Source organism: Theropithecus gelada, chromosome 5 (genome assembly GCF_003255815.1).
Source record: "Theropithecus gelada isolate Dixy chromosome 5, Tgel_1.0, whole genome shotgun sequence".
Classification (NCBI taxonomy): domain Eukaryota; kingdom Metazoa; phylum Chordata; class Mammalia; order Primates; family Cercopithecidae; genus Theropithecus; species Theropithecus gelada.
Window position 1 is genome coordinate 157338306 of NC_037672.1, and position 288358 is coordinate 157626663.

Genomic DNA, 288358 nt, shown 5'->3' on the forward strand with positions numbered 1-288358 from the left:
ACAAGTTAAATATATATACACACACACACACATACATACACACATATATACATATACATACACATATATACATATATGTGTGTGTGTGTATATATATATGAGAAAGAAAAAGAGAGAGAGAGAGAGAGAGAGAGAGACTCGCTCTGTCACCCGGGCTGGAATGCAGTGGCACAGTCTTGGCTGACTGCAACCTTTGTCTCCCGGGTTCAAGTGATTCTGGTGCCTCAGCCTCCTGAGTAGCTGGGATTACAGGCATGTCCCACCACTCTCGGCTCACTTTTTGTATTTTTAGTAGAGACTGGGTTTCGCTATGTTGGCCTGGCTGTTCTTACACTCCAGGCCTCAAGTTATCTGCCCACCTAAGTCTCACAAAGTACTGAGATTACAGGTATGAGTCACTGCTCTAGACCTAGAAATTCTATATTATATGGACCCTCACTACTTCTTTGACCTCACTTTGTTTATCCTTCATCACTACTCACTGGATTGTACCCACACTGACTTCTTTGAATTTACATGAGCCTCATTAGCATTTTTCTACCTCCTTTGCATTTGCGCTCTATGAGAAATACTACTTTCTGTCCTTGTTTTCTATGTTTCTGTTCAAACAACACTTTAACATTGATTTTCTTCTCTTAAATTCTGTATAATACAGCAAGCCATCCCTTTATTTCCTATTCACATTTCTTACCTTTATTTTCTCCATAATAGTTACCACTAAGTGATATGTGTGTTTAATTATTTGTTTTTGTATTTTTGTCTTGTCTCAGATGTAAGCCAATTAAAGGAAGAAGCTTTATTTTATTCATTACTAAATTCATTGCACTTCCAAAGGTGCATGACCTGTAGTAATATGCAGTAATTATTTGTACCATAAATGTGCAATGCATTGGGTCAGGGCTATAATGTGTGAGTAATGCAAATTGATGACAGAGAAAAATGCAGGGGATGAAAAATAGGGGTAAAGGGAGAAGTAAGAGACTGTCAAGACATACAGGGCACACTTAAAATATAATCATGAAGTGCAAGTGAAAATTCAGAATCAGAAAACCTAGTTTCAGATTGCAGTTTTGCCACTTGGAGGATATATGCCTTTGGACAAATGACTTAAATTAGTTGTACCTCAATTCCCATGATTGATAAATAGGAATAGTAGCTATCTCATTACCTTATCAATATTAAATGCAATAATACTTAAACATGTTTAGCCACATGGTGGCATATAGTAAGTAAACATTCAGTGGTGGTTGAAAAACACAATAACATCAAAATAAATCAGAAATCAAATTGCCTAAAACTTCCATATTTCAAAAATATTTTTAGGATTAGCCCTATCCTTTGAAAGAGAAGGGATTTTTTTTTGTCTTATTTCTCCCATAATTTGCAGAATTATAGTACTATGATTGCTCACCTTATGAATAAAATAAAATTTAAGAACTAAATAATATGATTATAGAGAGAACAGAGGCATGTGTGTGTGTGTGTGTGTGTGTGAAACAGAGCTTTGTACCAATCACAGCTATTTCACTTAATGTCCTAGAGCCCCAATTTTCTTGTTAACCTAAAATAATAATAATAAGACTGCATTACAAGGCTCTTATGAGGTGTTTTAGTTTTCTATTGCTGTGTAACAAATTACCTCACGCTTATCGTTTAAAAGCAATAGAGGTTTATCATCTCACAGTTTCTGTGGGTCAGAAGTCTGGGCGTTGTGTAGGAGTTCTCTGTTATTTTCTCAAAAATCTGAAATGAAGGTGTTGACTAGGGCTGCAGTTTTCATTTGAACCTCTTCTTTCTCTTCCAATCCCATTCAGGTTGTTGGCAGAATCCAGTGTCTTGCAGTTGTAAGCCTGAAGTGTCTCTCTTCTTACTGGACTGTCACCTGGGGTTCACTCTCAGTTCCTAGAACTTACCCTCAAGATCTAGTCATGGGCCCCCTGTATGATCATTTTAGAACATGCCTGTTTGTTTTCACCTGATTCAGCAGGAGAGTGTTTGTTGCTGTTTCTTTTAAGAGCTCCACTGAATAAGTCATGACCACCCAGGATGATCTCCCTTTTGATTAACTCAGTCAACTGATTAGGGACCTTAATGACATCTGCAAAATCCCTTTTACCCTATAAGGTAACATAATCACAGGGCTGGTACCTACTGTTTTCATAGGTCCCATTTACCCTCAAGGAGAGGGAATTCTATCAGGACATGAGTCACCGGGGGGTTATCTTAGAACTGTCTACCATATGAAAATGAAAAGATTTGTCATATATGAAGCCTTTCCCCCATGACTTATTAACTGTGGTGGTCAATAAGACAACTTTGTTATTATTTTCCTAGTTTCAGATTCTAAATACATAATATGTTAATATTTTGGGACTGGCTTGTACTTTTACAATATTTATACTTTAGAAAAATTACTGATTACAGAGACCACACAAAAGTATTCTCACTTCTTAGAGAGGACACTGATAAAATGTGTGAAATTCTTGTTCTGCTTTACTTCCATTTTAACTCACTATTTCTTCACTTGAGCAATTTGCTCATCACATTCCCTAGGGGACTGAGAAAATTGTACTTGTACGATGTTGCAAAAGGAAACTTCCATGGCCTTCAAGTACAAGCTACATTATTTATTATCACATCAATGTTCTGGCAGGGTTGCTTGTAAGTAGATATACTGATTTAATCTGAAGATTAGTCAGGTGAGCTCAGTTTTGCCTTGGGCTATCAGATAAGGAATGCATCTTACTTTTGCAGTGTTTTAGAAGCCAAGCTCATTGAAGAAAATATTCAGATTTACAGCAATTTTCAACCAATATTACTCTGCTTCTTTGGCCAATATAATTGAACAAAAACCTAACTTTTAATTGAAATTATTCTCATCTACATCAGCTGTGAAATTTCTTCGATAAAGATGAAAGTTACTAACTCAAAATCTAAGCTAGTTGCTAACTTTATGAATATGAAAATCTTGTAATATATAACTTCTCTTTTCAGGTACTCGTTTCTTTTTTCTTGTATCAGCACTTCGTTGAACATTGTTAACAACATATTAATACTATATGATAAAATCTGAAAACTTTATAAAAGCACTTAAAGATAGACTATCATAATGTGCATAAACTAGTATTAAAGTATTTCTAATGTAAAATATAGTAAATTTAACAAAACAGGACCATTTAGAAATATTACAAAGTAAACATACCAATCTCTGCGAATGGCACATACCATTAGGGTAAAAAAGAATACTGTGTTCTTATTAGGGTAAAAAAGAATGCATTTGGTCAAGGGACTAGCCTCAAAAATCTAAGTAATGACTTACCTGAAGCTCTGTGCACCATCCTAACCCCATCCCCACATACTTTTATTCTTCACTCTTATGGCCACATACCTACTACATCTAGGGAAAGCTATTTCTCAAACTATGGCACCAAGATAATTCTTAAGGAAAAAAAAATTCAGCCTTTATTTGCTCACCAGATTTAGTTTCAGAGGAACTTTGCTGTCGCTCCTGCTGCTGTTAGTTTTCATACCATTCTCTACCCTAAATTCAGGAATAAGTTTATTCTTGTATGTAATTTCCACCCCTTCCCTTAAGAACTAGAGATATTCACCAGACCCAAACATTGAATATCTGTTCCATGAATGTTTGTGCCCCCATTTTAGTGTGTTTCATGAAACACCCTATTTTGAGACCTTCATATGCTGAACAAAAGCAGGACTATCACCATATTTTCAAATACTGTAGTTCTTTACATTATGTGCAAATATATTTGATGGTTGCTTTTGTATATTTAATTTTCTAGTTGTGGCTCTACTTAAACATATTTTCCTGCCATCTGAAGCCAATGTTATAGTAACCTAATCTCAAAACTAAATACTTAAGTGATAGCAATCAATTTATAAAATACCTATAGATTTTTATGACATTTTTAAAAACTTTGGAAGAAACATGAGAATGTGACAGTGAGTCATTTCTTTTATATAATTTCAAGACTGCTTCTTTGCTTCTTCAAGGCTGCATAATGAGGCGTTTCTTCACAATTACTCATATTTTTCAATCTTACTTCATGATGTATCGAAAAATATCCGTAAATATTTTATTTTTTTAATTGCAATTATCAGCAATAGTCTCCATGTAAAATTTAAACCAAAAATACAAACTACTTGAAAAGATAGGACCTTTAAAACATACTTTTCTTCTTTCAGTTATAATTTTTCTTTTCTGGGCCTTTTTTTTTAAAAAAAAGTCTACTCTGTCAATTTTATTGAACAATAATACTCATATAAAAACAGAAAATAAATCAAAACTGTGGAGTGAACATGCTTTGTAATATGCATCTAGAATATTTTAAAAGTAAAACAAAACTAAACAAAAATTACTTGAAATCTAAAAGTCCGCCATGACCCTTTGTTCATTTTCTCCTCAATGGCCAAAGACAGTCACAGCCTATTTCTAATACCATAAATTAATTTGGTTTATTTTTTAACTTTATGCAGGTGAAATTATGCAGTACATGCTCTTATTTGTGGCTTCTTTCGATCAATAGATGTTTGTGATATATAGTTGTACTTTGCTCATACTTATTGCTTTGTAATAACATTCTTCTTTATTAATACACTACAAAATACATATTCATTCTAATATTCATAGAAATTTTATTTGTTTTTGTTCGTTTTTGTTTATTAAAAGGAGTGTTGCTCTGAACAGCTTGTATATGTCTTTTCCTGTGTGGTGGGAATTGGGGTCCTTTGTTTTTGTTTGTTTTCAAATGAATATACAATTGATCCAGGGCAAATGTTGAACTACAGTACCCCCACTATATTCAATCAGGTGGCAGCATATACAGGGATTATTTCTGGGCTATTTCTTCTAGAACTTGATCTATTTTTCTATCCTTGTGCAAACAGCACACTGTCCGATTTATATCATTGAATATACAAGGCTCGATATAGTAAGATTAATCTTTCAGTCACATTCTTCTTCAAGATTACCTTTATTTCCATGTGTTAGATAATAGAAAAGTCTTGTTGATTTCTAAAGAAATAAAATTTTCTAATCTTTTGGTTGAAATTGCTTTGAATAGGTGGATCAACTTGGAAATAATTGACATCTTTACAATATTAGGTTTGCAATTCATGGACACAGCGTATTCCTCCATTTACTTGGTTTTTATTTATTTGTATAATAGATTTTATGTTTTAGTGTGGAGATTATACACATGCTTTAAAATTCTAGTTTCTAGATTTTTATGTGTCTGATATTATTTAAAATGACCTATTTTTTTTCTGTGTGTAATAGCAGTTTTTTTTCTGTTTAAGCTTTTAAATGTATAGTAATAAAAAAAATTGATTAAATTTAACTGCATTGCATGCAAAAAAAAATGTTCTTTCACTCTTATAGGAATCCATCCATCTCCGCACACCTTCTTCTCTACCTTCCAGTCTCTTCTTTTCGTAGTTTCATTTTGTTCTTTTTAATCCCTGTGTCATTTAGTTTTATTTATTTGTTTATTCTTGTTGTATTAGTTAGAACCTCTAGTAAAGAATTGGATAGAAGTGATAACTGAGGGTTTCATTGTGCTATTTCTGATGTCAGGGGGAAAAACTTCACACAATTCATTATTTACCATAATTTCACTCTAAGTTTACAGATATTATTTATAAAATTCAAGGATGTGTACATCCTTCTGCTCTATAATATTTATACTTTTATGTAATTTTCTTTAGTATGAGCTAGGCTTAGTGATTCATTTCTAGTTAATAGAATAAGGCAGATGCAATGGTGTATGATTTGGATACCAGATAATAAAAGGTCACTTTTACTCTCGTACTGCTTGCTCTAGGGGAGGCCAGCTGCCATGGTATGAGACATCCTACAGAAAGATCCATATGGTGAGGAACTGAGGCCTCCAGCCAACAGCCAGTGAGGAACTGAGGCCTGCCAAAACCCATGTGAATGAGCTTGGAAGAGGATTTTCCAGCCTTAGTCAAGCCTTGAGATGACTGCAGTCCTGGCCAAAAGCGTGACTACAACTTCACAGAGACACTAAGCCAAACAACCCAGCAAAGCTGCTTCCAGATTCCTGACCCTTAGAAACTATGTGAGATAGTGAATTTTTTATTGTAATAAGTCGCTAAATGGGGAAGAAATTTATCAGTCAGCAATAGATAACAAATGCAAAGATATGATCTTCTTTTCATAGTTTTCTAAGTTAATTTCATCAAAAGTTACTTTTAATTTCTTGTTTTTTCCTATTTTCCCATTTTATCATTTCATTTAATCTCTCTTTTAGAATGAGTCTATAATTTTAACTGATGGTTCACCTTGTCTGTCGTGATGACATTTCACTTTCATCTATATGTATTTACTACATGGATATCAATTTGGTCCCTCAAGCTAGGTAGCTTATCTCTTGAGGACCAGTACCTTCTAGTGTACATCCATAGTCCCTGGAGTTCTAAGGAATATAATAAATATTTGATGACATGCTATGAATAAACATGAGAAAATCTGAATGATTAAATGTAAATATGAATTTACTAATTCAAAAAGTGAATAGAATTGTCATCTCTTTGAGTTCTATTACTAAAAGTTTTTAATTCTAGATTTTCATATGAAAAAGGAAATATTCTTTTATTTTTTATTTTTTATTTTTTTTTTGCAGACGGAGTCTTGCTCTGTCGCCCAGGCTGGAGTGCAGTGGCCGGATCTCAGCTCACTGCAAGCTCCGCCTCCCGGGTTTACGCCATTCTCCTGCCTCAGCCTCCCGAGTAGCTGGGACTACAGGCGCCCGCCACCTCGCCTGGCTAGTTTTTTGTATTTTTTAGTAGAGACGGGGTTTCACTGTGTTAGCCAAGATGGTCTCGATCTCCTGACCTCGTGATCCGCCCGTCTCGGCCTCCCAAAGTGCTGGGATGGAAATATTCTTTTAAAGGCAACAAGCTCATTTCATCATCCTGCAATCAGTACATTTAAACATACTATTTTTTAAAAGTTTAATATAGAGCTATTTAATGCATCTAAAATCTAAAATCTATTTTTATGTTATAAAATAAAAATTCTGGATATTAATAATATTATTTAAATGTCAACTTCCCAATTAAGGAAATAATGAACATTATTGGCTGGCTTTGCTACTGAAACTATGAGTAATGCTATTTTAAAGCTACTTTCTGAACAACATTTATAGGGCAAATATACATAAAGGATAATATAGCTACGATAAATCAATAAGAAAAAACAAATGATGAACAACTCAATATGAGAATAAGCAAAGAATATAAACAAATCTTTCAAAAAAGAGGAAGTTAAAGCTTCACAGAAGCATCTAAAGATGATGTCCAACTTCACTAACAAGAAGGGAAAAATTGAAATGAAAATTAAAGTTGTAATACAGCAGTATTCTTATGAGAAAGAATGTAGAATTTCTGTAATACATTGTGCTTTCAAAGGCATATAGAAGTACTCATGCAATGTGAGAAGGGTAATTTAACAGTATCTATCAACGTTAAAAATTGCTTACATCTTTTGATGCAGCATTTTCCCTATGAACATATATACAAAGGTATTCTTCACAACATTGGAATAGCCCCAAATTAAAAACAACCTACATATCCATAAATTAGGGCCTAATTAATTAAATTATTGAATAACCACAAAAAAGTGATATGGAGCCACTTTAAAACACAAAGCCACTTTAGAGGTAATAATAATAAACAATATTCAAAATACTTCTTTAAAAAGAAAAAAGCTAAATGAAATAATGAATCATTTGGATAATGTCATAGAGTCTCTAAAAATGGCCACCATTAATCTAACAATCCCCTCATTTTTGTGCATGCATGACACTTCTCCCATCAAGAGAGTGGAATCTATTTCCCTTCCTGTGAATCCGCGCTAGTTTTGTGATTCACTTTCACTCAAAGAATGTGAAGGAATTGATCCTATAAGCTTAGTCCCTAAGAAATCTGGTAGCTTCTACTTTTTATCAGCAGCTAGCTGCCATCATGGGAAGAAACTCACCAAGCTACTCTACTAAACAATGAAGGGCCATGGAGAGAAAAGCTCTGAAGGGTGACAGGCCCTCACAGATCAATGTGGACATGTGACTTCAGTACATACCATGTGGAACAGAATAGTGTTCTGTCACTTCAACCCATAGAATTGTGAGAAATAATAAACTGTTGTTAATTTTAAATCAAGTTTTGAGGTGATTAGATAATGGAAATACAAATTTATATCTGGAAATTTAGTTCCACAATGTTGGAAACATAAAATTACAGCATTGGTTTTGGGACTGAAAGGTGAAAAAAGACTTAAAGTACAATGAGTGAATTACCATTGCAAACGTACTCATTGAACAGGCAGATCTGACTGAGAATTTCAGGCAGAATGCCTTGACTTTTCTTAATAGTGAATCATAAGATATTGCAAAAAAATGAAATGAAGAATTAACTCTCTTTTTTTCAAGAAGATCTTCAATAACTTGCTGGTTGGAAAGTAAAACTGTTTTGTTGTTGTCATTGTTGTTGTCATTGTTGGTTTTTTCTTGTTTTTTAGGATTTTTGAGACGGAGTCTTGCTCTGTTGCCCAGGCTGGCTTGCAGTGGCATGATCTTGGCTCACTGTAGCCTCTGCCTCCCGGGTTCGAGCAATTCTCCCACCTCTGCCTCCTGAGTAGCTGGGATTACATGTGCGTGCCAGCATGCCTGACTAATTTTTGCATTTTTTGTAGAGACGGGGTTTCACCATGTTGGCCAGGCTGGTCTCAAACTCCTGACCTCAGGTGATCTGCCTGCTTCTGTCTCTCAAAGTGCTGGGATTACAGGCGTGAGTCACCGCACCTGACCTAAAAGCAAGAAAGAAATTTCTGGATCATAGATCAAATTTATTATCATTTACAGCAATAACTGTACTGGTTCCTAATGCCCTATTCTTCCCTTTGGAGTAATACAGTGAGAGCAAATGGAACCTACATGTACAGAGGAGGGTCCACACTATAGAAGAAATCTGAAGTTATTAATTTCAAAGTATAAACTGGAGTTACTGCACAGTAGTTCTTCCCTTTCTGAAAGAAGGAGATAGTCCTTACCTTGCCATTATGAAGGAATCCTCTCTGGGAGAGTAGGGAAGGTTCCTAAGTGTTCATAACACGTTCGGATGCATGTAAGTAAATGACTGTTGGGAAGAAAAATCTGCGAATTGGAGGTCTACAATTTGCAAGTTATGCTTAATATTCAAACACTCATTAACCCTGGTTGCCAGTGATTTTTGCTCAGAAAGCTCTGACCATAAAGGGACAGGAAAATATTTTATTTTCTAGAGCTCTACCCTTTGTTTTTCATGGTACGGCTTATGTAAAATTTACTATTTATATGCCATTACATCAGCAATTCTGATAACTCTTACCAACAGGAGTGAGAAACAATCTGCTTGGTTTTGCTATATAGCACTTATCAATGCTATTTCTAGCAGAATTCAGAGCAGCAGGATGAGACAACTGTAGCGTTGAACTCAGCCATGCCCCACAGGTGTCTTGTATTTAGCCAGCCAAATAAATACCATCAAGTCTCAGAGTCTGCCTTAGAAAGCCAGGTGGCTTGACTTGTCCACCTGCCCAAGGCAATAATCCAGGTACAGCAGGGTATATTAATTATATGCACAGACTTCACCTTGGCCTGCAAAGGAGAAAGTGTAAGTAATTCCATATCCATAACAAACCTGGCCAGTGAGCTGAGGCTGACTTGAATGCCTTCCAGGATGGCGGCAAGGTCACACTGCCCACAGAATACGCATCTGAGGTGTTTCCTTTTATACTTGAATGTTTCTGATGATTATCCCCAAGTAAAAATCTCAACTGGTTCTGAAGACTAGAACAGCTGCTGTTATATATTATAGGGTTTCAGCCTAGCTGAAGATTCCTGAAGACAAACTTGAATTTGGGGAAACCATTGTGAATTAAATGTCCTTAAACAGCCAGTTACTTTACTTTTGCTTTGGAGTGGAACGTTTCCCACCCCAGGAATACCTGCCACTTTTTCATCAAAGGCAAGATAACCACTAGGACTGAAGAGCTGCATTCTTTAATATGCTGAGTTCATTTGACAAGGAAGGACTTTCATTTGTTTTGTTTTTCATTGCTTCCGCCTTGTCATTCAGAGAGTCCACCTAAAAATGGATATTCAGTCTGAGCGTTACCAGGCTTCTATGAGTCAGGCATTTAATTTCAACAAAAGCTCAGTAACAAGTTTTTCAAAGGCATAGCTGGTAGCCAGATCCAACACTACAGAAAGATGCCTCTAGCTGGAGGCTGTTTTCCTCTGTATTCTGTCTCCCTTTACAGACTGCTTTCCTTTTTGGTGGCAAGAGGTCAGAAAGACAGCAGTTTTTCCTCTGACTGCTGACCTGGAAAGTTAGAGGCATCTGTATTATGTGTGAACATACCCGCCATTAGCAAACAACCAGGGAGTTCACCCAATAACACACTTCTCTATCTGCAGCTTTTCCCGATTGGGATGATCCACTCAGAGATTATAACCCGGGGAATTACAAGCGTGTGAGAAATTATATCGATTTTGACCATATTTTCACACAAGAATAAACAAAACAACATAAAATATTTTTGACACAAAATTTTAAAATCCTCATGTGTTTTCTTAAACACACATTTACCCACATCCCTGACTGTTAACTCACTTTTAGCCCATTTAGCATTTCAAAGATTAAAATCACAGCGAACTGCTGCTATCTCCCATTGGAAATCTGGGAATCTGGGAATGCAATGGGCATGTTGCTGTCTGGGTCATGTGATGTGATAGGAATTGCTGGGGAATGCAACTTTTTTTTCTCTCTGTTTCCTCTCTCTCTCTCTCTCTCTCCCCCTCCCTTTCCCAGGAACCCAGGATTCCTGTTTTTCCCTGTATATTTCCTACTGTCTGGGGAGTGCTCAGGGTTCAAGGAGTTCTTTCTGCTCCCTCACCTGCCACCGTGGGTCTATCATACATTTATTGGTACTTTGGCCATCCACAATGCCAGCACCCTTTCTCCCATGGGACTAGGTACTTAGGTGTCTGCAACCAAAAGAGCTGCAACTGTTTACATATCTGGCCTCCATGACATTGTCCATCATAATCAGAAAGCCTGTGGCACTGCTGCTGCCTTGGGAACAGGTTGACTTCAGCCTCATCCTGAATCTGTAAGGCAATTGCGATCAGGGTAGAAGGGGAGGGATAAATTAATGGAGCCAGAGAAGGTGTGCCAATAAGCATATCAGGTTTGCATTCAGGTTTGGGAGGCAAAGAGACAGTTCCAACAAAGCCTTACTCAACCTTGAGAAGTAACTCAATGTCTCCTCTCGCACACAAGCTTAATATGGCTGTAAGGCAATTGCGATCAGGGTAGAAGGGGAGGGATAAATTAATGGAACCAGAGAAGGTATGCCAATAAGCATATCAGGTTTGCATTCAGGTTTGGGAGGCAAAGAGGCAGTTCCAACAAAGCCTTACTCAACCTTGAGAAGTAACTCAATGTCTCCTCTCACACACAAGCTTAATATGGTTGGCCCACCCAAGGCCCAGCTTTCAGGATTGTTGAACACTTTCTTCTCGTTTTTGGAGGAGAGAAGACCACAATCTTGTAGTGTTCTCGGCTCTAACTCAGTTTGTGATCTCCCAAACTCTTTCCCTTCCCTTCCAGAGGAGAGACCAAAAAACAAAACACCATCTGAAGTGCTTGTTGCATCCCTACCTCCTGTGCTGGACTGACCACTATCTTTCCAATCCTTCTGTAACAGGCCAAAAATTCCAGCAATAGTGTGATCCATGTATCCATTACCAGTTTTCATCTCCATCTGTCTGTGAAGCCTCTTCTGCTTCCAGAAAATTATGTTTCTCACAGAATCCCATGCTCAACAAGTATTAAAATTTATGTCTAATACCTATGAAAATTTTATTCTGAAAATAAACACATACACACACAGAAAGATCAATTTTTTATGATTAATGAAATACTAGTTAAAATGTATTTCATAATTCATTATTTTAATATAATTATATGCAATCTTAGTGAAGATAAGCAAAAGTATAAGTATATCACTTTCTAGTCATATAATGCAATTATATGACTAGAAATTATATACTAGTCATATAATGCAATTATATATTTCTAGTCATGTAATGCAATTATACAAAGATAAGTATATCACTTTATAGGCATATAATGCAATTATATTAAATGTCCATATAAATGGAATGAAGTCCTAAATGTAACTGTTAGGTAATATATTCGAGATAATTTGACTGTTACAAAATGCAAGGTCTAAAATAGAATACATTGTATTAACCTATTTTTGTTATAAAACCCAAAATATCTGCATATATACATAGAAAATGTTTTACAGAATGTTAAAAAAAATTAAAAGTGATTTTTTTCTGGGTATTGAGGGAACCCCACCCCCAATATTTAACATGGGTTATTTTCTATTTCCCTAAGCATCTTGGCTGGTTTGAGAAATAAAGGAAAAGAGTACAAGAGAGAGAAATTTTAAAGCTGGGTGTCCTGGGGAGACATCACACGTGGGCAGATTCTGTGATGCTCCCCGAGCTGTAAAACCAGCAAGGTTTTACTAGAGATTTTCAAAAGGGGAGAGAGTGTATGAATAGGGTATGAGTCACAGAAATCACATGCTTCACAAGGTAATAGAATATCACAAAGCAAGTGGAGGCAGGGCGAGATCACAGGACCACAGGATAGGGCGAAATTAAAATTGCTAATGAAGTTTCGGGCACACATTGTCATTGATAACATCTTATCAGGAGACAGGGTTTGAAAGCAGACAACCTTTCTGACCAAAATTTATTAGGTGGGAATTTCCTCATCCTAATATGTCTGGGAGCGCTACAGGAGACTGGGGCTTATTTCATCCCTTGGACTTCCACCGTAAAAGATGGCCACCCCCAGGGGGCCATTTATAGACCTACCCTCAGGGCGCATTCTCTTTCTCAGGGATGTTCCTTGCTGAGAAGAAGAATTCAGCGATATTTCTCCTATTTGCCTTTGAAAGAAGAGAAATATGGCTCTGTTCTGTCCGGCTCACCAGCAGTCAGAGTCCAAAGTCTTATTTCTCTTGTTCCCTGAATATGGCTGTTATCCTGTTCTTTTTTCAAGGTGCCCAGATTTCATATTGTTCGAACACACATGCTCTACAAACAATTTGTGCAGTTAACGCAATCATCCCAGGATCCTGAGGTGACATACATCCTCCTCAGTTTACGAAGATGATGGGATTAAGAGATTAAAGTAAAGACAGGCATAGGAAATCACAAGGGTATTGATTGGGGAAGTGATAAGTGTCCATGAAATCTTCACAATTTACATTTAGAGATTGAGGAAAAGACAGACGTAAGAAATTATAAAAGTATTAATTTGGGGAACTAATAAATGTCCATGAAATCTTCACAATTTATGTTCTTCTGCCGCTACTTCAGCTGGTCCCTCCATTCGGGGTCCCTGACTTCCCACAACATCTGGGTACAGGGAAGAGGGCAAAAGGAAAGTAAGTAGCCTTAATAGTTTCACTTTTATACTTCTCTACTACTTGCCACTTTAAATAAGTATAATTTATGCTTATACTGAGAATAACAAAGGAAATAATCTTGGAGGAATTTTTTTTTTTTTCTCTTTGGATGAGTAGTCTGTGCTTTATCTTCTAACATTCCTATAATTATGAGACTTTATAATAAAAAATTTAATAAAGAAACTAAGTAAAGGAAAGTAAAGATTATTTGGTCAAGGGGTTTTTCCTTTGGCTACATTGTTTCATAATATTTATTAATATTTATCATAGTCCTGAGGCTAGCTACATAAAGTGTGTTCTACATTCTCACTATAGTGGAGTAAGTACCAGCTTGATTGTGATGTTGCAATATGAGCTCCAGGCAACTCTTTTTCTTGTAGCAGAGTGTCCTAAAGGAAGACTCTTACTGACAACACTTTCTTCTCTTTGGATCCTATCACATGTATTGATACTAATCATTGTACCCAAAGGGATGTGGAAAACTTCATTCACTCAACAAATATTATTGCTGACTTTCATTTTGCAAACCCCTAAAATAAAACAATGAAGAAGGTTGCTATTCATAGTATTAGTGTAGCAGGCTGAATTATGACACTCCAAAGATGTCCATGTCCTATTCCCCAGAACCTGTGAGTATGCTAACTTATATGGTAACAGACACTTTGCAGATGTAATTTAGTAAAGGATCTTGAAATGGAGAAATTATCCTGGATTATATGGGTAGGCTCAATGTAATCTCAAGGGTCCTCATAAGAGAAAGATGAGAGGATCAGAATCACAGGGACAAGATGTAAAGATGAAACCAGGTTGAGTGACGCACCTTGAAGGTAGAGGAAGGGCCCTGAAATAAGGAATGATGGCAGCCTCTAGAAGCTGAAAAAGGCAAGGAAGCAACTTCTCCCCTTAAGCCTCCAGAAGGAACACAGTCCTATGGCACTTTGCTTCTGACCTCCAGAAGTGGGAGAATAAATCTGTACTGTTTTAAGAAATCAGATTTGTGGTAATTTGTTACAGCAGCATTAGGAAACTAATACAATTTAGAAGGAGTCATATTTGTTAAGAAATAAATAATACACTGTGATCTGTTTGAAATCATGATCATATTGAATTTGATGGTAGGCTTGTCATTAAGTTTCTCAAAAATTATATTTTATTTATACAGCATTTTGGGTATAAATTGTATAATCTTCTCTCCAAGAGGCCACTCTAAAACTAAAGTCAAAGAGCAGAAAATACTCTGCTCCAATCTACCTATCTAATCTACCTATCTATCTATTTATCTATCTTTCTATCTACCTATCTGTCTGTCTACCTATCTATCATCTATCTATCTGTGGATATCTATAGCTATATGGATATAGATATATATATAATGGTGTGTAATCTATAGCATCAGTTCTATTAGCAGTAGAAATTGCACATCCTCGATGGAATTTAGCATTTCAGCATGACTAAGATGCTCCACAATATATTATAGGTTAGAATTGGATGTTTTACTCATGCATTCTACTATGAGTGGAATGGAAGTGATCAAATATGTCTTTACTCCCACTAATTAAAAAACCCATTGGAGTAATGGTCTCTTAAATCCTCCCTGTGGTCTGAAGAAAGTCTAGAAAGAAAGACACATAGTCTTTTTCTTATGTATCTAAGTAAATATGGGTCTATTCTTTTAAAGTCTCATTACAATGGTTTTAATCACCATCAGTTTATTCCCCAGGCCTTTGCAACCAGGATTTCAAGAATGATATAAACATTAAGCTCCATTTGAGCATAGAATGGGGCGTGTTAGCAGTGTTAAGACCCGAGATGAGACAGCCCTAAAGGATGTACAGCAGCACATCAGGCTTTCTTTAGATTTGTTATGTTTTGGCTACAACTTGGACAGTTTTATTAACTTTTTCTATTAACTTGACCATCACGTTCTTTATATGAGCTCTTCATCAGAGTCTCTTAAATCTCTCATGCAAACAGAGCCTGGAAGGCTCTCTACTTGTCCATGGAATATGTGTTGCTGTGTCTACTTATCAGTGAATAGAGCTTCCTTTGTAACTCAGGAAACTTTGCAACTTCTTGGAAGAAGCCCCCAGATATATTTGCTCAGCGAACCTAAGATTAGAAAATAAAAGTTAATAATTTAAGATGACCACACACTCTCAATTTATTACATTTTCTACTATTCCTTGTTGTCAGACATCCAGCTGCTTCATGCTTGTATGTAACCTGCCTGGATCACAGAAGCATATGATTTGGCAACCTCTGTGCTACCCCTTCTGTCAATTACGTGCAGCTCTTCTCCCAATTACATTATATGGTTAAAGCATCTTGGGAGCAAGCAGGTTGTCATTTATGTTTTGTATCCATTTCTTTACAGCTTCTCCCTCCCTGGTTGCTTTAAGTAATGTTCAGTAAGCATTTGTTCAATGATTGATGTCAATATTGATTTCTCCCATATCTCTGAGATGCCCTGGCTACAGAAAAAAAGTGAGAATCAATGGATGTGAAAGAGAAGGATCCTGTCAAGTTCTTTCCAGATGGTGGATTGTAGATTCACAGATAGCACTTTTTTTAATCTTGCAATTTTTCTTGAAATAGCCTCTGATCTTCTCCCATGCAGAAAAGTGTACTTTTTTTTAAGGCTAATTCTTCTATTAAAAGGTTACATAGATTCTTCCCTTGTTAACCATAAAAAGAATTAGTTTTACTATGCTGTAAAAAATGGTTATATGATGTATAATAAATTTTGTTAATAAGTCAGAAGGGTTATTTTATTTTTGACTCAGTTATACAAAGTTACCAAAAAAGTTGTTATTACTTACAAAAGTCCATATCACAGAATACATGGTATATTAGAAAATATGCTAAGCATACATGAATAGACAAGCAAATATATAACATACCAAAATTACCATGTGATTTTAGTACTGATCATTCTTCTGGACCGATGTACAAATGAAACAGTAGCATTTGTATCTAGTTATATTTTCTCACCTTGATTATGCTACAAAGTTTGCAAAGTTATTTAAAATTGTTTTTATTGTTTAGGATTTTAAAGCAGTAGTCTCCGATACCCAGACCAGGGACTGATATGAGTCCCTGGACTGTTAGGAACCTGGCCGCCTAACAGGAGGTGGGCAGCGGGCAAGCGAGCATTACTCCCTGAGCTCTGACTCCTACCAAACCATCAGCAGTGTTCGATTCTCATAGGAGCCTGAACCCTATTGTGAACTGCACATGCCAGGGATCTAGGCTGCTCCCCGACACCCGCACTGGCCCCATGCAGTCTGTGGAAAAATCGTCTTCAGCAAAACTGGTCCCTGGTGCCAAAAATTTGTGGGACCACTGTACTAAATTATTGTGTTTATTTTTACCTGTAGTATTGACTTGGATGGAAGGTGTGGCTAAGCTCTAAAGCTGCCTCTAATTCAGAACCACAGAATTAGATAGACAACCCATCCATACAATCAGTACCTGGGGACTCCAAAATTGGGTATTTTTTTTTTTTTTTTTTTTTGTGACACTAGGAATGCTTCTAAATGCCTGTGGGATGAAATAACTGTGAAATATATATGTGTGTATATATATATTTCATAACTGTGTTATATTTGGTATATATGTGTCATAACACTCTTTGTAGCTTTACTTGACCATTGATGTTAAATCAATTCATTTGTTAAATATAAAATAATCAAGTAAAGCATCAATTAATGAATGTGATATTAGTGTCAATTAATTCGTTAAATGTAAAAGAGTCAATAAGCTATGAAGAGTGTTATCTATGATTCAAAATTCTTTTGTATTATTACTGATTATTATGAGCTTTCCTATTGCAAAGCAACTAACCATGTACTCATGTACTTGAGTTCTTGTCTTGGGGATTGCATTAGATTTTATGCATGCTTGTTACATATCTTAGCATATTTTAATTTTGCCTGTGTATATTTCTTCTTCAAATTGTCATGAGCTGTTAAAAATTACCTCCTTCATCTCAGAATCATCACAAAGTAGAACCCAGAGATATTTCTAAACTTTAAAGTCTACTGCAGTTAAGAACTACTGATAATTCAACCCTCTCATTGTTTTCATTTCATAGTGTTATTTACTGTTTTGAAAATGTCATATCGTTAAGGGAAATGTATGGAAAATTATTTGTATAGTCTCGTGGCCTGAATGTATGAATTCTTTTCATTATTTATATTTATCATGAGCTTCTAGAAATCAAAGACCATTTATTATTTACCTGGATCTCCAGCTCCCAACAATATAATGTTGTAAAATAAAATACATGAATGTAAGTATTTACCTGGGACTTTATTCTTTGATTGACTTGGCTCTCTTTGTCTGAGTTACAGTGACTTCATGAAGTCTAGGCTGTGAAAAATGAAATCTCCGATTGTGAACATTGTAGTCCCTATTTAAAATCTGACTTGCAACATTTTTCCATTAGTCCTATTAAAGAAATCATCCCCAATTCCTGATTTTTTTTGCCACATAGAAGGATTTCCATTTTCTCTGTCATCTCACTCCACATGAAAACTTCCTCCAGAAAAATGGAATCATTGTTGTGTTATTTTGAGTTTAGTACAGACAACTGGGCACTTCAGTTATTTCGTTCTGTGAAGCTTCCTGCCTGCAGAGAGCAGGTCTTCAGATTTGCTCCCAAACAAAAAAAGACTTAGATGTCAAACCTCTGCCTAATTGGGAGATACTTGGGGATTCTCAGTAAGACTGTGTCTGGATGGATTGTTCACCTTATTCTGCACTTCACTATTACAAGCCCATAATTAATCTCATACCCAGTCAGTATTAAATGTGCTATTATTTTGATCTCACTTTAGTTATGCTCTTTAGTACATCAAATTTTATAAGGAGAGACCCTCAGCTGGGGAGTATTATGAAGTTTGGGGAAGATAAGATTAGTTTAGGGGTGAAGTATTAGTAACCTGTGTATTGATCAAGGAACTTTGAAACTTAAGGGGACAACTGCATGGATCAAATAATTTCAGGATGATTGAAGCTCTAGTGATGTCACAGAAGGAATATTAAGCATTTATGTCACTGAACTAAAAAATGAAATAAAGATTTCTTATCATAATTGGAGTAGTACTGGTTGCTATTTTGCCTGTAAGGTTTGCAGTGACCTCTATTGTGCCATGTAGTAGGTTTGGCGGTTGCACAGTTGGCTTCTAACTGCTGCAATTTTAAGGTTTAGACTTTAAGCCAGTGAGCCACATGGGATTTTGATGTTGGCAGTTACCTACACCTTCTGGCTGTTTTTTACATAAGCCAGTATTCATTTGTATACAGAGAAGGTTGCATTAGGATAGAGTCGAATGGCAAGAAGGTCACAAAACTGGCTTAGGGCCTTATGGTTCAGGCTGCTGCAGCTTGACCTTAAATTGAACAAGTATTTCCTTGTAGGTGAGGGTGAGTTTGGAATAGAGTATTTTTTATACACACTGGCAGAAATTAAAATAAGTAAAATATTCTCTGCTTTCCTTTATTAGCCATATCTGTATGATGAGGATATCAAACATCAAGACACCGGACTTCTGCCTGAGCATCAGAGCACTGTTGAATTTCTAGAATAGCTGGGCTCCAAGTCTATGTAGGCAGAGTTAGATGGGCTATGACATACTGTGTTCAGAAACTACAGTGAATACTGCAGAAAGTGACTTTGGGTTTCTGTAGCTTGTTCACAAGCCCAAGATTCAACTTTATGGCATGTCCTATAATTAATTAGGCTTTGCATTGACTATTGTATTATCTATGACCATGGCTTTTGAGTTTCAAGACCCAAATTAAAAGGTGTTTCGAGTAGCACATGGCAGAGTGTTGATTCTAAGACTCTGGGGCATAAGTTTCAGAAAGACCAATCAAAGATTCAGTTCAGAAAACCTCTGAGAATATTTCTAAAGCTAAAACAAATGTTGTGATTACCCAACACTTGGGTGCCAGAAACACAGGGCTCAAATGGAAAATGCAACTTAAGAATTTTCAATATACGTAGAGGAAAATGAAATATACTTCATTTAAAGCCCAGTAACTAAAACTGTCTCCAGGTTAAACTTCTAAACCTTGATAGAAAGCAGAAATGGCTCGAATGCACTCTGTGAATGTTAACCCACACTGCTACACACACACACACACACACGCACGCACACACACACATTCTCATATATGAACACGGATTCTAAATAAGTAGTATCAGCTGATAGCCCACTAAAATACTAAAATCAAATTTTCTTGTATCTATCTTCCTTAATTCAAATACCCCTGATTCTTTGCTATAATCACTAAGCATTGCATCCTTGTAACACATGTTCATATCAGTTAAAGATGGTTTAGGTAGCAGCTAGACAAAAAGGATAAAAAGTCTACTCAAATATTGATAATCTTTCTAGATGACACATAATTTATAAATAAAACTGTTTGGACTTTATTTTTTAACTTCATATCGGTATGGGAGTAGTTTGATTTTAAACTTAAGTTCACTTGGGCTTTAATTGTCAAGATAATTTAATTTGTGACTTTAATTCCTCCATGATAATTTGGTAATGAGAGGCAGTTAATTCAAATAAAGTAGGATAACACTTTTTGATGCATTGTATTAGAGTATGCTTGTAAAGTCTGATCTCTTTAAAGGATTTTTAATAGACTATATGGAACAATCCATCTAGAAAAAAAAAATCAGAGTGGGAAGTAGAGGAAGAAATACAATTTCAGCCTTGGGTACAGAATAATCATGCAACTAACTTAATTAATGCACTATTCTAACCCATTTTACGCCCCTGTGCTTTCCAAAACCATTTGTAAAATAGTAGTGCTTTATTTTTAATCTCTTCCTTCTCTGTTCCCATAGACTGAATCATCCCTCTTGATCATAGTCTTAATGGTTGAACACGGTGGCTTAATAAAACAAACAGCATCGGCCTTTTGAGAGGATACTTATCCTTCATTTCTCATGATACATTCCAAAAATTAATAGAAAACTTAATAATAGAGTGATCCATGAATAAAAACTTTTGGAATTTTTGTCCTTTCTGGTACTGAGTTATTTGTGAGGATGGTAACAAATTTCACAGCAAATATGGCTTATATTCTCTCTTATAGGGGATCTGTGTGCAGAGAACATGTGATCTGGGTCATTCTTGGACTTAGATTAAACTTAACAATAAAAAAGCCCTGCTCTTTGGAGACAGCCCTTCAGTTGTCTAGTGCTGCTAATCCCTGGGTTGCAAAGTCTGTAACTCTAATGTTTAGCATTTGCAAACCCATTTTTGCTACACACCTAGGCCGTGTTTTAAAATAGTTCTGTCAAAACAACAACAACAAAAAACCTCACTAGCATTTGACTCTCCATCTGCCTGAGTCCTTCAGCCTGACTCCTGATTAACTTTCCTTTGTTTCAGAATTTTGTTAGAAAAAAGAATTCTAGAGAATTATTATCATTAATTGAATTGATTCTAAGTGTCAGTTTTTGACCATTATTTAGGGTAAAATATAAAGAACATATATAAATAAGAGAAATAAGAGATATACTGTGAAGAAAACTAGAAAATCATTTTAAAGTGTATTATCTATGACTTTGCCTAAAAGAGACATTTCAGAAACAAAATCATCAAGATTCTGGAATTTTCCTCTACAACAAAAATAACAATCATGAATTTTTTTTAAGAAAAAACATTTACTTTAGATAATTGTCTAAAAATTATGGCCAAATAGTTTTAGGATTTTTAGAGTATTTGCACAGGCATGTTCTTTCTTAATTAGAAGAAACCGTGTTGACGTTTTAACAGAATGGCTGTGATTGCTTTAGCAATAGATATGTTTAATGGTCAACTAGCTGAGCTTAGGCACAGGTATCACAATTGCCAGGTTCAGGTTTCATGACATCAGTCAAGGAATTAAATGTTAACCAGCAGACTGAGATGTTTGTCTAAGAGTCTAAAGAGTATGTTATTTGAAGGTTCATCTCATCATATAATGAAGAACGAATTTATCCCATCTCATGACCCTCTGAGTTAGTTTCTTTTATCCAATTAGAGTTCCTTCTTCGATATCAGCTGTAAGGCTAGTGTTCACATCATTGTATCCCTTAATAATAAAAAGAAGGACTGGATGGAACAGAAGGATAAAAAAATACTCAAAGAGTTAGCGTTAGAGGGTAGAATTCATTACAAAGATTGAAACGCTGTAACAAAATATCCCAATATATCTTACCATTTCCCATGTGAATCATTAAATATGGTACAAGATTATATAATTCCTTAAAAAAAAGTTGACAGCTACTATTCTGTTTACTTTTGTCACTGAAAAGGCAATACTTTCCACGTTTATTTTTTAAATGCAAAAATGTGGTTTAAATGTGCATTGAAGTAGGAAACCAAATCCAACATATAAATTCTATTGTAAGAATTGTTCCAAGTGTTCAGTTTTCAATTTGATAAGTGTTTGGTGAATATTTTAATTTAACTTTAATAATTGAGCTCTAAGCTTAAAAGGGGAATAATTCATAAATGTATGTGGATTGATGTTCTCTTCAAATACACTTTTCTCTGAAAATTGATTGATTCTACCTAAATCTGCAATTATAAGAATCATAGATGCATATGTTATTAAAAAAAATTATGGTGGGCATGATGCAGTGATTCACGCCTGTAATCTCAGCACTTTGAGAAGCTGAGGTGGACAGATCACCTCAGGTCAGGAGTTTGAGACCAGCCTGATCAACATGGAGAAACGCTGTTTCTACCAAAAATATAAAATTAGCCAGGTATGGTGGCACATGCCTATAATCCCAGCTATTTGGGAGGCTGAGGTAGGAGAATTACTTGAACCCAGGAGGCGGAGGTTGTGGTGAGCCAAGATCATGCCATTGCACTCCACGCTGGGCAACAGAGTGAGACTCCATCTCAAAAAAAAAAAAAAAAAATTATGGTGGCAAGTGTAGTTTCAGTTTTATATGCTGCCTAACTTTATGTTGTGAGCAAATACTAGTAAACAATAATAAAAATAGAAAACATTTTTATTTCATATTCAATTTCAGCATATGGGAAATAATTTTAATGTCTGCATGAATACTTCTTCATGTGTGATGACATGCCAGTTTTCTCTTAAGGAGGGTAAGTGTTCATATATTTCATATAAATTCAAAAATGTATAACAAACCTTTGCCTGGTATTGAAACATTCATATCAAAACCAAGATCCCAAGAAAGTAACAAATGTAGTTTAAAAAGATTCATCAGGGACTCTTAAGAAGCAACAAATTTTTTTCACTTTGTTCAATAAAAGAAAATTTAGAATTACTGAATTAGATGCCAAATTGGCAACATTCCTTATACTGATTCACTCATCAGAGTTTCTCATTAGCACAAAAAATCAGTCTTTATAGCATTTTTGCTCATGTTAGAGGTGCGTAATGAGTGAAAATAAGAAAGCATATAAAAGATGTCAGCGTTTCAAAGCTAAGTTATAAACAAAAATAGTAAAAAGAATACAACCATCTTGACTTCCATGCTAATTAGGATGATTTGTAGCCTTTAGTAAATGAAGTTAGAGTTAAACTATGTTGAATCATTGAACACAGTGGAACATTTCAGAGCAATTATTAGTAAACTACACAAGCTAGAGTGCTTGAATTAAATCTCTGTGAAAATATTGAGGGAAAACCTCAGTTTCTCATTTAGCAGCAACTTTAACAAATTAATTTTTCACAACAAATTTACCATGGAAATCTATGGTTAATTGATAAATTCTTTGAATTTTAAATTCAGGAGGTTGAACAGAGGTCAGTTCATCCAACTACTCATTTTATAGACAAGGAGATGGACCTTGTATTTGATGGATGACTCAAATTTCTCACAGTAACAAAAGCCAACATCAAACAGTAATCTCTGGGAACTAGTTCTTCTGAATTTTAATCTAGTTATCAGACCGAGAATTGATGATCTGGGCAGACCACAAGAACAGGAATAATAATCAACATCTCAAACCATGCTGGAACACTGAAGAACAACCAAAAGTAGGACCTGGAGAACTGTTTATGGAAGACTCAGATGCCAGATTCAAGGACTAGACATTCTTCCTGTTGAAATAGCAAAAACAAACCCACGTGGGCCTATCCAGACTAAAAACCCCACAGGTAGGTAACTGGAAATAGAGACCCAATCAAAAATTGCCAAATGTATTTAAAAACCAATCATAAAGTGTCACTGGCTTCCTAAATTCACACTCTAGTAGAAAGTCCCACATTAAGAGAAGGCTCACCAGTCAGATTCTGGCTCAAATGCCATAAACTCTGGCTGTTTTCACTGAGATTTAGTAGATCTTCGTGTACGAATATTTCTTCACTTAATATATGCTCTTTTCTGGAGACTAGGTTACCATAGATGATTGATGATTGTTTTATATAATTTTCTAAGTTAAATTGAGTTTGTTGGGGTAACAGTTTATCACATTAGTTTTTTAGTGGTTATCTTAATAATTATATATATTAGAGTTAACAAATGCAGTTTTTCCTGTCAACTTTCTCTTAATTGCTCTACTTTTTGTTTCTTTTGTTTTTAGTTTTAGTTGTTCTCGTGGCTTTCTTTTTAATTCTAAGTATTATACGCTCTTAAAGTAGAGATGTATTAACAAGATATTTGGGAAAATTGTGCATTCACCTACTCCTACATAATGATTTTTTGGAAATCAGATTTAGAAACTGTATAGAATGTTTCTAAACATAGCCCTATAGAATATTGCAGAATTTTATTTCACCTATTCTTTTCTGGACAAGCTATGTCCTTTGGTCACTGCTGACATATTTTATATGTTACAACATATTTGTAATTTTAATTTTTCTGAATGAGACATTAAAATATGACATTAAGTCATCATATACTTCTTCAAACATTTCTCATTTTACTTCTGTGTTTCCAAAGACTTCTGCGTTGTTTCTGGTTTTACACACATGTGGATTTCATTCTCCTTCACTTTTCCCCTACCTGAATTTTAAATTTTCAAAATTTTTAATGCTTTCTTCTTTCTGCACCTTTTCTCTCCAGGTTATATTTCATTCCTGTGGTTTTAAACAGTCTCTAAAGATCTTCCCCCACCTCAAAGTTGGTCACTTGAACCAAGATTGCCAGATGAGTACATGCAACTGTCTTCTTGAAACTTCCTTTTGCTTAACTAGAACTCGTGCTTTCCCACAGATATGCTGACCCTACTCTTGACACACAGTCACACATTTTTTTGGACAAGTATGATGCCAAAGAACCAAACACAAAATTTCACATCTCTTCTTGAAATTTTTTTCATCAATTTTTAATGTCATAAATAAAATAATTTTCAAATAAAATAATTTTGGAGTCATTATCATTAAAAATATAGGGAAAAATGACCACTGAAATGACCAAATCTTTTTCATCCCTGCTACAGTTTAATCAACCAACTTCAAAGAAAATTGTCAGCTTAACATCATTTTCTCAGTTCATTTGTTCAGTATGACATTTGAGAAATTTATAACACATCTTTTGACCCTGTTATTCCATAAGGGTACATTTTCAAGCTTGGTTGCCTTTTCTCAACCTGAAATACATTTGTCCATAGCTTTAGCCTATGACCTCAATAAATTCTCATCAATTGTATAAGCCTCAAATTCCAATCTTGAAGAAAACTTTAAAGTAGATTTTATGGCTTAATCAATCATATTTTTACTATATTGCTCCCGGAAAGCAAATATCTTGAATATCTTGTATTTGCTTCAAAATCATTTTGGTGATTGTTTTTCATATTTTAATAAAGCTCCTGGCAGAAGTGATTTCATGTAATCAGTTATTCTGTGGGTTTTTGCATACAGGAGATTCAGATTTTTATATTCAATTATATTTGCCACTACTAAATACCATACTTGAAATTATCACATGAGAACATTCCATACTTTAAAATTGACTCTACTACTCAGTGATTCATTAATTTTGTTTGGGTCAATGTTATCATTTTCTGCACTATGAAAATTATTTTAAGATTTATGCTTAATTGGTCTAATTTACCCTGAATTTTTCATAGTATTATATTAATTTTCATAGTTTGAGTTAAAAATTTTGACAAGATTATTTTAGGATGCAAATTTTTACATAGCTCTATCAAAATATAAAATTCTTGCTTTAACAAATAATGTAGAACCTTGTATTAAGTGAAATAAGACAGACACAGAAAGAAAAATATTACATGATCTCACATATGTGGAATCTTTTTTTTTAAGAAGCTGAATACACAGAAACAGAGAGTACAATGGTGCATACCCAGGAATGGAGAGTGGAAGGAAATGGGCGATGTAGGACAGAGTACAAAGTTGCAGTTATGTAAGATGAATAAATCTAGAGATCTAATGAAAGGAAAGAAGAAGGAATAGTTCTAAAGTAAGAACTACTGCAGTTAGTAATAGTGTACTGCATACTAAAAATTTGCTAGAAGAGTCATTTTAGGTACTCCTAGCATACACACAAAAAGAAGTAACTAAGGCAAGTGATGGTTATGTTAATGTGCTTGGCTGTAGCAGTCCTTTCGCTATGTGTACCAAAACATCATGTTGTACCTCTTAAATATAGACATAAAAATAAATTTTTGAAAATCATCCTGTTCTAATACCATGAAATAAACAAACTAGTATCTCCCCCACTGGTGTGAAGGTGCTGCTTGGGCAAGTAATGGTACTATTTAGATCTCTGCCTCTTACTACCTCTGTATCTACCAAGGCTGTGTGAGACTCTCACTTTTAATTTTAGTTTTAGTATTATTCCACAGTTTCACATGTGCCAGACTTATAATCTGAAAGAAAAAACAAGAGGGATTTTTGAAAGTTAATTATAATTGGTATATTTCTAATACAATTATATATTCTGTAAAGCCACTATTAAAGAAGTGATTAATTATATTTCATTTTATTCACAACTTATCATTCTCCTTATATTTAAATGTGTCTTTTTTAGGGGACATATTGTAGACTCTTGCTTTCTTATCCATTTATTTTTGGCATTAAAATGCAGTTTTTAAAACAACAATATTTAATATAAGTTTGGTAGGTTAAGATGTAGACCTACAATCTTATTTTTTCTTTAATTTTTGTCTCCCCATTTTTATGTACCTCTTTTCCTGTTTTCTTTTAGATTATCTGTCTATATATTTTTAGTATGCCTTTGTGACTATTTTTTTCTGGCTACTCTAGAAATTGCAATATACACAGATAAACTTTGACAATCTAACAAGGGTCACTATTGTACCATCTCACAGTGTTAAATCCTTGACACATACAGCTCTTTTTATTCTTCCACTGACTTTCATATTACAGTTATCGTAAGTATAAATCTGCATGCATTGAAAACCCCATCACAGGTTTTTACAGTTTTGCTTTAAGCATTCATACATATTTTAAAAAACACAAGTGGTAAAAATAAGTATTTTATATTTAGTTTCATATTTACTATTTCTGCTGTTCTCTCTTCATTCTTGATGATTCAAGATTCCCTCTATTATTTACCATCATCTTGATGAAAACTGCTATTGGCTTTACCAGAAGAGCAGGTTTTTCAGAAATAAATTCTCTTCATCACAGAATACCTTTATTTCCATTTTATACCTGAAGGATATTTTCCCTGAATGTAAAATTTGAGGTTAACAACTCTTTTATTTAAGCACTTTAAAGATGTTCCACTGTCTTCCAACCACAATGATTTCTGATGAGAAATTCACAATCATTGTAATTTGTAATTTATTTTTTCTAGTTGCTTTCAAGAGGTTTTTCTTAATCTTTGGTTTTCAGCAGTTTGATTATGATGTATATAGGTATGAATTTCTTTGATCTTATCTGGAATCCTGAGCTGCTAAAATCTGTAAATTATATTTCTTTTACTATGTTTATGATTCTTAGCCATTATTTTGCATATGTATGTATGTTTTGTATACGCATGTATGTATGGATGGGTTTGGATATGTATATGTATAAAAATAAATATGTACACACACACACACACACACACACAATTTTGGTGTGCCCATCCCTTTTCATTTTCTTCTGATACTACAATTACACATGTATTAGATTCTTTGATAGTTTTCTACAGATGCCTTATGATCTGTTAGACTTTATCACTATTTTCCCCTCTGTTCTTCAACTGAAAAACATCTACTGGTGGGTCTTAGGTTGACTTTCTTTGTCTGATTTCATCCACATTCTGTGACTAAGCTCCTTCACTGATCCCCACCCCCACATCCTGTATTAGTCAGATCCAAATTTCCCATTCGATTCTTCAATTATGCTCTCTTTTTTACTTCTAAGATATTTTTTCTTAATTTAATATGGGCTTCCCTTTACTTTCTATGTCTTGCTAAGTTGGTTTTGGTCTGCTGCACTCGGTCATTATCTAGGGGTTACTCTGAGATAGATGTGGATTGTTCCAATGGCAGTTCAGCTTTGAACACTGCCATTATGCTGTTTGGATCTGTCCCACGCTCTGGATACTTAGCTGTTAAGCTAATACTTGTGTGGGTTTACACATGAAATTAAAATTCTTTTCTTGGTTTCCTCTGAAATTATTTTGTAAACACTCCATATGAAGGATCCTAGTTCCTCTAAAACAAAAATGAGATTTCTAATGAGTTTTATTCTCTCCACAGTTTCAGTTCTCTGTAAATGGTTTCTACCCTCGAGATAAAGCCAGGAGAGGATAAACAATAACAACCAAGATAATGAGATATTTATTCCCATGAGAGTTACTTAAGTTTTGACTTCCCTCTGCACAAAGCTGCTTTTGTTTATTTTTTCAAGTTTTTAGCTAGTTGCTTTCTGCATTTCACACAGAGGCTTTAGGGATCCTCACCAGAAAAGATAAGTTTTAGTGGGCTTAAGACATTGCCAAATTTGAACCTCTTTTCAGATATTTCTTAAATACAGATGAGCACTTGCAAATCTGAATGAATCTTAGTTATTAGCATAATTATTATCCTTATGTAGACATGAATATAATTTACAGGATCTAATGAAGTACTACATAAGAAACATAAAAATTGAGATTCAGATAAATAATTAAATTCATTAACATTGTGAAGTAATCTATTTCTTTTTTCATTCAATCAACAGGTTTTTTTTTTAGTTCTAATAAAGTACTAATCACTATCTTAGTTTTAATTCCAAATAAAGTGTCGAAAGTTGTTAAAAGACGTTCAATGGAAAAAAAAAGTAAAATGACAAAGTTTTCAAAGGTAATACAATGTGTAATATAGGGTAAAAAGTTAAATTTCCAGCAGCCAACCTAGAGTTATGTTCATCATATCATTCTAAAATTCACATCAGCTTATATTTTACGTAAGAAAATCCTACATTGAAATTCACTCTAATTTATCACATTACGTTGAAACTACATAATCTTAAGCTTTTGTGTGTCTATTTGTTCGTTTCATAGCAGAAGAAATTCTTGTGACGTTGTCAGTGCAGGATGTGAACTAGAATTAAACAAGCCTCATATGCCAAAAACCCTGGGAATGATACGATTCTACCACTGTGGATGCAAAACATGTTAATATATTCCTCTATCACCCATCATATGGCACATTATAATCTATAGAAGCCAAAAAAAATCAGGAATACATTCTAGAAATTTCTCCTTTGTTTTCCAAGACATTACCCAATTATACCATTTCATTGGTCTTATAAATGTGAGTCCGGTCAATTTCAGTGTATTTTTAAAAACATTTGTATTTTGAAAATGCATCTTAAATTGGTTTATATGATGTTCTACATATTTCTTACACTACCTAAATGTCTGCAACTAACTGGCAAGCCAATGGTTTTGGTATTCTGGGATAAAATAAACAAGGTGAATATATTGTATTGAATACCTCTGGATAAGGATAAAAAATTTTAAATCCTTCTTCTTCATCCCCCATACTGATCTTTTTATTCGATAAATTCATTTCTCACAGTGGTGTTGCTTTATTCTAATTTAAAGTGGGGATACAAGTAAGAATTTTTGAGGAACTTAGAAATTATAGTCGGTGGTATATGAAAGGTGAAAGCACTTGTGAAGTGTGAGCAGTGTTTCTTTTGACTGAGAATGTTATTATGTCATTTTTCAATACCTAGAAAAAGAGTTAGTGGACTACATTATTTGGTAATTAACTACGATACGCAGGTTTTTCCATAACCACTATCAGGGTCTATTAATTTCTCTCCTAAACCATGTCTGTTTGGTAACCTCCACTCTTACACTGGCATTTTGTCAGTCCAATGATTGTAGGACATTACCTAATAATTTTTTTTATCTTAGCTGATAAAATGTCCTTTAATTACTGAACAGACTTAAACATCCTTAACTATTTCCAACAGTTTAAAATAAGACCAGGTTATAAATAACAGCACAGTGGAGAGGGTGTTAAATTATTTATATAAATTTAGACAACGTATTATAGAATGCATGTGTACTGATACTGTGATTTAAAATTTTGAAAATATCTTTCCCATTTTGTAAATCAGATCATTAAATTAAAAATATTTTAGTTTTTTAATACCTAAAACAAATAATTAAATCTGATTTGATTATTTGGTTAATGATTAATTTGATTAATTTAATTTAATGTGATTAAATTAAGTTCAATTTCTTTAATATATTTAGAAAACATTGATTTAAAATAAAAAATACTTTTGTAGTTAAAAAGTGCATTTTGTATGTGGTAGCGTATATTTCCTGTAGTAGGAATATTGATATGCCCCTGTCTTTCATATAAAATTTTAATTATAGATTTTTATTTTGAATTAACTGCAACATTTGTCAGATGTTTCCATCAAAAATCACCTATTGGCAAAGAGTGAATTTGCATCCTGTAGAAATTCTTTCCCACCTCACCCCTGCCTCAGGCTTGTATGAGAATAATCAGAGGAAACACCTGCATATAAGGCAAGTTGTGAATTTGTGTGATATCATAAGTTATCTGTTTATTTTCACTGTGCACTCAAAATTCTAGTAAAATATCATTTTTCAGAAAAGTGTTGAAAGCTTGTCTGGGAGATTCATATATTTCAGAGACATGAGGTATAGGCAATTACATTCAAGCAGCAATGAATTAAACTGACCGATGTGATAATAAGGTAATTGGAATAATCTTTCCCTTTTGATCTATGAGTGAGATAACTGATATTCACGTTTGATAGTGGGATGTCCTCATTGACCATGGCTATGTTGGGAAGTGTTGGGCAGGTGGTTCTCCCATTTTCTATTGCAAAGATTCTCAAATACAGCTCCTAAGAACTGGGGTGAGTGCTTGACAGGCTTTTATCTAACACTCAGACATGTAAGAAAAATACAGACACATTAGTGCATTTATTTTTTAACACTTAAAGGATTTATCGTTTGTATTATAAGATGATATCCTTTAAATTTGTGGGGGTTACAATGACCTTTTCATTTGACAAAGTAAAAAGTTATTCTATGTTAGTGAGAAAAAGTTTTGCTTTAAATTTTGCTAAACCAGGAAGTTTGAAAGTGTGTTGCATATTTAGTATGCAAGGAAAGGCGTGCTTTGCTTCCAGACAAAAGGGAAGTAATGAATGAAAGTTGGCAGAGGGTGATAGATGCAAGAGAAATAGTGGTGTACCTATGTCTCCTCTGATCTTGAAATGACACTGGAGCTTCCAGTGAATGACCAAAGAGAAAAAAAAGTCAAAGGAGCTTTCTTTAATGAGAACAATCATAGCCATTTACTTCTGAGGTGACAAAGCACAGCACTGTGTGGGAGGGGAGGATAATTTCTTTATCTCTAGTTTTAACTTGGCCCTTCTTGGGTATCTAGTGGGTTGGAAACTTCATGACATAGTACCCTGGGTATGTACAACAGCATCCTCACAAGAAAATGGAGCTCCAGAAGTAAATAAATGAGAAGTGAACATTAACATTGGGCTATGAGACTGAAAAAGAAAGACCATAACTGTTTGCTGGAGAGAATATATGACAATGGTTTGTGATACATTAAAAGTGGATTTAGGAAATGTCAAAGATAACTGAATTGGGAGCTGGAAAGTAATCATGAAGATTTTGCATGAATATTTCAATTTCATGCTACTTTACCACAACTTTACTGATGTTCCCTGAATGGTGACAGCAGGTGACATTTGCATTAATAAATAGAATAAATCCTAACTATACTTGTATTCATCTGATTTCACACCGCTATAAAGAAATACCCAAGACTGGGTAATTTATAAAGGAAAGAGGCTTAATTGACTCACAGTTCAATATGGCTGGGGAGGCCTCAGGAAACTTACAATCATAGCAGAAGGCGAAGGAGAAGCAATCACCTTCTTCATGAGGTGACAGGAAAAAGAGAGAGAGAGAGAAAGGGAAACCAACACTCTAAAAACCATCAGATCTCATGAGAACTCCCTCACTACCACAAGAACAGCAAGGGGTGCCGCCATGATTCAATCACCTCGCACCACGTCTCTCTCTCAGCAGCGGGGAATTACAGTTTGAGATGAGATTTGGGTGGGGAGACACCACCAAAACATATCAATACTATCTACGCTTAAGTGATCAAAATTAGTGTCCTGTCTACTCTTATATTTCCCTATTCCTGTTCTCAGTTACTGGTACTACATTTAGTTCAGAAAAGGTAACTAGAAATCTCTAAAATATATTTAGTTTAACTATTTTCCTTATCTCGGTCTCAATATACTCGCTTAAAGATCAAATTTAATCACTGTTACCCTTGCAAAATATTTTATTTATACATTTTTTTGTATTTTTCTTCATGCCAGGGTTCTATAATATTCTGCCTAAACTATTTCAAGTAGTTTAAATTTGTATAATATTTTTTCCAATTCACCAGCAAGCAATCAAACTGTACAGATTAACTCACATTTAACTGTTTATTAATTTTTATTTTTAGTTCTGGAGTACATATGCAGGATGTGCAGATTTTTTACATAGATAAATGTGTGCCACGGTGGTTTGCTGCACCTATCAACCCATCACCTTGGTTTTAAGCCCAGCATTTACTAGCTATTTTTTTTAATGCTCTCCTTCTTCCCACCCCACCCCTGACAGGCCCCGGTATGTGATTCTCCCCTCCCTATGTCCATGTGTTCTCATTGTTCAACTCCCACTTATAAGTGAGAATATGTGGTGTTTGGTTTTCTGTTCCTGCATTACTTTGCTGAAGATAATGGCTTCCAGCTTCTTCTATGGTGGTGCAAAGGACATGATCTCATTCCTTTTTATGGCTGCATAGCATTCCATGGTGTATATGCACCACATTTTCTTTATCCAGTCTATTGTGATGGGCATTTGGGTTGGTTCCATCTCTTTGCTATTGTGAATAGTGCTGCAATAAACACACATGTGCATGCATCTTTGTAATGTAATTATTTATATTCTTTGAGTATATACCCAGTAATGGGATCACTGGTTCTAGAAACTGGTATTCCTTGTTCTCGATCTTTGAGGAATTGCCGTAGTGTCTTTCACAGTGGTTAAACTAATTTACATTCGCACCAACAGTGTAAAAGTGCTCCTATTTCTCTGAAACCTCAACAGCATCTGTTGTTTCCTTTTTTAAAAAGGCCATTCTGACTGTTGTGAGATGGTATCTCATTGTGATTTGATTTGTGTTTCTCTAATGATCAGTGATACTGAGCTTATTTTTATATGATTGTTGGCTGCATAAATGTCTTCCTTTTTCTTTTCTTTTCTTTTCTTTTCTTTTTTTTTTTTTTTTTGAGACAGAGTCTCACTCTGTCGCCCAGGCTGCCAAGTTCCACCTCCTGGGTTCATGTCATTCTCCTGCCTCAGCCTCCTGAGTAGCTGGAAACACAGGCACCCACCACCACACCTGGCTAATTTTTTTTCGTGTTTTTTAGTAGACATGGGGTTTCACCGCGTTAGCCAGGATGGTCTTGATCTCCTGACCTCATGACCAGCCTGCCTCAGCCTCCCAAAATGCTGGGATTACAGGTGTAATCCACCGTGCACAGTCCCTGTATAAATGTCTTCTTTTGAGAAGTGTCTGTTCATGTCCTTTGCCCACTTTTTAATGGTTTTTTTTTTTTTCTTGTAAATTTGTTTGAGTTCCTTGTAGATTCTGGATATTAGACCTTTGTCAGATAGATAGATTGCAAAAATTTTCTCCCACTCTGCAGGTTGCTTGTTAATTCTGATGATAGTTCCTTTTGCTGTGAAGAACCTATTTAGTTTAGTTAGATCTCATTTGTCAATTTTTGTTTTCGTTGCAATTGTTTTTGATGGTTTCATCATGAAATCTTTGCCCGTGCCTATGTCCTGAGTGGTATTGCCTGGATTTTCTTCTAGGGATTTTATAGTTTGAGATTTTACATTTAAGTCTTTACTCCATCTTGAGTTAATTTTTGTATAAAGTTTGAGGAGGTGGTCTAGTTTCAATTTTCTGCAAATGGGTAGACAATTTTTCCAGCACCATTTATTAAATAAGAAATCCTTTCCCTATTGCTTGTTATTGAGATTTTATTCAAAGATGAGATGGTTGTAGATGTGTGCTTTCATTTCTGAGTTCTCTATTCTGTTCCATTGGTCTTTGTGTCTGTTTTTGTACAAGTACCATGCTGTTTTGTTATTGTAGCCTTATAACATAGTTTGAGGTCTGTATCATGATGCCTCCAGCTTTATTCTTTTTGCTAAGGATTAACTTGGCTATAGGGCTCTTTTTTGGTTCCATATGAATTTTAAAATAGTTTTTTTCTAATTCTGTGAAGAATGTCAATACTAGTTTAATGGGAATAGCATTGAATCTATACATTACTTTGGGCAATATGGCCATTTTCATGGTATTAACTACTCCTATTCATGAGGATGGAATGTTTTTCCATTTGTTTGTGTTATCTCTTATTTGTTTCAGCAGTTGTTTGTAGTTCTCTTGAAGAGGTCCTTCATATCTCTTGTTAGCTGTATTCTTAGGTATTGTATTTCCTTTGCAGCAACTGTGAATGGGAGTTAATTTATGATTTGGTTCTATGCTAGCCTATTGTTAGTTTATAGGAATGCTGGTGATTTTTGCACATTGATTTTGTATCCTGAGACTTTGCTGAAGGTGCTTATCAGCTTGAGAAGCTTTTGGGCTGAGACAGTGGGGTTTTCTAGATATAAGATTATGTCATCTGCAAACAAATGTTTTTGACTTCCTCTCTTTCTGTTTGAATACTTTTATTTCTTTCTCATGCCTGATTGCCCTGGCCAGAACTATATCAAATAGAAGTGGTGAGAGAAGGCATCCTTGTCTTGTGCCAGTTTTCAAAAAGAATGTTTCCAGCTTTTGCCTATTCAGTATGATACTATCTGTGGGTTTGTCATACATGGCTTTTATTATTTCGACATATGTTCCATCAATACCTAGTTTATTGAGAGTTTACAACATGAAGGTTTGTTGTATTTTATTGAAGGCCTTTTCTTCATCTATTGAGATAATCCTGTGATTTTTGTCTTTAAATCTGTTTATGTGATGAACTACACTTATTGAGTAGCACATGTTGAACCAGCCTTGCATCCAAGAAATGAAGCCAACTTGATAGTGGTGTATAAGCTTTTTGAGGTGTGCTGAATTTGGTTTGTCAGTTATTTTATTGAGAATTTTTGCACTGATGTTCATCAGAGATATTGGTCTGAAGTTTTCTTCTTTTGTTGTATCTCTGCCAGGTTTTGGTATCATTATGATGCTGGCCTCATAGAATGAGTTAGGAAGGAGTCCCTCCTTTTTAATTGTTTGGAATAGTTTCAGAAGAAATGGATTAGCTTCTCTTTGCATTTCTGGTAAAATTCAGCTGTAAACCCATCTGGGCCTGGGCTTTTTGTTAGTTAGTAGGCTATTTATAACTGCCTCAATTTTGGAATACTTTATTGGTCTATTCAGGGATTCAACTTCTTCCTGGTTCAGTCTTGGCAGGCTGGATGTGTCCAGGAATTTATTCACTTCTTCTAAAATTTCTAGTTTATTTGCACAGAGCTGTTAATAGTATACTCTGATGGTAGTTTGAATTTCTGTGAAGTCAGTGGTAATATCCCCTTTATCATTTTTTATTGTGTCTATTTTATCCTTCTCTCTTTTCTTCTTTATTAGTCTAGCTAGCAGTCTATCTATTTTGTTAATTTTTTTCATAAAACCAGTCCCTGGATTCATTGATTTTTTTTTGAAGGGCTTTTCATGCCTCTAGCTCCTTCAGTTCTGCTCTGATATTAGATATATCTTGTCTTCTGCTAGCTTTTGGATTAGCTTGCTCTTGCCTCTCTAGCTCTTTTAATTGTGATATTAGAGTGTCAATTTGAGATCTTTCTAGTTTTCTGATGTGGGCATTTAGTGATATAAATTTTACTCTTAATACTGCTATAGCTGCATCCCAGAAATTCTGGTACATTGTCTCTGTTTTCATTGATTTCAAATAACTTCTTTATTTCTGCCTTAATTTCTTTATTTACCCAGGAGCAGATTGCTAATTTTCCATGTAGTTGTGTGGTTTTGAGTGAGTTTTTTTTTTGTTTTGTTTTGTTTTTTACATGGAGTCTCGCTCTGTGGCCCAGGATGGAGTGCAGTGGTGCGATCTCAGCTCACTGCAAACTCCTCCTCCCAGGTTCACGCCATTGTCCTGCCTCAGCCTCCCATTGAATGAGTTTCTTAATCTTGAATTCTAATTTGTGGTCTGAGAGACTGCTATGATTTCAGTTCTTTTGCATTTGCTGAGGAGTAATTTACTTCCAATTATGTGATCAATTTTAGAGTATGTGCCATGTGGCACTGAGAAGTATGTATATTCTTTTTTGGGGGGGAGTGTGAAAAGATGTGTAGATATCTGTCAGGTCCCCTTGATCCAGAGTTGAGTTCAAGTCCTTAATATCTTTGTTAAAATGATCTCTCTAATATTGACAGTGCAGTGTTCTCACACTATTATTGTATGGGAGTCTACATCTCTTTGTAGTCTTTAAGAACTTGTTTTCTTAGTCTAGGTGCTCCTGTATTGGGTGCATATATATTAGGATAGTTAGCTCTTCTTGTTTAATTGACCCCTTTACCTATATGTAATTTCCTTCTTTATCTTTTTTGATCTGTGTTTCCTTAAAGTCTATTTTGTCAGAAGCTGGGACTTCAACCTCTGCTTTTTTCTGTTTTCCATTTGCTTGGTACATTTTCATCCATTTTTCTATTTTGAGTCTATGTGTGTCTTTGAATATAAGATGGGTCTCTTGAACACAACACACTGATGTATTTTGACACTTTATCTAGCTTGCCACTCTGTGTCTTTTAATTGAGACATTTAGCCCATTTGCACTTAAGTTTAATATTGTTATGTGTGAATTTGATCCTGACATCATGATGCTAGTTGGTTATTTTGCAGACTTGTTTATGTATTTGCTTCATAGTGACAATAGTCTGTGTACCTCAGTGTATTTTTTATAGTGGCTGGTAATGGTTTTTCCTTTCTATAGTTAGTGCTTCCTTCAAGAGCTCTTGCAAGGCAGGCCTAATGGTGATGAATTCCTTCAGCATTTTTTTATCTGAAAAATATTTCGTTTCTTCTTCACTTATGAAGCTTAGTTTGGCTGGATATGAAATTCTAGGTTGAAAATTATTTTATTCAAGAATGTTGAATACTGGCTCCCATCTCCTCTGGCTTATACGGTTTCTACTGAGAGGTCTGCTGCTAGTTTGATGGGCTTTCTTTTATAGGTAACTTGGTCCTTCTCTTTGACTGTCCTTAACATTTTTTCCTTTGTATTTACCTTGGAGAAAATGATGATTATTTGTCTTGTGGTTGATCTTCTTGTGAAGTATTTTACTGTGGTTCTGTGGATTTCCTGAATTTGAATGTTGGCCTGTCTTGCTAGACTAGGGAAGTTCTCCTGGATGATATCCTAGAGTGTGTTTTCCAACTTGGTTCCCTTCTCCCTATCTCTTTTAGGTACCCCTATCAGTTACAGGTTTGGTTTTTTAACATAATCCCATAGTTTGTGGAGGTGGATATTTTGTTTGCTCATTTTCATTATTTTTTCTCTAATCTTGTCTGCCTGTCTTATTTCAGCAAGATAGTCTTCAAGTTCTGATATCCTTTCTTCCACCTGGCTTATTTAGGTATTGATTCTCGTGTTTGTATTATGAGGTTCTCGTGTTGTGTTTTTCAGCTCCATCAGATCATTTATTTTCCTCTCTAAACTGGTTATTCTGGTTAACAGCTCCTGTGTTGTATCATGGTTCTTAGCCTCTTTTCAGTGAGTTAGAATATAATCCTTTAGCTCAGGGAGGTTCCTTATTACCCACCTTCTGAAGCCTACTTCTATCAATTCATCCATCTCAGCCTCAGTCCAGTTCTGTGCCCTTTCTGGAGACATGTTGTGATCTTTTGGAGGAGAAGAGGAACTCTGGCTTTTTGAGATTTCAGCATGTTTGCATTGATTCTCATCTTCTTGGGTTTATCTACCTTTGATCTTTGAGACTGCTGACTTTTGGATGAGTTTTTTTGTGGGATCTTTTTTGTTGATGTTGTTGCTTTCTGTTTGTTTTTCTTTTAGTAGTCAGGCCCCTCTTCTGCAGGGCTGCTTCAGTTCTCTTGAGGTCCACTCCAGCCCCTGTTTGCCTGGATCCTTCCTTTCCCTGGAGATATCACCAGTGGAAGCTGCAGACCAGAAAAGATGGCAGCCTGCTCCTTCCTCTGGGAGATCTGTCCCAAAGGGGCACTGACCAGATGCTGGCTGGAGCGCTCCTCTATGAGGTATCTGTGGACTCCTGTTGGGAAGTCTCAGTCAGGAGGAGTAGGGTCAAAGACCAACTTAAATAAGCAGACTGGGCTTGGTGTGGTGGTTTATTACTATTATCCTAGCACTTTGTGAGGCCAAAGCAGGTGGATCACTTGAGGTCAGGAGTTCGAGACCAGCCTGGCCAACATGAAGAAACCCTGTCTCTATTAAAAATACAAAAATTATCCGAGTGTGGTGGTATGTGCCTGCAATCCCAGCTACTTGGGAGGCTGAGGTGGGAGAATCTTTGACCCGGGAGGTGGAGGTTGCAGTGAACTGAATTCATGCCACTGAACTCCACCGTGGGTGATAGAGCAAGATTCTGCCTCAAAAATAAATAAATAAATAAGTACACCATCTGCTCTTTGGCAGGGTGGGTGTGCTGCGCTGGGGGGAATCCCCATCATCTAGGCTGCCCTGACCCTCCAGAGCCAGCAGGCAGAAAAGTCTAAAATTGCTGATCCATGATACCACAGCCACCCCTCCTCCTAGGGGTTCTTCTTAGGATTATCAGTGTACTGTCCATAAACCCCTGGCTGGAGATGCTGAGATTCCCACAGGGAGGCCCCACCCAGTAAGGAGGAGTGGATCTCATCCTGCTTAAAGAAGCAGTCTGGCCACGAAGTGGTCCAGCCACTTGCTGCACTGTGGAGAACTGCTGTCGGTCCAGACCCTGCCTGGCTGACACTGGCTGCAGGGGAAAGCAACTGACTGTCTCAGCCTCCGCAGATGCTAGGATTAGAGGCATGAGCCACTGCACCCAATTCGAGTTATGATTCTTTTAATTTGCTGTTGAATTTGGTTTCCTAGTATTTTGTTGAGGATTTTCGCACCTATGTTCACTAAGACTGTTAGCTTGTAGTTTTTGTTTGTTTAGTTTTTCTTTTTTATTGCAGTGTTACAGTCTGGATTTGATTTCAATATAATGCTGGCTTTATAAAATGAGTTTGGAAATGTTCCCTAATCTTCCATTTCTTGGAAAAATTTGAAAAGTATTGGTTTTAATTCTTCTTTAAATGTTCTGTTAATATTTGCTTCATATACTTAGGTACTCTGATGTTCAGTGCATATGTGTTTACAATTATTACATTCTCTTGATGATTTCCCTCTTTTGTCATTATGTAATGACCTCTGTGCCTCTTTAAGAATTTTTTTAAAGTCTGCTTTGTTTTATATTTATATAGTCATCCTTGGTTTCCATTTGCATGAAATATCTTTTTCCATCCCTTCACTTTTAGACTATGTGAATCTCTGAAGGTAAATTTTGTCTTTTATAGGCAACATATAGTTAGATTTTAAAAAATTCAACCACACTTTGTCTTTTGATTGAAATATTTAATCCATTTACATTTAAAATTATTATTCAGAACTTAAATTTGCCATTTTGTATATTGTTTTCTGTCCGTTTTGTAGTTTCTTCCTTTCTTCTTTTCTCTCTTGCTACTTCCCCTAGTGACGTGATGATTTTATGTCATGCTTTTACTTGTAATAATATTTTGTGTATCTATTACGGGACTTTTCTTTGTAATTATATTTTAAGCTAGTCACAACTTAACTTCAATAGCATACAAAAACTCTACACATTTACTTCCTTGCACCCCACACATTATGCTATTAATGTCATTTTTATTTATGTCTTTTTATTAAGTGCACACATTGAAATTATTGTAACTATACTTATTGTTAGTATTTTCATCTTTTAACTTTCACACTGGTTTTAAATGTGACTTACACACCACTATTGCAGTGTTTGAGTATTATAAATTTGACTATATCCTTTCCATTTACATTTTATATATTTATATATTTTCATGTTGTATTTAGTGTCTTTTTTTGTTTCAACTTGAAGACTTCAACTTAGTAATTTTTTCTTTTTTGTGGTAGGACAAGCATATAGTCTTTATCTCTTCATTTCTGATTGTCATTAGTATTTATCTCTTCATTTCTGAATGTCATCTTTGTGGAGTAAAGTAATCTTGGTTGACAGACTTATTTTCTTTCCGTATTGTGAATACATCATCTCATTATTTCTTTCCTGCAAGATTTCTGCTGACAGAATACTGATATTTTTCTGCACCTTCCCTTATGTGTGATATTTCACTTTTCTCCTGCTTCTTTCAAAAATCTCTCTTTGACTTTCATGTTGGATAATTAGATTATAATGTGTCTCAGCACAGATCTCAAAGTGTTGAGCTTATTTGGGGTTATTTGCACAGCATGGATATGCATGTTTATCTTTCTTTCTAGATTTGGGGAATTTTATGTTATTAGTTATTTAAATAAGCTTTTGTTCCCTGTTTTCCCCCTCTGCTCCTTCTAGAACTTCCATAATGTAGGTATTGTTTCACTTGATGGTGTACCATAAAGCAAGTAACATTTCTTCATTCTTTTTTCTTTTTCCTCTGATTGGATAATTCAAATAATGTGACCTCGAGTTTTCCAATTCTTTCTTTTTGATTGATTCTTCCTCTTTCTGCTTGATTCAGTCTTCTGTTGAAGCTTGCTATTGAATTTTTTATTTCAGTCATTGTCTTCTTTGGCTACAGATTTCTTGTTTATTTTTATTATTTTGTTTTATTTATTTATTTATTTATTTTGAGATGGAGTCTTGCTCTGTCACCCAGCCTGAAGTGCAGTGGTACAATCTCAGCTCAATTCAAGCTCCACCTTCCAGTATCATGCCATTCTCCTGTCTCAGCCTCCCGAGTAGCTGCAACTACAGGTGCCCACCACAACACAACGCCAGGCTAATTTTTTGTATTTTTAGTAGAGACTGGGTTTCACTCTGTTAGTCAGGATGGTCTCAATCTCCTGACCTTGTGATCCGCCTGCCTTGGCCTCCCAAAGTGCTGGGATTACAGGCGTGAGCCACCATGCCCGTCTTTTTTGTTTATTCTTTATGATTTCTATCTTTTTGTTGGTATTCCAATTTTGTTTATGTGCTGTTTTTCAGATTTTGTTTAGCTATCTGCATTTTCTTGTAGTTCACAGAGCTTCTTAAGGATGATTATTCTGAATTACTTGTGAGGTAGTTTGTTGGTCTCTGTGTATTGGTGTAGGTCAGTGAAGTTTTATTTTGTTCTTTTGTTGGTGTTGTTTCCTTGATTCTCCATGTTCTTTGAATCCTTGCAGAGCTGTCTTTGCATTTGAGAAAGACGTTCACTCTTCTTGTCCTTACTTATTGGCTCCAGAAGAAAAATACTTTTATCAATCGTTTAGCTGGAGGTTTAGGGGTCTCTTGGGCCATTTTCTATGGATATGCCTGCTTCATTTCCTTTTTTCCTCTTCACTGGAGAGAAGTCTAATGGTTCTGTTCCCTTTCTCAATCCTGCAAAGCCAGGCCAGGTGCTGAGAGAGTCCCCTTTATTTTCTCCAGGACAATGGCCTGAAGTTTTCAAAGTTGTTTGCCTCACCCAATAGTGAAGGATTACACCAGGTGAATTATCTGCAGAAGTCTGAACACAACATTTTCAGAGGCTCATGCTTACCATCTTGGGGATGTATACAGAATTCTGGGAGTATTTTTAAGTCATTTGGGTCGTTCAAAGATTAGCTGTTTCACAGTGTTCATGGGTGGGCTTATTGGAGGAATCTATGAGTCATTTAGTAATATCCACAGCCAATTCTTAAGATCCTCAAAATGATTGCCAGAAACTTCTGCTCCCTTTCCATGCTCCTAGCTCCTTTCTGACTCTTCAGCTGTACTGATCCCCTCTTTGATTTGTGTTGGATATGGCCGAAGTGGGCCTCTTGGGCAACGTCCTGCCAGACAGGGCAAGCCAGACACTTACCCTACTCTAATTTTTCCTTCTGGGGAAAATCACAGGCTTAGGGGATTGCTCTTGGCGGTGGGCTTTGCTGCCTTGTGTGATGCAATTATGCAGATAAAGTGAAACTATTATTCTCACCAAATTCAATGCATCTATTCTTAGAATTTTTGTTCCAATTCAGTGATGGAATCTCTCCAGTGGCCTCCCAGGTTCACACAGAGTCATTGCTGTCAGTAGGTGGTTGTTAAAATTGGTGTTTTTATGGGAGCATGAGGTTGGAATTTCCAATTCTACTGTCCTGCTGATTCACTCAGATGAATTTGTCATTAAGAAAATTTATTTATACATTTTTTTTTTTCATAAGGGCTGGTTACTGGGGGGTTATTTTGATCCTTTGATTGTACCATATTTTCCCTAATCCTTCATGTTCCTTGTAGCTCTATATTGGTGTCTGCAAATTTGGAGAAACAGCCACTTCTCTCAGACTACACAGACTAGAATTGACAGGGAAAGCCCTTCATTAGTCTAACCAGCTAGAGAGTCTGGGAGCCTTGTAAGCATATTCTATGAATGTGTATTCTCCATTGCTTCCTTTCTTGTAAGGGAGAAGTCTCAGGCTCATGCACCTTCTCTGAATCTTGCTGAGTTGTGCTAGCTTCAGTTTGCCATGTGTCCCTTTTCTTTGTTCTTAGTTACCCTGCAGTGTTCAAGCTACACTAGTTCCCTTAGCACCCTGGGTGAGGTGTGACAGAAATAGGTCCCTCAGGCGGCAGCCTGATAGGCTGAGAAAGTTGTATGCATGCTTTACTTTCTCTATTCTCCTGAGGGAAAAGTTGCAGCTAAAGTGATTTCTCCTGGCCCTGAGCTATACTGCCTTTTGGGTGGGGCTAACATGGCTAAAGGAAAAATGCTTTTCTTATCAATTTCAATGTGGCTGTTATTGATTTTTGCGTTGTCTTGGGTACTCCAACTCTTGAGTGAATTCTGGACCTCTTACAAAAGTGCTGTGTCCATATATCATTGTTAAATCAGTGTTTCTGTAGGGGATCGAGGGCTTGTACTTCCCATTCTATCATTTTGCTGATGTCACTATCCAGAGACATTTTGTGTGCATTGCCCTCTTCATCATACCTTCAATTATTCTTTGTCAAATATCACAGTAATTTTTAAAGTTTTGCATCACATTTGTTATATTCTGAAATAATACAGCTCTCTCATTTACTTATAATTGTCTCTCAGAACCAGAACTTAAGCTACTTTAAGGCCCTAACTACATAGTATTGACATTTATTAATGGTGCCTTACACATTGAATCAGTTAACATTTTAGCCTGTTCATGAAGAAATTACCAAGACTTGGTGATGTTCTAGAAACAAGAACTTTATGAGAAAAAAGTATTTTTTCTTCCTTGCTATAAAAATAATATAAAAAGCAACTTTCAATTATATATTTTATATACATATAGCCTTTTGAAGCTGATGTACTTAAATGAGTTATGCAACTAAGGTGTAAGAGTGGGTGAGTCTACTGAGTAGACTGAGATGATAATGAGAAAAATATCTGTAGGAGGAAGAAGAGAATATGAGAAAGCAGGGCTGTGTATAGAAACAGCATGCAGATAGTAAGGTAAAAGGAGTATGAAGATGCTTCAAAAATATCTCTAAGATTATTACTTACAACAATACTCTTAGCAGGCATGTAATAAAAGGAAAACAGTTACATTAGTTCCTCTAAAAAATTAAAGACGCTTTACCACAAAGTCAAATACTTGCAAATTCTCATGATACTTCATCTTTTACTTTTTAATTAAAAAATATTTTTGAAATTATTATAATAAATGACAAGTATTTATTATAAAAAATGACATGTCCAGATATAACTATATATATCTATATCCGTGTTTATGTTTATTTATAAATGTTGTCATCTATTTTGCTGAAAATTATGCATACAACGTGATGTTTTTGTTTTGCTGCTTTGTTTAAAGGTAGGTCAAAACTGATTAATAAAAATAAAAAGTTACTTAAAAAGCTGTATGAGGCCGGGCGCGGTGGCTCAAGCCTGTAATCCCAGCACTTTGGGAGGCTGAGACGGGCGGATCACGAGGTCAGGAGATCGAGACCATCCTGGCTAACGCAGTGAAACCCCGTCTCTACTAAAAAGCACAAAAACAAAAACTAGCTGGGCGAGGTGGCGGGCGCCTGTAGTCCCAGCTACACGGGAGGCTGAGGCAGGAGAATGGCGTAAACCTGGGAGGCGGAGCTTGCAGTGAGCTGAGATCCGGCCACTGCACTCCCGCCTGGGCGACAGAGCGAGACTCCGTCTCAAAAAAAAAAAAAAGAAAATGGATATTTTGTACATCTGGACTTGGACTAAACTATGCCTTTATGCCTTTAATATAGTTTTCATTTCTGTTATATTGTGCTTGCTGTTAGCAAATAATGGTTTATAGAAGATGTAGAACTTGAATATAAATGATGAAGGAGCAGTTCTTAGCTGGAAAAATCTATAATTTATTCTGAGTTTTGTCAGCTAAGAGTGTAAATCAGTGAGAGTATATTTAGGATTATAGAGACTATTCCAGGATTTTTTTTTTTCTTCCTTTTTGAGACCGAGTCTTACTCTGTCGCCCAGGCCTGAGTGCAGTGGTGTCATCTCAGCTCACTGCAAGCTCTGCCTCCTGGGTTCATGCCATTCTCCTGCCTCAGCCTCCCAAGTAGCTGGGACTACAGGCACCCGCCACCACACCCAGCCAATTTTTTGTATTTTTAGTAGAGACGGGGTTTCACCGTGTCAGCCAGGATGGTCTCAATCTCCTAACCTCATGATCTGCCTGCCTCGACCTCCAGGAATTTTTAAGCCTAGGGAACTTAACTCAAGGAATCGGTTGAATGGGTTGATGAAAACACTGAGGGTTATACTAACAGATAGTAATGCCACCCAGTAGAACAGAAAATTCCACTGTCCCTAAGGCAGGAGGTACAAGAGAGGAGACTAGAAACCATAGCATTCCATATGGAACTTTAACCAAAGCAATGTTACCCCTGCAGGAGTCAGGGCCACAAAATGAGTGTTAGGCCAATGAAACAGAGTAAAAGAGCACATAAAGCCGTTGCTAGATTTATCACTGAAGGCACAGAGAAATGGTTAGAAAAACCCTGATTTCTCTTAATTCCTCTCATTTTCACTTCCTCCTTCTTTTCTTCCCTCAGTTGCCTCACATTGACCAAATATTTAGGAAAGCCAGAGTGCAAGAGAACCAGGGAAATGTAACTTACAAGAGAAGAATAAGAAATGGATCTGGAGATAAATAAGCTAATGGCAAACACAAGAGAGCATCTTTTGTGCTTTCACAAAAGCATCATTGAAAGTTTTAGCCAGATAATATTTTTTGGTATAATCAAAGACAGACTTCTTAGAGAGCTAGAAGGATCTAAGTGAAGAACTTCGTGCCCTTGTGAGGTAGGTATGGTGGTGTCAGTGGTGATTTAAGCAGTTACAGTATATACAACCTTCAGAATGGATTTCCTTAAAAAAAAACTTCTGATACGATTAATATTAATGGCATTAGTGATGCTGTTGTCTATAGTAAAGGACACTGGTAGCCCATGGCAATCTGTGGCAAATGGTCACTTAAATTATCATACTTAAATTAGACTCTTGTAATAAAATCTCTATGTGAGGGAAGGCTTAGGAGACAAAGTAGTTGCTGCTAGTCATATTTTAGTGAAAATAAAGAGTATGATGTAAGTGATTGGTTGTTTTTACTTGTGTTGCAGTGCTTGTTAAAGAGAGATAAAAACAACCCAATTAGTGCAAAGCTTTAAATCTAAAACTAAAGGCCTGAAAAAGTGATCAGAAAACTTTGTGATGACTCCAAAATAATCACTTACTCCCCATAGGCACAGAGCCCAAGTTATAAAAACCAAACCCACAGTCTCATCTTGTGAGTGATTCAATTGTAACACAAAATGAATTCACAGTCCCATAGGTCTCTTATGTTAAAATTAAGGCATTGATTAGGTAGAAGTGGAACACCAAAGAGTGGGATGGAGACATATGTTTGAATTTTTATATAACTAGGGATCTTGATTTTGTAAATTCTGCTGAGCCTCTTCTGCCAGTAGAAGCACTCCTTTGTCCCCTGAGGGATATAGTCTCCTTTTGTTTAAGAATCAATCATCATGAGGGAACTGCTGATTTTTCCTAAGGATTATACTCAACACCTCTCATTGTTTCTAGAACTAAAGCCGACTCAAATCTGAAAGCCTTGAGTAGTAAGTTATAAATTGTATGCTGTGAGGACAACAAGAATATAAGATTTTTCCAAGTTATATCAATGCTTCCCAAGGATGAATAAGAATGAAATAAAATAATGTGGGATCAAGTCATATTTGTTGGTACATATTCTGGATTCTGTATTATCTGTGTTATCTATGGTAGTTGGTAGAGAGAGTCTTTTAGGTTGTTTGACTGAAGCATAAATTCAAAGGTGACCTAGACTGAACTTCTTTGCTATATTGTAAAAGAAGGAACCCAAAGGTTTAGGAAGGTTGGAAAGCTAGAGCAGATTTTTCATGTGAAAACCGCTCACTCATTTCGTGTCTTGTCATGTGAGAGCATCCAGCAGACCTTCCCTTTACTGAGGCTATGAGATATATGTGCGGGAGTCACTCATTGTTGAACAGCTCTGTGGTGGTTATTCTCTGTAAAGAGATGTAAAGTCAATTTTCATGCTGCTGATAAAGACATACCCGAGACTGTGCAATTCACAAAAGAAAGAGTTTTAATGGACTTACAGTTCCATGAAGCTGGGGAGGTCTCACAATCACGGCAGAAGGCGAGGAGGAACAAGTTTCATCTTACGTGGATGGCAGCAAGCAAAGAGAGAGTTTGTGCAGGGAGACTCCTTCTTATAAAACCATCAGGTCTTCTGAGACTTATTCACTATCATGAGAACAGTAGGAGAAAGACCTGCCTCCATGATTCAGTTACCACAACTGGGCCCCTTGACTACTGAATACTGGCTGTCAACTGACACTAAGTCCTAGAAACCCAGAATGCCATCAGTCCACCAGGGAATTCAGAGGCTTATGAAGCATGGGTGATAAAACAGAATTGGCTCAGATTCATCTCTCAGTGGACCTAATGTGTCATGAAGCATTTTTAATTATTTCCCGACACAAAATAGACGTAGCTTCTGAAATCATCTCCATATTACTTCCCTGATCCAAGGTGTGAGGATTATTCTAGTCAAAGGGCCAAGTGGAAGACAATTGGCCTCATCAATGAGACATTCCTGGAGAAACTGCAGAGATAATTGCCACCATTAAGAATGTGAAAGAAAAAGGTTGGTGATTTCTACTACATCCCTTTTAACTTGTCAATTTGGTTGCTGCAGAAGACAGATGGATTATGACAAATGAGAGTGGATTATCACAGATGCAATCACATGAGGACTCTAACTTCAGCAGCCATTCCAAATTTGACCGTATAACTAAAGAAAATCAACACATTATTTTGTGCCTGAAATTCCCCCTCCACACATCCCCTGTATACCGGGTAATAAAGATCATCAGAAGAAGTTGATTTTAAGCTAGACAGTCAGATACACATCTTCATTGTTTAATTGCAGAACTATATCAAATCTCCAACTCAAACTATCCTACATGTGCTTTCCACCAATGACGGCATCATTCTGGCTCATTCGATTCATCAACAATTTGCTGATCAGACCAACTCAAAGGTAAATAGCAATTATTTTAGAAATTGCAGCAAGGGACATGTTGCAGAGAGTAGGAAATAAATCTCACCAGAAAGTGAGGGCCTGCTACGTTGGTGAAGTTTCTACAAATGGTTTGGAAGATATCCTGGTACCATCTGAAGTTGCTAGTTACGTTGCCACAGCCCCATGCAGGAGTGCCTATGAAGGACAAAAGTGAAGAAAAAGCTTCCCAGTGGGCAGAGTTTTGAGCAGAGCACCAAGTAATTCATTTTTTAATGGAGGTAGAAATTGATCAGTACATAGATCTATGTTGATTGATGAGCAGTAACAAATTGGCTGCATAATAGGTAATTGGAAAAGATATAGCTAAGAAATTTTAGGTAAGAATTTTTGCTGAATAAATCTATGGATAAACTTCTTTAAATTGACACAGAATGTGAAGATATATGTGCCCAACATAAATGTTAACCTAGAAAAACTTATTAGTAATTAGGTGGATAAGATACTCTGTTCTCTAGACATAATTTCACCTTTTCCTCAACGACTCTGTCCTTGCAAACGTGGTTCATGAGCAAAGTGGCTGTGACAGCAGAGATTAAGTTATGCATGGACTCACTAAATAATACCTATTGCTGAGTGTCTAACTTGCCAACAGCAGGTTAGTACTCACTGGGTGCACACTCAGCTGGCACACAGAACCTCCAATATGGTATTGTTCTCCAAGGGATTTATCTAGCTACATGTAGCAGTTTGCCTAGCTTGAGTACTACCATCTTAGAAGACGTAGTTTTCACTTACTCTGTACGTGGATTGTGTAGTTACAGAATGACTAATGTGTATTCTACACTACATTGCGTCTGGTCAAGTAAACCATTTTATATAAGATGAAGTTTAACAATGATTGCATGCTTATGAAATTGACTGGTCTTACCACATGGCACCTCACACTAAAAATTGCTGTCTTAGTAGAATAGTGAATGGTCTTAATGTTAACTACAGTTACCAAGCTGTACATTAAATTTCTTGAAATTATTAATCTTATAACTGAAATTTGTACCTCTTGACCAACATTTTCCCATTTCCTCCAACCCCCATCTCCTGGAAATCACCATTCTATTCTCCATTTCTATGAGTTTGACATTTTTACACGTGAGATTTTACATGTGAGATTATATATATATTAAAATATATAAAATTATAATATATCTTACAATTTCTTCATCCACTTATTCTATAGACACTAAGGTTGTTTTCATTTCTTGACCATTGTGAATAATGCTGCAATGAACATGTCACTGCAGATAGCTCTTTGAGCTAATGATTTTGTTTTATTTGGATACATACACAGAAGTGAGATTTCTGGGTCTTATGATAGTTTATTTTAAAATTTTTGAGAGTCTTCCATACCATTTTCCACGATAGTTATGCTAATTTACATTTCCGCCAGCAGTGCACAAAGATTCCCTTTTCTCCTCATCCTTGCCATCATTTATTTCCTGTCTTTTTATAATGGCCATTGTAATAGTTGTGAGGTGATATTTTGTGATTTTGATTTGCATTTCCCTGATGATTGGTGACATTGAACATCTTCTCATATTCTTGTTTGCCATTGTGTATGCCTTCTTTGTAAAAATGTCTATTCCCCACACTCGCCCCAAAATATTTATTCAAGTCTTTGGCCCATTTTAATTCAGATTGTTTTCTGCTATTGAGTTATATGATTTTCTTGTATATTTTGGGTGTTAGCTCCTTATTAAAGATCTTAAATGTTCTCACCACATACACAAATGGTAATTAATGGGAGGTGATAGGTGTGTTACCTAATTTTATTGTGGTAATTATTTTATATACATGTGTCAACTCTTCATATTGTACACCTTAAATTTATACAATTTTGTTTCAGAATTTTATCTCAACAAACCTGGAAAAAAAGAAAAGTGAATGGTCTTTTGGAAACTCACATATAGTGCAAGCCTGTGGCAATGTCTTACAGGACTAGGATAATATAATTCAGCATATGTATGTGCTCTAAATCAACAACCAATATATGGCCCCCTTTATCCCATAAATTGTGTTCACAGGTCCATTACTCAGGGGATGAAATGAAGAGCAAGTTTTTTCATCATTACCCCTATACAATTGGATAGCAATTAAAAAAAAATTCCACATCCTAGTTTCAATGCAAGAAAGGCTTCCATAAGGGGATATGCGATGGTTTCGTTAAACTGAAAGTAGGAACTGCCATACTGCTTCTTTGGACTCTTCACTCCAGTAAATGAAGAGGCAGAGAAGTGAGTTACTCTATTGAAATGCGATAAGTTTTGCTATAGACTGAATGATTGTATTCCTCTCAGAATTTATATTTTAAAGTTCTAACTCCCAGTGCCATGGTAATAGGAGGCGGGGCTTTGGGAAATAATTAGGTCATGAAGGCAGATCCCTCATGAATGGGATTAATGCCCTCACAAGAACAAACACATATGCTTGATCTTGGACTTCCCAGCTTCCATAACTGTGATAAACAAATGTTGGTTAACCAATCCAGTCTGTGGCATTTTGTAACAGTATCCCGAACTGACTAAACCAACTCTCCCTTTCAGAAAGAAATTAGGTTGGTACTACACAGTGTGAGTATGGAATTAAATGTGTGAAATGAAGAATAACCCATGAGAAGCCTCTCAGGACTCCATATCTTGTGATAAAAATTAATGAAAAACTGTAACAACCCAGAGCAGGCAGAACTGCTATGACCCTTACTCTGCAGAATAGTGTTCTGGATATTGGAAGGCAAGAAATGTGGATAGGCAAGTTATGTGCTGGTGATAAAGGAACAATGGAATGGATAGTGGAAGAAGCAAATATAAACAACAGCTATGAAGTATGACAAGTCGAAGAAAAGAGAAATACAATAGTTGTAAGATTCTCCTTTATTTTTACATAAAAAATTGTGTATGCTACCTAATTGTTTTCTTTCCCCACTCTCGTTCCCCCATCACCTGAAAAAAAAATGTTTTTATAATGGTTAACATTAACATATCAGGATTTAAGGATATTAAATGATCTGTTACAATAGAAGTAGACTCTATCTTCAACCAGGGGTAAAGAAATGATACATGAGAGTTTGTATACTATTTTGGGGAGTTCGTTAGCATGTTTAAGGGTGGACAAGTAATAACTGCATTATGAAATAATTGCACTGTGGAAGCATGATTTAAATAGTGCCTGAGTTTAGAATTTAAGAATAGTTAAGACAGGGTATTTAGTATGAATACCTACTTAAGTGATAGACTGCGAATGTTTTGTAATATGTTAACTTAGATAAGTTAGAACTACATTTCCAAGAATCCCCTTCCCTGTAGAGTTCTGGAAATCATCACAAAGGTAATGGCAGACTTGAGACTGTCCGAAAAGGCAAGAAAGTGAATCACCACAAAGCATGGCAAAAGCAGGAAGTCACTACCACCTCTGTGCCTGAACATTATTGGATATTCTTATTCTTCAAACATGTATTTCAACTTCAAATTCTGTAATGTCTTCTTTTTCAGTTGATGGTGAATGTTAAAAAGAACCTTGATATTAGTGTATGTTATATCTTTTCATTAATTTATTCAATGAATAGCTACTAATCATGCAAGAGATTACCCTTATACTAGATATGGGATGAATGAGTAAATAAAACATAGATATTTGCCATTTTAGGCCTTATATTTTATCTGAGGAATAAAGATGAGTGAACAAGTAAATACCTTAGTTTTTGGAACATGCAAAATGCTGTAGAATTAGTGAAAACACGTATAAGTAAGAGGACACAGGAGTACTAGGGTTAGGATGACCACACAGCATTAGGTAGAGTCGTTAGGTAGGTCTCACTGATAAAGTGAGACGAAGCTTTAGCCTTAACGAAGACAAGAAAGTTAGCCAAGCAATTATCTAAGGAAAGAAAATTCTGGACAGAGAAAACAGCTAAGGGCAGAGACCCTTAGTTTGGAGTGTGCCTGGAGTGCCTGGAGACCTACAAAAAAGTCAGTGTGCCTAGAGCAAAGTGAGTGAGAAAGAGAGAGATGACAATAAAGATTTTAGATGTGAAGGTCAGATTATGCGGACTCAAAAGAATATTTTTAAATGAAAGTCATTATAAGATGTTTATATGCTATTAAAAAAAAACATTCTAGTAAAGAGGAAAACAAAATGGTGACATAAGAGTGAAGGAGTAGTTTTTGGAGTTCTGTCCTTAATCAGGTGAGAGCTGATGGGACCAAATGCACAAGAGTGGCCCGGATCATAACTAGCAGTGCATACAGTTCCTCTCAGCTACAGGAGGGACAGCAGAGCAGATAGGCAGATATGAGTATGTTGTCAACCGCGGTGGTGTCCTCAAGGGGAAATTCTATTCTGGAAACTTCTCTTTTCTCACTAAAATAGGAAATAGTTAATTAGAAGGAGAATGGGAGAGAAGGTGTAAATGTGTGTGGAAATATGACAAGGAACAGAGAAATCTAGAAGACTAGAAGAATGAATGGGCTAGGTTTATTTAGTAGAATTATGAAGCTAACATCTTAGAACAGGCCGGGTGTGGTGGCTCACGCCTGTAATCCCAGCACTTTGGGAGACTGAGGTGGGTGGATCACCTGAGGTCAGGAGTTCGAGATCAACCTGACCAACATGGTGAAACCCTGTCTCTACTAAAGAATACAAAATTTAGCTGAGCATTGTGGCATGTGCCTGTAATCTCAGTTACTTGGGAGGCTAAGGCAGGACATTCGCTTGAAGCCAGGAGGCAGAGGTTGCAATGAGCTGAGATCGCACCGTTGCACTCCAGCCTGGGCGACAAAGCAAGACTCCGTCTCCAAAAAAAAAAAAAAAAATCTTAGGGCAGTGTTCTCAAACTTTAACATGCATTATTATCTCCTGTAGAAAATTTTAAAACTGGTTACAGGGCTGCACACTTAGATTGCAGGGCCACAGGATTCAGTCGGTGTGGGAAGAATTCTGAAAATTCACCTTCCTAACAACACCCCAGATGATCCTTCCTGTTCATTGATCACACCTGGAGACTCCCTCATTCTAAAGAGACCTAAAGAGAGCCCAAGGCTATGTGATCTCTTTTTGTTCCTATTTTGTGCAATTACTCCCTGAGTACATTTCTCTGCATTTCATATATTTATTAATTGGCTCATTTATTCTTCATATATTAATGTTAATCTGTTTGAAATTCTCCGAAATTTCTTCTAAAGGATTTGAGATGAATACATAATCCGTAATGTTATAATTTTAAAATGGTAAAAAAAAAAGTTAATAACCAATTCAACATTTTTCCAGTCTCTCCTGTCTAGAACTTTGTTTAGCAGGGTACTTCTCATAATTTTAAACATTAATTTTGCAAATGATAATGTGATAGTTATGAATATTAAAAATAATTCATAAGGTACACATTATTTTTTAAATCTAAAACTGCAAATGGATCTGAATATATTTTCCAAAAGAAAAAATAATTCCCCAAAGCAAGCAAATATAAAAAATAAAAGAAAAAATTTTACAGATACCTACTTATCTTTAGCCCTTATAGAAAAATCAAAAGAAAACAGAAAATTTGCATTGAAGCATTTAAAGGCAGTTTAAGCAAACATTACATTGTTCTGGAAAATGTGTGGTCACTTCTAAACTCCTGTCTGTGCAGGAAAATACACCAGGAGGTTTTATCTCAGTACAAATCAGCATGCCAAATCTGGCAATAGGATGGTGTTATCTTTGAAGAGAGTCAACGGGAGTTCCAGAAGGAACATTTGGTGAAGAATCTGCCAACTGCCTTTATTACTTTCTGAACTACCTCTAAGTTACAGGTATTTCCAGTTTTGTTCTGCAGATAATTTGAGCTCCATCTGTGGTTGATGAATATTTTTTAGTATGCTATTACAAATTATGGCTTTCGGCACTGTTGCAGCCTCTCTCTGCTAATTCAGCTACATAAAATATTGTGTTTCTTGATTCTGGGTATATTTCCATAGTGGGAAATGCAGTGAGAGAAATAGGAGTTCTATTTTCTATTGCAATTTGTTGGTTGGTTCATTTCCACATAAAATACTGTTTTTAATTTTATGCTGAATTAGGTGATTATTAATTCTAAATTATAAATTTCCAACAGAGTCTGTACTAAACTCCTTCTAAGGAAGTAGGATATATTTGGACAGAAATTTTAATTCATATCAATACCTACCTAGTAACTATACAGTTACTTAATTTGATTTGAAACAAGAAACATTTGATTATATTTATATTGTGAATAATTTAGACTGTGGTCAGTTAAGAATGAGTTTTAATCCATTTTGGTGAAATTATTCCTATAAATTAACAAAATTATGACATATATTGTAGTTTGATGTTGTAGTTCTTCCTAGATATATTCCTGATATAATTTTAGTACATGAACTGTTATATACTGAATCTGTGTATAGGCTCACAGGTCTGGCAGGTCTATTATAGCAGAGGTCAGAGTAAGGCAGAAGATTATGTCCTAATAGAAAGGAAGGTCAAGCTAGATGATTAAGGGAACAAAGTGTAGGCCCGGCGTGGTGGCTCATGCCTGTAATCCCAGCACTTTGGGAGGCTGAGGCAGGCGGAACACAAGGTCAGGAGATCGAGACCACCCTGGCTAACACGGTGAAACCCCATCTCTACTAAAAACACAAAAAATTAGTTGGGCATGGTGGTAGGCACCTGTAGTCCCAGCTATCTGGGAGGCTGAGGCAGGAGAACCTTTTCTACCTGAGAAGCAGAGATTGCAGTGACCCGAGATCATAGCACTGCACCCCAGCCTGGGTGACAGAGCAAGAGTCTATCTTAGCAAAAAAAAAAAAAAAAAAAAAAAAAAAAAAAGCCAGGTGCGGTTGCTCACACCTGTAATCCCAGCACTTTGGGAGGCCGAGGCGGGTGGATCACGAGGTCAGGAGATCAAGACCATCCTGGCTAACACGGTGAAGCCCCGTCTCTACTAAAAATACAAAAGTTAGCTGGGCGTGGTGGTGGGCACCTGTACTCCCAGCTACATGGGAGGCTGAGGCAGGAGAATGGCATGAACCCGGGAGGCGGAGCTTGCAGTGAGCAGAGATCTCGCCACTGCACTCCAGCCTGGGGGACAGAGCGAGACTTTGTCTCAAAAATAATAACAAAAAAAAAAAAAAAAAAGAGAGAGAGAGAGAGAACAAAATGTAGAGAAATTGGGGATTCATTTCATATCAATTAGTGCATTTTGAATAAATATAGCATAGTACATGACATCATAAAAAATGGAAGGATTTGGATCTTTTCCTCTTTACTCCCATGGTGTCCTGAAGCACAGGCAAGCAAGTCTGGATTTAAAAGCATGTACTCTAGCTTGGGCACTCGCTAAATCTACAACTTCACAAAATGTTTTCTCTGCCTCTGAAACTACCATGTTTATTTTTCTCCCTTAGTCTATAAATGTGGTAAATTTCATTATTACATTATCTTGATAAGGCATTTTAAAATTCTATGGACAAATTTAGGGACTGTGATTTATGTTGGATAAGTGCTGGGTTTAATTTGCTAAGTTAAAAATTCATTTGCATTTATATTAATAAAGTGAGACTGGTCTATGTGATTTTCTTTTCCTATAAAATGCTTCTCCAATTTTGTTACAAAGATTACATAAACTGCATAAATAAATCTAGTAGATATTTCTACTTTTATTCTCTGCAAAAATTAGTGCAAGATAATTATAATGGGGTATTTGTTCTCTGAAGTGTTAGTGAAATGTGGTTCTGTGGGTGAGTAAAAATTTGCCTATTATACAACTTCTGTTATTGGTCTATTTTCAAGTTTTACATTTTTGAACTAATTTGGTCATTTATATTTATTTGGAAATTCCTCCATTTTGTTTATATTTCAAATTTAGATGCCTGAATTATTTCATAAAATGTTTCTATGACTTTTAAATCCCAAATGTACATGTAGATTGATATAATGTCCTTATTTTATACTAAATATGGGGTTTTGATGGTATCTCTTCTGGGTTTGGCTTGTTATGTTTTGTCTTGCTTTGATTAGCTTATTTAATGATTTTTTCTATTCTATCACAATGTTTAAAGCACTACATTTTGTTCTATACCAAGGAAAAGACAGGTTATTTTATTTTTTAACTCAATACATTTTTGCATATGGATTGCTATAGTTACTCATTTGAATGTTTACTTAATTATAAATGGTTTTGCTTTCTCTAGATGTATGAAAGGCTACAAATGATTTATAAGTAACAATTTGCCTGCTTCTTGTATGTTTTGCAATTTAATGGACCCATTGTGATCTGGTTTTAAATATATCTTAAATGCTGACATAAATTATGGGTGATTTATGGGTACACTTTTAGGTTTTAAATGTGTTAGGATTATGTTTTAGCAATATGATTTTTAATAATTTCTAATTTTATTGCATTGAGATCAGCCAAATCTCCCAGATTTTTTGAGTCAAACTTTCTTGAATATAGATGGCAAATATTTACTAATGCTTCATTTCAACTGCCCGCATTTATCTGTTGGTTAAATGTTATCTCTGTACCTGTTATATCAGACTAGTTAATCATGTTTTTCTGATCTATAAACTTAACTTATTTCTTGCATGCTTGAGATATCATTTCTTGAAAGTTGTGTTAGCATTCCACTTATTATGTTGTTGAGTTTTAAATTGTCCTTATCATTCTGTTACTTAAAACTTTAGAAAATTTAGGCCTATGAAGTTAGGTACAAACATGTTAATTATTTTATATGTTTGTGCATTTTTTATTAGAATGTAATATCTCTATCTTAGGCCTTTTATATAATATCATGTTGATATGACATCTATATATGTTTATTGTACTATTTTTCTCATCTCTTCATTTTCAATTTTTTAAAATCCTGTTTCAGAAAATGATCTAGTATATTATAGATAAGTGGATTTTTATGGCCAATGTCAACCTTTTAATATCAATAAAGTTAACTTGTTTACAGTTATGTAACTACTGATATATTTTAACTGATCTGCTGTCTTATTTTACATTTTCTCCTTGCTCTATTTTTTTCATTGTTTCTAATTCCCTTCTTCTTTGAAGTAACCAACTCTCATTTATTCTCTTTTCCCTTATATTAATAAGTATTTCAGTTCATTGAAAAATATGAATTCCAGTTACAATCTTTAGTAGCTACCTACAAATTAATTCTAACTTATATGTTTAGTCGTGTTTTTCCTACAAAGGTAGTAATTTTTTTAGCGTTTCTCTTCTCATGCATGAGACCAGACCATTTTGCACTGTTTTTATTCTTTCTTTCCATATTGAACTCTTCTGTTGTAATATTGTAGAACAGAATTTTCCAAAATCCATATGGTTATGCTTGTACAATTAGCCAATCTCTCTTCAACCCCCATCTCCCCACACACACCCTTTTCAGCCTCTGGTAACCATCATCCTACTCTCTGTCTCCATGAGATCAACTTTTTAAACTACTACATATGAGGGAGAATATGTAATATTTGTGTTTATGCCTGGCTTATTTCACTTAATGACCGTCACTTCTACCCATATTGCTGCAAATATCAGTATTTCATTCCTTTTTCAATGGATGAAGAGTATTTCATTGTGTACATATACCACATTTTATTTATTCATTCCTTGATGGACATTTAAGTTGATTCCGTATCTTGCTATTGTGAATGGTGGTGGAATAAATATGGAGATGTAGGTATCTCTTTGATATACCTTGTTTTGTAATACAACATAGTTACATTGAATATTTATTAGATTTGCCGTTAGGATATTGAACATCCTTGCCTACCATTTGCTCCTGCATTTAACTTCTTTGATCTGACTTAACTTTTTCCTCTTAATTAAATTTATGTTAGGAATTTTTAATTAAAAGGGGATAGAACCCAGCCTAAATTTCCTTAAATAAAATAGGTTATTTTATAAAACATTTGGAATAGAATGGCTTTCATGAAGCTTGATAGCCATGATTAATTTTTCAACTTTGCTTTTACAGCATCAAAACTCATCTCATGTTTGAAAAATAAAATTGAGGCTGTCTGCTTTGTATTTTCATAGCTAAAACACTCTCCAGCAGTCTTATCAGATCGACAATATATTTAATCATTTAACAAATATTTGATAATCTACTAATTGTACAACATAATTGCAGGCACTGTGTGTCAGTTTAGGTTTTCCAAGAAGCAGATGACAAGAAGCACAGGAGATATATTGGAGAAATATCTGCGTGGGATAAAATGGTGAGGAAACTGAGGAAACTGGTGAGTAGCTGGGGAAAGCTTAAGATCACATTGCAGGTTTGACATGTGAGTGCAGAAAGACAGCAAAGGAGGATTGAGTAGGAAGACTTCAGAATGCAGTGCAGCGTAAGAAACTTTTATCTTTTCTCCTTTGTGAAAGATCAGTGGAATATATTTCTGTATGCCTATTTCTTTATTCTCTATTCTGTTCCACTCATCTGTTGATCTGCTCTTTTACTAATACAAGGTTGTCTTGATTTCTTCAGCATTGTAACTCTCGAAGTCAGGTAGTGTCAGTCCTGCAACTTTAATCTTCTTCAGTATTGTGTTGACTATTCTGTTTCTCTTGCCTTCCACATAAACTTTAGAGTCAGTTTGCTGATACCCACAAAACAATTTGCTAGTATTTTGACTCGGATTGCATTGAATCTAGAGATTGTGTGGGAAAAATTTCTAATTTAGTGATATTGAGTCTTTCTGTCAATGAACATCTAATATTTGTCGATGTATTTATATCTTTGATATCTTTCATTAGACTTGTATGATTTTCCTTATATTGAACCCTGTGCTATTTTGTTAGATTTGCTCCTAGTAAATGTTTCTATTGCAAATTCTTATTGTTCATTGTTGTTATGGGAAATCATTTGAGTTTTTTGCATTAAGATTGCATTTGGCAACCTTGTTATAATTGCTTATTAGTTTCAGGAGTTTTTGTGGTTTCTTTGGGATTTTCTACACAGACAGATGTCATCTGTGAACAATGACAGTTTCATTTCTTTTTTTCTAATCTGTATACTTTTTTTTTCTTTTCTTTGTTTCATTGCATTAGCTAAGAATTCCAGTAAAATGTTAAGGAGTAATGAGAAGGGACATCACTCCTTTGTTCTCAGTTTTAGAGGGAAAGGATCTAATTTCTAAACATTAACGTTGATGTAAGCCATATAATTTTTGTAAGTGTTCTTTATCAAGTTCAATGAATGGTTTCCCTCCATTCTTAGTTTGCTGAGTTTTTATCATGAATAAGTCAACTTTCATTAAATTATTTTTCATATTTATCGATATGGTCATGCGACTTTTCTTATTTGATGTAATAGAGTACATTAATTGATTTTTCAGGTGTTGAAATAGTCTCACATAATTGGAATACATTTTACTTGGTCATAAAGAATAGGGTTTTACACATTGTTGAATTTGATTAACTAATATTATGTTGATAATTTTTCCATGTATGTTGATGAGAGATGTTGGCCTGTAGTTTTTCTTTCTTAGAATGTCTTTATCTGGTAATACAGTCTTCAAGTATGAGTACGTAAATGTCCCCTCTGTTTCTATTTTCTGGAAGAGATTGTTAAGAGTTGGTTTTGGAAAGAGATTAGTATTTGAAATGATAGAGTGAGTAAAGTAGATTGTCCTTCACAATGTGAATGGACATTCAGACAATCTGTTTGGAGCCTAAAGGAAACAAAATGGTGAAAGAAGGTTGAATTTGCTCTCCTCCTGACTGCTTAAGCTGGAGCGTTGATCTTCTCCTGCCCTTGGTGCTCCTGATTTCCAGACCTTCAAAGACAGATGGGAACCTACAACATGAGCTCTGTGGCTCTCGGGCTTTTGAAGTATACCACCAACTTTCCTGGGTGTCCAGCATGCAGGCAGCCATTTGTGGGGCTTTCCAGCCTCCATAAATGCATGACCCAACACTGTATAATACGTCTCTTTATTTATATCCCAGAGGCAGTATTTTATCTCATTGATTTTCTCTGTTTTTCTGCTTAAGATTGTATTGATATCTTCCCTGATTTTTATTATTTATTTCCTTCTGCTTATTTTGGATTTAAGTGAATTTTCCTTCTCGAGTTGGAAGCATAGATTATGCAATTTAGATTTCTCCTTTTGTAATATACGCACTCGATGCTATACATTTCCCTCTAAGCACTGCTTTTGCTACACTGCAAAATTTTTGATGGAGTTGTATTTTCATTTAATTCAAAATTTTAAAAATTTCTCTTAAGATTTTTAATCTCCAAATATTTGGGGGGTCTTTTCAGCTATATTTTGTTATTAATTTTCAATAAATTCCACTATAGTCTAAGAGCATATTTTGTATGATTTCTGTTTTTTACAATGTATTAATGTATGTTTTAGATCTTTAGATCTTTATTTGTGAATGTTCTTTGTGAGACTGGAATAATGTGTATTCTGTTGTTGTTTGCTAAAATGTCAATGAGATGTACTTTATTAATGATGCTATTCAGTTCAACTATGTCTTTACCGATTTTCTGCATGCTTAATCTGACAATTACTGGTAGAGGTATGTTTAACTCTCCAATAATGATATATTTGTAAGTTCATGCTTGCAGTTCTACGAGTTTGTCCCTCACTCTTTTATTCTCTGCATTTCAGTTTGGAATGTTTTTATTGATAAATCTTGAGGCTCACTGATTTTTTTTTTTTTTCCTGGGCTGTGTCCAGTTTACTGATTAAACTAACCTGAGGCATTCTTCATTTCTTTTACAGTAAATTTGGTTTCTAGTACATTTTTCTGATGCTTTCATTGAGTTTATATCTCTCTGCTTACGTATTCATCTGTTCTTACATGCTGTTCCATTTTTCAATGATTAGAGCCTGTCATACTAATCACAGTCATTTTAAGCTATCTGATAATTCCAAAATTTGTGTCATGGAAGAAAGACTCTCGTTCTGCTGCTTTGTCTTTTCTGGCTGTCTTTGTTCTTACCTCCTAGCTTGCTTTGTTATTTTTTTGTTGAATGTTAGAAAGGATGTATCTGGTCATATGAGTGAAGTTAATCAGGCTTTTAGTGTAAGGTTTTATATTAATCTGTGTAAGAACTGGATAGTGCTTAATGATGACTATAATTATGGGTGCTGGAAGCTTTAGTTGTCTCTAGACTCGGTTTTTTTTTTTTTGGTCCTATGTCATTGTTTTTCCCTAGGAACTTCTTAAATAGAATGTATGTTCTGTAGCTCTCTCAGTTTTAATCCACTGCCGTTATTCTAGAGCCTTGTTCCTATAGTGGTAAGGTGTTAGAGAGGGGAACCACTCCATAGTCTTATTACTCAATCTCAGTTTATTTTTTACAGGCCTTGGTCCTTGAGCTGTGGCCTTCCGAAGCATTTCTTGACCTTTTTACCATTTTCTACTCTTGTAGTTGTCTAATTGACCTCTCCTCTGTTCGGATAAGACTAAGACAAGATAGTTTTATTTGAAAGCTGGCCTTTGTTATGAGTAATTCTCTGGATGTATTTCAAAGTGATTACTTTCGCCTGATATCTTTCTAAATGCTTATTTTTCCCCTCCCCATACACTGAAGCAAGAGGGATTTTATTCTCCCATTTTTTACCATGAGAACCTGATGGTGTTCACGGTCACAAAACCCAGAAAAGTATCAGAACCCTAAGATTGTACCCACAGGAACATTTAACTATCAAGCTATTCACAGTCATCCTGCAGCAATTCATCAATTAGCTTTAAGTGCTCCTTCCAGTTTATGGCTCCCAGTGAATGGATGTAGGCTGTGTTTCTCTGTCCTTGTCTATCTCTCTAGCTGTCAGAATAGTGGTTTGTTATGTAACCTTAACTCCCTGATGGATCTAAGAAACGTTGATTTTCAGTTTGTTTAGCTATCCGTTTTGTGAGAAAAGGAATAATGACTTACAAATTCTTTACATTTTGGAGCCAAAAATCAGAAGTCAGATTATTTAATATTAATTTATGTATGTTACTGTTTATGCCAGAACAGCATATAATATAAACTTAATTTCTTAAGATGTTTGTTGTATGTTAAATTATGTTGTTAAATGTTGCAGAGGTAATGGGATTATTTAACCAGAACAAATAAAATAGATTATTTCATTCTAGGTTTCTCTGGAAATCCCTACGGAAGTCTCATACCACATGTAAATAGACTATTAGCTCTTCTCCTAGAGCTTGGGTAGTTTTTTGTTTAAACTGGGTCAACAAACCATGAGCTCCATGAGCTATGACTACATTTCATCTATTTTTGTGCTCACAGTCTCTAGTAGAGTCTAACATGTAGAATAATCTTAATAAGATTTGTTGAAAAAGCAATTTGCTTTACATTAAAAACTCCCAGAGTAAAGAATTATATCCTAAACATCTTTATACTCTACTCCTCCATCAAGCAATGTGGTTATATGAGTCACCAACAAATAACAAATATGTGTATAAAATAGTAGATAAATAAATATAATTTTCTACCTTAGTCCTTAAAAATGTTGGTTTGTGGTATAGTAAATATAAGTTCCTCTATGAACCTAAATTAAGAGTGAATCAGCTGTGCTTGAACTTCAATCCCAGCTCCAAGTTTTTCCAATGGGCAATTTACATTCTTTCTCTGAAGCACCTCAACTTGTGAAATGGAGATAATAACTTGACTATAATTTTGTTATAGATTAAGATGATAATATTCCAGTATGTAATTTCATACTGTGCATATACTTGGTGCTTAATAAATATTTCCTTTTCCTATAACTCATCCCTCCGTTTTTGTAAATATTAGCTAGGTATGCAGCAAGATATTTATGTAGATGGCATAAGAAAATTAAGTAACATAAAACAATCATTATTTTATTTTATTTTCTGAGGGGGGACAAATATACTTCAAAATCCACTGATAGATTCTTTTTTTATTATTATTATACTTTATGTTCTAGGGCACATGTGTACAACGTGCAGGTTTGTTATATATGTATACATGTGCCATGTTGCCACTGATAGATTCTTATCTTTTCCTCATAAAAGTAAAATCCTTTTAAAAACTTTCAATACTTCAGTTCATCTTCATTTCTTCCTCTGACCTGCTACTTCTCTCACTTCCTCTCCAGCTAAATTTCCCTCTCCTCGTGCCCTCACTCACCGTGTTCAAACTACAGGCATGTCAGGTATGTTTCTTCCTCAAAGCCTGTGCAAACCTTATTTTATTTTCTGGCTGAAATAATCTTACTCAAGATGATCTTAGATATTCCTGCATATCTTTTGATGACCATCTTTTTTAAACGGTAACTCCCTGGTACTTCATTAGGCCTCCCCTGTATTCATTTTCTCTCTGGAGTTTATTATCATCTGACATTCATGACATATCACGAATTTTATTTTTTATTGATAATGTTTCTCACCCTCTCCAGTTAGAACCTAAGCTCCATGAAATCAGGGAAATTTGGGTATTTTGTTCATTGTGTCTGGCACATGATAGATATTTCACAAATATTTGTGGTGTGAATACATGAATATAGTGGCATTATAAGTAAAGAATTCATAAGAGAAGCATACAGAAACTTTTAAAAATACATGAGGGTTATGACTTGGTTTATTATTCTTTATTCTAAGGTCAGAAGTTCTGATAGACACTCTAAAATAAAGTGGGGCAAGGACAGATTAATAGTGTTCTTCTAAGCTTATGATTTTTCACAGAGGTTACTTAGGGGACTTAATTTCCAAAAAGAGAAAAAGAAAGAGACAGAGGTTGCATGTGAATGATAGTTTTACTGATACACGCTGAATGTACATTGCCATGAGAATATATGTATTGCTTTATAGAAAATTTGTATTAATGGTTCATTTTAATGAAGTACCTTTCATTTGGCATCTCATATTGTCCAGACATGTAATCATAACAGCTAAATTTTCAAATAATACAATGTAGTCTCCCAAAGTGGCAGGCATTCTACTGTATGGTGCAGATTATAGTAGGAAATGATCACATTTTCCTAAATATTCATTTATTTTTAAATGTTTCAGAAAAGAATGATATCCTTAACCAAATTCATTGAAGTAGCAAGTTAACATTATTGCCATAGACTCCCTTAGACAAATCAAATATATCTTTGAGAAAGTTTTGCTTTTTTATTTCACAAGCTGAGTGTCTACTCTGTGCTGTGTGCTATCTATGCCTGCCACTGGCGATAAAGTAAAACAAAATTCAATCCCTTGCCTCTAGTTTTTCTCAAACCAAATTTGCCTTCCTCTCCGATTAAAGCAATGCTCATTTAGTATTGTAATTTATCTAGAATCACCATTCCTATTTCCCTGTAGTCCCCCAAATCTCCATATTCCTTGTTGTGATGGTTAATTTTATGTGTCAACTTGGGAAGGCTATGGTGCCTAGTTGTTTGGTCAAACAGCAATCTACATGTTTCTGTGAGTGTTGCTTGTTTTTGTTTTTGCTTTAACATATGATTAACATTTAGATCAGTAGACAATATGGAGATTTCTCTAAGAAGAGAGCTCTTCAAGACCATGACATAGAAAGTCTGCTTGAGTTTCCAGCCTGCTACCCTGTAGAATTCAGACTTAAGACCGGAATATCAATTTCTTCCTAAATTTCCAGCCTGCCTGCTGACCTGCCCTACAGATTTAAGACTTGCTAGCTTCACAATTGTATGGGTCAGTTCTCCAAAATAAATAACTCTAGAAATGAATATATAGATATAGACAGATACATCTTAGGAGATATAGATATAAATAGATACATATTAGGAGATATATCTATATCTATATATCCTATTTGTTCTTTTTCTTTTGATAATTCTGACTGTAACACTTGTATTCACAATATTTTCTGATTTTCTTGAGAACAGGAACTTCATCTGTTTATTTTGAGCTGTGAAACCTTGTTCAGTATATAGTGGCTTGACATTAATTTTTTGTTGAATTAATAAATGTATCTTCATCTTTTTTCCTGGATAAATGATATCATGTTAATGTACTAAAATTCCTTTTACATTGAAACTGGAAGAACATTAAAATAAGGAGAATTCTTAGGAAAGGGAAGAATGTCTGATTTCCGAGTATATATTCTTAGAAAGAGCATGACTAGCACTTGGAAATCATTTGAAAATTAACACAAGCCATAATCATTTGATGCGAGAAGAATAAAAAATAAACATTACCCCTACATACATGTATTATGAAAACTGCTAAGAGACCATGATCTTTATCTGCTATAAGTAGTGAGAGTGCATGGAGATGTGAGAGTTTATGGTTCTCCAGGGAGCATCAGTAAACAAGTGCTCCAGGCCAAAGATGAAGAATGAACTGAAGCAATAGCATGATGAGGTTAGTCTGTGTTGAAAATGTTGGCTTTCTTCCCTAAGTCAACTTGGAGTTGTGTACAATTCTTCAGAAGAGCTATGTAATAACGTTAAGTGTCCTTGGGGATATTGAAACACTGTGGTAAGCTTATCCTCTATGAAAAAACTTTAAAGTTAGCCTTTTCTTTAAGGAGCTTAGTGGTTGTTTCAAGAAAACAAACGCAGGGACCTGAAAAGAGCTGCCAAAACCTCACAACATTATAAACTATTGCTAGTGGACCCTAGATTTATTCATTTATTTTCTTGTCTATATATCATACATAATATTAAATATACATAAATGCGCCTTTTGGATTTTTAGTCTATCTCAGGAAAAATTGTGGTTCTATTAAAATATTTCCCCTTAATAATTGTTAATAAAGAGTCTATGTTAAGGTCTTTTCTATTTGCATTAATATCAACATTACTTTAGCTTTCAATTCTGTAGCATATCATGAAATTATCATTTTGATTCTTTGCACTACTTAAAACTCACAATATTTCTGGTCCACTTTCTTTATATCTATTTTTCTATCACTATTTTAATGTATTAAAAACATATTTGGTCATTTTAATTGGCATTTGGGAGGAAGGGAATCAAATACCAATTTTAATCTTGATATAAAACCTTGTAGGGTCATTGCATTGACTATTAACACCAATATATGATTTATCAACTCTTTATATCCATGTACACTCTAATATTTCAATACCACCACTATCACCCACAAAACCTTACTAGTGCTAATGTAAAGATAAAGACCTAAATAATGGTCTTCTCAAAAATTATCTGATGGTATTTCTTACTCACATATCCCCCTACCATGATGAGGCTAACAGTATGTTTAAAAGATGGTTGTTAGTGCTAGTAGACATTGCTACTTTCTTCAAGGTAAAGATAACTCCTTTGGAGGAATATAAAGGTAATGTGGTGAAAATATACGTTGGAAATTGTTGCTTAGTCAGTTTGTAGAAAAATTATATAAAAAGTTAAAAACAGGCCAGGTGCAGTGGCTCACGCCTGTAATCCCAGCACTTTGGGAGGCCAAGGCAGGTGGATCACCTGAGGTCAGGAGTTCGAGAGCAGCCTAACCAACATGGAGAAACCCTCTCTCTACTAAAAATACAAAATTATCTGGTTTGGTGGTGCATACCTGTAATCCCAGCTACTCGAGAGGCTGAGGCAGGAGAATCGCTTGAACCCAGGAGGCGGAGGTTGTGGTGAGGCGAGATTGTGCCATTGCACTCCAACCTGGGCAACAAGAGCAAAACTCAGCTAGAGTAGAAGACCATATTAGAAGATAGTCTCTAGTTCATGTATAATTTGAAAAAGTGTATTTCATATTTTGTAACCAAACTAAAAACAACTATTATATTAATATATAAAATAGAGAAAGTGAAACAGATATTTTTTCTGATATTACTGGGAGTATATACAATAATTGACGTCTATTGTGATGTATTTTTATCTATCCATAGAGAACACAGGTTTTTAAAGTATTTGAAAAATATTATCTAAAGAGTTTAGTTATTAATAAAATAGGAGCTTCTGAAGTCCAGGAGGAATAAATAAATTTGTAAAATAAAGTTTTATTATAAATTCTATGCACTAAATATAATTTTTAAAATAAATACCTAAACTTATTTGCAGAAAGCACCAATAACTCTGTTTTATTTAACTTTTTGTATTTTTTTATTTCCTGAAAATGTGTCAACTATTTCCCTACTTAAGTTGGACTTACTTGTTAAAGTGCTTCATTTCTTAAACATGTGGAGTAAAAAGATTTAAAAAAATAACAACCCTTGACAAAATACTCAGTGTATTATATCAAATGTGTACCTCAATTACCTAAGTAAATCTTAGCTGAATATAACTGAATATTGTTTTTGTTTTTCTGTTGAGAGAAACTTATGTCAACAGCTGTGAGCATCATAAATTATTTTTAAGAGTGTGCTATTTAATGGATATATAGGAAATATATTTAATCTACCTCATATCACTTACAGATTTTGTAATATAAATTTACCATAAATAATGGTACATAAATTTACTGTGTTCTTTACCATAAATCTCATTAATTCAACTAGTTGATAATAAAAATTGGAAATGTTACATTTTTAATAAAATAAAAAATGATTGTGACATTAAATCAAATATTATTTTAAAAACTTCATAGAATGAAGTCTTGAGTCAAGTCATGGAAAGTCAATAAAATACACTTCCATTTGTGAGTGAGATTAGATTTTTTTTAAGAAAGCAATAGTGCCTTGAAAATTCCTACCAAGGGGATTTTGTTTGGAATAACAAGGCTTTGGTGTTTGAGGATAATATGAGATAGAATAAAACAATGTTAGAATTTCCAAATTGCAAGGTAGCCATGCTGCTCTCCAATGGTGAAATTTTAAATGCTGCCTTTGAGTCGAAGGCCTGAGAACTCACTCAAAAAGAAAAAACACTAGACTCTGAGCAACTATGAGTAAGATGTTTTAACTACTATAGTCATATCATAACTATTTTATCTAACAAAAGAAAAACCAGAAGAATAACAAGGCAGTTTCCTAAAATAGAGGAATAGTGAAATAAACTGACAATTAAGAATGAATAAATAAATATTAGTTTACCACATCGCATAACACATACTTGTGATCCATAGTGCTTCAATTTAAGTCAGAAAGATTGCCTCCTCAGGTAATCTACTCATCTTTATATGAAGGTAGAGGGTGCATGGCTACATAAAATAGTAGACAACACTAGATATTTGGTAAGATAAGATACCCCCCCACACACAAAAGTGCTTAGTGTTCTAGATTACTTCCAATAAACTAAATATTCTTGAATTAATCAAGGGCTGAGATAAAGCCCCCTCTTTAACAATGTTGGATTTCATAAGTCCTACAGCAGTATACACAGTTTGGCTACTTCCTACATATGCAACTATATCTCAGGCTCCATACGCTCAAACTATGCTTCCCTCCTTTTAATTCCAAAAATACATTTTTTTTATCATCTCAGAAATGCCATTGTTTAGTCTCTATTCTAAATTTTTCATCTTCTATTATTCTCTACACATGGAAAATGCATGTTAGAAAATTACATTATTCTAAGAAATAGAAGAAAGTTCTAAGTGAAAATTTATTTAAATAAAATGAGTTTTAAAGTGTATGAAACAGTTGGATGAATACAGTACACTAAGAAATACTAAGAAAAAAATGATCATAGGATAACCAAAAAAGAAGGAAAATCTAAGGAAAGAAATAGCTGAAAATAAACAGAAATTATATTGCATTAAAAATAAGAAACAAGAAATAGAGTGAAGATGCATGAAACTAAACCAGGTGGGAACTGGAGAGCAAGGTCATTGGAAATTACTGGCCTCTTCAGTGCTGGCAAGGGCAAATTCCACTCACTGGGACCTGCTGTGCTTCACTCTTCATGGGATGGGGAGCACATAGGTGAGTGGGTGCAGGAGCCAGGGCAAGCGCTTTTAGGCACCAGCAGGAGTGAACTCTGTACTGGCCCTGTGGCAGCATCTAGGTGGGTTGTCCATGACCCCTGTAGCTCCAGAAGAAGTGTTACACTACTCTTTTCTGCTGTCTACGGACGGCTCAAGTGTTAACAGCTTAGTGGACGGTCAATGTGACAGCCTTTTGCACCTGCACTCGTGGCACCAAAGTTTTTGTCCAGAGTCCAGGAAAAATGAGGTCACACAAACGAATCAAAGATAATAAATGTGGGGGATTTTATTGTCTATGAAAGTGGCTCTCAGTTGGAAGGGAAGCTAAAAAGGGACATGGAGTGAGAAGGTAATCTTTCCCTGAAGTCTGTCCATTTCTGGTTGGACTTCTTTCTCAAGCCATGCCATCAAGCTGTCCCTCTGAAGCTGAGCCACTTCTCTCTGACATTCGACTCTAGTCTCCATTGTCCAGCTGCTTCTCCTTTCTCTACTGGCTGAACCTGGGATTTTTATGGGCACAGGATGTTGGGTGGGATGTGCCAGGGGTGGTTTTGGAAAGGCAACATTTGAATGGGAAAACAGGAATGTAAATTCTCATTTTGGGCCATGGTATCAAGATTTTCAGCTTGAGGGTGGGGCCCTCACCCTCATCAAAGACCTACCCACCTAGGATTTCTCTGCTTCTTGTCTCTATCAAAACCAGAGACATCAATATAGAGCACAGTCTGTGAAAATTCACACACAAAAAAAGAAAATCAAAGGAATAAAGTGTATTTACAGGGATTTTAGTTATGGAAGGCAGAAAAGGACACAGATTGTATACAAAATCAATGTCATTGATTTTTTAAAAAAACAAGGACAGTACAAAATAGTCAAATACAATACACAAAATAACTTTTGTTCACTTTGTATTTTTAATTAACACTACAAACCAGAAGACATTAAGCACTCACTCTTATTTGCTGAGATAAAAAGCTGATAATGTAGGTCAAGCTGGGATGTATTTATTTTGTAAAGGCCTAACAACCATCCTTTTTCAGACTCATGGAGATAGCATTCCGATTAAGCTTTGGAGTGGTCATTCTTCATTGGTAAGCAATCTACTCATTCCTCCACTTAACACAAGGCTTTGTATGTCACATTTGTCAGACAGTGCTCTAGGTGCTAGGGAGCATCAAAAGCAAACAACAAACAAATTCCTGTCATCATGAGCTTACACAACTAATTTGAGTGTGAAGGGGGTAACAGAGATAATAAACAACATACATATATACATTAATGGTATAGTTTAAATAAAAAGAGAAGGGTGATGGGATCATTAGGAATTGTGGGATGTGTGCTGCAATTTTAAATAGGGTGATTAACATAAACTGATTGAAAAGATGATATTTGAGAAAAGATATTGAGGAAAGATGGAGCAGGTGACCCAAGAAAGCCTACATGATCAACATGATCATGGCATTCAGGGGTATAGCACAAGAGTAAGACGAGTAGTTCTTAAAGTTGGAATACTGGGAACTTGTCAGAAATGCAGATTCTTTGGTCTTATCCCAGACTGATAAGCCAAAACTATAGGTTAAGGTGCAGCAACCTGTGTTTTATCAAGCACACTAAACTGAGAATGACTAACCAAGGCTAAACTCACAGGTAATGAGTACACCAATAGTAGAGAATAAATCCGTTACCCCAAATATGTCAATCAGAGCCAAAAAAAAGAGTAATTTTAGAACTTCCTTTTGAACTATTGGTAAACAAATTTTTACATTAGGCAGAATGAAATAGAAACATGAACCTCTCTATGTCAGTAGCACAGAGGTGAAGTCTCAAAATTGAATTTACACAACATTCAGTCAAGGAATAAACCTTGAGTATATTATGTAAGCCCTGAATAAAGCTGACCTTGGGGTACTCTTTTTATGTTGTTTTCATTTTCACTTGAGTCAACTGGATTTTATTGTCATCACTAGAAACACTCCTAAATGAGAAACAAAACTATTTAAAATTCATGTAACAAAAGCAACTAAGGGGGGCAGAGGAAGATGGCCAAATAGGAACAGCTCCAGTCTCCAGCTCCCAGCTTGAGCGACACAGAAGAGGGGTGATTTCTGCATTCTCAACTGAGGTACCAGGTTCATCTCACTAGGGAGTGCCGGACAATCAGTGCTGGTCAGCTGCTGCAGCCTGACCAGCGAGAGCTGAAGCAGGGCCAGGCATCACCTCACCTGGGAAGCGCAAGGGGAAGGGAATCCCTTTTCCTAGCCAGGGGAACTGAGACACACAACACCTGGAAAATCGGGTAACTCCCACCCCAATACTGTGCTTTACCAGGGGTCTTAGCAAAGGGCACACCAGGAGACTATATCCCACACCTGGCCCAGAGGGTCCCCACGCCCACAGAGCCTCCCTCATTACTAGCACAGCAGTCTGAGATCTAACTGCAAGGCAGCAGCGAGGCTGGGGGAGGGGCGCCCACCATTGCTGAGGCTTAAGTAGGTAAACAAAGCCTCCAGGAAGCTCAAACTGGGTGGAGCCCACTGCAGCTCAAGGAGGACTACCTGTCTCTGTAGACTTCACCTCTGGGGACAGGGCACAGCTAAACAAACAAAAAAAGCAGCAGAAACCTCTGCAGATGCAAACGACTCTGTCTGACAGCTTTGAAGAGAGCAGTGGATCTCCCAACATGGAGGTTAAGATCTGAGAACAGACAGACTGCCTGTTCAAGTGGGTCCCTGACCCCTGAGTAGCCTAACTGGGAGACATCCCCCACTAAGGGCAGACCGACACCCCACACCTCACACGGCGGGGTACACCCCTGAGAGGAAGCTTCCAAAGCAAGAATCAGACAGGTACACTCGCTGTTCAGCAATATTCTATCTTCTGCAGCCTCTGCTGCTGATACCCAGGCAACCATGGTCTGGAGTGGACCTCAAGCAATCTCCAACAGACCTACAGCTGAGGGTCCTGACTGTTAGAAGGAAAACTAACAAACAGGAAGGACACCCACACCAAAACCGCATCAGTATGTCACTATCATCAAAGACCAAAGGCAGATAAAACCACAAAGACGGGGAAAAAGCAGGGCAGAAAAGCTGGAAATTCAAAAAATCAGAGTACATCTCCCCTCCAAAGGAATGCAGCTCATCGCCAGCAACGGATCAAAGCTGGATGGAGAATGATTTTGACGAGTTGAGAGAAGAAGGCTTCAGTCCATCAAACTTCTCAGAGCTAAAGGAGGAATTACGTACCCAGCGCAAAGAAACTAAAAATCTTGAGAAAAGAATGGAAGAATGGATAACTAGAATAATCAATGCAGAGAAGGCCATAAACTAACTGACAGAGATAAAAACCATGACATGAGAAATACGTGACAAATGCACAAGCTTCAGTAACCAACTCGATCAACTGGAAGAAAGAGTATCAGCCATTGAGGATCAAATGAATGAAATGAAGCGAGAAGAGAAGTCTAAAGAAAAAAGAGGAAAAAGAAAAGAAAAAGCCTTCAAGAAGTATGGGATTATGTGAAAAGACCAAATCTATATCTGATTGGGGTGCCTGAAAGTGAGGGGGAAAATGGAACCAAGTTGGAAAACACTCTTCAGGATATCATCCAGGAGAACTTCCCCAACCTAGTAGGGCAGGCCAACATTCAAATTCAGGAAATACAGAGAATGCCACAAAGATACTCCTCAAGAAGAGCAACTTCAAGGCACATAATTGTCAGATTTACCAAAGTTGAAATGAAGGAAAAACTGTTAAGGGCAGCCAGAGAGAAAGGTCGGGTTACCCACAAAGGGAAGCCCATCAGACTAACAGCAGATCTCTCGGCAGAAACTCCAAGCCAGAAGAGAGTTGCAGCCAATATTCAACATTCTTAAAGAAAAGAATTTTCAACCCAGAATTTCATATCCAGCCAAACTAAGTTTCATCAGTGAAGGAGAAATAAAATACTTTACAGATAAGCAAATAGTTAGAGATTTTGTCACCAGAAGGCCTGCTTTACAAGAGACCCTGAAGGAAGCACTAAACATGGAAAGGAACAACCAGTACCAGCCATTGTAAAAATATGCCAAAATGTAAAGACCATCCATGCTAGGAAGAAAATGCATCAACTAATGAGCAAAATAACCAGTTAATATCATAATGACAGGATCAAATTCACGCATAACAATATTAATTTTAAATGTAAATGGACTAAATGGTCCAATTAAAAGACACAGACTGGCAAACTGGATAAAGATTCAAGACCCATCAATTTGCTGTATTCAGGAGATCCATCTCACATGCAGAGACACACATAGGCTCAAAATAAAGGGATGGAAGAAGATCTACCAAGGAAATGGAGAAGAAAAAAAAGCAGGGGTTGCAATACTAGTCTCTGATAAAACAGACTTTAAACCATCAATGATCAAAAGTGACAAAGAAGGCCATTACATAATGGTAAAGGGATCAATTCAACAGGAAGAGTTAACTATCCTAAATATATATACACCCAATACAGGAGCACCCAGATTCATAAAGCAAGTCCTTAGAGACTTACAAGGAGACTTAGACTCCCATACAATAATAATGGGAGACTTCAACACACCACTGTCAACATTAGAAAGATCAACGAGACAGAAAGTGAACAAGAATATCCAGGAATTGAATTCAACTCTGCACCAAGCGGACCTAATAGACATTTACAAAACTCTCCACCCCAAAGCAACAGAATATATATTCTTCTCAGCACCACATCACACTTATTCCAAAATTGACCATGTAATTGGAAGTAAAGCACTCCTCAGCAAATGTACAAGAACAGAAATTATAACAAACTGTTTCTCAGACCACAGTGCAATTAAACTAGTACTCAGGACTAAGAAACTCAATCAAAACCACTCAACTACATGGAAACTGAACAACCTGCTCCTGAATGACTACTGGGTACATAACGAAATGAAGGCAGAAATAAAGATGTTCTTTGAAACCAATGAGAACAAAGATATGACATACCAGAATCTCTGGGACACATTTAAAGCAGTGTGTAGAGGGAAATTTATAGCACTAAATGCCCACAAGAGAAAGCAGGAAAGATCTAAAATTGACACTCTAACATCACAATTAAAAGAACTAGAGAAGCAAGAGCAAACACTTTCAAAAGCTAGCAGAAGGCAAGAAATAACTAAGATCAAAACAGAACTGAAGGAGATAGAGACACAAAAAACCCTCCAAAAAATCAATGAATCCAGGAGTTGGTTTTTTGAAACGATCAACAAAATTGATAGACCGCTAGAAAGACTAATAAAGAAGAAAAGAGAGAAGAATCAAATAGACACAATAAAAAATAATAAAGGGGATATCACCACCGACCCCCCAGAAATACAAACTACCATCAGAGAATACTATAAACACCTCTATGCAAATAAACTAGAAAATCTAGAAGAAATGGATAATTTCCTGGACACTTACACTCTCCCAAGACTAAACCAGGAAGAAGTTGAATACCTGAGTAGACCAATAGCACGCTCTGAAATTGAGGCAATAATTAATAGTCTACCAACCAAAAAAAGTCCAGGACCAGACAGATTCACAGCCAGAGGTACAAGGGGGAGCTGGTACCATTCCTTCTGAAACTATTCCAATCAATAGAAAAAGAGGGAATCCTCCTTACTCATTTTATGAGGCCAACATCATCCTGATACCAAAGCCTGGCAGAGACACAACAAAAAAAGAGAATTTTAGACCAATATCCCTGATGAATATCGATGCAAAAATCCTCAATAAAATACTGGCAAACCGAATCCAGCAGCACATCAAAAAGCTTATCTGCCATGATCAAGTGGGCTTCATCCCTGGGATGCAAGGCTGGTTCAACATACGCAAATCAATAACCATAATCCAGCATATAAACAGAACCAAAGACAAAAACCACATGATTATCTCAATAGATGCAGAAAAGTCCTTTGACAAAATTCAACAGCCTTCATGCTAAAAACTCTCAATAAATTTGGTATTGATGGAACGTATCTCAAAAGAATAAGAACTATTTATGACAAACCCACAGCCAGTATCATACTGAATAGGCAAAAACTGGAAGCATTCCCTTTGAAAACTGGCACAAAACAGGGATGCCCTCTCTCACCACTCCTATTCAACATAGTGTTGGAAGTTCTGGCCAGGGCAATCAGGCAGGAGAGAGAAATAAAGGGTATTTAACCGGGAAAAGAGGAAGACAAATTGTCCCTCTTTGCAGATGACATGATTGTATATCTAGAAAACCCCATCGTCTCAGCCTCAAATCTCCTTAAGCTGATAAGCAACTTCAGCAGAGTCTCAGGATACAAAATTAATGTGCAAAAATCACAAGCATTCTTATACACCAGTAACAGATAAACAGAGAGAGCCAAATCAGGAATGGACTTCCATTCACAATTGCTTCAAAGAGAATAAAATACCTAGGAATACAACTTACAAGGGATGTAAAGGACCTCTTCAAGGAGAACTACAAACCGCTGCTCAGTGAAATAAAAGAGGACACAAACAAATGGAAGAACATACCATGCTCATGGATAGGAAGAATCAATATAGTGAAAATGGCCATGCTGCCCAAGGTAATTTATAGATTCAATGCCATCCCCATCAAGCTACCAATGACTTTCTTCACAGATTTGGAAAAAACTGCTTTAAAGTTCATATGGAACTAAAAAAGAGTCCACATTGACAAGACAACCCTAAGTCAAAACAACGCTGGAAGCATCACGCTACCTGACTTTAAACTATACTACAAGGCTACAGTAACCAAAACAGCATGGTACTGGTACCAAAACAGAGATATAGACCAATGGAACAGAACAGTGTCCTCAGAAATAATACCACACATCTATAGCCATCTGATCTTTGACAAACCTGAGAGAAACAAGAAATGGGGAAAGGATTCCCTATTTAATAAATCGTGCTGGGAAAATTGGCTAGCCATAAGTAGAAAGCTGAAACTGGATCCTTTCCTTACTCCTTATACGAAAATTAATTCAAGATGGATTAGAGACTTAAATGTTAGACTTAATACCATAAAAATCCTAGAAGAAAACCTAGGTAATACCATTCAGGACATAGGCATGGGCAAGGACTTCATGTCTAAAACACCAAAAGCAAAGGCAACAAAAGCCAAAATTGACAAATGGGATCTAATTAAACCACAGAGCTTCTGCACGGCAAAAAAACCTACCATCAGAGGGAACAGGCAACCTACAGAATGGGAGTAAATGTTTGCAATCTACTCATCTGACAAAGGGCTAATATTCAGAACCTACAAATAATTCAAACAAATCTACAAGAAAAAAACAACCCTATCAAAAAGTGGGCAAAGGATATAAACAGACATTTCTCAAAAGAAGGCATGCATACAGCCAACAGACACAAGAAAAAATGCTCGTCATCACTGGCCATCAGAGAAATGCAAATCAAAACCACAATGAGATACCATCTCATACCAGTTAGAATGGCAATCATTAAAATGTCAGGAAACAACAGGTGCTGGAGAGGATGTGGAGAAATAGGAACACTTTTACACTGTTGGTGGGATTGTAAACTAGTTCAACCATTATGGAAAACAGTATGGCGATTCCTCAAGGATCTAGAACTAGAAGTACCATATGACCCAGCCATCCCATTACTGGGTATATACCCAAAGGATTATAAATCATGCTGCTAATAAGACACATGCACACATATGTTCATTGCGGCACTATTCACAATAGCAAAGACTTGGAATCAACCCAAATGTCCATCAGTGACAGATTGGATTAAGAAAATGTGGCACATATACACCATGGAATACTATGCAGCCATAAAATGATGGGTTTGTGTCCTTTGTAGGGACATGGATGCAGCTGGAAACCATCATTCTCAGCAAACTATCGCAAGAACAGAAAACCAAACATTGCATGTTCTCACTCATAGGTGGGAACTGAACAATGAGATCACTTGGACTCAGGAAGGGGAACATCACACACCGGCGCCTATCACGGGGAGGGGGGAGGGCGGAGGGATTGCATTGGGAGTTATACCTGATGTAAATGACGAGTTGATGGGTGCTGACGAGTTGATGGGTGCAGCACACCAACATGGCACAAGTATACATATGTAACAAACCTGCACGTTATGCACATGTACCCTAGAACTTAAAGTATAATAATAAAAAAATAAAAAACAAACAAAAGCAACTAAATGGCATATTGAAAAATATACAGACTAATGCAGAGCAATTTCAGTTAATAAATATAGAAGAAACAATAAAATTTTTAATTCACCATTTTGCCACATATGTTATAATGAATGAAGACAATTATCATCAATGATGACGAAATAATTAGGTAAAGATTAATGGGAGAATTATGATAAATAGATCAGGCTAAAAACTTGAGCAATCTTAACAGTATTGAAAATAAGTCAATCAAATACTTTGTTTGATGTAACAATAGGAAGTATGTTGAACCATGTATTTTGACCCCCCCAAAATGGAGCTGAATCTAGTGAACCTTCTGTATATATTCATCAGATTATTTGATATATGAGGCAAACAAATACTATGATTTATATTCTACAGATAAAAGGCCAGGATTCTCCTAAATAATTAGAATACAAGAGTTTATTTTCTTGATCTAAATCAGATTATTTTACTAATCGTATGCAAATTAAAACTGTTACATCTTTCATGCAAACATACATTTTTGTATATTGTGACTATATTCTAAGTGATTTTTTCATTGTTGGAGGGGTTTTCCATTTGGTTCTTAATGAATAACGACTCATGTTACTACAAGTGCAATTTTTTAAATGAATATTATCCTTCTGTTCTGTCTTTCTTGTATTCTTTTTTTGTTTGTTTTATTTTTGATGGAGTCCTCCTCTGTTGCCCAGGCTGGAGTGCAGTGACATGATCCTGACTCACTGCAACCTCCATCTCCTGTCTCAGCCTCCTGAGTAGCTGGGATTACAGGTGTGCACCACCATGCCTGGCTAATTTTTGTATTTTTAGTAAAGACGGGATTTCATCATGTTGGCCAGATGGTCTTGATCTCCTGACCTCGTGATCTGCACACCTCGGCCTCCCAAAGTGCTGGGATTACAGGTGTGAGCCATTGTACCCAGCCAAAGTCTGCAGGATACTTCAGAAAGGTCAGGTATGCTAGTGTAAGTGAAGGACTTGAAGCCAACAGAATTCTGTGAAAAATTCTGTATTACATATTCAAAAACCAAGATAAATGAATATTCTCCTCAGAAAGACTAAGGACTAAATAGAAAATCTAAGATATTTCTAAAACTATAAAATAAATTAATAATTTAATTTTTTTCTACAACAAAAGCACCTGCCCCAGATAATTGAACTAACTAGTCTTACCAACATTCAGAGAAAGAAAAGTCTTAAACTCATTCAAATTCTTCCACAGAATAAAAAAGAAAAAGTATTCATCAATTTTTTAAATAAATGACTAAATTATGAAACCAAAATTCTATGAAAATGTGAATATGACACACTATAACTAAAGTTAATTAGAGATGGATTAAAAATATACATGTGAAACCTTAAAATTTTAGAATTTGGAAGGGCATATGGGAAACCAGCCCTTAGATCTCTGGTTATCCAGGTATTTCTTAAACAAGGTATAACATAATCAGAAAAAATGCAAAATTTACAACATAGATGGTGTTAAAAAATTATCAAAATATAAAACAAAAAGTAAAAACAACAAACCCCAAATTTACAGAGATATTTGCTGTATATGTGAACAGCAGAGTTGATGTAAAGACTACATAAATATATTGTACAAATCAATAAGAAAAAGAAATAACCTAAATTTTAGAAATAAGTAAAAAGTATGAAAAAGTAATTCACAGAAGAGGAAATACTTGTGACCAATAAATATATAAAAAGACGCTTACTAGTAATTCATGAAAATCACAGTATTAATTCAATTACTATTTCACAAGTTGCCCAACATGTAACAGTCAAAACTGCAAAATGTTTTCTAAGATGTGAAGAATGAGAACATTTATATATTGTTTCTGGATTTATAAATTGATATGAGTTTGCAGTCTAGCAAAATTTATGAAATTGGAGTTATGTCCTAGGACCTAGTAGCTCCATTCCTACGTGTATACAGGAAGAGGCATATACTAGAATGCTAATTGAGGCATTGTTTTTATATAAAATACAACCTAAATATTTATTAATAAGGTAATGAAACAATAAGTAGTAGTACTTTTCTGCGATGGAAATATAGAGGCAGCAGAAAATATGAAGCAATTAGTGCTATATCTGTCAACGTGAATTGTTTTTACAAATATAATACTATTAGGTGCACAGTGGTAGGTCCACAGGATTCAATTGCTAAAGAAAACTTATGATGTCCCAAATGACAATGCCTGGAAATCTACAGTCTACTGCAGGAAAGGATACAATATTGAAACAACAACTAGATTAAGGGTTTATATCACAGCATAAAGCTGTCTCACAGCAAGGGATCTGAAGATGCCAGGCTCCAGCTCATATCCTATTTTCTGCCCTCAATGAGGCATATATATATATACACACACACACACACATACATACACACACATATATATATAATCTTGGATTAGAAACTACTGAAGTGTGAACAAAATACCAACATGGAACCTCGGTCAGGGTTTGTTGCACCATACCAGGCATGTAGGCATACCTTTGATGTAGACCAGCTTAATGGTAAAGTCTTCTGGATGGCATCATCAATCTTATTATTTCAGTCTGTTTTCACACTGCTGTAAAGAACTGCCAGAGACTGCATAATTTATAAAGGAGATGTTTAATTGACTCACAGTTCCACCTGACTGAGGGAGGTCTCAGAAAACTTAAATTTAAGCATAAGGCAAAGGGGAAGCAAGAATGTTTTCCACATGGTGCCAGGAGAGAGAAGAGCAAGCAGGGGAAATACCAGACGCTTATAAAACTCTCAGATCTCATGAGATCTCACTCACTATCACAAGAACAGCATAGGGCTCACTGCCCTCGTGATCCAATTACCTCCCTCTCTTGACTCGTGGAGATAACAATTCGAGATGAGATCTGAGTGGAAACACAGGGCCAAACCATATTACTTGCTGTGCAATAAATAATGCCGACAAGCTGGAATTACTTGCATCCATGATTCCAAAGAAATACTATACATCAATATGTTCCATGACTTTACCAGTGTTAGTGACATACAAGAACTTTGGCAATAAGTTCCAGGTAAGTCCGGGACTGCTGGAATTAACCTTCACAGAACACTGGGGTGTGGGTGTGTGTGTGTTAGGAGAGGGGATAAGAAAAAAATGCAAAAAAAAATTTCAATCACATAAAGTCTGAAATCCTCCTAAATGATGGAGACAAATGATTGCATAGTGTATGTGTACTGAACTGGTTTTAACGTATGTTGTTTAAATATAATATGTACAAGTTAACATTTTCTTAACATATCAATACATAAATATTATAATCATTAAGAATATGGTGGTGACAACCTTGCATAGCGGAAAGGGCATATGAGCAGGAGTTGTTTAAACTGTATTATATTCTACTTTTATAATGTGTGAGAGTATATCTATTATATCTATTCACTATTTATCCTCTGTAACTTTTTTTTTTTTTTTTTTTTGAGACGGAGTCTCTCTCTGTCCCCCAGGCAGGAGTGCAGTGGCCGGATCTCAGCTCACTGCAAGCTCCGCCTCCCGGATTCCTGCCATTCTCCTGCCTCAGCCTCCCGAGTAGCTGGGACTACAGGCGCCCACCACCTCGCCCAGCTAGTTGTTTTTTTTTTTTTTTTTTTTGTATTTTTTAGTAGAGACGGGGTTTCACCGCGTTAGTCAGGATGGTCTCGATATCCTGACCCAGTGATCCACCCATCTCGGCCTCCCAAAGTGCTGGGATTACAGGCTTGAGCCACCGCGCCCAGCCTATCCTCTGTAACTTTTATCTCAAATATTTTATAATTAAAAGACAACTATGATATAGAAAAGATATAGAATGAAAGAACTAAGGGTAAAAACGGAATCAGTTTAAATATAGAATAAAGCATAAAGAAGTGTGGTATTTAATATAACTAAAAGAAACCTTGGATATTTATGTGAGGGTATCATGATTGTCACAAGAGTGATTGACAGAAAGATACATAAAAGATACACAGTAATCTTAATGTGAATTTAGGGTATAAGAAAATAAGAACATATATATGATTAGGCAAATTGGATTTACATAACTACTGAACTAAGTGGATATATGGCTACCATGGCATCATCAGGTTTTTATTCAAATATGCACAAATGGTGATGATGCCACAGACTAAGGTAAGAACCGAATCCTTCTTGAAGTTTCCCCGTAAACTCTGACTGTTGTCTGATACACTCTGCAGGTCAGACTCTTTTCTGCCCAGTTGGCTTGATGCAGTCCTCTGTAAACCAGACTGCATCTGTATCCCCGAGTAAGCAAATTATTCTGGATATTTACACACCAGTCCCTTTTATTAACCTGGGAGCTGTTATCAGTTATTCGCTGAACTAACTGGTCTCACTTGAAATCCATGACACTAAATAGAAAATGGACTCTAAAATCTGCCTGGCAATGATTCTACATTTCCCTAATCTCTTCACTTTCCTACTCTCCCCTACTCTCTTAGAATGCTCAGTATCTCCTTATCTTTCTTCAATCTACCTGAATGTTCTCCCTGTTCCTAGCTTTCAGTTCATGAATTGGTGCCCCAAATTTTTTTGTTGTTTGATATTTTTTTCTGAGACAGAATCTGGCTCTGTCACTGAGACTGGAGTGCAGTGGTGCAATCATGGTTCACTGCAATCTCCGCCTCCCAGGCTCAAGCGATCCTCCCACCTCAGCCTCTCCAGCAGCTAGGGCTACAGGCATGTGCCCCTACACAGTTTAATTTTTGTATTGTTTGTTAGAGACAGGGTTTTGCCATGTTGCACAGGCCGGTCTTGAACTCCTGGGCTCAAGTGATCCACCCACCTCAGCCTCCTGAAGTGCTAAGATGACAGATATGAGCCACCATGCCCAGCCATTGGTGCCCTATTTAACTAATATTGAAGAAATCACAAAATACATCTTACACACACTCAACCCTGTCTGCCTGATGCATGGGTATACTCATCTTTCTTCTGATACTATGGTTTTGTGCCTATACTAATTCTGCCTGTGGTCTAATTTTCAAATTGTGTGATTGATCTTATCCTTTCTCATTTACCCAATGACAGAGTGACATTAATTTTATTATCTTAAACATTATCAAGTTCTACTTTGCCATTCTCATCAGAAAAAGAGAAATTCTATCATTTCTTCCATTCTCGTAAACTCTGTTGACCCCACTTCTCCCACCAGGTAAGCCCCTGTCTATGTTGCCCCTATAGTAAACATCTGGAAAGAATTGCTCATATTTGATATTCCCCATGATCTCTCCTTATCTCATAAACATGGCAGAATCAGTTCTTTTTTCTACTACAGTTACTTGGGACACTTGACTCTCTTGAATTCCAGATACCATACTATCCTAATTTTTCTCCTATTTCTCAGGTAACGTCTCATTATCATTTGATTGCTGGTTCTTGCCCTTCTCCCTAAACACATTGGAGTAACTCAGGGCTCCATCCTTAAATGTGCATTTTAGATTACAGGCCCCTCTCAGAAACATTCCTCATTCTAAATTCTTTAATTTTCTTTATAACATGTTTTGCTATCTGACAAAATGTGTTACTTGCTTAAATTTTATTGCAATTTTTCCTCTACTGTATTATAAGCTTCATAAGAACAGTATTTTTTTTTTCCTTTAGTGCTCTATTTCTATTACCTGTAGAAGTATCTGGAAAAGGGTAAGTGCTCAACAAAAAATCTATTAATTTAGTGAGTGCTGAAAGTGCCTCTCCAACTAAGAATAGTGTTTCAAATTTTCTCAAAGCAGTGACCATTAAGTAGAGGTTAGGGGGTTGGGACAAACACAGGAACCCTTTGTTAAGAACCCTAAAGCTTAAAGGCTATGTATTGATAAAAATACTTGCCTACAGTAATGCTTACATAAATTGGCCTTACTCTTCACCTACCCACATACAAATAATTGAGGTGAAGTAGTGCCAAATACTCCTAAGGCCTGATGGTTAGTAAATTTTACTTTTTACATCATGATCTTATTCCTCGGCCCTCAAACACATACTAAAAATGTGCGTTGCAGCCGGGAGTGGTGGCTCATGCCTGTAATTCCAGCAGTTTGGGAGTCCGAGGCAGGTAGATCACAAGGTCAGGAGTTCGCGACCAGCCTGGCTAATATGGTGAAACCCCGTCTCTACTAAAAATACAAAAATTAGTTGGGTGTGGTGGCACGTGCCTGTAGTCCCAGCTGCTGGGAAGGCTGAGGCAGGAGAATCGCTTGAACCTGGGAGGCAGAGGTTGCAGTGAGCTATGATTATGCCACTGCACTCCAGTCAGAGCAAGACTCCATCTCACAAAAAAAAAAAAAGAAAGAAAGAAAGAAAGAAAAAACTGCGTTGCAAAATACTTTACATGTCTGAGACGGAGAATCCTCCTCAATGCCCAAGTAAGCTATGACAGTAAAGAAAAACGAACAGAGCTTATACTCAAAAGGTAGAGCAAATAAAGGTAAAGGAACATCCTTTTAAATTTCACAACCAACAGCTTCTAGAAGTCTAAACAATGGGCTTAGTCCACCAGTGTGACATCCTTGCTATTCCTGCGAAGGAGATATGATTTCACATTTAAAATCTTAGTAATTCTTTTTCTTTTTATTGCTGCCTAATAGATGAGTTGAGAATGCAAAACTTTAATTTTAGTTATAAATCATCAGATTATATGGAATCACTAGATGAATAAAGTAGAAACCCATCAAAATAAATATATTACAATTACATTGCAATTTAATTGTAATTATATTACAAGTTAAATATATTGTAATTGTTAAATGTATTACAAAATAATCCCAACAAATGTAGAGGGATTAGAATTTCCCAATAAAGCTTTCATTATTATTAAATAAAAACCAAATCTGTTGTTTGCCAGTGACAAGGCTACAATATAAAAAGCAATATATGAATTTAAGTAGAAATAAGAAGTCATAGCAGACAAATTCTAGGCAAAATAAGACAGTTGTTTCAATAGTTACATCACACAAGACTTTAAGACAAAAATAAATTTAAAGATAAAAAGTTAATACATAATTATTAAAAAATCATTTTATCTGGGATTGAATAGAAGTTCATGTTATATCTGCTTTCCCCCCAAAGCCTGACATTTTGGATATGGGATTTTAGACACGGAAAATAAGTAATAGTATAATATCAGATGATTTAATGAACTAGAATTATTTCAAATATGGTCAGGAGCAACTATGACCTGGACCAGGAAAATATATCCAAAGAGTATAAAAATTATTTCAGAAATACTTTGCCAGTCATGGCCTAGTCTGTAAAACAGAAACCATTATAAATATTTAAAGCAGGTTCCCATAACAGCATTGAAAAGCCTAGAGGAGTGACAACAACAACAACAACAACAACAACAACAACAACAAAACACCTTGGCTTTCATATTAACTGCCACAGCTATGAGCTGGAGACTAGCCACAGTCAGAGTTTCCCAGGAAATTGCAGCTACCTACATGTGCAGGCGAGAAGAGGATGGCTGCCAGGACAGACAGCTACAAAACACCTCCACATCTGTCAAAATCCACCTCATGTATCATTGTCTTCTAATTCTTTTATATGTATGTATCACTGACAGATTGTAAGCTACATTTAGAACATTAGATACAAGAAAGTGAAAATAACATAATCCTAAGATTTCTGACCCCTACAATATAGGGAAGAAAATCAATGTAAAGAAAAAAAAATCAGAAAAATTAACAAAAATCTTCCAAGTGCATTGTTCTCATTGTTCACTGTGTGGTGACATTCACATTTCACACATTTACTTTTAAATTGTCCTTATCCTAATGTTACTTAAATTCTATATATCTATCTATATCTAGGAAATTTTTAAAAAAATAACATAAATAAAAATTGAATTTCCAAAATGTTCAATATGAAGTGTCTAAGAATGCTTTAAAAATAGCAATTAATTAATATCTATAAAATTCATACAAAAGGGATATTATATGTGGGAAATTGACAGTTTAAGTACCTCACATAATGTTATCGTACACAGATGTGATTGCGAGATTTAGACCTCAATAACATAATACACTGCTTATGCTAAGCATTCGTTAAAACTCAAGAATTTTTCCTGTGAAGAATATCCTTTATATATAAGAGAAGTAGCTAGTATAACTTTTATGAAATGTTTACCTAAATAAGTAAAATGTTAAAAATCAATTAATGCATAAAACACAAAGAGTTTGGAAGTATTGCTAGTGCACTTCTCTTACAACAACTAAAGTGATCTCATTTTTAATTGTGTATTTTTAAATTTTTTTTATATTTTATATTGTGAAACATTTAAATTAATATTACCAATATAGAAACTTCTTTTTAAATTTTTTTGATGTAAAGTAATTTGCATACATGGGAGAGTCTTCAAATAGAAATTTATAGAATTAAAATCCCATCCATGTTTCTACTATCTAAATACTAACAATTTCATTATATTTCCTTTCAAGAAAGGGTTGTCAATTTTATATACACAAATAAGACAATATAATACTTATTTTTATACATTTTATTTTTTTATAAAGTACAGTTTTTCTCTATCAGCCCATATAGAACTGATTTCTATTTTGTTTTGATTCTCATGTTTGAATAAGTACATAATTTAAGTATGAAATCACACAAAAAAAGAATATATGTTTAAGTTGCCCTATATATTAACATTTTAAAACTTTTCATATACCTCAACCTTTTTTTTCACTGTTCACGTTAACACCAGCCATGTGTAAAAGTTCAGTTATTTCACTTCCTCGCTAACGGGTATTCTCAAGGTTTTTCATTCAAGCAATTCTGGTGATTCTCTAAAAGTGTATCATTTGTAATTTTCATTTGCATTTCTCTAGTGGCTAATGAGTTTGAATATACTTTCTTGGCTTTGGCAATATGTACAGTGTCTTATAAAATTGTTGTTCAAGTATTTATTAACTTTTTCATATTGTTCTGTAGATGGTATTACTATTGTAGATAAAAATCCTTTATTCCAATGTGTTGCAATTGTGTTCTCATAGTCTGTGGTTTGCCTGTTCTCACCCTGCATGCATCTTCTGATGAACATTCATCCTTAATATTAGCATTGTCTAACTTATTAATGTTTACCTTTAAGATAAGTACTTTTGGGACTTCAAGATCATGAAGATTAATTAGAGTAATCTTCTATAATTGTTATTATTTTACTTTTATATTTAAATCTACAATGCGAATTGTAATTGCTCATTACAATCTAAAATTGTGAACCATGTGAATTCGAAGTCAACCTCCTTTCTTTGCCTAACTATCTAATAAATTTAGTATCCACAAAAGACCTTTATTTTTCCAAAAGTTATGCTATTCCATCTTTGTCACTCCCTTGATAACTAATAATTGTAAATTAATTAAAAAACTGTTGTGTCCTGGTTTTTAATTTTTTCTCTGCAGGAGGAGGATACAAACAGATCATCTTGTGTGGTCTGTATAGGTGCATTATAACTTACTTTTTACTTCCTTCTTGATGGATTATTATGTTGTTTTTACTATAATTAAAATGATTACTACTGTATATAAATGCATTTCAACAGTATACATATTTTGCATATTTTTGGTAGTTATGATCATTTGAAGTGCTAGGTTCTACTCACTTAGAAATTTTGCTGTACATATTGTGATGTCTACATTTTATGTGTTTATTTCTCAATTGTGTTCATTTTACGTTTCAATATGGTGCCCAGTTTTTTTTCAAACACTAGCCTAGTTATGGCTGTGATGGCATTTTGTACATTTGATTTACATCTGAAACAAGAAGAAGAAATTCTATCTCAATGATGTAACTGAAATACTACCTGAATTTTTATCCAGCTTTCCCAACAAATTTTACATCAAGTCTAGAATATCTCTTGCCTAAGTTTCCAGCTAACTAGCTTGCCCTGTGAATTTTGGACTTGACAACACACATGATCATCTGGTTCAACTTTCAGTTCCTTAAAACACATTTCTTTACACATACATACTATTGGTTCTGTTTATTCCTACAGAATCCTAATATCCTTGTCTTAGACAAATTATATTAAATGACATTCATAATTCTGTGGAAGGCAGGCAAAGTCCTGGGTAAGGACAGAATTAAAGGGAGAAGATGTATAATATCACAGAAAGTAAAAGCAAAAACAAAGAGGTAGGGGGAGAGTAGAATTTTTAAGTTGATTTTATGTGAGTGCTATATGTCTTCTGTTATCCCTTAATATATGCCAATAAATTCAACAGTATGCTTTGATGAGCAAGTTATTTAAATATCAGAAAGATTAGATCCCACAGAAGATTATCATTAAAGCAACTAGGTGGGGCAGCAGAAAGAGCTCAGGAAAAAGAGAAAAGCCATTATGTAAATATATGGCCATTTAAAGTAAATTAAAGTTACTTTTAGAAATTGCAGGCAGACAGTGAGCAAGGAGAATCACCAACTAGAATTTTTGTGTTCTTATGTTTTTAAATTTTAATATTAGACTTCAGAAATTTAATTGCATATATTCTAATTATGTAACTTATCTCTTACATATATGAAATCAATCGGCATTCTAAACATATGTGATCTCTATCGTATCCATCAATTTTATCTTTAAGGGACTACATAAGAAGGAAAATGCCATCAGCTTAAAAAGAAATGGGACATTACTGTATTTAAAAATAAAGAAATAATATGACTTACATATGATTTAGGTGTTATGCCAAGACACAGGGATTAACCATTAAAATATGAAACCATCAGCAAATATATCAGGATCTCCTGTTGAGAACGAGGATAATTCTTCTGAAGTTTTTCACCCTTTGGCTCTACATTTGTTAAGAGGGTCTAACTCTGGATGCAAGCTTAAGAAATAGAGGATAATTATTGGATAGTCAAGGCAGGAAAGCAATAATGTCTTTGAGGTGAGATAATTTTAAAAAGCAACAGTGGCTGGATGTGGTGGCTTACGCCAGCAATCTCAGCACTGTGGCAAGCTGAGGCAGGAGAAGACCAGCTGGGGCAACATAGGGAGACTCCATCTCTACAAAACACAAGAGGAATTAGCTGATCAGAGTGATACATGCCTGTAGTCCCATACTTGGGAAATTGAGGCAGGAGGATTTCTTGATCCCAGGAGGTCGAGGCTGCAGTGAGCTGATTTGGTTTCACTGCACGCCAGCCTGAGTGACAGAGCAAAACCCCATCTCAAAAATAAAATCATAAAATAATAAATAAACAAATAAGCAACAGGACTGCAAACACATGGATAATGTAAATATATACTTTCCTGAGTAATCTTCACCAAAACAAATTCCCACCAAGTGAGAGAAAAAGAAAGATCAATAAATGAGAAACAGAAAATGTACAGAATAAAAATATTAGCAGTGAAAAAACAACAACAAAAAAGGGAATATATGTGTTTATAGAGAGGTAAGCAATAATCTGTAAATGCTCATTATATGTATTTCCTCCCCAGTGCCCAAGTTAACCACAGAAAGGAAACCCAGTTCAGGTTATATTTATAAATCATGCACATAGTTTAATTAACTATTCAACATTAGGAAATTTATCATTTCCACTGGATTTGCACATCCACTAAAAAGGAATGATGTATTAATGACCATGGGTAACTCTTCTTGGCCTTTAACTTTACTGACATGAATTTATGTCAAGACCCCTCTACATGGAAAATTGAAGTAGTAAGGTAGGTCATACAGTTCTTTTGTAGTGTAGCTCCATAACTCTGCTTTCAGTAACTTTTATTTCATATCAGTCTGGCTCTCCAACAAATCTTTATATTTCATGTCTGTCACAATAAATGAAAATTTATCCTTGGCTTTGATTGATGTCTACAGCCACTCAGAGAAACCAAATTCTAATTATGAATAACTCCACAGTTGTATCTTACTGGTAAGATAAATTTTAACCTATGTTGACATGTAAAAGATTTATGTTGTAAGTTAATACAGGTTGGTTAAAGAATATATTTCTCATTCATGTATACCATACACAAAATCAAATTATGATCAGTATATTTATATTTGTTCTTCATATCCATGCTCCATTAATATTTATGAAGATATAATATCAAGTTACACAATTTAATAGATTTTAAAAGTAATAAATGTTACTTCATATTTAAAACTCCAGAAATACATGAACAATCATGAAAACTGGAAAGAAGGTTAAAAAATGGTAAATATTCCTTATATTACTTATTAAAAATCAGAAGATATCCTTTCTTTGTTTTTGATAATTATAAAAATAGGGTGACACACTTACATTTGAAAATTTTAAACAAGCGGAATTTAAAATGTAATTCTTAATTTGAAAATAATACAAGATAAAAGTGGACAAATACAATTCATATATCAAGGTGTAAGAAAAATTTCGAGTAAACAAAAGCAGCTCTTCCAGCCTGAGCAACATGGCAAAACCCCATCTCTACCAAAAATACAAAAATTAGCAGGCTTGATGTTGCACACTTGTAGTCCCAGCTACTTGGGAGGCTGAGGTGGGGGAATCGTCAGAGCCCTGGAAGTCTAGGTTTCAGTGAGAAAATATCACACCACTACACTCCAGCCTGGGTGACAGTGATGCAGAATTTCTGCTTCTTATCTCAGCTAGGTCCAGGTTCGCCTCAAGACCAGGAAGAATTAGGGATCCAGACACCAGAGGGCGAGTGGAATAGAATTTATTAAGCAAAAGGAAAGTTCTCAGCAAAGAGAGGGGTCCTGAAAGCAAGTTGCCATTGCCCCCTTCACAGTTGTATACCAGGACTTAAGGTGCAAATTCCTGGTGGCTCCACCCCATCCTTCCAGTGTGCTTGCAGGCCCTTAGACTGAGCCACTCCATACTGATTTATTTCCCTTACTGCACATGTGTTAAGGAACAGAATTTTCCACTGCTGTCATATTTAGGCAAGACCCCTGTGCAATTTCCCTTATCTGCACAAAGTATCTAGTGTATGCACTTATGGGATGGGTTGCAGATTTTTCAGGGACCCATGTTTTACTGTCTGCCTAAAGCAAGCTGGCTAACTCCTTTCAACAGAGTGAGACCATGTCTCAAAAAACAAACAAACAAAACAACAACAACCAAAAAACAGCTGTATATCAGTCACAATAATAAATGTAAATAACCACAGAATCATTTACAATATGGTATAATTAAATATATGATTCTCATATAAAAACATTTTTAAATAACTGACAAGAAAGGTAATGATTGTAACTGGATAAACATAACCAGGCAAACATGAAAATAAATAAGATCAGTAAAATCAGAAACACACAAAAGCAGAATTCAAAGTGAAGTTTCTTACATGTAATAAAACAGATAATTTTATATCACAGTTAATAAACAATGAAGGCACTGAGATCATCAGTCATAATGTACCAAAAGAAATTCAGCAAATAATTATAAATAAAAAACCTTAAGATAAAAATGAGAATTGGCCAGGCATGGTGGTTCACACCTGTTATCCCAGCACTTTGGGAGGCTGAGGTGGGTGGATAACCTGAGGTCAGGATTTTGAGACCAGCCTGACGAATATGGCAAAACCCCATCTCTACTAAAGATACAAAATATGCTGGCAGGTGCCTGTAATCCCAGCTACTTGGGAGACTGAGGCAGGAGAATCACTTGAACTTGAGAGGCAGAGGTTGCGGTGAGCCAAGATTATGCCATTGCACTCCAGCCTGGGTGACAGAGTGAGACTCTGTCTCAAGAAAAAGAAAAAACAGAGAATTGACAGAATTAAATATATATTTTAAATTTATAATTACTACCATTAGTATGTGTCATATCTTATATCCAAAAATAAAACACATAGATTATCTGAGAAAAAAAACAGTATGTTTCAGAAATTTATGAATGGATAGCACAGTTTGTATCTTAAAAACAGCAAAAATGCCATGTAATACAAGGAGAGTAAGACTTAAATTTTCATGAATAAAGTAATCAAAAATGGAAGTGAAGCCAAATGCTGATTCCCAACCTGGTGTCCTGTTTATATGAAATCTGCATAATCAAGAACTTAACACTTTCCCCACTCACTGATGGAGGATGAAATGTAAGTTAAGATATGTGTCTTAAATACTAGTTGAAAGTATAATTATTGAAATTTGTTTGCAAGGAAACACATTAACTCATTCATTCCAGAAATGCTTACTTAACATCTAATATGTGTTAGACAATGTGGTAGCAGCTGGGAGCACAATAAAGATGTTACTCTTAGAGGAACTTATGTTCTAGTTGGGGAAGATAAATGATAAACAAATAAAATGTGTACTCTGACATCTGGTAATACATTAAATGGAAAAGAGGAATGCCGAGAACAGAGACTAAGCAGAGCAAAGAATGGGATTTTCCTTCCATATAGAATAGTAAAAGAAGGACTGAAAGCATAATGTCAGCATATAACTGAAGGAAAAAAGTTACAAATTATGTAGTGGCCATGAAAATTCATGAGAGAAAGGCAACTGCAAAGGCAGGAGTTAAAAGGACTCAACCTGGTTGAAGAACAGCGACGAGGCCTGCGTGACTGCAGCACAGAGAGCAACTTTGAGGGAAGTCATGTCTAAGTCAGGGTGGAATCAGGGGCCAGACTTTGTAGGATTGTATAGGCAAAATTAAAGATTTTGAATTTTACTTTAAGTGACATAAAAATCTATTAGAATGTTTTGTGCTACAGAGTGTAATGGTTTCACTTACCACATTCTTTCTGACTTTTGTGTCGAAAAGGGATGTAGGAAGACGGGGGTAAAAGTAGGGAGACCTCTTGGGAGGTTATAATGATAATGCGTGGAGGAAAAAAAAGACATGGTGGCCTGAACCAGGTTGTTATTGGTGAAGGCAGTGCCAAGAGGACATATTTTGTATGTTTTTGCGTGTAGACTAAATCTTAATTGATGGTTTGAGTATAAAGCTTAAAAAGAAAATGTGGATGCTAAAATAAATTTAAGATCTATTTTGCCTAAATGGAAAGATGAACTTTCCACTTCCTCAGCTACAGAAAACTGTGGGACAATTTTTAGGTGGAAATCAAGAGTAAACTTTTATACTTGTAATATTTAATGCATTCAAGTGAAGATGTCAAGTAAAAATTTTAATATAAGAATCCAGAACTACGGATATATATTCCAACTAGAAGTATTTGTCAATCATCCACAAATAGACGGCATTTAAAGCCTGTCAAATTGCATGCAGCTGACAGAGTAAGTAAAATATGAACAGAAGACCACCCATTGAATTTAGCAAAATGGATAAAAGTGAAGATTTTATTGTTGGGTAAGAAAAGTGAAAATTAATGAGTTCAAGAAAGACTAGAATAGGAAGACAATAAGGTTTTTCACTGTCAAGTGGTACAGCAAGTGAGGCAGTTATATTGTAAACAAAAAATAAATATTTGATGTGAAAAGAGAAAGGAATAAAACAATGAGAGAGGGAATGATTCCTGAAATTATGTCCCCAAATACAGAGAAGTGAATGATATCTAGTGAGCAGGTGGAACAATCCACATGTATTAGCAAACGTAAGCACAGAACATACAAGAAGAGGGATGGGTGAGGGGGAAATGGGAACTGAGTATGTCCAAAATTTCTTTTATGTTGCTCTTTCTATTTTCTCAGGGAAGTAGAAGAAAGCTAAGATTGAGATAGAAGCGGTAGTGGTGTCACATTCTAAGGAATGAAAAAAAAAGTATAAAATATCTTCTTGAAGAGAGTGGGAGAGTTAATCCGCTGGGAAATTGTAAGAGGATTGCCAGGCCACGTTAAGGGCTCACCTGAGGTGAGGAGTCATGATTTAAAATGAGTCCAGTCAAGCAGGTTGGGTATTTTACTTCAAGCACAGGGTGGATGGAGGATTCCCAGACTGGGAATTCTCTAGGCAATTTTATGGGTAAAGTAGATTATGTAGGCTAGTGAGGATGTTTCAAGGGAGTGGCAATAATGATCTGCCATGAATTCTAATCTGGATGTGGAGAAAACTGAGAACAGTATAGGTATGAGGACTGGGTAATAGGTACAGGATCAATGTATTGTTAGTTCCTTTGGGGCCAAATAATAATAGAGTCAAGGTACTGCAAGTGATGATTGAGATCTGAAGAGCTGTCACCAGGGTAAGCCCAGGAAAGGGAATGAGGCCCATTTTAAGAAAATGACCAAGAGACAACTGAGGAAATAAAAAGAATATTTACAGAATAAAAAAAATATTTCTGCCTAAGAAAGTAACTTATTAGCATTAAAAATCCACAATTTGGATTTTACAACAAAAACAGAATATGCTTCTTGTTGAACTTTTCATACTTCAAGTAAGATACGTGTGTATCTTATGTATATTATCGGTATTATGTATATATATCTTATGTATATCATACCTCGAGTAAGATATGTGTGTATCTTATGTATATTATATGATTATCTTATATGTGTGTGTGTATGTGTGCGTGTGTGTATATATATATATAGGACTCTGAGGATATAGAAATAGCTTCAAACTACTTATTCCATTTTAAGTATATACCAACTGCCATAGCCTAAGAAGTAAAAGACAACATTTTTTATTTACATTTTAAAGGGAAAAACAAAAGTGGTTTCTGAAAGAATGGGGGAGTTAGTTTTGAATATATAAGAATAAATACAATAAAAATATAAAGAACCTGGTAACTCCGAAGAAAAATGAAGTATTTAAACTCACACTGTATAGCAATAGGAGTGAGGACATATGGAGCAAATCACTAGCTCAAATGAGAACCATACTGAAAGCTTAGTGTATTCTGGGAAGAGCATCACTGTCTTCTTTGTGCTGTCTGTTTCTTCTTACCAGGGTATAAGCCAAGGAAGAAAAGCTTACAGAGCTTAGGTGAGAGATATTATAAACATCCAGGACCAAAATTCCAAGTTACATGTACATTTGACAAATGTAGGAGACCATTCCTAAAGAATCCTTTAAAACTGAGCTCTGCTCAGGACAATACAATGGCAGTAGCTCATTATGCAACACAGAAGACCAGAATTTGACAGCTTTCAGCTACGTTTTCCAACAAAAGACTGTTATCAAGATTTTTCATGGTAAATGCTTTTAATGAAGCCCCTGTAGGCAAGTTGTCAAGGTTTACACATGTCATTTTGCATGTTCCTCTTTAAAAAATACGATGAAAACTGCTAAGAACATCTTGGCTAGCACACTTCCACAGAACAGGAGTCTGCTGCTGACTTTAATGACCATATCCATAATACCTTTATAATGATACCATTTCCTGCTGACTGTCTTGTTGTTGCCCCACAGGGAACACACTTACACTGCTGTGTCAGAACTGTTTAGTGACAATGCCTATTGTTACAGTCTCCATTTTCTACCTTCTGAGTTTTAGACACATTTTTATTATGTAAGCATTTGTAAAGTACTACAAAGAAACTGCTTTTTATTCCTCAGCTGGAGCAAAGGTGGTTGGCGTGAGAATTTAACCAAATAATCAATTCATTACAACTCTGTGATAAGTTTTATTATTGAAAAAACATAGTTAATCTAAAGAAGACGTTTTAAAAAACACAAGTGCTATGTTTTTGTTTTAAAAAAATATACACAACATATTCCACCTGTGTGAGGAGTAATAACAGAGTTTTCTAGTTTATTCTAAGAATATAAAACAAAAGGATAGAAAAACTTTCTTCATTTCTGTTGTTCTTTCTCTATAATTTTTGAAATGTTATACTTAGCTTTATTGAAATAATGTCTGTATGCAACATATAAATATTAATATGTCATTTATTGATAATATAGAAAAAGACAACAGAATCTTTTCCGTATGCAGGAAGGATTAATATACTTCAACATAATTGATATATTTCAGATTTTTATAAGAAGATAGCACATCTGCAGTGCTGAGGAACAATTCTAGAACTTATCAAATATTTGAAGAGGTTTATTCTGAGCTGAATGTGAATGACCATGACCCATGACACCGCCTCAAGAGGCCTATAGCCCATGTAGAGGTGGTTGGGTTACAACTTGGTTTCATACATTTTAGGGAGACAGAAGCTATAGGCAAAGACGTAAATCAATACAGGCACAGTATACAGTGGTTCAGCCCAGAACGGCAGAACATCTTGAACTGGGGGCCTTACAGGTGATGATAGGTGAATGCAAAGTATTTCTGATTGGTAATTGTTTGAAAACATTGAGCTTTGTCTAAAAGGTTGAAGTCGGCAGAAAGAAATGCCTGAGTTAAGATAAGGGGATTATGAAAGCCAAGGTTCTTGTTAGCTAGATGAAACCACTAGGTAGGAGGCTTCAGAGAGTTGGTAAATGTCTTTTATTGGACTTTAAAGGATGTCAGTGTCATCATTAAATCTCTCCGGGATCAAGAAAAAACCTGGAAAGGGAAGAGGATACTCCACAGAATGCATATTACCTGTCCAAGAGATAGATTTGCAGGGCCAATCCAAAATATGTCAAAGTAATATATTTTGGTGTAAAATACTTTGATTTCCTATTGTAAAATACTTTGATAGGACCAACTGTCTGTTATGTGATGCCATAGCAGGGTCAGGTTGGAGTTGGGTACCTCATTGCTACAAACAGGTGTCCCTCCCCATACAATGCCTGAGGTCAACCAGGTGTCTCTCCTGTTAGAATGCCTATGGTCAGCCAAGTGTCTCTCCCCATATAATGCCTGAGGTTAACTAGGTGTCTCTCCCGTTTTATCAGTCTTAATATTTCTATTTTAATGTTAATGCTGGTCAGTTGTGTTTAAACTCTGGCAGGGAGAAGATATAATGAATGAGACTTGTCCTTCCACCCTTTTCACAGTCTGAACTAGTTTTTCAGGTTTTCACGGGGATCCCTTTGGTCAGGGTAGGTGGTCCATTCAGTTAGTTGAGGGGCCTAGAATTTAATTATTGGTTTATAGCAGTTAGGTTGATACTACTAGAGTCATAAGTAATAATGTCAGAGGCATTTGAAACAGAGCAACTCTGTCTTAAATAGGGCCTGGGTAAAATAAAGCTGAGACCTACTGGGCTGCATTCCCAGGAAGTTAAGCATTCTGTCACAGGATGAGATAGGAGGTTGGCACAAGGCATAGGTGACAAAAACCTTGCTGATAAAACAATGCAGTAGAGAAGCCAGCGAAAACCACCAAAACCAAGATGGGGATGAAAGTGACCTCTAGTCATCTTCACTGCTCATTACACGCTAATTATAATGCATCAGCACATTAAGGGACACTCTCACCAGTGTCATGACAGTTTGCAAATGCCACGGCAACATCATCAGTAAGTTATTCTATATGGTCTGAAACAGGGAAGAACCTTCAGTTCTGGAAATTGCTTACCTCTTTCTTGGAAAGCAATTTTCCCCTTGTTTAGCATATAATGAAGAAGTAACCACAAAAATAGCCAACCAGCAGCCCTAGGAGCAGCTCTGCCTATGGAATAGCCATTCTTTCTTTACTTTCTTAATAAACTTGCTTTCACTTTACTCTATAGACTCGCCCTGAATTCTTTCTTGCATGAGATCCAAGAACCCTCTCTGGGGTCTGGACAGGGACCCCTTTCTGGTAACATCTTCCTGGGAAACTACAAAGGGATGACACTGAGGAGACCCCTGAACCAAAGGAAATAGACTACAGCACCAATTGTCCCATGTTGGGTAACTGGTGGGCTACTGAGGTAAAAAATGGCATTGGGTTAAAGGCCCAATTTAGGGTAGTTAGAGTCTCTCCTAAGACAGAGAGGGTTAAATGTCCCTCTCAATCAATGGCAAGGACACTTGGCCAAACTTGTGTTGAAGTCCCAACTTAGGAGGGTTAGAGTTCTTGTTAAGATTTAGGAGGTTAGAGTCCCCTCTCAGTAAAGTCCCTCTTGATTAAGAACAGATTTGGAATTATGGGATGTTAACCATTTGTTCTCTTTGGATTAATCTGCCTTGCACTCTTTGCTGATGGCTGTGGGTGATAGGATTAGGTATGTACAGGACCATGGGAAATGAGGAGTTTTTCTTCCCCAAATGGGGGAAACTTGAGAACTTACAGGACTGCCGGAAAAGATCCCTTCATGACGACAAGCAGCTGCTTTTCAGTGTCACTGCAATGGGTGGGTCTTTCTGTGGCCTCTCTGAGTTTCTTGCCTTTCCTCACCCTGCTGCATACAATATTTTTTTCTCTTTCTCTCCTATCTCTTTTCCATATTTTCTGTTACTCAAGGCAAAGATCTTGCCCAGAGACCACATACTGAAGTTCCCAGTTGGAGGTTGAAATAAAGATGACAGGGCTAAACCAGGGGCACATTTGATCCTTGTTAGTTTGATATTGGGTGCTAAACGAAGTGGCTAATGTCTATGTTTTGTCATATGTATTCTGCTCTGGCCGGAATGAAAAATGTTTATTTGGTTACCACATGCAACCCCTTGAGTGGCATCTTGGTGATGTGTCTTGGCCCCCAGGAATGTGGTGTGTTGCACAGGGTCACTAAGGCTGCTCAGGAAAAAAGAACCTAGAAACCTGGTATGCCAGTAAAACTCTCTGTGCAAACTGGTTGAATGAATGGTAAAAATCACTGTTTATCTCCTCTGTAAAGTTTTGATTAATGGGAAAAGGATTTGTGAAGCTTATCCTAAGCTGTAACAAATCTGTTGTGCTTTGTGCTATAAATTTGTCTCTCCATATCATTCTTCCATAAAGAGGAATACCTTAGGATAGAATATGGGCTTAGGAGCCCGTAAGTCTGCTGTTCAAGATGGCCCAGCAAGCTGGTCAGTTGCAAAGTTTGCTGCAGATTCTTAAAAAAACTAGACAAAGTTTTCTTCTAATCTTGTTTTACATCCTTCAGAGCTTGACCTTCTACCAGCTGGCAGTACTTTCCCTTAGTCTTTGCTATCTGGAGGACAGGAATTTTGAAATTCATGTCATAGTTAGCCCTAAACATTGTCTTGAGCAGTTAAAAGCCTTTTCAAGCTCAAAATTGGCTGCTCTAGGTTCCTTCTGGGAAAGGTAATGGGAAATGTCCAATGCTGTAGCTTAGTAGCTAAGGCTTATTGGTATTGTATGGGAGGTTATTTTGGTAAAGTTTAAAAGTCAGAAGTATTACACATTTTGTCTGGCTAGAGTTGGGTAATAAGAGATTTAAAAGTGTTTTTCAAAAGAGTGCTATGGTTAAAATCAACTTAATTAAAAGCAGATGTTCAAGCTCTAACAACCTTGGACTCCTTGTGAAAAACAGATGAGGCACCACAGACCCAGTTTTGGGAAAAGCCTCTGCTTTCCTCATGAAACCCCAGGAATTGAAAGTAGATAGATCTCTCTCAAAAACTAAGTCCCTGTTCATTTTTGCATTGCATTATCTGAAGCTTTCAAATTTTGGGGTCATCAGAAATTATTTTGCATTATGATTGCACTTTGGTGCATGATAACTAAGTAGGAAATATACCTTTGGGGATAACTAATGGCAGTTATGGGACAATATGCATCTCTTTGCATGTTTAGATCAGAGAAGCATGCTCTTAGCCACCTAGAAGCTATGGAAATGTCCCCAGCCTGCACTGAGAGATAAGACTCCTAGAGGAGATGGGCTGATTCCCTCTGTTTGGGATTCAGGAACTGGTATAAAAATGAGACCCTGAATTTTGGGGAATCTGTTTTGCCTTCCAGCTGTGCCTGCTTATTAGGCCATGGACACTACATGCTTTAAAGAGAAACAAAAACTGGAAAATGAAAAATCTTGCAAGTACTGTATCTTTTTCTGTCTGTGTGCTTATATGTGTGTTATTTATATATGAAAGTGCTTTGACTCATTGGTTCAAAAATAAAAAGGGCTTAAATCAAATATTTTGTCTGAAAAGCAAAAAGAATATAATGCCTTTCAGTTCACATGACTTTAGTAATCTTTGGGGAATAAAAACAGTTTTACATGCAAGGTGTGTAAGGAAAATGAAATGTATTTTCAGTAAAATATTATAAGAAGGCATGGGAATGTGGATTTTAAAGAGTTAAAGGATTGTTTTAAGTTACACGAAAGATGAAGATTTGAACAAGTTATGGAAGATTTGTGAAAAATTAATCTTTTAAAAGAAATACATGTATGAACATATTGGCTAAAGTTAAAGACACAGTGTTTGGTTTTTCTGTAGACTGAACAAAGGAATAAAAGAAAAACATAGTTATTTTTAGGGCACTGATCTGCTCTTTAACATAAAATTTTAAAGAGTTATTCAAAAAGTGTTTATGAGACTCTTATGGTCAGACATTAAAATTGAATAGATTTGTCTACAAGATCTTATTAAGAATTGTTGTTGGCTGGGTATGGTTGCTCATGCCTGTAATCCCAGCACTTCGGGTGGGTGAGGTGGGTGGATCATGAGGTCAAGGGATCAAGACCATCCTGGCTAATAATAGTGAAACCCCATCTCTACTAAAAATCCTAAAAATTAGCCAGGGGTGGTGGCATGCACCTGTAGTCCCAGCTACTCAGGAGACTGAGGCAGGAGAATCACTTGAATCTGGGAGGCAGAGGTTTCAGTGAGCCAAGATAGCACCACTGCACTCCAGTCTGGGTGACAGAATGAGACTTCATCTCCAAAAAAAAAAAAAAAAAATGGGGTTGACATGAATAGTAGACTAATGCAAAGGCAAATTTCAAATATCTCTTGAACAAGATATTCATGCAATATTTTAAAAAATGAAATATTTTTGATTGCCTTTTGAATAAACTCAGGAAAAATAAGGCAAAAAAGAGACAAATTGTCTGGAAAGTTAAGTCTTCCCTCTATTAATGAGTAAAGATTTTTGCCTTAAAGTTTTTGCATTATAATTCTGGCTAAATGAATAAAATAGTGTTTGGCTTTCTTTGGGGTGTGTTTGTATAAAAACGTTATTAGTATATGTGTTCCAAAATTAGGAAACTTCTGTAATTCCGATATGACTTAATGTACAGAATGTTATTAATAATTATAATTGTTACGTAAAATTGCTGTATCCCATAGAAGTAACCAAATTCCTAGTCAAGTGTGGCTTTAATAGTGACTGTCCTAACAAAAACTTTTTGTTATCCACAATTTTTGTCTTGTTTCGATCCTCTTCATAAAGTGGCTTATAATCAGCTATAGGACTTTGGCAGGTGCTCTTGTATGCAGATTTCTGATAAGTTTGGAGACTGTGACATCAGAATAGAAGAAAAAACTTCCAGTACTCATGAAGAGCTGAAATGTTCATGCATATCAAGGAGAACCAGAGATAACTGCAGGGACTGCACTAATAGATGACTGAAACAACTTTTTTGACTTTCTGCTTAAAATGTTGCTGATCCTTTGTTTTGTTTTTCATTGCCAAGAAAACTGTTCTTTTGATCTATTTACAGATTTTAATAATTGAGTAAAGTATACTCCTGTGAACAAAATTTGGAGCATATTTCTCTCTACCCAATTTCTCCAGGATTTGGACACTCTTTGTGAGTGTTCTTAACTTACAGCAATAAGAATCTCTTTTCTTTTGTAATGGGACACAATTGGAGAAACTGTTTATTTTACCAAAGATTTGATTGGAATGGTGTGCTTTCCTTTAAGTAATGAAGCCTGACTTATAGAGACAATAAAAGCCCCCTGGGAAAAATGGCCTCATACCTTATCTATACATTCCCTGTACAGGGTTCCTGACCTGTTTATGAAATGCTCAATAAAGAATGTCACTTTATGACAGACCCAGGAGCCCCAAGCTATCTTGGGACCTCAAGAGGAGAGGACCTTACTCAACCCATAGGTATTTGAGAGTACAAACTCATGGCTTGACTCAGCTTAAAAAAAAAAAAAAAAAAGTCTTTTCTGATAATCCTTATGGAACAGATTTCCATTAAGCCAATTTAAAAAGCCTATGTTAAAAATATTATTCTTACTGCACTTTATACAAAAAATCAGGTTAAGTATGACAAATTCATCTTACCATGATTTGTCTTTAGTAAAAATGGAAAACTAGAGAGAGAAACAAAGTTATGTTTCAAAAAGTATGGTACACCAGTTATTAAATTCTAGTCTTGCCAGTTTTTGAGGCTTTTCTTCTGTAATTTAGACTGACTGCTTATTCCTGGGCACCAACCCGTGATATCTGGCCACTGTTCAAAAGAAATAAGTGGGATGGGTACTGTAAAAATCAAGATTGGCATTCTAATTATGGGCATGTATCTCATAATACTAGCTGATATCTCAGCTAGTATCTCCATAGTAGCTTGGTTCCAACAATTGCCTAGTTCATGAAGAGCTTTCTTATTTAGTTTATTTGGGATAATTTTGCTTATTTTACCTTATAGTTGTGGAATACATTGTTGTTATACCTTTTGTGTTGAAGTGCAGGATAAACTTACTGAGTGTTTTCTTAAATTGAACACTTATTAATCTTCCAGATATCACCTTTTGTCAGAGTTATGAATGGCCCTTACCATACTGGATACTTTCTAACTGAGTTCCTCTCTATCCTGATTACTAGAGACCCTAATAGTTAGGCAGAATTATCTTCACCCCTAATGAATCTTTGTCCATCTACAACCCTGAGGATTAAGGGTTTCCTTGTAAAAGGGATGGGGAAATATGTCAGGGGCATTTGAACCAGAGCAACTCCATCTTGAATAGGGCCTGGGCAAAATAAAGCTGAGACCTACTGGGCTTCATTCCCAGGAGGTTAGGCATTCTAAGTCACAGGATGAGATAGGAGCTTGGCACAAGGCATAGGTCACAAAGACCTTGCTGATAAAAGGATGCAGTAGAGAAGTCAGCCAAACCCACCAAAACCAAGATGGTGATTAAAGTGACCTCTGGTAATCATCACTGCTCATTATATGCTAATTGTAATGCATTAGCACCTAAAAGACACTCCCACCAGTGCTATGACAGTTTACAAATGGCATGCAACATCAGGAAGTTACTCTATATGGTCTAAAAATGGGAGGAACCCTTAGTTCTGGAAATTGCCCACTCCTTTCCCAGAAAACTCATGAATAATCCACCCCTTGTTTAGTACATAATCAAACAATAACCATAAAAATAGCCAGCCTGCAACCCTCAGGGCTGCTCTGCCTAAGAATTAGCCCTTCTTCATTTCTTTACTTTCTTAATAAACTTGCTTTTCCTTTACTCTATGGACCCACTTTGAACTCTTTCTTGCACAAGATCCAAGAATCTTCTCTTGGGGTCTGGATCAGGACTCCTTTCTGGTAACACTAATAGTTAAAGTAGACTGGGTAACAGGCCCAGGTGTACAGTGCTCAAAACCAGAATACTGCTTTTTCAACTCACAAGCCACAGGGAGTAGAGCACAGGGAGTAGAGCACAAGGAGGTATGATATGATTCAGGAAGTGCAGTATCTTTAACACATTCCATAGAAGGTTTCTCTGAGTGTAGAATCCATTCCAATCATGGGGAAGTGGAAAAAGCTGGTGAGAGGCACATGGAGGCTTCCAAGGGCCAGGAGTAAAGGTGGCAGCTACCCTTTCCACTCACATGGAGTCTGGCTCTAGGCCCACAGAAAAGAGAACAATCTATTTTGTTACTAACCAGGAGTCTCTTCTTAGGTATCATCCTTTAAATCCTTATCAATATATAGTCTTTATATATGCTACAAGCATACCAGTGGTGAATAGCACAATCCACATGGATTAGTACATATTAAATAGATTTAAAACATCTATCAATATCACATAAGTGTGATAACAGTGAGGCTCTGTTTTTAAATACCCATTCATCCTCAGTAGAACACTCAAGGAAATATTACTCACATGGCTGTGTAATATCTCTCCTATTGCATCTTCTGTCATTTTCCTAGTTTGGAGTGGTGTATTGTTCAATTTTTGAATTCTATGTCATATTTCCTGGAATAATCAGCTTTTCTGATGTTAATTAAACAGTCAATTTCCCTGTCAGGGCTGATACACAAATGCAAACAGTTGATATTTCTATCACGTATAGTCTAAATCCTAGTCTTTATTTAAGAGAAATGGCATTTCTTTCTATGAGTTTAGCTGTAATATTAAAATATGTGAAATTTTAGAGGTATTACTCTTTTAAATTATAATATTCCATTAATTCAATAGAAAAGCCCTTATTAAACATATACTATGTGTCATGCACATTACAAGGCCCTGGGTTTGCAGCAGATAAATGTTTTAAGGAATTTGCAGGATAATATGAAGACAACATTATAGACTGATTAGAGAATAATATGAACATAAAATATTTAAAATACATCTGTATATCTTTTTATTTTGTGATACTGAGGTGGGAGTGTTTTACTTATATATTTTGACAAAATAAAATAAGTAGCCTCTGCCCTAAGGATTATTTAAAACAGTCTCCACTGCAATTACTTAAAAGTACATTATTTCCTGGAAGTAACTATTTTTTCTACTTCAGTAAGTGTGGTTTTAGAAGTACTGTATTAAAATTTGTGGGCAGTATGCTGGAGTTAAGCTAGACTTCTACATTTTCCTCTGAGATAAACAAATAGAAGAATGAAAAAGATAAACAAATCAGCCAGGAAAACACAAGGGCAGCAAGATTAAAAAGTGTGAAGTCTTATGTTCTTATCTTGCTGAAAGCAATATTTGGTGAAAGAGGAATTTTACATTTTTAAAAATCTCGCACTTTGAATCCATGTAGATTCCAGGTCTCATTACCTGTATCCTATACTTAAAGAGTGTAAAAAAACTTACAGGTAGGTAAAAGAAGTTCTGACAAAAAAAGCTTACTACACACCCCTGCCAACACACACACATACACACTTGCAGAGAGAGATCAAGAAGAGAAGTAGAGAAATAGAAAGAGCAGACATTCTCTGCTTATCACGTTTGTGTCCCATCTGAGACAGGAAATAAATTCTGGATCTCATCTATTTGGTGGTTCTTGGCTAAAAATATGTTTAATGGATCATTTAGAGGTAATTGTCTTCAGCAGTACTTAAAAGAGAGAATGAAAATAATTCCTTTAGAAAGCAGGACAGGGTGCAAACGCAGGTAAAATTAGATCTTCCGAGTGAATGACATGCAGGTTCACAGAAGAAAGATATCCAAAATCTATAGTAACAAGAAACATCAGTTGCCATGAGCTAATAAGCTGAGGCAGAGGGGAAGAGGTTTCTCCTTTAAAGAACTAGAAAATAGATGATGTGGAGGAAGGGAATATTTTGAGTATTGTGATTTTAACACAATTATCTATGTTTGTCCAAATACATGGAACTGAACACTTAAAGTGGCTTAATACTATGGTGTGTACCTTATACCTCTCTAAATGTGTCTAGAAATGCACTAACCAAAAAGAAGTATGGTAATCCACATATTTGGAAGGACCTCCTCCTGAAAACAAAGGTGGGGAGCAGCAGATTGTGAGCTGAGAGCTGAACTGAAACTGAGAGAGGGAAGCTCCTGTAAAATGGTGGGACAGGGGAGTGCTCTGAGGGCAATCCAGAATATCTTTACCACCGTTAGAAACCAGAGACCCCCAAATTGTAACAGAATCCTCTGAAGGGGAAGAAAATGGCTTCATACTATTGGTAGGTAGACAGAGATAAAACAAAGTATGAGAGAATTTAGGAGACATGAAGAATAGAATGGGAAAGTCTATCATACATGGCTAATGAAATAGTCCAAAGCGAAAAGCGAAAGGCATGGTGAAGACATGATAGAAGTATTTTTTGAAGACAATATTGAAACATTTTCTGAAGATATTGAAGATATAAATCCGCAGGTACACAAAGCACCACTTAAAATTATCGAGTAAACAAAAAGGTGCACATCTAAAGGCATATAAGAATACTGAGAAACGCCAGTCTCATGGAAGATATTTTGAAAGTAGCTAGAGAGGTACATATAAAATCCCCTACCTAAGGGCAATTCAGCCGATGAGAGATTTCTCAGCAATGAAAGTCTGAAGACAGGGTTCTATATTTTGGGAGTAGAATTCTGAGAGAACATCATTCATTGTCAATCAAGATTTGTGTATCCACCAAAGGATCTTTTGAACATAAAAGTAAAATAAAGAAAATTCTCAAATATTAAAAAAAATGAGTTTCAATTATCAATTCTATACTACAGAACCTCTAAAGGAAGTTTGAACATTAGTAAAGGGGGAAAATTGAGTAAGAAAACAAAACAAGGACAATACAAAATTTAAATATTTTTCAGGTCAAGAGAAGAGAAAAATATGCAGAATATATAAATAAACAAACATAAATACATACAGGATAAATAAATTCATAACATAAGAAATTAAAACTATCAGTTTATTTGCTTGTAATCATGGCAAATGTAAATAGATTAAGCCACCATTTAAGAAGAGGTGACATATTGGATTTCAAATATTTAGCCATCTGTTTTGGAATAGAAGACAAAATAAAAACCAAAATACTTTGAAATATGTAAGGGATGAAAAATACTAGGTAATTATGAATCAAAATAAAGTTTATATGGCTTTAATTATATCAGACAAAATAATACCTTAAGACACACACACACAGAGACACACAAACACACACACACACACACACATTATTAGGAATAGAAGGTTGTTTTATAAGGATAAAAGTTTTAATTCATCAGAGAGTTACAAAACTTCTGTGTTTTATATACCATATAAAATAACAGGGAGAGACTGAGAAATCTCCCCTAAAATGAGAAACTTAAAACACTTCTTGAAATTTTAGGAACCTTATATAGAAGAACCATTTATAAATGTGTAGTTAATTTGGAATATGCAGTTAACAAACTTAATTTACAGAGATTTATCTATAAATCAATCTTTCTATGTAAAATTACAAATTAGATATTCTTCTCAAGCTCATGTGAAATGTTCAAACGTTGATATGTTAGGATATAACAGAACTTTTCAAAAATGGTGACATGTACATACTCTACTATGACCACAATGAAATACATTTGAAGTAAAAGAGGTAGATTCTTAATAAGAGGACTCAAATATTTAGAATTCTAAAATCATACTTGTAAAACAAAGAAATTAATCAAAGAAGAAAACTTACTGAATAACAAAAAGATTTACAAATGAATACTAAAGCAGAAGTTACAAGTAAAATTATTATATTTAAATGTCTATTTTAGAAAAGAAGACTAAAAACAATAAGCATATTATAAATTTAAAATTTGCAAAAGAAATAAAAGAAAAATAAATATAAAACAATTAGAAGCATGATAAACACAGAAGAAAAATTGATAAAAGGGAACAAAAACACAATGAAGGGTATTTGCAAAGCTAAAAATTGGCTCTTTGAAAAGGCTTTTAAAATAGGGAAATGTTTGTCAATATCGACGGAGAACAAAAGTTAGCAAATGAAAAAATATATATTACAATAAAAATGGAATTAATATCACCAATAATTCAGATACTGTAAAAATCTACATGTCAAAAATATTTACAACGTAGTCGAAATGAACACACTTCAAGATAAATTAACTTACCCAAACTGAATCTAAAAAGTACTTTTAAAAATTTGAGAAACCCTGTAATCATTAAGGAATTGAAATTACTAGTCTAAATTTTCCGACCAAAAAAATGCTAGGAGCAATTTAAATCTTTCTTTGAAATTTCTGCAGATATAATCATCACAGATTATACCACTATTTTATAAATTCACTGAGAAAGAGGAAAAACAATAAAGAGGGAATGCTCTCTTAATTTGCTTTCCCCTGAAAGCAGATTTGGAGAGAAATACTTGACCTCAAGCCGATTAGTTGGGAGGTTTGTTGGCCATTGACACATGCCCCACAGAAATCCTTCAAGAGAATCTTTGACAGGAAAGGGAGGTAACTAACAGGTGTATGGATCCACGATTTCATTGTGTTGAGACCTTACTTTCTCTGCTCTGTTCCCAGCCAATAACTGAATAGGATAGGGTACAAGTGCTAGCGCATTCTTGACCAGTCAGGAAATATTCCAATGGGCAACGTGTGCTCAGGAATCCCCATTGGCCTAGACTTTTCTTTTCTTTTTTTTTTTTCCCCCAGAATTGCATTGTGTTCTGTGGCTCTTTTTATTCTATTATCCTTCTCCTCTTTTCTGTGTGTCAAACCTGCACCGTGGTCTTAATGCTCTCCCTATCTTCCTTGTTTCTTCCTTTTATGCTTTGCACACATATCTTTTAATTAATTTTGTGCAGATCTAATCCAGTCTTGGTGTCTGCTTCTCAGAGGAACTTAACATACTTATCTGATACTCAGAGTGATTGAGCAATCAGTATTAAAATGGGGTTTGGTGACTGGCCACCAACCTACACTTGGCAAGGAGTGTGTCATCTTGAACAGAATGAGTGAAATGTACAACCTCTGACATAATTTGGTGGCTCAGTTGCTGAAAACAGAAATGGCAGTGACCTGGGAAAATTCACAGTTGCAAATCTCCTTGCTGTTTTGGTGATCCAGGCATTTAAAATAAATTAATTCAGGCATTTAAAAGAAATGAGACCGGGCGTGGTGGCTCACACCAGGAATCCCAGCACTTTGGGAGGCCAAGGCAGGCGGATCACCTGAGATCGGGAATTTGAGACCAGCCTGACCAACATGAAGAAAACCTGTCTCTCTTAAAAATGCGAAATTAGCCGGGCGTGTTGGCGCATGCCTGTAATCCCAGCTACTCAGGAGGCTGAGCAGGAAACTGGCTTGCCAATCTCTAAAGGAATAATAAGAAACTGGGAAGGTTAACTCCAATTAAAGGTAAACATGAAAGCCAGAAGACCTCTTCGGTATCTTACTAAAGACCCACATCTCCTTGCAGCAAAAACACTCAACTGAAGAACAGCCATAGGATTTGGTAGTTTGAGTCAGAGAGCTTCAGTGATGTTGAAACACGCGCCCTGGGCTAAGGTCGAGATTCCAGTTGAGGAAAACCACAGATCCTGAAATATGCTATTGAAAAATCTGGTTGAATGTCTCCAAGGATTTGGGCCCTTCAAATCCTCCTGTATCCTCCAACTTGCAAGAAGGGCTTACCCATTCCTGAGTAATATCTAGGCTTTCCTTGTGCAGGAAAAATATACAAGAACCTGTCTACAAAAGGAAGTGTTACCCTCAGGAGCTTCCTGCACCTCCACTCTTGCCTGCCAGGCTGAAAACAAGACATAAATCCCAGATTAACCCAGCTGTAAATATGACAAAGCAGCTCTAGGAGGTAACTAGATGCATTACTGGGAACCAGGAGAAAACTCCTGGGAATGGATTTTGTGAGTGGTTGGTCAAGAGGATCAGAATCTAAGACTAAATAAGCAAGACTTCATTGACTTTGGGTCACTTTTCTGGAATACGGGATTTAACCCCCTTTATGGACTCCAGACAACTGGGCAAACTTGCAGCTAGAGTGGCCCAAAAAGCATAGAAAAAGATTTGGTTTATGCTGAGCAAAGTAGAAAACATGGGAGTTCCTCTAATGGATGGTAGAAGAAGAAATAAGAAGACTCAAGGAGGTGGGCATGCTGAGATGTATATATGATGTAAGACTAGAATACTGACAGATTGTACTTTGTAGGAGATTCAGAGGACACACCATTACTAAAAACTCTCAGAAAAGTTCTGGTGAGAAGAAAAACAGCATCACTAGGATATTCAGGGATGGATCTCTTCTGATGATAGCAGAGATGTCATCCTTTTTAATAGAAATAGGGCTGGCATCTTTATTAGAAATAGGGCTAATGGGACCTAAGTAATAGAAGCCCGGGAGTATAGGTCCAAAGGTGCACAATTGCAATCTATGGTGATTGCCACTCTTCCTGAGTGTATAATTGGGAATGATGTATTTGAGAATTGAAATAACTTTCTATAGGATCCTTAGCATATGAGGTAAAACCTATTGTAATGGGGAAGGTTGAATGAGAGCCTCTGAGGCTGCCCTTTTCCTGCCTCCTTCCCTTGTAACCAAAGGAGTAAATGAAAAACCATATCCATAGAAATATGATAGAGATTAGTGATACCATTAAAGTTGTAAAGTATGTAGGAGAAGTAGTTTCTATTATATTTCATCTTGACCCTGGTAGAAACTAAATGAATCCCTGAGAATGACTGTAGATTCAGCCAAATAAATACCAGTACAGTAGCTATGTTTAAGTGCTTTCATTGCCAGAAAGCATGGCCAGAACAGATTAGCAAAGCCTTAGGTATATAGTATTTTAGCCATTAATTGGTGAACATGTATTTTTTTCTATTCCCATCAATGTAGAGGAGCAGCAAGAGTTCAAATTCATGTGAAATGGGCAATAATATTAATTTGTAGGTTTTCTGCAAGGCTCTGTTAACTGTCCTCCCCTTGTTAATTGTATGGTTCATAAAGATCTAGATCATTTAGGTGCCCCTCAGAACATTATGTGTATGTATTTTATCAATGGCATCATACTGTCTGGACAGAAGCAAAAAGTGGCTAGTTTGCCAAAGCTCTTGGTACATGTTTCAGAGATTGGAAGACAAATTACAAAGTTTCAGGGACATGCCACTCAGCAAAGACTTTAGAGCCGATGGTCAGAGGTGTGTGAGAATATTCTCTCCACATAAAAGAAAAGAAATGTTTCACATTGCATCTCTATACCTCAGAGAAGAAACCACCTGGTAGTTTTATTTTGCTTCTGGAAACAGTACGTTTTACCCATAGGTATACTCTTCAGATTCCTATATTGGGAGACATGGAGGCTGATAAATTTGGGTAAAGCTCAGGGAAGTAAAGTGCTCACCAGCAGGCCCAGCCTGCCATGCCAACAGCCTTGAAGCTTGAGCCATATGATCTGAGTGATTCTACTATTTTAGCTGTTAGTGATGAGAAAATATGTGCTTCAGAGTTAATGGCAAATTCTAGTGAAAGAATCACAAAGCAGGTCCCTAGGATACTGAAAAGTGTCATGCCATTGACCCTGAGGAATTATACATCTTTTGAGAAACACTTCTGGCATGTTAACTGGGCCCCAATAGAGATAGATAATTTACCATGGGATACCACATAGTCATATCTACAGAACAGGTTACGGTAGCCGAAGAAGAGTGAGACTGGAGTGGTAGATAACAAAGGCAGAAAGGCAAATAAGAATGGATCATATGGAACATTATAGAACAGGCTAAAGAACTTCAAATGCAATGATAAGACTGGGAACCAACAGGGTCTGATATACAATTCTTAAAGAACACTCTGGCTGCTGTGGGAAGAAGGACCAAAATGGACCATGCAGAAACAAAATGGAAGTGGGAAGCAGGTAAATTGACAGGTGATGAAGAATGAGAGTGGTAACAAAGGGGACAGTAAAAAGGTTTCTCTTTTGCGTTTGATTTAGATACAAAGGTAACAATAATGGCTGATAGATTTCGATGTAGCATTCCATATGAGGCAGTATTTCTCAAAATGTAATATTTATATGAATAATCCAGGGATCCTGTTAAAGTGCAGATTCTGAACCTGTAGGTTTGAAGTGGAAAATGTGATTTTGCATTTCTAAAAATGTCCCAGGTGATGGTAGTCCTGGATCACACTTTGAGTAGCAGCTACTCAAGTACTTGAATTGAGAATGATTTTAGAGATTTTAAGCTGAGCAACTAGCTGGATGATAAAGTAATACAGGTAAAAGAATATTACGCTGTTGCTGGTTGGAGCAACAGTGGATTAAACATTTTGTTTTGGTCAAAATAAATATAAGATTGTCACTAAATATCCATGTTGAGATAACAAATAAGAAATTGAATCTGTAAGTCTGGAATGCAGAAGAGCAGTACAGGTTCTGTATTTTAGGATCATCAGTTTATAAATGGTATTCCAAGCCATGGCATTATAAAAGCTAATTTAGAGAGAATAGGTACACAGAAACTCTAACTGGGCCAAGTCCTGAGCTCTGAGTCATTCTTAAATTTACAGAGTAAAATATAAACTAAGCTCACTTATTTTTAGGTTCAGAAGCTGTCAAAAGTATTTTTATTGCTGTGTTTTCCAGCTTTTGATGAAGGAAGAAAGCACAATATTGCAACCATCTCAAAACACACACACACACACACACACACACACACACACACACAGTGCTGGAGGGTTACTTTAGTTTTTGTTTGGAACAAAGAAAGGAAAGGAAAAAATAGACAAGTTATTTCATTTACACAGAAGTGAATAGCAGGTACACATTTTATTAAATAATGTTTTTCCTACCACCACACTCCCTAAAATACATGACCCTTGAAAACTTCCTCAAATAAAACAATAAAAACTTTCAAAGTTAATATAAACCTCAGTGGTAAAGTTTATATTTCACATGACTGAAGGGAGGCACAGTAATTTCAATTGGAAGAAATATTATTCTTAACTTTTACACTGAAAGAGACAAAGATATAAAACAAGCACTCTGCCACTTACACCTGATCACAGAAGATGTTACAGTTAATTGTTTAGTGAAGCTCAATCTCATTACACAGAAGGCAGGCTTTAATTTTTTCCCTTTTGGTTTGTAACTACTCTGACCCTTAGTTTTTCTGAAAAGCTAAAAAAACGTGATTTATATAGCAGAGTGTGAGCAATGTATATTTATATCTAATTGAAATACAGCACCATTATAAAATTAATACTGACTTTATATCATTAAATGGATACTTATATTTCTGATTTCATATTTTTCTTGATTAAAGAAAAAGATAATTGTTTGTCTATAAAACCTGAAAAAAATGACAAATTATTTGAATTCCATTCTACTAAAAATAAATGGATCTTTTTTTTAAATGAAAGTCAGCTCATATAGACAGTAGAAAGCAGGAAGAGAAGAAGTGGGGAGGAAAGAGGGAAAAGTAAGGCAAAAGCAAAGGATCTTTAATAGTGAAACACTGGAAACCCTCTCATTAAAGGTCAAACAAAGCAAGGATGGCCACTGTCCATGTGTCTCAGTAACATTATTCTGGACACACTAGTAAATGCATTTAGTCAAAATTAATGTATGTGTGTGTGCTTTGTATAAGTATGTAGTCTAAATGGATATAGTATTTTATATTACTAAATGAAGCAAAATATTATTTTTAGATTATATCATTAGATCAAATGAGATATACCTGAAAAACTCAAGAAAATCAGCTGAAAATTCATTAAAAGCAATGTGAGAATTCAGCACTGTGAATTCTTCTTTATATATAGAAATAGTATTTAGAAAAAAAAAAGAAAAAAATGTCCTACACAAAATAAAAAATAAAACTCTGAAATTTTCGATGTTGAATTAAATAAATGTATGGAACATATAAGAAAATTTTAAAAGTGTAACAATGTCATAGAAAAATTTTACCAACTATTCATAGAATAAATATCCTCTCTTTGGCAACTATTCAGCTATTTTATTTATATATTTTTATAATTTTTATATTTGGGGGGATTTTTCCATGATTTATTTGATAGTAGTCAATAAAATTATATTTGATTAAATTTTGCCTAGTGGCTCTTTGTAGGGTAAGCAGGATTTTACCTGAAACTCTAAATAGCACTTTTTTTCAAATTTTGTCTGAAGCAAATAAGTAATATATCAGAATGTGTTTAAATAAAGATGACCCAATTTGGCCAGGGTGGCTCATGCCTGTAATCCCAACTCTTTGGGAGGCCAAGGCAGTCGGATCTCTTGAGGCCAGAATTTGACCCCACCCTGGGCAAAATAGCAAAACCTCGTCTCCACAAAAAGTTAAAATATACACATACATACACACACACACACACACACACACACACATACATATATTAGCTGCAGCATGGTAGCAGCTCCCCCAGCTACTTGGGAAGCCAAGGTGGGAAAACCATGTGAACCGCAGAGGTAGAGCCAGGATCTTGCCACTGTATCACTGTATTCCAGCCTGGGTGACACTGCAAGGGACGGTCGAACAAAAAGATGAACCAGAAAGTAAGCCTTCACCAGACACTGAATTTGCTGGTGCCTTGATCTTCAACTTTCCAGACACCAGAACATAAGAAATCAATTTCTGTTGTTTCATGCTATCCAATGTATGGTATTTTGTCATGGCAGCCCAAACTGACTAAGACAAAAAGATTGTTTCAATATTCAAAAATCAGTTAATGTAATCCATCATCTCAAGAGTCTAAAGAAGTAAAACCATATAATCATGTGTGATATTAAGAGATATATATATGGACTTTTGTCCACTGATTCTGGCTCATAACTCTCATAGCATTTGTTTATTATTTCCTTAGTTACTAAAACAATAAGCGTATCTTTTGTTAAAGTATTTGGCTTTTTGTCCTTGGCTCCTGAAAAAGCTTTGAAACAGCTTTAGAGCCATAAAGGTGAGAGACAGTCTTTTGTTAAAATGTTGCAGTACTTTAGGCCTCAGAAAACAGAATTTCTTCTCTCTGACCTTCTTCTGCCCTCCTTTCAACTGTTCTTTTCTCTCCCCAGTTGAGACATGCAGTAGACACTAAAAATGTACTCTCATAATTCCCTGCCTTTCCGTTTTGGAGCTGGCAATAAGGACATTCTCTGGCTTACCTTGGTCTGACTGTAGGTCATAAGACCCCCATTTCAGGAGGGGTCCTGCCCCATACCCTGGAGGAAGAAATGCTGCATAGAGAGGCCAAGACAAATCTGAACACACAGTTCTTGCTGGGTTCCCCCCACTCAGACTATTAGTATTAGATCATACCCTTTTCATCCACTCACATTTCTACAAAGTTATCCATACTTCAGTCATATCTATCCAATGAAGTCTCCATAAAAGGCCCAAAGGGATGGAGGACAGAGAACTTTCAGGTAGCTGAGTACACGGAAGTTCCTGGAGGCTGGCGTGACTAGCGTGTGCACAGAAGCTCCATGCCCCTTCCCATACCTTGCCCTATGCGTCTCTTCATCTGTAGCTTTTGTTATATTCTTTATAATAAACCAGTAAACTTAAGTACGTGTTTCCCTGAGTTTTGGGAGCTATTGTAGCAAATCAATCAAACCTAGAGAGGGAGTCATGAGATTCCCAATTTACAGCCAGTCAGTTAGAAGCACGGGTAAAACAACGTGGGACTTGAAATTGTCATCAGAAGTGGGAGACGGCCTTGTGGTACTGAGCCCTCAACCTGTGAGATCTGATGCTAACGCCAGGTAGATAGTGTCAGAATTAAATCATAGGACACCCAGCAAGTGTCCACTGCAGAACTGACGCTTGCTTGATGGTGGAGAAAAATCCCCACACATTTGGTCACAGGCGTCTTCTGCATTGATTGCTGTAGTGTGAGAACAAAGAAAAAACAGTTTAAGACTGAGAAAAAGGCAATGCTTTTCCCTCACCACTCCTATTCAACATCATACAGGAAGTCTCAGCTAGTGCAGTATAAAAAGTAAAAGAAATAAAATGTTCAATTGATTTGAAGAAAGAAATAACGTTCTTTGTAGATGACACTATTACCTAAAAGAATATCTCAAGCAATCATCATCAACAACAGAACCACTGAGCAATTATAGCAAGGTTGCAGTATACAAGGCTAACATATGAAAGTCAACTGATTTCCTACATGCCAGCAATGAACATTTTGGATTTAAAATGAAAAGCATGATACCCCTATCATTTGCACCAAAAAAGGAGACATACTTAGGTGCAAATCTAACAAAATATGTACAAGATCTACATAAGTAAAAAAACCAAAAATTTTGAAGAAAGAAATTTAAAAAATCTAAATAAATGGAGGGATATTCATGTTCATATATAAGAAGATTTAATGTCATTAATTTGTCAGCACTTCACAAATTAATTTATAAATTCAATTCCAATTAATGCCTTGACAAATTATTTTGTGACTATCCACAAAAATAATTCTAAATATTACACAGAAAGGCAAAAGACCAAGAATAGCTAACGAAAAGACTGAAAAAGAAAGATATAGTTTGGGGACTAACACTAGTCTTCTTTATAAATTATTATAAAACTACAGTAATTAAGAGAATGTGGTATTGGTGAAGGAATAGAAATAGATACATAGATCAAAGGAACGCAATAGAGTGAAGACATGGACCCACATGAATATATTCAATTGATCTTTGAAAAAACATCAAAGACAAATTAACAGAGAAAGGATGCTCTTTTGAACAAATGATTCTGGAAAAACTGACTATCCATATGAAAAAAAATTAATCTACACACCGATATTGCACCTTTCACAAAAATTAAAGTAACACAAAACATAGGCCAAAAGTAAAATGAAAAACTATAAAACCTCTAGAGGATATCATAGGAAAAAATCTGGATGATCTTAGGTTTGGCAATACATTTTAAAATTCCCCACCAAAAGCTTAATCAATGGAAGAAAAAATAGAAAGGTTATTAGACTTCTGTTATGCACATTATATTTTTAAATTGATACATTATATTTGCATCTATTTATGGGATACATGTGATATTTTGTTACATACATATAATGTGTAATGGTCAAGTAAGTATATTTAGGGTATCCTTCAAGCACTTATTATTTCTATGTATTAGGAACATTTCATGTCCTCTCTTGTAGCTATTTTGAAATATACAATATATTGTTATTAACTATTGTTACTCTGTTATCTAACATTAGAATTTATTCCTTCTACTTAATTGTATGTTTTTACTACAGTCCCAAAGAAAATATTTGCAAAACATATATCTGATAAAGGACTTGTGTTTAAAATACAACACAACAACAAAAGGCTTCTTACAACACAACAACAAAAAAATTAATAGATAAAAATTCTGAATTGTCACCTCACTAAAAATATATAGAGATGTCAAAGAAGCATATGAACAGTTGCTCAACATGATACATTATTAGGGAAATGCAAATGAAAACAACATTGAAATACCACTACACATGCATTAGAAGGGCTTAAGTCCAAAACACTGTGCGTACTAGTTGAGGACAACGATATGGAACAACAGGAATTCTAACTGATTCCTAATGGAAATAGAAAAAGATACAGCTACTTTGAAAAACAGTCAGTTTATGACCAAGGTAAACATAGTCAGCATATGATCCAGTAATTTCACTCCTAGATATTTACCCAAATGAATTGAAGACTTATTTCCAGGAAAAAAAAAAAATGTTCACATGAATGTTTGTAGCTGCTTTGTAAGATCCCCTTCAATATGTGAATATATACATTATTTTACATATATTCATACAATGTAGTACTATTTAGCAATAACTAGAAATGAGCTATCACAAAAAGATGTGGAGGAACCTCAAATGCATATTGCTAAATGAAAGTAGCCAGACTTTTAAAAAGCTACAAACTGGATGATTCTAGTTACAGGACATTCTTGAAAAGGCAAAACTACAGAGACAGTAAAAAGGTCAGTGGTTTCTAAAAGGTCTGGCAATAGATGGTTAATAGCTGAAGTATGGGAGATTTTTAGGACGATGATGCTATACTGTAAGATACTGTGATGGTGGATACCTGACGCTGTACCTTTGTCAAAACTCATAGAACCCTATGACCCCAAGAGTGAACCCAATGTAATCAACAGACTTTCATAATAGTGGGTCAATTTTGGTTAATCAATGGAAACAAATGTATCACACTAATATAAGATGTTAACAATAGGAAAAACTGTAAGAAAGGGTTTATATCAGAACTGTATGCATACTGCTCAATTTTTTCTGTAAACCTAAAATTGCTGTAAAATGAGATATCTGGATCAGCACTTCCTTGAAGATGCACTGAGAACCCCCAAAATAAATACCTAATATTCCACATAGTAAAAGTTTTAGTTCATCTCAAAAACAGCCTCCAATATGTTACAAATTTTTCAGCCTTGTGCATGTGTTATGTAATAGGAAAATACAGATCAATAGATAGAAACTTGATCATACTAAAATAGTTATAAACTTTGAATTTACACAATAGTCTCAGCATCGTTCTAATTATATTTATGTAAGAAATCCACACTCAATCAAGGACTCAGCATCTTCAACGAGAAAGAAAGAGAAGATCTTTCTAACAATACCTAGATGATCCCTTTTTTGCCAGTTCATTTCATGTCATATTATTCCAATATGATACATGTGCATGATTTCTGGTGGATCAGGAAGAAGTGCAGCTGGTGGCAACCATCAAAACTCAAATCCACATCTGTTGTGATATTGCCAAAAAGAACTCTTCACTAATTTATTTGACAAAACATCTTTTATCCACCACCCCTTCTCACAGAAGCACAAGACATTTTCAAAAAACATCTGGACCCTCTGCTAAAAGGAGGCATTTCTTATCTTGTAAGACATTATTTTCATTAGATTTTACTATAATTTGCTATTATTATGCAATGAAACACTAAGAATAATATATCAGTGACAGAGACATGTTAATTCAAAAATAATTTTTTGGATTCTTTTGAAAATCTTTCTTAACTATTCCAACTGTCTCAGGCTTTCCAAGATAAAAAAAAAGAACAAATTACTTTCTTCTTCTAGTTCAGCAAAATTTTTAAAATCTCTTATTTATTTTTCTCAAGACTTGGCATTCTTAAATCTGTAAGTCTCCAAATGTTGCTTTAAAATAATTTTAGTACTAAAGTATAAAATCCACTGTTTATAGTCACAGTTTTTATGTTAAGGTTCTAAAAGTCTCTTGTATTTGCTATATTGCACAGTAATCATAGTGTTCATTCATTCTTAAATATATTAGACTGGCCATATAGTAGATGATTGAGTTAACCTTGATCTAACAGTTTTAACTTTAGCATTTTCAAAGTACTTAGAGTTTACTACTTAATATTTATCAGTTATATATGACACAGTATCTGTTTTAATTATCATGTAAGACATTAGGTGATATAAAATCATGAGACACTACACTGAGATGTGAAAAGTATTCCAAGAGTAAAAACAATTTCCTAATTAGAGATGTGTGTTAAAGCTCTGAGACTTTTCAAGCTTGCAAAATTGTGTACACTCAGAAATGTTAAAATGATCACGTGATTAAATTTATGTAACATTATACTTGTGTGCAAATCATAAATTATTTCCAGCTGTGTTTTTAAAAAACTCTTACACTGTGCTTTCAAAACTGTTTTTGTGTAATTAGTTATAAAATAGCTCATAAAATTTACAAGGCTGGTCTAGTCAAGTTGGCACTGAACTTAAATGCAAACTGTGAATCTGATAAGGAAATAAATACCCATTTTCTCTCCCAAATATCGCATTAACTATGTAGAAAAGCAAATAAACCAATAGGCTTGTATAGCAGTTTTTGAGAGGATGAGAAGTAGGAAATGAGTCAGAGACTCATGATCTAAATGAGGTGACATAGGTCCTTTTAAGGAGTTTAGACTTAATTTCAGTTAGGGAAGTAATTTGGAGAGGTTTAGGCAGACAGTTTCTTCTATATTTATCTTTTTTTTTTTTTTTATAAAAAACACTCTTTCTAATATTTTCCAAAAAAGTTTTAAGTAGAAAAGGGCAGAATCTTGGAGGTCAGAAAGGAGGTGATGTTCATGTCAGTGACATGTAAAGTCAAAATATATATTTTTGCTAGCTGGCTCCTCAGTATGTTTAGGTAGCACAAATAAATTACACAACCATGTGTCCCAAATTACCATGTCAACTACCTCTCTTGCATCAATATCTCTCCCGCAGCTGACATCTATGGCCTCATTTAGTTTCTTTGTGATAAGGAAAAGATTTAGGTCCGGTTTAAGATTTGGTCACATCCATACGTTAGTAGAAGCCAAATATGGGCTGCCGCCACTGACAGCCCCACAACTGAAAGACAGTGGTTAGAAGAAATAATATACAGATTTTCAAGCACTCCACCTGGTCCTCAAGTTTGTGTGGAGGAAGAGGGAGTTATTGGTAAGTTTGTACATAGACTCATGGGCAGATGTGGATGCCTTAACTGCTTGGTCTGGTCCTTGAAGATGCAAACTTGGAATTTCACTAACAGAGAAAAACTTGGGGAAAGTCTTGTGGACCTATGGGAAGCAAAAGTGTATGAATTGTTGTGATTCATATCCTGAAAGCATTTAAGCATCTTCTACAGAAGACATACATAACCATTATATACACACACAGATATATATATACACACACACACATATATATATGTATAGGTACAGATATATACACGTATAGGTATATACACGTGTAGGTATATATATGTTTGTGTGCACACACACACATGCACAAACATACACAGAGGGAGAGAAAGAGAATGGCTCATTCATGGTGATGTTAACCAGTCTCCATCTTTAGTTATCATTTTTGTGCTTGCATAACAGTCCCATAAACAAAGCTGTCATGATGCATGACATCAGGTACACAGAGTGTGGGTGAGTCCAATAGCATAAGCTTCCTTTTACCAAGGTTAACCCAGCTCCTGCCAATCCTAAAGTCACCAGTAGAGACCAGTTAGGCCATAGATGAGAGTTGAGGGAGAGATGTTGATGCAAGAGAGGTAATTGACACAGGGATTTGGGACATACGGTTGTGTAGCTACATTACCTTTCTAGCAGACCAATCATCTATCTGATGATGGCCTCTTTCCCCATGGACAGAGCAAAGATTTATCTTTAGTGGAAATATATCTATTTTATGTATAAAGAAGGGATGAAAACGTCAATTGTGGCCTTGTAACCTTTAATTTTTAACATTACTATTGTAATTATCAATCCAAAAGTTGTGATCATCTATCACTGTGGAGAATTAGTGACTTAACATAATGAATAAATCCAACTTGTAGAATGAGTAGACCAGAGCACAGAAGATCCTGTTGGTGCTTCCATGGATTGTCCTGTCACATATTCCTTGTTCAGGGTAACTCAATTGTTTCTTATTGCAAGTGAGTGCTCATCATTTCTGCAAAGATTCCTGTGGATGTCAGAGCAGACTCAGCCTGTACATTTGGCAAGCTAGAAGAGCCAAGGAGTTGATGACCCCAGAAGCTCACCTCAACCAATAACTGATAGAAACCAATGGATCAATATCCACAGTTGAACGTTGCTTATAAAACACATGCTTCATTAACTTTTTTTTTTTTTTTTTTTTTTTTTTAGACAGAGTCTTGCTCTGTCCACCAGACTGGAGTGCAGTGGCATGATTTCGGCTCACTGCAACCTCTGCTTCCTGGGTTCAAGCGATTCTTCTGCCTCAGCCTTCTGAGTAGCTGGGACTACAGGCATGTGCCACCATGCCTGGCTAATGTTTTGTATTTTTAGTAGAGATGGGATTTCAGCGTGTTAGCCAGGATGGTCTCCATCTCCTGACCTCGTGATTGGCCCACCTCGGCCTCCCAGAGTGCTGGGATTACAGGTGTGAGCCACCGTGCCTGACTTAACTATCTTCCTTATATCTGCTTTCTGCTATTACTTTCAAACTAAAATATTTTCACTCATATCCTTGGTTCTGGTTGGCTTATTGAAGACAGTGAAATGCGTATTTCCTGCTTCATGTTCCCATAAATACGTAGGGCAATGCAAGCGAGAGGTCCCTTTCACTGTGATTCTGGTTATGTCTAACATAGCACACCTCTCTAAAGAATCATGAAAGTTCAGGGGATTGAATGCATTTTGATACATTTTTTTCCTATAAGTATTCCCTTAATTCAATTTATTTTCTATTAAAACTCTAAGGTGCAAGTTGTACCTGTCCATGCACCCTTTTCCACGATAGTCACTATATCCAACTCATGGTGACAATATTCATTCCTCTTCTAACTCAATACTACACTGGTGTCCTAAACTAAAGATTGAACTTTAAAGTTTGTATAAATATACATGTTATTTGTTACTCATGGACATAAAGGTGGCAGCAATAGAAACTGCAGACTACTTGAAGAGGGAGGGAGGGAGGAAGGCAAAGATTGAGAAACTAACTGTTGGATACTATGCTCAGTACCTGGGTGATGGGATCCTTTATAACCAAACCTCAGCATCACACAATATACCCAGATAACAAACCTGCACATGTGCTCCCTAGATCTAAAATAAAAATTGGAAAAAATTCATACAGATTATATAACAGTAAAATAGGAGAGGAGAATCTGGCTTTTCTGGATCACATGTCTCTAGGGGCAGGGCTTGCCAACCACTTGATACATTGCCAACATATGATATCTATTACCTCTAAAATCCAAAAAATTTGGCTCTTTTTTAGAGGTAGAGAGAGTGCAACAGTGCCACAACTGAAATTTTAATTTAAAGGCAGTATTTTTTATGTCCAGACCACTGCATTCCAGAAGCTACACTGTACCCCAAATTTCGTGTTTTATTTCTCCCATCACTTGGTACATATATGTATGTCCAGGTTATCTACAGTACCAGCTCTGGTTTTCCAGGGTAATTATTAGGCTATACAATGAATATGATGAATCTGGATGATGGCTCCAAGATGGGAGGTGCTCAACAATCCTGTAGACTAGATTATGACAAAGTAAAATAGTAAGAACCATTCCTGCTATCACTGGATGAAAACAAATTGTAGTACTATGGGTTCCTGGAATAGTAAATATATGATTCGATTGAAAGCTTTGCAAAAGATGACAGGAACTATAATGATAACGGGCAAGTAAAGAGACTGTATCAGGAAACTATCTTCGATTACAGTTAATATCAGTTATGTTTATGATAATCCACTTATACCCTTCAAGGTTCATTTGCTTTTTATATACAATATGTCAACTAAAAAATCAGGGAAGAGACAGGAACCACCAGTCCTCAATATTTTAAGTTCTTGATACAAATGAGTACCTCTAATCTGAAAATCCGAAATCCAAAATGCTCCAAAATCCAAAGCTTTCTGAACACCAACATGACATGATACCGCAAGTGGGAAATTTTACACCTGACCTCATGTGCCACATCACAGTCAACATGCAGTCGAAATTTTATTTTATGCACAAAATTATTAAAATATTATGTGAAATTACCTTTGGGTTATGAATATAAGGTATATGTGTAATTTGAATTTTGGGTTTAGACTTAGGTCCTATCTCCAAGATACCTCATTATATATAAGCAAATATTCCCAAATCCTAAACATATTCTGAAACCCAAAACAGTTCTAAGTCTGTTTTTGGATAAAGGACACTCAACCCATATTGGTATAAATGTCTGAAATCCAGAAGAGATGTGGTATTGCCTGTTTCTTATATTATTTTAGTAAAGAATTAAAGGGATTGCACTGTGGCTCTCTTATTACAAGGAGCCAGTGTAGATATTCTGCCAGGTTCTAACTATGGTTAATTCATATTTGTGTGAGAAGTGAAAGAAATAAACAAGAATAGAATCAGAAATGTACTCTTAATATTTTATGAGATATAATTGAACCAAAATTTCATTCATCTTTTGCCAAACCACAGTGACTTTCCATGACCCAAAAGATCTGTATTAGCTCAAAGTCCGTGAACCACATTCTCTGCAGGCTGCTTCCTCTTCTCTGCATGTTTACATGTGTAGGTGGCCACAAGTCACACAAGCACACCTGTGACAATGTCAGAATATTCTTTCTCATAGGAATGCTGTTTTCCCTTTATTTAAGGAGCTTTGTGTCTATAAACTGACTCAGGTTTAGAAATGGGGTGAAGAATCCTGATTCTTCATTGTAGTGACTTCAGTCAGCTCACTTTTCTCCAGACCTGGAGGTTTTTTGTTTTGTTTTGAAATTTATTTTCTGTAATTTTTTTATGGCCAGTCTAACAGGACTTTATCAGATTGTTCATCTATTTTAGTTCTAGGGGTGTCATGATCAATTGGCCCCCACCAAAGAATCTGCAGTTGACACCATTTTGATTACAGTGCTGACCGTGCTATTCACACCAGTAGCCATGCCGGTTCTGCCTGTAGCAGTTACTTGCTGTGGTGAATGAATATGCAAGTACAGAATCATTGAAGAAGAATACGGAAAATATAAAACGGATCTAGTTATTTCTCACAGAATATAATTTAATACAAGCAATTAGGAATAGGCCTTAAGTTTATACCCATGTTGTTATAACAGAGAAGTCATTAAGTACTGCAGCCACAACTGCTATTTCTGAGACTCTCACTTTTAATACTGCCTCTGACAAACATAAAGCTAAGTCACTAGAAAACAGAATCTAGATATATCTATTTCACATTTTTACTTGCAATGATCTCTGCCTCCATTCTGCTTCACCCCTGCCTCCACCTTTACAATTGATAAATAAGAATTGTATATATTTACGGTTACTCTCAGTAAATTTCAAGTAGACAGTACAGTATTTACCATGCTGTATATTATATCCTTTCAACCCTTATTCTGTTGAATCTAATTGAGGCAATCTATTTTTCATCTAGAAGTTTAGTTGCAAAAGTTGTGAAAATGTACTTTTTGTTTTGAATCCTTTCAATATAGCAAGGTAGAGTCCTTTCTCTAAGAGTTACTTTGCCTCTAAATACATAATACATTTTTTTTTTTTTTTTTTTTTTTTTTTTGAGATAGGGTCTCGCTATTTCTCCAGGCTGGAGTGCAGTGGAGCAATCTTGGCTCACTGCCACCTCCGCCTCCATAGTTCAAGCTATTCTCCTGCCTCAGCCTCCTGAGTAGCTGGGACTACAGGTGCGCGCTACCATGCCCAGCTAAATTTTTGTATTTTTAGTAGTGACAGATTTTCATCATGTTGGCCAGGATGGTCTCGATCTCTTGACCTCATGATCCACCCGCTGTGGCCTCCCAAAGTGCTGGGATTACAGGCGTGAGTCACTGTGCCGGGCCTCTAATTACTATTTATTTGCTTGTGCTTTCATTATAATATCAGTAGCATAAAAAGTTGTCAGCAAGATAATTGGCAAAAAATGATGAAAAATTATAATTACTCTTTTGAAGATTTGTGGTGTGCTAAGCACTGTTTTTAGTATATTGCATGTATTAACTCTTATGTTTTACAACAACTTTACTGAGTACTATAATTACTTCATTTTATAGGAAAGTAAACTGAAACATGAAATATTAAAGAAAACATCAAATATGAGAGCAGTAAGTGGCACAACTGGGTGTCTAATATAACCAGTGTGTATTTCCAGAACACATGTCCTGAACTATGTTGGGAGATGGATGTGATATACCATCTCCAATTTAATATTTTCTAAGAATGAGGCTCCACCTTGCTGGTCACTGATCATTCTCTTGGCAATCTCTCCACAACTGTAGCAAGAATTCTACATTCTATAGCTTTTTGATGGGGTTGTTGAAAAGCTATAGAATGTAGAGTTCTTGCTACAGTTGTGGAGAGATTGCCAAGAGAATGATCAGTGACCAGCAAGGTGGAGCCTCATTCATAGAAAATATTAAATTGGAGATGGTATATATACACTATTCACAATATCAAAGACTTGGAATCAACCCAAATGCCCATCAGTGACAGACTGGATTAAGAAAATGTGGCACATACACACCATGGAATACTATGCAGCCATAAAAAAGGATGAGTTTGTGTCCTTTATAGGGACATGGATGCAGCTGGAAACCATCATTCTCAGCAAACTATCACAAGAACAGAAAACCAAACACCGCATGTTCTCACTCATAGGTGGGAACTGAACAATGAGATCACTTGGACTTGGGAAGGGGAACATCATACACCAGGGCCTATCATGGGGAGGGGGGAGGGGGGAGGGATTGCATTGGGAGTTATACCTGATGTAAATGATGAGTTGATGGGTGCTGACGAGTTGATGGGTGCAGCACGCCAACATGGCACAAGTATACATATGTAACAAACCTGCACATTATGCATATGTACCCTAGAACTTAAAGTATAATAATAATAATAATAAAAAAGAATTCTACATTCTAAAACATTCTGAAAGTGTGGAGTCTCTTAACCTGTATTTTTCAGTTCCTTTTTAAGACTTCCTAGGCACTCTTCCCTATAATCACTAAATTAACTAATTTCATATATTCTAAATAAACTTAATACCTCACTTTCTTAATGGAAAATTTATTAAAAATAAGGATGTCCAACATGTATTCAAATATATCAAGTATTTATTTATTTATTGACCGATTTATTGTGAGTTCTGGTGACAGAGACAATCATGTTAAATTTTTGCAGGAAGAAGAGGTATATAACTTTTGTATTTGAAGTAACTTTAGAGGTTATAAAACTGATTTTGGACATCAAAATATATTTCCTAATACATTGTTTTTCTTTCCATTATAAAAACTTATCTTTCACTATCAGAGTTGTTTTAGGATAATATATACATTGAATTAAAGACTGAAACAAAAGAGAAAGAAGGATAAATATAAACTAAGATAATTAAAAGACGCAGATGTTAGATAATCTGATGTAAGAAAGATACCTTTCAAGTTAGAAATTAATTAATTAGCTTTCCTGTAAATATATGTAATAGAAGCATTAGGATCATGGCATATGTGTGATTCTCTCAACAGGGAGAATGTGGTCAATCAGTTGACGCTCTAATGGGGACAATGTGGGTAACCCTTGCTTGCATATCTGGGTTGCCCAAGTAACTGGTAGTGAATGAAGTTAGAAAGACAATATATATATCATTGTATATAAGCACAAATTTGCAAGCATTTACCTTATGCCCCATGGGGATAACTGTGACACAAGTCTGACTTCTGTAAGCTCCAAATGTTTCATTTCTGAAAATAGACCACTGTTTGCTAGGATTCCTTAAAAATGCTCTGAAATTCTACTAGTTGATAATATTATTCTATGTAGTTGAAAGGATGGATGGTTCAATCCTCATATTTTGGTATTTATATTTCTTAAAAATAACAGAATCAAAGAATAATTTGATTTAATTCATATAGGTGACATCTACCACTGAAATATTTGGGATTATCATATACTTCCACTCTGAGAGACTTCTTTGAACACAGTAGCTCTTGTATAAAATATAGCATTCAGCACTTCACTATCTCAAAAGCTGATCCTTACTAATTCTACTAATTGTTTTAAACTTTAGCTTCAATATTATCAACTCAGATTAGAACTGTCTGATAAACTTAATGAACAGAGCTTTTTATATTTTGTTTATATTTTATATTTTATTTGATATTTCTTCCAAAGAAAGAGGACTATATTAATGTTTGATATTTTTCTATTTAGATGCAACTGTGAAACCTGGACCCTTTTTTATGTTTAACATCAAATATAGAAAATAAATTTATTTTATGAGACTGTCCTATGATATTCTTTCACTAACCAGACAGTTCACAATTTTATTAATAGAAATGAGTGAATTTAAGGCCAAACACTATGAGTCACACCTGTAATCTCAGCACTTTGGGAGGCTGAGGTGGAAGGATCACTTGAGCCTAAGAGTTTGAGACCAGCCTAGGCAACATATTGAGACCCTGTCTCTACAAAAAAATAAAATAAGTAAAATACAAATGAGCCAGTTTATTGCCATTGCTTCAAAAGAGGTTAATAAGGCAAACAAACATTTAGTAATCACTATAATAAGTAGCAGTTATGAGTAATTGAACTGTCTAGATATGATTGAATATATAAAATAACCAAAACATTTTATGCATACTCTAGAACATATAATATTAAATAAAAATTTTTGAATCATGAGCCATTGCGTCAATATTCTAACTGGTATACTAGTTTGCAAGAAGTAAAAAGCAAGGTCTGACCATCCTGGTATATTGCAATAATGTGTAATAAAAATTCCCTTCCTAAACTCTTTTCGGCTATTATAGAATATCTTTCTGTGTCACAAAAATGCCCTTTTTCTGTCTTGTGACACTTGACCCAAATCTAAAAATTAAACTCCTTTAAGTTGCCAAACTTTTTGAACTCCATTTTCACTGAACACTATTAATTCAATTAATCATATCCTATTTCTATTGACTGATCGCACCTTGTCATTCCTGGGGAAGTAATGGAACTGAAACTGACATTCTTTTATTTCCTTTTATATTTTAAAACTGCAATAATTTGGCATAGTTATGTCCTGTTTCCTACTTCACACATTTATGGGAACTTCATTTAAAAACAGAGATAACTAAATTCATTCTGGGCAATGCCTGTCACAGTATAAATGAATCCCTTTTGAATTTTTAGGTTAAGGAAGATTTGCAATTATCAGCTCATTAAGTATAATTTGAAAATTTTATTGGATAAATATGCTATTTTATCTGATACATATTTTTAATTTGGTTACAGATTATTCTGGATACATTTTACTATCATTTGTTGAATTAAAATTCTTAACTAAATCTCCTGCTTCAGAAAAATTAACTTTGGCTTTTCTCCTCTTTTTATTTTTATTTTTTATTTTTATTTTTTATTTTTTTAATTTATTTATTATTATTATACTTTAAGTTGTAGGGTACATGTGCATAACGTGCAGGTTTGTTACATATGTATACTTGTGCCATGTTGGTGTGCTGCACCCATCACCTCGTCATTTACATCAGGTATAAATCCCAATGCAATCCCTCCCCCCTCCCACCTCCCCATGATAGGCCCCGGTGTGTGATGTTCCCCTTCCTGAGTCCAAGTGATCTCATTGTTCAGTTCCCACCTATGAGTGAGAACATGCGGTGTTTGGTTTTCTGTTCTTGTGATAGTTTGCTAAGAATGATGGTTTCCAGCTGCATCCATGTCCCTACAAAGGACACAAACTCATCCTTTTTTATGGCTGCATAGTATTCCATGGTGTATATGTGCCACATTTTCTTAATCCAATCTGTCACTGATGGACATTTGGGTTGATTCCAAGTCTTTGCTATTGTGAATAGTGTCGCAATAAACATACGTGTGCATGTGTCTTTATAGCAGCATAATTTATAATCCTTTGGGTATATACCCAGTAATGGGATGGCTGGGTCATACGGTACATCTAGTTCTAGATCCTTGAGGAATCGCCATACTGTTTTCCATAACAGTTGAACTAGTTTACAATCCCACCAACAGTGTAAAAGTGCTCCTATTTCTCCACATCCTCTCCAGCACCTGTTGTTTCCTGACTTTTTAATGATTGCCATTCTAACTGGTGTGAGATGGTATCTCATTGTGGTTTTGATTTGCATTTCTCTGATGGCCAGTGATGATGAGCATTTTTTCATGTGTCTGTTGGCTGTATGAATGTCTTCTTTTGAGAAATGTCTGTTCATATCCTTTGCCCACTTTTTGATGGGGCTGTTTGTTTTTTTCTTGTAAATTTGTTTGAGTTCTTTGTAGGTTCTGGATATTAGCCCTTTGTCAGATGAATAGATTGCAAAAATTTTCTCCCATTCTGTAGGTTGCCTGTTCACTCTGATGGTAGTTTCTTTTGCTGTGCAGAAGCTCTTTAGTTTAATGAGATCCCATTTGTCAATTTTGGCTTTTGCTGCTGTTGCTTTTGGTGTTTTAGACATGAAGTCTTTGCCCATGCCTATGTCCTGAATGGTACTACCTAGGTTTTCCTCTAGGATTTTTATGGTATTAGGTCTAACATTTAAGTCTCTAATCCATCTTGAATTAATTTTCGTATAAGGAGTAAGGAAAGGATCCAGTTTCAGCTTTCTACTTATGGCTAGCCAATTTTCCCAGCACCATTTATTAAATAGGGAATCCTTTCCCCATTTCTTGTTTCTCTCAGGTTTGTCAAAGATCAGATGGCTGTAGATGTGTGGTATTATTTCTGAGGACTCTGTTCTGTTCCATTGGTCTATATCTCTGTTTTGGTACCAGTACCATGCTGTTTTGGTTACTGTAGCCTTGTAGTATAGTTTGAAGTCAGATAGCGTGATGCCTCCAGCTTTGTTCTTTTGACTTAGGATTGTCTTGGAGATGCGGGCTGTTTTTTGGTTCCATATGAACTTTAAAGCAGTTTTTTCCAATTCTGTGAAGAAAGTAATTGGTAGCTTGATGGGGATGGCATTGAATCTATAAATTACCTTGGGCAGTATGGCCATTGTCACGATATTCATTCTTCCTATCCATGAGCATGGTATGTTCTTCCATTTGTTTGTGTCCTCTTTTATTTCACTGAGCAGTGGTTTGTAGTTCTCCTTGAAGAGGTCCTTTACATCCCTTGTCAGTTGGATTCCTAGGTATTTTATTCTCTTTGAAGCAATTGTGAATGGAAGTTCATTCCTGATTTGGCTCTCTGTTTGTCCATTACTGGTGTATAAGAATGCTTGTGATTTTTGCACATTAATTTTGTATCCTGAGACTTTGCTGAAGTTGCTTATCAGCTGAAGGAGATTTTGGGCTGAGACAATGGGGTTTTCTAAATATACAATCATGTCATCTGCAAAGAGGGACAATTTGATTTCTTCTTTTCCTAACTGAATACCCTTGATTTCTTTCTCTTGCCTATGAGGCCAACATCATCCTGATACCAAAGCCTGGCAGAGACACAACAAAAAAAGAGAATTTTAGACCAATATCCCTGATGAACATCGATGCAAAAATCCTCAATAAAATACTGGCAAACCGGATTCAGCAACACATCAAAAAGCTTATCCACCATGATCAAGTGGGTTTCATCCCTGGGATGCAAGGTTGGTTCAACATTCGCAAATCAATAAACATAATCCAGCATATAAACAGAACCAAAGACAAGAACCACATGATTATCTCAATAGATGCAGAAAAGGCTTTTGACAAAATTCAACAGCCCTTCATGCTAAAAACGCTCAATAAATTCGGTATTGATGGAACGTACCTCAAAATAATAAGAGCTATTTATGACAAACCCACAGCCAATATCATACTGAATGGGCAAAAACTGGAAAAATTCCCTTTGAAAACTGGCACAAGACAGGGATGCCCTCTCTCACCACTCCTATTCAACATAGTGTTGGAAGTTCTGGCTAGGGCAATTTCTCCTCTTTTTAAATTGCAGAGAATCCAATTGAATGCTACTATAGTTTGGACATTTGACCCTCCAACCAGCATGTTGAAATTTGATCCACAATGTTGGAGGTGGGGCCTAATTGGAGGTGTTTGGATCATGGTGGTAGATACTTCATGAATGGCTTGCTACTGTCCTCCTGGAAATTAGTAGGTTCTCATCTATTTTCTCAACAATAGCTAGTTGCTAGCCCCTCACCTCCCCTTCTCTCTTGCTTTCTCTCTCTCTTGCATGTGATCTGTGACCATGTCCTGCTCCCTTTGCCTTCCACCATGAGTGGAAGCAGCCTGAGTCCCTTAGTAGAAGCAGATGCCGGTTCCATGCTTCTTGTGAAGCCTGCAGAACTGTGAGTGAAATAAACCTCTTTTCCTTATAAATTACCCAACCTCAGGTATTGCTTGATAGCAATACAAATGGACTAAGATAATTACCTATTTGAAAACATGCTTAGCTATGCGTATATTTAGGCAAAACTTCCAATTAATTATCAATACTCGTTTGCACGATTTATTTTTAGTGTTTTCCTTCTTATTTTACAAATAAGATTACAAAGATGAGACTCTACCTTTCAAATGTGATATTTATGAAAATGTATTTAAAAATTGTGGCATCTCACGAATATTAGAAAAATTTTTCAAGGAATCTACTCTCAAATTTTTTATTCTAATGTAATGAAACAAGTTTAAATACACAAAATTGAATAATGGTGGTTCTCTAGGGTTTTGTCTATTTTCACTAAAAGCTTCAACATATTTTTGCCACTGACTTTTTATGGAGAGGTGCTTTCAGCCAGTAAGTATAACTGACTTGGTTTCCTTCCTCTCTTTTTTACACACTAGTCTTTAAATGTCTTTATTAATAAGCAACTATCTAGCCAAATATGAATATGATAAAGGAGATAAGTATTTGTAAATGATTTTTTAAAAATGGCTTGTCAACTTGAAAAAAACCAAGTGTTGCCTATTAAAGCAGATCAAAACAAAATAAACCATTTTAAACAATTAATTGTGACTTACAAGCAAAAACTCAAACAATGTGCTATTGCAATTGTGGACTAAACTTTGTTTTCATATATTCAGTTAGGTGGATACATTACATTCTTACTTACTTGGGTAGATTTTAAATCCCTTTACCAGAATCTTAACAATTCTTACTTTACTTTCTATGCATTACTCTGCCATGACTCAGTCCTATAGAAGATAAAAAACAGTTTTTTTTTTTTTTTTTTTTTTTCATTAAAGAATGAAGTAACTCCATTTACAGGCAAAACCTACAAGTAGTTGTCAAAGCAAGAGCTTTTAATCTGATAGTAAACCATGAACAGTTTTTTTTTATAAACTTCCTTTGCAATAATTTAGTTTCACATAAATGTTACAAAATTAGTACAGAAGTTTCCTGTATACTTCTCACCCATTTTCTCTTATTATAAACATCTTGCATCAATATGTTATATTTATTCCAACTAATAATATAACATTGCGTTGTTATGAACTAAAGCTTTTACGTATTTAGATTTTCTTAGTTTTTACCCAAAGTTCTTTCTCTGTTTCAGAGTTTCATGCAGGACATATGACATTTAGTTCTCATGATCCCTTAGGCTTCTGTAGCCTGTGACAGTTTCTCAAACTTGCCTTGTTTCTGATAACCTTGTCAGTTGGAGGAGCATTGACCAGCTGTTTTGTAGAATGCTTCTCAATGTGAGTTTGTCTGATTTTTTTTAATGGTTAGACTTTGGTGATATTTTCAGGGGGAAGGAGGAAGATTACAGAGGCAAAGTGCTATTCTCATCACATCATATTAAGAATACATGGTATGAACATGTCATTAATAATATTAACTATGATCACCTGGCTGAGGTAGTAGTTCTCATTTTTCTTCACTGTGACACTACTTTTTTCCTATTTTCACACTATATTCTTTGAAAATAAGTCATTTGAGCAGCCCACACTTAAGCAGCACTTCTTGAGAAGGTATTATCTACATAAGTTATTTGGATTATTCTGATGTTATATTTATCTATTCTGTTCTATTTATGTATTAAATCAGCTGTTTATATAAAGATGAGTATTTATTTTAAACTTCTGGTTTTAATTCAGTTCTGTTTTTTGTTTCTCAAACTCTTCTAGCTTTGGCCACTGGAAGCTCTTCCAGTTGGCTCCTGTGTCCCCTTGACACACATTTTTTGTGTCTTTTTTTTTTTTTTTTTCGTCTTTTTGTTTTGTTAATCCTTATTTTCTGGTACTACTTCAGGCCCAGTGTCTACATTTCTTGTCTCCATTCTAGAATTAACCATGGCCTCAAGGAGTCCTGGGTCCTTTTACTGCAACGTGTTATCAGAAGGGCTCATTGATACTGGTATGAACTGATATTGAGGGAACAAAACAGTCAATGACTTAGAATTTCATAGATAATCTACCTCAATTGTCCCTGTTGAAACCTCTGACCCGTGTTTAGGGATAGTATTAAATGGTTAGCTTCTCTGCCCCTAACTATGTGTGTGACCATAAGGATGTCAATATAACTTTTATAACCCAGTTACTTCATCTGTAAAATAATGAGCAAAATTAATAAACAGCGACTCTCTGAGAAGACAAAACAATCTTATCTTTAGTGTTTGGTGAATTATAGAATTTGGTCTTTTCCGTCATGTAAATGTCCCTAAGATAGCTGATTTGCAACTAACTGATCACAAATCTTGTAAAAATTCCTTAAAATTGAATTATTAGTTCTCTTGAGCTGTTAATGAGTCTTGCAATACAAGACCCAGCCAACAATACTAGCAAGTGATAGACATGCAAATACTCAAAAATACATAGATGCAATTCACATAAAAACAAACCACATGTGCATATGCATTTTTTAAACAATGACAAAGGTAGTTTTAGTCTTTAGCAACAAATTAAGTGTGCCACCATGGACTCAGGGAAGGGGCACCTGTGCCAATGCCTTTCTGTTCCCTTGCAGGCATTTTCCCACCCTTCTCCATCATGGTATTTAAACCTCAGAGGAGGTACGTAAATGTCCACATTCCTCAGAACAACATTAGGGCTCCCCAAGTGTGGCTGGGCTTCCAGTGGCCCAGGAGTTGCAGTTTTCTCCTGGATGAAAATTTGGATCCTGGTTCCCACTGCAGGCTTTTGTTTTTAAGGCACGCATCATGAGGTAGATGTCAGGAAGTGGCCTCAGAGCATCAGGGTCACCCGTGTTGCCTGTAAAAAATCCTGGTTGAGCACACTGTTGTCCTCTTTGATATTTGAAATGGAGAGGCTGGTGGAGGTCCATGGGGCATTTGTTGACTAGCTCCTTTTGAAAAACAAAATTTTGAGTAATGCAAACACTACTGGCTTTATGTCCTCTTTCACCAGGTCAAGAGCCATTGACTTCCAGACTTTCTTGATGGAGTTCCACTGCAGTCCTGGCTTAATTTTCTTCTTCTGTGGCCAGGAATCCTCCTAGATGATGAAATAGATGCCATTTGCTGTGTTCAGCAGCTCTTACCTGGACTTCTCTTCCAGATGCAGTAGGTATACAAACTTGTGTAATTTTATCTTTATCTATTCAGATAGATAATTATCTAGATATAGATCTATCTAGATAATAATAGAGATTATATATATGGAAAATGATTAACCAAGTTAATCAGAGAAATGAAAGCATACCTGATAATACACCATTTCATGAAAATTTTGGCAAAATTAATCTTTTCCTTAATTTTAATTTCCACTATTAGCAGAAACAAATAAGCCCTCACATGCTGCCATAAACTTAGTGAGAGAATAAATTGGTATGGCATCGTTAATGAAATATGAGGCACAATCAGTCAAGAGTCTTGCAATTCTTCATATACTTAAATCAGTAATCTCATGCATTGATGTTATCCTAAATATCAATAAGATACTATTAATATGAAGAGTACAGGCATAGAAATCAATATCTTAGATTTGAATCTTAACTCTTAAACCTCAATTTTTTCTTCTGTAAAACAGTTATTGATAATAGTACTGACTCATTTGAATCTTAACTCTTAAACCTTAATTTTTTCTTCTGTAAAACAGTTATTGATAATAGTACTGACTCATAGGATTATTCTTAGTATCACATAGTAAACTATCAAAAATATTAACGTTTAAGTAAAGTACAATTACTATAGTTTAATTTATAATAAAATGTATATATATAAAGGAAGAAATTTATATGATAAAATATTATGCAGACAATGAAAGCTGTTTTGAACATGACATTTATTTATTTCCTTATACATCTTTCTATTTTCAAACTTTTCTACTGGGATCATGTATTATTTTAGAAGTATATATTTACAGACAATTGTGCCATTCATTGTAAATACAATGAAATGATAGAATTAGTGCACATTATGCCCCTTCCAGCTCTTAACGCAATATTTCAACTACATTTACATAAAAATGTGATTAGCATATAAAATGAATGCACACTTCCTAATGTTATTACACCTATTTTGTAAGATCTTTTTTTTTTTTTTCTCTCAAGCACCATTTAACTTTGTGTATTTTTCGGTTTCAATGTTTCCCTTTCCCTAATGAGAAACATTTTTTTCTGTGTTCCTCCCACCTCCAGCAATGTTGGTTTCTTAACCTTTAAGACCAATGTTAGCTTGACCTTTCAGACACCCAGTAACACCCAGATGTGTTGAGCAATTATAAAAGAGACTCCCCCATTGGGAGGGCTCTCATATCATCCACATATAAAGTACTTTCAGCCTTATTTCCCAAGTGTGGAAATAAAGAGTAGATGGAATGTCTGCTTTTCACTTATTCTCAATGCTAAAGGCACACTTTATTTTCTTCTGTGGTCCCAAGTCCACTTCAGCTTTTATGCTTTTGCCACAGGAATTCTGACATGCACAATGGCTTAGAAAACAAATAATGTCAGATCTATTTGTCATGTTGCCTCACTCTCTTACAGCCAAGATTTAAACCAAGTATATTTTTGGTTTTATAATTCATATAATCAGAATGGCTTGGAGTAAGTCAATCCTCCTTGTGCCTCCCCGCCAACCTTTCTATTTTGGCCACATTCCTTCAATTTATCCTACTCAAAATCTAAATGACAATAAAAATACTTTTATGTAATTGATGACAAGACTACTTTCTGACTCCCTCAGGATTAGCAAGTTTTTCAAAGCACTTTATTTCTGTTTACTACAGCTTCAATTTATACAGGTATTGTGTAAACAACAAAAATGTTTTAAAAACAGATTCTTAGCCAGTTGGAGGATACAATGCCTCTAATTTTTGTTTTCTATTTTTAAAATTAACGATAATCATTCACTTTGGGTTTGGAAGGTTTTAGAGAGCACAATTAAAGAGTAAGATATAAGTACACTTGCCAGGTATCCTCTATACACAGAACATGACCTGTATTTAATGCCTTTATCTTATGTTTTGCAATGACTGTCATGACTCCATAAGCATCTCATATTCAGATTTTCAAGCTATTATCAAAGGTGACAGCATTCTGTGTTTTACTTACTAAATCTGGCAACCCCAAATATAGCCCATTTTACTATAAATACTGATTAAACAGGTTTTAAAATATAATTTATCTCTTTTGTGATTTCAAATTCTTTTAGGTAAGATAAAAGCATACACATTAAATATTTATCTTAAAAACATAATAGAAACAAATCGGCAAAGAAAGGGTATTTCTACTTTTACATTTATTTGATTGGGTCATTAATCAACTAGTCACCCTTCCAGCTGGCATTGCTATACTCTTAATATTGAAGCCTGTGATATTGTCTAGTCTCTAAAATGTAAAAGACATTGCTTCTCTCATTGGGCCACCATACTGCAAGCACTGAGATGTGGCTACCCTCTGGACAGCTCTCCTGTCTTAAATTCTATGTCTCCTACATCTAGTAGTAGCTGTATGCAAGTCTAACCAAGATTTGCAGATGCTTGTGTGAAATCTTTGTGACAGTAACAAAAATATCAAGACAGAGTGATAGACAACCTAGGAAGGGAGACTTCGAGGCCTGAAAAAAAAAAAGACAGACAAGAAAAGGGTGCTTGGGTAGTCAATGTTGACAAAGGTTTAAGTTACAGGGTCTGGTCTGCCTTCCTTTATATTCCAGAGAATAATTATCATCCAGACCCCTTTCTTTCTGCCATAGCCCTTTCCAATAGGATACTTACTGCTCAGTCACTATTTTCTCACACTTTCTGCTCTCATTCTCTCTTACTGGCTGTAGGATTTTAGGAAGCGCTATGGACTAAATTATGTCCTCTTCTTTCCCCCCAAACACATGTTAAAGCCCTAAATCCTAATATGATGCTATTTGGGTATTTGGAGATGCAGCCTTTTGAAGGTAATTAGGTTTAGATGAGGTCATCAGGGTAGGACCTCATGAGGAGATTAGTTGCCTTACAAGGAGAGACACCTAAGAGCTCTCTATTTCTCCCCCTCCCTCTTTCCCTTTCTCCCTCTTCAAGGGAGGAACCTGATGGGACATGATTGGATCATGGGAGTGGTTTCCCTCATGCTATTCTTGTGATAGTGATGGAATTCTCACAAGATCTGATGGTTTAAAGTGTGACACTTCCTTCCTCTTTCTCTCTCTCTCTTGCAGCCATGAGAAGATGTGCCTTGCTTCCCCTTCACCTTCTACCATAATTGTAAATTTCCTGAGGTCTCCTCAGCCATGCAGAACTGTGAACCAAACCTCCTTCCTTTATAAATTACTCAGTCTCAGGAAGTGTAGTGGTGTTACAACAGACTAATATAGCAGCCCAAAGGGAGCATCCTCAACTAGACACCAACCCTGTTGGCACCTTGACCTTGGACTTCCATTCTCTACAATTCTGATAAACACATTCTGTCATTTAAGCTACTCAGTCTTTTGGTATTTTGTCATGGCAGCTTTAATAAACTATTAGGGGTGGTCGCTCTGTTAAAATTCCTTTATCTAATCACTTTTAAAGGTACAGTCAGGCTTCATACTGCTGAGAGGATCCAAACTACCATCACAAGGGACACAGCTTTGGCCTTCTCACCATGTTTTCAAAACTTGCGAGACTTCGCTTGGGACAGTTTTCATCTTTCAAGGAATTTGTGTGTTTTATGTAAGTTATTAAATTTATGTTTTTTAAATAGTTTGTAATACTTCCTTATTATTGTCCAATGTTTGTAGAACATTGCTGTATCTGCGTTCTCTTACGTTTTTGGTCATTCTTGCTAGAGATTTATTTGTGTTGATCTTTTTTAAAAAAATAGCCTTGGTGTTCACCGATTTTTCTTTCCTTTTTCTTTTTCTTTCTTCTTCTTTTTTTTTTTTTTTTTGATGGTGTCTCTCTCTGACACTCAGGCTAAAGTGCAGTGGCACGATCATAGCTAGCTGCAGCTTCAACCTCTCAGGCTCAAGTAGTCCTCTCACCTCAGTCTCCACAAGCTAGGACTACAGGTGCATGCCACAAGCCTGGCTAATTTATTTTATTTTTTGTAGAGACTATCCTGATATGTTGCCAGGCTCTTGCTCTGCTGGACTCAAGCAATCTTCCTGCCTTGGCCTCCTAAAGTGCTGGGATTACAGGTGTGAGCACCTAGCCTGATTTGTCTTTATTGTTTTAAATGTTTTGTCAATTTCTTCCACTTTTGCTCCTCCCTTAACTAGTTTATTTCTCCTGGTTGTTTTGGATTTAGTTGATATTCACCTTCTACAGTTTAAGGTGTAAACTTAGGTCATTGATTTCAAATTTCTGTCTTTCTAATATACATATTTAGCTGGAGACTACAAATATAGATATGTTGTGTTTTTATTTTCATTCAGATAAAAATATTTTCTAATTTCCTTTTTACTTTTTCTTTAGTCTGTGGATTATTTACAAATGTAGTACTAAATGTTTTACAAGATATATTTCTGTTATTGCTTTATAGTTTGTATCAAAATTTGTGTGATTTCAATCTGTTTAAATTTATTTAGATTATTGTATGGTCTAGAACATCAGCTATCTTGGTAAATATATAACATGTACTTGAAAAAAATGTATATTATAATTTTGTTTCTTGCAGTGCTCTATAAATATCAATTAGTTTAATTTGATTAATAGTGTTGTTCAAGCCTTTTAAATCTTTATTACATTTTAATGTACTTGCTACATTTTATAGAGAGAAAAATGTCAAGATATCTTAATCTAATTATTGATTTTTTAATTTCTCTTTTCTGTTTTGTCAGTTTTTTTCTCCATGTATTTTGAAGTTTTTAAAGAGTTATGTCTTTTTGATAAATTGCTCTTTGTATTATAGAGTGCCCTTCTGTTTTTATTCCTGGCATTATTCCTGTCTCTAAAACCTACTTTGTCTCTTATTCATATACTCATTTTATTTTTCTTTTGTTTAGTGTTTGTATGCTATATTTTTCCCATCGATTTTATTTTTAAACTTCCTCTAATTGTATTCTGTATAAAAAATTTTTGTAGATTATTTGAAGTTTTTTTATAGGATTTTATGTGCTTGGTTCTTGGCTTTTGAATTTAACAGTCTCTCCCTTTTAATTGGAGTGTTTGTAACATTTATATTTAATTATCAGATTTAAATTAATCATCTTTTATATTTCTATTTATCTTATAAGTCTTTTACTGTCCTCTCTCTCCTTTTGCCTTATTTTGGTTTATTATTTTTACTGCATTAAATCTTTAGTGGTGGCTTCTTAGATATACTTTTTTTAGTGTCTGTGCTATATTTTACCATATACAATTACAACTTAATATAGTCTACCTTAAAAATATTATAAAATTTTACTTTTAGTTTACAAATATAGTTCTAAATGTTTTACAAGATATATTTCTTTTATTGCTTTACAGTTTATTTCTTTGTATCAAAATTTGTGTGATTTCAATCTGTTTAAATTTATTGAGATTATTGTATGGTCTAAATATAGCTATCTTGGTAAATATATAATATGTACTTAAAAAATGCATATTATGATTTTGTTTGGTGCAGTGCTCTATAAATATCAATTATATTATATGATAACATTATATTTCCATTTTTCCTTTGATCTTTGTGCTTTGGTCATGAACTTTACTGTAAATATTTCATAGACTAGTGAATTATTATATTTGCCCTAGACTGTAAATTTCCTTTTGAAAATATTACATTTGACAAAAATGTTTTCTACGTTTACTTACGTATTCTTCATTCCTATTATTTTCTACTGATCTTTTAAGGTAGAATAATTCATTCATAATTTTCTTCTGCCTGAATATGTTAACATCATTTAACATTTTCTGTAGGTCAGGTCAGATGACAACGCATTGCCTCCATTTTAGTGTCTCTCAGCATAATATCAACAGCCTTTTAAAACTATTTGGGAATGAGGATTAAAATGGTAAGTTTAGAGAAATTTTTGAAATTTGTTTTATTCTCATTCACAACTGCAATGATATATCTAATGTCCCATAATTAAGAGAGTATTGTAGGAGAAATCTCTGAATTTTGTTATTGCTTGTACTCTTACATAATCTCCCATTATGTTTTTAAGATGTTCTCTTCTAAAATTTTCCCTTAAATAGTTTGACCATAATTTTACCATGTTGTGTCTTTATGTTTCATCTGCTAGGGACTGATTTAAGTTCTTGAATTTGTTAGTTCATAGTTTTTAGTAATATTACAAATATTTTGACCATTATGATTTCAAATTTTTTATGCCCCATCCCCCTCTATTCTGCAACTTCATTTACATGTATGGTTAGATTTCTTGGTAGTATATTAAAGATTACTGATGATCTGTTCATTTTTTTCTAGTCTCTTGCTTGCCTGTTCCTCATTTAGGATATTTTTTATTACTTTGTCCCTTGTGTTGTGCCAAATAAGCCATTAATTATATCTAGTGTATTCATTGTTCATTTCAAATAGCATAATTTTAATCTCTAGAAGTTAACTTTTGGACTTTTTCCATTTCCATTTCTCTTTTGACATGCTTGTTTTCCTATTTCTTCTTGAACATGTGGAATATAATTATAAACTATTTCAACCTCTTTCTTTACTAATTTTTTTGTGATTTCTGTCATTTTTTGATCATCTGTTTCTGTTGACTGGGTACTCTCATTTCGAGTCATGTTTCTACTTCTTTGAAAGTCTATTCATTTTGTATTAAATGACAGACAATGTGAATTTTATACTGTTGTGCTGTGCATTTTGTTTTAAACTTTAAAAGAACGTTAGCATTTGTTTTGGCATGTAGTTCAGTTACCCAAAATCAGCTTACTTCTACTGAAACTTCCATTTGAGCTTTGTGAGGTGAGTTCAGAAAAATCTCTATTCTAGGGTTAATTTAGCCCCACTTCTTAGGCCTTTCAGGGCTCCACTGAATGCCACTGGTATGGCATGGTGCCTCCACTCCGACTTATGAAAACATTAAATATACCTAACCCTTTGTGATCTCTGTAAGTTCTTGGCTTTTTCCTTCCCAGTGGTACTTTTGCTGGTATGAATAGATCATTATCCTCCCCGAAACTTGCGGGGACCTCTTTGAATATTGCCAGTGCCCCCTCTACGAAGCTTTTTTCTCTGCTCTTCTCTAGCCTGTAAACTGTAGCCATTTCTTCTTCACTGCTCATTGATCTCTAAATGTTCAACTCAGTGAGACAATCTGGATTAACTTGAGTTCTGGCAACTACTCCTAAGAAGTCCTTTGTGTCACCTTATTTGTGTCTTTACTGTCAAGACTGGTACTGCCTATTGTACAAGGTCTGAACACCATTATTCCATATATTTTATTTGGATTTTTAATTGTTTAAGTCAGTAGATCAAATCTGTTACCTGATACTCCACCATGGCTCAAAATTACCTGTGGGTAATTTGATAACAATAAATTTGGTAACAAATTATATTTCTTGTATACAGAGCTATCCCAATATTCTATTTCTTCTTGTCTCTGTTTTGATAAGTTTATTTTCATAGTTGCCATATTTGTTTAAATAGTTTTCTTACTTTTTTTGTTTCAAAATCTATTATGTACGTAATGAATACTTTTGTTTCCTGTTATTTTAAAAATCACATTTTCTCTTTTCCCAAAATCTTAATCATTATAGTTATGGGTTTATTAATTTAATTAAGCTTTTTGAAAAGACACTTCTTGACATTGTTACATTTCTCTATTGTCTTACTTTCATTTCATTGCTTTATTTTGTGTTTACTTTGTTTTTCTTTATTTAGCTTTCTGGCTGGAAATGTGTTGATTTAGACATTTTCAAAAGTTTTACTTAAAGCAGTTAAGGCTTGGAATTTATTGTTAAACATCAGCTTCACAGCATTCCCACACATGTTGATATCTCTTTGATATGTTATTTTTTATTATTTTTTAGTTATTTATTTATTTTTTCAAGATGGAGTCTCATTTTGTCACCCAGGCTGGAGTGCGGTGGCGTGATCTCGGCTCACTGCAACCTCCTTCTCTGGGGTTCAAGTGATTCTCCTGCCTCAGCCTTCCACATAGCTGGCTTTACAGGTATTTGCCACCACATCCAGCTAATTTTTGTATTTTTTTAGTAGAGATGGGTTTTCACCATGTTGTCCAGGCTGGTCTCAAACTCCTGACCTCAGGTGATCCACCTGCCTTGGCTTCCAAATTGCTGGGATTACAGGTGTGAGTCACTATGCCCAGCCTGTTGTTATGTTACCCTACGACGTAAACTCTGTGACCATTTAAGAACATTATGACTCTGTAGTATATGTGACTTTCTACCTCATATGGTTGGAAGGGATACTCTTTCAAGTTTTCTACATTTTAGATGGAAGTGGAACATTATATAATTTTCATCTTTTTAAGTTAGCTGAGCCCTACATTAAAACTGTATATATTGTTCCTGTTGTAAACATAAATATTGTTCCTATTGTGATTGTATGTTGTAAACATACCATTTACCCTAGAAAGAATAGTCCTCCTGTGATTGTGTAGTATTTCTTAAATCTCAATTTGGTCAAAGTATTTGGTAATGTTTGTCCATATATATTTTTATTTGTTTTTCTAGTTATATTTATTGCCCAGAGAAGGTATATGTAAAATGTCTAAACATATTTATGGACATGTCTCCTTCTTCCTTTAATTCTTTCCATTTTATATTTTTTCTTGTAGTTTGAAGCTCTGTTATTGGGCACATATACAATCAGGTTTGTTAAGTCTTCATGATGAATTGAACTTTAATTGCTATAAGGTGCTCCTCTTATCTCAGGTAGTATTTTAACATAATTTTTCTGTGATTAATGTGGTCACTGAAGCTATCATGTGTCTACTATTTACATGGTATAACAACTCTAAATGTGTATTTTTGTCATATGTGTATTTTTATTATTATAATGCATTTTTAGTTGACCATTACTTGGGTCTTGCTTTTTTATTTATTCTGATATCATCTTTATTTTAGTTGGTATACTCTGTCTAATAATATTTAATGTAATTTTCAAACTGTTGGATTGAAGTCTTCAAGTTTGCTATGTATTTTTCTGTTAGCCTTTTCTGATTTCAGTTCCATTGTTCTCCCCTTCTCTCTTAAGTTAGGTTATCTTAAATATTGCTTTTAATTTATCTGTTGGATATTTAGATATACTTTTTTTTTACCATGTAATTAAAAATATTTGTTCTAGTGATTTCTGTATGCATGCTTACTTTTCACAGTCTAACTAGAGTTGGCTTTATACTACTTCATGCAAAAATAATAAATGTTGAACAACAGAGGTAAGTTTATACTCATCCTTTATGAAATGCTGCATTTACTATAGTTATATTCTTAGAGTACAAATCTGCTGAAAATAAATTATTTCAATTTTGCTGTATCAGTAAATCTCTTTAATTTCCTTCTATTCTGGAAGGTTATTTCATTGGATGTTGGATTGATAGAGTTTTCTTCTTGCTGTTTTCACTCAGCACTTTAAAGCATTTGTTGCAAGTCTCTGTCCTCTATTATTTGTGATGAGAAGTCAGTTGTTATTGAAATTTAATTTATCTATTGAATATTTGACACCCTTATAAAAATTGTCTGAGTTGCTCTGTCTCCGACATTCCTAGATATATTGCACATGTTTTGTTATTGTTATAGTTTATATTAGTCAGGCTTCTGTCAGAGAGGCAAAGTCAGTAGGAGCTATTCAGAGATTTGGTACGATATTGTTGGTATGATATTGTTATGTTCTGGCTGCTTTCACAATTTTCTCATCATCTTTCATTTGTGGCAGTCTGATTATTGTGTGCTTAACTGAGTTTTGGGGATTTTTTTTCTTGTTTTACTTGTGTTTTTTTTTTCATATTTTCTGTATAATGATAGTGTAATTTCTTGGATTTTTGAATTTATACCTTTCATTAAATTTCAGAAACTTTTTATTGCTTTCTCAAATAATGCCCTTTAATCTCTCTCTCTTCTGTTCTGAGAACTCAACTACTCATATGTAAAACATTCTGATATTGTTCTAGATGCCTTGAGAATTTTTTCATTTATGTTTGTTTTGTTTTTATTTCTGTGTATTAGTTTGAATAATCTCTCTAAGCCTATCTTCAAGCTCACTAAATTATTCTTTCTCTAGTAGGCTATAAAGCCTGTTATCTGTGGTTTTTAAAGTGTAAATATTGCATTTTTAACTCAATGTTCAACTGTAATTTCCATTTGATTCTAGGGGTTTTGTCTTTTCATTTCTTATCATAGTTTCCTTAATGAGTTTCAGCATAATTTTAATAGCTGACTTAAAGTTATTATTTGCTAATGCCAAAATCTTGGTCATCATGAGGTTGTTTATCGTATTTTGGTTCAAGTTTTGAGACCCTTACAAGAGTCATCTGCATTGTTCAGTCTGCAGTATTTTTAGACATATTGTATATAATTTGTTATCCTTGTGGTGATATCAGGCTTCCATTAGAGAACAGAGTTGTAGGAGTTATTCTAAGATTTAGTACAATAAATTGGTTTATGTGATTGTGGGAATTGACTAAGCAAGTCGAATAGTCTGAGAATATGAGCAAGATGAAAGTCGAGGGGGATAGGACAAAGCTGCTGTTCACAGGCATAATTTCTCTTCTTTTTTAAGGAAGCCTCATCCTGCTTTAAATCCTTTTAACTGATTGAATCAGGCCCACCTAGATTACACAGTGTGATCTTCCTTACTTAAAATTGCCTAATTTGAGGCTTTAATTACATCTGTAGAATACATTCAATCAACACCTCGATTAGTGTTTGAATTTTGATTGAATATCTAGGGACTATAGAGTAACCAGGTAGACATACCAAAAAAACCATCACAATTTTTTTGTTCTTTTTTCAGGATTTTAGTTATGATTTTTGGAAGGGTATGTCTGGTAGGAGAAACTTAATTATCACTGAAGATCAAACTCTTTAATTACTTTTTAATTTCACTTTTCTTTCTGATGTGTTAGCTTTCTTTGCTTTTCTTAGTTTTCCGTAGGATCTTATCCTGATTGTGCTCTTTCCAAATTCATCTACATTTTGTGATTATTTTATTTTTTGTTTCTTATTTGTACTAAGCTCTTTTAGCTTTGTTTTAATCTCACTCTCTTTTTAAAAAATTCCCTATTTTCTCTGTTTGTTTAATGTCTCTGAATTTTTATTTCTGTTTTGTGTTGCTGATTCACAAGTCAATTTAATTCATTTAGTTCTTTTAATTTATTAGAAAATAGCTACACAAAATATATCTACCACATTTGGTAACATTTTCATATGAGGTAGCTTGTCTGCTTTTTGCTTCTTTTCACATTTTCCTTTTCTATGTGGTGGCTTTTAAAAAATGCAACCTCAGATGCACAAAATTGGATTATTTATAATACTGTGTTCATAACCCATTTTTAAAATTAGTTTTTGCATGGGTCATTTTTGTCCAGTTAAGAACTTAAGTTTAGTAATATAAAATAGGCACCCAAAAGACCACATCCAAAAAGTGAGATAGAATATTGAAAGTAAGACATATCTTACTATTGCCAACCCATCTCCTGCTTCCTCTCAGCTTTAGACCAGCAGTTAGCGAACCACAACCTATAGGGTGGGCATCTGCTTTATAAATGAAGTTTATGTATGTACTGTCTGTGTCTGCATTCAGAGTTGCATAATTGCAGTGGAGACCATTTAGTCCACAAGCTAAATTAGTTACAATCGAGCCCTTTAAGGAAGTTGGGTGACCATGCATCAAAGAGCTTTATAATTTATGTGATTTTAATGAATTTTTAACTCATTCCTAAATTGCACATGTATACTTCGGTTGTTTTTAACTTTATAAAATGAATAGCATTATGTATTTTTTTGTGTAATATTTTCACCTATAATTACATCATAAAAATCTATTTATATTAATGTGAATTATTTAAATTCACTCATTATTACTAGTATATATTCTGCTGTGTAAATATTTCACAATTTATTAATTTACTCTCCTTTTGAAGGTATCAGACATTTTCTGGATTTTGGTGTTACGAAAATTTCTGTACTTTCACCTCTACATTGACTATTAACTAATTCAACTGAAACTAGAATATATATTGAGTTTTTTTCTCCTTTTTAGTAAATATATTATTTTCAGTATTACAAAATACAACAACTCCAGATAAATGTTCTTACATTTAATATTCAAGTGACTACAGTTTTAATGTTAATGTATAATGATCTGTAAACACAAAAATATTTAAACAATTGATTTCTATTAAGGCCTTTATAAACCTATTCATTTTGTGAAAAAATTTATGAAAATTTGTCTTTATTTTCTAAACTGGATCATATTAATTTAGTTTGTATATTTCCCAAAAAAAATTCCAGCATGTGATTCTAACTCTAAAAACATCCTGAAGTTCTTATGAAGAATTTCCATCTCAATACTTGGATTCACTATAGTCACATCTTCCTTTGTATTTACTTTGTAAAATGTAGAAAACTTTGATTTAGATTTAAATATTTATTGGAAAAGATAATGGTTCATGATAGTTATGAGCACTGTAGAAATCAAAATATGGCAATTATTTGAGAAATAAAATATACCTTTTTAGAACTCAAGTGAAGTTAATATCAAATATAGATTTAGAAGTTTCTCTTATTCAGTAGAAAACACTCTATTATTTGGAATGGGTAAAACACTATTTTGAAATCTGTTTTGTACTGTATGCAAGCATTTTCTCCTGATTAGTCATTTATACGAAGTATTGTAAAACATAAAAATTTTGTTGCCGTGCAAACAGGGTATCTTGTTATAATATATTTGAACAATTATATGCATATGCAATTTCTATTATATATCTTTAAATAAAAATTAATTAGTGATAAAATGTAATAAAACATATTTTCACTACTGAACTTTAGTTATTATGATTTTTGTGTATTAACTTAATGACCAGAAATAATTAAGTAAAGCTAGTTAAATCCTACACATGTTATGGATTATGCTATTTGGTTGAAAATCCAAGATAAAAATCCCAACATTCATAAGAGCTGTTTTCAGTTTTGTAAAATAACTAATATTTTAAAGCAATAGATTTGCCTTTCTTTTTCATATATGCTGAAACTTCTAAAGAATTAACTCTCACATTTTCATAGCTGTGCTTTGATATGCATCTGCTCATGAATGGCTGTAACATATTACTTCTTATTGTGATTTGAATATATGCTCAAATCTGCTGAACTAGACAATTCAGATCTTAAGTTCATTCATTGCATGGGCATGTGCTCAGGGAGGATACAAGTTATCTATATTACACCTACAGCGTTGCACATTATACTTAAAATAATGCAAGTATAATTTAATCAATAGTGGTACAGTATTTTCTGCTGATGGATCTCTTTTTCTCAAGCAAATCTAAATTTTTGAAACTTTAAATGAATATTTTCTATTAGCTCTTATTATGAACTCTTCATCTGTTGCTTTAAGAGATTCTCTCCCACTGGGTATGGTCACAGCATGCCTGTAATCCCAGCTACTCAGGAGGCCAAAGCAGGAAAATGACTTGAGCCCAGGAGTTGGAAACCAGCCTGGACAACATAGCAAGACCCCATATGAAAAATAATTTTTTTTAAAAAGATGCTGTCAATAAAATTTGCAATCTTTCTGGAAATTACTCTAGGGCACTTTCAGGGATTTTTCATTCTCTGTGTTAGATATTTTTGAATCACAGTCATTTTCTCTGTTCTGTTTACTCTGAAACATTTTTCACACTTAACACTTGTATCTTTCATTTAGGTCCTCAGAATGACTGTCAATACCTAGATTTATGTTTCATAATTGTCCAGCACTTCACTAAAGATTGCTACATCTCTTTCAGCAGCCTAACTAGAATATGTAATACTAATTATTACATATACTAATAACATATAATTAAATACATAATTTTAGTTTTCTTTAGCTTTGGTTTACTTTTCTACCAATCCAATTTGAGTCTGGTCTTTTTCCTAATTTTCTAAACAAATCTCATTTTTAGATAAATATATTTTGGGAACGAGTCCTTTAAATATATTTTAGACTGTGAATTCAAAATACTTTATTGATTTTTAAATTTCAACCTCCAAAATGGAATAGTACCTATTTAATAAAAAGGAAACATTAATACATACATCCAATGATTTAAATTATTCCCTAAACACTGCTTTCAATGTATCCCACAACATTTGATAAGTTGTATTTTTATTTTCATTTAGTTTTAAGTATTTTAAAAATTTCTTTGGAGACTTCTTATAATCTGTGTTTTCTTTAGTAGTATGTGGTTTGATCTCCAAATATTTGGGGATTTTCTAGCTATCATTCTGTTATTGCTTTCTAATTTAATTCCATTGTGGTCTGAGGACATACTTTGTATGATTTCTATTCTTTCACTTCTTTTAAGGTATGTTTTATGGCCCAGAATGTGGTCGTTCTTGGCAAGTGTCACATGTAATCATTAGAAACATGCGCATTCTACTGCTGTTATTTGTGAAGTTGTTTATAAATATCAAATAAATCAAGTTGATTAAAGGGGCAATTCAGGTCAACTATATTTTATTGACTTTCTGCCTGCTTGATGTATCAATTTCTGAAAGGGGGTTATTTCATCCTCAAGTACAATCATGGATTTGTCTATTTCTTCTTGCTGTTTCATCAGTTTTTGCCTCAGATATTTTCACCTCTGTTGGTAGGTGCATACATGTTAAGAACGATGACATCTCTTTGAAGAACTAACCCTGTTTTGATTATGTAACATCCTTGTTGATAATTTTCTGCTTTCTAAAATCTGCTCTGCTTTGTCTAATATTAATATAGCTTCTCTAGCTTTTTGTTTTATTAATATTAGCATGGAATGTCTTCCTTTATTCCTTTACTTTTAACCTATTTGTAATTTGTATATTTAAGGGTTTTTCTTAGACAACATAGAGTTAGATAATATTTTAAATCTAGTCTTCTACTCTATTTTTTAATTAATGCAGTTAGATCATTGATATTTAAATTGATTATTGCTATTATTACTTTAATATTTACCATCTTTGAATTTTTTTTAATTGATTACACTTGCTCTTTTCTTCCTCTCTCTTTCTGGTTTCAGTTGTGCATTATTATGATTGCACTTTATCTTCTCTTTTAGTATGTCAACTTTACTTCTATTATGATATTTTTTAGTGCTTACCCTAGAATTAGCAGTATACATGCCCAATCAAAACCCACTCACAAATAATATATTAAGCTTCACGTGTAATTAAGGTATATTATCAGGGAGTAAATCTCAGTTCATCTCTTCCATTTCTTGTAATATTATTGTCATTCACTTTACTTATTTATTTATATGACATAATTATGTAATATATTACTGATATTAATATTTCAACAGTTATTTAGATCAACAAAATATTAGAAAATTAAAATCTTTTGTTTCACCTTTCTTTATTCCTTCTCTGATGCTCTTTCTTTAATAAGTCTGAGTTAAGATTTATATCATTTTGTTTCCTCTAAAGATTTTCCAACCAATTTTTTTTTGCACAGCAAGAAATTTGAGAAATTAAAGTGGCAGTTAATTATCTTTTTTAAAGTTTGTGTGACAAGGACCATTTCTTGTTCACATTGAAAAATCATTTTCCTGTATGTAGAATTCTAAGTTGGTAGAGTTGTGCTCAATTCTCTTATTTGCAATGCTTTTAAAGAAAAGTGTAACATAATTCTTTCCCTTGTTCTTCTATATCTAAGGTTTTTTTCTGCTATTTGATTTAACATTTTTAATTTTCTCTATTATTTATTTATTTATTTTGCAATTTAAGCCTGATATACTATACTACACACAGGTGCAGATTTTTTAGTAATTGCCCTGCTTGGTTTACTCTTGAGTTCCAGCCATGGCTTGGTTTGGCATTAATTTTGCAAATATCACACCCATTATTACTTAAAATAGTTCCTCTGCTTATTTCTCTTTTCTTTTCTTTTTTTAGTTTTTATTTTTGGTATTTCCGTTATGAAGATGATACCTTTTGCAACTGTTCTACTGTCTTTGAATATTCTGTTCTATATTTTAAAATTTGTTTTTATTTTTGTGTTTCAACTTTAGTCATGTCTACTAATATTTCAAGGACACCAATTCAGTGGTGGTCAGTCTACTGATGAGTATATCAAACACATTCTTCATCTCAGTTACAGGTTATTTTTGTTTGTTTTTGTAGCATCTCGTTTTGACTCTTTTGCGGTATTCCCACCTCTCTTGTTCTTGCAGGCTGTCTACATTTTCCATAGGGCATTAAATATTAAAATTAGTCCATTTATATCCCCGATCTGATGACTTCAAAACCCCTGTTGTACCTGAGTCTGGTTCTATTGCTTTATTTTTCTCTTCAGGGTATGAATTTTCTTGTGTTTTAATATGTTTTATAATTTTTTGTTGAAAGCTGAGCATGATGTATCTGGTAACGAGAACTAAGTTAAATAGCCCTCTGATGTGGGTTTTGTGTTACTCTGGCTAGGAGTTAGGCTATGTTTTATTTCTACTGTAGCAGTAGGTGTCAGAGGCCTTAATTTCTTCTTACATACTTTTTTTCTTCTTTCTTGTCATTGGGTTTCCCTAAAAACTTATCTTTTAAAAATAAATTTTGCTTTTTGCAGCTCTTTCAGCTGTATCAGCAGCTGAAATGCTGCTATGATACTGGAGTTCTGTTCATGTGGTGATATGGTGGGATGGAAGAGAAGCGTTCTATAATACTATGATACATCTTAGTCTTTAGTAACCCTGTATTACCGGTCCTAATCTTCATAAGTATGAGAGAAGCGTTCTATAATACTATGATACATCTTAGTCTTTAGTAACCCTGTATTACCGGTCCTAATCTTCATAAGTATTTTTCAGTTATTTTTCCCCACCTTAGTTGAGAAAGTAAGGCTAGAGGGGTTGGAATTGGGTAAGGTTTCTCCAATGTCTTTGACCTTTTTGAGTGGGCCTTTGCCACAAAGACTGCTCAGGGTTTATTCAAAATGATTACTATCCCAAGAGTATTCTTGGCCCCTTTCATTGTGAAAAGAGGTGGGGTTACTGGAGGAAAAGCCCATGGCAGATTAGAGGGAAAAACCTAAGACAGAGTTCCAGAAAATTCTCACTTTCATGCTAGTCTATACTCTGCCTCCAGCAGTGAGTCTCAGTTACCATTTAAGTGTTCCTACCAGTTTATAGCTCTAAAGGATTTTAATCTAGATAATCTGACCTCAGAGGCAGGTCTCTGTATTCTCCCGGATCTCTATCTTGGTGGTGTTAGTTTGCCCTATGACTTAAATGTTCTGATAGCTTTCAGAAGAGTTACTGAGTTTCAGTTTGTTCAGTTTTTTCTTGGTTTAAGGACAAATGTGACAACTTAAAAGTTCCTTAGATGTTTGACTAAAACTGGAAGTCACAACATCCATTATTTTTTTCTTCCCCTCCCTTTGATCAATTCATGACTCAGCTGTGGTTGAAATTCTACTCTTGGTCTTTGAATTTCAAAATTACAGTCAAACATAATATCATTAAAAGAACAGATCCAATTTGAGAGATTATGCCCATGACTGACTAAATACTCATAGGCAGTCACAGGAATGCATGTACTGCTACTCTGAGCTCTTTCTTACCATAAAATCAGCAACTCAAAACAGGAATTAAAAAAAAATACATAGAAATTGCTAGACAGCTATCCTAAAGCCTAGACCTTTATTTATCAACTTATACTCTTATAAGCCATTCAGGGCTTATAATGAAAAAAATCTTGAGAAATTTTAATGTGAATCCCTCTGCCATTTCTACCTTGACCAAGGATAAATTTTCATAATTATCTCTTGGATCCTAAGGCTTTTCATTTACTCTTTGTTGACTACATCACCATCTTTTGTAATTGCATTTTGATTTGCATTTATTTGCAATGTTTGTGCTATCTGTGGACCATTTAGGAGCAGAAGCTGAATAATTTTTTTATTGTTCTTATTCTAATGAATCTCATATATCAGAAAAATAAGTATGCCTTTTTAATGTCCTTAAACGTAATGCACTTCTACAGAGCACTGCTTTTATGGCTTTGAGTTACTTTGATTTAGAGGATTTGAAATGAATTGCATATGATGTAACATATTTGAAAGTGTCTATGAAGGTAGAAAAGTTTCTGAATTAATTCACCTTAAATGTTAAAAATATTCTAGCTAATGAGAATGAACTTTTTGCCAAATAAACAGAAAAAAATATGGATATACCTTTTGCCAAAGGGTTAGAAAAATTAGAATCATTTAATTACAAGTCCATGAATGTATAGCACATGACATATAATTGCTGAAGTATAGATTAATGCTGTAAATAAAATTCCATTATATAAATGAATAAATTTCTTTAACACCCTGTTATTGTACAATTCATTTTGCCATAAGATGATACTAGAGAATATTTTCAAATGAAGCTCCATATTTCTAAAATATTAATAAAAATAAAATTTCAAAATGTTGCTTGTGATGAAATTTCAAATATTTGGAAAGTTTGTTAAGTTACCTTGTTCTATCTAGTTGTTAAAATTATGTTCTTTGATTATAGATGTATAAAATTCTTTTTTTTTTTTTTTTTTTTTGAGGCGGAGTCTTCACTCTGTCCCCCAGGCTGGAGTGCAGTGGCACCATCTCGGCTCACTGCAAGCTCCGCCTCCCGGGTTCGCGCCATTCTCCTGCCTCAGCCTCCCGAGTAGCTGGGACTACAGGCGCCGCCACCGCGCCCGGCTAATTTTTTTTTTGTATTTTAGTAGAGACGGGGTTTCACCTTGTTAGCCAGGATGGTCTCGATCTCCTGACCTCGTGATCCGCCCGCCTCGGCCTCCCAAAGTGCAGGGATTACAGGCGTGAGCCACCGCGCCCGGCCAGATGTATAAAATTCTTTAACCTGATTTTTAAAAATTCATTTCAATTTACTCATATATAGTAAATTCGTATGTAGAAGAAATACATCAAACAATTTTTCCATTAATTTTATCTTATTCATGTTGAACCCATTATATTTTTGCATATTAATTGACTAAATATATTTGTAACTTGTAGCTCTTTTATTTTTACTGCTAATAATAAAAATAATATGTTAGATGCTTTGTATGTATTAAATCACTGAATCTCTCTGCAACTTTAGGAAATAGTTTATATTAAACCCATTTTATAGATGATAAAATTGAGTTAGACAAGTTAAGTAACTGCTCAAAGCTTTATATACACTAAATATCAGAATTTGGCTTTATCTCAGAACTCTTTGACTACAAGATACAGGAAATTAAGAACTATTATACTGTCTCTATTTCTAAATGTAATAAAATCCATGCATTTTAAATATCTTTAATGCCTTACATTAAAACAAACTACATCAGAGAAAGTTTGTTGTGTTTTTAAGTATTAGTTGGAAAAAAACTTAACTATGTACATACATATTTAAAACTATCTGGAATATGTTTTCAACAATAGAAAATCAAGTGAAGTAATCAATGCTGTTTCGAATATTTGTGCCCTCTTCAGACTTTTATGTTGCAATCTTAACCTTAAGATAATGGCATTAAGAGGTAAGTCCTATGGGAGGTGATACACTGATGGGGACATCCCATTAAGTAACCAATGGGATGAATGCATTATTAAAGAGACTAAGGGAGCTCATTTGCCATTTCTGCAGTGTGAGGATACAGCAACAAGGTGCCAACTATGAAGCAAAGAGCGCTTACCAGACAATGAATCTATCAACACCTTGATCTTGGACTCTTCAGCTTCTCAAACTGTGAGCAATAAATTTCTGTCATTTATAAATTACTCAGTCTATAGCATTTGTTATAGCAACACAAATGGACTTGAAATATTAGATTACAACAACTCTCACATTACAGTTGTTTTTCTTTTCTTTGTCTTTTTTATTTTTTGAGGGTGTATGCATAACAAAGTTTATATAGCGTAAACAAAAAATAAAATTCTAAGCCCCTCAACCAACTGATGGACCCTCCCCTTGGCCAAGGACTTTCCAAAGTTAACCTGAAAAACTAGTTCAGGCCGTGATGGGTACACCCTAGTCCCTTTGGAATTCAGGCACAACTGACCAGCATTAACATCAAAACAGAGACCTTAAGACTGATAGAATAGACTCTTTAAGTCTGATGGGGAAAATGTATAATCTATTCTCTCTGAAGCCTGCTACATAGAGGCTTCATCTGCATAACAAGAATCTTGGTCTCCATAACCTCTTATCTTAACCTGGACTCTCCCTTCTATTGATTCCAGGTCTTTAGATAAAAACTCTTTCAACCAATTGCCAATTAGAAAATATTTGTATCCACATATAGCCTGGAAGTCCCCACTTCTAGTTCTCCTGCCTTTCTGGACCAGACTGATGTACATCTTACATGTATTGATTGATGTCTTCTGTCTCCCTAAAATGTGTAAAACCAAGCTGTAGCCTGACCATCTTGGGCACATACTCTCATGATCTCCTAGGGCTATGTCATGGGCCAGCAGCTCCAAACCTTTTGAAATGAGGAACTGGTTTCATGGAAGACAATTTTTCCACAGACTGTGGGGGTGAGAATTGTTTCGGGATGATTCAAGCACACTACATTTATTGTGTGCTTTATTTCTATCATTACTAAATTGTAATATATAATGAAATAATTATACAACTCACCATAATGTAAATTCAGTGGGGGTCTTGAACTTGTTTAATTGCAACTAGGTAGTCCTGTAACTGGTCACTGGGTTCACCTTGCCTGCTTCTTAGACAGAGTCAATTTCTCAAGACAGAAGATTTGCAATAGACAAAGAGTAATTCACTCAGAGCGGTTGTGTGGGAGACTGGAGTTTTATTATTACTCAAATCAGTCTATCCAAGCATTCGGGGAGCAGTTTTTTTAAGGACAACTTAGTGGGTGGGGGGAAGCCAGTGAAGCAGGAGTCCTGATTGGTCAGGGATGAAATCCTAAGGAGTGGAAGCTGTCTTCTTGCACTGACTCAGTTCCTGGGTAGAGGCCTCAACATCAGATGAGCCAGTTTATCAATCTGGGTGGTCCCAGCTGATCCATCAAATGCAGAGTCTACAAAATGTCTCAAGCATTGATCTTAGGAGCAGTTCAGGGAGGGTCAGAATCTTATATCCTCCAGCTGCATGACTGCAAAACCATAATTTCTAAACTTGTTGCCAATGTTAGTCCTGCAAGGACAATCTAGTCCCCAAGCAAGATTTCAGAAAGGGCTGTTATCTTCTTTGTTTTAAATGATAAACTAGGTTTCTCCCAAAGTTAGTTCAGCCTATGCCCAGGAATGAACAAGGACGGCTTAGAGGTTAGAAGCAAGATGCAGTCAATTAAGTTAGATCTCTTTCACTATCTCAGTCATAATTTTGCAAAGTCCATTTCAGTCCCATCTGGGGGTGATGAAAGACAGTGACAGATCATCAGGTCTTAGAGTCTCATAAGGAGCACGCAAGCTAGATCCTTTACATGCACAGTTCACAATGGGACTGCGGCTCCTGTGAGAATCTAATGCTGCCACTGATCTGACAGGAGGCAGCGCTCAGGCAGTAATGTGAGTGATGTGGAGAGGCTGTAAATACAGATGAAGCTTCCTTCGCTTGCCTGCCCCTCACCTCCTGCTGCGTGGCTCAGTTCCTAATAGGCCATGCACCAATACTGGTTCATGGACCAAGGCTTGGGGACCCCTGTCATAGGTTACTGGCCACTCATATTTGACTCAGAATAAATATCTTCAAATATTTTACAGCGCTTCATTCACTATCTTTGTCATCAATAATAAAAACCATGGGATTTTTGAGTTAGGTAATATTCTAATTTTATATTCAATGTCTGTTAATCCATAGCTAGATAATTTAGATATGTTTCTTATTGCCTTTGTGGCCCTGTGTTTTTAGTTTTTAAGGTGTTTTTAGATTTTATTTTTCATCTTTGTTCTAGGGTTACCAACTATATCACATAATGATTCTGAGGATTAAATGAAAAAAAATGCAATAAGGTAAGCATTCAGTGAATGCTTCTTTTCTTTTTCCTTTTTTTTTTTCATAAGGCAGGAAAATTCAAAGCACTGAGAGTATGTATATATTTTTTTTCTTCCTACCTTTACTCCTGCGTTGGTGAAAATAATTATATATGAGGTACAAAGTACAACGTATTTTATCTTGTCATTGTTTTCTGTTTGAAAGAAAAATTGTAGTACAACTAGGTAACAAATTAATTTTACTAAAATAATTTAACAATATTTATTTTATGTGAAAAAAATGTTCTCATCATGGTTAGGTTTAATATGTTGTATGATACATACAGTAAATAAGGTCAGTCTATAGATATTATGGATAATATTTCTATTTGTTTTCATGTAAATAATACACGCATTCATACATATTTAGTGTTTGTGTGTGTGTAAACTTCATGTTTGAAGTGACATATTAATAACTGAACTTTTGAATCATCTTGTTATGTTACATATAGAATAATAAGGTATATAAGGGCAATAATGGTTCAAATAACACAGCACAATTGCATATGATTGAGCTCCATAGACATGACCCGAGAGAATGGTACTCTTGTAACAATCATGCAATAGGCAAAGTGACTTTGAGAACATACAAAAAGTGAAATGACCATGAATTATATTGTCAGAAATGTTTCATTATCCTCGTAATGAAAGAGAATGGAATAGAATTTATAATGATCACAAAAACCAAAGCTCTTCATGTTCTTCTTTGTCATTAATATGAATGAGACATAATGAACAGCAAATTTGTCTTAGAAATACTGAGGTCACTGAAATAATTTCTGAAACATCATGCAAGTAAATGTTTGGTAGTTTCAACAAGTTGTGAAAGTTGTTAGTTATGAACTATTATGATTTATTTTCCACTGAAATTTTCTTAATGATTATTCAATATATCATGTATCATTTTAGAAACCTGGTTGAAAACTCTAACTACCTTTATTAGTCCGTTTTCACGCTGCTGATTGACATACCTGAGGCTGGGTGATGTACAAAAGAAAGAGGTTTAATTGGACTTACAGCTCCACGTGGCTGGGGAAGCCTCACAAACATGGCAGAAGGCCAGGAGGAGCAAGTCCCATTGTACGTGGATCACAGCAGGCAAAGAGAAAATGAGAGCCAGGCAAACCAGTTTTCCCGTGTCAAATCATCAGATCTCATAGAGACTTATTAACTACCATGAAAACAGTATGGGAGAAACCCACCCCCATGATTCGGTCACCTCCCACTGGCTCCCTCCCACAACACATGGGAATTATAGGAGCTACAAGATGAGATTTGGGTGGGGACACAGAGCCAAATCATATCATTCTGCCCCAGCCCCTCCCAAATCTCATATCTTCACATTTCAAAACCAGTCATGCTTTCCCAACAGTCCCCCAAAGTCTCAAGTCATTTCAGCATTAACTCAAAAGTCCACAGTCTAAAGTCTCATCCTAGACAAAGCAAGTCCCTTCTGCATATAAGCCTATAAAATCAAAAGCAAGTTAGTTATTTCCTAGATACAATGGGGGATACAGGCATTGGGTAAATACAGCCATTCCAAATGGGAAAAATTTGCCAAAACAAAGGGGTACAGGCCCCATGTAAGTCCAAAATCCAGTGGGGCAGTCAAATCTTAAAGCTCCAAAATGATCTTTGACTCCATTTCTCACATTCAGGTCATGCTGATGCAAGAGGTGGGTTCCCATGGTCTTGGGCGGCTCCACCCCTGTGGCTTCAAAGGGTAGAGCCTCCCTCCTGGCTGCTTTCACAGGCTGGCATTGAGCATCTGTGGCTTTTCCAGGAAAAAAGTGCAAGCTGTCGGTGGATAAACCCATTCTGGGGTCTGGAGAATGGTGGCCCTCTTCTCACAGAACCACTAGGCAGTGCCCCAGTGGGGACTCTGTGTGGGACTCCAACCCTACATTTCCGTTCCGCACTGCTCTAGCTAAAAGTTCTCCATGAGCGTCTTGCCCCTGCAGTAAACTTCCTCTTGGGTATCCAGGCATTTCCATACATCCTCTGAAATCTAGGCAGAGTTTCCCAAACCTCAGTTTTTGACTTCTGTGCACTCACAGGCTCAACACCACATGAAAGCTGCCATGGCTTGGGGCTTGCACCCTCTGAAGCCACAGCCTGAGCTCTACGTTGGCCCCTTTCAGCCATGGCTGGAGCAGCTGAGTCGCAGGGCACCGTGTCTCTAGGCTGCACACAGCACTGGGACCCTGGGCCTGGCCCATGAAACCATTTTCTCCTCGGCTTCTGGAGATGGGATTAGGGTGAGGACACAAAGCCTAACCATATCATTACCCATTAAAATCCATAAGTGTTTTTGAGCTTTTATTCCTTACTTGTATTTTTATTCTTACCAAAAATAACTTACCTTATTTTGGAAGAAATATATTTTTTAATCTAGCAAATGCCATTGGAGAACATGTTCTATTTATGTTTCCGATTTCCATGACATCGTATCTCTAACTCTCTCTCTCTCTCTCGGTTAGGCTCTACTTCTATTTCTTTCTCTTTCTCTCCCTAATCTTGTTCTTTTTTTGTCAGGATGAGTATATATTTATACAACAATATTTCTTAAATATCAAAATGTAAAATCAACTTTAATAATCTTCATACGCTCCTAATGGAAACTAACTTCAAAGCAGTAATCAACATGGCTTTATATTTTTATTCAAGATACTTATGTAAGGTTAGATTAAGTTGTTTGAACTTCAGCCAAAATAAATCACAGATATTGTGCTTTATTTTTCATGGTTTTAATTTAATGTTTATTATTTCTCTTAAATCTTAAAAAACCTGCCACAGTGTTCAGATCGAAATTGGGCTTTATGGTAGAATTCTCTAGTCTACATAGTAATAATGTAACATATTACTTTATCAATCATTTTTGTGAGTAGATATTTCATCAACTTATCAGACATTATCCTTGAGATGCTTACTTAATGCCTACTTTGCTGCCACCCCTCCTTCCTATGCCAGCGCAATGTCGATAAACAAATGTGTGAGTGCAGATGTTTTTATATTGCAGAAACTTACTGAGTATTTCAGCACACTGTCATATGACTGCATCTGAAGTTGTATTTATATATCCTACCCAGGCTTCCAAAAGAATAAACAAAAAAGCTGTCAAATATCATGGACACATTCAATAAAGAATTATTTTACTTCAGTGATAGGACCCTTTAAGGTAGCTGCCACCATGGTCATGGATGGTTTCACAGAACCCCTGCAATGCTAAAGAATACTAGCTTTTGCATTGGTGGTCATCATCGTGTAGTTGCCCAGTGTTTTTTTCTTGCCCCCTGTCCAGATAAAGCTGATTTATCAAGGTAGGGGAAATGCAATAGAGAAAGTGGTTAATTCACAGAGCCAGCTGAATAGAATACCAGAGTTTCATTTCTACACAAATTAGTCTCCCAGATAATTTGGAGGCTAAGGTTTTTTAATGGTACCTTGGGTGAAGGGGTGGGAGTGGCTAGACATTGTATGCTTGCTACTGATTGGTTGGGGGTGTGATCATGGGAATGTGGGAAATGGTCCTGCTGTGCACTGAATCTCTTCTGGGTGGAGCCACAGGAGCAGTTGGCAGGTCCAAGCAGAGCCATCAGTCATCAGACATAAAAACAGAGACGATATCTCAAAGGGCCAGTCTTAGGTTCTACATTGGAGATGTCATGCACAGGAGTAATTTGGGGAATTTGCATATCTTCTGACCTCTGCAATAATGACTGGAAGTTGTTTATTTATACACGTTGGCAGAATGCAGGCTTCTGTATCCTCCTAGCCTGGTGGTGTCTCATTCGCTTTACAAAGGTGATAGAGTTTGTGGGAAGGGCTTTATCATTTAAGCTATAAACTAAATGTCTCCCGAAGTCAGCTTAGCCCAACCCCAGGAATAATTAAGGACAGCGTGAAAGCCAAAGGCAAGATGGGGTTTGGTGAGATCAGATCTTCTTCACTGCCACAATTTTCTGTTATAATTTTTGCAAAGGTGGTTTCAATGATAACGCATGAAAAAGATACAGATTTTAGATAGTAGCATATGCTTAATTTTATTACTGATTCTTCTCTGGTTGTTCAGTAAATATTTGGTGGGACACTGATCAACCAATTTAAAAAGGCAAATCAATATTCTCAAATTGTCCTTGGATATTGGGAAGCAGAGTATAAACTTAAAAGCAAAATTACAAATAATGTTAGGACACCCCTCCCCCCAAAAACCAAAACCAAAACCAAAACCAAAACAAAAACTTCTCACCCAAAAGAGACAGTGTTGCAACACTCTCTTCCAAATGAGTAGTTGTTACTAGATTATGCATCAGCCAGATCCTCCTGGAGAGGTAAAAGGCCTCAGGCATCAGGGAAAGACAGACTCCTGGGATCATTCATGAATAAATTATTTGCTGGCCTCTCATAAACAAGGACATGCCAATTACAACTTTACGTCTACAATCCAAGTCTAGCTCCTAATGGACACTGAAAATGTGCATTAGAAGCTTATCTTCCCAGAGGTAGAGCAAAGTCAAGACTCCTTCCTTCACCTACCTAGAACCTTCTGCATAATTGACTCTTCTTTTACTCCTTTTCTCTCTTCAGTAATTCACTTTATCTTAAGAGGAATTAACCTAAGCACCTACCTGCCCCCATCTGCCTTCCTCCTCCTCTCATTTAAGGAAATGTATGAACACTGAGCCTTTTGAAAACCTCTTCAGAAAAACAGCCACAGATTTGTCTGTGACTTATGTTTTTTTTCCTGGGATGTGCTCAAAAGTGGCTTAATAAACCTCCATGACGGAGACTTATGCCTCAGTCACTCATTTCCATTGTCAATCTTACTCTAAAAAGAAATTTGAAAGGCCAGTTAAATAAGAGGTATACATGCTTTTTCTTTTTTGCTTAGTTTTGCTAAATTTTTCTTTTCTTCCATCCTGAGGCAAACTAATTTTGATACAAAGGATGTAAGTAACATTCTATAATAGCTACAGAGCTAGTTTAGGGCAAATCAGCTATAAAACCCTTTCCTAAACTCTCAGAAGAGAGACTTCTCTATAGTTCACATTTGGTGGAAGAAAATACAACCAGCAAGGAGTTCAACATCATTAGAGTAATGATAATTGTAAAACAATCATGCTGAGCCAGATAATCTTTACACACAGATGACAATAGATATTCAAATGTTCTGTTAGAAGACAGAAACAACCTTAGAGGATCAAGTGAATGCATTCAACTCATTTGCAAGCAGTGGGGATCACTGAGATTAAAAAAAAAATGAAAACAAAACAGAGCATTAGGAGCACTGTCATTGGAAATAAGATGATTCCCTCTAAATTTACAATTGCCTGAAATTTAGCCTAAAATTCAGAGCTTCTAACAATGCCAGTCCTTGAAAATATAGTTTAGAAAAAGAATCCTGTCTTTCATGCCCACCTGACAGGATCATTATGAATGACTTGAGAAAACATTAAATGATGAACATGATAAGGTGCTAAATAACCACCTCACCAATTGAATCAGAGGTTTACTAAAATCTCTAGTTGGACTCATTGCAAAAGATGCTGATACCTTATTGAAATACTACCTTTACTGTAAACACATATACCTATATGATGGCTGTTCTGGAATAAGGAGATGCCAAAAAAGCTAAGCTTAAAATAACGCTATATACTGGAAAAGGTATTTGGCAAAGTTATCAGGAAACTTAAGTTTTGCCACTGATTAGCTTGCTTCTTAATTTATTTTGTTTTAATTTCCTTAACTGCAAAGTGATTTTTACTCAGTGTTCTTCCAGCATTAAATTATGATTCCTGAGATTGTTCCAATCACATCATAACAAATTTCACAAGTGTAGGAAGAGTTGATCTGAATAAACATAAGCATAGCATTAATTCTTTGTGTTGATATCTAATGGAAATTATCAAAAAGATCCTTGGAGATTTGTTTGGTGGCTTTTCTTTAACCAAACAGTTCATTAACAAAATCGAGTCAATGCAATGAGTACTGATGAAAGTCGAGATATTTTTAAGACATAGATGGACCTGTTTTGAAGATAAACTGAGTGATTGAAAACTATACAACACATATGTCAATTATGAAAGAAATCACTTAAATAAGTATAATCATTTTACACCTTGTATCTTACTGCATTCTGGCAATTCCCTCTGATAATCTCCTGAGAAATATAGATGCTAAAGAGCTACAATAGAAACATATCTGGTCTATAATCTTGAAAGAAATAGAACAATAAAATTTAGGAAAATATTTGGAGAAGGTAAACTACTCTATTCAGAGAGCAACAGACTTGTCCTCAACTCCTTTCTCTCTCCGTTAGGTACAGAAATATGTGTCTTCCGGATGAAGTATTGTCTTTAGGTAGAAAGATTCTAGAAAAATACCAAGGATTTCCGTGGGTTTCTGGACAAGAAAAAAATACTAGCAAGAGATAGGCTTTGGGTAATTTACAATTTTCACCTCTGTAGCTGGCATCAGAGACAGATTCACTCAACATACATTCCAATCCCCTTATAGCCCCTTCCTTTTACTGCAAAGACCAGGACAATTTATAGGCAGAATAATAGAAGTTCCTGGTTTTGCTTCCCTGAGGCAGTTGTTGAGTGGATAGTTTTATTATCTGGAAGTTGTTACTGGTCCTTTGCAAGCTTGCTTTAGAGATGGATACACTTGATACTGTAGGGATGTTATGGGTATTGATCCTGGTAGTTTCACACTCTAAAGTTTGGCACAGATTCATGATGTCTGAACCAACTGGCAACTGCAGACTTCAGTACATTCATTTATTGCAGTCTTATAGTAGGGCCAACTTTCTTGTTACTGCTCTATTTCTTAGTGAATAGACATCATAAAGCCCAAAAACGAATGTATGTGTATGTGTATGTACATGTGTGTATGTGTGTGTGTGTATGTGTGGTTTGGGGTGAGGATGCAGAGTAAGGGAGTCCTATAAAGGAAACAGAGAAAAATAATACAGAAATAAACTAAGGGCATTCATATTAAAACTATTTAGCTAAAATGGTGGTGTCTATTTAAGTCTCACTGCTAAGATTGTGAAATAGGATTAAAGTAGAAGATTCGTGGAAATGAAACATTATATCTGCTTAATTTGACCAATTAAAATGGTTTTGAATGTTACAGTTCTAATTTTTAATATTTAAGTAGTAATGAATTATTAGTTGTCCCTAAATTTTCACCAATTTTTGTGGCACTTAAAAAAAATGGCCCTAGAAAAAGTCCATGCTATTTTAACACTTTTCCTCAAAAACAAGCAAATATTGGATTAATTTCTGATATTTTGTTTTTGCTGTATTTTGCGGGTATGAGTTCTTATAAAATATCAACACAGTGTACAAAATGTGTGGGTATGAGATTTTAAGCCTGGCTATAGAGAAACGTATGGATTAATGTTGTGAGGGGCATGCAAAAAGGGTATAAAAAAGTGAAAAAAAAGTTTGGCAGATGGAGCTGTAATGAGTCACTAGAGGTTAGAAACCATGAAAATGTAGCAGAAGCTATTGGTACAGTTCTGTTAATTTCTCCAGAAGCCCTTACCAGTTCAAAAGTTAAAGGAGAAAGCAGATGGTGAAGTTTTGCTTGGTTCAGAAAAAAAGGGCAGGAAAGATAAGAAAAAGGAATGAAAAAGATGGATACTGTTATCCCTACAAAGCTGAAACCAAGATTTTCTCTAACTATGCTCCTTCTGAGAAGAAACATTTACTACATAAAACTACTCCTGCCCTAATGTCTGAAAAAAAGTGTATATGATACCAATTTGGGTGAACAAAATTTGGCCTGAGATGACATCTTTAAAAGCTGAGATTTGCTTTTGTTTTTAAGTTTTGTAGGCGTGGGGCCAGTTTTGTGATAATCTTTCAGTTTTTGTTAAATTTTTGAATTTTTTTAAAAAAAGAAAAACAAGGAAGACTTACTGCTGAACTAATTGAACTTTTTTTTTTTTTTTTTTTTTTTTTTTTGAGACGGAGTCTCGCTCTGTCGCCCAGGCTGGCCTGAACTTTTATTTAAAGAATCCATTTCCATTTCAGAAGACAGTCCAGACTGTAGGTGTTGAAACAACTTTATTTCTCTGGGGGAATCTATGTGAGCAGCCTGGGGCTGAGACCAAGCCAAATTAGAACTGTGGAGAATGAAAATTGATGTTAGGCTTCAATATTCTTTTGGGCTTTAGTTCAGAAAGGACATATTTTGATTTTGGTTTTAACTCCTTTGGGTTCCAAATGAAACATTAAAAATGCCTTCATGTTAAAACAAAGAAATTTTATTTTATTGAATTCTAAGTTATAACATTTTGTCTCTGGGAAATTCAGAAAGTTAAAGCCATGTTCAGATCATTCAATTCTATATGTGTAGGGGAGTATGTTTGAAACACATGTGAATCTAAGTTTATTCTGTTGGGAATGCTGATTTTTGCTTAATTGCTTTTCAGCTTTACAACATGTGTAATTTTAACCGAGGAGTTAGCGTATGGATGCTGCGTAGGCCTGGTGGAGGACTTGTTTCTGATGAGTGGTTTTACATTTGTTTTGCTGGGAGCTTATAAAATGTCAATATTCAGGGCCTGGTATTTAAGATAATTTTTCAAGTTAGGCATTCTGAGTTAGCAATAAGTAGGGCATACATTTCAACTTCAAAGCCATGCATAGTATAGCTCATGGTTACAAATTATCTAGACAGATTTTTTTTAACCTAAAAACCAGGTAGTGATAGAAAGCTTCTTTGCCTTCTTCTTCTGCTTGTTGGTGAGTTATTATTTTTTTGATAGTTTGCTTTTTTACTAATTAGTAAGCCCTTCGAGGATTCCTTCGTCACATAAGGCTCTGAGATCAACCTTCAGCTCCCATGGGCTCAAATCTCATATCCTTCCTCCAATACGTGTTAAAACTCAGACCCTTTGGTGACTAGAAAGGTATTCTTTATATCATTCTAGATTAGCCAGTGCATCCTCCTATCTGCTAACTGAACTGGTTTCTGTTTTTCTGTATTCCTGACACCAAAGGTTTAATCTACTCTAACTTGATTTGAAGCTATGCATTTAAAAAATGTTTAAATTGTATGTAATATTTCTACATATTTGCCTGGGGAAGTGTTTCTGGCTGTCGAGTTAACAGGCTGCTGGAATCGGAAGTTTTTATTTGAGTATTAGTGAATATTTAAACTCTTAAAATAGTTTCTTCTACACTAATTAATCTATTTAAGTTCATTACTTCCTGGGAAAATGTTGATAATTGATGCTTTACAAGAAATATTCTAATTATTTTATATTTCCAAATTTCTTATTATAGAATTACAGTATATTGTTAAGTAATAAACAATATTAAGGTTTATTGAGTGCCTCACATGTTCTAGGCACTGTTGTATGCACCAGGGATACAGCGATAAACTAAATAGTACTTTTCTCTGCCCTTCTTCAGTCTCCATTCTAGCAGGGAATTTATAATGCAAACAAATAAAATATAAAAAATATAAAGGACTTAAAAACAATCCTTAGGCTACATTTTGTATTTTTGCACATATCAAAGTAATAGTGGTTTAAGACATAAAGACAGAAAACAATCTCACAAAAATATACAGAAGTAGGCAGGCAAATGTGAGGGCAGGAGTTCAACTATAAATCAAGGACCAGACACTATTTCATCACCTGCCATCTTCAACATGCTGGTGGTGATGTTTATAATAATGTTAGTGTTGATGATATGGTTTAGCATGCTTATTGCCTTATGCTGTCACAGTTGAAGAAATTCAAGAGAGTGAAGTATTTTAGCTCATAATCAGTGTTTGGAACGTGTATTATGTATTCCTGGAGAGTCTATCACTAATCATTTAGAAAATAAATAAATATATCTGACTTTAAAAATCCTATTTGATATTTATGTAACCTATTCTTAGGGAGTATATTGTTGTCCATTTGGATTTCATAATAGTTGGGTAGATTAGTAGCAGGATTCATTGCTCATCACTGTTTCCTCTCCTCTATATTTAATTTTAAGACAAATTATTAAAATACCTGAACCTCAGCACAGATGCAAGTGAGATGAGATAGTTCCCTTGACCCCTTCACGGAACTTTTAAAGGGGTGGCTTGCTTACTCAATCCACAGTGCTCAAACCCCTTGAGAGAGGAGGATCACACAGGAGCCAGGGCAAGGGCCTTTGGGCGCCGGCAGAAACAAACCCCATACCTGCCCACTACGGTGTCCAGGGTTGCCTGTGACCTCTGGAGCCCCAGAGGGCATGAATTACAGTGTGCTCCTTTAGCTTTGTCGTCTGTGGATGGCTTCAGTGTTAAACAGCTCAGTGTAGAGTCAGTGTAACAGCCTCTTGCATTCACATCCAGTTCTTTGCCCGGTGTCCAGGAGGAATGAAGTCTGCAAATCAATTGCGGAGTGGTAAATGCGGAGGATTTTACTGAGCAGTGGAAGTGGCTCTCAGTGGGAAGGAGAGCTAGAAGGCAGATGGAGTGGGAAGATCATCTTCCCTGGAGTTCAGCTGTCCCCGGCCGAACTCTTCTCAGAAGTCCCGCTGTCAAGCCATCCCTCTGAAGTCAAGCTGCTTTTTTCTAACATCCGGCTGCTTCTCTTCTCTCCTTCTCTGCCTCTCGCTCTGCACTTCTGCCAGTGGGGCTTGGGGTTTTTGTGGGTACAGAGTAGGGGGCAGGACAGGCCAGGGTGGTTTTGGCAAAGGCAACATTCATGTGAGAAAACAGAAATGCATGTTCTTATTTACAGCCACGGTCCAGGCTTGAGGGTAGAGTCCTCACGAGAGACCTCACCATTTTCTCCCTAGTATTTCCCTGTCATCTCTCTATATCACAAGTCAGTGAAGTGTTTATATATTGATTCTAGACACATATCTAGAACAAGAAATAAGAACATTCTAAGTAAACATATGCATTGGGACTAAAACAATGAGAGGGCTTGAAGAAAAATAATTGTCAATCTGACAGGAGAAATTCAGGGCTTGAGATCTTTTAATGCATGTATTTCCAGTGATATGGAGGTTTAACGCATGACCCTGCCAGAAGGCTGCTGATGTGTATTGGAAGGGTATTATCAATAAAATTATTTTTAAAAGTGATTTTCAAATTTTAAAATAATATAAAAATATAGAATAGTATATAAATCCATTTATTTCCCTTTCTTGTTTTTTTATCTTTTCTGTTTTCCAATTCAGTAATCATTATTTAACTATTACATTGTCAGAGCCAAGTAGCAATATCAATATTTAATTATAAATATTAATCACCATGTGTAATTTGAAAGTTTAACATTTACTAAATATTAAGTGTGTTTTCAAAATAACTTCTAAATAATTTGTAGAAGGTTAAATAGAAGTGTAACTATAAAATATAAACTTCAACATGATTATCATTGTCATCTAACTATCAGCAAAGTAGACAAAACATCAATCTCATGTAAGTGAAAAATATTTATTCAGCTATACTATTTAAAGTAAAATGGCATGTAATTTTATTGTTATTCTTGGATGTAAATTTGTAATATGTGTCACAATCCAATCTGGATAATATTTTTTACTACTCTTCCAGTTGCTAAAATTGTTCTTTTAACTCTACTCCACAAGTAATGATGAATTACTTATACTCTAATCCCAAATACTATTTTTTTCATTCCTTCATCTTCAAACAATACTATCTCTTGCTTGATACTTCTGAGATCTCCAGAGTCATTATACAGAGATAAATATTTCAAAATAGAATTCATTATGTTACTTTTAATACCATCATGTTAATTTTTCACATAAGGAAGTCTTTACACTAGAAAAAAAGATATCCTTGTAATACACAATTTATTATCCTTTTTCCCTTTGAAAATTCTGAAATTAGAAGATAATGCACACTTTCTTGATACACAATTTAATGTGTACTTCTGAAATGATACATTTTTAGATTTTATATATTTGTTAATATATAGAAATAATGGAATCTTATACTGAAACTATGGATGCTGTGTAACCTGCAGTGTATACTGGAACATAGGAATTTAACAACTCTGATACTATAGTCATTATAATCAGTATTCTCATCATCATTATTATTTTTATATTTTGAAAAATGTTGCCAAAGAACAGGCTATAGTAGATCACGTGTAAGCTCTGGAGCCTTTATGAAAGAGGAGAACATAATCAAAAAATCAATTAGAAAGAGAATGGTAAAAGTAGACAGAAGTAGTCCTTACTAAAAACAGACATAGACAGTCTTACTCTGTATGTCTAACTACCTATCTACTTATCTATTTATCTATCATTTGGGCACCAGATTTTTTTCAGTCTTTGAGGATGAAACACAGAAAGACTAGATTTTTTTAATGTCTATAAGTTGGTGCTGTAATTAGAGATATAAAAGATAAAACAAAAAGATTACCATTTAATTGTGTGAGGTAGACCTCCAGACATGTGCTCATTCATTCCTCGTGTCTTGATGCTGCCCCTACTCTTTACATACAACTATACACAATCACAAACACACAGCCACACACACACAAACTGTTGGAGATACTTTTTATGGGATGATTTACCCATTTTCACTGCCTTCTTGTCCTCAGTCACCTTCCAGCTAAGAATAACCATGTAACACATTTCTGGAAAGTTTCTGTTTCCCAGGTGGAAATTACATTGTCATCTCTCACTTGGATTGTTTAATAGAAACTGAACTTACCTATAATACTAGGCGCCTCCAGTGCATATTCCATATTACAGCTATTTTTAAGTTCCTAATCTGATTCTGTCAGCCTAAATCAGAAAAGTGGCATTGTAAACAAATGAGCTGAATAACAATGGTAGATATATCAGAGGCAGAAAGAAAAGCATGCAGTTAATAATGAGAAATGAAGGATAATGCATGTGGATCAAAAAGGAGACCGAAGTCAAGGGTACAAAAGGTTTTCTGATTTCAAACAACTGGCCAAATTGTGATTCTATCAAATAAATTTGAGAATAGAGGAGAATGAACAATTTGGGGAAAAGATAATAAGTTACATAAATGGCTTCCAGAAAGAAGGATGATGAAGATAGTGAATGCTCTCCACTGAGTATAGAAAAACAGAAGTAATTTGTGACATTAGCAAGAACATCATATAAGGAGTAACAAGGCAGAAGAGACTATGGCAAACATTGCAGAGTAACAGGAGAGTGAAAATTGAAAATTGTGACGATTAAAATACTTTTAACATTATTAGTTGTTAAAAATGTTGGATGCAGAAAGAGTATGGGACCGAGGCAAAGATTTTTTATTGTTTGTGTTTTTATTCATTTGTTTTTAAGAGGTGACAAATATGAATATTTTTAAATGTAGATGAGGATAAGATAGAAAAGGGGAAAAGACATTGACATAACAAAGAGACTGAGTAAAAAATGTACAACTGTTAGAACATGATCCTAGAATAGGTAAGAGTCTTAACATTTCCAGAACAGCAAAATTGGGGAACTGAGATTTGAACAGGAAAAGGTACATATTTTCAACAGTAAAAGGGGAAAAAATAAAATAGACGAGTATATGTTACAGAAATACTGTAGATTTGTGTGAAGTAGCCCCTGGTTATAGCTCTATTTTCTCACCGAAGAAGAAAGAATTGTTGTTCTTAGTGAAGAATGAATAAACTAGATGTTCAGGAACTTGAAGATTTGAAAGACAGTGTGGACAATAGGGTACTGGTTGCAGAAACATGAATGGACTCCCTGTATCTTTTTGAGATTGCAAACTGTATTTTAAGTAAATTGGTACCATATTTAATGGCATATTACTTTTTCTGTGTATGCTTAGTAACCCAGGATTGGATGAAAATGACATAGATCAGGGCTACTAGAATATTTAACTTTGGAGAACCATTTAAAATACGGGGTTTTTTAAAATAAAGAATTATCTGATCCAAGTCTTCATTCTTTTTTGTGTTTACTTCACATTCTATATTTATCACTGAAGCATTTTTCACGGTGTATTAGACATATTTATTTATGTGCTATCTGAGCTGATAATAATAAGGCCCTTTTACTCCTAGTGTCCAACACAGTGCTTTGCATTATCTGCTTACTACTGGTTAACAATCGACCAGCTGAAAGAAAGTACTCTTGAGATTTTTATCATGATTGCTTCTCTCTAGGATTAATCTCTCAGGCCCCCACTGGGTTACAAAGGCAAAATCTGGAGTGAATTCATATGGTAGATTATAATGGAAGCATTTTTATGCTGAACAGTAGATACTGTATTCATTGAGATATCTAAAATATAAAGCTCTGCTGTTCAGTATATTAGTCACTGTTAAGAAGATGCTCCTGAACACTTGAAATACAGTCAGTTCAAATTAAGATGTGCTTTAAAAGTAAACTATAACCTAGCATTTAAAGAATCAGTATGCAGGAAAATCCCATATATGTATTTAATATATCAATTGCCTGTTAAAATGAAAATATGTAGATATATTGAATTAAATAAAAAAGTCATCAAAAGTAATTTCTTTTAATGACTTTCTTTTAACTTTCTTTTTAACGTAGCTGCCAGAAAATTTAACATTATATATGTAGTTCTCATTTATGGCTCACGTTATATTCCTATTTGATAGTGTTGATATAGAAAATAATACTGAGCTAAAATTTATAGCTGTCTCTTTTATTAATATTCTTATTTTTAATAATAGTGTTAATTTTCTCTCTAGTATCTTGGATAATCCAATTCCCAAGCATTACTGAAGAGTTTTCAGAGTTTCCATGTTCCTCACATGACATCCCACATAACACATTCATTTTTTACACTAAATTCATTAAAATAATTGCTAGAATTATAATGAATATCAGAGTCCAATTATTTAATTATATGCTGAATTAATATTATTCTCAAATTAATTTCCTATGTGTTTGATATACTTCAGTTTCAGCATTTTGTTCCTCTAAGTCACTGAATTTCTAATTACAAGCTATAGGAAGGTTGTGATCACTCAGAAAAACGTTTATTCCTGCCCAGAATGATAAGTATGATATCTTTTTAACATAATAATTTTTAAATGTATTAAAGATAAATTTAAACAACTTAATACCATTTATTGATCATTTCTATAATAAAATACACATTTATAAATTTTATTTATGAGAAGTAACCAGGGCAACATATATAAAAAGAAATATTTATGTAACTAAACACCACCATAAATTACAGAAGACTCTACTTTCAGTAAGTAGTCTGCAATACTTTTCATAGATACTTACAATGTTAAAAAAAAAGTTCTATAAATTCATGTCATATAGATGAAAAAATGTTAGCTGTTTTATGAAAGAATGTATCATATTTGTTTCTATATATGTGTAAAAACTAGGAATTATATTTAGCGTTGCTACCACTGCTATGAAAACTGAATTTATATATTGGAAACAATAATCTGAAACTTACTGCTAGAGTTTCATAATATATCTTATACCCAACTTCCATTTCCCTTACACTTGCCATCTGTCAATAACGCTGTTAAGGCTATCCAAAATGCTTTGACGCCATGAAAGAAACCATAAACAGGCAACAGAAACAATTCATGAAGACACTTTTGAATACATAATTCACACACATTCAAAGGAATCCTCATTTTCTTATATTTTTATACTTCTCATAATTTTTATAAGAAAGCATCTATACCACTGAAGATATTACTCAGTTTCTGTATCCTAAAAATTCTTCCAAGTTAAACAAATGACATGCACAATGAATTTTAATTTTACATTTATTTTTACCATAAGGAGTAGAGTTTTGTATAGAAATGTCTTCAACTTCGGTTAATAATGAGTTATTTAACAGCCTCAACACTGTTTACTGTTATTGAATATCAAGACTGTCACATGGATAATGATTTAGGTCTTCTCTTATATACCACTGGAAGCAGAGTGAAAGAATCCATTGCAACCAGAAATGTAAAGTTAATAATGAGAAGCAACCATAGAGAAAGGAATTATGGAAAAAATACAAATTTTCAAATACCTATCATAGTGACCATTTGTCTTAGTTGTAGCCATATGACATTTTTGACTACTTACCTTTATGTTTTGTATTTTTCACATTATGTATCTCATCTTCTCAAAGGTAAAGTCAGAAAACCATATTTTCATGACCTCCTTGCAGGAAAGCTAGGTTTCACCCATCACAAGCATTTCTGCAAGACGTAGCAGCTAATGCTCTGTAAAAGATAATTGAATTAAATGGAGCCTCAGCCACTGGCCACTTCACTTCCAAGTGTTTTTAACTCAAACTTAGCAATTATATTCAATCCACCTATTTATGTCTTACAAAAATGTTTTACAATTTTTTTTTTCTTTTTTTTTTTTTTTGAGACAGAGTCTCGCTCTGTCGCCAGGCTGGAGTGCAGTGGCACCATCTTGACTCACTGCAAGCTCCATCTCCCGGGTTCACGCCGTTCTCCTGCCTCAGCCTCCTGAGTAGCTGGGACTACAGGTGCCCACCACCGTGCCCGGCTAATTTTTTGTATTTTTACTAGAGATGGGGTTTCACCTTGTTAGCAAGGATGGTCTCGATCTCCTGACCTCGTGATCTGCCTGCCTCAGTCTCCCAATCTGTTGGGATTACAGGCATGAGCCACTGTGCCCAGCCTACAATTTTTAACGTACAAAGATTTATCATATTTATATTTTGCCATATAAATTTTGTCAAATGTGGTGCCTCTTTTGTTTCTTGTAGACTAAAATTTAGAAATGTATATTTTATGGTAGAACTCAAAGAACACTACAGACATTTATCATAAGTGATCAGGAAAGCCAAGGTTCATGTCAGAGGAAAGAACATCACACATAGTTTTATCTGGAAAATTCTTACTTAGTAGATTTCATTTAATATTTGTACAGAACAATTCAATTTAAAATACAACAAAAAGTCCTGCTGAAAAATATGTTTTATTTTCTATCCTGAATGAGACTAAACATTTTGCTAATTGATCTGTATTACCAGTAGATTGCAATAGGAATTCAATAACTTGGAAGAACAAAACACTGACATTTGATAATATCAAATATGAGGGGAGCCATTTTGACAACAATTTTATTCTAAAAATTATTAAATAATTGGGTTATGACATTCTCATTTATAACAAATTTTAAATGTATAACATGTAGGAATTAAGTGCTATTATGTGCTATATCTTATGGAGAATTAGAATATTTTCAGTCACTCTTTTACATTGGATTATTAGAAAATTAACACTATTATTGAAAAATGTTACTATTACCAAAAAATAGTGTAACCACAAATTCTACTTTGGTATTATTCCCCACATCAGCATAGTCCAACAGAAAACATAATGTGAGTCACATACGTGAGCCCAGTATGCAGTTTCCAGCTTTGTAGTATCCATATGAAAAAAACGTAAAATAAAGCAGATGATACTGACATTAGTAATACATTTTATTTAACCCAATATATCTAACCTATATGCCTTTAAAATTTAATCAATATAAAATATTAGAAATTTTATGATTTTTTTTTTTTTTGTACAAGGACTTCTAATTCCACGATTTATTTCACACAACACACCTCTATCTGGACAAGGCATATTTCAAGTTAAATAACATTATGCAGCTAGTGTCCACTGTTTTAGATGGTGTAGCATTTGCCATGGTAGACACATCCTCATAATCCAGACATATGTCCTTATTTTTGTGTATGGATTATTAATTATGAAATTCCTGTAGCACAAAAGAATTTCTGGGGGGAAAAAAAAAACATGAAAGGGTTTAAGAAGGCTGGAGAGCTGAAAAGTAAGGGATGGCCTTTGTTCCCCACAGAATCACTTGATTTTGATCTGAGGCCATACTAATAAAGAATTAGCAGGCAGTTACTTTTGCAACAATCTGGGCTAAATAACGAGGCCTTTGTGGAATGAAGAATCCTTTTCTCTCCAGTTGTACATGGAACTCATTACTCTCTAGGACCCCAAAGAATTGAAGCTATAGCAGTATCAAGGAATTACCTTATTATTTAAAACTATGAAAAAAGTATTATCTTCACAAGGGCCAGAGAAACATCTTCATGATATAAGAAAACAAAACAAAAACAGGAGCTGGAACAGAAAAGGAAGAGCAGGGCGGACCTATAGTCAAGACCGTAACTGACAGATTGGTTGAAGAGATACAGTCAGGAATTCAGTGTGACATCAGATGAGAGGAAGGATGCGGCATTTTGATGTGACAGTCTGACAGGTAGAAATCCCCCTAAGAAGAATGTGAGGAACATTAAGTACCTATATACTTATGCTGTAGGTATTTGACACTAAATAGCAACTTTTTATATTACTCATATAATAACAGTAAATTAAGTATTGGGGAATGGTTTTATTTCAAGTACCAACATTAATGTATCTCCATTTCTGTAATTGATCTTATTTAAATACAGTAACAGTGTATCCTGGAAGATAGTTTGATGTTGCTGAAGCAGTACTCATTTATAAAAGTATTTGTAAACAAGTAACACCAAACTAAAGATAACATGGCACATGTATACATATGTAACAAACCTGCAGGTTGTGCACAGGTACCCTAGAACTTAAAGTATAATAAAAATAAATAAATTAATTAAATAAAATAAAAAAAAAAGAACACATTGACAGCAAACGTAGAGGAGTGATAACAGTGGCACATTCAAGAGTTGTCTGTACACGGTGAAACCCCGTCTCTACTAAAAAATACAAAAAACTAGCCGGGCGAGATGGCGGGCGCCTGTAGTCCCAGCTACTCGGGAGGCTGAGGCCGGAGAATGGCGTAAACCCCCGGGAGGCGGAGCTTGCAGTGAGCTGAGATCCGGCCACTGCGCTCCAGCCCGGGCGACAGAGCGAGACTCCGTCTCAAAAAAAAAAAAAAAAAAAAAAAAAAAAGAGTTGTCTGTGTGAAAAGATGAGGTAGTGTGACCACAAGTATGAGATATTAAAACAGATGAAATCCTTATGTCAACAAAACAGCCAAGCTCTGGCTTGTTTACAAAAATTGATGGTGAGAGTCACAACCTGGCAGTAGTTTTAATAATGAGGATTTATATTTTAAGTGAGGCTTTGAGAAAATACGAGTCAAACAAAAGCATGAGAGACAGCATTACTTAATAGAAAAATAAGGTCCAAGTAAGGTTCCGAATTGATTATTAATCAATGGGCAACGTTCTATGAACTAGCAGCCACTACAAATCCTATAGACAGACGATTCCGTGCAAGAATATTCAAAACATGACTTATAATACTAACATCTTCAAGTGCTGGAGAACTGTTAATGGAAACAAATACAGACACTCCTTGAATATAATGTGTTGTCTTCTGGGTAATTAGTTCCACATTAAAACGATATGGTTTGAAAATCATTGTTCTATAGAAAGAGTACCAAAATGCTATTCCTGTCTTGATCCCAAGACATTCATGAATGTCAAAACCCGTAATATTTAAAAGAGAAAAGTATGTACAATGTAAAACATACATATTTCTAGTCATAAGAAAGTAGTAACTTTAAGTAACTCATGTTTTCTTTAACTCAGTGAAAAATCAGTGAGCATTTCCTGCCTATATAGGCTATGAGTTAAGTTTTGTAAGGTAAACAACAATGAATAAATTTGTGATTCTAGCTTCAAGGGCTTTATTTCATATAGCACATAAATAAATATATCTCATCAATTGATTCATAAAAGCATATAAAAAATTAAAGTGTGGAAAATGGAGCATTTATATAAATCATAACAGGGCAAATCATTAGCTTTTGCTTCCTTTTTACCAGCCTGACTAGGTACTATCAAGCAAGCAGAGAGAAGTGAGGCTCCCTGGGATAACATAAGGGTGATACCTTCTGTCGATGGTTTGGAGCTGCAAGGTGGAGAAATGCAGCCAAAGCCGGAATGGCAAACAATCATCCTGTTTTGCTTTCCAACTAACTGGTACAATACTAACTTTATGGATAACTGTTATGGAGATAATTGTAGGCATAGCAAAAAATATTAATAACCAATTACCCCTGTACTATCTTCAGATTTGGGCTCTGAAATAGTGATATCCTGCCTCTGCTGCAGTCTAGGGTAATAAGCATGTACTATCACAGAATGAGAGGAGGGAAAGTCAGAAATAGATAAAGAATTTCAGAACTGCAGAAAAAGAAACAAAAAGGCCTGTGATAAGAGGACTAACGGGATCATATTTTATTCATATAATACTACACTGCACTGTAAGTTTCAAGTTTTGCACAAATTTTGTGCAATTCATCCTTATTTTTTTCTCTATTAGAAAGTAAAATGAAACCTTCAAAAATTGTTGAAAATTTTTAGGATTTAGAAGAGTTTCCTTGGGGATGTTTTGCCAAGCATCTTTGGGAATACTATTGGAAAAGCATTCATTAAATGGCTTGAGAAAGTAAAGAACATAACCTAATTTGTTCTTCTTTTTACCTCTTTTTTAAATAGTCCTCTAGAAACTGAAAGTATTACTGACTTAATAGCTGGTCTTTCTTCTAAATTTAATCCTGTGATATATTTTTGTATATATTTTTGGGCAACCCATGTTAATTTATATTCCTGCTTATATAAGTGGTCTCAGCAAGTCGGTAAGTATAATTGGATGAGCACTGTATGGATCTCTCTAATTAGAATTTTCAGTAAGTTGAACAGGAACTGCTTCTACTCTGATATGCATGTGTAATTTCCACTAAAGTGAGCAAGCATAACTAAGGACAATGTTTTCCCCTTTGAGCACTTTGAATTCTATGCACTCCAGATGCTACGGAAACTCCTATGACTATTCCCTTATTCAAACTGTTGATTTGTCATGGCAATATAATTCCTTGTGAAATCACTTTTGTTTGTTTAAATGAAGTTTTAGACCCCTCCAAAGTAATATAAGTTCTGCTTATGGAGGCGTTAACTTTTCAGTGATGGAAGAAATATTTGTTAAGTGAAATGAAAATATTTGTCAAGGCCATCCTGCTTCTAGTTTGATGATTCTGGACAGGATGCTGATACTAGCTGGCGGAAAGATACGAACATCTCTGCAGATTAAAATGCAAATTTTATTGCTGAAAACAGCAATACACAGAAAGGCCATACAGCCTTTTAGCTTTTTTGACAGCAGCTTGCAGAACCAGTGCACTGAATCACTCAATATCTTTAAGTGTCTATCCTATTCTGGAACTCTAATAAACATCTGCTCATACTGTGCCCATGCCAAGTTCCAGTTTTAAGAATATACAAGCCTCAACATTAAATAACTGTTAGGCGAGCACTTTCTGTGAGTAGATTGTGGTTAAATATGCTCTTAATTAAAAAAAGAAGGTGAGGTAAAGTAAAAGGTGACATACTATAGAAAATCATATGGAGAACTTAAGCCTTGGAAATATAATTCTGATGATGTAAAAAAATTACAATTGGGACTTGATTGATTTATACTGAATAAGAACGTTGTAGTGCATGCAACAAATGAAATATTTTAATTCTGAAAAGGAAACAATAAATTAAGGGATTAATTCAACAAGCACGTATGACGTGATGCTTGTTACCATGGCCCCTACTAGTTTGAGAGGATACAGAAAGAACAGTGAAATAGTCTACACTTCAGACACTTAAGAGTTTAGCAGGGAGATACCCTCATAAACAACCAATTCCAGTAAAATACGGTAATACCTTGTTTTAAGGGTGCATTCTATGCCCAAGATTGATTATTGTTTTTGCAATCTCTTGATATAGAGAAGCCAAATTTTATTCTAACTTGGTCTTCAGTGATATGTATTCAGAGAAAGTGAAGTTAAGTAGATGATCATAAAATCTAATGCTGTCATCTTTTAATGACCTGTTGTGGTTTGGAATGCAGCAATTAAGAATACCAAATTTGCTCTTGGACAGGGTTGGAAACTTAGTGATGAATTTAGATCTCCTTTTTTCAGGCTTCATGCTGACTTAGACTTATTAAGGGGTAAACCCTGGTCACTTAAAGGAATAGTATGTTCACTCAGATACCCATTAATATATAACTTTTTTTTTTTTTTTTTTTTTTTTTTTTGCGACGGAGTCTCTCTGTGTTGCCCAGGCTGGAGTGCATTGGCTATTCACAGGCATGATCTCACCACTGATCAGCACAGGAGTTTTGACCTGCTCCATTTCTGACATTAATATATAATTTAATGGAAAATATTACTTCTGGAGATTACCATTAGTATCATTATTTTTGAGACGGAGTCTCACTCTGTTGCCCAGGCTGGAGTGCAGTGGCGCTATCTTGGTTCACTGCAACCTCTGTCTCTGCCAAGCAGTTCTCCCACCTCAGCTTCCCAAGTAGCTGGGATTACAGGTGCACGCCACCATGTCCGGCTAATTTTTTGTATTTTTAGCAGAGATGGAGTCTTACCATGTTGGCCAGGGTCTTGAACTACTGACCTCAAGTGATCACCTGCCTTGGCCTTCCAAAGTGCTGGGATTATAGGAGTGAGCTACCACACCCATCCACTTCTAGAGATATTAAACTCATTCTTTTCATTTCCTCAAATTACATACTTAGATGACTTTAATTTCAAATATATAGAATACCTTATTGTTGCCATATGTACTTCATAAAATATTGTATTCTCCACGATAGCAAAGACTTGGAATCAACCCAAATGTCCATCAGTGACAGACTGGATTAAGAAAATGTGGCACATATACACCATGGAATACTATGCAGCCATAAAAAAGGATGAGTTTGTGTCCTTTGTAGGGACACGGATGCAGCTGGAAACCATCATTCTCAGAAAACTATCGCAAGAACAGAAAACCAAACACCGCATGTTCTCACTCATAGGTGGGAATTGATCAATGAGCTCACTAGGACACGGGAAAGGGAACATCACATACCGGGGCCTATTATGGGGGGAAGGGGGAAGGGGGAAGGGATGGCATTGGGAGTTATACCTAATGTAAATGACGAGTTGATGGGTGCTGATGTGTTGATGGATGCAGCACACCAACATGGCACATGTATACATATGTAACAAACCTGCACGTTGTGCACATGTATGCTAGAACTTGAAGTATTAAAAAAAAAATTTAAAAAATACTGTATTCTCCCATGTACTTCAAAACTTTTACTTTCTTCTGAACTTTGAACAGTGTAGTCAAAGCTAAGTTGGCTATAGATAGTTTAATATGTATCATATTTATATTAATTTTTTATTAACCAAAATAATTATAGGTTACTATAAGCAATTCATATATCAATTTAATATGGCTGGGCAACATGTAATTGTAAATGTATGTATGTAAAAAAAATCCTTGTATTTTGAATACAAATAAAAATGATTAGAAAAGTTTTTTTATTATTTACTCTTAAAATGTATTTATGCCTCCACTTTTCTTTATCACTTCGAATAACCTAGAGGTAATTGTATTTGCCTTATCTTTAATTTCATTCATGAGGGCTTTCTTCCTGTCTCTTTCTCTTCTTTTATCTCTAACTTTGATAGAGGATTTAAGCTATATTTTACACAGCATAAGTGTTCTTAATACACACCTGACATTTCCTTACAGCATTCTTTGTTGCCAATATTTTTATTATATCGCCACTGATTCTGAAAAATATAAAACATATATTAAATTTTACAGATCCATTTATAATTTACATGTAACATAAATTATTTCATGTGTATTCTGGACAGAGTGGCTAGAAAACAAATGCATATGAAGGCTATTATTGTTTAATAGCTAAGAATATGTATCTTCCCTTTACATGTGGAAAGAGGTACTATGAAAGATAAGATTACTGGATATTTACCAGTAATCTGAAGAAAGAAAATGACATAAATGAATCATAACAAACCAATGCTGACTTAGTATTTTTACTCTGAGAGAGAGTTCAAATATTAAAACTTAACAAATGTCGTCTGTATGCATTAAAGACAATAGTAAAAAAAAAAATGCATGGATGTATTTGTTGGTTGCGGTATAACCCAGCTCTCTCTTAATGGTTTTTGTAATTAAAACTGTTGAATAAAGGAAGGTATGTGGCCAGTAAGTGGTCATGCATGTCAATGAGAGCTGGGCCCATGGTCATTGGCCAGTATTTATGGGAGTGAAAAGGCTTCAAAAATATAGTCCTTCATCTAAAGATCCTTCTATGAAATTTTTTCAAATCAAGGATAAAAAATTTAGAGAGATTTTACCAATTTTGGGATTCTCATATGTGTGATATTTAAAAAGGGTTATGTGAGGATCTTGTATATGTCTATTCAAATCTATGAGTTGGAGAAGAAGCATACACAGACATGCTTCTCACATCCCACACACACTTACATTCAGGTAGTCATGGCCTCCTTTGATATTTTCCCCTCTAAATCTTTTATTGATCATTTAAAACTCAGCCTCAATGTTCTGTTTCATCCAACTGATCTGATTGAAAAGAGGAACGAGGCCAAGCATATCATTAGCCAAGAATTCATGGTTCCGATGCCACCAGAATAAGCCTGGTCACATTCCAACCACTGCCACTCTAATCACACCGTTGTTGCAAGTTATTGACAGGGTATAATGAACACACAGCTGATATGCTTTGAATGATAATTCTTTCATCTTTGTCTTAGGGATCCAAAGGCTGTTCATTTTCTCTGAAAAAGCATCTCTTACAAAATTCTGTAGTTGTAATATTCATTTTGAAACTATACATTATTATATCTAGGACATAAAATATATGATATTTTAAAGTAAATTCTGAGGGGATATGTGCCATTATGGCATTTTATCATAATTTGGCATCTATTTGCTGAATTATGAAGATTCAATGCTATTAATCCATCTAATAAAAATAATGTACAGTTGAACTGGGTAAACAATATAAACATGGGTATGAAAGATATGTATTCTTATATTTTTAAAAGGCAATGCAGAAAAAGAGAATTTGTCAAAAAACAATACATTGTAGGCAAGGTGGTGATGTAAATAATTTAAAAATAATAATACTATACATCGTATTTATATATTATTTATATATGGCATTTGACATTTATTGAATTCTTACTGTTTACCAGTCACTGGACCAAGCTCTTTGTATCATTTTACCCTGATGTATTTATAAAATATTTATAAAAACTGTATAAGTTACGTAAGTCCTATAAATTCACATCTGGAGTGATTATCCTGTAACCCTGTAATAAAAGGCCAAAAAATACTTTTGCAAAGGTAAAAAATTTGACCTGTGTTGTTAAGCGTCTGATTACTAAGACCTAAAATTTCCATCATTCCAAAGTATAGAAAAGTACATCATAAATAACATAGTTTTAGGGAAAAATGTGGCAACAAATTTGTGATGACATGATTTAGAAAATATTGACAGCATCAGTTTGGCAACTGGGAAACGGTGAATGCAGTGGCTGGAAATGGGTAGAATTTAGAAATAAAGTTTGCAGAGGGTTTTGTGCACTTAGCTAAGATTGCTAAATCTTATGTGCTGCTTAATATATACCAGACACTCTTTGAAAGACTGTATATATCAGAAATAATAATGCATTTTATAATTACAAGAGTCATATGAGATGGGGCTTTTATTATTCCCAGCTTATAATGGATAATATTGAATCCCAGAGTTTGACTTGCCCAGGATCATAAAAGTAGTAAGAGACTAAGTATTTGGATTTTTTCAGTAGGTAATGGAGAGTCATGGTCTCTTACCATGTTGTGTAGGAGAGTGAGATATTAAAGTTCAAGATTATTAAGTTTTGAGACTAGTAAAATGGGAGAATAATGTTACCATTGATAAAATAGGAAGTCAAAATGGGAATCCAATGGGGAGAACTGAACTGAAATAGTATGCTTTCTTCGGCATTTTTAGAAAGTGAAAGAAGCAGGATAACTTTCTCAAGGGCACTATTATGACAATTGAATCAAGACTTGCTCGTTTGTAATTTTTAATTGTACTTGACTTTCTACAAAGACAGGGTCACCATAAGAATATTAAAAGGTTCTTCAGAGAGGTGGTTCTGGATGATACATTATTAGAAATCATCTATAGTTTACCTGTGTCAAACTTTGAAACCTAGCCAAGTTATTTACATAGTCTTCAGTTACAGAGTGGGAGCACAGCCCTGGGAGAGGTAGAAAAGGAAGAAGATCCTGGTAGCATATTTACGCTAAGAACAATAGTCATTTATGTATTATTTTTCAATTGTTGAAAGGATTGCATGCTAGAGTGTTGGCTACGCATGTGTGCAGGTCCTGTGGCAGGGGCAAAGTTATCTGTGGAGAGAGAATCTCTAGTGTATGTCTGGTCCTGAGACTTACAAATATCATGCCTGGAACATCTGACTTATGCACTCAATATCTTCATTTTTAACATAAATTATTTCAGAGATTGCTGGATTATCAATTAAATGAGATATACATGTAAATATACTTGTACATTACTTTATAAATATACTGAGTTCTATTATAAGCCAAATTTCAGTGGGTGACCAGTGTAAGCAGCAGACAGACACATTAAACAGCATGGGAGTGTGCAGTATTGATGTTCTCTTTGCAAGATGAAGGAAACTGATCTCATTACGGCACAAGGTTCATTAATTGCCTGGGCTTTGAATTACACAATATAGAATGAAGGCAGCATTAGGTGAATTCACAGTCATATTTAATTTTTGTTTTTTAGAAAGTTGTCTAGATCATCTCCACATTTTATTTTACAGAAAAGCAGTTAAAAATAACTTATTTTCTGCATTGCCTTACTAGCAGATGAAAAAAAAAAAATAAAAAGAAAACCATGTGTATAGGTGAGGCTCTGCGTGTGTGCCTAACAAGCTTGTTGGTTAATCAAAATAAGTAATGAATTCTTTCTGTAATCTCATTCTTTCAACTTGGCCACCTATTTTCTTAATATTTCATTTACTGCTACTTTTAATTATTTTATTGCAGCACACTTATATTAAGTTGCTCTTTAATATCACTACTACTTTACTAATTTCTGTCTGATCTAAAATGTTTATTGTCTATTGTATCTTATTCAGAACTCTCCAACTGGGACTCTGTATAATTCAGAATTAATTATAAAAAAGGTATTGTAATGTCAGAACTTACATCTTTAAAAACACAATGCCTATCCCGGCCAGAATGCCTTTGGAGAAATGTCCTTGACAACTACATTATCAAACAACATCAACTGGGTTGGCAAAGGTTAAGACTGACAATTACCTCTGGTTGCTGCTCAAATGGCCACTGTGCATCCTGGCATTTTATTTATCTTATTTCAACAGAATGAGAGTTTAAGTACACAAAGTAATTACCTGAAGGCTGAACAGATTGGAGTGGACATTGCATCCTCATCAGAATTCAGTAGCCGTGTAAAAGAATGCGGATAAGTGCAGAATGGACAGGGATAAATGACTGGCACAGAAAAAGAAAACTCCATGTTGTTCTTTAATTGATATGAAAAAGAAGGGATGAAAAGGGATGGTGTCATCTTAAGCTTTGTTTTTCTGCCACTTTTTAGGTTGGCATATGAATATAAACTTAATTCCTTTGAAGATTTCTAATTGTCATTCATGTAGTCTAAAAGAACCAGGTCCGGTCAGAAAGGAAAAAAATGGAAAAGGCACTTCCACATACCCTTCTATAAACTTTGTCACTACGTTGTTATTCAAAAACATAAACTCCAGCATTAAAATGACATCACAAAAGGGGTACACCAGCTATCACACTTGACCTATATGCAGTTGTGCCAGAAAATGTAGCTATATTTTTGATAAAGATCCTTAACATATTCTCTCAGGTGATTAAATGAGAAAGATTTCTGGAATAAATTCAGCTTCTATTAAAAGAAAACAGATGTTTTTATATTTATTCAGACTTGGATTAACACCAAATTCTTTGCATGTGAGCCTGAGAATAATATGTACTGCACTTTATTTCCCAGAATAATAAAAAATGTTGACAAGTAGAACAAGTATTAAACACAAGTATTTCTTATAGGGAATTCTTTGTATTTGTCATAAATTTATTTATGAGGAACTCTCACTGATTTAGGAGCCTAGAAATAATTTGAATAGATAAAATTAAATGTAGGGGCCAGGCATAGTGGCTCACGTCTGTAATCACAGCACTTTAAGAGGCCGTGGCAGGCAGATCACGAGGTCAAGAGGTGGAGACTATTTTGGCCAACATAGTGAAACCTCATCTCTACTAAAAATACAAAAAGTAGCTGGGCGTGGTGGCGCATGCCTGTAGTCCCAGCTACTCGGGAGGGGAGAATGGTTTGAAACTGGGAGGTGGAGGTTGCAGTGGGCTGAGATCGTGCCAATGCACTCCCGCCTGATGACAGAGTGAGACTCCATCTTAAAATAAATAAATAAATAAATAAATGTAGGAAATTACTGGAGAAGAACTATGTGAATGGGTTATTTTATACTTTCTCAGAATGTATGTTATAGGTTTATAACAAATGATGGAAAGTATACATATATAAATTCTTTGCAGGATTCATAGCAATAGAATGAAAATATAACTGAAACGGAATAAATATCTATTAATACAAGATTGCTAAATAAAATATGGGATAACCATAAGATGAAATAACATATAACCCTAAAAATATGAAGGGCAATTTATATGCAGTTAGCCAGAGAAGACTTTTATCATTCATACTTATTGTAGAACAGAGTGTTTAGTATAATCCTAAATGTGTTCAAATAATAAAGTTAATCAAGTTAATGATTACAAATTTAAACATAAACATTAAATCCAGAAACTGATTTCCTCTATGAATTAATAATGACAATAGATGTAGGGAAGAACCTTTTAACATTTTCCATATGCTCTTTTATAAAGTTTAAAAATTTAAGTATGATAAAGTACTATGTTTATAAAATAAGCTGTTTGGTTTTTAAAGAAACCTACTCCATTTCACTTCACCCCTAGTTGTGTCCATGTTTCATAAATCTGGCTTTTTATGTTTTTAGTCATTAAAAAAATCCATAATGTTCTTTGAGGAGATATTACAAAGACTTCCTATATGGTTCTTTATATTATGTTGACAACAAACACATTTTTTGTAAGAAAATTTCTGTATCTAATTCACCTGATCGAGAAACTGATTTCTGGTAAAAAAAAAAAATGTTAATGTTTTAAGTCAATCAGAACACGGTCATGATACACATTCTGCTTATATCTCTCTTGAAGAATGTGTTTAATGATTTTTGTGACGATTACCCTAAAAGCATTTTCAACTTCCTAAATTATTTAGCTTAATATTGTTTTAAATTTAATAGCTGTTTTTATGATCTACATTGTAAAATGCTGCATAAATAATGATATAAAAATCATTCATATTTTAGATTATTTAATTAAATGGAGATATAATTAAAATGACCATTGTACAATATGAATAGATTCCCATTTTAGCTTGAGTTTTAGTCTTCTTATTTGTTCCTGTGATTATAAGCCTTCAACTATTTAATACAGAAACAATATTATTTATTGATAAAATACTGTTATTTATTGAATAGGCTCTACATCTAAATCTACATGGAAGAGAGTAATGTACAGTTTTCAAACATTAAAAATAGTTTTGGAAAGACATTCAAGTTCTTTAAATTACACCAAGTAAACATTTATCTTTTATTAATTTTTCTCTCAAAATTACTGGACAAATGAACAAACAGCTATATGGTATACATTGTTGAAAAGTTTGGTCCAAGTTTTAAAGATATTAAAGATACAGATTCAAAATATCCGTGGACTAATTCGGGAGACTCCTATTCTGTCTTTTGCAATGAGATTCATGGTGACACATGGTGACACATTTACTGCAAATGGGGAAGTTTGAGGGAGATCTGTTTTGTAGTACTCTTTCATTTTATAAGTCTTAGCTTTGGGGGACTGTGAACTAATGGAGATATTCAATAAGCAAAGAAAAATGTGAAATTGAAGGCATGAAAGAAAATCAGAGTTGAGATGCATTGCAGCCCTGAACGTGTTTGGATCACCAAATGTAAAGCATGTAAAGAAAAAAGAGTAGAAAAATAAGGTATCAAGGTTTGAAAAGAAGCCCAAAAAGAGGAGGAAGGCTGAGTAAATAAAATTCTAGAGAGAGTTTCATCATGGCAATCAAGAGAGGATAAATTTTACAAAGGTATAATATACAACATTGCCAAATGCAGCAGAGAACTTTAGAAACAGACAAAAAATGTTTGTGAATGATACACAGACCTCATTTTCTTTCTACCTATTTATTATTAAGTAATATTTATAAAGCTCTTGGAACAGTAACCTGTACTTAGTAAATCCGTGGAAGTGTTTGGTAAATAAAGGTACAATGATTTAGAATTAGAGAGGTGACAGGTGACTTCTGTGATAAGCAGATCCAGTAGAAGTTAGATTGGATTGAGGACTAAAAGCAGAGACAGCAAATACATGCCTCACTTTTGAAAACATTTTGTATACAACAAAAAGAGAAAGAGGTCTAAGATTTCTGTCCCAGAAAAGAGAATTAATGGTTTACAAAGGTTTGGTGATAAAAGGTTGAGTGTTCATACATGACAACCCAAATTTTATCAGTTAAATTGATTTTTTTAAAAAGGGTCATCTATGCTGGAGACCTAAGGCTTGAATTCAGTGGTAAAGGAATAGAAACACGATTGGATGCAATTAGTTTTCTACAAATGAGATGCAAAAAAGAAAGAAAAAAAAAGTCCTATTGTCAATAAGGGGCTTGAGAGTATTGCCTTTTTTTTTTTTTTTTTTTTTTTTTGAGGCAGAGTCTTGCTCTGTCGCCCAGGCTGGAGTGCAATGGCGTGGTATCAGCTCACTGCAACCTCCACCCCTGAGTTCGAGTGATTCTCCTGCCTCAGCCTCCTAAGTAGCTGGGATTACAGGGTTGCATCCCCACGCCGGGTTAATTTTTTTTTTTTTTTTTGGGTTTGTTTGTTTGCTTCGAGACAGAGTCTTGCTCTGTTGCCCAGGCTGAAGTACAGTGGCGCGAGCTCAGCTTACTGCAAGCTCCGCCTCCCAGGTTCACACCATTCTCCTGCCTCAGTCTCCAGAGTAGCTGGGACTACAGGTTCCCGCCACCACACCCGGCTAAGTTTTTGTATTTTTAGTAGAGACGGAGTTTCACTATGTTAGCCAGGATGGTCTCGATCTCCTGACCTCGTGATCCGCCCGCCTCGACCTCCCCAAGTGCTGGGATTACAGGCGTGAGCCACCGCGCCTGGTCAAGAGTATTGCTTTTATCATCTGAATCTGTCTTGAAACTTCTGCTTGTCCCTTGTGAGGTGAGTGAAGGAGAAAATTTTCCAGTCTCAGTTGTGGGTATGTACAATCACGTTAGTCAATTTTCTGTTGCAAGTATAGTACTTGTGTCCTCAGTTAACACTGAGGAAGTCAAAGGAGGCAAAACTATTTTAAATCTCTTTATTTGCCTCAAACAATCGCAACTAATAGTCTTATTTTGATGGTGGTAAAGTAGGTAAAAGAGATTTAGTGTCTAACCAAAGATCAATGTTACTGCCCCAATGTAGTTAGGGGCACAAGCCTCCAGGGTATCCTAATAGAATTTGTCAATGAATATTCTTTCATGGATAAGCCATTTGGTATGAAAAGGCATCACCTATGCTTTCATAAGGTTTGTTGTTGATTTTATTCAATTGCTCTATCGAAAAGAGAATACAAAGGAAAGTATTTTATACACGTGTAAAGTGACTAAGGAGATTTTGCTGGTAACAAATCTTCCTTCACAAAGTCTGTTTATTTATTTAGAGAATCAGAATTCATTATCTAAGCCTACACCTTTTTATGATGAACACTTATATATATACAGAAAATAAGACAAACTCTTCTAGCTCATGACTTACCGGAGGGAGGAAATACAATATCACAATTGAGATGAAGTACTAGAATAGAATGTTTTTTATATATGTGTTGGTAGTTTGGGCTACAAATGACACAGACTATCATAAATAAGACAGTACAATTCATTGAGAAACAGCCAATAAAAGTTGCATATCACTTCATGGAAGGCTATAGTGAAATCTTGGGTGATTCCCATAACAGAGAACACAGTGCAAAACGTGGTTTGAATATTGGGAAAGCTTCTTAAAAACCCCGCCTTCCTAAAGTAGATTATCTGATAGAAATAAAAAGACATCAACCTCTCCATAACCCTGAACATGAAATGAGAAATCTTACTAAAAACAGCTGCAGCTGCTTTTTCAAGAGAAGAAGAGGTGATGATGTGGTAACAGATGCTCTGCTTCTCCCTCAGTGACAAACCATATTGGTGATTTCAAATAGGGCTGGCATCTCAAAGAAAGCAATTAAGTTCTTTCTGAGTGATGGTGGTAAAGAAACCAAAGTAATTAGGACAGATTAAGCCAAAGAAAGATAAACATCCTCCCCAAACAGAGGTTGAAGTTACATGACCACAATTAGTCTGGCAGGAAAGAAGAAGTCATGCATATGGTCATGGGCAGCAAATATATGTTTATTTCATATAAAATGGTTATTAAAAGTATTTAAGATGGCATATGTGGTCACATCAAGAAAATATTTTTGGTCAGAGTATTTGCTGATGTTCTTTTATAATAGTTAAACAGTATATGGGCATTTTTTAAAGCTACTCTTTTATAGAATTAAAAAAAAATTATACTATCTGTATATACGTACAACAGACTCAGATATTTTCTTAGTTTGAAATCTGTTTTCTGATATTGCAGACATACTATCTATTTGAACTGTAGAAAGCCACTTTTTTCACACATTTGCCTGTTTCTGCATTCCTGCTGGTCTGCTATTGTGACTTGGACTAACAACATCCAGAATAAAATTTGCTGGTGACATATACATCCAGAGACAATAATGTGTGTGTGCACATATTAAATTCCCTAAAATCATTAAAATTACTTAGTTCAGGTAATACAGCCATTTATTACACCAAAAAAGTGACACAGTCATAGAATTTTTTGACTCTTCTTAAAAACCAAAATTAAAGGTGCAAATGATTCTACGGGTCTTAAACTAGAATATTGAGGAGTTTAAAAAATATATGTATGAGCTACTGTCAAATGTGCAGATTAAGAGACTGGCCTTCTTACTTCAACAGAGATAAAATTGTCAGTTACATTTTATCATGGCCAGCTTCAGATTGATATGAATAATTTGTACCTGTCAGAGAAGAGCAGACCCTTCTCTGACAGCAGACCCTTCTCTGACAATTTGCCCCTCCTCCATTACCACTTGCATGGGCCATTCTTCCTGATGGGACTGAAGATGCTAGACAATACTGATGTAATCCAAAAATATAAGCATTAAACTTGAAACAATTTAGAAAAGCTAAACTAATAATCAAGGGACATAAACAATGATCACTGCTACTATCTCTTCCTACTCCCCTCTGTCACACACATTTTACATGCCTGGGCCCTTTGAATCCTAATGGAATAGAACAAGATTGAGACACATCTACATTACTGTGCAATACAGATAATGCCCATATCCAACACTGAGTCTCTGAAACTGCATTTGAATTCATATACGTTCTAATGCTTCACTATGTCCTCCAGTTCTGTCCTGTTCCATCTCATGCCAACATCATTGCAACCCACAAAACAGTAGATGCTAAAGGCAAGATTTCAAATGCTGTCTTTTAGAGACCACTTAAGTTTTCTTTTCATGACTCACTATTTATAGCACATAACAATATTGACACTAAATATTCCAAATACATCTGTTTTTCTTTTCTCTCTTTCAGAGCATTAAATTGAAGCCAAGGGAATGAAATAAACTCCAGAGAACAACAAGAGGAACTGAAATTGCAGGGTCATTAGAAGGCATCTTTTTATTATTATTATTATACTTTAAGTTCTAGGGTACATGTACACAACGTGAAGATTTGTTACATATGTATACATGTGCCATGTTGGTGTGCTGCACCCATTAACTTGTCATTTACATCAGGTATATCTCCTAATGCTATCCCTCCTCCCTCAACCTGCCCCACGACAGGCCCCAGTATGTGATGTTCCCTTTCCTGTGTCCAAGTGTTCTCATTGTTCAATTCCCACCTGTGAGTGAGAACATGCAGTGTTTGGTTTTCCTCCTTGCAATAACTTGCTGAGAATGAAGGTTTCCAGCTTCATCCATGTCCCTACAAAGGACATGAACTCATCCTTTTTTGTGGCTGCATAGTATTCCATGGTGTGTATGTGCCACATTTTCTTAATCCAGTCTATCATTGATGGACCTTTTGGTTGGTTCCTAGTCTTTGCTATTCTGAATAGTGCCTCAAGAAATATACGTGTGCATGTGTCTTTATAGCAGCATGATTCATAATCCTTTGGGTATATACCCAGTAATGGGATGGCTGGGTCAAATGGTATTTCTAGTCTTAGATCCTTGAGGAATTGCCACAGTGTCTTCCACAATGATTGAACTAGTTTACCGTCCCACCAGCAGTGTAAAAGTGTTCCTATTTCTCCACATCCTCTCCAGCACCTGTTGTTTCCTGACTTTTTAAAGATCGCCATGCTAACTGGTGTGAGATGGTATCTCATTGTGGTTTTGATTTGCATTTCTCTGATGGCCAGTGATGATGAGCATTTTTTCATGTGTCTATTGGCTGCATAAATGTCTTGTTTTGAGAAGTATCTGTTCATGTCCTTCACCCACTTTTTGATGGGGTTGTTTGCTTTTTTCCTTGTAAATTTGTTTGAGTTCTTTGTAGATTCTGGATATTAGCCCTTTGTCACATGAGTAGATTGCAAACATTTTCTCCCATTCTGTAGATTGCTGGTTCACTCTGATGGTAGTTTCTTTTGCTGTGCAGAAGTTCTTTAGTTTAATTAGATCCCATTTGTCAATTTTGGCTTTTGTTGCCATTGCTTTTGGTGTTTTAGAAATGAAGTCCTTGCCCATGCCTATGTCCTGAATGGTATTGCCTAGGTTTTCTCCTAGAGTTTTTATGGTTTTAGGTGTACATTTAAGTCTTTAATCCATCTTGAGTTAATTTTTGTATAAGGTGTAAAGAAGGGATCCAGTTTCAGCTTTCTACATGTGGCTCACCAGTTTTCCCAGCACCATTTATTAAACAGGGAATCATTTCCCCATTTCTTGTTTTTGTCAGGTTTGTCAAAGATCAGATGGTTGTAGATGTGTGGTATTATTTTTGAGGGCTCTGTTCTGTTCCATTGGTCTATACCTCTGTTTTGGTACCAGTAGCATGCTGTTTTGGTTACTGTAGCCTTGCAGTATAGTTTGAAGTCAGGTAGTATGATGCCTCTTTGTTCTTTTTCTTAGGATTGACTTGGCAATGTGGTCTGTTTTTTGGTTCCATATGAACTCTAAAGTAGTTTCCTCCAATTCTGTTAAGAAAGTCATTGGTAGCTTGATGGGGATGGCATTGAATCTATAAATTACCTTGGGCAGTATGGTCATTTTCATGATATTGATTCTTCCTATCCATGAGCATGGTATGTTCTTCCATTTGTTTGTGTCCTCTTTTATTTCATTGAGCAGTGGTTTGTGGTTCTCTTTGAAGAGGTCCTTCACATCCCCTGTAAGTTGGATTTCTAGGTATTTTATTCTCTTTGAAGCAGTTGTGAATGGGAGTTCACTCATGATTTCGCTCTCTGTCTGTTATGGGTGTATAAGAATGCTTGTGATTTTTGCACATTGATTTTGTATCTTGGGACTCTGCTGAAGTTGCTTATCAGCTTAAGGAGATTTGGGACTGAGACGATGGGGTTTTCTAAATATACCATCATGTCATCTGCAAACAGGGACAATTTGACTTCTTTTCCTAGTTGAATATCTTTTATTTCTTTCTCTTGCCTGATTCCCCTGGCCAGAACTTCTAACACTATGTTGAATAGGAGTGGTGAGAGAGGGCATCCTTGTCTTGTGCCAGTTTTCAAAGGGAATGCTTCCAGTTTTTGCCCTTTCAATATTATATTGGCTGTGGGTTTGTCATAAATAGCTCTTATTATTTTGAGATACATCTCATCAATACATAATTTATTGAGAGTTTTTAGCATGAAGGGCTGTTGAATTTTGTCAAAGGCCTTTTCTGCATCTATTGAGATAATCATGTGGTTTTTGTCTTTGTTTCTGTTTGTATGCTGGATTACGTTTCTCGATTTGTGTATGTTGAACAACCCTTGAATCCCAGGAATTAAGTCCACCTGATCATGGTGGATAAGCTTTTTGATGTGCTGCTGGATTCGGTTTGCCAGTATTTTATTAAGGATTTTTGCATCGATGTTCATCAGGGATATTGGTCTGAAATTCTCTTTTACTGTTGTGTCTCTGCCAGGTTTTGGTATCAGGATGATGCTGGCCTCATAAAATGAGTTAGGGGGGGATTCCCTCTTTTTCTATTGATTGGGATAGTTTCAGAAGGAATGGTACCAGTTCCTCCTTGTACCTCTGGTAGAATTCGACTGTGAATCTGTCTGGTCCTGGACTTTTTTGGTTGGTATACTATTAATTATTGCCTCAATTTCAGAGCCTGTTATTGGTCTATTCAGGGATTTCACTTCTTTGTGGTTTAGTCTTGGGAGGGTGTATGTGTCCAGAAATTTATCCATTTCTTCTAGATTTTCCAGTTTGTTTGCATAGAGGTATTTATAGTATTCTCTGATGGTAGTTTGTATTTCTGTGGGATTGGTGATGATATCCCCTTTATCATTTTTTATTGCAACTATTTGATTCTTCCCTCTTTCCTTCTTTATTAGTCTTGCTAGTGGTCTATCCATTTTTAAGAATAACTGTGTAGCAGAGAATGAGGACTCATATCAAAGTCTGGTTTGCTCACTCTTGGATTTTATGTAACTAAAATTTTTAGTATACTCAAACAAATATTGTCATCAATATGTTAATATTCATATTTACATTTTCATCATGATGCAGAAGACGAAAACACTAAAGAGACTATTTGCTAATGCTGAAAATCTTTAGTATTAGATGAGAGTTATATTATACATAAAGTAGAAATAATATAAGCTAAGTATAACTGAAATGTCCTTTTAAGACCTGGGTTTTGTTTTAATCTAAAAATAAAATACAAATGTCATATGAATTCAATGTGTAACTATGACAAAAATATTTCGAGTTTAGGAAAATAAGCACATTGAGTGCTGTAGTATCTGGAATTTCAAGAGGTGTATATAATACTTTATGAGAAAGAGTTCTTTAAAGTCAAAAGAAGGGAAAATAATAATAATTTGAAGCTCAATAAATGAATTCAAATCCATCTGACACCTTCAATGTTTTTAACATCAGCAATTTCACTTATAAATTGTTTACTATGACTAATACATATATATATGTAAATACATGCATATATATATGTAAATACATGCATATATTTTTTGAGGGGCAGAGTCTCGCTTTGTCATCCAGGCTAAAGTGCGGTGGCACTGTCTGGAGTCACCATAACCTCCGCATCCTGGGTTCAAGCAATTCTTGTGCCTCAGCCTACTGAAAGGCTTTGACTACAGGTGCACACCACTACAGCTGGCTAATTTTTGTATTTTTAGTAGACATGGGGTTTCTCCATATTACTCAGACTGGTCTCGAACTCCAGTCCTCAAGTGATCCACTCACCCTGGCCTCCCAAAGTGCAGGATTACAGGCGTGAGCTACTGTGCCCAGCCCATAAAATATGTCTTCTATCCTTATAACTTTGGATTCCAGATGTGATGGCATACGAATATGGCAGCAGTTCCATGTGAGACTGATGAAGTAACATATTATGAAAATACATTGAGAAATATCAAATGCTGATTTTAATACAAAGACATGATTATTTTATAACTTAACTGACACCTAATATAGCTAAGTAAAATGATATTAAATTTACATGCTAAGTAAGGATATAGGCAGAATTTACTGCTTTAGGGTTTGCATCGGCTATTTTAAGATATTTGAACATTGATTAAAAATGTAAAACACAAAAATCCAAATGAGCACTTGGTATTCAATGTAGACAGGAAGATAATCAAGCTGGTTTATTTTTTCAACATTTGGAATGATTGGAAGACACATGATGAGGGTAGTGGATAATTTGGAAGATATTAAGAGGATGAAAGTATTAGTTTTGATACACAGTTTAATTCATATTTATTAGAATAGAGTGGTGTGAAAAGAAATTAGTATATAGAAATATGTGTCTGCCCCTTTATAAATCTGTCCTCAGAGTATTAGAACTGGATGAGAGTGGGCTGAAGTTACAATGAAGATAATTTCAACAAGATGAAAGCTTCACTAAAAGAGGAAAATTTATAAATGATCAAGCACATTCACAAATTTACAGAGTTTGGAAAACAAAAATGGTTTTGGTCCTCTTAATAGCAGAAGTGATTTTCAATTCACATCAAGTACCAACACATAATATCTCATATGGTTTATCACAACCCTCTATAAAAATGCTTCTGTAGATAAACACAGATATATCAAATTTGACATCAGCCCTCTAAACTTAATTAATAGAACACCATGAACCAAATTCTAGAGGAATTTTCCACTAATTGTCCAACTGTGTAAGTGGATTGCAAACCATAATTTTGACTAACCATATTCTTTTTCCTGAACTGGAAGTGAATTGATATCCCCTGTAAAGGTAGGAACTTTGTCAGACAAACCTCACCATATTCCTTTCACTCAAGGACACAGTGACTGCAATAAGCAGGAAATAATTTAAACAAACCGGGCACCACTGCCCAATTCTAATTTTCTGAGCTTGCCTGACGCAGAATCATACTTTATCCTCCTTTCACTGCCATCATTTTTCTTATTTTTTAATGTATGAGGGTATCATAACAAACAATGCATACAATTCAGTAGGAAGTAGAACAAAAGGAAATGTGAAAAGCATCCTAAGTTGATTTGCCACCAAGAAGAAAATATTGACACCCTGGGCAACGTCAGGAATAACAATAGCAATACATGATAAGTGATGTAACCTTTCACACAATACAGATTCCAAAGCACTGTAGCTACATTTAAAGCATATCTGATGATCAGAAGAGTAAGAACTCTGATCTCAGTTCCTAAGGTCAGCTGAGAAACCAGTACATGCTAAGCATTACAAATTAAGCCAGGTTTCACATTAATTTAAGCTAGAGGTTTTCAACCATACCAGACATAAAGCAAATATATTATTATCCTGAAATAGTATCCATAGAAAATATAACCTATCTATGCACATTAAAAAAATCCTAACTATAGTATAGAGAATGAACAAATGTAATTATGAAAAATAAAATGTACTTAATATGCAATCTTTGACAAATTTTACCATAGCAGTAGTCTCTAAACTGGGGTAGAAATACACTTGAAAATCAACAAAGACTTTCTATATATTGTAATGTTTATTGTAGAAAAAGTTAATCTTGGCATCAAATAAAATTAATAAAATGACATCAAAATGTTTAATTATGATCTATAAAAGATGGTCTCAAAAGCTAGGTACCTGCACAATGAGTGCACTCACAATTGTTAAACAATAATATGTATTTGATCATAATTCTTATAAAAATGTATTATTTTAACTATGCTTCATTATTATAAATTAATTAAAAAGAATATGGTAATTTTATTGTTTTTATAACATATGATAACAAAAAAACATGCTGTATCTGTATCATTTTAGTCTGAATTTAAATGTCTTTGTGGTTTTTTTTTTTTTTTTTTTGAGACGGAGTCTCTCTCTGTCGCCCAGGCTAGAGTGCAGTGGCCGGATCTCAGCTCACTGCAAGCTCCGCCTCCCGGGTTCACGCCATTCTCCTGCCTCAGCCTCCCGAGTAGCTGGGACTACAGGCGCCCGCCACCTCGCCCGGCTAGTTTTTTTGCATTTTTTAGTAGAGACGGGGTTTCACCGTGTTAGCCAGGATAGTCTCGATTTCCTGACCTCGTGATCCGCCCGTCTCGGCCTCCCAAAGTGCTGGGATTACAGGCTTGAGCCACCGCGCCCGGCCTTAAATGTCTTTGTTAATCCATTTCACATAATGCATTCAATAAAGTTTTTTTCCCATTTTTTTTTTAGTTACTTTCATTATATGTTTAAAAATACATCAGTATGTTCATTTCTGCAGACTGAAATATGGGGATTTGACCTGTTTTAGGGAAGGTTTCTCTGGAGTGATGATGGAGCTGAGAGGTAAAAGCTTAATGAAGCAAAGAGGGAAAGGAAAAGGGCACAAAGTTAGCGGCGGTAACATTTGCAAAAGCCCTGTGGTGTTACCTAAATGGGATGTACACGGGAATAGAATGCAAAAGCAAAAGCATGATACAGATTTATTAAAAAGAAAATAATTGAAAAACAGAATTTTTAAATGCATACATACACAACCACACATACATTATGTTTTTTTTCCTGGATATTATATGTCAAGAAATCTAGCCTAAATTTGAATCTTTAACTCTCTGTGTTTTATGGCCATGCCCCATGTCTGTCTGTGTTGCTGTAAAGGAATTCCTGAGGCTGGGTAATTATAAAGAAAAGGGGTTAATTTGGTTCGTGGTTCTGTAGGCTGCACAAGAGGCATGACACTGCCGTCTGCTTCTGGTGATGAGTTCCGGCTGCTTCCACTCACAGTGGAAGGCGAAGGGGAGCCATCATGTGAAGATCACAAGGCAAGAGCGAGAAAGAGAGGAGGAGGTGCCAGGTTCTCTTCAACAACCCGTTCTTGTCCAAACGAAGGGTAATTACTAAGAGTGGGATTAATTCTAACTAAGACTGGGATTAATTCACTTAATCCCAGGAGAATGGTACCAAGCTATTCATGAGGAATCCACCCTATGATTCAAACACCTCCCACCATGTCCTACGTCCAAAAGTGGAGATCGAATTTTAACATGTGACTTGGCAGGACCTAACAAACGATATCTAAACCATAGCACCACATATTATATTGTCACTTCACATTTAGCCTGGAGCATATAATTGCTTTCCTTTTTTTAAGGCAAACTGTAGGGATCATAATCTTTGAAACATTCAATTTTGGTTATATCTCCTGGTCCTGAAATTTGCAGTTACTTTAACTTATTTTGAGAATATTACTTTCCTTCTTATTGCATTTATTTGTATTGTTTTTGAATAGGCAATCTTTTTGTGTGTTTTGCCATTCTAGTTTTTGGTATTAAAAATATTGATTAGCCTATTAATAGATCTGACAGTTTTCAAATGTTATTAGTGAGTTCAGTTTACGTGACCCAAATGTCAGTGCTATATAATATGTATTTTAAAAGGTAGTAGTAAATACTAAGCAGTAATAAAAGATGGAATAATCAAAGAAGTTTTATACAGAAAGTGAAATTTGAGTTGTTTCGCCATCTTACAAAAAAGGAAATAGATTTTTATATTTTTGCAAGTTATATTTAACACTATACTGTTAATAAAAATTATCTTCAAAATATTTAGCAAATGGTGCTGAAGATTGCCATTCTCTTGCTGTAGTTTTTTTTCTTTCTGTCACAGAAAATTAAACTTGAAAACAAATACTACAGCTGAGAACAACTAAATTGAAAAATAGACATGGTTTCTCTGTATATCTGATATTAGAGAAAAAAATTAAGTTACTTATTATATGAAAGTCTAATATATAAAGCATACTATAACTTGGTTAAATTACATTGACTTTATTTTTTTCCTCATCTAGGATGCAATGGAAAAGATACATAGAGGATCAAATACATGTGATGGTGGAAGTGAAGACCGTTCCTTTGTGCTTCCTTGCTTCCTGAAGGGATGCTTCTGAAATTCAGTGATCTCAACAGGCCACTTGGAGAGAGAGGTCTGCTTGAACACATGAGCCCAGAAATACATGCCACTTGCTTTCCTTTTTCCCATTTATTTCCAGCTTGGGGTGGCAGATATGTCCTCCCCATAACTCAGGCTACCATCTGAGTCTTATCACTTCTTGCCATTCCAGTCCCATAACCCAGTTTGATAATGCTTACAGAGTATCATATATAGCCCAGCCATTGCTGGTTATATATTTTATTTCGTGCTGCATCATACACCTATTTTCTGAATCGGTGTAGCAAGACTTGTTACCATTTATCACAGACTAGCACTGGAATCTCTCCTCTGGAAGTGAGAAAACTGAAGTGAAGAGGGACTACAGAATTGATCTAAGGCTAACAGGACTTGCTATTGAAGTCTAATGTGGACCAAAGGTCTCAAACCAGTAATCTTTTTATAATTCCTACTGTAGCTCATGTAATTCTAATACTTTCTGTAATGCTAATTATTTCATTAGAATTAAATTTAAAGGTTCTTTAGAAACCTTTCTAAGAGAGGTGAATCCTGTTTTAATAGCGGTAATGATTACTTTGTAACCTTATAGCTATTCTGGGATGTTTCCAATGCCTGTGTCTGATAAAACAAGAATCAAGAACTACTTAAAAATCTCAAAAAAAAAATCATAATTTTAAAAATGTAGGCTACTATTATCATTAACTAATTAAGTTCAAGTATAAAAGCCTGTACTAACATAATTGGGAAAACATTAAGCTAAAATACTTTGATTTTATTTGAAACAATCCAGCGTTATACTGCTTATTGATATGATTTGGACTAGTGAGTCTGTCATGTCTTATAAAACATAGAAAATAAGAGAAGAAATTAATAGGCTTTTAAAATTTCATATCAGTTATTAAATTATTCCATAAAAAGGTCACATCTAGGTTTATATTAAGAAAATGATCTTTCTCAGTCCTTTTTAGTCTAGATCTCCATGTGGTATACTGACAATTTTTGTGATAGTATTAGTTTACAGAACTGCTTTACCAATTTCCAATGATCTCTATTGCTGGAATCAGCATGCAGAAAACGAAACATATTTGTCAAAAAGAATAGCAAATCCAAAGCATACATTACATACTCTGAAAAAAAAAGCATGTGGAAGAGGTATGGCAAGGGAGATAGAAATGAATATCTGTGTGGAGTGCCTCGTGCTGCATAATGGATTCTTACAAGCTGTTGCTGAGTGTGTTAAAGGTATCACACATTTGAAACTTGCATAAGAAAGAAAATTACAGCGCAGTCTTCCAGGAAGGAGAAGAATAGGCTTAACCTCCCATGGTTTCCTTTAGACCCTGTTGAAGAGAATTTTTCATCACTTCTATCCTCTAATATTTTTTCAGTGATACTTTTTTAAAAAGATGTTGAAACACTAGCAACAAAAAGATGCCACAGAGCTGATACTGATAGACTAGTTGAAAAGTCCTGCCTTTTCTTAGTCATTGACTGCAAAGTCAGTTTAAATAATTGAAATAGTTCCTGCTTCCTGCCACCTCCAGACTCATGGAGTAGACCTTCAACATTATGTATGCCTCAATACAGCAAGAGAAAACTTATAGAAAATCTGATTTTTTTTTTAGCTTTAAATCTTTTATCTCTTTAAATTATGTGACTTCAAGATAATAATTTTGTGTTAATCCATACAGAGAGAATATTTTAGAAACCAAAAGGAAGTATGACCGGACCATAGCATCAAGGGAAAGAAAGGTGAAGGTAAGGTCACCCTACAGGCCTGTGAACAAAGTGGATGATGCAGAGCTATTTTAGCATGAAGAGAGTTAAGCATTTATGTCAAGGGCAAAGGGAATTTATTTTGAAGAGTTTTATGCAACTGTGTGGAATGTAGGGGTAAAACGTGGGAGAAAAGAGAACACATAGAGGGTATTTAAATAATTTTAGAAGAAATGGTGGTTATCGTGGTGATAGTAGAGCTAGTAAAAATGGAAAACATTAGACGTTAGAATGTATTTTTAAGAAAGAAACAACCAAGAGTCACTGATATATTGAATATGGGGAGTTCAAGGGAAGGTAAGACTCAAAGTCAACTCCTCAATTTGACAAGCAACCGATTGAAAATGGCATTTTTTTACTTAGCTGGGAGAGATTAAAGGGGAATGAGATGGGAATGTCAGGAATGGGAATTGATTTTTTGACATGTTAAATTTGAGACCACTGTAAGAAATCTGCATGAGCATGCTGAGTAAGAAGTCTGAGGTTTAGAGAAATCAGGTATAAACTTAGGGGTCACCAACCTATAGCATTTAGTGTGGTCTATATTCATGAGTCAGTTGAAATGAAGAAACATACTGTAGAAGAAAGCAGAAATAGCTTTTTGAGAGAAGGAGAGGGAAGAGAGTCCAGGGTGCAAGCAGAAGGGTTGCCTCTTGGTTGGTAAATGCAGGATAGTTTATCCACAGTAGTAAGATGATGGAAGGCATACAAGGCAGGTGTATTTAATCCTAAAATGAAATTACTACTCCCAGATTACTTCTATTTTCTCAGGAAAGTATGAGCCAAAGCCATTAGCTGAAACAGAAAGAAGAGGGAAAAAGAAAATTGAGAGGAATAGTGAAAATGAATAATAGAGGTTTTGGGTCATAGGAAATTAAAGAATATGTAAATATATACACAATCAGATTTCTGGGTAGAATGACTTGACCATTTGAAACTTTTAGTCTTAAATTTAGGGTGTGACAAGTCAGTTTTGATGGGTGCAATCATGAAGAAGGCAGAAATTTGAGTTTAATTAGGTATCACACTTTGTGAGCTAAGTAAAACAGATAGAGAAGGAGAGAGTTAAAAGTACTTGCAAGGGTCCTGGTATAATTACAGAACATTAAATCTAAGTTGAATAAGAAGTAAAATGAGTATGTCTTGGAAAAATAGTAATTCATAAAAAAATAAATTGTAGTCATCAATAAAGTTAAATATTGGTGGGAAAAATAACTGAAGTGAAGAAAAAACATATGCAGAGTAGAGTTGAAGAGAAAGCAAATGCAGAGAGAAGCATTTTTTTTGTTTAGTTTTCTTCATCTGTCTGAATCCCAATAACTGGTGATTAAACGAAAACAAAAACATCTTCCTTTAAGAGGGCTACAGAGGTTGGAGTGTGGTAGTGTGGTCAGGATATGCCCAAGTTGCTGTTATAGAGAGGTGAAGTGGACATACAAAAATAGTTTTAAAATTAAGTCGAAATTTGCCGATTAGCTATCTTGTCTGTCAAAATACATTGTACGATGTTTTTGAAGGTTGTGTAAGTTTAATTATATCAGATTAATAGATATGTAGGATAGTAAGTGGACTTGGAAGCTTGGATTTCTATTGGTGTAGGAAGTGTACGGGTTTCTATAGTGTATGGGTTTCTAAGGGTGGGAAGAACTGTATGGAGCTTACAAATTTCATCATAGTAAGTAAGTCTCTTGAGGGAAGACAGAAAATCACCTCAACTTGGATGGTGTGGGACCTCTGAGCAATTTTCATTTTAGTGCTGGGGAGGCTGTAGCCAAGATAGTGACTGTAACTGATGGCTTACTTAAGAAATGACGTTTTGAGACACCGGGTCATCTGAAGGCCTTTTTATTTTTTTCATTTTTTATTATACTTTATGTTCTAGGGTACATGTGCACAACATGCAGGTTTGTTTCATATGTATACATGTGCCATGTTGTTGTGTTGCACCTATTAACTCGTCATTTATATTAGGTGTATCCCCTAATACTATCCCTCCCCTGACCCCCACTGCACAACAGGCCCTGGTGTGTGATGTTCCCCTTCCTGTGTCCAAGTGTTCTTATTGTTCAATTCCCACCTATGAATGAGAACATGCAGTGTTTGGTTTTCTGTTCTTGCGATAGGTTGCTGAAAATGATGGTTTCCAGCTGCATCCATGTCCCTACAAAGGACAGGAACTCATCCTTTTTTATGGCTGCATAGTATTCCATGATGTACATATGCCACATTTTCTTAACCCAGATTGTCATTGATGGACATTTGGGTTGGTTCCTAGTCTTTGCTGTTGTGAATAGTGCCTCAGTAAACATACATGTGTATGTGTCTTTATAGCAGCATGATTTATAATCCTTTGGGTATATATCCAGTAATGGGATGGCTGGGTCAAATGGTATTTCTAGTTCTAGATCCTTGAGGAATTGCTACAGTGTCTTCCACAATGGTTGAACTATTTTATGGTCCCACCAGCAGTGTAAAAGTGTTCCTATTTCTCCACATCCTCTCCAGCACCTGTTGTTTCCTGACTTTTGAATGATCGCCATTCTAACTGGTGTGAGATGGTATCTCACTGTGGTTTTGATTTGCATTTCTCTGATGGCGAGTGATGATGAGCATGTTTTCATATGTCTGTTGGCTGCATAAATGTCTTCTTTTGAGAAGTGTCTGTTCATATCCTTTGCCCACTTTTTGATGGGGTTGTTTTTTTCTTTTAAATTTGTTTGAGTTCTTTGTAGATTCTGGCTATTAGCCCTTTGTCAGAAGGTAATTTGTAGATTCAATGCTATCCCCATTAAGCTACCAATGACTTTCTTCACCGATGGAAAAAACTACTTTAAAGTTCATACGGAACCAAAAAAGAGTCCTCATTGCCAAGACAATCCTAAGCCAAAAGAACAAAGTTAGAGGCATCATGCTACCTGACTTCAAACTATACTACAAGGCTACAGTAACCAAAACAGTATGGTACTGGTACCAAAACAGAGATATAGACCAATGGAACAGAACAGAGTCCTCAGAAATAATACCATACATCTACAACCATCTGATCTTTGAAAAACCTGACAAAAATAAGAAATGGGGAAAGGATTCCCTATTTAATAAATAGTGCTGGGATAATTGGCTAGCCATATGTAGAAAGCTGAAACTGGATCCCTTCCTTACAACTTATACAAAAATTAATTCAAGATGGATTAGAGACTTAAATGTTAGACCTAATACCATAAAAACCCTAGAAGAAAACCTAGGCAATACTATTCAGGACACAGGCATGGGCAAGGACTTCATGTCTAAAACACCAAAAGCAATGGCAACAAAAGCCAAAATTGACAAATGGTATCTAATTAAACTAAAGAGCTTCTGCACAGCAAAAGAAACTACCATCAGAGTGAACAGGCAGCCTACAGAATGGGAGAAAATTTTTGTAATCTGAGGGCCTTTTTATCCAGCGACATTGTTCTGTCACACAAAGCTGCTGCTTCATAAGGAGCTAGAGAACTTCCTCTTTTCTGAAGTAGCAGATTATTGTTGCAATTGAATTGTAATAGGCTTGTTAAATGCTGTTTCTCCTCTGTACAACAATATTGTGAAGAGAAATGTGTGTGTGTGTGTTTGTATATATATATGATTTAACATAATTTAATATATTTCTACAAGTATCTTAAGGCATGGTTAGTTCATCACTTATTAAAAGAGAATTCCAAATCTTTTTATTATGTCAAAGAACTAAGATGTAATATGCATATGTAATCATGCATAGCTGCATATAAATATATAATAATATATATGCAAATACAAATATATGCATTAAGTATTAAATACATGTATCCTACATTGATATATTTATAAATCATACATATGCACACACATAAGCCCTGTATAGGTGTTTTACACATATATAAAAATAGAAGTTAAAAATGAAAATTTAATACATACAAATAGAATTTTAAAATTTCATTTTCATAAAGGCAATGCTTGTGTGAGAGAAAAACATGTAAGCTTTGTGGAACATCACCATCCAGTTTTGGAGACCACTCAGAATAGTTTATGAAACTCACTATCAAAGCTATGCTAAATTAATGCAGAATTACAGTTTGATGTCCTAGTATGCACAAAATATATAAACTAAACAGACATATAATTTTTGTGAAAAATCATAGGAAAATTACCTAATTCAAAAAATAAGCAAGTAACAACCTATACAATAAACTATGTATTTTTTCAAGAGATGAAGCTAATTTTCAGCCTTGTAAAACCTCATTTCTGGATTTACTGTTTAGTATAAGATGTTTTTGTTTGTTTGTGCCTGTTTTTAGAGTTAACATGCATGCAATTAAAATATGTGACCTCATGCTCTAAATTTTATTTATAATCATACATACGTGTCTTAGTATGACATGCAATTTGATTTATCTAGGTCTTTCAGATTCAGTCTTTCTCTTTATTTTTATTGCCTTTACTTGATATGAAACTCAATTGTTCCACATTTGGTTTCTTTCAGTAATCTGCTGTTCTCTTTACCTACCCACATTCTTTTTCACCCCAGACTCAGTCTGTTATCAGTCACCACATTATTACTCTAAATATAGAATATTGCCGATGCTGAATTGGATTCTCTTGACAAAACATTTATGGTATTCAACAATTTTTAAAAATCACCCTGTTTTCTATTATCAACTTAAAGGTATCTGCCTCTGTATACAGACTTAATACTTTTATTTCATAAGGTTTATCTTCCTATTTTACCCCACAAACTCATTATTTTTGTTTCTTATCCTGTTTTCTTTGATTTTGTTCATTTAGACTACCGTTTTATGATTCATTCAGCATATTATGGTAATATATATCTCTGCCCAAATTCCTCTTTAAGAGAGCCATATAATTGTTTGTAAGAAATTAGCTTGAGTGAGAGTAGAACTATGAATATGTTAAAAACACACAGATGGACTCTAAAACTGCAGTAAGTGGAAGATGGATCTTATAAAATGGAGGCACTTTTATTTGAATTGGGATTTGCAAACTTAAAAATACAATACATGTTCAGTCTGAGATGTTCTGCACAGAAGGATTTGAATGTCTCCAGCAAATCCTGGAGGGGGGAAAAAGTTGCTAGTAAGGTACCCACTATACAGGGAATACATGAGAAGAAATCTGAGTAGGGACATTGGATATCAGAAAATAGATATGTTCAAAGAAATTTTGTATAAATTTATTTCTTAGAAAATTGTGATGTAAAATATCTTCTCTATACACACACTGTTGTAAAATCTATATTATCAAACTAATTTTTACTTATTCTTTTGAGGAGAATCAAATAAATATTTATATTTATTCTTGGAGTCAGAGTGATAAAAATAGGTTGGATGGCTTCAGAAAATAGAAGAGAGGTTAGCTGGATTCTCAGTTAGACATAAATATTCTGCAAAGCACATTAGCTACCATCTCTTTAATATATCCTTTCTTCATGTTTCTACCCTAAAATGCTTCCATCATAATCTCACTTTTCTATATAAATTATTGTTTTAGCAAATATTACAGCACTTGTTTATATACTACTATCTGTGATAATCTAATTGTTCTACTTTATATATCATGTTTTCTTCATTATGCTATAAGAATATAGCATAGAAATTGGAAGGCAAGAATAAGGTACTCCAAATTTTCTTTATTCCTTGGGAGGCTGCATCTTGACACAATTGTCTTTTCATAATGTCAGCATTTTAGAGTTTAATAACTGAATATATATGTATGATGTTTTACCATTAATATTGGATCATTCACAGTGTATCGCTTCTTTAAACATTAAATAGTAGAAGTACTTAAACATTAAGTTTTGACGTTGGTCCTTTTTTATACTTCTTGCTTTCTAAGTGGTAAAAGAGTGTTTACTGCATATGAAGGAAATATCGTCAGAAAACTGGAATCTTACACTATTTGTTTTCATTTTGTATTTTAAGCTTGTGATTTGTGAGCTATCAGTAGCATTAACCATTGCTAAATATAAGTCCTGAGGATAATTTGGTGTGGACAGACGGATACATTCAAATGTAGCTGTGTGAGATACCAAAAGAGACTCACAGTTGTTTTCCCACCCAGAAAATCTCCTGTGTTGAAATGTCATTACAGTTAAACAAAGATCATTGTCCAAATCCTGACAACCAATGGTAATGTTGCCAGTAAAACATCCTAACTAACTTTGGAGGCATTATTTGAATTACTTAGCTTCATTGATTCTAAAATAATAAATAAATCTTCTTTCTTCTAAAAGTGAAGGTGAACATAAATCACCTTATTAACAAGTTTGCTTTCAAAAATAGAAAACGAAATGTTATAACTATAAATGGCTAAATCATATTTGATTAAGTAAAAAATATCAAAATTCCTTCTTTAATACATAATAGGTTTGTGAATATATACAAACTAATGAAATTATCAAATTCATGTAACAGATATTAGAGTTATGAGGAGAATCTAGCTTCCAATAATGAAATATTTTATGAAATCATTCATGATATTTCAACTTTTTGGCAACTTTTAACAATATAGTCTAGCATTGTCATATATTTTTAATTTTACATTTTTATTTCATAATAGGTCATACAAGGACTATGTTTAAAAGTCAGTGACTATTTTATTGAGGTTAAAATTCTGCTGCATTGAAAAAATCTAGTTATTTCCAGATTATTTTAATGACTTTAAGAATAGAAATTCTAGACCTCTCATTACTAATGTTAGTGATTTTATTTTCTAGTTCTTAATTTGCATGAAAGAGAAAAGTAAAATTAAATAGTACATTGAATAAATGATCAAGTATTACATAAAAGAAATTGTCATAACACCACAAATGAACCACTGGCTAGAATGTATGTTACAGTGTGATAGCTTACTATTTGTTAGCTGAGATATGAAAATCTCCACTCAACCTATGTAATTCTCTTAAACGCATAATACATTAAAATGAAATGCACAAAAGTAGAATTTAAAATGCCAATCAAATATTTACTAATATTAATGGGCCAAATTAATTCTACTAAACTTACACCAAACTTTGAACCCTTTCAAGCAATTAAGTTGTTCTCATTGTTGATAGATAACTTCCAAACTTAATTGCTAACCCAATTTAACTAAATACTGATTTTGTTTAACACTTGTTTCATATTTGTTGTCCAAATGTATGGCTTTGATAACCATAATCTTGTAGATTCATGTTGATACAGTATCCAATGGTTGTTTCAAACAGGCCTTTCCTCAAATTATATATATATATGTATATATACCTATACATACGTGTGTGTGTGTGTGTATATATATAGTAAAAGCAGGGTATTAATAAAAATGTAGCCACTGTCATTTGCTTCTTGATTTTGAATTCTCAGATTTGAATTGTTTTTGAATTCTCTTTTTTGAATTCATTAAATAGAGAATTAGAGTGGTAGCCTCCAGGTTCTAAATGTGCCAGAATGAACCTAAATATTTACTAGTGAATCTGTATCTGCTGAACGGATTGCTACATTTTATCATTTGAATTTACTTTCTTCCTTTTTCCCATGTTACTATGTAATTATATTTCTCTGGTGTAAGTTTAGAACAGATTGACACTCAAATACATTGGCAATATCAATTGCTATTCTTTCTCTTTCACATTAAATAACTTAAAAGGATGCTTTAATAATTTTATATTTAAACTAAATTATAAAATAGTTATTTGAAAGTCATAATTAGGTTTAGAAAATAAATTGATCACATTTCTAGAGACCTGCAACACATTATGCATGTAATAATTGTCCAATAAATGATAAATAATATCTGAATATAGCCATCTGTGAACATAATTACCAGGATATATTTATTTACTAACTATAAAAATACCTATATTATTTTTCAGTCTTCTTCTATATTTAAGGAGAGGATATGGTCAATATAAAGCTCCTGAATTACTGACCAATAACTTTCTAATGACATTTTTATGATTTTGGTTTAAAAATTATTTATCTCTTCTGATAAATTCTGCTATGAATTGTGCACATATATGTAACATACAATGTGTGTGTACATATGTTTACACATATGACTTTTATTAGGTATATAATCAGCAATGATTGTTTTAAATAGTGAAAATAAGTTGAATACGGCAATTGCATCAGTAGCAAAATTTTTCCACTACTATAGAAAACAATTAGAATTTTGTAAGTGTTTTAGGGGGATAAACAAATATTTAGAAATTATTTGCTGATATAGCAATAAACTAAAAATATGAAATTGCTGTACATAGCAATACAAAATAAATGTTCTCAATGTGACTGATATGAAACACTGTTGATTTTGGTTGTACTATTTTTATAACTAGACCGGAAACAACCTCTGTATGCCCAAGATTGATCTGGATGAATTAACCTTGACAGTAGATAGCAGCAGTGCCACAGGTCATATACTGCATACATTTTGCAAAGGAAATGTTGCCTGAGGCATTGTATTAAAAATGCTACAGTGCTGCTTAGTACTTTGAAATGTTAACGGTTCCATAGATTTTCCACAATTGCTTACTTCCTCCTAATCAATGCTTTTAATATTACATGATTAGACTGTTTTCAATAGTGCATACTTCATGGCTACAGACTGCTACATTATGCACTAGAAGCATTAACATTTGAAAATATTCATGTTGGCTGTTTTTTAAGATTATTGTGAGGTATTACCTCAAATCCATTTTATTCTCATTGTTTTGTGACCTAGTTAAAAATATAGTGTCTTACGTTTTCCTCAATAAACAACCAGTTTGCTATGTCTTCATTAGTGCAAGTTCAAACTCCTTAAAAAAATTTCTTCCCATTATCCTTTAACTGGTGTATTTTTGATAACATACAAAGTATCTTCTATAAAATTCTATCCTACAACCACTCTTACAGCACATCCTCATCACCGATTTTTAGTTTATGACTTTGGTTGTCTAAGTAAATGCTGTAAGTCTTTCCAAATATTTAAGGCTTCCCCTCTTCTCTCATTCACCATGCAAAATATTGTAGCTATTCTCCAAATCTTACACATAAATCATATTAATCAATAGATTAAATGAAAACTTTTCCTGGAAATTCACTAAGTATCTAGTACATTTTTAGCCATAAGGGGAGAAAATGAAGATCTTTAAAATAATTCCCAAATCTAAATTTATAATACTGACCTCACAAGGTTTAACCCAGATATGTATCTTCTTGATATTTCTAACCTCTAACCTCTCGTCCCATCATTGCTTTGAATTCGTCTTTCTCTGATGTTTCAAAATGTCAAATGTAATATGAATTCTTCTCTCCCCTTATTTCATCAGTGGTTAAAATTCTAGTCTACCTTAACACAACTTTTTAAACTCACCTTCCAATAGTAGATGTCCCCTAACAAGTTTCCTTGCCCTCATCCTTCTTCTGAAATAAGGCATTCAAAAAATCCACCTAGAACGTACTTCTAACAGTCGAGGATAGCCCATACTGAACACCTAGATCAGCTTTTGATGAAAAAGAATTTATTAACAGCTTCTGTGTGAAAAATTATACTGTAATTTCTATTTCTGCCATAGTATCCATTTGCCCCACTTCATCAATGGCATCAATGGCATTACTGTATGGGTTAATCTAAGAACTACCTGCCTATACACATTGCCACTTGGCCCTAACTAGACTCTGCATTGACTTTTATGAGGTATTGTGTATTGTTCTGCCTTTTTTCTCTCTTTTCCTTCTAGGACTCTAGTGTGTATATGCTAGATTCTTTTATATTATTATGCATGTGAATAAGGCTTTGTTAATTGTTTTCACTCTCTTTTTTCTTCACTTTAGTTTTGTTATAGTCTCAATTTCACTAATACTTTCTTCTGCAATCTTTGTTTAGGTTTATTTGGTGATGTTTTGTAATTTTATATACTATATTTTAATTCTAAAACTTCCATTTGTTTCCTTTTAAATGATAGTAGCCATGCCAATCTTCATCATCTTTATGTTTTGCTTTAAATCCTTGTATTAATATGTATTATAACACATGTTTTCAAGTCCTTATATACTATTTCCAGCATTTCTGCCATTTATTGATATACTGCTATTGAATGTATTTTTTTCTGCTTATGTCTCACATTTGGCAGCTTCTTTCCATATCTAAATTTGTATCATTTGTTAGATATTATGAATGCTAAGTTAGTTGTTACAATTTTCCCTTGTGTACTTTTCAAGAATGTGTAAGTATGTTTTATCCAATAGATAAGCTCGTTGCCATTGAGCATAATTCTCTTGAGATTTGTTTACGAACTTTGTTCGAGTGAGTCTAGTTTATTCAAGGAATAGTCGAATAGTGGTACTAAGAAATGACACTTCTGTTATCTCTTCTAAATGTTCTGTGTGTAGAAGGAAGTTTCTCCACTCTAGCTCATTATAACTTTTAACATTTCCCAGCAATATGTGAGTCTATGAAAGTGTTCATTAGTAGCGTTACTTTCCCTGGAAGTTGTTTTATGCAGGGCCTTTTGGAATTTTATCTGACATATGCACAGATTAGTGTTCAGCCAAAACACAATTCCCTCCTATTTTGTTTTCTGCCCTTCATATCCATCCACCTTGGCTTCTTCAAACACTAATCTCTGTTTCTTCCTAATTTGTTGAAACTGTAGGGCACTTAACAGATTTACTTCCTTTTCAAGCCCAGAAATTACCTCCAGGGAGACAAATGAGGCTATTTATTGATCATCCTGTTTATTTTCTTCTTCAGGGATTGTAATCCTACGATGAGTAATTCATATTGCCTGATAATAATTGTTTTATATATTTTGCCCAGTTCTTATTTGTTTATAGAGGGAGGACTTGAACTAGAACTAGGACTATTTGTTGACAAATACTCCATTCTGACTAGAAGAAGTTGCATCAAATCTTACTGCTCTAGTTGACATAATCGTCCTCTTGGTTTAAGACATCTTTGCTCACATTATTATGGGATTCAATAATTTGTCTACAAGTGTTCCAAGAAACTACCTTAGACCTTTTCCTCAGAATTTGCAGAGCTAAATTCATATTGCATTATCCTGCTTATTCATCTTTTGGGTAATCTTTTAAATGGACTTCAGGTACTCTGTTTCTAGCTCTTTCTCACATAACATGAAGAAATTTAAAAGCAAAATCTTTAATAGTGGGTATTAATTGGTTACTAGCATAGGAAGAAAGAGGAAACATAAGTATAGGAAATAGTGTGGGATGAGAGGAAGCATAGAAAGAATGGGAAAATAAATAGATCACAATGCCTAAAAATAAAAGTTAAAATTGGCTAGAAGTAGATAACCCCTGATGACAGAATGCAACTATATTATGGATAAGTTGAATGCATCTTTTCATTCAAATTCTTCAGCACATATTTAGTAACCTGCTAATATTTATTCTACTCACTGGAAATACTGTGATTAAAAAGTAAATACAATTGTCATCTTCTGAGATCATATGGTTTAGAGAGACAACACATTTTGAAAAATATAGAAGTAACATATAGTTGTAAAGTTTGATATGTGTAATGAAAGAAGAATATATCACACTAATGGAGAGTGCAGAGACAAATAATACAAATTGAGAGATTAGGAAGGTCTTTGATGATAAGACAGTAAAACTGAGATTTGGATAATGGGTCTCATTCTGTATTTCTCCTTCTACCGTATACCTCAACCTCAACGATTCACAAAATTCTGTTTATTGACCCTTCGGCATTTCTCTCAAATTCACTCTTTTTTATCTGAGTTCATGCCATCTTTATTACTCTCTTTTTACTAGAACAGTCTCCTATGTATTCCTTTCCTCCTGTAAGAGTTCAAACGTTCTGCAGTAAGTGTTCTCTTTCCATACAACAGGACTCTTTTTCCATACAGGTAGGACTCTTTTACCCACAATTATTCATAGAGTTCCTTTTACCTTCAAGAAGGACACCACAATTCTTAGCATAACTCATGATCAGTTGTATGGTTGCTTTCATAACATAATCTATCCTATAACTAATGTTTGGCAAAAAATGTTACTTTTTATCCTTCATTCAAAACCCAAATGAAACAATCAGAGACTCACTCAATGAGTTTTGGGAAAACTCATTGGGCTAGATCATACAATGGTCTAGATATACTTCATTCAGGGTGTATTTCTATGGTGTTAGATTTATTTTTATGACGTCTTTTTCATTAGTAGGTGAGGCATAGAAAACGGGTTTTTCAAAAATGCTCATTGTTTAAAATCACAAAATGAATTATTTCTAAAAAGAATGCCTAAATAGAATTATTTGGGACCTGCCTGAGAAGTTCTGAATTGCAATTTCCTGAAGCTGGGTTATGTGTCCTTATTTCAATAGCTCCAGAAGTAGTAATGAAACAGAGTCAGGGTTGCAAATCACCGTGCTAGAAGGCAGGGAATTGTTTCCTGGGTTGCAAATCACCGTGCTAGAAGGCAGGGAACATTTCCAGGGAAATGTTCCTACTGTCTAATATAGTGCCTAAACAGTAGGCAGCTGGGAAATTCTTACTGAATTTATACATAAATACAATTTTTGTACTTTTACATAAAAGCAACTTACATAGTTAATATTTGTTTAAATTATAGTTGCCTCTAATTTTTTCTGAATCATTATCATCATCAAGGGGGATCATATATGAAGTAAAACAATAAAAGTATGAATTTGTGATGTTCATGTAGATGTTAATGGATTTATTTTCCCTATAACATACTTGAATACAAAATGTTCAATTACATAAATATATTTTTATTTTCCCTCAAATTCCTTGATGATTCTGTGTAAGAGACTGATGAAAACATGTTCATATGTTTTTTGTAAGCAATTAATTAGACTGAAATATTTTTCAAATATAATGCATTATAACAAAGTTATGATAACTTTTTTTTTTTTTTTTTTTTGAGATGGAGTTTTGCTCTTGTTGCCCAGGCTGGAGCACAATGGCCTGATCTTGGCTCACCGCATGTTGGTCAGATTGATCTCGAACTCTTGACCTCAGGTGATCCGTCCTCCTCAACAACTTTTTATACTGTGTCTGGCTTTGTAAAATGTGCATTAGCTCAATTAACACGATCAATCAGTCACTGGCAAATAAATCAAGAATTATACAATAAAATAAACTTTCCCACCATCTCTATTCAATTGAAAAGGTAGATTTAAACCTTACTATTAAAAAGCTTTTTTAAAATTCTAATCTGCAATTATTGATGTAGATATATTATTCTATCTGGTATTTGCTACCATTGTTATTATTATTTTGACAGAGTTATAAACCCTTCAACCAAGGATTTAGCCACAAAGAAAACATAGCTTAAGAAGTAGTCATCCAACATCAAAGTACGAGGCAAGCCGTGCTATGCCTGCTTTGATAATAATGCATTTTCAGAAATTCAAAAGCTTCACGAATAATAAATTTTAGAGATAAGCAGGTATTATGCACCAGGTTCAGTTTGCCTTATTTTATAAAGCCATCCTTGTTTACTTTCAAATTTGAAAGTCCTGCCTTATTATTTTGCCTTATTTTACTTAGTACAAGTAAATTTAATAACTCAAATGAAACTTTTTGTCTGTTTTATTGGTTATGTTACATCATTAATTTACAGGCTAAGTGATTTTCTTCTTATTCATTCATCTTTTCAATGATTACCTATTGAATACCTAGAATGTCAAAAATTGTTGGAGGTTATTTGAAATATTCATTATGTATACCCTGATCCTTTTCTACCAGGAGAATGATACTACAGAGAATGACACCAAAAACATAGCTGTAGAAAATGAATAGGCAATGAAATGATCATACATATATTCCAGGCATTTTAAAACTACCAATTAGATTTTAAGCATCGGTAAATAAATTGGTCCTTCTGGCTCACTGCTTTCTCATCTAATTTATAAAAGTAAATTAATTTCAGTTTTCAGCAATACCATGCAGGCACAACTACAAGCCCTGGCCTTAGTTGGGTTCATAAATTACACTTCTATGTATAGATTACTTGATCACAGTTTTCTCATCCATAAAATGAGAAGGCTAGGTATCTTATTATTACCCTACATGGCCACAATCTTAGGCATGTTGAGACCATAGTAGTATAATTTGTTGTGAAACAGAAGACATAGTATAAACTTTACTTCAAGAACTACATTTAAGACATCTCAACATGCTCAGCTTCTAAGCATATACAGATAAAATATAGATAGGCCCTACATTTTATTCTGTAGCCCTCACATAAAACCTTAGTTGATAAGGTTGCAAATCCTGTAAACTGATTTTTTTTTCTGAATAATCTTGCCAGTTCTATTCATGAATAAAGAAGACAAAAGATAACTAAATGAAAATTACCAGTATATGAAGCCTTTTATGATAATTTAAAAATCAATTTTTATATGTTGCTTAATATCACACTTGGCTATCAACCATCATTTATAACATTGTACATTCAAGAATTTCTCAACCTTTAATTTACATTTAGGTCAATATTCAGTCCTGATGTTTCCAACTTAAATATTTTTCACTAGACACCTTCCAGAAAATTTTCAACCCAAATAATTACAAGAACCTTAGAGTGGTCACATGTATTCAGAAATTATCACTGGTTCGTACTTGCTACAAGTTTATGGAGTGAAAAATAAACCACCACCCTAAAAGGTGGCCTCTGCAATCACTGGCAGAAGGTTTACTCCTCTGGAGCCACCAAAACCATTTGTCTCAATGTAAAGCACTCTTATCTTGTTAAAAACAATAGTTCTGTTAAGTGAGAAAAATAGAAGTTGATTCTTATATCTGAAAGTAATTCAGGAATGATTAAACAAAGGGGCCTGGTTCCCCAAATTGTAAACATGCCTAAAGAAATTCGTATTTCATACTATACATATATGCGAATTCAGTATTAATATGATACACACGCTCACACACACACACACACACACACGTATCTATTGCCCCAAGTTGATTGTGGTATTTGGAGCTTCTCCATCTGGATTCAGTCTGATATAACTCATCAGTGCTACTCCTAGAAATATCAGTCTTCTCCCCAATTTCACACTCCCATTTTTTTAAGGAAATGTCTGTATCGTAGTGGACAAAGCCTAAACTGTTCTCCAAAGAATTGCACTTTTCTGTAATCCCTCTTAAGTGTGGATGGAATCTGATTTGATTATAGTCTGTAGAATATGAAAAGGGTAAAGTCATATAAAAACATAACTAAAAAAATAAATTAAAAAAACATAACTAAAAAACAATGTCAGTTAATTTCAGGTTATCAAAAGGGTGAATATCCTGTGTGGGCTTCACTTCATCAGGTTAAAGCTCTTAAAAAGAAGGACTGGATTAGCAGTAATCCCATTACTGGGTATATACCCAAAGGATTATAAATCATTCTACCATAAAGACACATGCACATATTGCAGCACTATTTACAATAGCAAAGACTTGGAACCAACCCAAATGCCCATCAATGATAGACTGGATAAAGAAAAGGTGGCACATAAACAACATGGAATACTATGAAGCCATAAAAAATAATGAGTTCATGTCTTTTGCAGGGACATGGCTGATGCTGGAAACCATCATTGTCAGCAAACTAACCCAGGAACAGAAGACCAAAATTGAATGTTCTTACTCATAAGTGGGAGCTGAGCAATGAGAACATATGGACTCAGGGAAGGGAACAACACACCGGGGCCTGTAGGGGGTTTGGGGGAGGGCAAGGGGAGGGAGAGCATTAGGACAAATAACTAATGCACTTGGAGCTTAAAACCTAGATGACGGGTTGATAGGTGCAGCAAACCACCATGGCACATGTATACCTATGTAACAAACCTTCACGTTCAGCACATGTATCCCAGAACATAAAGTAAAATAAAAATAAAAAGAGTTACTGGGTTAGAAAGATTCTCCTTCTGGACTTGAAGAAGCAAAGAGCCATAGCCATAGCTATATATGGGACACATGGTAGGACACTGGAAACAGATTAGGACCTAAGAATACCTTCTGGCTGACGGCCAGAACACAAACGGAAATCTCAATGAATTCCATCAACAGCCTGCAGGTGTTTGGAAATGGATCTTTAACAGTCTAGACTCTCATGAGAGCACAACATCAACTGACACTTGAGTTGCAGCCTGGGGAGACCCTGAAACAGAAAATTCAGCTAGACCATGTCCAACTCCCGAGTCATAGAAACTGTGAGACTATAGAAGTATGCTGCTTAAGGTGCTTTATTTGTGGTAATTTGTTGCACGGAAATAGGAAATGAATAGAGGTAACATTTTACATATAGGCAGGAGCAGCCTTGTTCATATTAGTGTGTGGACACTGAAGGGCAGTACCTGCAGACCGCTTCGGGTAACTCCCTTCCTACAGCATGGACATGGAGGCCCATATCACAAAGCTCCCCTGTAGGGTCCTGTGATTGTTCTTCTTGCTTGTCTGGATATAGAAGTCTTTGCTTGTGAATTTCCTGAGGATATCTGTTTGCTTCTACTTGAAGGTCTGTGTGATAGTTGACCCTCTTTCCCCATCACATTTGTATTTTTTTAGTGGCACTGCTTTTTTTCAGTCTCACACTCAACATGCCTCCTTTAGCCTGTTTTTGTCATTTCTCCATGAAGACTAAAATCCAGACTCTCAGATGGGGTTGGAGACAGATGAGCTCTGCTTCCTTAACATTCCCTTAATGTTTTGCATGTTTATTTAGTGCTTTCTCAAACAGAAAATAATAATAATAATAATAATAAAAACAAAAATGAAATCTTGCCTTCAGTCACAGGTAAGTGCCCTGCCTATGAAAAGAGACAAAATGTTGAAGGGGATAGTAATATCTTACTTCTCTCTTCAGAAGCATCAGAATCAAGATGCCTGCCCACCTGTGAGGATCTGTTTTCTCTTGAAGATTTATTATAAGATGAATCATTATCAAAATAGGAAAGTTTAATTTTCTACTCTCATGTTCAATGAAAACATTAATATTTTTACCTGAATAATGATTATGGTTATATGAAAAGAAATTATATCATTATTGGGATCTATTAAATTTGCATTATAATATTGATTCCAAGAAGTGACATTTGACATTTTAGATGTATCATTCTTGGAAGGGCCTGAAAATGGTCTATGCTTGAATTAAAAATTCAATATAAAAATATGATAGGCTGACTACTTCATTAATTTGATATTTCAGTTGTGCTACCTGTGAATTAAAAATAGACTTCTGCATATTTTACACATATATAATGCTGATAACCTTGTTATATTTATGCAGTTAGAATTTGAGAAATCAAGAAATTACTCAAATTTGTTCTCATTATTTTCCCATGATGTCTATACTTGGATTGATGCAGTATTGCTTAAATATTAATAGATTCATTCAATTTTACCCCTGGGTAGTGAACTAATATAATTATAGCTTTCCACAGGGAAGAAAACAAAGGCTTTCAGAAGTTCAATGATGTTAGTATATTTACACAGCTAGCTAGTAATGAAGCCATGGCCTGTTCCCCTCACTGCACCTGAACTTAGAGGGTTTATCACTATTCTTCATATGTCTTATAATCTATACAACAATTTTATTCAAATTTGTAATGTATTTTCTGACTTTGTTGTAACTGCCAGTCATCTGTTTACCTGACTCTTACACAAGACTGTTAATCATCTATTAGTAACCTATTTCCTATCTATATTAATACTGCTTAACATGTTGGTCTGCTTTCATGTAACTGTGAATTTTAAATGTTTTCACTTGTCATGCTAAAATGTAGAAAAATCAAGTTCTCCTAATTAATCTAGTCAATTTTGTTTTGGTTTTATTTTATGGGCCAAAACATATTTGATGACTGGTGATGCATCTCATTATTATTCCAATTGTACATGTAATGGCTTTTCTCCCAATCTCTTCAGCAATAAAGAAAATGATGATATATCCTGAATGTGTTTGTATCTGAAAAATTTCTGATTAGTTTCATTTTGGTTCTTATGGATTGACACTGTGTGTAGTATATATTTAAGTGACAGATTTGACAGGTTAAGAGAGAAACTGTAGAGTAAAAACACATTTCACTGTGGTCAATGTAAACTGTAAAAAAAATTAGTGCTTGTTCTTTTAAAATTTCCAAAGAACTTACAGTACCAGTGTATTATAATATCTTAAATAACATTAAATTTTAGGTTGTTTAAAATAAATAAATTATATTCTCCTCTAGGAAAGGTATAAACAATATAGTTTGACAATATATTTAAAAGAGGGAATAGAAAAGATAATTATAGTAAAATGATTCCTTCTAATAAATCTGTTATTTAATGTTTATTTTAATTTTAATTTTTTTCTTTTTCATTGTGTTCTGGTTTTAAATTTTGTGCCATCTCTGTCACCAGTTGATTCATTAAAATAAGTATAGCAGAGTAAGCTACTTAGATTGGCAATATTATCAGATAATTCTTTTCAGAATATAAGGCATTTACTGTAAATAAAATATGTGGGAGTTTTATGTAGTATTTTGCAAGACAATTTAATCAGTGCCTCTGTGATATTTTTTAAAATCAGCAAAATTAGTAGAAAAACAAATATAATTTAATTTACAACTCAATACAGTTGAAATGTAATTTAATTTACAGTTTAATAAATCAGCTCTTTCCATCATGTTTTCTCATTTTTTGCATAGGTATATTTTTAGGTTGAATGTCTTGTTAATATTCAGGACCTTTTGACTTCTTCAACTTTATGCACTTCATGGACTCATTTTCCTTCTATTATGGTCATTTTCTGCACCACCATAAAATAAAGAGAATGAATTAATACTTTATGATTCTCCCAAACCCAGTGTTATTGTCAATTACTCCCAGAAGTGAGAAACTGAAATTGCTGATCCATTAGAAAGATGACACATGTGACACTCACATAAAGAACAGCCTGTATGACACACCCACCCTCCCCCTGCCCCACGCCCCTGCACTCAGCATTAAAGTGGTTATCATAATTAAAGGGAACATATTCAGTCAAAACTAGTAGTTGGTGGTAGTAGTTATTATTCTATAGAAAAGAAAAAAAAAACTAGTAGAAAGAGCTCAAAGTGTGAGATTCGAATTCTTGTCTTAATCCTGGTTTTTATTTTATTGGAAAGCTCTTATTCACAAAACAAAATTTGATTGGATGAAAGAAACCAGTGTTTTTCAAAACTTATTGTGCACACAAATTACCTGGGATGTTATTAAATGTAAATTCTGATTCCACAGGGTTGGAGTGGAGTAAGTGTCTGTATTTCCAATAAGTGCCCAGGTGCTGTTGATGTTGATCTATATATCATAATTTAAGTAGTAAGCATCTAAAATATTTCTCTGAGTTATAAAATATTGCTTTCTATTGCTATTTATTGACTTAAATTTAATCTATTGTGAGGCAGCATTAATGCATCCCATTTATAGGATTATTGGTTTTATAAAAGATAAGTATAAAGAATCATGGATAAAGAGGACAATTGTGTTTCTAATAAGGCTAAGGGACAAAATAATTTCTGGCTTTTGAAATATCAGTTCACATACATATACACTGGAATTAAGTAATAGTAGTTTTATTTCATTCTATGAATTAGTATCATGTAGAAAAACAATATAAAATACATATATATATATACGGGTATATAATCAGTTATATATTACAATATAGTAACTTTACTATAAATATAATGTGGCAAAACAAATTTACCATCCAAGGATTCCTTCCTGAAGTTCAATGAATCCATGCAACCAAACTTTCTACCTTGACCCTCACCCACTGCATTTGTTTCCTATCACTGCTATAACAAATTATAACAAATTGAGTGGTTTAAAATACACACACATTGATTCTCTCATAGTACTGGAGATCAGGAATTTAAAGTAGGTACACAGCACAGCATTCCTTCCGGATACATCAGGGGAGATTTTAGAGGAGAATGTTTCTAAAGGAGAACTTATTTCACTGCTGTTTACAACCTCTATAGCCTTTCTACATTCCTTGGCTTGTGGACTCTTCCTCCATCTTCAAAGCCACCAGTATATGATCTGTACATTTCTCTCTGACTTGCTTCCTTCGGTTTCAGTCATCACTTAACCTTCTGGCTAACTCTAATCCTTCTGCCTCCCTTTTATAAAAACCCTGGTGATTACATTGGGCTCACCAGATAACCCTGGAAAATTTCCCCATCTAAAGATGCTTAACTTAATTACATTTGCTAAATCCATTTTACGATGCAGGGTCACCTATTCCCGGGTTCTGAAGATTAGGACTGAACATCTTCTGGAGTCATTATTCAGCCTACCATACTTGCTATGTCTTCCAGAATTTTGGAAGAATTCATTCTGTCAACTTCCAGCTGGAAAATGTTATCGTGTGTCATCTCAGTATGTGTCATCTCTAGTAATCATTGAAAAGGCTATTACATTTGGTCATTTATTTATTAATGCATTCACAATTATTTATTGAGCATGTCTTATAAGGCATGGTCTGTGCTACATGCTGAGAGCATGAGGATGAACCAACAGACACCATGTTTCACTCAACAAATATTTCTTAAGTCCTTCCCTGTGCCAGTCACTGCTCTAGTTGCTGGGAACACAGAAGTGATCAAGAGTTAAGGTTCCTATTCATTGCAAGCTTATATTATTATGTGGTAAAACATACACAATATAAGCAAGTTAGAAATTTGTCAGACAGTGATGTCTTCCATGCAAATAGTTAAAGGAAGGTGTGATGTGATGGCTATTGGCCAGGTAGTCATTTTGTATTGCTTTGGCAGGGACTCTTCTCTAAGCTGGTGACATTTAAGCTAAGAGATGAATGACATTAATGCCTCAGTCATGCAAATATCATGTTTTAAACAAAGAAAGAAGCTACTGCAAAGCCCTTCAGGGAAAAGAGTTTGGCCTTTCCCTCCTAAGCATCAAAAGACATAAAGTGTAATGTCATTTTAAGTAAATAAGATGAGGGCAGTGAGGGAGGAATTGTCCAGTTCACAGGCAACACTTAAGCCTTCCTGTATTAACAGGCTGGCTCACTTGCACTCGCATTGAGATCCTCCTCTGTATGATCCCTCTTGTTCCACATAGCCTATCCACTGGGCCACCTTTCACCACAGCCCAATTCTACATTCTCTGTCTGCACATGAGGCCGATTTGGCTTCCCTCCAAAATTATTGCTCTTTCTCGCACACGTCCTCTCCTCAGTGGCAACTGGCATCTAGATACTTGTTCCTCCAGCCTTGTCCTCTGACTCGTGTCATATCATGTTATTTTTCTCCCTCATCATTCTCAGTATTCATCACTAACTTCCCAATTCCTTAAATAACCTGGTTCTTGTAACCATGTGCTGTATGTTGAATTGTATCCTCCCTAAGTTCATATGTTGAAGTCCTAAACCCAGTACCTTAGAATGTGGCTTTATTTGGCAATAGGGCCATTTGTGTGGCTCCCAATCCAATATGACTTTGTATTTATAAAAATAGAAAATTTGAAGACAGACACATGCACACGGAAAGAATGCCATGTGAAGGGAAAGTGCCACACACAGAGGGAAGATGATGTGAAGACACTGGGAAAAACCATGTGCACACCAAGGGGCCTGATGCTCCTGCAATCTAGGAGAGAGGCCAGAGACAGATCCTTCTCTGGTGCCTACAGAGGGAGGGAGGCCCAGCTAACACATTAATTTTGGGCTTGTAACTGCCAACACCATAAGACAATCAATTGTTGCTGTTCCAAGTCATCCAGTTTAGGATATTTGGTGACAGCAGCCCTGGGAAACTCATATGCCATGGTGGGTCAGTTTATCACTCACATCCGCAAACCCTGGGGCCTGTCCAACCTCAAATAGTTGAATTATTTGAACTTTCTGACTACAATTTCCTATGAATCCAGCATGTTTCCTTGGCTATTCTCTCGAAACCTTTTCTTTGACCACACTTGACCTCTCTACATCTACCCATTGATTTCCTTCCAGTGTTCAATCTTTTCCCCTCCACTGTCAACCCCCATATTGGCCTTTCATTTTAACTCTGCTCTTTCTAATAATTTTAACATCTTTCTTTCATTCTCTCTGACAAACCCTAATTCAGAATTAACTCCACTTTTTGCTTTTGGCGTTCCTTAACTGTTGAATAGAGTGAAAGGAAAAAATAGTTTAAGCCTGGATAATTTTTATGTACAGTTGTTCATTTTAGGCAAAATGTATGTGAAATGAGAATCACAAATTCTATGCATACAGCTTGGTGAGTTTTGACAAGTACATGAACCCACATAGCCACACCCCTATGAAAACATCGTATATTCAAACACTCAAAAATGTTTCCTCATGAGACTTCTCATTCAAAGACATACCCATACTCTGAAGGAGCCAGGGTATTGCTTTGTGGGTGGTTTTTTTCTTCCGCTGAGAAAGAGAAATGAAAGTCATCCAAGCCATGGAAATCAGTGGCTCAATCCTTTTAATGGTGAGTATAATTACTTTGTATAAATCCAACATAGTTTGATTCACAATTGTGTCCTGTCCAGGTTTTGGTTACAATGAACAAAATTTCCATAAACATTCTTGTGTGTACAAGCCCTCTGTGGATAGGTGTTTTCCTTAACGTTGGATAAATAAACTAGGTGCAGAATTCTTAGGTAGCAGGGTAAATGTATTTTTAACTTTATAATAAATTTTCGTATCTTTACAAAAAAGGTTGAGGCATTTTACATCACTACTAGCAATAGATAAGAATTATAGTTGCTCTGCATTCATGCAAATACTTGGTGCTTTTCACATTTTTAGTTTTGGGTATTTTTGTGGGTATATGGTGATATATAATTGTCAGTCTAATACATAAATCTTAATATGAATTGTCTTCAGTAACAACTAGCCCCCCAATTCTGATGGGAAAACACTGGGTCTCCTAAAAGATAAAAGTGGCTCTTGTCACTGGCCGCCTCCCACAAATTCCATTCTACAGAAACTGAGTATGAAGAATTGAAATGAATGAAGCAGTAAGAATCTAATCAATTGATGTTAAAAATAAAACTGAGAAACTCTCTTTAATAATGTTCTGTCACTCCAACTAAAAACTTAATTCACTTGCCTGGAACTTCTGTCGACAGATACTTCTACAATTGAAGAGATACTCTTCCTAGCTAAGGCAATTCTTGGACCACATGATATGTCTCGGTGGCTCCTCTAGAGATAAACTCTATTATACTATGTGCATAGTGTATATATAGTAAAATATTTATCTATCTATATGTATATATTTTTAAGCAAAAATATTTACTTTTATTAGAAACACATATGTGTGACCAGTATTTAAAAAATGGCAAATAGGGATGGCTTAAATAAATTTAATCATTTAGGCAAAGAGTGTGTGTGTGTTTAAGTAATTAAGCAGTGAGCCCTTCCTTGACCAGGTACCTGGAGAAAAATATCTTATACTATTTTTATAAAATAGAAAGATGTGCTACTTGTTGCACAATTGGGGTATACTTCCACCAGTGTTACTCTGTTGCAGTTTTAGGGTATGCTTAGCAGGTAGGGTCACTGATGGCTAAAATTCCATTTTTAAGATCTTTAAATAGAGGCATTACTTTGATTTTTTTTAACAGATATTTATCACGTGATGGTAAGTGAATTTAAGGTTACAATATATATTCTCATATATTTAAGACTTTATTTGCTTTAGATTTTTTAAATCTGGCAATAATAGAAAATTATTTTTGTGTGATAAAAGTGCCCTGTTTTCTCCGGTCTCTTTACATCTCAAGGCCACGGCTGAACTCTTCAGCTCATATGATAGTTTCAACTCATATGACAAACAGATGTTACTCCTCTTCTTTCCTGTCCTGATACTCATTTAAATGAGTGGTTTTAACATTCATGTTAACTGCTTGTATATGTCATGACTGTTTTATGACTGTGTGCTTGCTTATTTGTATATTATCTATCTATCTATCTATCTATCTATCTATCTATCTATCTATCTATCATCTATGTATCTATGTATCATCTATCTATCATCCATCTATCTATCTATCTATCTATCTATCTATCTATCTATCTATCTATCATCTATGTATCTATGTATCATCTATCTATCATCCATCTATCTATCTATCTATCTATCTATCTATCTATCTATCTATCTATCTGTCTATCTACCTATCTATCTGCATTACTTCTGAGCTGACTTAATTTTCTCAATGCCAACATTACCAGAAAAAATTTAGTCATAGGAACACAGATGATCCTTGACTTACAATGATTCAACATGATTTCTCAACACTGTGATAGATTTATTGGGGTATTAAATGCATTTCAACTTAATAATGTTTTTAACCTGGGATGGGCTTATCAGATCCTAACCCCACTGCAAGTCAAGGAGCATCTGTACAACTTTCCTTGTAGGCAGTTTAATTATGAATAGTTGGAGGCATATAAACTATTATGACCTTTTTTACACCATTGGATCCATTTGGGGAAACTTCCATTGGGATTCAATTCCACTGATATTCTATTCCATTGGCTAAATTGGGAGAGATATCTGTTAATTTTTTCATGTATTTAGGGGCTTTTATTTGGCAAAATCTTTTGTCTAAGAGAAGTTCACATTCCATCTACTCTGCCTTTTTTTTTTTTTTTTTTTTCTTTTGAGACAGAGTCTCGCTCTGTTGCCCAGGCTGGAGTGCAGTGAACTCTGCCTTCAGGAATAAACAAACTGTATCAATTTGGACAGTTAATTCAAGAACATTGAGTTACCTTCCTAGGTGATGGATTTATCAAATAATTTAAAATACGTTTGCATTAAGGCAAACACACTTATTTAACTTTTCTCTGGAACTGGCTGAGATGTAAACTTTGGTGTGTTTTTATCTCTGTAATAGGTAATAACTGCAACACAGATACCAAGAAAGGGTCTTGAGTATAAAGAAATTGCCTTACTGACATGCAGATTGATGATCAAATTCTATTTTTGTTCCATTTCCTCATTATACTTTCATTTTATCTCAGCAAATAGTTATAGCTAGATTAATTCAATAATTCAGTAATTGCCAGACTGAAAATAACATCAGAAATACAATCTCTTGCTGTCAACTTCAAAGAAATTCTATTCCTGTAATAATTAGAAAAAAAGTATAATTCAAAGATGTTCTTTTTTTTTTTTTGAGAAATACTTTACTTCATTAAATTGGAAGTAAGTAGGACAGAAAAAAATAGTTGGTGTCATTCTCTCAACAGGGTGCATAGCAAAATATAAACATTAGTTATTAAGTCCAGTCAAATCAAACATCGGCCGGACAGAATTAGATTTTCCATTTGGGGAACAAGCTAAATGCAGGTAATTACTAATAAAGGACTAATTCCAAGTTCTTTAAACCCTAATGAAATATTAAACATATTTCAAAAGTAAGATTTCTTTGTGAAAGATACAAACTGTCTATAAAGCACTTACCAGGAATATTATCTAAATTCAAATATTTTTTGAATAATATCCATTGTAAATTCATAGATATTTTTATCATTTTATGAAGAATGTTATAACATAGGCTTTGAGAAATTAAACATTTTTCTAAAATTCTGGATATATATTTCCTCATATAATCATTTGATATTATATTAAACAGGATAAAATGAAAAGACAAGTATTTATTTTAGTGCTCCCTTTTTTTACCTTTTAACATCTGTAAAACTAAGGGCTTTTAAAATTTGGTAATATGCCACAATTTCATTGGGTGCTTTGTAAATATTTGGTCTACAGACTGCAAAAAAGTGTAATTTCTCTTGGAATAAATGGCATTTTGAGGTTCATTAAAAGTGGTATGGATGATGAAAAGTAATTACAAGAGTAAGAAAATTATTTTTCTTAGATCATGAAAAACTCCATATTTTAAAGCTTAATTCTTATATATTAAAACATCTTAAAATATAATTGAAATATAACCAATGTTATGAAATTCTGTTTCATGTTCTGTAGAGCAGTTATTTATTATAATATAGACAGAAATCAGCCATAATATATTTGTAAGCAGAAAAATAGCTAATTGGATTATGTACATTGGTGTATTTTGAATCTTGCTGTATAGCAGTTAGCCAAAAGCTTCATGAAAAACTACTGTGCCTGAAAACGGCATCAGATTTATTAACATGAAACATGATTTAAGTGATTTTCTTTTTTTTTTTTTTTTTTTGAGACGGAGTCTCGCTCTGTCACCCAGGTTGGAGTGCAGTGGCCGGATCTCAGCTCACTGCAAGCTCCGCCTCCCGGGTTTACGCCATTCTCCTGCCTCAGCCTCCCGAGTAGCTGGGACTACAGGCGCCGGCCACCGCGCCCGGCTAGTTTTTTGTATTTTTTAGTAGAGACGGGGTTTCACCGCGTTAGCCAGGATGGTCTCGATCTCCTGACCTCGTGATCCGCCCGTCTCGGCCTCCCAAAGTGCTGGGATTACAGGCTTGAGCCACCGCGCCCGGCCTTTAAGTGATTTTCTAACAACGTTTTAAGGTCGCCTCCATGATTCTCAAAATAGTTGACATAATAATATTCCTTTATAATATAATTAATATTTATTTAAAGAAATGTATGAATTTATAAGTGGCATGTTATAAACATACATGAAATGTAAATAAGGTAATAATGTTCTTATCAATTACTTTTGATAGCATCCTTAATAGACACATATTTCTATCTCCTTAGTGTGTAAATACAAATATTTTATATATGTCTTGAGGGAAGCTTTAGAGAAACAGATATGTAGGACATTTTGTTATTGAAAGTGAATTGTCATTTTGGAAAAGCTATTTTGAATGAATTCATTCATAAAACAAATACAAATGTCATTTTAAAATTTTAATGATGCTGGGCATGGTAGCTCATGCACCACTTTGGAAGGCCAAGGCAAGAGGATTGCTTGGGCAACACAGTGAGAGACTTCATCTCTAAAAAACATTAAAAAAATTAGCCGGTGTGGTGTCATACATGGATAGTCCCTGCTACTCAGGAGATTAAGGTGGGATAATTTCTTGAGCTCGGGAGATCAAGGCTGCACTGAGCCATGATGGTGCCGCTGCACTCCAGTCTGGGCAATGGGGCAAGACCCCATCTCCAAAAAAAAAAAAAAAAATGTTTTGATGGGAATTCATCTGTAAAAATAAAAAATATTTAAAAATTCTATTTACATTATATTTAATACATTTTAGCTTATAATAAATTTTTTAAAGTGTCAAATGAACAGAATAATGAATTAGGTGCTAAATTTTTTTTGCCATATGTTTCTGACAATACTAGTAAGATAAATCTTCCTTCACTTCAGATTGAACTTTCATAGTCTGATTACAAAATGTTTATTTTGCCAAAATATCTGAAGGCCTGATGCCTCTATTATTCATTCTAATGTTAACTGACTTTCTTTTAATTTTAATTTGTAGTTCCCTGATAATTAATGAAGATAAGCATCTCTGTGTATATCTATTGGCTATTTTTAGATCATTTTTGTGATATTTATTTTTAAATATTTGGCTTACTCATTTAATTGAGCTTCTTGTCTTATTAATAAATTATAAGAGTTCACTAAAAAATACTTTAATTATAATCTTTTCAAGCCATAAAAAAGATATGCAGATGGCAAATAAGCATATGAAAAGATGTTCCACATCATATGGCAATAGCCAATTGCAAATTAAAATTTTTTAAAAATACCACTAGATGTCTTTAGAACAGTGACATTTCAAAACAAACAACATCAAATGTTGGTGAGAAAGTGGAGCAACAGGGACTTTCATTTGTTGCTAGTGGGAGCACAAAACGGTACAATGATTTGGAATAGAGTTTGGCAGTTTTTTTCAAAGTTGCCATATGATACAGCAATAATACACAATTAGTGTTTACTCAAATGAATTAAAAATTTATGTCCACACAAAAACCTAGAAACAAATGTTTGCAGTAGCTTTATTCACAACTGCTAAAATTTAGTGACAACTAAGATGTTCTTCAATAGATTAATAGATAAACTGTCGTGTTTTCATACAGTAGCATATTATTCAGTGACAAAAACAATATGAGCTATTGACATGAAAAAACACAGAAGAAGCTTAAATGCATCAAAGTGCAACAGGCTAAACTGAAAAGATGAGTGATGGGCCAGGAATTCCCTCCCAGAAAGGAGTGAAGTAAGAATGAATAGGTGAAGCACAAGGAAATGTTAGGGCAGTGACACTATTTTGTAAGATATTGTAATGGCAGATGTATGCCATACATTTCGCAAAAAAGAAATATGAAATGTACAAAACAAAGAGTGATTCCTAATGTAAACCATGATCCACAGTTAAGAAATGTATCAATATTTGTGTGCCAATTGTCGTAATTGTGCCACACTAATGCAATACCTTAATAATAGGGGAAATTGAAGAACAGGAAGTTCTAATTTTTTTTATAAACCTACAACTGATCTCACATATAAAAATTTAATTTAGATTAAAAACAAAATACATCCAAAAGAAGTCTACATAATTAGAAATAAAAATAATCAATTCCATCAGACAATTGCCAATAGTTAAATAAAGCTGGATGATGATTACAACATTCTATCTAATGGGGAAAAAAGGAAGAAAGGAGACAACTTGAATAAGCAGGGCATTGCTGAAGACTAAGTTCCAGCATATATAAAAGGTTAAATAAAATTATGTTTATATTTCCTCAGAGTTTGACTTCTTACCACTAATGACGGGATGATGAATAAAAATTAAACATTGACAAATAATTTTCAAGATTACCTTAGATTTATATTTGATTTGCAATTTTTTGAATAGTTATCTCCTAGTTGTCCCACTAGCATCTGACTTCTTCTGTTTCTAATCAGTTTTCTTCCCTGCTTCAACCTTGTATCAAAAAACAATTTTCTTGTTTTGATTTTGGAAACCTTTAAAATTACTGAACTTGTATGTATTATTTTTTTGAGAATGTATCCAACATGCATCCATATTCATCCCCTTCCTAAATCTAAGTCCCTTTGCAACAGTTCCAGCCATAAAGAAGTGGTGCTTCTTTCCCTCCTATTGAATTTGGTCTGAGATTTTTTGAGAAATAAAATACAATGGAAGTGGTGGCATGCTATATATAAGCATTGACTTTTAAAGGCTTTGTATCCTTCTACTTTGTCTTTTAAAAATATTGACAACAAAATTGATAGACTGCTAGCAAGACTAATAAAGAAGAAATTAGAAAAGAATCAAATAGTTGCAATAAAAAACGATAAAGGGGATATTACCACCAATCTCACAGAAATACAAAATACCATCAGAGAATACTATAAACATCTCTACACAAATAAACTAGAAAATCTAGAAGAACTGGATAACTTCCTGGACACATACACCCTTCCCAGACTAAACCAGGAAGAAGTTGAATCTCTGAATAGACCAATAACAGGCTCTGAAATTGAGGCAATAATTAATAGCCTACCAACCAAAAAAAGCCCAGGACCAGACAGATTCACAGCCAAATTCTACCTAGAGGTACACAGAGGAGCTGGTACTATTCCTTCGGAAACTATTCCAATAAATAGAAAAAGAGGGAATCCTCCCTAACTCATTTTATGAGGCCGGCATCATCCTGATAACAAAACCTGGCAGAGACACAACAACAAAAAAGAGAATTTTAGACCGATATACCTGATGAACACCCATGTGAAAATCCTCAATAAAATACTGGCAAACTGAATCCAGGAGCACATCAAAAAGCTTATCCACCACAATCAAGTCGGCTTCATTCCTGGGATGCAAGGCTGGTTCAACATATGCAAATCAATAAACATAATCCATCACATAAACAGAACCAATGACAAAAACCACATGATTAACTCAATAGATACAGAAAAGGCCTTTGACAAAATTCAACAGCCCTTCATGCTAAAAACTCTCAATAAACTAGGTAGTGATGGAATGTATCTCAAAATAATAAGAGGTATGTATGAAAAACCCACAGCCAACATCATACTGAATGGGCAACAGCTGGAAGCATTCCCATTGAAAACCGGCACAATACAAGGATGCCCTCTCTCACCACTCCTATTCAACATAGTGTTGGAAATTCTGGCCAGGGCAATCAGGCAAGAGAAGCAAATAAAGGTATTCAATTAGGAAAAGAGGAAGTCAAACTATATCTGTTTGCACATGACATGATTGTATTTTTATAAAACCCCATTTTCTCAGCCCAAAATCTTAAGCTGATAAGCAACTTAGCAAAGTCTCAGCATACAAATTCAATGTGCAAAAATCACAAGTACCAATTATTGGTGTAATCCTATACACCAATAATAGAAAGCCAAATCATAAGTGAACTCCCATTCACAATTGCTAAAAGATAATAAAATACCTAGGAATCCAACTTACAAGGGATGTGAAGGACCTCGTCAGGGAGAACTACAAACCACTGCTCAACGAAATAAAAGGGGACCCAAACAAATGGAAGAACATTCCATGCTCATGGATAGGAAGAATCAATATCATGAAAATGGCCATACTGCCCAAGGTAATTTATAGATTCAATGTCATCCCTATCCAGCTACCAATGACTTTCTTCACAGGATTGGAGAAAACTACTTTAAAGTTCATGTGGAACCAAAAAAGAGCCTGCATTGCCAAGAGAATCCTAAGCAAAAGGAACAAAGCTGGAGGCATCACGCTACCTGACTTCAAACTATACTACAAGGCTATGGTAACCAAAACAGCATGGTACTGATACCAAAACAGATATATAGATCAATGGAACAGAACAGAGGCCTCAGAAATAATACCACACATCTACAACCATCTGATCTTTGACAAATCTGACAAAAATAAGAAATAGGGAAAGGATTTCCTATTTAATAATTGGTGCTGGCAAAACTGTCTAGCCATACGTAGAAAGCTGAAACTGGATCACTTCCTTACACCTTGTACAAAAATTAATTCAAGATGGATTAAGGTATTAAATGTTAGACCTAAAACCATAAATACCCTAGAAGAAAACCTAGGCAATACCATTTAGACATACGCATGGGCAAGGACTTCATGTCTAAATCACCAAAAGCAATGACAACAAAAGTCAAAATTGACAAATGGGATCTAATTAAACTAAAGAGCTTCTGCACAATAAAAGAAACTACCATCGGAGTGAACAGGAAACCTACAGAATGGGAGAAAAGTTTTGCAATCTACCCATCTGACAAAGGGCTAATATCCAGAATCTACAAAGAACTTAAACAAATTTACAAGAAAAAAACAAACAACCCCATCAAAAAGTGGGCAAAGGATATGAACAGATGCTTCTCAAAAGAAGACAACAGACACATGAAAAAATGTTCATCATCACTGGTCATCAGAGAAATGCAAATTAAAACCACAATGAGACACCATCTCACGCCAGTAAAAAAGGCAATCATTAAAAAGGCAGGAAACAACGGATGCTGGAGAGAATGTGGAGAAATAGGAACACTTTTACACTGTTGGTGGGAGTGTAAACTACTTCAACCATTGTAGAAGACAGTGTGGCGATTCCTCAAGGATCTAGAACTAGAAATGCCATTTGACCCAGTGATCCCATTACTGGGTGTACACCCAAAGGATTATAAATCATGCTACTATGAAGACACATGCACATGTTTGTTTATTGCAGCACTATTCACAATAACAAAAACTAGGAACCAAACCAAATGTCCATCAATGATAGACTGGATTAAGAAAATGTGGCACATATACACCATGGAATACTATGCAGTCATAAAAAAGGATGAGTTCATGTCCTTTGCAGAGACATGAATGAAGCTGGAAACCGTCTTTCTGAGCAAACTATCACAAGGACAGCAAACCAAACATCACATGTTCTCACTCATAAGTGGGAATTGAACAATGAGAACACCTGGACACAGGATGGGGAACATCACACACCAGGATGTGTCGTGGGGTGGGGGTCAGTGGGAGGGATAGCATTAGGAGAAATACCTAACATAAATGATGAGTTGATGGGTGCAGCAAACCAACATGTCACATATATACCTATGTAGCAAACATGCACATTGTACACAGGTACCCTAGGACTTAAAGTATAAAAAAACACAAAAAAAATTGCTGACACTGTGTATACAAACCCAGGCTAGCATGCCAAATGATGAGGCCACATGAACAGTAGCCCAAGTTTTCCAAGCTGCCCCATCTGAAGCTAAGTAAATGAGCCAGATACTGCCTACCCACTAATTTGATGGAAAGTGCATGAATGGATCCAGCTGAAACATGTTAAGAACTCCTTACAGAAGAACCAGTCAGATGTTTTCCAAACTGGAAAGAGCATGAAATAAATCTCTCAATTGTTTTAAACTCCTTAGTTCTAAAATGGTTTTTTACACAGCAAAAGCTAACTGATATAAGCAGCTTAAAAACACACAAATTTGAAGGTAATAATAACTGTCAAAGCTTCTTTTGTCTCTTATGAGTTCACTCCAAAAATTCCTATTATTTACTTAATAACTCCAAGCGGATACTCCATTGATAACTTACATCTTCTCAATACTGAAATCATTGTTTATTTTTTAGCTGTTTGTTTTTCTTATATTTATTTTCTTCAATCATATTACTGCAAAATTATATACATTTTAAAATTATAATTGTGACAATTTCACCTTAATACATGAATTCAATAATTAAGCATGCCAAGTGTCTCATAAATGTATTCTTTTTAAAAAATAAATTTCATTACGTATGTTTGAAGTTTACAATATGATGTTATGGGACTCATATAGATAGTAAAATGGTTACTACAGTGAAGTAGATTAATGTATCTATTATATCATATAATTCATTTCTTGTGACAACAGCAGCTAAAATATGCTTATTTAACAAAACTCCTTAATACAATACAATTATATCAATTTCAGTCCAGACAACACATTATACTAATTTCAGGTGGTACATTAAGTCTCTACACTTGTTTATCCTACATATCTACTGTTTTGTATACTTCAACCGACGTCTCTCCATTTTCTTTCCCCCCTACTCCACTTATGTTATATACTATTTCATTTTCTCTTTTTTGTATTTGAGCTTTTTTAAAATACTCCATATATAAGTGAGATCATGTGTTATTTTTATTTTGTGTCTGACTTATTTCATTTAGCATAATGTCCTCCAGGTCTAGCCACATTGTGCAAATAGAAGGATCTCCTTATTTTTAAAGGCTAAATAATATTCTATTGCATGTATACACACACACACACACACATATATGTACACACACACAATTTTATCTTTCTATTGCCTCTCTTGAAATGCTGACATCGTGTAAACATATACGCACCACATTTTAAAATCTATTCAACTCTATATAGAAACTTAGGTTGTTTTCATATCTTTACTCTTAGGAATAAAGCTGCAATGCTCTATGTTTCTGTCTTTATGTCAGAATGATACTGTTTCATTTACTGTAACTTTGTAATATAATTTTTAATCCAGAAGTGTGTCTCTTTGTTTTTCTTTCTCAGTATAACTTTGGCTAGCATTTTATTTATTTATTTATTTATTTATTTATTTATTTATTTGTGTGTGTCTGTGTGTTTGTGGTTGCACACTTATTTTAAGATTTTTTTTCCTATTTCTGTGAATGATGCAATGGGAATTTTGATAGTGATAGCATTAAAACTCTATATTGGTTTGGGTAATCAGGACATTTTAAGAATACTAATTCTTCCCACATATGAACATGGGATATATTTCCATTTATTTGTGTTTGCTATTTCTTTCATCAATGTATAGTAGTTTTCAGTGTACAAATCTGTATCTCATAGTCCAGAAGAGAATGGGATAATACATTCAAAGGGCTTAAGAAAGAAAAATTCCATCCAAGAATACTATACTCAGCTATTTCGTCTTTCAGAAATAAAGATAAATAAATTTTCCCAGGCAAGCAAAAGCTGAGGGAATTTATCACATGATCAACCTTACAAGAAATACTTAAGGCCATGCTTCTACTAGACATAAAAGGTGATAATTACTTTCATAAAAACATATAAAAGTATAAAACTCTTTGGTAGAGATAGATTCATAATCAAATTTAGAATACCCAATTACTGTAATAGTGCAGTGCACATATTTCAAATGTCTATATTAAGGGTAAAACTCAAAATGGTCAAAAATAACTGTAGCTGCCTGGGCACAGTGGCTCACACTTGTAATCCCAGCACTTTAGGAGGCTGAGGCAGGTAGATCATAATGTCAGGAGTTCAAGACCTGCCTGGCCAACATGGTGAGACCCCATCTCTACTAAAAATACAATAATTAGCCAGGTGTGGTGGCAGGTGCCTGTAATCCAAGCTACTTGGGAGGTTGAGGCAGGAGAATTGCTTGAACCCAGGAGGCAGAGGTTGTGTGAGCCAAGGTCATGCCACTGCACTCCAGCCTGGGCAACAGAGCAAGACTCCATCTCAAAGATAAACAAATAAAATAAAAAATAACTGTAGCTACAATAAGTTGTTAAGAAATCCACAAACTAAAAAGATGTAAATTATGGCCATCAAAATATAAATTGTGATGAGGGGAGGGTAAAATTCTAGGGTATTTTTATCAGACCAAAGTTAAGTTATCATCAGTTTACAATTGCCTATTGTAACTATAAGATGTTTTAAATGACGAGTTAATGGGTGCAGCACACCAACACAGCACATGCATATATATGTAACAAACCTGCACGTTGTGCACATGCACCCTAGAACTTAAAGTATAATAAAAAAAAAAGAAAAAGAAAAAGATGTTTTATGTAGGTCCTATGGTAACCACAAAGCAAAAAAATTCATCTGATACATGAAAGATAAAGAGAAAGGAAACAAATCTTAACACTGTAGAAAATCACAAAATTATGGAGGTGAACAGCAAGAGGGGAAGAAAAGAACAAAGGATTTACAAAACAACAAGAAAAAAATTAACAAAATGGTAGAAATATGTCTATACTTATCAAAAATAACTTTGCTTGTAAAGGGATTAAATTCTTCAATCAAAGGACAGAGTGGTTGGATGTGTTTACAAAATCAGGATCCAAATACATCCTTCCCACAAGAGACCTGTTTTCACTTGAATGACATACTTAGGCATCTTTTTTTAAAAGAAAAAGTTATGATGGCCGGGTGCAGTGGCTCATGCCTGTAATCCCAGTACTTTCGGAGGCTAAAGAGGACGGATCACGAGGTCAGGAGTTTGAGACCAGCCTGGCCAATATGGTGAAACCCTGTCTCTACTAAAAATACAAAAATTAGCTGGGCGTGGTGGTGCGTGCCTGTAGTCCTAGCTACTTGGAAGGCTGAGGCAGGAGAATTGCTTGAACATGGGAGGTGGATGTTGCAGTGAGCCGAGATTGTTACACTGCACTCCAGCCTGGGTGACTGAGTGGGACTCTGTCTCAAAAAAATAAAAAGGTTATGATATTACAGTCTTCACCCAGCACATTTTCAGCTATAATCTAAATAATTTAATCACTGTTTAACTGTACTTTTGAATCTGCAGGGATTCCTAAGCCAGTCCAAATCTTATAGAAATATATTTTTATATTGTAACCAACATTATGTAAAATATCTCATAAAATTAAATGTATGTTGATACATTTTGAGGAAAATCATACTGTATCTTTTTGCATAAAAAAATTATTGTAATTAGATTCTAGACTATGTAGCTTACATTTCTATCTTTAGTTGAGTCCATATTTTCTTAGTCTCTATTCCAACTATGTCAAAATATGTCAGTTTATTAAATACCTCCTTGTCTTTGTAAATGCTGTTTCCTCTGTCTTGACTTTCTTAAATTGAACACAATTGTATATTTGGGGTTGTCCTACCTTTTCCTCAAGTGCCAGATCATATATTTTCAACTGTCATTAGAGATGAATCTTATTAGACAGGAATAAATAAGATGCTACCTTAACACATAAACATATATGATTATTGAGCCAATGATATCTTCCATGATTTTTAAAAGACACTTAGAGTCACTCATCTAATAATATGAGACTATTTTTGTCTTCTATGAGATTATAGTAAAAAAATTACCAGCACTTTTTTTTCTTTCCAAAGCACCTACTGCCTTCATGTTAATTTAGTAATATTTGTTCTTTTTTTGATAGATCACTATATGTAGCTCAATTGTAAGTTTTTATAATGCTTTAATAAAAACAAAATTATGGATAAAATTTGCTTTGGGAAAATGTCTGATAACATTGGAAGTAGTGTCTTTTTTTTTTTTTTTTTATTTGCTCCCTAGTCATGGAATTAATATTAGTTCTACAGGGCTCTATATTCTAAATAATTCCCATTGCCTTTTCTTTTGACTATATTGATAAAAATAGAAGACTTAACTGAAATTTCTTTTCAGTGTAGCCTTCCTTGAAAAAAAAAAAAAAACACCCTCTTTGATACTTCCTTACCAGTTGTCATTCCATCACATTTTGATGTAAACCATTTATTCTGCATTAGTGTTAAGCTCCCATATAATTGGCAGATGTATCATATCACGGTGTCCTTGAGCTTCTAATTGACTGTCAGTTCCTCAGTTCCATCACCCTGAATGCCATATTTGGTGACAGTGCTCAGAGAATACTCAATTTTATTGATGTTGTTTAGAGACCATCGGAGGTGCTGGAAATCATTTGACGTCTTTTTTATTCTCAGTTTGTCATCCCTATGCAGGATAGAGCCATCACTGTACCTTATCAAAAAATAAAATAAAATGTGGTGCTAAATGGCATGCCGAAGGCTTTAGGGATTATGATTATGATTTAGTTCCATAGTTGATTATAGCTAATTAAAAAACATAAAAATTACAAGCACTTCTGAAATTAGATGACAGTAGCTACTCTGATAAAATCAATAAATCTAATTGTAAATTTGTCTTTAAATAATGAATAAAAACCTTTGTGGAAAGATTTTTCTCATTTCTAACTTTCGTTTTGAAGCATCTATTTTTATAAGAAAATTTAAAGAATTCTTAATTGGAATTGACTAAATTTTCTCTCTCATGTATATTTATAATTCTACATGTCTTAAATATCTTTCTAATTTTTAAACTTTAGATAAAAACACAATTGTTGATTTAAGTAAACACTTCAATGATTTTCATGCTATTGTTTTTATTTTTATAGTTTCAGCATTAAATTTATTTATCAAATAAAATATTTATTATATAAATATCATTATATTCAAACCACAGTCAATAATATTCTTGTTTGATGTATTCCTTTATCTATCCATCACGTGATTTAAAATATTTTCTTTCCTTACCATTACAAAATAGTATTTCCTTAGGAATCTCTTAGTTTAGTAAGCTCTTTCGTATACATTGTCATTTATTCCTCCAACAGTGATGTCTGCTTCCTATTTGTTATATAAACTTTGTCTTTTATTTCTTCCATTATTTGTTTTTCATTGTATACAAATGCATATATATGCAATTTACAATAGGATACGCTTTCATTATACATTCCAAAGTCTTTAATATGTTTATTCTATGCAAAGCATTGTGCTGTACTTATTGAGAAGACAAAACTGCCCTACGGAATGCATGCATAACTTAAAAGCTTCAACATGTGTAACCTAAAAGCTTAAAACAGTTATGCAGCGTTAAGTGGCTTATAGTTAAAATGACTTCTCTATCTACAAAATTTTCATTGAAAGCTATTTCTATAATATTCCCTAATGCTATTAATTTGATAGCCAGTGTATGTGTGTGTGTATGTATATGTATATATATTCCCTTAGGCTGCATTCAGTAGGGCAGTTTTGTCTTCTCAATAAGTACAGCACAATGCTTTGCATAGAATAAACATATTAAAGACTTTGGAATGGATAATGAAAGCATATCCTATTGTAAATTGCATATATACAATGGAGATGTTATTATTGTATAATTTTTATGAAAACAATTTCAATGATATAAATGTGACTATATAATATTTTATATAATTTAATATTTGTTATTTCTATAAAATAGTAAAAGAAACATTTTTAAAGCTCTATATTTCAAAACAGTAGAAATTGTGAAAGATTAAAAATATATAAATATGATGTTTAAACATATTTATAATTGCAGATTCTGCAATTTCCTTGACTAATACACAGGTATATTAGTCAAGGTTGTCTAGAGAGAGAGAGAAAGAAAAGACTAGGAGGTATTGGTCCATGTGATTATGGTGGCTGAGGTGTCCCAGTATCTGCCATTTGCAAGGTGGAAATGCAGAAAAACCTGTAATGTAATTCAGTCTGGGTTCAAAGGCCTGAAAACAAGGGGAGTCGATAATTGTAAATCCCAGTTCAAGAACAGGGGAAGAAATAAGATGTACCAACTCAAGCAGTGAGGCAGGATAAAAGAGGAAAATTCTTCCATCCTCCAGGTTTTATTCTATTCAAGCCTTCAACAGATTGAAATATGACAGACCACAATGGCATGTGCAATATACTTTACTGAGTCCACTGATTCAAATGATAATCTCTTCTGGAAACACCTTCATAGACACATTCTGAAACAATGGTTAATCTGGGCACCTGTGGCTTACTCAAATTGACACATAAAAGTAACCATAGGTGACTGTCCAACTTTAGGAGATTTTGAATATTAGCCTGCAAACTTATTGAAAGGCAGATTTCTGTGCCAACATCTCAACTATTCCAGATAAATAAGTCCAGGATAAGGTCCAAGGACCTATATTTTAAATCTTACAGGATTCTTATAATCTATAGACTCACTCATAGATGAAGAAATTTAGATCAACACTGCTAATGGCCTTTATTTCCTGTTGGTCTTTATTCATTTTCATCAAACATTAAGGTATACTAAAATTATAGGAGTAAATCAATGTAGCAGTTAAGTAATTTTATATAATAGAGTCAAAAATATTAAAAAATGGTTTCTCAAAACTCCAGGGAAACAAAACTCTTGGGAATTCGGAAATGGCCCAGACAACGGCAGAAGGCTTGGGTTTAGGGACAATTATGAAGGATGAGAAATATAAACTGGCAAAGTTGAAGGATATAAAAGGTACTTAGAAGAATGCTGATCATAGTATAGTTGATCCTTGAAAATCATAGGCTTGAATTGTATGAATCCACTTCCATAATTTTTTTAAAATACACTGGAAAATTTTTTGGAGATTTGCAAATATTTGAAAAAAAACTTGCAAATAAACTGTGTAGCCTAGAAATAGCCAAAAAAAAAAGAGAGAAAAAAATAGATCTGTCATGAATGGATAAGGTATGTGCAGATACTAGTATATTTTATCATTTATTATCATAAAATATAGATTATTATAAAAAAGTTAAAATTTATCAAAACTTACAAATAAAGACTATGTGGTACCGCTCACAGCCGAGAGAAATATAGATAAATGTAAAGATGCAGTATTAAATTATAACTGCATACAATTACCTGTAGTGCATACTGCATACTGTACTACTGTAATAGTGTGGTGGCCACCTCCTATTGCTATTGTGGTGAGTTCTAGTGTTGCAAGCATCCCCTTAGAACACCGTGTAATGCTAATGATCTTCACATGAGCAATTTGTCTCTAGTAAATTGTGTATGGTAGTAAAATGTGATCCCTTGCAGTTCTAGTATATTTTATGTTGTGTTTAATGTAATATCATAAACCTTGAATAACACCATGGAACCCATGTAACGTGCCACAATGATACTGAAAGTTGTCTCAAGAAGCAAAGAAAAGTCGTGACATTACAATGTAAATTTGAATTGCTTGATGTATGCCACAGATTTAGGTCTGCAGCTACAATTGCCCAACATTTCAGACAAACGATTATTTTTTAAACAGATGATGTAAACTCATAGTATTGTTAAATACAGTATACGACTGAAATATATTTACTCTTCCTTTGATTTTCTTAATAACATTTCTTTTCTCTAGCTCATTTATTGTAAGAAAGCAATATATAATTAATATGTTATCTGTAAGGCTTTCGGTCAACAAGAGGCTATTAGAAGCTAAGCTTTGGGGAAATCAAAAGTTATATCTGAATTCTCCACCACGGAAGGGGGTGGGTGTCTGTGTGCCTCACCCTCATGTTTTTCAAGGGTCAATTGCATTTAATTTGTTCCTTGTTTTGATTTGGGTTCTAATCTCTACTTTCCTATCACACCCCTACCATCTCAAACCTTTGGTAAAAGTGCCAACACTGTAGACTTGCACTGACTTTTCTCTGAAGAATTAAAGTTGAACAATACGCACATGGGCAGAACTGAAAGCGAAGAAGTCAACTTTGACAGGTGATAATAGAGACAAGCTCTGGGAGCAGATATCAGGAGTAAGGAATTACAGATTAATGTAACCAGCTGTTTAGGCACCCTCAGAAGTATGATGATATGATACTGGGAGATTTTCAACAGGATCTGGGATGGAATCTGTGGCCATTTTTTTTTTCCATTTGGGTTATGGAAACAAAGTAATTGTAAAATACTAGAGGACCAGGAGCCCAAAGGGTTATATATTTTTAAATATTGAAAAAACTTTAAATGTTTTTAAGCATACATGGAATGCTAACAATTTGAACAGGTGTGTTATCCTTCTTAATTATTTTAATTAAAACATTCTTAGAATAGTGATTCTGATTAAAGCTGGCAGATAAAACTGAAAGGGAAAGAGACATAAAGAATGACAATTTGCTAATCCAGAGTAGAGCAGCTGCTGCAAATGAAAATTTTACAGCAAAATTCAGAAATATGGAGGCGGTAATCAGATGAGGTAAAAATACCAAGTAGAAATTCATGAATAAAGTACATAAAATAACAAAAATCCAGCCCACTTCCCTTCTACTCCCACCCCTATTTTCCTTGTACAACCTACCTGAATTGAAAGGAAAGTTGTTTAAGTAACTTCAAGAATTACAAGAGGGTTTACTTAGTTATTAAATCTGACATTGAAATTGGAAAAATAATTTGTTCCGTAACTGTAAGACATCATTTTGGAGACACGCATGTGAGATGTGTAGTTGTGATAAAACCTCTGCATCACAAACTCTAAAAGCTGCAGCATGGTTTATGCCCAACAGATTTATCCATAGTCTAAGTACTTTAAAAAAGAAAGACGATAATATCTGCAATGTTGACACCTAGTCAGAGAAATCACACAAATCACTTTTGAATTGTTACCAGAGATGACAGAAGAACATGCGCTGAGAAGTGATGAGAAGTTCTAAATTGTTTACTTACTAAGGAAATGGACTTGCTTGACCTAACGTCTGGCGGTTTCTATTAATTCCTCCTTTTGTCTGGTTTCTTTGTTTGAGGCAGGTCAGGGAACAAAATCTATTATATACTATGAATTTGGTAAACACATCTTCGCCCCATTATCAGATATTTTTGTGTTCAAAGGATATTTGATTATGTGGCAGTGAACCGTAAGGGTGAATATAAAAAAAATCAAACAATACCTTGAATTCACATCAAATACACATCAACGTTTCAGAAAATAAACTGATTAGAGTTTGCTAAATGCCACAATAAATTTATTTTGGGTTAGAGAAAGTAATTAAGCCTGAAAAAAGTGTTTTACCTACAATTGACAGAATAAACCATTACAGGAGATCCATTCGATATGTTCTATCCCAATTAAAAACAACTACTTCTGATCAAATGCCTGCAGAGACCTAAAGATTGCGATCATTTTACCTCACTCAGTTTGTGTTTTTCCACAAACCATTTTTTAATAAAATTTTCTAATTTGATAATAAAACTACTCATATTTATATTAAACTCAACGTCACTTATCTATCACTGCTGCTTCAATTGACTGAGACCTTTCCTTCCCAATTAAGAACAAAGATTAATGTTGCAGGCTTAAAATGTATGGAAAAATAGAACTTAAATATCAGATATATTTCTCTATACTTAAATATATACTTATAAGCTTATAAGTATATATTTATATACTTATATACTTACAAGCCTTTATACTTATATATAAATTATATATACTTATATAATTATAAATATATACTTACAAGCTTATATACTTTATATATAAATTATAAGCTTATATACTTATGTTTAAGTATGTCTCATAGTTTTTTCTACAAATAAAAATCAAAGAAAAGGATATAATTAAAATATATATTTATTTCTCAAACTACTAATTTAAATAAGTATTTTAAATTTTAAAAATAAAAACATATTTTCTTTGTTACTAAATTTGTTACTAAAATTATGTCATGCTTTGATTATAAATAGCAAAGTAATAAGCAAATAAACAAGTGATAAAGATCTATGAAAAAATGTTACTAAAACTTTAAATGTCAAAATGTGCAGCATTAACTTCGCATTAACATTTTAGTATTTTTAAAAAGCAGTATTGATCACTTTCAAATGTACATTCATTATTATCCTACAAAGGTCTTAGAGTGATCTTTTTAAACTCTACACTTAATTTTGTGTTTGATATTCAATGATGTGAAGAGAAAGATATTTTTGATTAGTGATATCAGGGCAGAATGTTCTGCATGTAAAATTTGTGAGTGGAATTGTTGGTTAGAAATGGATCACGAGAACTAATATGTCTGTGTATTAATTTTTATTAAATGATAAATTAATGAAAATCACCTTTATACATATAACAATGGTTTAATAAGTACATCCTTAAGGAATGATCATCTAGCATTGCCTAGTATGGCCTAGTTGTATCATGGGTCGATGAAAAGAGGATTCAGAGAAAATTAAGCTGTTGACCAAGTAATACAAAGAGAATGTGACTTCCCAGGTCCACAGATTTTACTCTAATCTTTCTTCCTTTTTTTTTTTTTTTTTTTTTTTGAGACGGAGTCTGGCTCTGTCGCCCGGGCTGGAGTGCAGTGGCCGGATCTCAGCTCACTGCAAGCTCCGCCCCCCGGGTTTACGCCATTCTCCTGCCTCAGCCTCCCGAGTAGCTGGGACTACAGGCGCCCGCCGCCTCGCCCGGCTAGTTTTTTGTATTTTTTAGTAGAGACGGGGTTTCACCGTGTTCGCCAGGATGGTCTCGATCTCCTGACCTCGTGATCCGCCCGTCTCGGCCTCCCAAAGTGCTGGGATTACAGGCTTGAGCCACCGCGCCCGGCCATCTTTCTTCCTTTTTAAAGATTTAATGATAAATCTGATATTTCTAAGGTTTGTTTAAGCATTACTTTTATATTGGTTTCAAACATTCTTCCTTTCTACTTTATAGTTTCTCTGAAACCATAAAACCCATAAATATACACTTCAGTGAATTCATGGCTTTCATACCATAAAGCAGATCTTAATGTTAACATGTATTAGTGCTTAAAAATAGCATCATTATTTTGTAGCAATTGTGAATGGGAGTTCACTCATGATTTGGCTCTCCATTATTGGTCTATAGGAATGCTTGCGATGCGATTTTTGCACATTGATTTTGTATGCTAAGACTTTGCTGATGTTGCTTATCAGCTTAAGGAGATTTTGGGCTGAGATGATGGGGTTTTCTGAATATACAATCATGTCACCTGCAAACAGAGACAATTTGACTTCCTTTCCTCCTATTTGAATACACTTTATTTCTTTCTCTTGCCTGATTGCCCTGGCCAGAACTTCCAACACTATGTTGAATAGGAGTGGTGAGAGAGGGCATCCTTGTCTTGTGCCGGTTTTCAAAGGGAATGCTTCCAGCTGTTGCCCATTCAATATGATATTGGCTGTGGGTTTGTCACAAACAGCTCTTATTATTTGGAGATATGTTCGATCAATACCAGTTTATTTAGAGTTTTTAGAATGAAGAGGTGTTGAATTTTATCAAAGGCTTTTTCTGCATCTATTGAGATAATCATGTGGTTTTTGTCATTGGTTCTCTTTATATGATGGATTACGTTTAATGATTTGCATATGTTGAAACAGTTTTGTATCACAGGGATAAAGCCAACTTGATCTTGGTGGATAAGCTTTTTGATGTGCTCCTGGATTTGGTTTGCCAGTATTTTACTGAGGATTTTTGCATTGATTTTCATCAGGGATATTGGCCTGAAATTTTCAGTTTTGTTGTGTCTCTGCCAAGTTTTGTTATCAGGATGATGCTGGCCTCATAAAATGAGTTAAGGCGGAGTCCCTCTTTTTCTATTGTTTGAGATTGTTTTAGAAGGAATGGTATTAGCTCCTCTTTGTACCCCTGGTAGAATATGGCTGTGAATCCATCTGGTCCTGGGCTTTTTTTGGTTGGTAGGCTATTAATTACAGACTCAATTTCAGAAGTTGTTATTGGTCTATTCAAGGATTTGACTTCTTGCTGGTTTAGTCTTGGGAGGGTGTATGTGTGCAGGAATTTATCCATTTCTTCTAGATTTTCCAGTTTATTTTTATAGAGGTGTTTATAGTATTCTCTGATGGTAGTTTGTATTTCTGTGGGATCAGTGGTGATTTCCCCTTTATGATTTTTTATTGTGTCTATTTGATTCTTCTCCATTTTCTTCTTTATTAGTCTGGCTAGTGGTCTATTTTGTTAATCTTTTCAAAAAAAAACAGCTCCTGAATTCATTGATTTTTTTGAAGGGTTTTTCGTGTCTCTATCTCCTTCAGTTCTGCTCTAATCTTAGTTATTTCTTGCCTTCTGCTAGCTTTTAAATTTGTTTGTCTTACTTCTCTAGTTATTTTAATTATGACATTAGGGTGTCAATTTTAGATCTTTCCTGCTTTCTCCTATGGGCATTTAGTGCTATAAATATCTCTGTAAACAATGCTTTAGCTGTGTCCCAGAGATTCTGGTACGTTGTCTCTTTGTTCTCATTGGTTTCAAAGAACTTATTTATTTCTGCCTTAATTTTGTTACTTACCCAGTAGTCATTCAGGAGCATGTTGTTCAGTTTCCATGTGGTTGTGTGGTTCTGAGTGAGTTTCTTAACCCTGAGGTACAAAGAGAATAAAATACCTAGGAATACAACTTACAAGGGATGTGAAGGACCTCTTCAAGGAGAACTACAAACCATGGCTCAAGGAAATAAAAGAGGACACAAACAAACAGAAAAACATTCCATGCTCATGGATGGGAAGAATCAGTATCATGAAATGGCCATACTGCCCAAAGTGATCTATAGATTCAATGCTATCCCAATCATGGTACCATTGACTTTCTTCACAGAACTAGAAAAAAATAGTTTAAATTTTATATGGAACCAAAAAAGAGCCCGTATAGCCAAACCAATCCTAAACAAAAAGAACAAAGCTGGAGGCATCATGCTACCTGACTTCAAACTATACTACCAGGCTACGGTAACCAAAACAGCATGGTACTGGTACCAAAAAAGATATATAGACCAATGGAACAGAACAGAACCCTCAGAAATAACACCATACATCTACAACCATCTGATCTTTGACAAAACTGACAAAATCAAGCAATGGGGAAAGGATTCCCCATTTAATAAATGGTGTTGGGAAAACTCGCTAGCCATACAAAGAAAAATGAAACTGGACCCCTTATTATACCTTATTCAAAAATTAACTCAAGATGGATTAAAGATTTAAATGTTAGACCTAAAAGCATAAAAACCCTAGAAGAAAACCTAGGCAATACCATTCAGGACATAGGCATGGGCAAAGACTTCATGACTAAAACCCCTAAAGCAATGGCAACAAAAGCCAAAATTGACAAATGGGATGTAGTTAAACTAAAGAGCTTCTGCACAGCAAAATAAACTATCATCAGAGTGAACAGGCAGCCTACAGAATGGGAGAAAATTTTTGCAATCTATCCATCTGACAAAGAACTAATATCTGGAATCTACAAAGAACTTAAACAAATATACAAGAAAAAAATCAAACAACCCCATCAAAAAGTCGGTGAAGGCTATGAACAGACAATTCTCAAAAGAAGACATTTATATAGCCAACAAACATATGAAAAAAACCTCATCATCACTGGTCATTCAAGAAATGCAAATCAAAACAATAATGAGATACTATCTCCCTTTAGTTAGAATGGCAATCATTAAAAAGTCAGGAAACAACAGCTGCTGGAGAAGTTGTGGAGAAATAGGAACACTTCTACACTGTTGGTAGGAGTGTAAATTAGTTCAGCCATTGTGGAAGACAGTATGGCAATTCCTCAAGGACCTAGAGCCAGAAATACCATTTGATCCAGCAATCCCATTACTGGGTATATACCCAAAGGATTATAAATCATTCCACTATAAAGACACATGCACATGTATGTTTACTGAAGCACCATTCACCATAGCAAAGACTTGGAACCAACCCAAAGGCCCATTAGTGATAGACTGGATAAAGAAAATGTGGCAGATATGCAGTATGGAATGCTATGCAGTCATAAAAAAGGATGAGTTCATGTCCTTTGCAAGGACGTGGATGAAGCTGGAAACTATCATTTTCAGCAAACTAACACAGGAACAGAAAACCAAATACCACATGTTCTCACTCATAAGTGGGAGTTGAACAATGAGAACACACAGACACAGGGAGGGGAATATCACACACTGAGGCTTGTGGGCGAATGGAGGTCTAGGGGAGGGATAGCATTAGGAAAAATACCTAATGTAGATGACGGGTTGTTGGGTGTAGTGAACCACCACGACACATGTATACCTATGTAACAAACTTGCTTGTTGTGCAAATGCATCCCAGAAAGTATAATTAAAAAATTAAATTAAATTAAATTAAAATTAAATTTAAATTTAAAAAAAGGAAAAAATAGTTTTTTTGGCTTTTGTTTTTGTTTTTGTTTTTACAGAGAGTATCTCTCTGTTGCCTAGGGTGGAATGTGATGGTGCATTCTCTCATTGCAACCTCTGCCTCCTGGGTTCAAGTGACCCTCCTGCCTCAGCCTCCTGAATGGCTGGGATTACAAGCATGAGCCCCCATGCCCAGCTAATTTTTGTGTTTTTAGTAGAGACGAGATTTCACCATGTTGGCCAGGCTGGTCTCGAACTCCTGGTCTCAAGTGATCCACTTGCCTTGGCCTCTCAAAGTGCTGGGATTACAAGCTTGAGCCACCCCACTCAGCCAAAAATAGCATTTTGTTGATATTTTTTACATAGTTAAAATAGTCACAGAAATACTCATCCTTATTTAATACATACAATTAGTCTTTAGTGTTTTCTTGAATATGCACTCATGATTCAATTAAATGTTGAGTTAATTCATGCACACACACGTGTGTGTAGGTGTCGGTATGTTTTGTGTTTTATTTAGCCATTTTAATGCTATTATTGATAGGCTATTCAGTGAATTAAAGAAAATTATCCTAATACAGGCTCTCAAACATTTATAAAGACATTTTTATACACAAATGCATTTTTTAAGAATTATATTAAATATTTATTTTATCTGTTCATTAATTTATATTTTTATTTTATTTTATTGAGTATAATTTGACACTAGGATGATCAACAGGCAGATAATACAATTAGTAAATAAAACAGATAACAATTCCTGAACTTCTGGTGATTATAGTCTAGCTCAGCAAGACAGATGCTAACACAATAAGTAGTAAAATACACAGTATATAGAAGCAATGAATACCAAAAATAAATAAATAAAGCTGAAAAAGAGGACATTAAATATTGAGGGCTATTTGCAATTTACTAGAATGCTTCCTAAGAAGTTGTCAGTTCATCGAAAATGTAGTAAGGATGAGAACAGGGGCCAAACAGAAGGATATTTGAAAAACACTGTTTAGTGAATCAATCAGTATTGTACTTATAGTGAGGGAAGAACAAAAAGAAGGTGAGAGGTGCTGGGATGGATGTAAGCAACAGAGACAGACAAACTGATATCCAAGAGGAATGCTGTGTGTTGAGGAATCTGATTGTGACAACCTTTCAAGGAAATGTTCAGGAGATTTGACTGTCAGTCCAAGGGAGGTTGGAAGCTATGGGAATATTTTAAGGAGCCATGTACCTCTGGCTTCTGATGAGTATGTACTTTGTTACTCTGGCATTGAGAAAACATATAGATGTATTGTTTTCTAGCCATTTACAGTAAGTATGGCCATGTCCATAAGGGCAATGAACCAACTTTGGTCATCATGCTGCACAACATACAAAAACAGCTTAATTCATTTTATATCCACATTGGCCAGGGTGTCTTGAAGGAAATCCTCAGAATTACTGAAATTGATTATTTCACACTAAGAATAAGAAAAAAAAAAAACTTCAAAATTTTAGCATGAAAAATGGACTAACTTCTCTGTCCAAACCATAAGGAAATTTATCTGCAGATGTATGTGCCTAAGCAGAAATTTCTTTCTCTAAAAATAATTTTATCAGCTTTTTTAAACCCAAAAGATGACACATTAATGTGGATTAATTTATTGGCTGAATTTTGTAGTAGTTCCTCTACTATTGTATTTTCAAGTCACTGTACATTCTTCTTAAAAGGAAACTGTGGATTGTACTTTGGGATATTATCTGGACCAACTCTCCTATATCAAGGAGACAATGCTTGATATTTCTAAGCTGTCCATGGAACTGCTCTAAGTTCACAGCAGTGAGAGATGTTTTTGCTTTTCCATATTTTTATGGCTCATTTATTATTTCAAAGGTCATATAAGAGTAAAGGCTATTTATGAGTGAAGGAGCTAAACATATTAATTTGCAATGTATGTTCACATTGTTATCTTTCTCCAAGTGTTTTCATGACATAAGAACATTTTGAATCATAGGATAACCTCCTTAGATCATCTAATATATATAGTTGCATTTTCACTTTTTTCCTCTAAAATATATATATATATATATTTTCTCCATAAATGTACTAATAGAGAGATAGGAAACTTTATTCAATATATAATCTGATCATATTTTATAACAGAAAAGTATGCTACTCCATAAAGTAACATGATACTTAAAAAAGCAATGAATGAACTGTTTTTTGGAAGATAACAAAACATTCAGAATGTCCAAGACATTCTTGATAATCTCAAGAGAACTGCCAAATAAAAGTTCTCTGAAGATGAAAATATTTGAATATTTCATTACCATCTACTATATGACGCCAAACTGAGCTTAGAGACTGAAATATATTTAAAAATTTCTGAAACAACTCAACTAATGATATCAACACGTTACAAATATATTTTGATAAATCTCCAAACACGGGAACATGTTTACCTAAACACATTTATGTGTTTGAAGATACACACACACACACACACACACTCACAAAATTATTGTAATCTATAAGCAAGCCATTATTTGAACATATATGCTATTATTTCATCCTTGACTCCTTATCCTCTCTAAAGTCACCTGTCCTCTATATCAAATTAATCAAAAGTACAGCAAATGGTAAAGTGAACAGCAACCCAGGCTTGTCACTGAACAAATTGTGCAATCTCAAGTAATTTATTAATATTCCATCCTTCTGTTTCCCCATAAAGTTGAGATAATAATAGCATCTCTTACACTGGTCTTTTGTGATTGTTAATTACTAGTGTACAGAGAGCATTTGGAATTACACCTGGCACACAGTAAGCTTTTGTAATGATTAACTGTCATTATAATTACCTCTGTTGAGCCAAAATAATGAACAAAAGGAAGAGTTAAAAGGGACTTTTGTTTTTGTATTGGTGGAGGGCACCCCATTAGGGATTGAGTCAGTAAATTCAAAGGAAACTACACAGAGCTGCTAGGTTCTATGGAAGTGAGAGACAAAACTAGCATAATTTTATGGAAATAATTTTTAGTTTAGATACAAAGATGAATGTAGCTAAAAACAAAATTCTTACCAATTAGTGATTTTGTCTAAATGGAGCTTCATGACACAGAAAAAAGACTAGTTATTTCATGAATATTTCTGGGCTCTCATTTTGTGCCATTGATATATGTGTCAATTCTTTTACCATTACCACACCGTCTTGATTACTGTAGCTTTATAGTAAGTTTTGAAGTCAAACTGTGGCAAGTGCTCTGACTTTGTTCTTTTTCAACATTGTTTTGAATATTCTGGGTCTTTTGCCTTCTCCTATATTTAAAATCAATTTCTCAATATCCACAAAATAGCATACTAGGGTAACCAGGAAACAACTGTAAAATGCAATAAACAGTGTTATATCTAGGATCTATCAGTCATGCATGCTACAGGGATGTGGGTAGCCTCACTGAAAAATCTTTCACCTTGTCAATCATGTTTCTGCAACTCCTTGACCACAAATGTTTATAGTAAAACATTTTCTGTAAACGAGTTGATTTTCTAGGAGTATTTTAGAAAATATTAATTAATTAATGCATTAAATAATGAATTATTGATTAGTGGATAAATCCTTGTAATGAATTATGCAAAGCCATTTTGTAAGAATCAAAAGCAAAGAAATTTCTCTAATAGATCATTTAATAACATATTGTTCATGACATATGTAAATATTGTTTATATATTTTCCAAATCTATTTCTTTAGTTTCTTTAACAAGTTTTTTTAAGAGAAGTATTAAACCTCTCAATACTTTTCATTCGAAACAAAAATGTTTCAATCTTACCCATTCACAAGGAATCATTATATTCTATCTAACATTGTTTCTATAAATGTCATTCAAAATGAAGTTTGTCATTGGTTTAACTAAATTTTTAAACTCTACTTTCATCAATTAAAAACTTCAGGCATTTAAATACTGATAGTGAATGTCATATTCTTTCTCAACTTTAAACAATTGGTTCTTTTTGAGCATGTTTATTTCAGTAAATGTTTAAAAAAACTATCTTTAGAATTTGAAGTGTATTTTTTTTAACTGCTCACACTCTCAACTATTTGTTTTGTTGTTCTTTCTCCATTTTCTGGTACAAGATAAAAATGAACAGTATAAATGAACATAAAATATATATATATATATATATATTCACACACACATACAGACAAAAGAAAGAATTAAGAAGGCAATTTTTTGTATGGATAGTGGACATATAATGGAATACAGTCAGAAAATTCAAAAGAAACTGGATAGAGCAGCTAGATTCTGTGGAAGTGAAAGACAAAGCAAACAAAAACTTCATGGAAATAATTTTAATTTTTGATATAGGGATGAATGTAGCAAAGAACAATAAAAATTCTTACCAAGTATCGATTTTACAGCTTTGACTGCATTGTAAATTGTTTACACTATAGTTCTAATTAATCTTTAACTTAATATTTATACTGTTTTTTACAAATTTCTTGAGTGATTGTAGCTTCTTGGTTTTCTTTTTGATGATTTCCAGTTTCATTATATATATAAAAATTTATTGACTTTTATTGAGATTTTGTGACATTATGTAATTATGTTTTTTCTACGCTTTTAAGTATAGTTAAAAAAACCCAAAAAAACAAAAGGTATATTATTTGTTTGCAAAATCCCAATAGATTCTAAGCCCTAAAATATAAACAAATAGTTTAAAAATGTTGTAGGTCTCTAAGATTTTTTTTTAATGAAAATCATAATAACATATGTGCTTTAAAAGCTTAATTGGGCCAGGCGCTGTGGCTCACACCTGTAATCCCAGCACTTTGGAAGGCCGAGGAGGGTGGGTTACCTGAGGTCAGGAGTTGAGACCAGCCTGGCCAACAGGGTGAAACCCCATCTCTACTAAAAATACAAAAATTAGTCTGACTTAGTGGTGCATGTAATTCCAGCTACTAGGGAGACTGAGGCAGGAGAATTGCTTGAACCCAGGAGGCGTAGGTTGCAGTGAGCCAAGATCATGCCACTGCACTCCAGCCTGGGAGATAGAGTGAGACTCCATCTCAAAAAAAAAAAAAAAAAGAGCCTTCGTTTTATTGCCTTCTTCTAATAGATAATAATGCAGTGACAGTCTGAATGTAATTTTGCTGAAAATCTGCATTTAGATAATTTGCAAAGAACTAAGATTTAGGAACTAAGATTAGAGAAAAGATTAGCTGAGTCTCACCACTGATTGTTTAATTATGTTTTATGTCTATTGATTGATTATATGGTTGTTTTTTTCTGGCAAAAAATATTCATGTTTTAGGATTATTTTCTGAAGATTTATTTTATGGCTTCATTTTGGTGTTTTTGTTTCTTTATGTGCCTTGATAGTTTGAGTTGAGATCCGTGAATCTGAAAACACAACCACCTCTCCTGGTCTTTGTGAACTGACTTTATAGAAGGAAAGATCTTCACAAGCCAGTCCAGCTGGGGATTCTGGGGGCCTCCCATGCTTTATCTGTCAATGTGCTTTCCCCAGACTTGTATATGTAAATTCTCTGTTAGAGTGAATTTGCTTCTTTCTTTTTTCAGGTGCTCGTATTTCTTGCTCCCTCAGTGTGTGTCTATGGTCCTGTGGGTTCTCTGTGTCCACTGTATGTCTCCCAATTGTTTTCTTTCTCATCAGCCCCCAGGCATGTAGAGTCCTGTCAATGCTTTAAGACAGGTAAGACTGAGACCAGTTCCTCAGGAATCTCTCTAAAAAGATAGAATTTGGAACAAACACTCCATTCTTTTTTTTTTTTTTCCCATTCCTCCCATTACCCCTTGAGGGAGAAGCTGCAATGCTCTAACAGCTTTGCCTGCTGTACAGCAGGGCCTCCGAGCAGCAGCAGGTCATCTACCTCTGTTTTGTTCTCAGTGGTCCCTAGGCCTCTAGGGTGTGTTGGGTCTTATCAGTACTCTGAGACAGCTGAGACAAAAAAGAGTCCCTTGCGTGATTTTCAAGAAACTAGAATATTGGACCCATGCTACATTCTTTCCTTCTCCCCCTCCAAGAGGAGTTGTTGAGAGCTGGATTTTCTCCCCTGGCTAAATTTTCAGCCAGAGCGGGGAGGCGATGATCAGTGAGTGGCATGAAATTTCCTACAAACATGTAGACAGCTAGTTTTGTACCTGCCTGTGGTGGTGCAGAATCCTCTCCCTCATTCCCAGAAATTTTGCAAAGGGAATTGGTCCACATACTGTTGAATCCGTGTCTCTCTGTGGAATAAATGGTCTGAATCTCACAATTCTATCATCTTTCTGACATCATCTCTAATCAATGGCTATTCTTGACTTGGACTTTGAATGTTATATTTTCTTCTAGCTTATACAGGGTGGAGAAAAACACAGTCTGTGTCTGTAGCTATGTTAAACAATAAAAAGATGAATAGGCTACAAGAGGGAGAGAGAGGAGACAGGCAGAGGGAGAGAAATGGGAGCAGGGCAGGAGGAAAGAGACATCTCACTTGGTAAAGCAAGGCAGGATATTTCTGGCATGCATACCAAGAGGTTGAAAATTAGGCAGGTTTTTTGTCTGGAAAATAATTGAAGGATGCGTTATGACCCTGTGCAGTTGCCAAAGAATGACATTTTTGTTTATGAGCATAAACACACTGTGTTTTCCAACGGTGTTCTATCATGAATTAGAAACAGAAAGACTAAAAGCAGATACTTGTGAATCAGAGCCTAGAATTATGGCATATTCTCTTATCAGAAATATTTCAATAAATAGGCACAGAAGGCCTACAGATTAACATTTTATGATATTTGGAATTGAGCATAACTATCAGATTTTGCCATTATTATAACCAATTTAAAATCAGTTCTTAATTTTTAGGCAGAAGTATAGAACTATAGAAGTTTCCTTAAGTAGAAATATGCAAGCAACTGCAGAAGAATCTAGACATAAGAAAGTGAAATAATAATAGCAAAATTATTGAGAAAGGAAAGATTTTTTAAGATTCTAATGTCTTCCCAGAAGTTAAGACTCTAAAAGTCATGGGGCTGTTACTTGAAAATAAAATATAATGAGATTAACCTTTATCTTCTATAAGAGATTGCCTTTTAAAGAGGAAAGATTATAGTTGAATTTTGGACTGTTTAGTCATAACTTTTATTTATTGTGATCTGGGAGGCAAAACGGGGCACAAGGATTTGAAATTATATTATACATTTATCTCATGTTCGTGTTGGCTGCAAAATGTTCTTAAAAATCTCTAAACCCAGTGATGTCTACCTCAAAGTTTAGGTAGATTTTAGTGGTTGTCAGAATGTGGTCTATGAATCGAATGTATTTCTGATGAGAAGCCCAGAGATTACTTTAAAATGTAGTAATTTGGATCTTTCTTCAAACTGGCCATCTACATTGTGGGTTGTTGTTCAGGTGGGGCGGGGGGCAAGTCAGGCTTTAAAAGTTGACATCAAAAAGTTCACTGAATGAGAAATTTGACTTCCAGGTGAAACAAAATAGTATAGCATGGTATATTCTAGTCATCAATAACTAGGAATGCTGAAAAAAATAGGAATATATTAGCTTAAAGTCTTCCTTAAGTGCTAAGTCATTAGATATTGTAGATGCTATAAAACTAGAAAAGAAAGACCCTAACAGGCAATCTGACTTCTGTAGCCATTTTACCCTGGGGACATTTGCTTATTTGGGTGTGGGCAGGGGGTTGAGGCTCTGAGCACAAAACTATATATGAACAATGTAGGGGAACAGAAAAACCAGCAGAATTATGTTCAAACAATTTGAGATCTTAGAGAATTTGGCTAGTTTTTCTCTCAGGATAGTTGCTAAATTCTGACCAAGAATGCAGCCTACACTTAAGTTAGCAAAATAAATCCCTGGTTGAATTAAGATGTTCAGAAACCATACCATCTGACTAGCAGAATGACTTTCTTTCATTGAGGAGGAAGATTCTATCATTTGAAACTCTATAATTGTTCTACACAATGATATCTATATAATAAAATCACCGGGTATGCCAAAATACAATGCAATATGATTTCTTAAAATTGAGAGTATAGACAAACACTATGAAAAATTCTTAAGGGATCCAGACCTTGATGGTAACTAATGAAGATTCTAAGGGCGCTATGGTAATGTATTCAAAGTATGTAGAAAAAAAATTCGAGAAAACAGAAGAAAAAATGAAGAAGGTAACCAGATAATGAGACTGTACAAAATTATTAAACAGAAGTTTTAGAAATTAAAATTACAATAACTAAAACTAAAATCCCATTACAACAATCTTCCACCATTATAGAAAATCTGGGAATGATCCACCATTCTCGATGCCGTTAAGGACATTTGTGACTTATAGGAGCAGTCAGTATATCGCTATTAACAGGAATTGGAAGAAGTTGATTTTACCCTTCATAAATGGCTTTGAGGGGTTCACAAATGTCATAGAGGATGGAACTGCAGATGTGGTAGAATTAGCAAGAGAACTAGGATTAAAAGTGGAGCCTGAAGGTGTGACTGAATTGCTGAAATCTCATAACCAAACTTGATTGGATGCTTTTTATGGATGGATGGGCAAAGAAAGTGATTTGTTGAGATGGAATCTACTCCTGGTGAAGGTGCTTTGAATATTGTTGAAATGACAATAAGGGATTTAGAATGTTACGTAAACCTAGTTGATAAAGCAGCTGCAGGGTTTGAGAAGATTGACCGCAATTTTGAAAGAAGTTTTACTATGGGTAAACTGTTATTAAATAGCATTGCCTTCTACAGATAAATCTTTCATGAAGAGTCAATTACTGTGACAAACTTCATTGTTACCTTATTTTAAGAAATTGCTACAACCACTGCAACCTTCAGCAGCCACCATTCTGATGATTCAGCATCAATCACATTGAGGCAAGACCCTCCACCAGCAAAAAGTTTTCAACTACTTGAAGGTTTAGATGATTGTTAGCATGTTTTAGTAATGATGGATGTTAATTAAGTTATGTTCATTGTCTGTTAGACATCATGCAATTGCACACATAATAGACTGCAGTATCATGTAAACATAACTTTTATATGCACTGGAAAACTAAAAACATTGAGTGACTCATTTTATTGTGATATCCACTGTATTGTGGTGCTCTGGAACCAAACCTGCAATATTTCCAAGGTACGCTTGTACTAAGTACTTTCCTACTCCCAGACTTCCCTTCTCCAACTCAACAACTCCCAGGTCTATAAACCTACAGAAGCCTTTAGTTTGTGGCTCCCTTGGAAGTGAAACAACCCTTTTGTTTGTGCAGATCTAACTGCACCACTCAGTAGGGAAAAATTGGAGCTGGTCAGGAATGGAGAGGGAATGGGGACCAGTGTTTTCTCAGGCTTAGCCTCTTGCTTATTTATACTATCACAGTAAGTGACTAAAGGCTTGACTGTTACATTCCCTTTTGCTTGTTTTCTCAATTGGCTACTCCAACATCTGGCAGCTCAGCTCTCCTGAATCCAGCTGAGCTTCTGACATTGTACATTAAGGAAAGAGACATTCTAGAAAAAATGAGGGACTGTCATAATGATAAAATCCTCTCTGAGGTAATCCTTATTCCAAATCTGTAAGCACATTCTTTGTAAAGTAAAAATTTTTAAAAAAAGAGATAATGGGGGCCATCATCATACCTTTCTCAACAGCTAATAGAACAAGCTTTGGGACAAAGTGTCAGTAAGGATATAGCACATCTAAAGAATGCAATTTACCAACTTTACCTAACTGGCATAAATGCAACACAGTACAAATCAATTTTGTAGATGATTTTACAGTAGTAACTACAGCTCAATGTATGAATGACTTGTGACCTAGCTATTCCACTCATAGAAAAATACTCTGCAGAATATGTACACATTTTCACCAAAGATATGCATTAGAATGCTCATAAGTTTGTGGTAGCAAAAGCATGAAAATTAGTAAATGCTTCAGAGTAGAAAAATGGGAAAATGATGGTAATATATGTTTATGCAATTGATTGTAATTCAGCAAAGAAAATAAATCAGCCACTCAACAATTTGAATAACTTGCAAATACGTTAAGCGAAAGAAGACAGATATTAAAGCACATATACTTTATAATTTCACTGATATGAAGACCAAAAACTAGAAGAATGAATCTGTTCTGTTAGAAGGCAGGATAGTTGTTATCCATTAGCAGAGGATGCTAAAGGGGGCACATGTGTACCTCTCTTGAGCAGGTAATGTTCTTTTTGCTATGTGTAATGATTGCAAGTGAGGAAAAAGATTGAGCTCTTGATAGGTACCTTTTTTCTGCATTCATATTATACTTCAATAAAAAAATTGAAAATAATAATATTGGAGTTTAGAATTCAAAGAGTTTTAAAAAAGTAATACATTACAAATAATTACAGAAGAAAAGTTATTCTGTAGCCCTCAGTGTCCATCTAAGATCCATAGATGGGGTTTTAACCTCTCAATGAGAGTCGGTTACATGAAGATAACGCTGTTACTGGATACAGATACAGCGAATTGTATTTCTACTGCTATAAACAAGAAACTCTTGACAATAAAAAATCTTGATATAACCATTGCTACTGCTGAATATAGAAAAGTAATGCAGTTGTCAATGCTCATTCAACCCTTTCCTCCCTCTCACCTCCCATCCACTTCTAGAAAAAAATTTATTCAGTTCTTCGTCTTTCATGCCACTAAGTTCTGATTCAGTGTGCTGGAGGGTGGTTCGTAGCCTCGCTTTCTATCTTTAAGGGAATCTTGCACACAGGGTCCATAGCGTCTGTGTAGGGAGAGTTGCTCTGCCTCATGGAGACAGAACTTGCCCATGTATAGGTACTGGGGCCTGAGAAATTGTTAAATAGTGAGTTTCATTCTCACAAGTGCTGACAAACGTCCATACCTTAATGTATCTATGATGGATTTAATTTCAGTTTGGTTATGCTAAGACTACATTTCCCAGAATCCTTTTCCTCATATACTTCTGGGTTACAGTTTACTAAAACTGAAGTTGAGAAAGACAAAGACAGGAGGGTTAGGGAAGCAGCAACAACTATGCTGTATTTGTTACTGGTGGTAAGAGACAGAGCTTTAGAACACACAGAAGCAATAATCATGAAGAGCCAGCAGCTTTCTGCAGGCTTCTGCCCTTTCTCCAGCAGCAATCATTACCCTTTTTTTTTTTTTTTTTTTTTTGAGACAGGGTGTCCCTCTGTCACTCAAGCTGGAGTGCAGTGGCACCATCTTGGCTCACTGTAACCTCCTGGCTCACAGCAATTCTCCTGCCTCAGCCTCCCAAGTAGCTGGGATTACAGAAGCCTGCCACCACGCCCGGCTAATTTTTGTATTTTTAGTGGAGATGGGGTTTCAGAATGTTGGCCAAGCTGTTCATGCTGTTCTCGAACTCCTGACCTCAAGTGATCCACCTGCTTCGGCCTTCCAAAGTGCTGGGATTACAGGCTTAAGCCACCATGCCTGGTCAGTAATTACTGTTCTAACAGGACATCGCTAGCTTCCAGATTTGCAACAAACCCAGGGAAAACTAGTTTAGATGCCCCAGCGTGAAAGAATGTTATATTATCAAATCTAACTAATGCTATGGCATTTATTGATTAAAAACTTGTTTAATTCTTTTAAATAAAATAGTTCATATTTAGTGAAAATAAATATTAATAGTTTTAGAAACAAATTTTCATTCTTAACCAAAGTAGTTTAGAAAAAAGGTAGCTTAAGAGTTACATTATCATCTGTTAAAGGAAATGAGTTTTAATTTGAAAAATAAAATTCAGACACTTGCTAATCTTGACAAAATGAATAAATAAATATGAAGCATAACATATTTTGAACAATTTCTAAATGAATTCCATTTTGAGAACAATTTTAAAACAATAACCTTTTGTCATAAAAATGGGAGTTGATATTTAAAATATTTAGATGCTTCTAATGCATAGAATATGGAAGGAGAATGTTTATTGCTTTCTCAATTGCAAAAATACTATATTAAATTATTGTTTAAGCTGATTATATAAGTAACTGTATCCCTTAAGTATTTCATTGTTCCTCTGTAGCATCTTTATTACATTCTGAAAATGTGGTCACCGAATATGACATTTACCTGAGGGCAATGGTTCTATTCCATTTTATGGCTACAGCTTAGGTGTCCGAGAGTGAATATGAGAATCATAAAGCATTTCTCACTCAAAAAGGAAGGTCGAATTTATGATCCAGTGTAAATCCTCAATCAATTGGAAATATCAAGAAATATGTTTCTTACATTTTTAAAACCTAAATAGAAAACAAGACTACAACAAAAGATCAAAATCATTTGGTGAGTTTATATTTTTAACTATAATGTTTGATTTTGTTAAAGAACACATATGGTCAATACCATTGGTATTTTCTGAAACAGGTTATTACTATATTTTCTTAATTATTTGTATTGCACATATTATTATGACTAATTGTTATTCAAGGTTTCATATGATTGAAATACTAAACCACTTTGTTTTATTATCTCTCTTTAAGTTCTACCTGGATGTATAATATCTCAAGATAACATTGTTATTACTCCAAGTATTATGAAAACATTTTTAAAATTATTTTGAAGGTTAAAATGGATATTCAGTCAAACATAACAAATAATTGCTGTGAAAATACCTAGACAATGTGTTGTAAGGTAAGGTATTGTGAGCATTACAAATTTGAATAAGGCACTGCCTTACTATATTTTCATTTTAATTCATTAATAAAATATCTATAGTTGGTATGCAATGAGTTTCATTCATACGTTATTTTAACAACACATCTAAATCTTTTTGTAACTTAATGTGTTATAAAAGACCTTGAGTTACACTGTCTCCAAACCCCTTTTTTCTTTGATTTAGAATTAAGTACATATCCTTGAAGGAGGTGGTGTGGGGTTAACAAATGGGTAATTTTCTTTTCTTTTGGGAAAAAGCAGTTTAGTTTCATAAAGACAGTGTTTGTGTTAAAAGAAAAAAATTATTTTGTTTTCTAAATCCATACCATATTTAAATAATATGACTTTACTTCTGAAACACTGGAAAGAAAATGAGCTAAAATTTAATAGCAAATATTTCCAAAATAACTTTGTGATGTAGTGCAAATTGTAGGCAGTAGGGGAGACTTAAAATCCAACAACTTCTTGAGATTGAGGTACAAACAGCTAACAAAATACAGTCCCTCAGGCTTCAAAACCTTGCACACTCTCCGAAATGCTAGAAGCACTATTTATTTCTTCCCTTTTTGCCTTATTGCACACTGTTCCCAGATGATGTTGTATGTGGTATAAATTAGACAGACAGTTTATTGAGTATACTTTTAGTCCATCTTCTATAACACACAAGGCATCACTTTCAAGGTGTCACTTCAGAGGAATAAAGGCAGACTAGAGCAATATTTTAAGTCTGACTGTGTAAAAAAATGGTTTGGAAAAGTTCAAGTACAATATTGTTGTGATAGCTCAGTAAGATACACAGAACACTGAATGCAATTTTAACATGACTATGAGTCAGTATTTTGTATTTGCATAAAATCTGGTGTAATAGATGCATTTCATTCATGAAAAATTTGGGGGTTCAGGCATACATTTATTCCATTCAGCTTATGTTTTGCCTTCACTATCATCATTATTTCCAAATCATGACTCACACAAATCTCTCCATTTTTGGTGGATCATGGAGAGAGACAATTAATGGTGAGTGTGGAATAATTCACTTATCTTGTGTGTATGATGATTATTACAAGTCAGACTCTACATACTTTACATTTTTAAGAAAATAATGCTAAAGTTACCTTTAGAATAAGTGGGACTTTCAAACTCACGTATTCAGTCATAGCAGGTAACACTTCCACAGAGATATAGATTGTAAGAAGAGAGTATAAATGGCTGTTTCAATTCTAACAAATGTACCAGGAGTTATATAGCAGTGTCTCTAGTGTTTACCATACTCAGGCAATTGAAAGAAAAAAAAGACTTTGTTTGGTCTAAACTAAAATGTGTTTTGAAAATACATACCTACTTGTAAGTAGGCTTGGATTTCCTTTCAGAAAAAGCTAAGATACATGTAAATAATATGAAAAGAGAAATGCATATAGATTTTTGAGATCAAAGAGGGGAGTGCACAGCATCCTAAATTTTGATATAGTTTTTGCCTAAGCACCAGGGGTTTTAGGGAAAAAGACACGTTCATTGAATAACACTGTGAAATAAATTCATTGAATGTTTGTTTTTAAATTTTAAAATAAATCCTGAAAGTTTCTAGTGAAGTATACAAAGAATATTGTCTATTCTAAGGCAGCAGAGAGAGCAAGCCTAGAACAGAAATTGTCTGCTGACTACAGGGTTCAAGGTTTCTTACTCAATTGTATGGAAGAAATAATCTGACTAGAGAGAAGATTGAGATGAGGAAAGAAATTTCTGAATCAGTACCATGCCTTTTCTTTGTTTGTTTATTTATTTGTTTTTCTTTCTTCTCAGGATTACTAAAAGAATAGAATATCAAAGAGGGAACAATGATGGCCAAGTTTCCTCTTAGAGGAGAGTACTGATCCATCTGTGTCTTTGTGTATGATTGTGAAGGTGATACAGGCCAAGTTTACCATCTGTCTGACCCTTCATCATAACAAACAAACCTATGTTCTTCTTTGAGTGAAGAAATACAGTGTAGGCAGTTGTGATTGTCTCTCAGTGAAAGGTAGGCACTAGGATACTGAGTTAGATTCACTGAAACGAGGCCTCAGAACAGCACAACATGAAGTATACAAGTCAGACATGTCTTCAAAGTTCTAGAAGACATTTCATTAAAAGCAGAAACTTAAACCCAATTTTAATCTACTTTGCATCCATTATATTTCCTGTCTGCTGATGTGGAAAGCTTCCTATCCTTTTCTCCTGCACCTGACTTATCACAACAAGTCTAGGTCTGAAACAGTTATTCCACCAAGAATCCTAGAAAGCTATATTTTTGAAATAATCACCATCTTTTCAAATTTCAAATATCAGGTCATAGATTTGACAAACTGAATTCAGAGCTCTTTTGAATAAATCCTTATTTTCTGGTTCTTTCATCTCCTGTAACCTCAAGTGAACCTTATCAATCAATTTTTCACTTATGCCTACATCTAAGCATGATGTGCTGTCACTCTTGACTGAATTAAACAATACCTAGAAGACTGATAAAGCACTATTTTGTGTTATGTCTGGGACAATGTTTTCAGAGGAAATAATGTGTGAACCTCAAAGACTAGCCTGTCATAGGATTTCTCAGCCTCCATAAATGTGTGAGCCAATTCCCTTCACAAATCCCTTCTTATCTATCTATCTATCTATCTATCTATCTATCTATCTATCTATCTATCTCCCATTGGTTCTCTCTGGAGAACACTAATACAGGAAGTCACGATAATTTGTGGATTTCTGACTCTGATATTCCATTTGATTAGTCCAATGTATTGTATTTTTAACTCCTACTGAGAAGTGAAGCCAGCTGGACTTCTGGTTCAGTTGGGGACTTGGAGAACGTTTCTGTCTAGCTAAAGGATTGCAAATGCACCAATCAGCACTCTGTAAAATGGACCAATCAGTGGGATGTGGGCAGGACCAAATAAGGGAATAAAAGCTGGACACCCCAGCCAGCAACAACAATGCTCTTGGGTCCCCTTCCACGCTGTGGAAGCTTTGTTCTTTCGCTCTTCACAAGAAATCTTGCTGCTGCTCACTCTTTGGGTCCACACTACCTTTATGAGCTGTAACACTCACTGTGAAGGTCTGCAGCTTCACTCCTGAAGTCAGCAAGATCGCGAACCCACCCGAAGGAAGAAGGAAGAAACTCCAGACACATCTGAACATCTGAAGGAACAAACTCCGGACACACCATCTTTAAGAACTGAAACCCTCACTGCAAGGGTCCACGGCTTCACTCTTGAAGTCAGCAAGACCAAGAACCCACTAGAAGGAATAAATTCCGGACACATTTTGGTGACCATGAAGGGACTCTCACCAAGCAGTGAGTACCATCAGACCCCTTTCACTGGCTATTCTGTCCTATTTTTCCTTAGAATTTGGGGGCTAAATACCAGACACCTGTCAGCCAGTTAAAAGCAACTAGTGCAACCACCAGACTAAAGACACAAGTGTCAGTATTTCTGGGAAAGGGCTCTCTAACAACCCCTGACTCTTTGGAGTTGGGAGCGTTGGTTTGCCTGGAACCAGCTTCTGCTTTTTCTGTGCTTCCGGGCTGAGCTGAGGGTCAACAGAGAGGAAAGCCATTCAGCTCCGGGGTCCCGACAACAATTTTGTTGACCCTGTGACCATGAGCAGAACTCTCAAAGTCATGTCACCCAAGTGAGACTCGCCTATCTATCCTGACCCTTGCCTCCTGAGTCCTAATGCCTGTCAGACAAACTTCCTCTCGCCTCTCTTCTCTGAGGCTAGCCCTACTTCTGAAAACCACTCCCTGTTTCTGGTGCTTCTCTAGTTTCTCCTATAAGAATGATTTCTAGTATAAACTCCAGGACTCTATTCCCTTCCTCAGGCACCCAGGCTCACAAATCAGAAAGACATAATTTTTGCCCAAAGCCCCATTGGGGTAGGAGGGACTATCTTATCTGGAATTTTAAGATTCCTCCTCAGACTAGCAGGCCGAGCAAAAACTATTCCTGGAGCTAGGAGATGGGGAGCTTCAGAAATGGTATCTTTCCTATTCAAGTGAGGACAAAAGGTGTCATTCTTCCAACCCTGAAGATCCCTTCCCTCCTTCAGGGTATAGCCCTCCACTTCATTTTTGGGGCATAACATCTTTATAGGACAGAGGTAAGATCCCAATACTAACAGGAGAATGCTTAGGACTCTAACAGGTTTTCGAGAATGCATCAGTAAGGGCCACTAATTCTGACCTTCCTCAGTCCTCCTTGTGGTCTAGGAGGAAAACTAGTGTTTCTGCTACTGCATTGGTGAGTGCAACTATTCCAATCAGCAGGGTCCATGGACTATTGCAGGTTCTTGGGCATGAGGTGTTTCTGCTGCTGCATTGGTGAGCGCAACTATACTGATCAGCAGGGTCCAGGGACTGTTGTAGGTTCTTGGGCAGGGGAGAAACAAACAAACCAAAACCATGGGCAGTTTTGTCTTTCAGATGGGAAACACTCAGACACCAATAGGCTCACCCTTGAAATGCATCCTAAGTCATTGGGACCAATTTGACCTGCAAACCATGAAAAAGAGGCAGCTCAATTTTTTCTGCACTATGGCTTGGCCCCAATATTCTCTCTCTAATGGGGAAAAATGGCCACCTGTGAGGAGTACAAATTACAATACAATCCAGCAACTTGACCTTTTCTGTAAGAGGGAAGGCAAAGGCAGTGAAATACCTTATGTCCAAGCTTTCTTTTCATTGAAGGAGAATACACAACTATGTAAAATTTGCAATTTACATCCCACAGGAGGACCTCTCAGCTTACCCCCATATCCTAGCCTCCCTATAGCTCCCCTTCCCATTAATGATAAGCCTCCTCTAATCTCCCCCACCCAGAAGCAAACAAGCAAAGAAATCTCCAAAGGACCACAAAAACCCCTGGGCTATCAGTTATGTCCCCTTCAAGCTGTAGGGGGAGGGGAGTTTGGCTCAACCCGAGTAAATGTCCCCTTCTCCCTCTCTGATTTAAAGAAGATCAAGGCAGACCTGGGGAAGCTTTCAGAGGAACTGTTAGGTATATAGATGTCCTACATAGTCTAGGGCAAACCTTCGATCTCACTTGGAGAGATGACATGCTATTGTTAGATCAAACCCTGGCCTTTAATGAAAAGAATGCAGCTGTAGCTGCAGCCCAAGAGTTTGGAAATACCTGATATCTTAGTCAAGTAATTGATAGAATGACAACCAAAGAAAGGGACAAATTCCCTACTGGTCAGCAAGCCATCCCCACTATGGATCCCCACTGTGACCTCAACTCAGATCATGGGGACTGGAGTCACAAACACCTGTTAACCTGTGTTCTAGAAGGACTAAGAAAAATTAGGAAAAAGGCCATGAATTATTCAATGATGTCCACCGTAACTCAGGGAAAGTAAGAAAATCCTTCTGCCTTCCTTGAGTGGCTATGGGGGGCCTTAAGAAAACATACTCCCCTGTCACCTGACTCACTCGAGGGTCAATTGATTCTAAAAGATAAGTTTATTACCCAATCAGCCGTAGATATCAGGAGAAAGCTCCAAACGCAAGCCCTAGGCCCTGAACAAAATCTGGAGGCATTATTAAACCTGGCAACTTCGGTGTTCTATAATAGGGACCAAGAGGAACAGGCCCAAAAGGAAAAGTGAGAGCAGAGAAAGGCTGCAGCCTTAGTCATGGACCTCAGGCAAACAAACCTTGGTGGTTCAAAGAGGACAGAAAATGGAGCAGGCCAATCACCTGATGGGGCTTGTTATCAGTGTGATTTTGCAAGGACACTTTAAAAAAGATTGTCCAACGCGAAACAAGCTGCCCCCTCGCCCATGTCCACTATGCTGAGACAATCACTGGAAGGTGCATTGCCCCAGAGGACAAAAGTTCTCTGGCTCAGAAACCCCCAACCAGATGATCCAACAACAGGACTGAGGGTGCCCGGGGTAAGCGCCAGCTCATGTCATCACCCTCACTGAGCCCCGGGTACATATAACCATTGAGGGACAGGAAGTTGACTTCCTCCTGGACACAGGCACAGCTTTCTCAGTGTTAATCTCCTGTCCCAGACAGCTATCCTCAAGGTCCATTACCATCCAAGGAATCCTGGGATAGCCTGTAACCAGGTATTTCTCCCACCTCCTCAGTTGTTATTGGGAGACTTTGCTACAGATAGTAAGTATGCTTATCTAATCCTACATTCCCATGTTGCAATATGGAAAGGAAGGGAGTCCCTAACCTCTGGGGGAACCCTCATTAAATACCACAAGGAAATCATGGAGTTATTGCATGCAGTGCAAAAACCCAAGGAGGTGGCAGTCTTACACTGCTGAAGCCATCAAAACGGGGAAGAAGAGAGGAGAACAGCAGCATAAGCAGCTGGCAGAGGCAGGGAAAGACCAGCAGAAAGGAAAGAGAGAAACAGAAAGTCAGACAGAGAGAGGAAGAGACAGAGACAAAGAGGGAGTCAGAAAGAGAGAGACAAAGAAGAAGTCAAAGAGAAAGAGAGATGGAAGTAGTAAAGAAAAAACAGTGTATCCTATTCCTTTAAAATCCAGGGTAAGTTTATGACCTATAATTGATAATTGAAGGTCTTCTCTGTGACCCTACAACACTCCAATACCACCTTGTTGTCAGTGTAAACAAGGGCATAGCCTGAAAGCACTGAGGCCACTGACAACCTATAGCCTTCCTGTCAAAAATCCTTAACCGAGCAGGTTTCCTAACAGGGGATCTAAATCTTAAGGTCCAACCAGACATAGGAGGAACTCCCTTCAGGAGAGGACGATAGATAGTTCCTCCCAGGCAATTAAGGAAAAAGACACAATGGTATTCGGTAAGTGATAAGGAAAATCTTATAGAAGCAGAGTTAGGAAAATTGCCTAATAATTGTCTGCTCAAACGTGAGAGCTGTTTGCACTCAGCTAAACCTTAAAGTACTTACAGAATCAGGAAGGAGCCATCTGTAACAATTCTAAGTTAATATGGACTGAACGAGGTTTTATTAATAGCAAAGAAAAATTAAAATCCCAGATTTACAAGGTTTTCAACTAAAGTAAAGTTTTGCTAAAAGTTAACAGTGTAACATGTATTATCCTACTGCCACACAATCTCAAAGGATTTCTCAGACAGTTTTCAAGAAATAACGAACTCTATCCTTACTCTACAATCCCAAATAGACTCTTTGGCAGTAGTGACTCTCCAAAACCACTGAGGCCTAGACTTCCTCACTGCTGAGAAAGGAAGACTCTGCACATTCCTAGGGGAAGAATGTTGTTTTTACACTAATCAGTCAGGGATAGTAGGAGATGCCACCCGGCATTTACAGGAAAAGGCTTCCAAAATTAAACAATGCCTTTCAAACTCTTATACCAACCTCTGGAGTTGGGCAACATGGCTTCTCCCCTTTCTAGGTCCTGTGACAGAAATCTTGCTATTACTTGTCTCTGGGTCCTGTATTTTTAACCTCCTTGTCAAATTTGTTTCCTCTAGGATCGAGGCCATCAAGCTACAGATGATCTTACAAGTGGAACTCCAAATGAGCTCAACGAACAACTCTTACCGAGGACCCCTGGATCGACCCACTGTCCATTTGGCTGGTCTAGAGAGTTCCCCTCTTAAGGACACAACCACTGCAGGGCCCCTTCTTCACCCCTATCCAGCAGGAAGTAGCTAGAATGGTCATCACCCAATTCCCAACAGCAGTTAGGGTGTCCTGTTTAGAGGGGGCATTGAGAGGTGAAGCCAACTGGACTTCTGGTTCAGGTGGGGACTTGGAGAACTTTTCTGTATAGCTAAAGGATTGTAAACGCACCAATCAGCACTTTGTAAAAAATGCACCAATCAGCACTCTGTAAAATGGACGGATCAGCAGGACATGGGTGGGGCCAAATAAGGGAATAAAAGCTGGCCACCCCAGCCAGTAGCGGCAACCCTGTTGGGTCCCCTTCCATGCTGCGGAAGCTTTGTTCTTTCGCTCTTCACAAGAAATCTTGCTGGGTCCACACTACCTTTATGAGCTATAACACTCACTGCGAAGGTCTACAGCTTCACTCCTAAAGTCAGCGAGACCACGAACTCACCGGGAGGAACAAACAACTCTGGACGTGCCACCTTTAAAAGCTGTAACACTCACTGCGAAGGTCTGTGGCTCCACTCCTGAAGTCAGCAAGACCATGAACCCACCAGAAGGAAGAAACTCCAGATACATCTGAACATCTGAAGGAACAAACTCTGAACCTACCATCTTTAAGAACTGTAACACTCACCGTGAGGGTCCATGACTTCATTCTTGAAGTCAGCGAGACCAAGGTCCCACCGGAAGGAATAAATTCTGGACACATTTTGGCAACCCAGATGGGACACACTTCTAGTTATTAAGAAACTTCAAAACAGTAGTCAACGTTTTCCCAAGAACATTTCTTTAACTTCACAATCTAATTAAAACACATTTTCCCCCAAATGCGACACCACTTTTGGGGTTATATTTAAAAGTAGAATCTCATTATCCTCATTTATAAAATGTATCTCTCCAAAGAAGGTAAAATTTTCTCTCTCCTCTTCATCCTGGCACATTTCTCATTTTTTTTTTAACTCTCAGTCAATAGTTTTTCCTCGACACACACACACATCATATTAGATATATATATATTATATTATATAATATATAAAAATATAATATATAATATTATATAATATATAAACAATATAATATATATTAAACAATATAATATATAATATTATATATTATATACAAATAAAATAGCATATATAGTAACCAAATTTGTTGAGAAGGTTTGCAAATGTTTAGGCTTTCTCAAAGCCACTATTTCCAAAGTAAATTTCTCTATCACACTTCAGTGTATGGCATATAACTCACTCTAATTCATGATGAATTACTACCATAAACATTGATTTTGAGGTTCAGCCATTGATGCCCATTCAAGCTTCTGGGAACTTAATGGAGGGTCTCTATGACCTCTAGGAAGCAAGAGAGTAAGAGGGTGAAAGCATGATTTGTAAGCAGACTTCTCAGACTCTCTTTTTCTAACCAATCACATCAGCACTTTGTTAGGGTACTTTCTGTTGGTATACTATATCTGGAACTCCTTTTATCCACCCTAGAGTTTCAAAACATGAGACAAAAAAAAAGGGATCAGGGACTGATTTTAATGTCTAGTATTGATTGATTTCCTCTTTCAGTTCTTTTCAAAGAACTCCCTGTTACCTTTCTAAAGGATAAATATATATAAAACACTTACCAGACAGCTCTCCATTTTATCTGGGGTTGCACTTCAAAATCTGGCAAGAATGGTAATTCCTCCATCAAAAGTCCATTTCAGAAATCAATAATTAAACAGCTAGACAGGGGTCCCATATTTTGTGAAAACACCAAATCTAGAGTCTGGTTTCTAGAAACATACCCAGAAATTAAGGTGATTATGTTTCATTTTGTTTTCCTCATTCATAACATTTTGCTTTTCCATAGAAGTGCTACTTTGTTTCTTTAACTTTATCACATATCATTTCAAGTTAATTTATTTTCTTTTTTTATTTCTACTGCTTCGGCCCCTTTTTGCTTTCCCTAGAAGTGGTCTCTCAGGTACCAAGAATGTAATAAGCCTCCAATAATATTAATTGAATAAAGGAATAAACCACCCATGCTTCTGACAGGCAATTCAAGTCTAATTATTCTACCATAAAACTAGACTTTGTAAATCAATTCCATTACTTCTTCTGAATATCCTTTGTTCAAAATATTCTTAATAATGTTATTTCAAGTATGTTATCTAGCAATTATATTTAGATTCATAACTGCTTGAGCCCATTTTACAATAACAGAAACACATTTTTATTCATAATTATTCTTGCATATTCATTTGATATGTTTGATATTTTTAAAGTTCTTTATCATTTTCACATAAATAATTGTGAGCCTACATTGTGTTTTATTGGAAAATATAATCTATTCTATTCATTCTCTGGATTATTTTTATCAAGGACAAAACAGTCTTTACATATGTACTTGATAAATTGGGCTAGTTTTTCTGTAATAACCCAAATAGCAATTCTAACTCAGTACTATTGGTTGTGTGATCAGTACTATTGATTCATTGACATACTAAATCTTAAATTATTAGAGAAATCTAACGCAGTTTGAATAATATTGACAGACTAGTCTGAAGTAGAGGCAGTGAGGAAAATAAGGGATTATGACATGGAAGAGTATTTGAGCTATTTTTGTTGGAAAGAGGTATGCATAGCATACTTGAAGCTGATACAGAAAGCCAGCAACAAAATTGTAAATGAGTTAAGTGTGTGTTTGAAGTGATAAAATTCCCCAAAATAAAATTGTAAAAAAAAAAAAAATGCTCACATGCAAACTGAAAATGATTGTTTAAAAGTTATGTTGCACATCACCATCTCTAAATAAATATATTCAAATTATATTTTTTCTTATCACAGGGAATGCCTACACAGAAAACAAAAAAGAAAACTAATGGACAAGTGGATACACTTAGAAACAATTTTAGAATAGCTTACACTGGGGAAGAAACTGGAGAATCCAGACTAAGAAGAAAGACATAGCTAAAAAGTTAGAACAAGATATCCAAGGTACCAGATAATTTTTAGTGAGACTACAAGGAATTATAGTCAAAATAGCTCTAGAAATTAGCACAAAGGCATCTGAGTCTAAGGTTGCAGGGATCGTAATGCTCACAGACTACACAGAAAAGCACGTGGGTTTTTGGAATTGGTAGCGTCACATCATAGAATGTCAGTTCCAGGGGAGGCACATATGTAAGAGCAAAATGAGTCTCAGTCTACAAAGAGGATTTAACTATTATTACAGATGCAGACTAGAAATCCAGATACAGAAACCAAGAGAATAATAGCATCATTTAAACTGGGACATCCCAGAAATCTGGAATAGAAAGCTTACAGCTGGAAAATCTGTAATCTCTTATGCAGGGTAAAGAAAGAGGTAAGCATCAGTGATATCTGGAGTTTGCTCTACAAACTTGTAAGAACCAATGGTTAAATTTTCAGGAACTTGGAAACTAGTTGTTAAGCATGGCATTTTGTGAAACACAGATAAAGATGAACTCAGAAGAGGACACCTAACCTCTCTGAACTTCATGTAATACATACTGTTTTATTTTTACTTTTACTTCGGATATTTTGCCATAATAAACGTTGGCTGTGAGTATAACCAGAGTTATACAGATGTGAGTCCTCCTAGATATTTCCCCAACTTTCAGATGGTTGTGGGATCTCTGAAACAGACTTAATACTCCTCTCCTCTCCTCTCCCCTCCCCTCTCTTCCCCCCACTTCCTCTCTCTCTCTCTCTCTCTCTCTCTCTCTCACTCTCTCTCTCTCTCTGCCTTGCCTCTTTTGCTTTTCCCCCCTGCCTCTTTGGATATTTGCAAAATACCTTCAGAATAACACATAGGTTAGGGATTTAATCAACCCTGTCTCTCCTCTCTTCTCTTCTCTTCTCTTCTCTTCTCTTCTCTTCTCTTCTCTTTTCTTTTCTTTTCTTTTCTTTTCTTTTCCATATGGATTGGTTTCTCACTCTGTCACCCTGGCTGGAGTGCAATGGCACAATCTTGGCTCACTGCAACCTCGACCTCCTAGGCTCAAGTGATGCTCCCACCTCAACCTCCCGAGTAGCTGGGCCAGCTAATTTTTGTAATTTTTTGTAGAGACAAAGTTTTGCCATGTTGCCCAGACTGGTCTCCAACTTCTGAGCTCAAGTGGTCCACCCTCTTGGCCTCCCAAAGTGCTGGGATAACAGGCATGAGCCACTGTGTCTGGCCAGTTCTTTTAAAGTGTAATGTACCTTGTTGCAGGTCATCTTTTGTACTTTAGCCTTGAACACCTGCTGTGACTTGAATCTGATTATAGGTCTAGTAGTAGACCTACCCGCAGGGGTGGGTCCTGAGGAGAATCGGCAGTGTGTGCAAGGTACTTGCGGAGGCCATATTTCAGGGGAGGCTCACATGATCAGGCAGGAGTGAAAGGGCTGCTTCTCCAAAAGAAGGCTCAGCAGAATGTAGGAGTTTGATATCCCCAGTTCCATTGGGATTCACCTCTACGTCCCCAATCCAATTTTCAGTATCAAATTCCTTCCTAATCAGTGCCCTGCCTTTAAAAGAACACAACCTGTGAAACTGGGACTTGAATTTGCTTTATCATTTACCCACTCACAGGATGAGAGTCTTGATTTGGCTTTCATAAATCTCATCTCTACAGCTACAGGTCATAAGGGATTTTTCTGGGAAAGATAAAGAAATTTTGGGGTCACTCATGAGGAGCTTGTGTAGGGAATTTTAATACCTGAGCTGATTAGCTCATTATTTTCTTTCATCATTTGTTTCCAACACATTTATGAGCAAACAAAAAAATACCATGATATACCTTAAGTTTAACTAAAATGTTCTAAGGTTACAAATACAAGGACACCCAGAAGTTTACCATACATATATATATATATATACATGTATAAAATAAAATATATTTTATGTAAGTGTATATATTATGTAAAATAAAATATATAAAAATTTTATACCTTATATTAAAGTATAAAATATTTGTTTAGGCATATGTAACAGCAATATTTTGTGTATCTTGATTGCCACAATATGCCCTGTACTACAAATGTCTTCTTTATCACTGGAAATAGAGTTATTAGTACCTTTAAATCTAGTCACATTATAGAGCAAATTTTTATTTATTTATTTATTTATTTGAGATGGAGTCTCGCTCTGTCACCCAGGCTGGAGTGCAGTGGCATAATCTCGACTCACTGCAATATCTGCCTCCTGGGTTCAAGCAATTCTCCTGTCTCAGCCTCCCGAGTAGCTGGGACTACAGGCTCACACCACAACAGCCGGCTAATTTTTGCATTTTTAGTAGAGACGAGGTTTCACCATATTGGTGAGGTTGGTCTTGAACTCCTGACCTCAGGTGATCCATCCACCTTGACCTCCCAAAGTGCTAGGATTACAGGCATAAGCCACCGCACCCAGTCGGCTATGGAGCCAGGTTTTAAACAACTACAATGAATTCAGAACATATAACCTCAAGATTCTGGTCCTCTAGAACAACCTCCAGTACTTAAATTTGGATTAGAGTTCAACCAGAGAAGAATAAGCAGTAGGAGATGTATTTAAACAGATTTATTGCAGTAACTTGGTGGGTGTGATTGCGGGACTGTTCAAAATTCATAGAGCAGACCATCTGGAAGGGCAGGCTAGCATTCTTGGGCATGAGCTGAAGCTGCCATAGAGAGGAAGCATTTTTTTCTTGTTCAGGAAAAACTCAGCTCTGATTTTAAGGCCTTTCAATCAATTGAATCAGGTCCACTCATATTATTCAAGTTAATGTTCCTTACCTAAAATCAATTGGTTATGTATTTTTATCACATTTACAAAATATCTTCAGAGTAACTCACAGATTAGGGATGGATTGACTGAATCACTGGGTGCTGTAGGTTAGTTATTTTGACACATTAAAAGACCATTGCATGTGTTTAAAAGGGAAGTTATATTCATGTTACTGTTCTCTTCACTAGTCCCTGGTTTAAATATGACAGGGGTTGACAATGTAAGACTTATATTTTTTCAAGTCTAAGTACTTATATTGAAGATGGAGTTACATTTGCAAGCTTAGATTGGCTTCAAAATGTCTTTTGAAACTTTAAAGAAATGTTGCAATTCAGGCTGGGCATGGTGGCTCACATCTGTAATCCTAGGACTTTGGGAGGCCAACGTAGGAGGATCCCTTGAGCCCAGGAGTTCGAGAACATCGTGGGCAACCTAAGAACACAGGGAGACCCTATCTCTTAAAAAATAAAAGAAGAGAAAAAAATACTGCAAGTGATATTGCCACAAAAAAGGCCTTATTTCTGTATAACCTGCCAGACAATCTATATCGTTTAAGAGCCTTCTCTTGAAAAAAGTTGGGACCGGGAGAAAGTAAAGCAATTGCTAGATTAAGTGACTATTATAGCCACTATTCCCCTAATAAAAATATTGCCTTTTCTAATTCCTGAATGAATACTACGGTATATTTTTATGTTTCAGTCGTACGTCATGCTTCTCCACCAAGTCAATATGCAGTGGATCTTTAAGACTAAAGCAACAGAAGGAATACATGTGGTGAAGTTTTCTATTGACATAAAAGACATCCATTTTTCACAATTCTACGATTTAGAAAATAAAGAAAATCGTTATTCTTTTTCCAATAGAACATTTGAGGCTTTGACAGAGAATATTGGTATTTTGTTGTCAACAATGGATTAAGAGTGTGATGACACTCCAGGTATTAAGTTAGTTGCAGCAAAAAGCAAATGGATACTATTTGAAAAAGCTTAAAGTGTTTGCAGTTTGTAGCTCTTAAAATCGGTAAAATAACTTTCACTTTGACTACAGTAGAAATTTGACCAGAGCAAACACACAGAAGCCATAAACCCCTTTGAAAGTAAAATATTTAGCTCAAATTAGAGTTGACCAGATAGTAATACAAGTGTGTGTAAATATATATGAGTGTGTGTATATATACTCACATATGTATATACATATGTACGTACTATATATGTGCACACAGAGAAACATATAATTAAAATATTATATTGAATTTGAGGTTGGGACTGAAATTTCTTGAAAGACATTATTTCCACATTTCACATTAAAATGCATATTGTGATTTAATGGAGTTACAGGAAAGAAGTGAAACAATTTCTCTATCAATCAATGAGACACGAATAAAAAAAATACCTGCTGATGAAGAATAACCAAAGGGAACTAATTACAGAGACAGAATCATAGACGTAGCTGAAAAGATTTAAATAAAATATAGTTAAAACATTCAAGATTAAGGAGAATTTAGGTCTTTAACTGGTTATTTGATTGATTTAAAATAGATTAATAATTAGTGATACAATAAGAACACTTACAGGTAACTAATAATATTATGATAATTTTAAAAGAAGCCAAAAAATTGCCCCCCCCAAAGCAAATGTACATAAATATGTGGAAAATAATTCATGTAATTTTCAACACTGTATTTTAATTGTATAGATTTAATGGAACATATTTTAAGGAAAAAGAGAACTGCAAGACAATCTTGAACTTTATTTAGTATTCTTGTTGGTATAGTATTCATTTTGTAATTCTGAAATCACTTCATTGGTACTGAATGAAACCTCAAATTAATAAAGATATATTGATAAGGATGGAAACCAAAATTTTTGCTGTAAAAGCAAGGAAATAAAGAAAAATTTGGTAGGGTAGCTGAGGCTGGAGCATGAATATGAAATATATATAATATATAATATTTTATATGTTTTATATAATATATATATAAAATATATATATAGTGCTCAACAAGTAATAGGGTCATGTCCACAAGAAAAGCAGCCAATTTGTAATGGTTTCTACTGGTCTAAGTTTGGATACTATAAGTCTCAAAATAAGGTTCATAATAATAATATTTATGGTATATTCAATAATAACTTGAACTTTCAAAATCTGTGAGTCTATAGTTATACTCAATAAAAGATGAAGGGGGAAAGAAAAGTTCTTCTTTACTGACAAATATCCATTAATTAATAGATGAGCAATGATAAAATGAGAAACTCCAATGTAGTCTACTTAGACAAAGGTCACCAACAGATGTTAAAACCATGGGGTGAAAGATTGCTGGGGGACAGGATATATATACAGTTTCAAAATGTTATCTCACAGATTACTCAGTAATTACAAAGGGAAGTATATGCTTTTTCCATGGAGATATCTGTCACTTACCATCTTAACCAAGAAAGAGATCAAACTTGGCACCACCTAATCACCAGTACCAGAATAGCTTGACACTACATAGCTTTAGATGTGATGCAGAAGGAAGTACGGAATACCTACTCTATGGTGTTTTGTCAGCAATGTTGGACCTAAATCAAGCCTCAAGGCTTGGAATAGCAAGATGAGTCCGTAACGCAGAATGTTCTGGAATGGCCTTGATCCTTAAAAAAAATGTGCCATTAACAATAAAGAGAAATTGGGATGGGGCATGGAGGTTTCAGATATTTAGAAATTAAACAGTCATCACAGTCATAAAGACTTATGTGAGTATTTATTGGTTTCTGAATAAGAAAGCAGGTAAAAATAGGGGAAAAATCAGTGAAGTTTGTTGATTTACCATATATTGTGTGCTGTTAAATAAAAGTTGATGTTCTTTGGTGTGCTAATGGTGAGTGCATTTGTGTACAGACATGTCCTTCTTTAGAAATTTTGCTTAATTATTTAGAAGTGATGTTGCACTATGTGTGCATCTTAGCCTCAGATAGTTGGCAAGAGGGAGTGGTTTATGTGAGATGGTCTATAAAGAGAATGTGTTTTTTCCAGTATTGGCCGTTAAATTGCAATATGAAGAGAATAAAGATATAATGGAGGAAGAAAAAACTTGGTCAAGGGGCATGCATCAGCATTCTTTTAGGGAAATTTTCAGTAATTTTCTTCATGATACCTCTGTTGATTCCATTGATCAGAACTTTGCCATACACCTACATGTCCACAAGAAAGACTGAAAATGTAGGGCTCTACTCTGGTCTTGAGCAAAGATAAATGTGAAGGGTCTATCATTGAGATAGAAGAGATAATAGATATTGGGACTAAATTAGCAACACTAAGACCTGTATAGAAATTACAAAACTTGGCCGGGCATGGTGGTTCACACCTATAATCCTAGAATTTTGGGAGGCCGAGGTGGGTGGATCACAAGGTCAGGAGTTTGAGATCAGCCTGACCAATACGGTGAAACCCCATCTCTACTAAAAGTATACACACACACACACACACACACACACACACACACACACACACTAGCCAGGCATGATGGTATGTGCCTATAGTCCCAGCTACTCAGGAGACTGAGGTAGGAGAATTGCTTGAACCCAGAAGATGGAGGTTGGAGTGAGCTGAGATCATGCCATTGGACTCCAGTCTGGGTGAAAGAATGAGACTCTGTCTCAAAAAAAAAAAAAAAAAAAATAGAAAAGAAAAGAAATTACAGAACTTACTAACAACTAAGTGTTTACAGATGTTCTCTCATATTCCTCCACTTTCAACAAAAACTCTTGCTCCTTGGTTAGGTCCTATGCTCTGTTTCTAACAAAATTCAGGTAAATGACTAGTTCATGGCAGTGCTTTTCTTATTTTTGAAAAACCAACTTGATTCTTCCACAGAAAACGTATTTAAAATAGATTTAATTCCTCAGGGGCATGACACGGCACATAAGAAGGAGACACAGTGCAGTGAAGGAAAATGAGGAGTTAAAGAGAACAGTGGTGTTCTGAGAAGGACTGAGAAAGAAGTTCTTGTCCATTTCCACGAATGAGAAAATTTAGAGGAGGGAAGAAAAAAGGGCCTGCCACAAACTAGATTTTCTGGGAGATTTTTGAGTTAGTATTTGGAAGAGAGGGAAGGAGGAAGGAAGGAAAGGAGGAGGACAATTTTTTTCTCTCCCTATCTACCTCTAACAGTGGTTGTGGGTTATGCCTGTGGCATAAAATTCCTGGAGCTCTAGTCTACTAAATTGTTGAACAGCTTAGAGTTCATCTGAGATGGTAGCCTTTATAATGAGCAGTAGTTAGAAAGGATATAGTCCAACAGTCTTCAATTAGTGAGTTAATTGTGATACCCTTGATTTAATTTGATATTTACTGATTGTCTGCTGGCATTCTTGGTGTAGTACTTATTGGGGAATTTGCAGACTAAAAATATGCATTTCCAGATTTTAAATTGCTTATGGTCTACTGGAAGAAACTCTACTTCCAAATATAAACAGCCAAGTGTATTATGAAAGCACAGAATTAGATATGTTTTGTGAGCAAGTAAAGAACCAGAGACATGCTTTAAAAAATAGAAGCTGAATTAGACCATAAAAGGATGAAAAGCCAACTGTGGTGGCTCATGCCAGTAATCTCAGTGCTTTGGAAGGCTGAGGCCAGAGGATTGCTTGAGGCTGGGAGATTGACGCTAGCTTGAGCAACATAGTGAGACTTCATCTCTACAATAAATACAAAAATTAGCTGGATGTGGTGGCACATGCCTGTGGTCTTGGCTACTTGGGAAGCTAAGGTGAGAGGATTGCTTGAGCCTGGGAGAATCCAAGGCTGCAGTAAGCTGTGATCGCATCACTGCATTCCAGCCTGGGTGACAGAGCAAGACCTCATCTCACATATGTAAATAAAATAAAGGATGAACAAAATGAGCTAGGAAAAAGAGCTACATGTATAGGAACAGGAGACAAATGACATGAAGAGAAAGGATCAGATGTTAGAAAAAAATGTAAGTGACTTGGTGTGGGTACAATGTGCAATATTAGACACAGACTGGCAAAAAATAAAGTTGCATAATAAAGCTGTGACAATGTAAAGACAGGCTTTGAAGTTAACCCAAAATATTTGCCTGTGTGTGTGTGTGCGTGTGTGTGTGTGTTGTTAACTCCTAATTTCTAGGTCTCCGAGGCATAGAATTGGGCTACTCATCATCTAATTTCTGACATTATTTTACCATTGATCAATGCATTGTTCACTTGCTTGAATATAAGTATGTTTATATTTGTTTGTTTTTAAGAATATAATTATCAATGTAACACTCATCCAACAGGACAAATAAAATACTGACAATAATTCATTTACTCCAATATGATACAACCCAACTCTATTTTCCTACCTCCAAGCACCCAGGATAACCATGATCTTAAATCTGTCATTGTCATTGTTTCTCTTAAAACTTTTAGTTTGGTTGTGTTTCTAGGTATTACTATGAGGTGTCTTGGTTTCATATTAGATATTTTAATTTTACAAAAATAGTATCACATTTTATGTAGTCTTTCATGATTTTTAAACCAAATACTATATTCATATGATTCATCAACATTATCATAGATAGTTGTGATTTTTAATTTTTCATTGTTTTAATGTCTCATACTTGTTTTAGCCATTTTCCTGTTGATAGGCATATTTCTGCTATTCTGAAGAATGCTGCTATTAACTTTCTTGAGTATTATCCTAGAAAACATTTATATTTGCTTTTCTTTTATATGTACTAAACAATGAAAATCGTGGATAGTAACAAGTATAAAATATAAAATTTCCAAGCTAATGTAAAATTATTTTTAAAAATGGCTATACAAACTGGCTATGTACAATATCTGCACAGTCTACGATAAATGAGTTTGTGATTAATCACATTCTTTCAGGCACATGAGGCTGTCATACTTGATTTTTGTCTTGAAAAATGTGTGAAATTAAATCTTGTTCTGGTTTCAATTTCCATTTATCTGATCAAAAATATGAGTTTTTTATTTTCATACTGATCTGTAAGAGCTTTATTTATATTTCTTTATTGGTTATATGTGTTGCAAGTATCTTCCTCTACTATGGAACTTGTGTTTTCAATTTCTATAAAATGCTTTTGATTTAGAGTTTTTTCATTTCAATGTCATCCCAGTTGTAATTTTTTTGTTTTATAAATGGGAAATATTTCTTATTTAAGAAATGCTTCACTACCACAAGCTCAGAAATACATAAATTAAATTTTACAAAATTTCTTAAAATACTATTTTTACAGTTAAATTCTTGGTTTATGTAGATTCAACTTTGTTAATGACGTAAGAAAGGAATCCAAGTGCATTTACTTCATAAGAATTTTTTTTTGCTGTATTTATTCAAAATAATTTTTCAACTGAACTTCCAAGCTAACTCTGCCATGCTACAAAGAGCCATAAATTACTGTCTCTGAATTCTAGTCTGTAAGTAAAATTATTCAACTGTGTTCTATTAATGTATTATATTATAATAAATACCATATTAATTACTGTGGTTTAATAAGTCTTGATATCCTGTAGTGTAAGCATTCTTTCCTTGCTATTCAGAAATGTCTTGGTTTCTTGTCTAATTTATCTCTCACATAAATCTTTGAAACATTTTATCAAATACTACAAAAAGTGTATTAGCATTTTTTACTTGAATTGCGTTAAATCAATTAAATGGAAATAATTGTGAAAAATCAGTATCTTTACAATATTTGTTTTTTCTATTCGTAAACATGAATTTTTTCCTAATTCCTTAGATTTTTGTATTATCTATGAAAATTTACATAGTGTGTCACATAAAAATATTAAAAATTTCTATATTTTTTCAAAATATATATATATTCTTTGCTGTTATTCTCACAGTTTACTCTTAGTTTGTTTCAAAAATATAGAATTGCAACTTACATCTGTATATAAATCACATATTAAGAAATATTACACATTTTCTTATTCTAATAGTTTTATTTAGTTTTAAAATGTATACTATTGATTTTTTTAGAGCAAGGACAATTGAATTTCCTCCTAACCAACATTTATGACTCCAATATTACTGAGATAGTTATTCTGCAATTATGAATTTATATTGCATTTTGTCATATATATTTTTGTTTATTGAAATTATCATACAAGTTTTCTAACTAATCTCTTTTTATGTGAATTTCATACTAAATTCTTTACATGATAAAACATCCTTGTTCTACCGAGATTAACCTAACATAGTCATTGTGTATTTGCTTTTTTATAGTTTTGGAATCAGTTTGCTACAATTTTGGTTAACATACAAACATTTTTCATAAAAAATATTAGTACTGTGATATCAGAAGTGTGTTGGCTATCCAACCTATGAAAATAATGCATCTGTCCAATTATTTAGGACTTCTATAATTCCTCTCAGCAATGTTTTGAGTTTTCAGTGTAAAGATCTTGCATATACTGTGTTAAATGAATCTCTAAGTATTTTATGTTCATGCTATTTTAAATGATACATTATCAACCCCATAAGACAGAGTAAGAAAAAAAAAATACTATATTAAAATTTTAATTTCCCTTGATAATTGTTAGTGTAAAGGAAACTGAATTTTTCACATTGACACTAAATCTTGCAAACTTGATACTAGTAACCTTTTTTGGAGATCCTTGAAGATTCATTAAGTATACAATCATATCATCTACAAATAAAGACTGTTTCTTTATTCCTTTCAATCTGTAAAACCTGTGTGTCCTTACTTTCTTTTTTTTGCTTAATTGAAATAGCTAGTATCTCTAATATAGTGCTGAGTATAAGGTCTGAGAGCAGATACCTGTGCCTTACTTTTGATCTCAGAAAGAAATCACATTGTATTTCCTCAAGTGTATAACGTTAGCTATGAGATTTTTATTGATGATCTTCACCTGTTTGAGAAATTTCCTTTCTATTCCTAATATGCTGAGAGTTTTAAAATTATATTTTTATTTAATTAGGTGGAACTTTATATTTGTGGATTTTATTGATAAATTTTCAAACAATAAGCCAACCTTGATTTATTATGCTTTTTATTTATTATTGGATTCTATTTGGTAATATTTTGTTTGTGATTTCTACATCTATTTTAGTGGTTTTCCTTACTTTGAATGATTTTGGTTTAAATGGTAGTGTGAACCTTATGAGTGAGACAATGTATTTTCTGCCTTTACTTTTTAGAAAGAGTTTTTGTGTGATTGATATTCCTTTTTCTCAGATTTTTTCATAGAAGTCACCAGTGTATCATCTGACTTACATGTTCTTTGTGAGAAGCTTTTTAATTACTAATACAACTTTGAGTTTCTTTTTAAGTTAATTTTGTCTATTTGCATCTTTCAAGGAATCTTTCCAACTCACTTATCAAGTTTACTAGAATAAAATTTCTCATAATTCTCTCTTATGATTATTCTATAATCTATAGGCTTGTTGTGAGATCTTTCCTCTTATTATTGATACTGCTTATTTGTGTCTTCTCTCTTTTTATCTTACCAGATTAGCTAATGGCCTAACAATTTTATTAATTTTTGTTTCAAAAAATAGCCTTTGGGACAATTCATATTTTTTCCTTAGTCTATTTTCTATATCAATTACTAATATTTTTAATTATTCCTTTCTTCAAAAAGCCTTGGGAATAATTTGTTTTTTATCTACTTTCTAAGGCAGATGGTTTGATTATTGACAGATACAGTCCTCTTTTTTTAACATAAGAATTTAAACTATAAATTTTCCTTTAAACACTTCACTAGCTATATCCCATAAATTTTGATATGTTGTGTTTATATTTTTAATCAGTCCAAAATATATTCTAATTTATTACAGATTCTCCTTTTTTCCATGGGTGATGTATTATGTATCATATATTTAAATATATGATAATTTTCTAGGTAAATTTATGTTACTGATAATTTAAATCAGTTGTGATCAGCATGATTTGTATACTTTAATTTCTTGAGTCTTGTGTTATGGCACAATATATAATCTATCAGAGTGAATATACCATGTGCAATATAAAGCTTATGCATACTATAGTTTCGGGTTTAACATAATGAGACATCTATTGGTTAGGGTCAATTGAAACAACTGTTCAAATACTCTATAGGTTTACTGATTTTCTCTTTGTTCTATCAATTATTTGTTATATCAATTATTGAGAAGAGTATTTCTCAATAATTGAGAAGAGTAATTGCCACTGTGTCTATTTTTCCACCTGTTAATATTGCTTTATATATTTTGACATCTGTAATTTCATGAAACACATTTAGCATTGCTGTTGCTTTTTTCATTATACATCATTTCTTCTCTAAAAACTTTTTCTCAAGTCCACATTATCTGATATCACTATAACCATTTCAGATTTCTTGGGTTTAACCTTACTATAATAAATGTTTTTCTTTGTTTTATTTTTAATCAGTTTATATCTTTATGTTTTAAATGGGCTTCTTAAAAATATTATAAAGTGGAGTTTTTTCACTCTGGCAAATTATTTCTTTTGCTTGGATTTATGTGATTTATATTTAATGTACAATTCAATATAGTTTCATTTAATCTAACATCTTACTCTATATACCATATATGCTGTAAACATTTTTAAAAATTTTTTTCTTCACTTTTATTATTGTAGTAATTTTCAAAACTGTTTCATCTCTAATATTGGATTCTTGAATATACTTCTTTTTCTTTTTATTCATTGCTCTAGGGTATATAATTTTTATTTTTAAGTTTTCACATCTTACTTTCAAATATTATATTACTTTATCTATGATATAATAGTTTATTGTGAAAGGTTAAATACATTTCTTGCCATAACATTCTGACCAGAGTGAACATTCAGGATAGCTATGATTAATTACAGTGATACAATTGACAGAATCATAGAAGGTAAATTACAAATACAGTCTGATAAATACTAAATTTGTTAAAGTAATTCCTCAATTCCTAAAGAATTTTTATTATTTTATTGTTTTAATGTTCTGTGTCTTTTAATGCAGACACTGTATCCTATATAATGAATAGCTTTTAATAATGGTCCATTGAAACCTGGAAGTCACCTGGTCCCCAACAAAGTCAGAAAAGAGTGGTCCTTGTAAATACTCTAGACACTCATCGGGGTCCTGGAACAACTGATGAGGAAAGCTCTGAAATCACTTCACTACATAACAAAAGCAGACTCATCCTATATTGCATGTAGAACAATAGCATATATCTTTAGCTACTCTATGAGTTTGTTTATATATTTTCCAGAAAAAAATATATATGTCACATTAAAATGATGGCATAATAGTTTACTTGAGCATTATACATCTAGGATACTGGAGTAAGAGTTCTATAAGAACTTTTTTTGGTTAATTTTACCTGCCATGCATATTCAGTAGTTACAGAAGTATCTAACATACAGTAAACACTTAATGTTTATGATAAATGTATGAATGTGAATAATTAAAAGTAGATACACAGTGAATAAACCTTGTCTTAATCACAAAATTGTCTTTTTGACAGCAACTTTTGTTTGATGATCTACGTACCTAAAATAAAGGTACACACATAAAATATATTTGTAACTACATATGAAAGTTTAAAACGGTCAAAACAATTTAATTAATTCACAGACGATGACATATAAAGACTCATTAACTGATATGTCGACAGTCTCTGGCTAAATTATTGTTTTGTAATCTTCAATCTACCTAAACAAAATTCTCTACTTCTGGAAAATTCTTGTAATCAATCGTAGCACTAAAGTTTGATAGTCTGTGATAGGCAATTTTCATTTAGTACTCTTCTATATTTCTTTCAGGGGGAAAAGATATTACAATAAGAAAGAATCTGGGACAATTAGCAAATCAAACTCAAGGATCAATCCAGTCCAATTTTACTTTTAATAGTGTGGAAGATGATTACTTCTTCATTTGTCTTATAAAAGAGATAACAGAAAAGAAAATTGAACATGACAGTTCCACTTTTGTGACAATTACTAAGTGAAAAAAATGTTGAACGTAAAACTTTCCATTCTTCTTGTTGGAAATTTAAATTTGATTTTCTAAGGATAGCTTTTTTTATGAAATCATACTTTGGGTAATCTCCAAGATGAAATAGAAAAGTCTTACAAATTAATTGCTATTGTCATCCTTAGTGACCTAAAATAATGTGTAAAATGGCTCCTTTAATGTAATATATTTTTTAAATGATATTCTATTAGTATACATAAATTATTGGTACTATGAGAAAAAGAGCAACTATACATTTTTTAAAATATTGCTTTTTTATATAAAATATTACATTTAACCAAATAATAAAATCTAGGAATATTACCTAAATAATTATTCTTTTTATAGGCAATAGGAAATAGTCAATAATAACTTTTGGTGTTGCGAGTTAAAAACAAAAACTAAAGATAGTATATTAAGCTATTATTTTTTATTTCATTGAAGTATAGCACACATACTAAAAATTACATATTATAATTGTTCGATGTAATGTGTTCTCAAAGAGTGAACAAATCCACGTAATTAGCACTTAGACCATGAAAGGGAAATTACCAGCATTTCCCAACCCTCTCCTACATGTATGTAATCACAACTTGTGTAAGGACAATCACTCTCTGAAGTCTAAAATGATATATTACCTTTGCCTATTTTTATTTATATATAATGCTCTCATACAGCCAGTATACTTTAATGTCTGGTATCATTGTGAGCTTTATTAATGGTGATGTTGAAAATTTTGATTTTCAAATTCTCGATTCTGTATACTATCACATTACATTAATTTAAATTAAGTTTCCATACAGCTTCTGATAGAGGTTTGAGGCAATTTAAATATTTTGTTTCTGTGAATAGTGGTGCAATTAAGATTTTTGTGTATGGGGTTTAAATAATATATACACACAGTTTTGTTGGGTTAATATTGCTAAACATTTTTCTTGAGTTACTATACTACTTTTCACTCTTTTCTTCAATGTGGAATTACAGTTGCTCGACATCTTTTTTTACAGTTGATGTTAATTTCTTTTTATCTATTTACTAAAGACTTTAATAGCCATATATGACATCACAAACAAATTTAAATTACACTTTCATAAAGACTAATACAGTTGGGTATTCTTGTTTGTAAAATATCTGTTCAGGGTTATTTTTGCCAAATTTTTTATTGATTTTCTACATTTTTATTACTGATTTGGAACATTCTTTATATTCTGTACATGATTATTTTCCAAAGAAGGAAGAGACAACTGTGAGGAATCTCACCGAGTTTCACTGAAGGAGAAAAGCCAGAAATTTCTAAATGCCAGAAAGAAAGATATATGTGGTTTTGATAAACAAGTACAGAAATGAGCACACTGGAGAGCTGCTTTGACAGGTGGTAAGGGCAGAACTCCAGGCATTGCAAAGCCTAGAGGGTTTGGTGCAAGAGTGCCTGTAGTGGAACGCAGCCTGGGATATCCACCCCAAGGTTTGCCATGATTCCTTAGGAGACTTTAGCCTTAGGAGAATTGTCAAAGCTGAACAGAGCAAGGGCTATCTTTTCGATGAAACAGATCTGCTCTGACCTGAGCACCCCTTCATCTGCTGGCCTCTCCTGGGGTCCCAGTCAGGTCAAACTTGCTTGCAGTATAGCCTTGGGTGCCCAGCAAGGGTGCTTCCTGGGGGCCTGCATCATAGCTCCTGCACCAGAAGATTACACTTCCCCATCAGAAAGTCCCAGCACAATGGCAAGTTGTGCTGGCATCAGTGCACCCTGCTATGATTCCATTGTCAATGTGAAAGTGCACCAGGAGACCAACAGCCCTGCCCCCTGCCCTGTGCCACCATTGCTACCCATGTGATCACATGCATAGAGACCACCAGTCCCATGCCCACTGGTTTCCTGCTTCGACAGACACTAGTGGCCCCGTCTCTTCACCCTTCATGCCATGTCACCATTGCTGCCACTGTAAACACCCACAAGAGGGTTGGCACCCTATGCCTGCCAGCAACCCCCCTCAGCTGACAAGTGTGCACCAGACTGCCCTGTTACTGCTACTAACAAATGTAAATGAGCACAGATTCCATTGCCACTACCAGACAAAGCACTTTGGCTAGCCCCACCCATCAGAGTGTTGTGACCAACAATCAGAGAACACCTTGGTCGCTGTAGAATAGCAGGTTCCCAACTTCAAGGTGCCAGAGAACAAATCAGGGGGCCTAATATCAGCACCGTAGATTTAGAACACACAGCACAGGAATCCAGAACTGAGCCTTGACCCCCTAAAATCTTCCAGAAACAAAGCTAGCCAACTAAACCTACCTTATTCAGTGATCAAACCCCCAAGGACATCAAAGAAGATAAAAGAAACAACAAAAAAATAAACTCTATCCATTAAACATCAACTTCAAAGATTGAAGGGATATCAGCCTACAAATATGAGACAGCATCAGCACAAGAACTCTGGCAACTCAAAAAGCTAGAGTGTCTCCTACCCTCCCAAGGACTCCACTAGCTCCCTATTAATGGTTCTTAATAAGACTGAAATGGCTGAAATAACAAATAAAATACAGAATATGGATAGGAAAGGAGATCACTGAGATTCAGTAGAAAATTGAAACCTAATTCAAAGATTTTAAGGAATAAAATAAAACACTAAAGGATATGAAGGACAAAATGGCTACTTTAAGAAAAAACAAACATCTGATAGAGCTGAAAAACTGACTTCAATAATTTCAGAATACAATCAAAAGTATTACAAGCACAATCAGCCAAGCTGAAAGAATCTCAGAGCTTGAACACTGGCTATTCAAAAGGACTCAATAAAGACAAAATAAAGAATAAAACAATAAAGAAAAACCAAAACCTCCAAGAAATGTGGAATTACATAAAGAGACCAAATCTATGACTCAATGATGTCCCTGAAAGAGGAGAGAAACCAAGCAACTTGAAAAACATATTTCAGTATATCATCTATAAAAGGTTCCCTAACCTCTCTAAGGAGGTCAACATTCATTTATGAAACACAGAGGACCCTTGCAAAATGCTGCACACAAAGATCATCGACAAGACACATAGTAATCAGATTCTCCAAGGTCAAATAAAGAAGCAAGTTAAAAGCAGCTAGATAGAAGGGTCAAGTTACCTACAAAGGTAATCCTATCAGCCTAACAGCAGATCTTTCAGCAGAAATCTTACAGGCCAGAAGAGATTGGGGGCTTATATTCACCATTCTGAAGGAAAATAATTTCTAACTATGAATTTTATATGCAAGCTAATTAAACTTCATGAGTGAAGGAGAAATAAGAGCCTTTACAAACAACCAAATGCTAAGGGAATTTTTTTTTTTTTTTTTTTTTTTTTTTTTTTTTTTTACCACAAGACTTGCCTTAGAAGAGGTCCTGAAGGGAGTGCTAAATATGGAAAGACTCATAGTGACCATTACAAAAAACATACTTAAATGCATGGATCATTGACACTGTAAAGCAGCCACACAAAGAAGTCTGCATAATAACCTACTAGCAACATTATGACAGGATCAAATTTTCACATATCAATACTAACTTTGAATGTAAATAGGCTAAATGCCCCAATTAAGAAGCACAGAGCAGCAAGCTGGATGAAGAAGCAAGACCCAATGGTATGCTGTCTTCAAGGGAGCCATCCCACATGCAATGATATCCATAGGCTCAAAGTAAAAGGATGGAGAAAAATCTAACAAGAATATAGAAAAAGGAAGACAGAAAAAGATTGCAATTATAGTTTCAGACAAAACAGATTTTAAACCAAGAAAGATGAAAAAAGACAAAGAAGGGCATTTCATAATGGTAAGGGGTCACATCAAGAAGACCTAACTAATCCTAAATATATACAAACCAAACACAGGCGCAACCAGATTCATAAAGCAAGTTCTTAGAGACCTACGAAGAGATTTAGATGACCACACAAAGATAGTGTGCAACTTCAACATCTCACTGACAGTATTACACAGATTATTGAGGCAGAAAACTAACAAATGTATACAGGACCTGAACTCAGTAGGTGACCAAATATACTTAATAGACATCTATAGAACTCTCCACCTCAAAACAACAGAATATATATTATTCTCATCTGCACATGGCACTCTAAAATTGACTACACAATAAAGCAGAAAATAATTCTGGGTAAAATATATAAGAAAAGAAAGAAAGCATGAGATTATACCAACTATACTCTCAGACCACAACACAATAAAAATAAGTGCTTAGAGAATTATGCAAAACCATATAATTGCATAGAAATTATTATTTAGCATGCAGTTGAGAGTTAGAGGACAAACTTTCAGTGTTAGAGTGTACTTATGTCAGCAAAAAATAATTAGAAAAAGTGTAATTCCCTAAAGCTACACTAAACAACATTTTTTTAAAAGTAAAAGAAAACTGTTAATAATGCCTCTCAGGCTGCCTTAACTGACATAGTAGAGATGCAATAAAATGTTCCTGAAAGCTAAGAGAAGCTAAATGACTATAATAAAAATACAGTAGACAGCATATTATGCTAACCAAAAAGATTAAATGCACTACTTTTAGAAAAATACCACTTTGAGAAAATAATTTTATATATCTCGATTGACAACAAAATAACTGTATAAACTGCTAATAATACATAAGTCATTAATAATGAAGACGGTGATGATGATGATGATGGTTAATATTTCCTAAGCACTTTGTGCTATTAGCTTTTAGATTATTCATTTACTCTTCACAATAACTTATGAGGCTGTTATTATTATGCCTATTTTACAGATGAAGAAACTAAGACACAGAGGAGTTAAGTCATTTTTCCAAGGTCACAAAGCTAGTAAATGGCAGTTGCAGAAATCAAATCTAGGCAATCTGGTTCTAGAACTCCTGCTCTTTATCAGTGTACTTAAATTACTCTTTGGAAACTGAGGTGACTGATATTGAAGAGTAAAACAAAGCTGCATTTCTTTTTTTGTTGTTGTTGTTTTGAGACAGTCTTGCTCTGTTGCCCAGGCTAGAGTGCAGTGGCACAATCTCTGCTAATTGCAGCCTCTACCTCCCGGGTTCAAGGGATTCTCCTACTTCAGCCTACCGAGTAGCTAGGACTACAGGCGCATGCCACCATGCCCAGATAATTTTTGTATTTTTAGTAGAGACAGGGTTTCATCATGTTGGCCAGGATCATCTCAATCTCCTGATCTTATGATCTGCCTGTCTCAGCCCCTCAAAGTGCTGGTATTACAGGCATGAGCCACCATGCCCGGCCTTCTTTTTAAAAAACAAGTTTGATAATACTGCTCAATTTGAAAATAATAAGAAATCTAATGTAGCAATGGACTTCAAACAAATAAATAATAGATAATTTTTACTCTCCATTTGATGGGATAGTTCGCTGATGGGACAATTTGCTACATAAATTGTCTACAAAGTAAAATTATGCATGCTAAAAAAGAAGAAATTATATAACCTGCTCCTGTATGACTTCTGGGTAAATAGTAAAATTATAATTACAATCAATAAATTTTTTGAAACAATGAAAACAAAGGTACAACATATCAGAATCTCTGAAACACAGCTAAGGCTGTGTTACAAGGAAAGTTTATAGCACTAAATACCCACATCAAAAAGTTAGAAAGAATTCAAATTAGCAACCTAAACTCACAATCAGAGGAAATAGAGAAACAAGTACAAACCAACCCCATAGCTAGCAGAAAACAAGAAATAAGTAAAACTAGCACTGGACTGAAGGAAATTGAGATGCAGAAAACCATACTAAAGATCAAATAATCCAGAAACTAGTTGTTTGAAAGAATGAATAAGATTGATAGACTGCTAGATAGACCAATAAAGAAAAAAAGAGAGAAGATCCAAATAAACATAATCGGAAATGACAAAGAGGACATTACAATTAACCTCAAGTAAATACAAAAAACAAAATAAAATCAGAGATTACTATGAACACCTCTGTGCACACGAGCCATAAAACCTAGAAGAAATGAAAAAAATTCCTGGAAATATACAACCTACTAAGATTGAACCAGGAAGAATTATATCCTTAATAATGAGTT